Source organism: Chroicocephalus ridibundus, chromosome 1 (genome assembly GCF_963924245.1).
Source record: "Chroicocephalus ridibundus chromosome 1, bChrRid1.1, whole genome shotgun sequence".
In the NCBI taxonomy this organism is placed as follows: domain Eukaryota; kingdom Metazoa; phylum Chordata; class Aves; order Charadriiformes; family Laridae; genus Chroicocephalus; species Chroicocephalus ridibundus.
The window spans coordinates 45,478,944-45,767,301 of record NC_086284.1 but is presented as its reverse complement, the minus strand read 5'-3'; the positions used below and the strand labels follow the sequence as shown (position 1 = coordinate 45,767,301).

The window sequence follows — 288,358 nt, the reverse complement described above, 5'->3', positions numbered from 1 at the left end:
GAATGGCAAAAGGCTCTACAAAGGGAAAACAGATAATCAAGAAAAGGGCGAGTTATCTGAAAAAAATCTGCATACAAAGGGATCCATTTATTACACTTATTTTCATTAATTTTTGCATGCATGTTCATTTGTGCACTGATTATTAGTAAAAGAGCAAAGATGTCATTGTGGTATATGTACCTTATAATGTCACAATAGAGCAGATTTAAAAAATAAATTAAAAATAAAGAAAAGGACTTGTGTCATGACCGCTTCAGACCGAAGGATCTAAATGTAAAAATCCATCCACTCTTCCCTTAAACTTTCTGAATTACTATCTAGTTATTACTGCTTGCTTTTCAGAAAGATTTCTGGGAATTAATAATAAGCCCATTTTAAATGCCGTCCAGCTTTTTCACATTGGTACAAGCACCCTAAATTAAAAGTTGTGAAGTTCTGGAAACATCAGCTGCTGGAACTATTCTACAGCATAGACTCAGGTATATACCATAGTCTTGATATTTAAGACATTTTAACTTGTTTCAGTTTGAATAGTTACATCAAAGACTGATTTTTGTGGAAAATCTTGCATATTTTTCTGCAACCGTATGTATCTGGATTTAGATCCTGCATTGTGCCCTAGAATATTTTCAAAATTATCTCTTTATGGTGATGTCTACTTACGTCTGGAGTCTAGCAACAAGACCAAAAGAAGTACCATACTCAAGACAGCATATGATTATCAGATGTTTCCAAATAAAGACCAAATGTCATACCTCTGTTTGACGGCCTTTTGATAAAGGCCATGTGTAGTTCCCTTATGCATTCAGCGACAGCCTTAATGCTTTTAAGTACTCTTTGCACAGGCATGGGAATGGATCATCTGAATGAACAGTTCTAAGGAACAGAGAGCTTCTATTGGCTTCAGACACTTCCCTCTCACTACATGACTTCTATGGATCTCCATCTCAGAGTGTCCTCATCAACAGTGTGAGGGCCAGTGTCCATATGCCCCTATAGCAAGAAACTAAACATGTAAATCATCAACCGCACCACACTGCAGGCAGAAACTACTATTTATTGGCTGAACATATACGATATCTGCATGATCTGCCTGCTTTGGTTTTGTCTGTCACAAATAGAAACCATTGTGTCCAAGTATGCCAGCTTTTGCAAGCTTGGTGCTTCGGTAAGACTTGAAGCTGTGACTCTTCTTTCAGAACTGTCTTACAGAGGTTACATCTTTTTGTCCATGAAAACTGACCCTTCTATTTTCTAGATAGTTCAACATCTGGGGTAACGGAAATAGGTCATGCTAGCAGAGAATGGAAAATAAACCTCCAAGGTTTGGGGTTTTTTTGCAAACAGAATAATGACAGATTTGAAGAAGGAGTAAGGCTGAGTAGAAATATGGAGGGAAAGAGTGGGAGGAGGGTGTTGTAGTGTGATGCCCTGCAGCACTTTTCCTTCACGTTGCTGTACTGTCATCTTGATAAAGCTGAGTCACCTGAATCACTCCAGTTGAAGGCTGTCTATCCATAATCTCTTCCATCGTGTAAATAGGGGAATAGGATGTCTGCCTTTAGGCAGATATCTCATGATTAAATGCAGTTTGGAAGAAGCACTAGCTTAAATTTAGATCTTTATTTTTAGGCATCTGAATCACATCCCAACAGAAAGAATTCTGGAAGTACAGTGAGTGGTCATTGTGAGCCAAAGGATCACCCTGCAGACCCTCTCAAATTTCCTACAAATAATATGAGAATAATTTATCAGATCACAAAAATATACTATGGTTGATCTGCTATTGAACCTCCAAGGAAAAGAATCATGGGAAAAAAACAATGGAGAAAATAATCATTAGCACTTTAACAATTAGGAACTGATGGAGGAACTACCTAGATATTGCATGTAAGAAATGTTAGAAGGCAATGTCAATTAATGCATTACAGATGCTGCACAGCCGTCACATCTCTTATTATCACATTTTCATTTGCTGCATTTGGATGGAGTCTGGAACACTGACATTTAAAACTAATCTATTGGGAGAGGTGCTTCCAAGACTGAAATTAAAATTGTGTGCATATCTTTCAGGAGTACAGTTGGGAAGCAAGATATTTTCCAGCGTCTAAATATGTGATTAAACAAAGGCTCCTTAATTAAACTATACTCATTAACTCATACCTATAATAAATGTCCAACTTTAATTATTTATATAATTGAATTCATGTTGCTGAATATTGCACTTCAAATGATTTCTTTTTGAAGCAAAACTATTTTTGTGCATATTGCCATTGCAAATGTAGTGATGTGGTGATAACGGATTGCAGGGCTGAGTTTGTTTTAAGACGGACCACTACAAGTTATATTAGTACATTATATAAAGTTTTATATTAATGAGAATGACCAAAAATTCCCTGCAACAGGCAACCATGGGATTTATTTGAGGGGTACTGTTCTCATAAAAAAGTCATTTCAGCTTTTGGTCAGTGCAAGCCTTGTCTTTACAGACCTGGAAACTTCTAGGCAGGTAGGTGTTTCTCCTGTCTTATTTTTCAGTATAGCCAGTCTTGTTTTCGGCTTCAGTGAGGAGGTATATTCATTATGATACATTAACAGATACATTATGATATGATAACATTATTTATGTCAGGGTCATTTATGCAGTCATTTATGTCAGGGAACAGCAAAAGGAGGGCTGCTCCCTGAGACAAGATGAGCTGTGAGCTGAGGGTGACCCCAGCACGGGCCCTGGACAATACACTCATCAACAGGGTGCAGTCCCACAGCGCCTGAACTAGGCAAGCAAAGCAGGGGTGGTGGTAGGGTGGGTGCATTGCTGGAGGATGCAGGTGAGGCTGTTAGGGCAGTTAATGCACACTGCTACACTCGTGACCCTGACAACACAGGAACACAGGCCAGCTGGATTATAAGATTTTATCAGAGGAACAGTTTGGGGCGTTTTAGCTTAAAACCCTGTTACAAGCACCCATCATAGTCTAAACAGTGATGGACCATCCTGTCTGAGATGTTTGATTCCCCTATGCAAAGACCCCAATAATGTCTTTTTTTCTTTCTTTTTTCTTTTTTCTTTTTCTTTTCTTTTTTCTTTTTTCTATTTTTCTTTTTCTTTTTTCTTTTTTTTCCTATTTTTCTTTTTATCTTTCTTTTTCTTCTTTCTTTCTCTTTTTTTTTGTTTTCTTTTTCACAAATGCTCGATCTATGACTGTGGAACACTTAATCGCTGTTGAAAAAGGTGTTCTCTGATAAAGTGCATTATTGGAGACAGCAGTGGTTATTAAGGAAAACCCACTGGAGAAAGCCTGATATGCAGTCAGTAAGATGCTAACTAGCTGTAGGTATAAAGAAGGAGCCTGTCTTTTGTTTAAGATATGTATAGTTTTTCAGATCTGCTTCTAGGCAAAACAAAAATCTTTTCTGAGTAGCTTAAGGTATTTTTGTTCTTTCTTTTGGTTAGGTTTATTTGTTATAAATAGTCATATTTATTTCCTTATGTTTGTATTTGCTGATTGTTTTTTATACCTGATAGTTAATATTCAATGATTTTTTCCTTATTTTTGCCATCCTTTCTGAAAATTAGGGATTCTTTTTTTCTGCTAGGCTTTTAGCCTTCTATTTTATTTTTTACTGGACAGATTTTTTCCATCTTAAGATAAAAAAATTAAATATTTTTTATTCTAAATTCTGTGAAGCATTGAGTTAACAAATAAAAGATCCTATGAATGTGTTACACACACAAAAAAAAAAGTTATTTCACTTTCTGAAACATAAATTGCTGGTATTATAATTAATGATATTCCTAATTCATATTCTGAAATAAGTATACCGTGATGAGCTTGCTACAGTCAATATTTTAGGGTCAGATTTCAATAATGTCTAAATTATGTAAGGTTACTGGTATGCTGTATTACTAAGCCTGTTATAAAGTTGTGCAAATAGAGCCCATATGGAAGTAGAAAACTGCATAATAATCACGTAGCACACCCAGATTTCCTTCCAAACTTATTCACTAAAGTTGCATGCAGGTACCAAAGACTAGAATGTATATTGCCTTCCAAGTCTACTGATTTTTTTTTTCTTTTTTTTTTTAAATCCATAGAGTAAGAATAGAGTTGAACTTGTCAAATAATACATTCAACTACCACAAACTCTGTCTTTGTCATGATGTAAACCTATCTTCTTTTCTCCTTTGTCAGTATGGTACCGTATATCCATAACAGATTTCATACTTACATCTCTATTATTAGCAATCTTGCCTCACCATTCAGATATAAATACAAGCAAAACACAAAGCCAAACTGTATCCTGTCTGGTTTGGGGTTTTTTTTGGGTTGGTTTTTTTTTTTGTGGTTTAGGTTTTTTGAGGTGTTTGGGTTTTGGTTTGTGGTTTGTTTTGTTTGGGTTTGTTTTTTTTCTATCAGTGAAACAAAATACCGAGCTCTTATCAGGAACAAATTGTTATCAGCAGCTAGCTTTAGGTCTGTACTTCAATACAGTGTTTCCCCATGAAGGAAAAGGAAACTATCCAAACGTAATCCAAAAGTAATTAAAAAACAGATAACCCATGAGAAAGTATTGATATCAAAGTAGCTCATGTCCCAAGAGAGAGCGTGCTGTACCACAACCAGAGTGCAGGACTGGGAAGAATCTCTTCCCTCCTCAGCCCCTCTTCCTGCAGACGCTGGAAGCTCCTGACCCCCAGCAGCCCATCTCTTCACACTGAAGCAAGTCCCTATATGGCCTATATAAAACAGGCCATTTTTTCATGTTTTGTCTCACTAATTCTGCTATTAAAAGAAAGTTAAAACTTAGATGTTAACTTTATTCATAGTCACTTTTTGCCCATTTGTTCTTGCACCAACATTTATCCTTTAGCTTTAATCACTCTTATTTTTATCCTCTACTTTTTACTACCGTCTTTTCAAGCTTCATTTTATCTGGCGTAACAGTGCTAGATCTTTTAGCTGCTATCCCTAATGTAAGTTTTATGGTCTCCTAATCTTTTTTCTCTGAATGTCTTATGAATTTATCTCTTCTTACATGGAATAACAGAGTTACCAGTATTATTCTAGACTATGACTCATAAACTGGGAGGTGCAAGGGACAAGTGGCCTTGCAGAGGGATCTAGGTAGATTAGCACATGGGGCAGTCATGAATGGGATGAAATTTAACAAAAATAAATGCCAGAATCTGTACCTAGGGTGGCACAAGTATAAATTAGGTGAGGAATGGCTGGAGAGCAGCCCTGCAGAAAGGGATCTGGGGGTTCTGGCTGACAGCAGGCTCAACAGGAGTCAGCAGTGTGTCCTGGCAGCCAAGAGGGCAAATCGCATCCTGAGGTGCATCAAACACAGCATAACCAGCCAGTCAAAAGAGGTGATTATCCTGTTGTATTCAGCTTTGGTGCAGCCTCACCTTGAGTACTGTGTGCAGTTCTGGGCCCCACAATTTAAAAAGGATGTGAAGGTACTCAAATGCATCCAGAGGAGGGCAACAAAGCTGGTGAAAGGGCTGGAAGGAATGTCCTATGAGAAGTGGCTAAGGACTTTGGCTTTGTCTAGTTTGTAGAAAAGGAGGCTGAGAAGCAACCTCATTGATCTCTACAGCTTCCTGAGGAGGGGAAGTGCAGACAGAGGTTCTGATCTCTTCTCCCTGGGATCCAATGATAGGATGTGTGGCAACGGTCCAAAGCTGTATCAGGGGAGGTTTAGACTGGACATTAAGAAGCATTGCTTTACAGAGAGGGTGGTCAAACACTGGAACAGGCTTCCTAGAGAGCTGGTTGATGCCCCAAGCCCATCAGTGTTTAAGATGCATTTGGAAAATGCCCTTAATAATATGCTTTAACTTCTGGTCATCCCTGAATTGGTCAGGCAGTTGAACTAGATGATCATTGTAGGTCCCTTCCAACTGAAAATATTCTATTCTATTCTATTCTATTCTATTCTATTCTATTCTATTCTATTCTATTCTATTCTATTCTATTCTATTCTATTCTATTCCATTCCATTCCATTCCATTCCATTCCATTCCATTCCATTCCCTTCCAATACTTTGTATAATAATTCTAATACCTTCCTATCACTACTAGGAATATATTTCATGGCAATTTTTAGACTTTCCCTTCACTTTTTCCATTTTGCATTAATTTTTTAGCGTACAGTCATGGTCACTGAAGTAATTTTCTACTGAAAAGTTTTTAGTTAATCTAGTAGAAACTCATTCTACAAGTCCCTATGCAACATGACCCTACTAAATTTTGTCCCATTTGTATTACTTTATCCTGGAAGATCATCTCATTATTCCCTTATGATATTCAGGTCTGGCTGCGTATTAATGATGTCTCCCAACTCTGTGTCACGAGAAAATTTACTTAGACTATTCCTATTTTTAGATTAGAATTAGTCATAAAAATATTAAATAAGCTTGTTCTCAAGACTGAATCTTAAGAAAATCCAACAGGAGTTTCTTTTAGATGCCTTTCACTCCTTGTGTTTTATTGTCTCTTTTTTCTAATCAAGTTCTTTATCTACCTTATAACTTGTAATTAGCCTCAGTTCAAGTAATATTTTTTTTTTAAGTTTCAATAGAAGTTTAAGTAGACTAGATCCAAAACAAAAGTATGTTTATATTTTGAGGTTAGCTTGACATGATCAACTTTATTAACTGGTACCAAAACTGCTGCAAATGTGCAGCATATGTTCTCGTTTTCCATATCAAATATGCAATGTGTGAGTGCCTACATCCAAGAATAATCCTCCCAGAGGACTGAATTATCCATCGTTCCTAGAATTACAAAGCATGCTGAGAAGTCACTCAGAGGCCACAAAGAAGAGGCAGCCAAGCTCTTCACAGTGATATGTGGACAAGGGACCATGGATATTTGTTGAAAGTTCACATTCTTTTTCACTTTTCATCAGTAAAGCATTAGTTTGTCTAGGAACTTTTTTTCACCATAAGGACAGTCAGTCAGAGATACAAGATGCCCTAAGAGGTTGTGCAGTCTCCATTCTTTGAGATTTTCAAGAACATGAATGGATAAATCCACGAGTAACTTCATAGACTCTGCTTGGAACAGGAGGCTGGATTAGAGATCTCCTGAAGACGCTTCCCACCTGAACCACTATAGGATACTATGATCCTATGACCTTTACTGGATTATTTTTTTTAATGTTATTTAAAAAATAAAGTGAAGAATAGGAAACTGATTATGGAGCTATACACAGAAAAAAATGAAAATTACTTCTAGAAGTGGGAATTTCTTGGAGTACTTGAAGTAAAGAATCTTTTGTGGTAGAGGCTGAAACAAATAAGATATGTCTGTTTTAAACGTATAAAACAAAAAAGGGAAAGTATATAGATTTATGTAGTTTCCATGTGTGGCATGGAATAGTATCAGGAGAATACTGATGTCCAGCAGGTGCTGATAAAAAAATAGAAGATAGTGGGCTAGATAACAAAAAAATGAAAGCATTAATATTAATGAGGTAAACGTGCATATAGGCAATGCAACTAAGAGAAATACTGCATCTACTTCAGCCAGGAAATTGGATGTGGTCAGTAAGAAGCATCTAGTGTTGTAAATTCCCTTTTCCATTAGGGGATCAGAAACTGATCACAACCAGTATTTATGAGAACTCCCTTTATTAATTAAGCTGGTGCAATTAACAGAATGAAGCTGTTATTCATAGCAGATAACTATTTGCACAGTGTACTCAATCATTCTCTCACAAAGTTCCGTCTCCCTTTCTCTTTCTCTCATGCACACGCATGCTCCTAGTTGCTCAGTTCAGCTCAGAGCAACAGCTGGGAGGCCAACGCCAGCTCAGGAGTGGAGAGTCATACTGATGCTCCAGTGGCTTCCAGGTAGGTTTTCAGAAAGCCCCTCAAGGATTTCCTTGTTTCTTCTGATGTATATAAGCATAATTCTGTCATCTTTGCCTGTATAGAGCAGCCACTGCCCTCTTGGATGTGGTCTGAGTTATCCAGCCCATTGTTGATACCAGTATGTGCTGGTGGCCTTGAAAAGGCATGGCTGATTCATGGTGTCCTGAGTTTTTCAGTTCTCGCAGATTCCATAGGCCTGCTACTCTTGGGAGACTTTCACATGATACCCCTCATCACGTACGTCTTCTCCATTGAATCAGCTGTTTTCTGGTATCTATGTACCCATAGGTACTTATACAACGCTTTGACAAAAATAAAAAAGGAGGAGCTTTTATGAAAATGTAAGTCTTAGATGTGTTAGTTTGCTAAAGCAAATAGCCTGGGCTACTTGAATAAAACAGGCACACAGGTAGAGGATCTGAAATTTAATATTGTTTTACACCAGAAGAACTGTAGAAATAGAGAGTTCAGAAAAGACAGAAGCACTGACTGACATCTTTCTATGTTAATAATGTGATAAACAATACAGAAATAATAACATTTAGTAATATAGAACAAAACGTCTAATGTTATTAGAAAGAGCATCTATCCTTAATTTTTCCTTAATCTATTGTTAACACACTCTCTCTCTCACAGTGTTAGGTCTGTTACACAGCATTTCTAAGAAGAATATGGCTTGCATTCATCAGTTTCAGTGCTCTGTCTGAAAATATAGAACGATGATGCTTAGCCTCTTCCTCCATTACTTTTAAAATGATTACTTACAGAGCATGAGTTGAAAATTCACATCTGAAATAATCTCTGTTCTTACAAATGCAAACTTGGAAGACTCTGCAGGGTAGATTCTGTGTAATCCTTCCTAATGGATTTGATAAATACAAGATTGAGCAGAAAACCCCTTAAAGAAATAACCCTGCTAGGATAAGCAGACTTCAATGTGTTTAATGTACACAGTATCTTGATTGGTGCTTTGACATCCACCCCGCTTCCTTTCCTTATGGGGCAAAGCAGCAGTCCATGATAGAGTGCGGGATATGGAATAGCCGAGAGCTGGCAAATAAATTCTGTTTGGCAAGCAGACTTCTTTAGCGCATGACTAATAAACAAGACACATCCTTATGCAGTGTTGTTCAGTCCTCGGGCCTGTGTTAAAAAATTGTTTAGGAAAGGTCAAGATATTAAAGTCTGAAAAATGTCTGGGTGGACATCCATTTGCTACTCCTCATAATTTTTCTGTCTAATTTCCAAAAGCATTTTACGAGTGTTGGTAAACCCATACCCGTAACATTTGCTAAAATGCATCTAAAATGTTATGAATGATCTATAACAGGACTTTTCATGGAAATAACTGAGACTTACGAGGTTTTTCAATTTTATTTTTGTAAATCTTTATAAACCTTTCCCCAAATATTTATATAAGCTCAAAAGGAATATGAGTTCTCTTAAAATATTTTTGGTGAAATCTAAGTTGGTAAATGCTTTCTGCTGTCTTTGAACAAAACTGGCAAAGGGATTTACATTACTTCAAATTTTATAGCATAGAACCAAAGGAGTGGTTCTTCCATAGTATATGATGAACTGATTTCATTATTATTCAGAAAAAATGTAGCTATCATGTTTTCATATATAACTAAATTTTTTTAAAAAAATTCTATTTAAGAATAATTTTTTTCCAATAATATTAGGTAAGGTACGCTGGTTTTAGCTCCTATTCTGTTACCACTGAAGTCAAGCAAAGGTTCTGTAAAAATTATGTAACACAAAGGGACCCATAAAATCAAGTATTTCAGATACACAGGAACACTAATAAACTAAAGAAGACATGTAATTTTTCCTTTTTCATGGGTTACGCTAGCATGCCTTTAGCTACAGACTAATGTCAAAAGAAATATAAATCAATTCCCCTGTAATGCCTCATATTAAAATACTGCAGTTGAATGGGATATGTTATTATTTTGCTTTTTGTTATCCTAAGAGTAATTGTGAACGCATTTTCAAGATGTATTTTGTTCAATATGCATCTTGGAGAGAAATAAATTTGTGACTTGTTATGGTTTATCAGTTCTGTTTTGTTCTGTTTTTACCTCAAACCAGGACAACTTTGTTTTACCAGACATTCAAGACAGAATGTTCTTTGGTTTCTAAAGCTAAACGGACAGAATTGCATGCTGAAAATAGGTTTGCTCCAGAAAATATTTTTTTTTAAATAATGACAGAATTATTGAATCTGTTTTTTGTTGTTGTTTTTGTATTTATTTTGGGGTTTAAATCTGTTGTCTGTGATAGTGCCTGTGAAACACAAAGGTATTGATAACTAGATACTATCTGTCAATAAAGAGCAATAATGCCAACAGAGTGATATAATCAAATCTCTGGAATGTCACAGTTTTAAATTGCATTGGCAGATACAAAACACTTTAATCACAGACACATATGCAATTTCAGAAACTCCATGACCTTTCTGTCTCGTGGGGTAGACAGTGCAGTCCAGGAGGAAGGTCGGATGGGTCAGCACAGCAGTCACAGCTGTGTGGTATCAGGGGGCTGGGCTGTTGGTTCCCCTGCGTGTCACTTCGGTACCTTCTTCTGCAGTGCCATTGGTCCTGCCTCTGGTCTTCTCCCATGTGTCCCTGGAGTCTCTCTTCTGTCTCCTCTGTCTTTCTGCTTGTCTCCAACAGCACCTTGCACAGTATCTACACGTCTCCCCAAGTGCCTATCCCCACGTATCCCTCCAAGAGTCTATCCCCATGTGTGTCCCCAGGTGACTCTCCTCAACATGTTTCCCCAAGTACCTCTCCTCATGGGTCTCCCAAAGTGCCTTTCCTTGATGTGTGTCCTGTGCCACACAATACCCCTACTTCCTAAATGAATGTGAGCCAGATCAGCTGGGACTCCATGCCTGGCTGCAGTTTGGGTGGGATGTTTACAGCAATGTCAGAGCCAATCGGGCCCCCAGAGCCTCCTCCACCGATGGCACCCTGCAGCTCCCAGCTACCCAAACCTGTCACTTAGGTCTGATACACGGACATTTAGCATTAGATCTTCCTTTCTTTTCTCATTCCCTCCTCACTTTTTCAAAGTTCACTCTCATACTTCAAGGCTTTCTTAATGGACAATCTTTTCATTGTTTCTACTATATGTGAAATATATACTTTTGCCTTCCAGAAGGCAGGTTTACTGTTTTTACTGACTTGTAAAGCAGTTACTTCCTGATCCGAAAGGGAAGGGTTGGTTTTTTGTTGTTTTTTCTTTTTCCAAACACATAACTTGACTTAAAAGCACGTAGTTTTCACTTTCTGAGGAGTATAAAGAAGTGCTTTAGAGTAAAATATCAGCAGACAGAGCTAAAGCCAGGACTGGAGTTTGTGTATTGTTACGGTTTCTAGTTTCATTAACTATTTTGCAAATACTTGAGTGTGATATCTTGGTTTTTTTTCAGGGTTAAGATTGACCTGGACATATGCGGTGCTAAATTGCATTTTTTAATTTTTTAAGCGTATCAGACAGTTTTTACATATATATAGTTCATGTGTAAGATTTATTAAAAAAAAAAAAATAAGGGGAAAGATCTCGTTAGAATTTGGTTGGAGTATGATGTAATTACTAGATAGACTTTTGGTATAACATGTCTATCAATGTAAATAACCATCATATTTATGTATTTCTTGTTTATAATTTTATGAAAAACAAACTCAAAGAAAATGAAAATAAAACAAGCAGGGTAGTATGTGCATTTCTTAAAAGTGTCCTTTCTTGCTCCTGATGGTTGTTTTTGTTCTGTTTCTATCATGGCATCTGTTTTTCTTTTCTTTCTTTTTATGTTCAGCTTATAGAAACTGTAAATGGCTGACAGGTTCTTTTTACATGTATTTAAGTTCCAGTTGCGACTTTCTCCATGAATTAGCTCAAGGCCACGATAGCAAATAAACCCATGAAATATAAAGTGTTTTCTTAACATCGGAGGCCGCCTTCTACACAGCTTATGCATAAAGCCAGTTAAATGGTCAACAAATATTCTATACCTGTCCCAAAGTTTAAGAAACATTGTATGGAGATGTCTGAGTCCATCTGTTAAAGAAAAACTGAATTGCTCTGTTTGAAGTAGTTTAGCAATGCTCGTCCCTCTGTTTCCTGTCTTTCTGACTCAGCCAAGTTTCCTACAGAGGCTTAAGACACATAAGCACGTAGACTTTCCTTCACCTTTGTGTAAAATTCTTATTTATATCATGAGAATTTAAGCTGTGGATTGAAGATGTTAACTTTACATATCCAGAATCTCATCAATCTTAAAGAAAAGAGATTTGACAAATCCTCCCTACAGAATGACTGTGACATTCTACTTCTGAGGTTTTACTCTAAGTGAAAAAGTTAGGAAGACATCTAATTTTTAATTAGTTCTCCTCATTTGGGAGATCATCTGATTTTACTGGCAGAATTAGCAAGTGAAATCACTTAGGAGCTGCCATGTAAATGTCCTCTACCCCTAGGGCCTCAGTATATTTAATGAGTACAGTGTTAACCTGGAAACATTATCATTGATTTTAAATGAGAGCAACTGTGAAATTTGGAGGAAATCATTAAATTGAAATAATTATTTTGATTCCTTTCTTGATCACTGATAATGGAAATTAGACACGTAAATCTCTTTTATGCATAAAAGAGGACAATTTCTGTACCTTTCCCCCATTTTACTAGTTATAATAAATAATTTAAATTCATTCCAGACATATTTTATAGTGTTTTCTGACAAACAAGGTGAACAACTTGCAGGATGTATCAAAGAACAAACAAGGCTGCAAGTCTTTTCCTCCTTTATTTTTATTTTATAACTTCTTTTGTTAACTTATACATAGTATGACATTTTACTGAAACAATTTAGAAAAATATTCTGAGATTGTCTGGTAAACTTTCAAGTACCATTTTTTTGGTACTATGATACTATGGTACATCAACCATATTTCTGTGGCCAATTTGTGACATTCAATTTGATTACTAATAAAGACCATTTATGGGCTCATTGACAGGGCTTTAAACTAGATATGAGGGGGGAAGGGGACATAACTGGGCCTGTCAGGACTAAACCCAAGGGAAGCATGTCAGGGCTTGAAGGATGGTGGACTAGTGAGGACTCTTGCTCTGCCATTTCATCTGGGAGAAGGGATAGATGTTTAGAAATCATGGAAGCACCTGAGAAGGGTCTGGTAGGAAATGGGGCCCACACTCAGAAAAAGGTGTTGGAATCTAGCTCATCTGAAGTGCATCTATACCAATGCACGCAGTATGAGCAACAAACAGGGGGAGCTTGAAGCCATGATGCACCAGGAAAACTATGACATAGTGGCTATCACAGAAACGTGGTGGGATGCCTCACACGACTGGAGTGCCACAATCGACGGTTACAAGCTCTTCAGGAGGGACAGACAGGAAAGGAGAGGTGGAGGAGTGGCCCTGTATATTAGAGAATGCTATGAGAGCTCGGAAATCAAGTATATTGATGATGGGGTTGAGAGTGTTTGGATTAGGTTAAGGGCCAATAAAGCTGATATCGCTGTGGGAGTCTGCTGTAGACCTCCCAACCAAAGCAGTGAGGTGGATAAAGCTTTCTATAAGCAGCTGGGGGAAATCTCACAGTCACTTGCCATTGTTCTTGTGGGGGACTTTAACCTCCCGGATATCTGCTGGGAATACAACACAGCAGAGAGGGAACAATCCAGGAGGTTCCTGGAATGTGTGGAGGATAAATTCCTCACACAGCTGGTAAGTGAGCTGACCAGGGAAGGTGCCCTGCTGGACCTGCTTCTTGTGAACAGGGAAGAACTTGTGGGGAAAGTAAAGGTTGGTGGCTGTCTAGGGCACAGTGATCATGAGATGATTGAGTTTTTGATTCTTGGAGAAACAAGAAGAGGGGTTAGTAAAACTGCCACCTTAGACTTCCGGAGGGCAAACTTTGACCTGTTCAGAAGACTGCTGCACAAAATCCCTTGGGAGGCTGCCCTGAAGGATATAGGAGCCCAGGAAGGCTGGACATACTTCAACAGAGAAGTCTTAAAGGCACAGGAGGAGGCTGTCCCTGTGTGCCAAAAAACAAGTAGGCGGGGAAGGAGACCGGCCTGGCTAAAAAGGGACCTTCGGCTGGACCTCAAGAACAAAAGGAGAGTCTCTGACCTCTGGAAGAGGGGACAGGTCTCTCATGAAGACTATAAAGACGTAGTGAAGCTATGCAGGGAGAAAATTAGGAGATTCAAAGCACAGCTAGAACTCAACCTAGCTACAGCCATTAAGGATAAGAAAAAATGTTTCTATAAATTCATTAACAACAAAAGGAGGATTAGGGAAAATCTCCCTCCCTTACTGGATGCAGAGGGAAACAAACATAGTCACAAAGGATGAGGAAAAGGCTGAGGTGCTCAATGCCTACTTTGCCTCAGTCTTTAGCAGTGGAACTAACTGTTCCCTGGGCACCCAGCCTTGTGAGCTAGGAGACAGGGAGGGGAAGCTGAACGAGGTCATCACAATTAAAGAGGAACTGATCAGTGACCTGCTATGCCACTTGGATGCGCACAAGTCTATGGGACCAGATGGGTTACATCCAAGAGTGCTGAAAGAGTTGGCAGACATGCTCGCCAAGCCGCTTTCCATTATCTACCTGAAGTCATGGCTAACTGGGGAGGTCCCAATGGTCTGGAGGGTAGCAAATGTAGCACCCATCTACAAGAAAGGCAGAAAGGAGGATCCAGGAAACTAAAGGCCTGTCAGTCTGACCTCGGTAGCAGAGAAAGTCATGGAGCAGATCATCTTGAGTGCCATTACAAGTCATATAATGGACAAGCAGGGGATCAGGCCTAGTCAGCATGGGTTTATGAAAGGCAAGTCCTGCCTGACAAACCTGATCTCCTTCTATGACAAGACGACCCGATTATTCGACAAGGGAAAGGCTGTGGGCATTGTCTACCTAGACTATTGAAAAGCATTTGACACTGTCCCCCATAGAATTCTCATGGAAAAACTGGCTGCTCATGGCCTGGATGACACCAAATTAAGGGTGAGTGTTGATCTGCATGAGGATAGGGAGGCTCTACAGAGAGACTTGGATAGATTGGACTGATGGGCCAACGCTAACGGTATGAGCTTCAACAAGGCCAAGTGCCAGGTCCTGCACTTGGGCCACAACAACCCCATGCATCGCTACAGGCTTGGGGAAGTGTGGCTGGAGAGCTGCCTGGCAGAAAAGGACCTGGGGGTTCTAATTGACAAGTGGCTGAATATGAACCAGCAGTGTGCCCAGGTGGCCAAGAAAGCCAATGGCATCCTGGCTTGTATTAGAAATAGTGTGACCTGCAGAAGGAGGGAGGTGATTGTCCCCCTGTACTCAGCACTGGTGAGGCCACACCTTGAGTATTGTGTCCAGTTCTGGGCACCTCAATATGAGAGAGATATCAAGGTGCTGGAGCGAGTGCAGAGGAGGGCAACGAAGCTGGTGAAGGGCCTGCAGAATAAATCTTATGAGGAGCGACTGAAGGAGCTGGGACTGTTTAGTTTGAGGAAGAGGAGGCTGAGGGGAGACCTCATCACTCTCTACAACTACTTGAAAGGCCATTGTAGAGAGGTTGATGCTGGTCTCTTCTCACAGGTAACTAGCGATAGAACAAGAGGGAATGGGTTCAAGCGGCAACAGGGTAGGTTTAGGCTGGACATTAGGAAAAAATTCTTCACAGAAAGAGTGGTTAGACACTGGAATAGGCTGCCCAGAGAGGTGGTGGAGTCACCATCCCTGGATGTGTTTAAGAGTCGTTTAGATGTGGTGTTGGGGGATATGGTGTAGGGGAGAACTTTGTAGAGAGGGGTCGATGGTTGGACTCGGTGATCCCAAGGGTCTTTTCCAACCTAAATGATTCTATGATTCTGTTGTATCAGTATGGAAACTCATTTACTGCAAAATTTACAATGCCTGTCTAAATTGTGAATGACTGCTCCCTGGAGCCGTACAGACAGCTATCAAAGATCAGCCCTGCAAAAGTTCTTTAATAGGCCTATAGAACTGTTGCTCTTATCACACATCCTTTTACTACTGGAAAACAAACAATGTCTAGAATTAAGCAGAGATTTGAGTACCTATGCCTCTCAGTTCCTGTTACTGCTAATACAAAAGTCTCATGTTAAAAAAAAAAAAGCACTTCCAGTTAAATATTAGGACTGAAATCTAGTTAGTAGTCAGTAGTACTACTGACTATTAACTAGTAGTCAGTTATCAGCAGTAAAAATCAGCAGTAATAAAATTAAATTTTTATGTGTGAGTATATATATATATGCACATATACATGCATATGGTTTCAAACATAATAAGTTTTAGCAAGTACGCCTGACAGAATAATAAAAAATACATTCAGGCATAATATAAAAGTATAGCTTTCCAAATTGTCTTCCATATTTTCCTGCAAAGAAAAAGATGATATCTGACATCTTAAAATAATTACACGTTCTTACATTTTAAACACAAATTCCTGGAAAAACACTAGCAAAAAAGAGGTCTTGATTTCACAAATCGATTCATAATCAATGGGGACTGCACCTTTTAAAATCAGAAGTGGTGTACAAATCTATCTCAATAATGGAGAAGACTAGTTCAAAATGTAATTTAAAGCAGTCTGAAAGGGTAAATAACATCATAGAAAAAAATTAAATATTATATTTATTGAAATAAAGAAAAATATAAGAAACACATCAAAACTTCAGGAAACTGTGCGGTCTTTAGAAGGACAGAAAACTAGATAATTTTCGCCAAGAAGAAGCTCATCCATTTTTGACCACCTCAGAGATATATTCCTTTCTTAGTCACTAGTGATTTTTAGAAGTAATGTATAGGAGTAACAAAGTTAAAAAATTATAATAAAATGGAAAAAACCCCATACCCAAACCCATTCATTTTTACTTAACATAAAGATACACTAAAAAATTCAGATTCAGTTAGAAACTGCATCACTTTCTTAGACAGCTTCACTGGATATAGTCTTACCAAATTCAGGGAACTGTGCCAATTTGCATTGCAATAGATTTGGCCTTCCCTTATTATTAACACTATTAATTAACACTTCCCATTATTAACACTATTAATATTAATAAAGCAAAACACTTGAGGCTATTCTATCACGAGAACTTTTTATTATTATTTTCAGTAATAACTGCATCTGCTCTCGATGATCAAAATCAACACTTGTCATTATATAAAACATTATATCTAAAAATGTAAATTTGCTTCTAAGAACTGTCAAGTAGGATATGAGAATTCATTAAGAGTTGAAAGACTTCTGTTAAACAAAAGCAGAGTACTTAAAAAATGCTTAGAAATCAGCCTAACTAAATGGAGCCTGGAAAAATATATTAGTCAAACAGAAAGAGATCCAATTCTACAGTGCTCTTGATCATGTAGTTATTTGCAGCTGCAGAATACGGGTGTAAATCATTACCATTTTGATATTTCTAAGAAAGTAAATGTGTATGTATACTCAAGAACAAAATCATTGTAATCTGTGAATTTTGACTTCTGAGACTTCCTATAATTTATTTCTATTGTTGGAAAAAGGAGTATAAAAGCAGCTCCGTTATCGAATTGCCAGATAATTTTGGTTTGCAAAGAAGGCCCAAAACTGTGCAATATTTGGATGGCCCACAGTAAATGTGTACTTTCTGCATATTTCTCTGTCAACATAGTCCCTTTTGCTGCTACTTTCATATTCTTCTTTATGGTTCTGTTAGATATGGAGCTTAAAGAAAGAAACCATTCTGGCAACTGCTTTGCCAGTAAACTTCTGTGAATTATATCTTGGTGAATAATATCTTGGAAAAGATATAAAGAACTGATACTTGTTATATATACCACCCAAGAATATTCATTCCAGTACTGACAGCCACAATCTGCCTGATTTATAAGCCAGTCAATATGGTTTTGTACAGAGATGAGTGATGATTAAAAGTCAAGATTTTCCTTTTAACACTCTTCATTTCGAACTTTTCTTGTCTTTATTTTCTGTTATTATTTTTCACAAAAACTTATATGTCCTTAGAAAAGAACAAATAATAAAGTATTACCCTAGTAGAAGGAGACATTCAGCTATGAAAGAAAAAAAAAATAATCTCCAAGTAGTAGGAACTCATCAAGATATAATCAAAGAAATATCTTGAACTGAAGCTGTTTCAAACACTTGAAACATGTGGTACAGTTTGTCACTGTATGCCCCGCACCTTGCTGCTCACTTGTTCCTTTGATTTTTTGGTTACTGATTTTCATTCATTTACATCAAGTTCCAGCAGAAGTATGCTTTATGAACCATGGCTGTGTTGCAGGACACAAATTGCTATAAGAAGGCATACTGAACTCACATGTAGTGAATCTTGCTTTTTGGGCATGTACAAACCTTATGTTTCACAAATACTGTGAATAAATCATTTAAACTCACTATGTGCCTCTCTAGCTCTGAATTTCCCTAGAACTACCTTGGTGTGAGCTCCTGGGGAATCTATTGGTAGATCAGTATATAAGGTCCCACAGACCTTATAAAAAAGTATGGTTATTTCTAAGCTATTGGCAAGACTTGTGACTTTTTTAATTTTAAAGAACAACTGCTGGGAGAAAAACTGGTGTCTTGTTTCTATTTTACGTGATTTCCTTACAGTCAGAGGACTGGTCCAAGCTGTCAAAGACCTTTATTTAGTCCACATCTTACACCAACAGGGTGAAATAAACATTCTGGACTTCCCAGGAAAATGCCTTAGACATTACACTAACAGATACTGTGTTGGAGCAGATAAATTCTCTTGGTTCCTCCTTTTGAAGCGGTGCTGTTATGCAATAAGAAAAAACAATTTTTAATGTGTCAGAAGAGATATCACAAGTGTAAAAATAACTCCTATATCCTCTGAAAGCTGGATTATATGAATTTGGCACCTTCAGAATAGGAGAGAAAAAATAATCCTAAATTTTCAGTTTCTCTCAGCTTTTCAACTATTGCGCTATTATTGAAGACTAATTAACTAATATTCTATTGATGATATTTTTTGGATGGAGTGATTATTCTTGCCATTTATGAGGGGAAAATATGCTGATAAAGTTTGTTTGTTGTGTCTTGAGATTTCTGTAGGCCATTCAGAAGACGTTGGCAGAGTCACTGGATTCAGTATGCAGCATCAAGGATCAAGATCTTGGTCATGCAAACAGATCAAAATAAAACTCCCTACATGCATGCACATAAACAAAGAACGGTGATACTAGTGATTTTTAAAGTCAAAAGGGTTGGGCTTTATATATTTATTTTGTCATTACTTGCCAAACACAAATTTTAGGCTTCGGCAAAACCAAATTTCCCAAACCTAAATTAGGATTCCAAAGCTGTCTTTTGGGTCTTGCCTGTAATCACATTTCAGGGGTAGCATTTGCTTTAGGTTCGGTCTATCAATTTCTCATGCAGCTATTATTATTTTGAAAAGGCCTTTGCAAAGCATCAGTACTTTCCAGCCTGGACACATGGGCCTGTGTATCAGCTTGGAATAGTCAAATCTGTATGCCAGCAAAATATCTGAGTGCTCACTGTAGCTAATTCCCACAGTAGATTTTGAGAAACATGATTAAATTGTGTTCAGTGTCACAAAATGTGAATGGGTGAGAACAGAACAAGAGTCTTACTTCTGCCATTGTAATGCATAGAAAATATACCTACTTAATTAAAATGATCTAACTATAATCTGATGCAGACATTCATTTATCAAGGATTAATTATAATACACAAATGCTGTTCATAGTTACAAGTACACTATTAACCACAACACAGTTTAAAATCCAATGAACATATGGCATTTGCAGAACTAGCAGTGTCACAAAAAAACCCAAGCAGTTGTCATATTTTATTAATTTTATGATAAACTATCACTGCATTGTAATTATATGAGCAAGACAGTGAGCCAACATCATTATCTGAGCTCCTGTTTTCTTTGAATCCCTTGTAACTTAGAAGTCCTATTATTTATGAATACTACATTGTTTTACTGAATGTGAATTATTGAAGGGATAGAGGGTTGAGTTATTCTCCAGTATTATTCCAATATAGCAACGATTTATGCTAGGTATTAATTTTGTCATGTTTCATGTTGTACCTATTTATATATAGTTCTTGGCAAGAGTAACTATCCCAATACTCCTTAGGTAATGAGCTATTAAGTTCAACAAGTGAACTTACAGTGCCCTTAGAAATAAAGCATTCACTTTTACCTCTCATTCATGTCAGAGGTTAATAATTTCACAAGTTAATAACTTCCATCTAACACAGGTAATCAATATTATTCTGTTGCATAAGATGGAATGAATAAAAAAATTATTTTAGTAACAGATACCAGTAGACTCCAAAATCAGAGAAAAAAAAATACTTTTGGTAACTGAGAAACAAGTAACTTTGTAATTAAATTACCACAAACAAAGAACTAAAAACTTGCACATTTTAAATAGATAGCTGTAATTATTTTCATTACATAAATAAAGCCATGAGATATAACCCAACAGCCAGTGCTATATCTTAAATGAACTTCATGTTGCAGTACTGACCACTATTTCGAAAAAATAATGATTAAAATAATAATATCTCATTCCTATATTACCAATTTCTTCTAAGCAAGAGTAAAAATTCAAGAACCTTAAATCTGTCAGGTTCATGTACACACCTTGACAGTGCTCATCTTGCATCAAGGTGCACCAGATAAATGACATTTTGCCTCAGAATGCCTTTGTTATTACTATTTAGACATAACTTAAGAAATTATCTGTCTATTCTGATTTTAAAAGTCAGCAATAGAATCATAGAATCACAGAATTGCCTAGGTTGGAATGGATCTTTCAGATTATTGATCCCAACCATTAACCTAACACTGACAAAACCACCACTAAACCATGTCTCCAAGCACAACGTCTACCCAGCTTTTAAATACCTCCAACATGATGATTCCACCACTTCCTTGGGCAGCCTGTTCCAATGCTTGATAACCCTTTAGTTGCAGAACGTTTTCCTAATACCCAATCTAAACCTTCCCTGGAGCAATTTGAGGCTATTTCCTCTTCTCCTAATAGGTCAAGTAGACACCACAAATACTTCACTCATTAAAAAAAAAAAAAAAAAAAAAAAAAAATTACATTAAACAGAAAACTTATAATACTTGCAAGAACAATTTACTAGTAGTTCCTGGGAGAAGCGGAGGACAAACAAGAGAAAAACAATAGGTGAAATAAAGAACATATTACATCGAAGTGGAAGCCAAGCAGAATTTTTAGCATAGACAATAGTCCTATATGTTCTTCTTGTTCTCTGTTAATATATCAGTATAGGCCAGAAGATGATCAGAGGGCTGGAACACCTCTCCTATAAGGACAGGCTGAGAGAGTTGGGGTTGTTCAGCCTGGAGAAGAGAAGGCTCCAGGGACACCTTATAGCAGCCTTCCAGTACTTAACAGGGGGCCTACAGGAAAGATGGGGAGGACCTTTTAGCAGGGCTTGTTGTGATAGGACAAGGGGTAATGGTTTTAAACTAAAAGAGGGCAGATTTAGACTAGATATAAGGATGAATTTTTACAATGAGGGTGGTGAAACACTGGAAGAGGTTGCCCAGAGAGGCAACCCTGAAAACATTCAAGGTCAGGTCGGACAGAGCTGAGCAACCTGATCCGTTGAAGATGTCCCTGCTTATTGCAGGGGGTTTGGACAAGATGACCTGTAAAGGTCCCTTCCAACCCAAACTATTCTATGAAAACTAAACTTAAAAATTAAGTACTGCAATAATATGGTGCAGTGCCTAAATTCCTTTCCGTATCTAATCCCATATTAATTTCAGACACTGTTTCTTTCTATCTATTAATGGAGTATGTTAATCATACTAGAAACACGTTTATTATAGCAATACTTTGTGAATAGTATTTTTTATTGTCTCAAAAAGAGCTATTTATAAACAAATTATATCTGAAGTAATTATGTCAAACAACAAATTTTGAAACTGCAGTAGAAGAGATCTTGTTTTTAACATAATCATGTCATGAAATTGGCTTGATGTATTTTAAAGCCTTATTTTCTTCTGTAAAAGCAAGCAAACAAACACAAAATGAAACAAACAATCAAGCAAAAGTAATTCCTAATCTACCCAAGTAGTCTAGCCAAAGACAGAAGAGAGACACAACACATATGACTTATCCGGGTGAGTGCATCCGGATTTGAATGGAAAAGGGATTTGAGTTCTTTGAGAACTCAGGAGGCAGTCCTGAGTTCTTCTTTGGACTATACAACTCTGGATAAATTATCTTTGATGGTCTCAATGAGAAACATTTCTATGATAGAAAAATATATTAATTATAATATATGTTGTATTATTAATTTAAAATTTGTATACAGGAAGAGTAAATCTTCAGGCAGCTCAAACAAGGATTTTAAAAAAAAATAGAATTGGCTACATTTTTATGATTCTAGGTCATCTTATTAAATGCCAGGCTAACATATTGCAAATGATTATCCTGTGTTTTTAATTAAAAAGAAATCCTGAAAAACACTTCTTAAACCTTCTGGCTAGAAATTTTTGCAGGTTAAACTATACTCTTTAAATTAAATTAAAATAGCAGGAAGGAACAGCATTCTATAAATCTTCTTCAGCGAACTCACGACCAGCTCTAGCAGAAGACATGCATTTTGTGAAAAGGTTCCTTCTCTCTCCTGTCTGTTCTTTTCTTCTAGTTTCTTCCATTGCTTTGCCAGCGTACCATTACTAAAAGTCCATGAAGATCAAAAAGAATCTTTAGAATAACAGAAGGAACAATAGCATTGCGAAATGCTAAATCAAGTGCCAGTTTGTTTTTTTGTTTTTGTTTTTAATTTTACTTCTTAACCATTCTCCATCTCATTGTTTATATTACCATTTCTGTAGCATCACTGGCTTTCAAACTTACAGGGCTTTTACTTCTCAGTTTCACTTGGCCAAAATTAGTCTGTACAAGGTGCTCTACAGGGCACACTAACAAGTTAGATTTCTATCCACCCAGCTAGATTTCTGTCAAGGAGGAATGATATGACATGGCAGTCTAAGGACATTAGGCTTTGCTTCAACAATTTATGCTGGACATGAACTTCATTGAATTTTAAAGTAAGGTTATCCGACTTGTTTGTCTAGATATTCTTGCTAGCACCTATATAAATCTAAACATGCAGATTAGTTAAATTACAGGTAAAGAAGTACTGCCAAGGGAACTTAGTGACTGCGGTGCCATTCAATTTTCAAGTGCATAAAGGGCTCCGACATTACATTTCTATCTGTCCATAGACTACACTCAGCTCAGCTATGAGAGCTAGCACATTTAAGAATTTATGTTGTATAAACCCACCAACAGAATACACAGGCAAATCAGTGACTTCTACAGGATTCGAATACACTATAGCAAGAATAACCTAAAACAGTACATAAAAAATTCCTAACAAATAGGCAATAGCTAATGAAATATGTCAAATATCAAGACAATAGTCGTTATTAAAAGACAGGCATCTTTAGGTATCTTATGCAGCTGTCACTTGGGAAGGGCACAGGGACTGTGTCTATTTGTCATATCTGTCATATCTCTTTGAATGTCAAGGCAACTGGATGGTGCCTAATCTTACCATTGGCTATAATGTAAACCACAGTTTTTAGCTTTCAAAATCATATGTAATATGTAAGTGCATGCAAATTTTAGTGTGTGCAGCCTGGAGTTAATTCCTACCTTGTGTGACAGTATACCTACTTTATCCCATGTTCTTAGCAAATTCATTCTTCCGGCCACAGAACTATCCTTAAAAATCTGTCTTAATACCTAGACTACATTTGAAAAGGGACATGAAGACAGTATGCAGGAACCAGAGAACATAGTCTGTGCATTTGCTCTATACATGAGCCGCAAGCCCAAAGACTTTTAACTGTGAGGCACATTCACAGGAGGATCAAGTTCTGGACAATACGTGTACAGAAAAACAGATCCACTGATGTGCTACTTCCACACTTTTAAGACATACAAATATGTTTTGGAGTTTAGTGAACAAATCTATAGTAATTAAATTATCAAGCATGTTTCAGCTATGTTTTCTTTCAGAAATAAATTATAAAATGTAATACGAAGCTAAAATAGAGATACTAATGTATCTCTATTCTCAAAGTTCTCAAAGTAAAGCAATTTGTGGTAATTTTCTGTATAGTTAAAATGGAGAGCACAGAAGGAATAATCAATACCTCTGGAACTGGAATTGACTTTGAGTGCACTTTTTAATTAATTTTTTAAATCACAGTTTGCTCTTAATAACATTTTAACATAATGAAATCTTTTATTCTGCTTGTAGTGTTCACAAATGTACACTTATTTTTTATTTAGCTAAAATCTTTCATTCTCCCACTTAATGGCAAATCTTCAGACAGAAAATGCAAATATAATGGACTGCAAAATTGTCAGCCACAGCTTTGTAATTAACTTTTTTTTCTTACTCAAACTTTATAAGGATCATTTAAATGAAATGTAAAAGTCTACAACATCTGAAAACAGGAGTTAATTTTTTCTAATAAGAGAGATTTTAAAGTTCCTAAAGAAACAACCAACAACAACCAAGTAAAGCATGACAGATTATAATGATGATGAGCTAGGTATGACAACAACATAGAAGTAAACTTTTTACTTAGGACTAGAGCATTTTAGAAAAGGAATCACAGCATCACAGCATTGTAGGGGTTGGAAGGGACCTTCAGAGATCATCTAGTCCAACCCTTCTGCCAGAGCAGGGTCACCTAGAGCAGGCTGGACAGGAACACATCCAGGCAGGTTTTGAATATCTTCAGAGAAGGAGACTCCACAACCCCTCTGGGCAGCCTGTTCCAGTGCTCTATCAGCCTCAAAATAACGAATTTTTCCTCATGTTGAGATGGAATTTCCTGTGTTCCAGTTTTTTCCCATTGCCCCTTGTCATGTCACCGGGCACCACTGAAATGAGTTTGGCCCCATCCTCTAGACACCCACCCTTTAGATATTTAGAAGCAAAACCACAAGGTTATTACAGATTTTTGACATCTCTCAAAATGCCAAATACTATTAGCATTGTTACTGGAAAATTTAGCTGACTACAGCTATGTTAGGAAGAGGGGCACAAAAGTGATGGGCACTTGTCACTATTTCTGCTATAATCAACCTTTTAGTATTGGTATTTTGGTCCTCCTAGTTACCTATGTTAAAAGTGCAATAAAAAGTCTGTACTTAAAAGGTGTCCTTAGGCATGAAGATTGGCTTTAAATAGCTGTGAAGTTACGTAAAAGATGGAATCTTGTTAGGGCTGCAAGACCATGACCAGGCTGCTGGCTGGACCCTGCCCCGAGATTACGTTAACTGAGCAGGACGTGACATGACATGGGAAACTGCTAGATGTAATAGATAACAGTGTGAGAAGCTGACATAAATTAGAGAGAGCACCATGAGGCACGGCAGGGGTGCACAGGTGCTTAATGCAGAGCTATCTGAGAAATGACTGAACTTCACAGGTAATTGGAGGGAATACTGGGGACCTTCATGATGGTAGTATCTTGCAGGCCAGCAGTGCCAAGGTAATGACATCAGCAATAACCTACAAGGCTGAGATTCCCTAAGTGATGGTAACAGAAATATCTGATTTGGATAAAGATGTAGCAAAACTGGGACCAATAGGGAAAAGCCAATTGAGGACGGCTGGGAGGAGATTGGGGGCATAGAAAGGGAGGCACAAGGGTGGCAAAAATGAGATTCAAGATAAAGGAAGACAAGTAATAAGGTATGCTAATGTTGAAATTCCTGCTGTCTGGGTGTATCTGCTGGGCAGCCCCGCACTTGATCGCTGTAGCCTAAATCTGGACAGTAGACAAAGCCTGTTGCTCTGAGCATTAACAGAGGAGTGAACCCTGCAGGCAGGACAGACTGGGCAGGGTTGTCTCCCTGGCTAACAGGGGCACACTGGGACAGGAAAATAAATAGTATCTCCAGGTCAGGTCTTGTTCCTGACAGCATCCACATCTGCCCATCACTTCTAACAAGTATAATATTTTGACACAAACCTTGCCATGCAATTCATGCAACTGAGATTCCAGTTTTTTTAGCCGATGATGTAATTCTGAATAAGAAAAAGGCACTCGCTGGAAAAGTAGTATCAATGTTTATTGATCCCGAGAGGTCAAAGCAAGACTTTTCTTAAATTATTTTTTAAAAATCACTATGATTCATGGTTTAGTATTTCTCCAAGCACAATTAACAATTTGTACATCTAATAGTACCAGAATGCTTCTTTCTTTGACTTCCAAACAGATGGAGATGTGAAACAGGCAAAAGGATATCAACAAAGACTATGCATGCACATGGGATAGATTAAATTACTAGAAAAATTTTGCCTGCTATCTGAGACAATTCATTTCCAGTACCTGAGGAAGACTACCATCTTGAATTTATTGTGCTTAAATGGCACTTAGTCACTTTAACATTTGGTAATGCATGCATACACATATACAACATTGCTGGACTGCAACTCTCTTAAATGATATCAGCAAAAAGGCTATAATACATAAATACATAAAATATACTGTGGCAAGAAGACAGAAAATTCTGTTCAAAAGTATTCATTAAATTTCTTATTCTGTTTTTTTTTTTCATGGTGTCTTTATGATCTACATGGAGAACTTTTAATATTCAATGCCTATGTTGAAAAAAATACAGAATAAACTGCAAAAAATGCAATTTATTGAGCTGAGAATCAAACGCTTCACCTGTTGTAGAATCTATTGCTTCAAGACTAAATATTTATTACCTTCATCTTTATTATCAAGCAAACTTCAACAAGCCTAAAAATATTCTGCATACCTTTTTCTCCCTCCTCCTCTAAATCATCTACTTTCTGTACAAAATGCTTGGGTCATATGTTTTTACTAATCGAAAACATTTTCACCTCACTTACCTTTGAATCCTACATCTAGCTCCAAAGAAGACATTAAATTTAGGGAGCAACATACGATGAATGCAAAGAAGGAAGAACATAAACTTTCAGGAGGAAGCAATAGAAGTCCACCCCATTAATGATAATTTCTTTTCCTGATTAGAAACAATTAAACATGGATTGAAGAAAATGAAAGTTCCCCCCACCTTCTCTTCTATAGATTTACCCTCCATTTTTAATATTATGAAATTCCATCAAGAATTTGGTCCTGCAGCACTTTAGTATATTCAATAAAGAAATAAAATTTATCAAAATATAGAACACGGAATATTTCAAATTTCATACAGTACAGGACAGAGGAAAAAAATCTACTGCATGATCAAATTATAGGATAATATAAAATTATTTTAAGAGATGAAGAAGGAAGGGGTAATATGTAGGCAGATTTAAAAAAAAAATTGGTTAAGACATACAAAGTCCCCCCCAACAAAAAGAAATAAATAATTGTATAATCTGATATATTTTTAGTATAATGAATATCAGTTTTAAATGTATGGGAAAGCATTCAGCTATCCATTACTGGTTTCTTTTTCCTCGTGAACATGAATCATATTCTTTGAAATGGTCATATTTCAGCAACTCTGACATTGAAACATCATTTTCAAAGGTATCTTTGAAATGGTCCCTTATCTTTTCAAGGTGCCATGAAAGTTGCACCCTCAATGGCACTTTACTGTCCACTGCTGAATGCGTGAATGGTGGCAGTGACTTAGGAACTCCTAAGTATACAATGCTTCCCAAATTAACTCATCGCCTTGCACAAGTGCCTTGTTCAACACTCGTGCTTACATTTGTTCAAAGAAAACAAAAAAAAAAAAAAGAAAAAAAAATTGAATTATGTGCGAAAATCCAGAAATCAACTAGAAAAAGACCTGGACTTACATGTAAATAATGACTTTTTATGTTTTTCAGCACATTTCATCAAATTGAGTTCTGCATTTGTGTTCTTATTAACAGAAATGTCCCAGATGCTTTATGACCAGTTACAAAAAAAAAAAGAGGGGGGATAAAAGAAAGGTCATACAATAAACTCCACTGTAATTTGGTCAAAACCTCATGAGGGGGCTTTCAGCTCTGAAACTGTCTTTAATGAAGACACCTAACTGATGTCTGTTTTGATTTCAACTCCTGTAGGTGGCACTTTCAGAGAAATCCTTTTCTTCTTAGTTGTGATTTTATATTTCTATTATCTTCAGGTTTTCTGCCCATCAGTAGGTGGGAGTCCTTATTTTCAACCATGTGATACACTATAAATGTAACTAAGATCCTAATTTAACCTTAAAAATTAAATGTTCAACCTGGATACCTAACATAGATGTTGCGGCACTAAGGCTTATAAATTTTTTTTCTGGGTCTCCACTACCTGGCTTTTCAGTTGTTTGAAATGGAAAATGTAAAGTAAATACAACATATTATTACTTTCCATGCCACCTATGTGAATAAAAATGCATTCTATATTGGGGTGTTTTCCAATAAATGTTTACTGCCAAATGTTAATGAATACTAATTTACATTTAATCAGGACGGTTTTCACATAAATTCCAATTAATGAGAATACATTTTTCTATTGCCAAGAGATAAGTGGTGTTCAACAAAGTTTAAACTATATCTGAAATTCAAATGTGATTTTGATGCACATTTTACTAAATAGATATTAAAAGGTATATGAGCTAGTGTATTCAACACTGACATACAGCCTACTTAACAAAGAGGTCTAATTTATGATTAAATGTCAGGTGCTTTGTGAGTCAGAGCACCTGTAGTTCTTAAGTTCTCTGGCAGTCTCTTGAGAAAATCAGCGGGCAGCTATCGTTAAAAGTACTAAGATAAATATTCACAAATCAAAAAATTATATTTGACGTTGAAGAAGTTTCATTTTTTTTTCTTTTGGAAAATGTGTTATTTCTCCCTAAAAAATAGAAATTATACCAATGTTAAGAAATCAAGCTTTCAGAAATTTGTGAAGACACGTTTAATACTGATCTTGAAATCCATGTTTTATTACACTTGAGCGTGTGTTATCTCTAAATGTTCTAATTATTTTCATTGACAATTATTACAAATTTTAATACAATAAAACCGATACTTCATATGCAAATGTACACCACAAAAATTACAGTACACTAGTGTCACCCCTGACCAATGGGTTCAGCTGTTTGTGATCTAAGGCTTAGTTTTCTGCAGCACAGCTGTGTGACTTTGGCAGAGTTTTGCTGAGAAAATTGTTTTAAGTGTGAGAAAGTAAGTGGTCTAAGGCCATGGAAGATTCAAAAAAAAGAGGGTATAGGGGAAAGGAAGAAGTGTAGGTGTTGAGACAATGATAATCAGCAGGTTGGAGACTCAGTATGAAAAATGCTGACATGAAAAGGTATAAAATCCTGAAAAAAAATCAGCAACAGCAAGGATCAGCCTCTCGAAGAAGGCTCTTCCCCACCTGCGTATTGGGTAAGGATTACTTCTGTGGTATTTTTGCGATATAAGGTCAATATGAGGGTGTTGCCGCATGCTCCCTTTGTCAAATGATTTCAGTCCTTTGTGTCCCAGTTTTTCCATCTGCAAAGTAGTTGTACAGATTCTGATTGCTTTCATTAAGTGTTTTGATATATGTCAATCTCATTAAGAGCTACATATAATTAGTACTCTATTAGTATAACATTCATGAATAGACATCTTTTTATAAAAAAAAGAAATAATGTAACATTTTACCCACCTCATATTTCATGACATGTCCCACGACTGATTTACCAAGACACGCTCCCCCCACCCCATCTTGGTCCTGTTCTACAAATCAAAACCAAGCTCCTGGATTAATCTGATTACTCAGCATTTAAGCCGTATTTAATATATTTTAAAATAAGTATTGCCTTTTGTAGGTTACAAAGAAAAGACTGACAGGTACACCTCAGTAGGATGAAAAAAAAAGAAGTCAAATCCTATTATTTTCTTCCTGTCAAGGCATTAAAGCCAATGTTATGAGTATAGACTTACCTTTTGAATTTAGATGCTTGGAACGCGAAGTCTAATACTTCACTGAGAGGATGGTTGGTCACAGGAACAGACTCCCTAGGGACACGGTCGTGGCATCATGCCTGTCAGAGTTCAAGGCGCATCTGGACAACACTCTCAGTCATATGGTTTAGTTTGAGGTAGTCCTGCAAGAAGCAGGGATTTGGACTTCATGAACCTTATGTGTCCCTTTGAACTTGAGATATTCTATGATCCTATACTTCTATGACTATTAACAGCCCAGCCAGGTGAGACTCATCAGGTATCCGTATTAAGGATGACAAGCACATTAATGCTTTCCACATGGTAGCTTATTGGTTGCAGCTATCTACCACATATATTAGCCAACAAATAACTGCTTTCCACTCCTAAGCTGTCCATATCCTACTGTCTCTTGCTTTGTGACAGAAGAAGCCCAAATGAACTGACCCGGAAAGAGGGTTACCCCTGGAACAGTAAGGCTAACCTGGCCTTCACAATCATTATCCTAAGGAAATTTGAACTACTTGAAATCTACAACTTGAAATCTACAAACAAGGATGAAAACTAGTTAAGGTTTTCTACTTTTAAAATTTATTAACATAACTAATATTTCAAGAACTGCAGTTTACGATAATTTCCATTATAGAAAATAGCTTGTTTGAGGCATTACTATGATGTGACTTAGAATTTAAAAGAGCTTTAAGTTCTTGAATATAGGCTATTGTCATGGTGATTTTAAATTGGAACAATTTTGAGTATGCTTCTATTTTGTTTTGGGCCTACAGTTTCTTCAAATGTATCCTAAATAATATGAAAATTAAATTGTACTAGTATAATTGATTTTGTTTGAACTATGGTTTTATACCTCATTAAACAACATTTCATAAATGTATTTGCTACTACACTATGAAGAAAAGACAAAACAAATTTGTTTTAATACCACTCAGTAACACTTTTTGAAAGAATACCATGTATCTTGCTGCAGTTTTTATACTTGTGAAGGTCAAAAATATTTTGGTTTTTTTTTATTCTTTAGATTGCTTGGAACGTCTACAGTATACTTGATGTCAGCCATAATACTGTTAAAACAGGGATATCTGAATGTTGTTACTTTTCTTTCACTTTCCCTTTCTACATTCATGTATGTCAGCATTACATATTGACATTCATATATTTGCAAAAATACATACTAATAGCATAGGCAAAGTCTGCACAGTAACCCCCTTAACATTTTCCACTTCTGCACATAAATTCATATACTCAACTGGTTTAAAAGGAGAGTGTCTCACCGAATAGATAAAATAGCAATTTCTTTGCCAGTAAAATTTATCCTTTTTCGTCTGTGTGCTATTCATAAAATTGTGATTGTAGAACATATTTTTCTTTGAAGGCAAAGCAGTAGTAAAAATAATGTTGAGAAAAAGACAAGAGCACCCTGACTTCCAGGACAAAGAAATGAGACATGAGCTACCACAATATAACTTCAAATGCCTATTCTCCAAATGTATACTTTTGTTCATATTTTGTGCACTGTAAACTTAAACTCAGAATATTACCTAAAATAATACATCTCTTGAACACCATCAGAGACTCATGTTTAGCATTAAACCTAAATGAATGATGAACCAATATGAACAAAATAATTGAGTTGTTTTCATATTTAGCAAAACAGTAGAGGAATGTAAATTTAAAAATGACATTTCCAGAAAAGTTTTGACCAGAGTTAAGAATTTCAGCTCTAAGAAAACAATATCATTATTCTTTGGAAAATTATTTTGTTGATCTGAAATGATTGCAAAAAAAAAAAAACCAACAACAACAAAAAAAAACAAAAACAAAGAAAGAAAACTCTGAAATACACAAACAAAACATGATTGCTTTTATTAAAGATGGCAGTAGTGGTTAAGTAAAGACATTTATCTGTCCATTTTCAGACTTCTAAGATCAAGTACAATGGATTAGAACTACATTCTGTTTCTTCTCCACAATTAGCTTCTATGTACAGCTGAACAAAAGCATTAACTTTCAATTAAATGAAATTTTAAAAAAAATATAAATCATAAAATTGAAACTTTGTGTCGTGGTTTAGCCTCAGATGGCAACAAAGAACCACGTGCCCCTCGCACGTGCCTTCCTAATACAGGAAGGATCGTAAGAAAAGGCAAGACTCTTGGGTTGGGACAAAGGCAGTTTAACAGAACAGCAAAGGGAACAGGCAAACAACAACAACACGGATAGGGGAATATACAAACGCGATTACGGAACCGCCGCTCGCCGACCGGCCGGACCCGGGACGCCCCAGCCCGCTTTTAAGCAGCAACTTCCTGCCCCCTCCCCCGGCAGCTCAGGGTGGGCGTGGCTCACATGGCATGGAATACCAGGAAAAGTTAACCCTATCCCCACCGGAACCAGGACACTTTGGATACAATTAATTTTCTTTAACTCTGACATACATTGTAGATGTTTAAATAACAGCTCCTCACCTTAGTCTAGTATTGCAGTTAACAGTGATAACTTCCAGAGATCGCTTCATATCACCCTTGACAGATGTTTGAGACAGCTACTATGAACCACCCTTTGGAGATGTTGTCTTCTTCCCACTGATTATGAAGAAAACTCATAGTGACCAGTTCAGACACAATCAGAAAATATTGTAACCTGGGTTGCATAGCTGAACAACAGTATCGAAAAAGCACCTTAGGGAAAAGTCAAAGGGCTCAATTATACTCGAGGATGAAAAAGAACAAGGGAAAGGTTTTTACTCTTGATTGTCTACAATGCTTAACTGATAATTTACTACTGGCTCTTTTTTGCACATCTGTCGTAAGTTATTTTCAAGACTTATCTGTCATTAAAATGCCTAAGTGTAAGCAGTCTTTTTCCATTTGACTACTGGGCTAACATTCATTCCCTTGCTTCAGTAAATTAACAGCAGCCAGGACAGCCAAGGCACAGGAATGGAAAACATCCTGTCAGTTTATCGGAAGCAAAAGGATAGGCAAGAAAGAGTTGAGTCATTACTTAAGGAGCACCAAACAGTATTGATGCTGGGAAGGATGAAGCTTTTACATTTACAGTTTTCATTAAGGAGGTTATGCATGAATGGACATCACACCAACACAGGTTAAGGAAAAAAAGTTACTTATCTAAGTCAGATGAAATTTCATCAGGTTGATGAAATTTTCTGCAGAGTACTTAGAAAAATGGCCAAGGGAATCTCATGTTAGCATTAGCTTTGAGAACAGAAAGAGAATAAATGATCTTCCAGAAGATTAGAAAAGGGCAAACATAATTATTTTTTTTAAAGGAGGAAAAAGGCCACAGTTACCTAGCTCCAGTCGATGAAAAATATGTTAGCACAAAGATACGGAAAATCAAAAGTGTTTATTGTCAGCCAATAAATCATACTGTAACAAACAAATTTCCTTCAACACGATACTTCATCTCATTAGTATGTTAAAAATAATAGGTATTTCAAATAGTGCCTGGTACTATTTTCTTAAATGACCTAGAAAATTACAGTGAAGAAAAATCTGCTGCAAGGTAAGTGTATAAATGGCTGGAAAACTGTACGCAGATGTTATTCATTGCTCACAGTAGAACAAGAAAAAATGTTGAGTGCGTTTACATATGCATTTGTCTTTACTTCAGTGCTGTTTAATACATTTATCATTTTATAATAGAAAACAAAGTACACCATTCAATTTGCAGATCACTTCAGACTGGACTAGGCTTTGGAGACCACATTAAAATTCAAATGATCTTGAGAAAAACCCCAAACAGAATGTTTGCTGACAGTAATGCACTTTTAGCTTAAAAGAATATGAAAGATTGTTGTTAGCTTCCCTTAAAAACTACAGCCTGATTGTCCATGTGAATGTTTGGGGCAAATAAGAAAATCACCCAAAAGGTTACCAGAATGATTCTACCAATTAGGATTTTCTTCAGTCCTTTACTTTAGATCATCAGAAATAATAAGTTTTCTTTTTTGTACATTTTTTCTTACTAAAGTTCAAGCATATCTAAAGATATTACTTCAAACTGCTCATACAACTCCTATTGGAAAGGTAATACATGTTCTGGGCACCACAGAGGCCTAAATACTCATCATCTTTGTTAATTATGCCTCCTTATTAGTTATATGTTGTAGCAGTCCAACTGCCAAACTCAAGTTATACCAAAATAAAGAAAATTATGTCAGTCCTTATTTCATATACTTACAGCTATGAACAACATATCACAGCTCAACTTTGCATCTATATTTACTTTTTTGAAGAATCATAGAATAGTTAGAGTTGGAAGCAACCGTAAAGATTATCTTGTTCCAACCCCCCTGCCATGGGCAGGGACACCTTCCACTAGACCAGGTTGCCCAAAGCCCCATCCAGTCTGGTCTTGAACACTTCCAGGGACACAGCATCCATAACTTCTCTGGGCAACCTCTTCCAGTGTTTCACCACCTTGATAATAAAAAATTTCTTCCAAATATCCAATCTAAAGCTACCCTCTTTCAGTTTAAAGTCATTACTCCTTGTCCTATCGCTATACTCCTTCATAAAAAGTCCCTCCCCATCTCTCCTGTAGGCCCCCTTGAAGTACTGGAAGGCTGATATAAGGTCTCACGGGAGCCTTCTCCTATCTAGGCTGAGCAACACCAACTCTTGCAGCTAGTCCTCATAGAAGAGGTGTTCCATCCCTCTGATCATTTTTGTGGTCCTCCTGTGGACTCACTCCAACAGGTCCATGGCCTTCTTATGTTGGGAGCCCCAGAGTTAGACGCAGTACTCCAGGTGGGGTCTCACAAAAGCGGAATAGAGGGCCAGAAACACCTCCCTTGACCTGCTAGCCGTGCTTCTCTTCATGCAGTCCAGGATATGGTTGGCCCTCTGGGCTCTGAGTGTATATTGCCAGCTTATGTTGAGCTTCTCATCCATGAACACCTCCAAGTCCTTCTGCTTTGGGCTGCTCTCAATCCATTCTCCACCCAGCCTATATTTGTACTTGAGATTGCCCCAACCCACATGCAGGACATTGCACTTGGCCTTGTTGAACTTCATGAGGTTTGCACAGGCCCACTTCTTAATCCTGTCAAGGTCCCTCTGGATGGTATCCCATTTCTCTAGCACGTCAACTGCTCCACACATCTTGGTGTCGTCGGCAAACTTGCTGAGAGTGCACTCAATCCCACTGTTCACGTCACTGACAAAGATGTTAAACAGCAGCGGTCCCAATACTGACCCCTGAGGAATACCACTTGTCACTGATTGCTGCTTGGACATCGAGGTGTTGACCACAACTCTTTGAGTGCAATCACCCAGCCAATTCCTTATCCACCGAGTGGTCCATCTGTCAAATCCATGTCTTTCCAATTTAGAGATCAGGATGTTGTGCAGGACAGTGTCAAATGCTCTGCACAAGTCCAGGGGGATGATGTCAGTTTCTCTTCCCTTATCCACCAACACTGTAACCCTGTCATAGAAGGCGACCAGATTTGTCAGGGATGATTTGCTTTTAGTGAAACCATGTTGTCTGTCACCAATCACCTCCTTATTTTCCATGTGCCTTAGCCTGTAGTTCCCTGGGTCTTCCTTTTTTCCTTTTTTTAAAAAAGGAATGTTATGTTTTCCCTTTTTCAGTCGGTGGGAACCTTAACGGACTGCCATAGCTTCTCAAAAATGATGGATAGTGGCTCGGCAACTTCATCCACCAGTTTGCTCAGGACCCATGGATGTACCTCATCATGGACTTGTGCACCTTCAAGTTCCTTAGATGGTCTCATACTTGATCTTCACCTACAGTGGACGGTTCTTCATTCTCACAGACCCTTCCTTTGCCTTCTGCAACTTGAGCAGTGTGGCTCGAGCACTTGCCAGTGAAGACCAAGGTAAAAGAGTTGTTCAGTACCTCAGCCTTCTCCATATACTCGGTGACCAGATCTCCCGTCTCCTTCTGGAGAGGGCGCATATTTTCCCTAGTCTTCCTTTTATCTACTGATGGAACTGTAGAAGCCTTCCTTATTGCCCTTGATGTCCCTGGCCAGATTTAATCCTATCTGGGCTTTAACCCGATCCCTGGCTGCTTGGACAATTTGTCTGTATTCCTCCCAGGCTACCTATCCTTGCTTTCACCCTCTGTGGGCTACATTATATGTAACTGCATAATTACATTTTATATTATATAAAATTGTAATTGTACATTATGTGGTTTTATATATGTAAAATTACATACTACATTACCTAACATGATGTAATATTTTACATTATATTCAACATTATGTAACTGCTAAAAAGTACTGGAATAAATTAGAAGAAAAGTGGATTTTCTACATGAGTGTTTTTTTAAAAACGGAAAAATATCTGTGAGAAATAGTTATAGTTCACTCAGCTTTGAGGAGAAAAGATTAAAATTTTTTTCAGGTTCATCTCTATTCTCTAATTCTACAGTGTAATTTATGTCTACACTTTTCTTGAAAAAGTGACTATGTCGAAACATGAAATTAGAACATACTTGTCATGTCAGAAGTTACAGTCTCGTAACATTGAAATCTCTGACTTTCTGACAGTATGAAAAACTGTTTCCAATGGATTAAAAGTACACTGCAGTTCATTAGTTAAAATCAGAGAAAACACAGTAGGAAAACAATTCTGCATACAAGAACAACTAGCAATATGTGAAATGTCAACTGCATAATAATATAAAACACAAAAAAACCGAAAAGTATCCTATCTGCTTTTGTATTATGTCATTAAAAAGAGGAAATTTCAACCAGCCTGTGATCTTAAATTGTAATGTTAACACTTATCACTATAAGTGTCATGGCATTTGGATGGAAAACTGTCCTCTCAAATTGTTAAAGCAATTACAATAATCTCATCTGAATCACAAAACGTTTTTCAAGGGAAAAAAAAAACCAAACAAACAACCCATTATATTCTCTGGGCCACGCAGTTCAACTGAAAGTGTGAATAAGCAGATTAAAAAAAAAATAATTCTCAAATATCTATTTTTTTAAATTTGGTCGGACACTGAATGTAAACAAATGAAAGATTATATGTACACATAATGATAAATAAAGCCCCATCTCTCCTTTTCAAAAGGAAAGACAATAGAAGCATACAATAGCTTATTTTATTGCCTTATACTAAGTGCTGAAGGGTTCTTTTAAAGAAATAGCACATTTCTGCAAAAAATACTGTAACTTCTTGCTGAAGTTTAGAATTCGTTGTTTGATTGTGGTACAAGACACAAAACAATAATATGCTCAGTAAATACAGATTTCAGCGTCACTAATAGTTACTTAAAAATTAAAATGGCATTCAGAGATCCCCACCAGCATTACGACATGTATATTTCCTTGTTAGGTTTCCCAGAAAGGAAGACTGTTGTATTTAACCATGAATTCAGAAGCTGACCAAATATCCACCATTTCTTGAGAATAACTGAAGGAATGTCTACGTCTCTGCAATGTAAAATTTTCAACTAATCTTACTAACATGATGATAAGGCACTCAGTACAAGCAACATGTACAACCAGAAAGTTTAATTTTTGTGGTAAAAGAATGTAACTTCCTAAACTGGAAGTATACAATTTTTTAGTCTAGGAATCCGTCTACTGAGACCAGAAAATATGGGAAGTATAAGGCAGTAGAATTTTGATGTTAAAAAAACAACTCAAGCGACAGAATACAACTCTGTGAGGACAGGGGTCCTGACACACCTGAAAACAGGGAAATGCTTGTAAGTGCATGCATTCGTGAGAAATTAAAGCAGTACGGACAGGAAGCTACACCCAAAGGACAATGAGATTGTGAGCTGGAGAAAAAGTGAGGAGACATCGTGATCATCACATGTTGCTCATTTTAATACTCAGTCTCAGTAACAGGCATTTAAAGAGCAACATGATATACTGCTTAAGCAATTCTGCGTGAATAAGACAGAGAAATTTCTAGATTATTTGGTTTTACCTTGATGCAGCTTTATTACAGAACTTTTGCTTATATTTTTCAATAGCAAAGAAAAAAACACAAGTTAGTTTTTAACATTAATAAAAGTTAATTGCTGTTCTATACTTCAAAATATTTTACTTTAATTGTAGGCTGCAGGAGGAAAATATTCATTTGGAAATGCATACAAGAATAACACTGTTAGATGGCAGCATTTTGTTCTTCACTTTATTTCTGAAATAGTGAAACTTCAATATAAAATTATAAGATTATTACACTTGTTACTACAAAAGTTAATCTGAGCAATTACACGCTATTCATCTATGTATATCTCAAAATAAAACTGTCTATATATAATGTAGTACAGTTGATACTTTCTAATTTCTGCTTACCTATTTTTCTACTCTGATTACAAAGATTGTAGTTTAGAAGATAAATAATATTATCAGACAAAATTTCCAAAAAGAATCCAATATCCCATTACTTAGATAAAGCATTTTGATTATTTTAAGTGAAATTCGATAGGGATAGTAAGCTTTCCTATAAAATAAAGCAATAAATAAAATTATAAATCAGATTTATGAAAAAAACCCCACAAACTTCCCTTTTAAAACAACCTATCCACAGAGGAATGTTACAAAATACCTCATATCGGTTGTGAGTGAATACTAAAAACATGCTTATTGTTCACCTTAACTAGCCAAGTTCTTTCCTTCATACTCAGTGACACACCTGTATTCACTTTACTACATCCCAGTGTCTTCTGATATTGGTTAACATTGCTACTTATTTGGACGCTGGAGAAAGACATACCAGCTTTGAAAGAAAGTTACTGAGAAGATAACTTCTCCAAAGATGTGACATTACAAATCTGCCGTTACCCCAACTGATCTGTGTTCTTAAGAGTAGTCTAAAAGCCTTTTGTTTTCTGTCAAATACTAAAAGGTTTTCAAGGGTCAAAACCTCCTGAAATATATATTTTTTTTTTAACTTCAAAAGAACCTGTAAGCTGAAATAGAAGTATCATAAGGTCATGCCTAGAACGGTAAACACAATTGCCCAGTGCCTGTTCTCTGCTCCGTTCAGGCTCTGGGACTCAGGCCAACTGGCATGGCACAATTTACCTCCATATGGCTAAACGCTCTCATCCTCTAAAACACTGGCTATATCCAAATATCCAAAGTGCCTATTGAGTATTTTTCATGACTTATGCTAACTCCTGAACTACTTTGCCAGATACTAGTTTGTACAACCCAAAACCATTTTAATGACTGTGGTAACACCTTATCGGTACTGACCATCTTATGCCAGTTCCATTGGCTCTGTTTAATTTAATTAAGTCTAATTAAATTTATTAGTATATGTGCAGTGGTAAAATCCTAGATTTTTTTTTATATAGCCTGTTCTGCAAACTATGGGTGTCTCCATTGCTGTGATTTGCTAATATATAATATTTGACAGAAGTTTTTACTTCAGATTGTAAAATAAACGTTAAATAAAAGATCACCAGGAAACTGCATATTTTTTGAACAGAACATGAAAGCAAACCTGTTCTAAGAAGGTTCTGAGTCACAGAAAAAATGACAGCAACTATTATTGAATCCCGCTAAGAAAAAATATCCCATTTTCTTTGCATCACCAGAATTTCCACAGAGAGGAGAGACTGATATCATTCATAGAAGCACTGCTAAAAGTGTTAGATTTAAATCAAAACAAAACAACATAATGGTTTTAATAAGAAATTCTATCACCTAAACCAGATAGGAACAGCTTCCATGTGAATCAGCAAATGGGACAGATGAGCAGCTCCTAAATGGTACGATCTAAGGTTATCATGTGGAGTAGGGCATAGGAGCACACAGGTGTGTGCTCTGCCAAACCTGTATGTGATGGAATTCAGCTGTCTCTCTTGACCGTAATTTGGGAAAGAAGGCATGACGTGTTTTTCAAATAAGGGTAGTCCATAGCCAGCTTGGAAACTGCAGGTAAAACCCACGTATTTCTCAAGAGAAGTGACAACCATTGCAAACAGAGAAACTGTGGGAACTGATTTTGGAATTGAAGAATCTTAATATTTAATTTGCCTACTTTTCTACATTTTGTAATTATTTCTCTGATTTCATAATTTTATGTTCTCTAGCCTTAGTTTACTTGTGAATCTTCATTCATGACAAATCATGTAGCATTTACTCTTCTTAAGTGAAATTCTCTGACCATTTAAAAACTGCTTTAGGGTGTGTTTATACAACTGCTTGTGATCATAATGAAGTGGTTTAAGAAGTGACTGTCCCTCAAGCTAATACGAGATAACTGACTGTGCTCTTCTAGGCTCCTGCAATGCAGAATAAAATGTATCTGTTCAAATCACCACTGGGGGCAATTCATATATCATTATCCAGCATTACTAAGGAGGCAGTAAAGAACAACTATGGAGAAGTAATTTTGGTTACCCCCTGAAATAAATGTAGCTTGTCATGTCTCCACGCTTACAGAAATCTATCCTGTGCTGTGCTAACTCACTGTTAATTTTGAGAAATAACATCATTTGACCTAATCAGAGGGCAAACTCACCCTCAAAAATCAACCTCAGTTGAAAACTCACTACAAAAAAACCATACACAAGAGCTGACAAGTGTATCAGCTCTGGTTTACTGTTTGTCTAGTTTTGTTATTCCTTTCTTGCATTAGAAAACAATCATAGTTAATAGCACAGACATATTTATAGTCTTTTAAATATGTCAACAAATACTATTATGGGAGGAAAATCAGCTCAACAACTTGAAACTCCCTGACTCACAGCAATGCCTCAGCATTATATGTGTACATTACATACAAAATAACAGTTTACTTTCCCACTACTACCATCTTTTCCCACCATTTCACAGTTTACTTATCTAAACTGATCCAGAATATATCTACATTTCAGAAAGCTTGTTCAAAGGCTTTGTACACAACAAAAGTTTAAAGAATAAGTCTAATACATTATTTCTTTTTTTATCACTTAGCACACTGCCACTTTCCTCAGCAAATTTTCATCTCTCAGTGGATGTCCAGTCCCATCAATTTCTTTCGCTATCTTGAGTATTCTACAGATCTGTTTCACAGTGTCTTTTTAACACCCTCGGATTCTTGCTTCTGAATGTATAATTAACCACCTACAAAATCAGCATCTTTATAGCTGAAGTACATGTTCATTCATTCATGTGAGAATTCCCACATTCAAGTGAGAATTGCTTTAAAGCCATTCATTCTAGTAACGTCCACATTCAAAGCACAGTAATGCCTCTTGGGGTTTTTTCTGATTCTTTTCATCAAGATTTAGTGTCTTCTGGGTTAAAAATACCTGATAGGTTAAAATTCAATAATAAAATTACCCCTTATCCTTTTAATTTGTTGAGAATTATATCCCTTCTCTGATTAATAACTATCGTTCCAGAGTAACACATACACTCATCACCTTCAGACTCACTTGCTATATGTCTTTCACCTACGTAAATGTAATGTGGAGACTCACATATGTTAGGACTATTCATAACCCTAAGGGTACTGTTAGCAAATTACCTTGCATGATGGTTCTTCTGTTGCTTGTTTCAGCAATCAATAACCGCAACTACAACTTAACTTTATTCCTGATCCACCAGTTCTCCCCGGGGTACAGGGTACAAGCTGTAAACAGCTTAATGTAAAACATTCGAAACCCCAAAATAAGTAACATGAAAGCTTTGCAATGGGAAAAAGGGAAAAAGGAAAAAAGAGGGTTAATAAAATTTGACCAGTTTGGATGCCTCCTTCAAGGTCTTTCTCTTTGGAAGCGCTTTTTTCTACATGGAGGATTTATTAAAAGAATATATATCCCTAGGCCATTTTTCCTATAAAACATGAGCATAAGACTTCCTTAGGGACATGACTATGTGAATTTAATTCATTTGAAGAACATCAGAAAGCCAAAAAACACGGTGAGAAAAGTGTCAGGAATCTGACTCATAGCAGGGACATTAAGATTAACCACTTTCATCTGTTTGCCTAACTAACAGATAAAGAAAAAAGAGTCATGAGCACTTTCAAGCAAGGTCTGTACATTTATTCAAGATTTGTGGGGTTATGAATAATCTGGAGAACTACAACAGGTGAGGAAGCTCAGAAACGTCCTGTTAATATGCAAAAATACAATGCCATACACTATGTTCCACTGTGCAACCAACAGACACGTGACAGATTACCCATGTTTATTATTATCTTGGCTACACTTCATGGGATGTGTAAGGTAAGGATGGAAAGCCGTTAGGCATCAAAATGTTTCCCTTCAACAACTTAGAGACACATGCGTTTACACAATTCTGTTCACATGTTTATGCCTAATTACAAAACAGAAAGTTGGTTTTGTTTTACCTCAAACCAGGACAACCCCATATAAGTAGATAAAGACATATTTGACTAGTAAACTAATTATTTTATTGTAATTCCTATGAGCAAGGTCCCCAGAACTCCAGTAGAGGACCATTTTTTCTTCTCCTGGATGGAGAAGCAAGTCTAGACAACCTATAGAGTTAAGCTTTTTATGTACCAGAAGTTTCAACTGAAATTCAAGACATTTTGTGTTCATCTTGTCATGCGATAATCTAGAATATGTTCTTTCCCTCTCTGGCACATGTCAAAAGTGTTCGCAGGGGAACTTGAAGATAAGAAACTATGAAAACATAAGTTAAATCAAACTGTTTCATTCTTTTACTTCACACTAGAGAAACCAATTTATTCATTAACTATATGTAGTAGTGACAATGGCTACTTCTCCAGTGTAGCTTTTTTGGGGGTAATTCTTGTTTACATTGACAAAATAATTGTGAAAGTGATATGAGCTAAGACAGTTTTCTAGATTTCATTATATGATAGAGAAGTGTTCACACCTCTTCATGAAAAATCAGGTTTACACACCAAATTAACGCATCTCCTACTTGCAAAAAATGTTTATGTAGTAAAATATGAAAGAATCAAGTAATGTTAAAAAGCATATCAAATCCTATACACAATATATTGAAGAGTTGATATTTTAATTATAAAAAAAAAAAACAAACAAGACTATTTATTTCAGTTATTGGCATGACTGAAATAAAAGAAAGTATAAACAACAAATAACCTAAAATATTTTTTACTTTTTTTCCTTATAATTGCTTGCTGGTTTGTACTGGAAATGTGATAAAAAACTTAATCACTTTCTTGGGTGATGTTGTAATATATTCATTAAGTGACCTCCAAAGTATATTTAGAAAAAGAATTTTGTTGGAATATATTTATCTATGTAACAGAAGTCAAGCTAGAAAATCTAACCTATCAACTGTTCACATCAAATGATCAACTAAAATATTAATGCAGATTTTAAAACATCTAAGATTTATAATACGGTAACGAAATTATGTAATTCTCCTCAAATCAGAGTATCTCCGAATTTTCCTAATCAGTTAAGAGGTATTAAATACAGAGCAGATAGCATCTGTCTATCTATGTATGCATTGACTAAAGCCATTTTATATGTACATATCCACATCTTTTAGGGCTTGCAACTAGATATTAGGTAAGCAGGATTCACTATAGATGGCTTCACATATATTGTCAGTAGACATGCATTTTTAAAGTCTCTGAAATGATGAAAGTTTCATCTGTCCTGTTCTAGATGAAGATTTTCAGACTTTTCTTCCTGCTGCTCGCCGAAGCAGCACATAGTCACTCAGATCAGCTCCTGGATAAAAACGAACTGTCTCTTACGTTCGCTTTAGAATGGTTTTTGTCTTTTTTTATCACTGAATACTGAGAGGAAAATTGAGGCACTAGAGAGTTTGCAGTCCAGCTGTTGTGGCATAAATCAATACTTAAAATTCACAGTGGCAATTCTTCTTCCCTTGAAAGTAGGACTTTGTGTCCTGAATTTCTTGTTCTGTTAAATCCAGAACTTTATCAACATTAAAACACAAAATCTAATATCGGTTTGTACCCAGAAGCACTACTTCAGTGACAAACTAAATAAAACAGCAATATACTTCAGTGATAAAGCAAATAAAACAGTAATAAAATTGTTAATTAATGTTTGACTTCTGTGCTTCTCTGGAGGAATTTTCAAGCTATAGGGTTTTACGAATGAGGAGTTAAAAAATTCCAGCTTGAGGGAAAGAATTTCTTCAACTTTACTTCTTGAATTCACAAAGAAAGAGTTAGTATAACAAACTTTTGATAGCTCACGAGTGCATGGGTGAAGCTGGTGAATGCGGAGTACCTGGAGGAAAATACAATATTTTTCATCATTCTCCTAGGGATAAATCTTCTTCTAAAATACTACTTTCTAAGGTACAGGTGGATTACAGGCATTCTGTATATCATCTTATTGCCGCCAATTTTTCATGCATGGGGATTTAAGAGCTGGCAGGTGATGATATGCAGTGTAGTTTTGGCCCTGTATCCTTCTCCTACATTACTCCATGAAGCTTTTAATTCTGTAATTATGTCCCAGATGCACGGTGTACTTTGTGACACCCTTCCCAAGTGGGCAGATGTTCCTAAGCAGATCACTACGTTGTGAAGCAACCTCCCTTGGGTTTAGCACTGTCAGCCTGCATTAAGAGCAGATATAAAAGGTAAGAAGCAGATGTGTAGTGCTATTTCTGTTTGACACATGGTCCCTCTAGCTAATGTTTTCTACCGGTATGGCAACACTGAGCCAACAGACTAATGAATGGAGCCTGCAGAATAAACCGTTAACCTGTAACCTCATCCAGTCTGCATGCAGTCTATTAAGTTTGTACTCCTATGATTCACGCTCCTGTGTTTACTGCAGCAGCTGCATTTGTTGTTTTGCCTTATTTTGCTCCCAGTATTGCATAGTGGCCTCAGAACTAAAATACCAAGGTGAGGAGACCTGCACTGGTGAGAGGGGAGGAGGAGGCTATGAGGGACAGTTAGTGACCTGCCGACTTACTTGCATGAGGAAGACTGAAGCATCTCTTTTTTCCCTCTGTCTCTTCCCACTGACGGCCCCAGAGCACATCTGCGTCACATGCAGGGGAGGGGGCGGCTTGGTGAGAGATAGAAAATTGTACAGTGAGGACCTTGACAGCCTCACGGGCGTGATTTTTTATTTATTTTTTTTTTCCCTCCTACGTACAGTGTATAAAAAGGATCCCCGGTTTCTCTCCGTGCCAGCTCTCAGGCTTTGCCATCCCAGATAACTGCAGGCATGGGACTCCCCTGAGAAATGAGATGGGAAGGCGGGAGGTGGAGACAGGCTTCCAGGTGACTTTTACCTCTCTGGCTGCGCACGGTCACGGAGCTCTGAGACACTGAGGAAGGGCCACCTGTCTCCCAGTGCGGCTGCTGCCGCCGCCGGTCCTCTCCGGGCTGTAGCTCCGCTCGCTCCCCCGTTAATCAGATTAGCGCCTCTTCGCAGCCTCCCTCAACCCGCTCTTCCCTCGCAAGTGCCTGTCTCCCCTGAGAGGTGTCTCTCATTTCTGCCTCTCTCTCCTCCCCTTTCCCGCTGATCACCGTGCAATTCTCGTCAGCTCCGGGCATCTCTCCCTCTCTCTCTTTCTCCTTTCCCTTGCTGGGGGTGCCTCTACCTCCTCTCGGCTCTGTGCATCACTCCATCCATCCTCCCTCTCTCTCTCTCTCTCTCTGCACTGGTGTGTGCGCGCATCTCTCCTGGCGGCTACCACCCCTCGCCCTGCAGGCGCAGCGCTGCCCGGAGGAGCCGCCGCCGCCGCCGCTGCCGGGAGCGGGGCCGCCCCGCACTGCCACCGCCGCCGCCGCCGCCGCCCGGCCCTGCCTGGCCGCCGTCAGTCCCGCCTCAGCCCGCGCTCGTCCCCCGCCCGCCGCGGCACCATGTCCGGCTCCGGCAGGAAAGACTTCGACGTGAAGCACATCCTGCGCCTCCGCTGGAAACTGTTCAGCCACCCCTCGCCGGCGGGCGGCCCGGCGGGGGGCGGCTGCTTGCCGCCCGACAGCAGCTTCGAGCACTGGGGCCCCAGCCAGAGCCGCCTGCTGAAGAGCCAGGAGAGAGGCAACAGCGTCTTCTGGAAGAAATCCGCCTCCTCCGCCTCCTCCTCGGCCGCCACCACCGCCAGCCCGCCCAACGGGACGCTGCTGCCCGCCGGCGGCCGGCCGGCCGGGGGACACGGGCTGGGGCACGGGCACGGGCCGGGGCCGCCGCCGCCCCGCACCGTCTTCTACGTGGAGTCCCTGGAGGAGGAGGAGGAGGAGGAGGCGGAGGCGGTGCCCGGCGGGATGGAGGTGGCCCGGGAGCCCGAGAAGCCCCTGGCTGCGCCGGAGCGGGAGGAGGCGCCGGGGGGCTGCGCGGATGGAGGCAACCGGGCAACAGGTGACGGAGGCGGGCACAGGTAGGGGAAGCGCGGCGGCCCTGGCGCAACCTGCGCGGCGTCCGCGGGTCGGGGGGGGCCCGCCGGCGGGGGGTCATTGCCCCCCGGCTCGTGGGGGCGGGCTGCCGGCCGCGGGGGGTGCGAGGGACGGACGTGGGGGGCGCAGATGGGCAAGTGTGCGGGCGTTGTTGCGGGAGGGCGGTGGGGCCTGGGGGCGGGAGGGCTCCTCAGTTGGAAATGGCAGGGGTTGGGGGCGGAGGGGCGCGGGGTGGGCGGCGGGGGGGCTGCCCCGAGGGTCCCGGGAGGGACCGGCCGACCTCAGGGTTCGGGGTACCGCGGGCAGGGGATGCTGCCCCTGTCTTGCCCCTGCCTTGCCGCTGCCCCTGACCCTCGCCTGACCCTGCCCCTGTCCTGCTCCTGCTCCTGCTCCTGCCCCTCTCCTGTCCTGCCCCTGTCCTGCTCTGTCCCTGTCCCTGTCCCTGTCCCTGCCCGCGGGGGTGGCCCGGGCACACACGCCTCTCAAAGCCGGCGCTCCGCGCTGGGGATCGTCGCCACCCAACTTTCTCCGAAGTTCATTAAAATGCTAGCGGGAGGTGACGTTGTTCTGAGTGCTGGGATGCCAGGTGAAAGCTCAAAAGTTAAAAGTTTAAAAAAAAAAAAAAAAAGTCTGCTTCCCTGGATCTCGGTGACTAAATCGTGTCACAGCCTACCTCAGAAAAATAAGAATTTGTTTTATGAGTCACGACCTGAGTGACACCTGAGAAGATGTAAGAACCAGAAAGACATATCCAGGTGCTTGTGTTTCGTATGAAACTTCTGTTGATGTTGAATTACTTTTCTTTCTCAATCCTTGCCCCTTCCCCCCCTCCCCTCCCAGCCCAAGCAGAAATTAAAATCATTAGAAGGAAATGTAGCTAACATAGAGCTTTCAGAAATTCTATGGTACAGATAATCCTCATGATAAAACACTCCATTGGTTTAACTCTGCTAGCCCCCACCTCCCCATGGTTAAAATAATTTCATTTTCATTTCCCTTGTAATTTATTACTTTTTCTATGGAAAGAAATGTGTAGTTCTGTTTCTAAACGGAAAAAAATAATTTTTGGTCTTCATATTGAAAGTAAAGCATATGGTGTTAAATATTTTATTAGATAAAGAGACAGCACAGTGCAATTGTTTGGATTGATATGGCTGTAGATAAGCATACATGTGCATTTAACTTTTGCGTATGTTAATCTTTTTCATAGACCTAAAGCATATATTCTCTACTTGAAACTCTTCATTGTTTTGTCAGCTAGCATAGTTCATTTCATAGGAGCTACATCGTTTAAACACATGTGGATTAGCTGTTGAATGACTTAAGGTACATTTTTAAAGCAAAAGTGATGCTGAAGTTTTCATGAACATTGGAAGTTTTTCTGGACAACAGAGAGATGCTTACTGTAGGATTCAGTACAAAATGTTACTGAAATACACTATAAAGACAGGTAAAATAGAACAAAATAATCTCTTCAAGGTTTCTGAACTAAATAAAAGAGGTTAAAAACTGGTACAAAAATAATCTCATTCTATAGATTTTGTATTAGGTGTGTCACTGACCTGAGAATCGTCAGAGATCTGCATACTGACAGAAGCTTACTGAATTTTAATGGCACTATTTGGTTTGTCCATAAGAATTGATTTGCTAGAATGAACTTCCACATCACATATGTACTCTGCAATAATATAGATCTGATTTATTCTTCTTGCTCTTGGGTTTTTATAATCCGTTTATTCTATGTTGTTCACTGATTGCTACTGAAACAACACATCTAGTCATCAGTAGCTCCTAGTCTTGTTGAAGGAATATGCTAGAATTTGTTCAGATATAAAATAACTAAGGCGGGGAGATACCATTTTATTATTAATGAAAATGCCACTTTTTGAGACATGGAGTGTTTAAGATTTTTAAGATTTAAGACTCTAAAACTGAGTCTGACACTTTCCTTTCTCCTTTTCCATCTAAGAAACTTTCATCTGCCTGTAAGAATTTTGAATGCTATGGCAAGAAGTGGTCAAGTGATGCAAAAAAAGGCAATGCAGTGCTTGAAAGCTCTGTGATCCAACAATCTTCTTATGCCAAGTCTCACTGCTTCTGTAGAAATTAGTATTTTCGTAAACGGTGCCAACTTCTTTACTTCACTATAGGATATGTAAACTACCATTCAGTCCTGAATGATAGATACTAACAAATACATAAACAGACAAATATGTGGAACTTCCATTAAGCCTTTAGGTGTAGACCTGGATGTTTGCTATAGTGAGTGTAAAGTTCTTAACTTCTGTCTCTCATTAGTATTTTCTCCTCTACATATTTAGCAACTGCTTTAATACTTTAGGACTGTTTGGAAAACAATATTTTTGTTTTGTGAAAACGGTGGGAGTTCAACATTTGGGTGTTCAGATATAGATCATATCCACAGTATTTCAAATGTTGTGAACAGGAGGTCTCTGGGCAGTATTAGCTAGGAACCCAGTGGTAGGATGTAATGTGAGGAGCAGGTAGACAAGGCGGCTTTGGGTTTGTGCTTGGAATTAATAAATTTGTTGTTATTTCTACTATTAATATGTATCTACAAGTGAAAATTACACTTTTTTCCCCTGTGGCTTCTACTTGGGATCCTTGTATCCCTAAAAGAGTTTGTTTGTTTGTTTGTTTGTTAGTTTTTCTGGTTGCTCCCCTTTGTTTGATACATGAATTCTTTACTAGAATCCTTTTTCAGCCCATCTCATGTGCGGAATTCCTGATTTTGGCTATTTGTGGATTTGTAGTTACTCTGTTTTCACATCTAAGTTAAACGCTTAACTGAATGATGTTGAATTCTCAATTTTACTTTTAGTATTCTGTTAGATATCATGGAATTTATTTAATGAGAGAGCATGGTTGGGTAATAACAAGTACATTCTACTTTATTAATTTGTTTTTCTATGCTTCTAAAGAACATCCTGTCATGTTAATTGTACAGGTACTTATTTGCATAATTAAGGTTATGTGGATAGTCCCATTGTCATTAAGAAGACTGAAGAGTTAGACCATGCATGATATAAAGTACTGACATAATTGTTCTACATTCCAATTTGTATTTGTAAAAACAAAAAAAAAGTTTTACAGTCAATAATTACTGTTAAAACACTATTTGATTGCTTGAAAACTTGCATATCAAATTATTTTAGATTTTGCATGACAAATATGGCAATAGATGCAGTAGATATTTAAACATAGGTTCTATTTGGATCTTAGTTTTGTAGGAAAAAGCTGTTAGAAAAAAAATATAATGGATTTACAATTAAGATTTATAAATCAACCACAAAACGCCCACAAAGATTTTCTATATAGCTATCAGCTCCTATGAGTTTATAATGGAGTTTTTGCATGATCATGATAACTTTTTTCACATGGCATATTAATCAACCCTCAACATGGATGGTATTCACTTACTAAGCAGAAAGTCAGTATTTTCTTTCCTCCTTCCTGAGCGAATGGTAGCATGCTTTGCTTGCTTTACAGTGCCCAAATCCTATGAAGATGTAATCACTCATGAGCCCTCAGCTCTGTTCACCGCTACACTCAGTACGTGCCTCACAAACTATTCATGGGTTTATCTTTACAACAGCACTATTTTGCAGTGGAAGCGTAAAACAGAGAGAGAGAGATAAAAGTGAAAAGAGTTGAATTGCTGGTTTCAGAGCACATAGCATTTTTCTTCTACTACTGTCTGCGTTCTCAGTTGCACCCATAAATGATGAGCCCTTCTGTAAACCAGACCCAGACTCCTCCGGCTGTGTGCAAGAGGAATGAAGAACACAGGATTCAATTAACATTTTGCTTGAGAGACAGCTCCAAGAAGGATATGCTAGATATGCCTAACCCACATAAAGCAAGCCCTGACAGTGCAGAAGTCTTTCATAAAACATAGAAGTAGTTGAAAATACAGCTTCTGAAAGAAGATGGCAAGTCCTCACACAATTAGGTACTGTATAATAGTGTACTATAAAGCAAGAAGGGAAAGGACTGAGTACTGTGCCCTCCTCCCACAGTAGAGTTTCACACTCATATCTTGTTTCACTAGAAAAAGTCATGAGGAAAGAGCATTTTCTGCTGCTTCTGTCAAATTTGTCACTGGGATGTAAAAACATCAGTACTAAGGGCAATCCAAAAGGTTAAAAAGTGAGAGCATAACTTTGTAATTCAAACATTAACTGAGCAATTTAATTTACAACTCTCTGTGCTCAGAACTACTTATATAAATTAAATCATTATTTAATAAGAAGCAATAATAATGATCATACCAGAATCAGGAACATAAAAATGTGTATTTTTAAACCGTAGAAGGAAAACTGTTGGATAAGCATTTCTTTTGTATTTTTCTCTTCTGATCCCACAAATTTGCAATTTGATGGTTGGACTTTGCCTGCCTTAGCCTACCGGTAGCCTAGCTGTGTCTTAGTCTACCCTGTGAGCTCTCACACCTTTAAGTATTTTCTTAGCTGAACGTGACTATGGCCTTTCTAAGGTGCTACCCTCTTGGTGCTATTTAGATATCAAAATATGAACTGTGGATACTACTGTGATAGCCAGATCCTAAAATTACATGCTATGGACCTCAAATTTATAGCTGTTTATGTTTTCCATTGACTTGGCTATCTCATATAGACCGCTCTGTTAGGAATGTAATTTAATGCTAGGAGTGGAATATAGATCACACAACTCTGCATTTCTAGGTTATGGAATCAGAAGAGAATAATTCATTTGTCTTTACCATGAGCCAGCTTTTCAACTCAATTACGAAACTTCTTAAAATGGTTATATAACTTTTTTGCTTTTATACTTGTACTTTTGACTTTCATAACAAAAGAGGCAGGGTTTATACAATACACTGAGCACAGACCTTTCTTCTCCAAAGTTCTGATTCATTCTCAGAGGACGTATGTTCTATGCATGTGATGCAAAAGAGTCTGGTGATAAAAGTAGTGCATGATCGTATAGCTAAAAACTGTAGATGGAATTAAAGTTATAAGGAAAATCTACTTCTAGAAGTTCTTAACTGTGAAGTCTTTGGCTTTGGTACTTCTAGAACAGCATTTCTGATGTGAGTTGTTTAGCAGTCTTGAAGGAAGACTGGCCACACAAGTCACTTCATGTGCTGTCATTTCATCTGTCTACTGCTTGGATGCAGGACAGAAACTTGAGGGTTCCCTGTCTATCCTACTATGTCTGTCCCTACTGTCTATCCTATGTCTTCTGCTGCATTTGCCATCCTACTGGCAAGCACAGACTCGTACACTTTTCTTCTTGGTGCTCCCAAACTTACTTTCTTTTGTTCCACCCTCTTTAAGCTCTTTTTGTCTTAATTATATGTTCTCCTTCTGGATTTTATTCTATCTTTTTCCCTCCTTTCCATAGTCTCAAACTATTCCTGACTGCCTTATTCAAATTCTAGGTTCCTTATGCAGACAGCGTTACTTGATTTTACTGGCTTCTCTTAATGATCTGCCTCCTTGGTTTACTCACCAGGTTACTTACTCTAATGCAGAACTGTCCATTCTTTTCTGTATATTGTCCTAGATACTTTCAAGAATCAAGTCCAATTGTCCCCTAGTTCCTTAAAAACTTGTCAGACCTCTCATTTTTCTGTTTCTCTGCCCCTATTTCCTAATATTTGGATTTCAGTATCCTTTACACCTTCCTCCAGCTCCTTTGTCAGTTTTAATGGAATCCTAAGAGAATTCCCATTCCTATATTTTCTCCCCAGCTCCCAGTTTTACTGTGTTTCTTTGACCTCTTCCCTCAAGTGCTGCCAAGTTGATGGTACCATTTGCTATGTTTAATGGGTCAGTAAGACACTTAAGTTTGAGTAATACGTTCTGTCAGTGGTGGGGATTTATCTTATCTCTTTCTTAGATGCACATTTTAGGATAAGGGGAATTGTCTTCCAGACATTCCTATTTCTCTTCGTTGAGTCTAACAGTAATCTAAAGTGGCTAGTTCAGATTTAAGTGTTCAATTTAAATGTTTAATGTTCAATTAAATTTGAGAAAATGAACATCATTTGAAGTCTACATTGCCAATTCAAACTGTTCTAAAAGGATAGAATTAATTAAATCTTGGTAGATTTTCGTAGCATTGGTAAAGCGCGTATCTCTCATCCCAATAAATGTAAGGGTGCTGCTCTGAAACATGGGCCCACTAAACCCACTAGAAAGCAAGACTTGACAATTATTTTTGTTGTTGTAATCCATGTACTTTAAACATTGGCTAAAACAACATTTTTTTCCTCCTGACTTATTTTCAGAAATGCTTGCACTGTTTTGCCGAAATATTTCCAAAAGATTCAACGCGAAGAAAAAATTTGGCAAGGAAAATATCAGCTGCACAGAGAGTGGCTAAATCAGTAAAATACCTCTGAAACTATGGTTGTCTTAAGGGTAACATCAAACAGCCTTAGAAAAGGGAAATGCTGTTCAGCCTTTCCATAGTAAAAGTGAAAGCAGGTACAGAGAAGAACAGCTCTCTCTGGAAAATCTAATTAATGCTGAATCTTTATAGGTAAGCCTCCAGAAATACTGTTGGCTTGAATATCTGTTGTCTTTTTTCTTTTTTTTTTTTTTGTCCTGATAAAAACGGTTTTGTAATAATAGTAGTATTGACATATATAGGTGCACCCAAACATCTAAATCTGTATTACCTCCATTTCTGTATATAAACATCATAGTACATACATACATAAAAAATTGCATATATGTGTATATATTTTATGTATTTATGCGTGTACACATAATTTTAATGTTTAGATTCCTAGACAGTTGTCAATAAGTAAATCATTATTGATTCCTCTACGCTATTTTTGTGAGCAGTGAAGTTCACTTAAATAGTATACATGGAAAAAAAACTAGAGCGTATTATTGGAATCTGTGCTATATTCATAAGGATGGTGCTGCTACCTATAGGTTAATATATTCTTAACACGTGATCATTGGTTTCTAACAGCTACTTCTTATCCTTGTGACACACTTTTTTTGTACCCTGTTGCAAGCAGCTTAAGAGATTGCTCTTTCCTTTTATACCTCACACTTGCATTTTTTAGGTGAAAACTGCTCCTTAAGTATTACATTATGACGTTTTGGCAGAATTTCCTAGTATACAAATTTCCTGGTGTTGTCTGAACAATTTTTAGAATATAGGATTGATGACATAAAATAAACTGTTTGTACTAGGGAAATTGTTAGATGTGTGCCATTAAAAGTTTCAGAAAGGAAATCTGTCCTGTAAAAAGTTAAGAACTGCTGCAACTTACACAGAAAGATAAGTAACGGTCTAGTTATCCCTAATAATACTGAAAAAAAACCCCCAAACAACCCAAATCCCCACACATAAACTATGAAACACATAAAATAGATCTGGTTGAAAATAGAAGAGATTTTATCTTTTGGCCTTTGGCATTGTTTCAGCATTTGCCATTATCTCAAAAAGAGTTTGAAAGATGGAATTGTCTTTCTCAAAAAATTAAAAATTATTTCTTGAATCTAACCCAATAATCTTTATCACACTGAACTGATTGAGTTTAAGGCACTTACTTTGTTATTGTCTAGTAAGTGGCGGGGCTCACTATGTGGAAGGCATGGCCTGCCATTCATTCAGTTTTAAACTACATCAGTCGGATTTTCTGTTTTACTATGTCTTTTAGACATTAAAATGTTTGAACTTTTATAACACTTGAATTTGCCTGTCATCTGTTTTTATCCTTCCTCCCACTCTAACCATATGGAAAAAGCAACATTGTTTTGACCTTATGGTATCTTTTTGCTGCTATTGTAGTATTGCTTTGTGCAACACTCAAAGAGGAACCCAGAAACAAATAAAATAAAAAAAAATATAAAAAGTCCTTTCATCTGAGCAGGTATAATTGCACACATATCCTCTTTGCTGAATGTAGTCCTAGGATTGAGTCCTGTTTGGGCTCCTGATTCTTTCTAGTGATTCTTCCACTGTGTAAGTGATTCATATCTATAAATAGGGTGTAGAAATATTTAAAGAGAGAAAATACAGGATGCATACCTAATGTGTAGTTTTGTTGTGCTGTGTGGTTTTGTTGAAACTGTCTCCTCCTGGAATATCTTATAGTTAGCAAAGAAGAAGTTCTTTCAGTGCATGTAAGTTGTCTTATGTTTCTTGGGCAAGTGTCGTAAGTACGGAGAAAACATGCAAAAAGAGTAGTGCATCTGTATTTGCATGAATGTGTGGCACTTCAGATACTCAACTTTCTGTTCTTAGGTAGACTTCTGGCTGCCTGTAAGTTCTTTCCGTGGTTTAGACAGGTTAAGCGTGTCACTGATTCAGGCCTTCAGGCTGACCTGGTTCACCACTTTTTCTCAAATTCATTGTTATTTCTCTACGTATAAATTGGGATCTGGAATAGTATTAGTATACATCCATTCGTTATTAATCTCCGTATACACTGTTATATTTTTATGCGTGCAATTGAGCTATGATCATTTGTGAAGATCTGAAAGACTATTTTTATAAAATCACAGAATTTTGTAGCACTTAATACTAAAGTATCCATCATACTAAATGTACGCCTTCTGTGTGTAATGTGTGGTGACTCTATTTATGCAAGTGGAATTTTTTTTTGTCAGTTGTTTCGTCTTAATTTTTATTATTAATTTATCCACAATGATAACCTGCTTTTTATATCAACTATCTGAAGTTCAGAACAAAAATGCCCCCAAATAAATAAAAAAAGCCAACCCTAAAGTAGCATTAATAACAACTTCAAACTATATAAGATTCAAATCAAGGAAGGAGAGAGGAGAAAGAAGGGGAGAGAGAAGAAAAGAATATGAAATAAATGATTAGTAATATTTCCATTTAGTGGGAACGATTTTTTAAAATCTTTTTAGTCATCTATTGACAGACAAAAAGACTTCAAATTACTGCCATATTTCAGAAGATTTTTTTAATAGAAAAAGCTTCAATAAATAATTGTTTGTTAATCATCAGTGCCAACATATTTGATTATAATTAATCCTCCTAAACTGAGTTTTGCATATCTTGACTCTTGTTATTTTAATTTAAAAGATTAATGACTTTTGCTTGAAAATATAATAGCTTTGAGAGGATTGAAATTTAGATGAAAGTGAATGCTTCTGTACACTGTTCATCTGGGGTGGAAATGTATTTTATAAAAACTGCTGTAAAAAGGATGCAAGAGGAAAGCCTTGTTCACATGCAAAATTAGAAACAATAGTTGTATCAGGTGGGATTCTTCATATGTTTCTTTTGGGCCCAGTACTTCCATTGTAGTCACTAGTGACTAAATAATGAAATAAAGCATATGCTTCTTAAAAATAAAGATTAAAAGAGTCTTAGAGGATTCATTAGTATGTTACAGGAGAGAATAAGAATGCAAAATAATCTTGAAAAAAACAGAGACATCCTCTGAAAAAATGAATATGGAATATTTCAACTTGCCATCCTGTCACAAGAATAATCAACAGAGATATACAGTGGGATCAAATGTCTAGATAGCATTTCTGCAGAAGTTTTGCCATTAGTAAACAGCAAGTAAAATATGAGTCAACAATACCATGCTGCTTCTAAAATATAGTCATAGGGATATATAAACAGATACAACTTAATAATTCCTCTTCTCTGATCAGTTTTGGCAGACCCTCAGCTCTACTATATTGTCCAGGACAGTCAAGAAATGTATGGATTGTTTGGAGAAATTCCAGGTAAAAATCATTAGAATTTTAGGAAACATGTTGTACCACAAAAAAATACCATAGGAAAGAACATATTAGGGTTTTTTTAAGAGTTGATAACAATATTTATCTACTCTTTCTATGAAAGGAGTGTTGGAAAAGACTTAAAGGATTTAAATCACACATGAGATGATCAGTAAGAAGCTGTTTCTACAGATACTGACACACAGGAACAGATTTCCTGGGAGTGGTGTGGACTGTTTGAAATCTGGGATTAGAAGAATAGGTTAGACAAATGTCATGCCATGACATGTTTAAGCATGACAGCCCTTTTGCCTTGAAGAAGGAATCGCATTAAATAATCTCTCACAAACTATCAGTCGGTGTCTTTCTATGAGAAGGTTGGCTACAGATGCTCACAAAGAGTTTAAAAAAAACTCTACCCTTTCATATGGGGATTAAAAGTTTTTTGTTATCATCCCGTTTTTACAACATTATTTGAGTATATCATTATAATTTAAGTAAATTCTCTCTTTACATTTGATGGCTTCCTCATTTGATGTGCTCTTCCCCTGGAGATCTGGTGTGCCAAATCTCATAACTGTGCATAATCAATATCAGTCCCCATCATGTTAGGCATTTAACATACACACATACTCATATCTTAAAGATCTTAGAGTTTAAAGGAATTATACTAATTTGAAGTAAATGCCAGTACAATTATGTCTTTTTTTTTAAGACAGAACACTGAAGCAAAAATAACTGAATTAAACTGGGAAAAATAAACTGAATCTATCCATTTTGAGTCTAGGTCCTTAAAGGCAAAACTCTACATCTTCCTCAAATAAATGTTGTAGTTAAATAAATTAATCCACAGTACTCATAAAATTGAAGTTAAAGTTTGTATTGGGTTTACGTGGCAATGTTTTGATAGCAGGGGGGCTACAGGGGTGGCTGCTGTGAGAAGCTGCTAGAAGCTTCCCCTATGTCCAATAGAGACAATTCCAGTCGTCTCCAAGATGGACTCACTACTGGCCAAGGCCAATTCCATCAGTATTGGTGGTAGCACCTCTGGGATAACATATTTAAGAAGAGGGAAAAAAAAACCTGCATGGCAGCAGCCAGGATAGAGGGGTGAGAGAAACGTCTATGTAGAAACCAAGGTCAGTGAAGAAGGAGGGAGAGGAGGTGCTCCTGGCTCCAGAGCAGAGATTCCCCTGCAGCCCATGGTGAAGACCATGGTGATGCAGACTGTGCCCCTGCAGACTGTGCCTCTGCAGCCCATGCAGGTTAACACTAGAGCAGATATCTACCTGCAGCCCATGGAGGACTCCACACCACAGCAGGTGGATGCCGAAAGGAAGCTGTGACCCCATGGAGAGCTCATGCTGGAGCAGGCTCCTGGTAGGACCTGTGGACCTATGGAGAGAGGAGCCCACGCTGGAGGAGGTTTGCTGGGAGGACTTGAGACCACATGGGGGACCCACAGCGGAACAGTCTGTTCCTGAAGGACTGCACCCCGTTGAAGGGACCCATGCTGGAGCAGTTTATGAAGAACTGCACCCCATGGAAGGATGGACATTGGAGAAGTTGACGGAGAACTGTCTCCTGTGGGAGGGACCCCACAATGGAGCAAGGGAAGAATGTGAGGACTCTTCCTCCTGAGGAGGAAGGAGCGGCAGAGACAATTTGTGATGAACTGACCACAACCCCCCATTCCTCATCCCACTGTGCTGCTTGGGGAAAGAGAAAGAGAAAATTGGGAGTGAAGTTTAGCCCCAGAATAAGGGAGGGCGGGGGGGAAGGCTTTTTAAGATTTAGTTTTTATTTCTCATTAGCCTACTCTAATTGGATTGGTAATAAATTAACTTATTTTATCCAAGTTGAGTCTGTTTTGACCATGATGGTAATTGCTATCCCTGCCCTTGTCTCAACCCATGATCCTTTTTTCATATTTCTTCTCCCTCTGTCCAGCTGAGGAGGGAGACCGATAGCGCAGGTTTGGTGGGCACCTGGTGTCCAGCTAGGGTAAACTGACCACAAAGTGTATAATCAAAACTTGTGTGTTTAATTCCTCAAACACTAAAATTTTAATTATGTGAAATTTAGTGTGTTCCTTTTTGTGCACCATCTTCATTGATATCCCCCCAATGAGCCCATACAGTGTCATATTTCTCATTATGTCATCCTAAAAAGATTGTGGAAAATATCATTAAGTTTTTTTGCTTTTAGAACTAAATAGTGAATTATATAGAAAATAAAGACTTAAAAGTAGTTTTGTATAGTTTCCTAATGGCACTAAGTATTCTCTAGTACCATCTCTCTTACCACCATCTAAGTTTTTCGGTTGATTTCTCTTCAGGTGACACTATTTTCATGCCAGGCTTCAAGCATTTCTAAAGCTCGGAGGTGAAATAAGATCTTTTTATGTGCTAGGCTCTTAATCCTCTTATAATAAGAGTGTACAAGGCATTAAGAGTGTAACTTACAGAATCAAACATGGTTGTCTAATCAAGGAGACTGCTGTCTGAAGTGTTCTGTTTCCTGATTCCCTGATTCCCTGAATGGGAATTATGTAGCAAAAAAAAAAAGCAGAGAGTAATTAAGAAAGGAAGGAATTTGCCTTGTCTTATGAACCCTGTTCTAAGAGGCTTCCTTCTGAAGGAGAAATCCTTTGGAAGTTTTCTTTCCAAATTTCAGTGGTTAAGAACTGATACAAATGTTTCTTAAATCTTTTGTCTGGTATTGAAATTATTTCCCTTGTGCATGACAGAGGAATATTTTGAAAAGATCAGTGAAAAATTCAAGATATAGACAACTAAAAAATAGTAGGATGAATTAATCTCAGGAACGAGTCTTGGAAAGAACTTTTTTTTGGTGTTTGTTTTTTTTTTTCCTGCAGACTAATTGTGATATTACACCACACCAGAGGCGTATCTAGGCATATGTTATTTTGCAAGGTGAAGTCAAATAACTTCACTCTTCAGGTGCTTGTTTTTCTCTCTTGCCTGCTTGTGTAGTCTAAACAGAGCCGCCCATGATCACTGCACTGTAAGAAAAGCTCAAATATACTTCAGGATTTTTAGTTTGTTTTGCTTTTTATGTTAGCATATGAAAACAGCAGTTGAAAAAAAACCCACCCAACAGATGGCTTGTGCATTCTGTTACAAGCAGATGATAGGTGCTCTGATTAGTGTTATGCAGATAAGATTGTCTGCTAAAAGTTTTGAAGAAAGTATGATTGTGGCCTAAATTAAGCAGAAAAATGTCAATATGTCTTCTTTATTTTATGTTAAAAGGTGAAGAAGCGACTTATTTCCACATATACATGTTTGTATGTTTCTTTGTCTATAAATATAGATAGACAAGATGGGAAACCAGGAACAATACTAATTTCGGAAGTATTACTGCCTCTCTATTCAAATATCATGTTTTGGTTATAAGTCCCAAACTTTGCTGTCAGGGCCACAACACTGTAATAAAACCAATATCTCGGCACGTTTGAGCATATTGAAATGCTGAGTAGATGGGTCCCTGTTCCCTCACTAATTTATATTTCTTTTTGGTTTTTATATTTCTTCATTACTTATTCAGTTTTTTCCTTTAAAAAAAATGCAGATAATCATATTGCCTTTTTGTCTTTTCATAAAAACACTACATTGGAGGAGACTCTCGTGGATTTCAGAAAAGTACGTGTCCCTTTTGCATGCAGGTGAAACTTAATTTATCTAAGATTCCTTACCATTATGTAACAGGCAATCTTTCTATCAGAGAATGTATACCAGCATCCTTTCAGAGTAAGCACCAGTTGTGATGACTCCTTTTCCGCTTTTGTAGATGTTTTTTCTCTTCAGAAGCAGAACACTGACTAAAAACGTAAGTTAAAAAATGAACCAAACAAACACAAACCTCATGTCATGTACAGGTGACAAGTTTCAGAATATCAAAACTCAGTCTAAAGCTGATCTAATGTAAAGATAATTGATCTCTCAAAACCAGGTATTCCTAATGACCATTTCTGTAATTTATATTATGCACCTTGTCTTTGCTGTGCGTATTTTCAGAAGATCTTACAACGTTATGTGCATTTTTGTGACTTTTTCTGTAGCTTATTCCCCTGTAACATTAGTGTTCTTTTTTAAACTTCTGGGCAGAGTTAAGTCTGGAAAATTTCCACGCTGCACTGTGGAAGTTTCAGAACATTATTAGGAATTGGAAACATGAATGTAATTGGAAAACCAAAACACAACATACCAGAAATCTGAAGCAAGAGCTTCAGAAATAAATCTTTGACAGCTTCCAGTAACTGTATTCTTGACAACTGATTTAAATATTTGGAAATTTTTTTTATTGGGGCCAACCACGTTATTAAGTTTAAAAGCATATCTCCTGTCAAAATTTAAAACTTACTGTTCATGTTGTAATAAATGATAGCAGAAGATAAAAAACTTAAAAAATTATTTTGTTTTTTTTTCAGTCCCTGATTTGCTTTATCTTTCAAATTCCTTCTCGCGCTAATTTGTATAAAAATGTCTGATTTTTAAGCTTGCTTTTTAAATAAGTCCATCTTATAGAGAGTTCCTTCAGGCTTGTTTGAAAATTAATGGAGACCAAATTGTGTTATAAAATAACCCCTGTGTGTCCAACGTGATCATTCTATTCTAATTCAGTTCACTGTGGAAGGGTCAGTCAAAAAAGATTTGATGCTGCTTTTCTGTACACAAAAGCAGAGATAAACATGAATTTTCCGTGAAAACATTTTTGTAAGAAAATATTGTCTTATAAAAAAATAGTGGGAAGGAGTGATTCCACTGCATGATATACTGATTTAAAATAAATAATTAAGAAAATTTTCGTAAGTACTGAAGCATCCTGTATGGCATAGGAACAAAAAAGGCTGCAGTCTCATTTTAAAAAATATTTTTGCTTCAAAGGTCATAATTAGATAGTTAAAAAGCCTGAGGAGTGTTTCAAGCACTAATACTAAATTATTCCAATGAATGTGTTGAATTGCTGTCTTTTGAATTCTGGTTCATGAAATCATCAAGGTTCTGACTGCATTGTCAGAACATTGGAAAATTCTTAATCTCAAAATCCCATCAAGGGTTACAAGTTTAACAGAAGACGGAAAATATATTTTGTTATTAATTCTGAGATCACAGATCCTATTTTGGGGAATTTTGCCACCACATCAATGTTTTTAAAATGTGTGGGGCTTTTGTTGCTGTAAGTTCTCTCTGTGTATAGTTATCTCACTTTAGTAATCTTTTATTTTTTAGTCTCTTGTGTTTAAACATTCTTGGTATATCACTGAAAACAGCCAAGGATTTAAGTAACAATAATCAGCCTTAGATGGATAAACTTTACAGTATTCCTTGCCTTTTTAACAAATATACTCAATTAGTCTTATATTAAAGTTTATAGTTTACTATCAACATAATTTATATTTCAACCTTATTTTCCATTACTGCTAAGTCCTCACTAAGATGTAGTGTCAAAGGGGAATGAGCATGTGGTACGTCAGAAGTACCATTTTTGTTAAAAGCTTAATAGGGGCAAAAAGGCAGTATTGTTCTTCTGCTAAGCTTTGATGTCACGTGCTGTGTATTGTCCCTGCTGTATGACCTTTCAAAATGGCATTTCGTTTTAAATCCCTACATTGCATTAGAAATTAATTTTTGGAAATAAAAGAACAATTCTTAGGTGTTATAATTAGAAAAATCAGAAGAAATGGCATGAAAGCAAGAGTAAGAGTACTACATTTTTAGTAACCCTCTTCAGACTACCATAATTTATCTTAGTATTATTTTTGTGTATTGGATTATCAGGTCCAAAACAACTGAACAACTTTGCCAAATTTTGTTTGCTAAAACTGCAGGCAGTCAGCATTGATTAAGCTATTTTAGCCTTGTTTTTACAGTGATGTATTAGTTTACTAATAGGAGCTTGTCTAATTTAATTTTACTCATTTAAAAGGAAGACATCTAGTCCAGTAGTCATCTAGCCAACCTAACGGACTCAACAGTTCAATGTAACTTAACTAAACAAAGATGTGGCATATGCTGCACAAAGTGAGTCCTCTATCTGCGTGATGAAAGTACATGCATTAGTTAAACAAGTGAAAGCAGAAATTCATTATACAGTCCAAAGATAGCTTCAGATGGTTATGCAAGTGCCAAATGACGATGTTCAGCTATTTGGATGAACCTTGGTTGCTAAAACTCAAACAGTACTGCTCTTAACCTGATGTAGATGCACCACAGAATTAATGGTGGCAAATAAGGTTATGAAATAAAAGTATATGAGCATAATATTTTAACTGCTGAACATATTTGTGTGCATGTTTTAAGTTTGATTTCCCTTCAGGTCAGATTTTATACCATCTCAATATAATTTTGTGTTGTACCTCTTGCATCCCAATGTTTTCTAATTATCACATCAGAAAAAAAACGATGTATTAGGATAAGTACCCAAAATAATTATGTTCCTACAAGTTTTTTAAAACACTATCATTTGAACATCACAGCCTACATACCACCACCAAAGTACTTTGTGAAAGGATAGGGTATATCTCTGAAGAGATTACAGAAAATCTTTTTCTAATTCAGCCCAAAGAACAAATATGCATAAGAAATCAAGCCTCACTAGTTCTGATGCTCATAGAATTAATTTTTTATTTAATTAATCAGTGTGATTTTTCCTGTATGTAGAAGAGTTTTAACTTTAAATTAAAACATTAACAGCCAAGTCGTGGATAAAAACCAACCTCCCACTGGTGATTGTTAGGACTCTAATCTTTTAATTGTAATTAACTGTAAACCACTGTAATGATTTTTAACTGAAAAAATAGATCTGAGGAAGTATAAAACAAAACAACTGAAAACAATGTTATAAGGAGAATATGAACTGCTACTGTTGTCATGGCACTTTAATTAATTTTACTTTATAACTACATCAATTTAGTAGCATTTGCAGGAAGAGTTATTGGATGTTATCTGAGAAACAGTAATATCTTAAGATAGGTCAACTTGTTCTCCTGGTACCGTCTCCCCATATCCTAAGACTGAACATTTTAAATGTTAAGAGTTTCACTTTATTCAATAAAATAGAAGAATGAAAGATGTGAGTTGTCTTGTATTATCCAATATTCTTGATTTACATCTAGGTTGTCTGGAAGGAGTTGGGCTTGGAAGGGATGGGTGATTCGCTTTGCTCCAAAACTTGTTGTGAAGGTCTCCACATTATTAGTCTAGACTGAAATGAGGATTGTCTACAGATGTTTATTATTTCATTGCTTAGAAGGTTCTCAGGTCTGAAGCAGAATATTCATTTTGGTAAGAGAAACTGAAACTTTAGTAGTGTGGTAGAAAGACGTATATTACAATAGAAGCAAGATCACAATTCTTGAGTGAGAAGATAATCATTGAGGTAGAGTATCTCAATTCATTTTAGCCATTTACATTTAGATTAGTTACTTTGGTGTGTTTTAATATGTTCTATAGCGAATGGAGAGAAATATGTACTTCAAGCCATGGTTCAGCTGACATATATCAGATGTCTAGATGTCTAGAGTAATATGGAGTGGATCATGCTTCAGAATGCTTAGATTTCTGTAGTGCCCATCCTGTGTTTCCATAAAGGTTCTCTAGGTATAGAATAATGTGGAGTAGACTAGGGTAAGGCAGAATCTGCATTTTACCCTTCTAATGTGCTTTCATTGCTGGGAAGGCAGCCCAAGCCTCATCATCTTAACCTAAAATGATAGAATTAATTAAAAGAGAATAAACATGATTTAACAGTAGAAGTAAAGATTAACTTTTAACTGCTGTTTTTCATATCATAGAATCATAGAATGTGTTGCATTGTAAAGGACCTTTAAAGGCCATGTAGTCCAACCCCCCTGAAATAAGCAGGGACATCTTTAACTAGATCACGTTGCTCAGAACCTCATCAAGCCTGGCCTTGAATGTGTCCAGGGATGGGGCCTCCACCACCCCTCTGGGCAACCTGTTCCAGTGTTTTCACCACCCTCATTGTAAAGAACTTCTTCCTAATGTCTAATCTAAACCTAACCTGCTCTAGTTTAAAAACATTGCCCCTCATCCTATCACTACGTGCCCCTGCAAACAGCCTATCCCCAGCTTTCTTATGGGCCCCCTTCAGATACTGGAAGGCTGCAATAAGGTCTCCCCGGAGCCTTCTCTTCTCCAGGCTGAAGGTGTAGTTACTTGAAATTACAAGTACTACTACAAAAAAGACATCAGACTAGAAATGTAACTCCATTTGCAGAAAGTTTCCATCTAAGCAAAAGATGATAGAGAACAAGAATTCCCCAATACAGATATACAGATCTTTATCAGATCTCTATTAACTACAAAAAATTGCCATACAGAATGAAAATTCCTGAAGGTAAATACAATTTTTAAAGCTGGTCTTCCAATTTAAAGTGATATTTGCAATCCAATGCGCATATTTATTTACCTCTGGAAAGGTTTAATTTTTAACATGACTGAAACATCTGCATTCAATTAAATTATTTTTAAATGTGTGTAAGAGCTGCATCTAAGAATTTCATATAGAGCCACTGTTTGGAGATACTGGATGAACATTTCTGAATTCAAACAGAATGCATTCAAATGGAGGTCCAGTCTTACAGAGTCCCATAGCTATTGACAATTCTGCTGCTAATTTTGACTATAATATGTTTGACCTCTAGTGACCAGTAGTGCTTGATCAAATTTTGGGATTGGTCCAGACCAACTAATTGAAAGGTTTGAAAGAAAGTTTGTAATAATTTCATTTCATTGGAACTCAAATGTTATTTTCCTTTTATTTCTGTAAGCATTTACCAAAAATAAATTTACCATGAGGAAAAAAAAAAGAGAAAAAAATCAGAAAAGCATCTCTGTAAACCAGCAATGTGATAAAATGTGCATTTCTTTACTTTTCAGTAGATATACTTACTCTCTTTTGAACAGAATTATCACAAGCTCAGTCCTTGTCTTAGTATTTTATAACCTTAAACCTTATAAAACTTTAACTCTGATATAAAAGCTTAATACATCAGCAGAAGATAGTTGCTGAATAAGAATGTTTTGAAAGGAGTTCTTTAGCACAAAGAAGAAAGCACCGAAGTCATTTGTGAATATTTCATGTTACAAGAACCAGCTGCAGTGTCAACCTTCAGGTTATTTTTGACAAAAAACACCATCAAAAGGTTAGTTATAACCTTTAGAGAAGGTTACTTTAGTAATACCAAGCATAGAGCATATGAAATGTTTGCAAGGCTTTGTGTTTTTAATATGCATGTTTCTGATGTCAATTAAAAATATCGTCACTCAGGGATAAGTACATTTTGAAATCAGCATTGGTAAAATGCTTTGCCTTACATAAAGTATTATAAAGGAAAATGAATAAGGGGGAAATTATTGAAATATATTTCAAATTGAAGTCTTTGCAAACTCCGTTTTATTGTGGGAATTAAATAGTATCAGTTGAATCAGTTAATTTTCAGTTAATTCCATTAATTCCAACTGACTATACTATTTTGCTTGGCTGTAGTGGTCCCACTAAAATTAAAAACCAAAACCACAAATGACAACAATAACAAAAAACCTAAGAGAGTCCACCTAAAGAATCACCCCTGAGACCAACAGTATTTGGTCACAGTTGGATGGGGTAAATCCAGTTTCCCCAAGTTCTGCCAGCTGCAAGTAGGCTGCTTAAAGCTATGCTTGGTTGCCCTATATTAATAAAATCTTGCCTAACTACTATGACTGATGGCTGTCCAATGTTTTTGTGTCCAACCCTCAGCTCAGAAATAGCTTCAAGGACTGAAATGAGGGACATGTTGTTTGAATCCGTCATGTCTTTGCTTCCTCTCTGTCACCCAGTTGCTCTGTAGTTTACAGCAGGTCACCTTACCATTTAAATACAGGTCACCTTACCATTGACTACGCAAGTCATGGCAAGCATTAATGTGAAGGAAAATTGTACTCAGAACAAAGGAAACAACTTCCAAAATGATCTTTCCTTCTTTCTTCCTTTCTCTTGCCCTTTTTCTCCTTTTTTTTTTCTCATTACACAGTATTGAGCTATATTGCTGTTGTTCCCTCATGAAAATACTTTATAAACTGCAAACATAATAAAATCACTAGTCATGACAAATGACCCAGGTCGTTCTTTCCTATTAAGTCTGCGTAATGGCTGCAGTATGTACTGTGCTGTACTGAAGAATAAAAGAGTATAGCCTCTGCAGGAACTATACTACCAGTTTTTCCCACAAGTAATTCAGGCAGCCACAAATTGTCTTCCTCTTTAAGAGCACTCATAATGTCTCTACTGTGATTTTTCTGTGGAAGGAAAAGTTGCCCAGATTGCTGGAACCCTGCACAGCTTCTGTGTACTAGTTCTTGTTTTATAAAGGTCTGGTTCTAATTTCATTGCATACAAATTTTCATGGGGACTTTCAGAAGATTTGATTCAATAAAATGATATAAAATTGACTCTTCATTTTACGTCTGGAAGGAGTGGACTTGAAAGAAATTACCAATTAATGGCTTACTGAAGGAATACACAATGCAGGAAAGCCAGAACGAGGCATAAGATGCTCGCCAGGGCATCTGCTCCCATCATGTTAAATCTATGGCATGTGATTCCAGAGATGACTATAAGAAATCTTTCTTTTAAGTACAATCAGTGTGGTGATATGTTATGCCTTATAGAGTACACAGACACATACACAAAAAGATTAATTTTCCATTCTCATAGAATAAAGATACTAAAAAACTCTCAGAAAGAAGCTGTGCCTGTATTTTAAGTTTTTAAGAGAAGAATTATCTTTATTAAGAAAGTAAAATGTGAATGCTAAAACAAATAAGATTAAAATTAAATCACATCACCTTTTTTGAGAAGTTAAAGACAAAAACCTAATGCCAGATCAAAGATCCCAGCGTCTGACTTAGTAAGTGGCCGCTAACATATATTAACATAAGGTAGAGTATCAAATGCTTTACTGTATTTCTTAAGAAAAATAAAATTATCCACAATGAATCCAGAGCTTTCTTCCAGGTGGTAATAGCCAATTTAGAGCCTATTGTTTTTCATGTGTGGGAATTCTTTTCCAGTCTCTTTGAATCTGCAATAATCAACTGAATTTAATCTACTTTTGTTAACACTCAAATGTATTACTCAGTCATTCAGAAATGTGAGATCTTTCTTATAACTCTAAGATCAGGTTAGATTTTATTATCCTTAATAATTTGAATAAAAGATTTGACATTCTCAATTTTCTTGGGTAAATAATTAACAACAAACCCAGCAATACAGATTATTCAGGGATGCCTCTGTAGAGGTCTCTTCATTATGAAAAATGACCATTCATTCCAATCCTTTTTCTGTCTTTTAGCTATTTATTAATTAATTAAAGATGTTCCTCTATCTTTAAAACAGGATAGGTTCTTTCAGAGGCTTTGACGTGAGAATTTAACAAAATTTTAACTGGAAAACAGAACAAATATTGCTTATATTATATTCACATACTTGAAGATTCCTTCACGTGACTCAACTGAAACCTGTAAAGGCAGCATTTCTTCCATGGAAGCCACTTTGAGACTTCCAAATCTATCTTATGTTTTCATGTGTGTATGAAGGATGTTCCTTATTTTATTTTTATACCAATTTCCCTGTAATAGAATCCAGACAATGGCCAGAGCTATTTTTAAAGTTGGTGTCAAAACAATAGCTTCTGTCCATTTTTCTAATATCAAATCTGTTTTAAGTAATAGTTTATACTACAGAACTAGCAGTTCAGCAGTTTTCTATGTATTTTTTTTTTAATTTTATAAATTTGTTCCAGAACTTTTTCTTCTAGCAATCTCATTTTGTGACTACTTGACAGATTTCGTTTCCAGTGAAAAGAAGACATCTGGTCAGAGAACCTATATGTGTTCATCTGTGGCTGAACTCTGTTGTAAACAGAAAATGAGATAGGATACATAAAAACAAAACAAAACAAAACTGGGTGAAGCATAGGATTTTTCATATTTTTAAAACCTTGATAAATGCATATTTTTGTGCAGTTTCTTTTCAGATACGATTCATTCTTTCAGTGTATAGTATTACAATATTTCTGCTATCAATTTCTTGTTCTTTGCTAGAATTATTGTCTTTATTTCAAATGAGTCTCAAAAAAAATGTAACAGGCATGCAAGCACATAAACTGAAAGGTTGTTCAGTTCTTACCTTCATTCTATCAAGCTTTTTTAAAAGCATCAAAAAATACCAGTCCATAATAAGGAAAAAAAAAGAGAACGGGAAGGACAATTTTTAAAAATTATTATTTTTCTATCATAATCAGTATACAAAGCAAAGTGAGAGATGATAAAAATTTGACTTCTAGTAAGTAAATCCAAATATTCTTTTTTTTTGTAGAAACACATAATTATAAAATTAACTATATTTAATTTCATTTATCAAATGTTTAGTAATGACTCTTAAAAGCTCAGCAAATAGCCTTCTGCCTTCATTAGTACAAGGAGATACTGTGACATCTCACATATAGATCATTTGATGCTTAGTGAAGCTCGTTTGAGCTAATGAAGTTTTACCATTTATTTACAAAAGGAAAGGATTAGCTTCCTCATGATTTTACATTACTCATACATAATAAAGCATCTTTTGGAAAGGAAGAGCAGAAGGGAAGAAAACAGGAGTAATTTAAATGCCATTTAAATGTTCTCAGCATTTGGTTGTTCTCCGCATGGAAGGTCTCCTGAAGTATACTGTCTCCTAAGATAAATGCCAAAGTTCAGGAGACAGTCCAAGCCCGGGACATGCAATCAGAACATATGTGTGCCTGTTACTGACTAGGTTGGGTGTCTAAATTCTCTGGGATTTGGGATTTTTGTTTGGTTGGTTGGTTTTGTTTGGTTTTTATTTATTTAACTTCTAAGTTACTTAGCAGAAAGAAATCTGCTTTAATGCCAAAATTCTGATAGATACTACTACTTAACAATGTTGTCTGAGTCTTCTGGAAGCTTCTAATTTTTCTTACCAATGCAGGAAAATAGTATGAGAAAGAGATTCTCCCTTTGGAAGACAACGGTTCAACTACTTTGATTATTAATATTTCAATGTCTATGTATAATACGGTAAATGATAAACAATTGCAGAATTATAAGAACTTGTAATATGATGGTAAGTTAAGCTGCTAATCAATTCTGTGACCAAGATTTTGCTGTGTTAATTTTAACCAAATTGAACTTTAAAAACAATCTTAAATAAAAAGCAAGTCTCTACATTTTAATTTAATTTCTTATTTTTGGAAAGTTTGAAGGAATCTCTGAATTATTTGTGAAAACTTGCCTTTATTATTTATAGGAGTTTTTTAATACTATTTCTGCTGACTAAGGGATAGTAAAGGTCTTCAAAAATGTAATAAACCAGATTAAAAGCGTAATTAGGCAATTATATAATCACACCTCATTTCCTGCTCACTTTTAAATGCATCTACTAGGAAAAATTCAGACTAATTTACAGCAGACAACTTATATGAAGCATGTATTCAGGCAAAGGCAATCTCATTAATATAAATATTTTTTCTAGGTTACTTATATACGTATATGTATATATGTACGTCCATATGTGTATATATGATCAGATCATGCCTTTTCACTCTATGTGTGGAAACTCTGGATGGGAAATAGGTTTGGATGCTGCTACAGTAAACGTTCACTTCTGTCCACTAGTGATCCTTCCTCCAGTGAAGGGGAATAGAGGCCTGCAAGGCTGATGAAGAGGAGACTGAATAGCCCTGTCTGGTCCTGTGGAGAATACCTGAAAGTTCAAATACATCCCGTAACCCATAACTTGAAAAAAATAATCAATTATAGTCAAAACTATTTTTGAAAACTATGCAATGCAATAATACTGTAAATTCTTTCTATATTTGATAAAAAGACTTGTAAAACTTTGAATTAAAAATTCATCTCTACAAAGCCTTACTTCAAAATGGAGCATATGCGATGTTATTTCAAAATGGATGTCATGTTTTAAAATATTTGTGTTTTAAAAGAGTGAGATATATACGTAAAATATTGGAAAATGTTATTTTTCTTTTTTTGTTCTGCAGTACTTGATATCAACATCTTGTACATATAAAAATACATTTATGACATTTTGAATATTTATAGTTTAAATTAAATAATAAATTAGAACGTTTGGAAAGAACATGTCTGGAATAACATGTCGTGTTTGACTTTCAGAAAGATAGTATTTTATGAATTTTTGCCAGCCAAGCAGTGCTATTAAAAATACCGGTTTGATTTCAATCTGATAAACATTATGTTACCTCTACAATAGTTCTGGTTTTTATTATTTTACTTTTATTTTTATTTTATTTTTTTAAATTTTAATTATGTTATTTCTACTATATTAATTTGAGAAATCTACTGCAATTTTAAAGAAAACGATGGGAGAATGGAGACGTGCAGGTGTACCCAGGAGAGCAGTGACCATAGATCTGTGGGAAACTGATGTAAATCTCCAGTTCAAAGATATATTTATTCCTACCCAAATACTCAGTGATTTCTCAGCCTGCCCAATGTTTCTTAGTTTAAAAGCATATGAATTGTTAGTAACAATGTGAACAATAACTTGGATAAGTCTGCACCACACTGTTCTGCAGTGCATGAACAAATATACTTTGGATCGCTGAAGTGAAGATAACCCAATTTTGTTTCTTAACTTCAAATTTAAAAAAAAAAAAGAAAGTAATTTTTATAATTGCGTGTAGTCTGTAGACGTTCTTGTGTTTTGGACAGACTCAGATGATGTTAATTCCAATACGTAAAACCTGCTTTTCTTCTCTTTCCCAAAGAATATTTGCTTGGTATTAATATTAACTACATATACTTTTCAAATCCATCACTGAAAATAAATCAGAAAACAGAAAAGTGCTGTGTTTGCCCTCTTCCAAAGTCTGAGGCTTCATTCAGGAAGTGTCTTCCTGAAAACTTAATGTTTAAGTGCCACCAACTTAAATGAGAATGTATTTGCTTTCTTTTATAAGAGCCTTCATTAATAATATCTTAATTTCAGTTGCTCTTCACCATTACACAAGGAAAAACCAACACCTATCTGTTATTCTTTCTAAATGAGATTCTTACAAAGCAGCAGTAATGCTTTTATTTTTGCCACAAAAATAGCAAGTAAATTTTTACTTGGAACTTCTGACCGCTGAACCAAACAGAATTGAAAAAGCCAGTCCTCTTCCTTCATGAAAGCTCTACAGAACAGTAGTGTTAAAAAGTGAACAAATTATCAATTGCTGAACTTTTTCGATAGGTACTAAAGTTCAGTGTGCTCTGTAAACAAAACCAAAATAAGGCTTTACCAGAGAGAGCTCATGAATCTGCAACTTGAAGCCCTTATCCTAAAAAGGTCTAGAAGCTGTTAAATGTTACCAGTAGTTTTCAGTGTTGTCAGTAACTAAGAGAAAATATGTAAGTTTGGGGGCCAAAAGCAGCATTGGCGTTCCTCATTCTGCTAAATAGGGAGGTGAGGGCAAAGGATGTTTCTCTCCTATGTGCCTCCCCTCTTAGCCTTGACTAGCACACCTAGCTTTAGACATCTAGTTGAGGCATAAAGATGAGGAACATGAGAACTTGCCGTAATGGTATTAGGAAAAGAAAAGTATTTCCAGGTAATCTAGCTCATATTAGGTCTATTACATGCCACTAATCCAGTGTAACGAGTTGAGCCTTTCCTCATTAGCACCTTCGCCATTCTGACTCCTTCAAAGGCAGGCAAGAGAAAAATGCGGTACTGTTGTTAAAGGTACGCAGTCAGCCTTCATGTATGGAGATACGGGACATCACTCCCAGCACTCACTCCCAGCAGACATTTACAAGTCTCTTCCACTCGAAGCCGTTACTCTCAGGTCACTATTAGGCCATGAGATGGGGCACCATGTGGAATCCTACTGAAAGGAAGCATATGGGTTCAATGCTGCAAAGCTGTCATCCATTATGACGTTCATTCTTAGCATAAGACTAGAATAAAATGAGACGATGTGCCTAATGTTAAAGGAAAAGGTAAATAAAAGCAAACTGATGTCCTTACATGTGAGCGCGTGCAAAGCATTCCGAAGAATGACACTCCAAAAAAAGCTCTCTTTGGAGTTGTACTGAAACGTTGCATGGTTTGTTCTTATATAAACATGGTCTGACAAACAATTAAGTATTTTTAAACCAGAAAACAGGTTTATGTAGACTTAAATATTACTGAGTTAATACATATTAACCAAGTAAATATAAATTGTGTCATATTGGAAATCCTTGAATAAAGGCCGTCCATCCATTTCTTAAAATTTGCCATTCATGGATTGAGGCAAATGGACTCTACCTTCCTTCCTACTATTTTTTTTGCCTTAAGGATTGATACCTTCTTACAATAAAATTTGTAACTAAGCTCCTTATACTTGAGCATTAAGAAAGAATTGCACGGTGTTGTACTTAGCTAGCTAAATGTCAACATGATTTGGTAGGCAGGCATTGATACATCTAAGTCTCTTCAAACATCTATACCAGGAGGCTTTAAAAATAACATCACTGATATTTCATTCAGCAGAATAAAATACATAAACTTTCATTGCTGTTCTTTTTTTTTTTTAATGAGAGAATCAGCTTTGTGATTCTGATACGGGGGTTACCCTTGAAAAATATTCATTTATTTATCACTCCCACGAACTGAGGCATGGGAAATCATAATATTGCCATTTGCTTGTTATGTGAGACAGCTGATGGTTTGTGTGCCACCGTCTACCAACTATATGCAAATAACTGTTGAGGATGACAGTTGTACTGCTCCCACTTAGCAGCTTTGGTGGGACCCTTTCAGCTCCAGCAGAGAAGACATCACATGTCTTAAAGAACATTCCTGAGATGTGGGCCGTTAAGAGAATGTTTATCCATTGATTACCCTGCATGTGGCTACTATAAACCCTATACTCAACAGTTTCCTTACTTGAAAGGATGAAATGTGGAATAACTTTTTGCAGGCTTTACACAAATCCAAAGTTCTGAGCTTGTATTTCATTATTTATAATCCCTATTGCATAGCTGGATGCAAGTATTGACCCTCTTCAATGCTGTTCTTGTTTGTTAATTTTATTAAATATATAATAAAGGGTAAGCTGTAGCAACTTAACTGTTAAATTCAAGGAATAAAAAACCAAAACAAAATAAAACCCCCCAAAATATCTATTTTGCATTTAATGGTCAAAAGAATACCTACTCCCATTGTTTCTTTATGTATTTTTAAATATTTCTACAGGCTTTCCAGAAGCAGACTTTAAACTGGGATTCATTTTCCCTGCCTTCAGTGCCTATAATGTAGATAATTTGAATGTGGCCTAGCAATTGAAGCACATGTTGTTGTCAGAAGAAAAAACAGTTAAGGCATCTAGAGTGCCAGTCATCTCATTGCTAAAGTACGTTCCTGTAAATGTCCAGATTAACAGTTTTCTAGGCTCCAATAATAACTTAGTTCAGTTCCCCAGTATCATTTGACATGCACTAAGATGTCTAAGATATGTCCATGGGCTTGACAGATACCACATTGGATCCAGAGGATACCATGCTTTATGTGTTGCCATCTGAAGACCAGAAAAGATACACGAGAGCATCTTAAAATGCTTCAAGTTGCCTGTATGTGGGCAGCTGAAATGCTACCTTATAGCATAAAGAATGCCATAAAGTGACATCTTTATGTTCAAGGTATAAAGGCTTTTGTCAGTGAGGGCTAATTTTAAATGTACAGATGTATCTTGTGTTTACTTAGTGAACAGAGAGTTCATAAGTGTACTGTAGAAAAGATAATTTTATAATCCTGAGTGTAACGTTACATGTTTTAATAATTTCTCTATTTTAAAATAGCGTGATAATAGAGTGACATAATTGCCCGTGATACAAAATCCTCATTCCTTAGTTAATACATACATACAGCAGACTGTTGCTAATAAAAAAAAAAATAAACATATCAAAGAGAAGATGGACTGTACTGTAATTTGGTTTTGACTATTGTAGTTTTTTGGGGGAAAAAAAATAAAAAAGTTATGGAGCATGTTATATTCTGATTCATGCCCACATAGTACAACTATAGTAATGAAAATCCATGCTAACTACCAGAATTAGGTACAATGAGTCAGTAGAGAAAGACAAGTTGTTATTTGTGATGCTGAGAAGAAAAAAAAATATTCCTGAAAGTATTTAATATTCAAATTTCACGCATAATTCTATTTATTATTTTTTTACCTGTATTCTGAAGTCTTTTATGAAGTTTTGTGGCCAGAGAGCAGACATTAATTAATTTTTGCTATGTATTTCTTTAAATATTCTAAGTTCCTCATCATAAATTGGTTGCTCCAACCTGAATGAAAGAATTTTCTTTCAATATTTGAGGAAGAATATATTGTACATTATTCACGCTTTATATTTACACTTAAGATGCCTTAAGATTGAAAATCTAAGAAACACAATTTCGGTGGGATCCTTTCACTTTCAAGACACAGTGGACTACAAAGGTTTATTTAATGGGGCATTCATTGAATTTGTTGCTTGAAAGGACTGCTGTCCCTTTCAAGGTGTTTGAAAGCAGTGAAGAAGTGATGGATTTATAACAATTAAATTCAGAAGGGACCATTACATTGACTGAAATCACATACTTAGCTGTCACTTGACTTAAGAGCACATACACTGAGGTACCTCTATACTGAATAAATAAACACCAATCTTAAAAGACTGGGATCAGAGATAAAACCTATCATCAATAGGTGAGGAATAATCATGTCTAATCAATCTCTTAGTTAGACTGACTGTCCCAATTAATTAAAATCTAGGAAAGATTTTGGTACTTAAGCACACTTATAAATGAACTAATGACATATGGTAGAGGTATAATCAGCCTCTGGTGAGTGCTCAACTGCTTAAAAATCTCTCATATAATAGTTATTAAAGGCTTGTTGTTAAGCTGGAAGGACCTTTAATACAGTTATGTCCTGAAGCCAGTTTCATTCACTATTTTAATTGCTTGAATAATATAATAAAATTCATATGCATACAATCTGCAGGTGAAACACAAAAGTCTTCCAAAAATGTTTGCAAACTTAGATCTGAGCTCGCATTGACCTTGGACCATTTGGGAGGAAAAAGAAAAAAAAATAATTGAAATCTAGATGTTAAAACACAAGGCTCAGGCACACAAGCAAATTACCCATGGGTATACTGCTTTAATGTGGGATATACACATATGTGTATATCCCACAGCAAACACAAGGTAATTTGAATTAACTTAGTCATCTTGAAACAAAGCATAAACTATTTTGGATTTGTAGCATCTGTGGATAAGAACAGAAATTTTGACCAGCTGATGTGTACTGCCTTTTGGGAACATTTTTGCTAGAGACAAAGTTAAACACTGCAAAAGATTACCATAGATATCTGTGAATCTCATTCACGGAAAAGTTTTGAGTTTTGAGAATTAGGCAGACATCTTTCAGTAATTGTCTAGGTGCGCTTAATTCTAACTAGGCAGATGATTAAATAATTTTTCAAGATTTATTCCATTTTAATATTTACATCCTTCTCTGGTTAGTTCTTCCAGTTCTCTTGAATTTCCTTTGTGAAATTCCAGAGGAAAAGGAAACACAAAAAGGCCTAGAAAACTGGAGTCTCTCCCTTATTATTCAGAAATTTTTCTTTGTGGCTCCAAGCAGGTCATCACCTAAAGCTGTATAGCTCAACAGGTCCTCTTGGGCTTTTCCCCTGGGAACAATCTCCGTTTCTGGAATAACTGGTGTAGACTGGCTTTACAGAATCACAGAATCTTGAGGTTGGAGGGGACCTCTGGAGGTCATCTGGTCCAATCCCCCTGATCAAGCACAGGCACCTAGAGCAGGCTGCCCAGGACCGCGTCCAGATGGCTTTTGAATATCTCCAAGGATGAAGACTCCACAACCTCCTGGGCAACCTGTGCCAGTGCTTAGACATCCTCACATTAGAAAATGTGTTTCTTGATGTTAGGAGGAACGTCCTGTGTTTCAGTTTGTGGCCCCTGCTTTCCGGTTCTGACACTGGGCACGGCTGTCGCCTTTACAGCCTCCCTTCAGGTATATCATCAGCACAGGCTTGCCCTTGCTGACAATGGCTAGCTCCTTCTGCAACAAAACAGCTAAATTCACACTGTAGAAATAATTTATCAGTGTTACTCAGTGACCCACAGGTATCTTCAGAGATAATTCTAAATACATCCTAGTCATTACACATGTTTTGATATACAGCACATGTATAACACCAAGATATTTCTCATCATGGGCTTTATTGTAAATTATTTTTAGCAGTTTTGTGGTTTTTTTTTTAGTTTTTCATCCTCAGGGTTATGTTTGAAACCCTTAGCACGCAGCTGTGCTGTCAAGTTCCTGTCAATTGTCAAGCCAGATTTTTTGCAGCCGTAAATTAAGCTTGGTTTAAGACAGAACTATATTATAGCACTTTGACAATAAGCTCAGGTTAAAAATTGAATGTATAGCATTTTCTATGTGCTTTCTATGTGCATTTTCTAAGTGCTTAACTCTGTAATTTTGTATGCCTTTAGTATGGAATGCAATCTGATCAGGCAAAAATATTTCCTTTTGGTTTCTCCTCATGGAAACCTAAAGCCCCCCAGAATAATCCAGTCCTCCAGTTCAGTTTTTAGTTAGAAATCACTTGAACATTACTAAAGTCCATGGGTGGAAAAAGAAATAAAATCTAGAAAGTTGTCTCAGTCTCACACTTGCAATAGTCGTGGTAACTTCCGAGTTTTGCTATTGTTTTGTCATTTTGGCTATCTCAAAAGAGTAGCAGGTCACCAAGCTGTACACTGCTCAGGAAGTTGTGACAGCACATGTTTCTGTATTTTCTCCCTTGCATCATTTTTGGTAACTAGCATCTGAATAATCAAGGAACAGGTTGAATGTGGAGGTGGCAGCAGGAATTAGAACAGCTCTTTGTTAATATTCAGTTCTGTTTTCAGTAAGATGGCACTGAATGGTTGTAGTCAGCTTTTCTGGCTCAAGATGCTTTTCTGGCTCAAGATGCTTTTCAGCTTTGTTAACATTTGTATCTTGTGTATTCACATCTTTCAAACACTAATAGGAGGTAATATTCAAGCAATCCTTTAATAAGTATAATTTCTCCCTTCTAAGTTACAATTAGATACTGTTGTAGCTAGACTGACTATACCTTTCAGTTATTAGCATGGGGATTTGGGGAAATAAGCATAAAGAAAAAAAGCTAGTATATCTTCATAAGATCTTACATGAGCAATAGCAAATAGAAGAATTATGTACAGTACAATTTAGTTCCTCATTCCCTGTATCAGAATCATATATCTTCCCACTACGGTTAATATACTGAGCATATTTTACGTCCCTTGCTTGTCCAAATGCATCTGAAGGATTAGCACTTAGCACCAGAACCCCTCTGACTCACCCCTGAGGAATGCTCCCTCCCACCCCTATGTGGTGTACAGTCACAGAGTGCACCAGGAATGGGAGTGTCACCCCTGTTACCCCTGGTCTGAATTTGTCAGACTATTTAGTGTGCAGTTAAACTAATCTTCTGTGTGCTTATAAATGACGTCTGTGTACAAATACTGTCTTGATACCAATGTTATTTGAAAGATACCAAGTCCTCTGCTCCCCCCAGCAAGCTGATGCCAAATCTCCTAAGCAACCTGCTATGACTCGTTTATTCTACCCGCGCCTTCCATTAGCCTTCACGACCCGCTGTCCAAGGACATTGTGAGCGGTGTACTTCTAAAGCGGTACCTCCTGGTGCACAGCTAATGTGCATGTATGTCTCCATAGTAATCCCAGGTCAATTTAGAATTGTTCTGTTTACTGATAGTGTCATTACACAAAGAAATGGGCTGCAGCAATAGCACGTGTGAGAAAACAAGGAAATGGGACTGGCAAAACAAATTCGTATCTTACTAGCTTGTTTTTTGAGATTGCAATAGCAGCCTCCCTCTGCTCCATGTCTTTTCTCATCTCCACATTCCAACTAGCATTACATGCTAGTTTGGTTAGTTGGTGCTGGCAACATTTCACAAGAACTGACCACAGGTGCCAAACTCACAGCTATCATTATTTTTATTAGCCACCTTCCATTACAAAAACTCAGCATCTGTCTTGCAGGCTCACCTTGCTCCCTGCCTGACTGTCTGCTTCTCAGGATTGCAAGCTGCTACTCAGTTGTCCTCTTCAGTAACACTGGGTTATATGCAGTTGCCATTAAATGCATGAAATACTCAACTTACTGAGTAGGACCCAGAGACTGGAACCATCTGGAATGGAAAAAAGTGGCAGAAAAATATTTAGTATTGCTATTGTCAGGCTAAGATATTTCCACATAGAAGCTCAAAAACAAAAAAATGCATTCTCCCTCAAGACTTTTACAGTCCTCAGATCATCCTTAAAATTGTACCATCCCCCCCAATGTAATGTGCAGTTCAGCACAAATGCATGTGAATGTATGTACATATGTACACACGTGATACAGAGATAGCCTTGCAGTGTAACTGTAACTAGCTACAAACCATCTTTTGCTTTCTACATCTGGAGGAAGTCTGTATTTCTATGGATTATTTTTAAAGAAGGGGGAAAAAACCCTGGAATTAGATTTTTCCTTTAGGAGTTCAGAGCACTCTATGTAACTAAGCTGTTTACCATAAAGTGAAATACTTCTACGGCAATTTTGAAAGTAAATTTATTCTTCTGCTCATCTGCTCTCTCATTCTATAAAGTGAGGGATGATGGAACATATTTATCAAGAGGATACCGAATTTTTGTAGTTAGCTTTTCTTATTTATTGACATTTTCCAGCTTTATTAACATCAGAGGGGTGGTTTTATTTGAACCCACATCTCTCAAATCTTTGCAAGAAGCAACCCTTCATAAACATATAGGTTTCTCCTTTTTTAAGGTGCAGCTAGATAGCTAAGTAAACAATCAACCTCTCTGGATCAACTGTTTTCTCAGTTCACCGTATTTTCTCAGGAATTAGTATGACTCCTGCCATAACTGTAGTTAATGAACCAGTACTTCAGAGTTCTCCTATTTTGGCCACTGCTAAGTTGGCCACTGCAACTAAAGCTTAACCTATGCCAAATCTATCAGAAGAAAAAAAAGTCTATATAGATGTATGTAGCCAGCAATGAACTTTACAGCAGCTTAAATTTTTTTTCTGAAAAAATCAATGGCAGTTGAGCAAACCTGTATTTTTGCTGTTGCTGCTGTTGTTCGATCTATGTTGAATGTTGGTCACCAGTTAAAAATACAGATCCCAACCAGAAATTTAGTTTCTTGTAGCATAAATGCAGTTCTGTTTTAAAATAGGTTATCATTTTATAACTAGATCATATTAGCAACTGTAGATAGTCATAAGTAATTTATGGTACTGCTTGTCCTCATCTAACTCATTACTTGCAAAGTCTTTCATCCCTCTCCCTAACCACAAATACAAAAAACTCTCCCAAAAGGAGCTCCTCATATCTAATTCCTTCCCAACCCCCACCACTGAAATTTTCCTATGGAAAGGTAATAAGAACAAGCTCACAGGATGTGATGAGAACAAACACTGGAGAACAAGCTCCAGCTTTGCGTTGCCATTTCATCCAGAGTAGTTACTTTCTCATCATCAGGACATAATTGTTGAATGACGTTCCCTGTGAAATAACAACAGAGAACAGGAGAGAACAGAATGAGAAGAAGAAAATAAAAAAATAACCTTTACACAACATTTTTATAGAACTATCTTTCAATTCAAATAGAAAATAACCAGTGGATTATCTTAAAATTCTCACCTTACTTAACTTCATGAATGGGTGGATCTTATTGTGAAGGTATATCTCATATTTTTGGGACAAGGGAGATCAGGGACTGCTCCCTGTAGGAAGGTGGACAGGAGCCAAGGGTGACCACAGCACAGACAGTGTCCCCAGTGATGGGGTACAACCCTACAGTATCTGAGCGCATCAGGCAGAGCCCAGGGCTTGTAACCGGGACTACTGACATTCCCAACACAGCAAGCAAAGAGCCAGGGCCAGGGTTCTTCCATGGGATCAGGAGCAAAAGGAGATGAGGCCACAGACAGGACTGGAGACAATATGGATAGCAGTGGAGTTTTCCTTTTAAACCAATAAAATTTCCTCTTTAACTATTTTAAAATATGGACTATATTCCTGCATTCCTGCAAAATCAGCAGTATCTTAGGAAATGCTAATCAAGCCTATTTGACCACCAGTCTCCATAGACATTAGACGGAAGAATGCTGCTTTCCCAGTTTTCATTCCCTCATGGAAATGGTCTTGAAAGGTGCTTGTGCGTCCATCAATTTAGCCAGAGTCAGAGACACTATAAAACTGCAGTCGGGAACTGTAGATGTATAAAGGAGATTAAAGATATCCATGAAAAATTCTGAGCAATATTAAGAAAAAAAGGAGACATTCTTCTAAAAATTAGGAAGAAATTTAGTTTGCTAACAGTAGAACTTGGTATTGCATACTGCAAACACAACAATCTTATGCCTCATACGGTATGGTGCACTTCTAAGTTTTTTTAACAGAAATGTTTTCTGATGTTTTTAATTTGTGATGGTGTTAATCATGAACTATTAAAAGTAAATATTTAGAAAGAAGATATGTTAGCAATATACACATTTATTAGAAGTGCTAGCTGCATGAGAAGTTCCTTGAACATATCTTAGAGTTAGTCTAACAAAAAGATCAGAATGTTGGGGAAGATCCAGGGGTCTAAGGAAAAGTTTGTTTCTTCTAATATTTAAAAAGGATGCTACAGACTAAATAGCCTCACATTAATCCTAAGAAAATAATAGAAAAGTTGATATGGTAAGCACTATAAATGAATTAATGCAAAACAAAAGAGCGTCATGGAAGATAAGTCTTATCAAATCAATTAATTGTCTTTGTTAAAAGCAAGATATGGGTACAATTTAGAACACACTAATACATATTGACACCTGTTAAGGTTTTTTATTAGTCTTTCATAAGATTATAATTAAAAAGAAAATATTTTTTACCAGATAAATGAAGCATGAGTTACATTATTTCATGAATTTTAGCTGCTCTAGACTTTATGCTGTCAACATGCATAAATATATAATTGATCTTAAAGAAAATATACAAATAATTTCTTGATGTGATCTGCAAATGGTTTGGAAATTATGGAATCTTGCGTAATAATTACCCACTGGTGCAGTTACGTCGGCATCACTGCCAGTAACAGGATAATGCAAAGAGACAAAACAAAAAACAGAGAGAGGAAAATTCGTACTTATCTCTGATTCTTGTTATTCATTTACTGGGACACCATGATTCTAATGAGAAGCATGGGTCTGAAGCCACTGTACTTTACAGGGCTTTACTTCTGTGACTGTAGAAAAACATTTAGGTAGGCTTATTTATTCCTAATTGGCTTTAATTAGCTTTGTGAAACAGAAGATTTAGGTGAAAAGAAAGGACAGTTCTGACAGTGAAACATTGTATTAATACACAGGAGATTTAAGTCCACTTTTTGGCTTTACCTTAGGCTTTCAGCATAATTTCTTGGGCAACTCTCTTAATCTCAAATCTTCCACATGATCTGTAATATAAAGATATTCTCATTTTCTTTGTATTATGTTTCAAGGAAGGTATTATTCTAACAGTAAGTGATACTTGGGTCTTTGAGAATAGTTTTTGGTGTACCAATTACAGCAAAAAAGGCCATTTTACATCTTTGTAAACTCTTTACATTTTGGTAAGCTCTACTATTACTAAAAAATTACTAGGAAAGGATAGTTGTGTAAGTATCAGACGGAAACTGATAGATCCTTCTTTTCATATCAGAGGATTACTTTAAGATACAGCTATGAATACTGATGTGTAAAGGCAGTTAGGCATTCTTGTTTCTTCTGCAGCTGATCTGTTAAAATTTATTTTAAAGAGAGAGAGCATCCGTAGGATGATGACATCATGGTTTCTGTGAAGTACTGGTGAAAGTGTTAATTATTCTGCCAAAGGACTTAATACTGAGGAAGTTTATTAAGTCATTATGCATCCAAAACCAATTTCTCACCATGAAGTTATCAGTTTAAATTGCATTTGGTCATCTTTACTTAATGTGTAATTACTCTTTATAATTTATAAATAGATTACCAAAAAATAGTAATTTTCAAATGTCACAGAGAATGAAGGTCTGGTATCAGTGGAACTGAGGACAGTGATTAAACATAACTGGTTGATACTCCATCATAATTTTTAAGTGCTGTATGCTGACCTGCTTTTTGTCTGTCTATTGTATAAATTTGTCTAATTAACATTTGCCCCAAAGAAAAACAAGCAAGGAAAGGAAAAACTAGTGTAACATAGACTGCATCCTTGCTTATACTGGAGGAACAAGACAGAGAAATTCAAGACCCACCAAAAGGCATTAGAAGGATATTGGGGAGAGGAGGGGATACTATCAAAGAGGAATAAAGTCATCTGCTTGGATTGAGAGAGAGATATACTTGCAAGTGTTTATAAATAATTTTCTTCATCTAAATTACTGTTTCCTTTGTTCAAGTTTTTCGGTTTGTCTGTTTAAAAAAAGCCCTAGGTTTTGTTTGGGTGTTTGTTTTATTGTTTTGGTTTACAAAACTATTTTTTTTATTGAAAAAAACACATTGCAGTCAGTGGGGAACACTGCTCAAACCACCTCCTCCAAAGAGCAGTGTTTAGCTCAATCTGGTTTGTTGAACAAGAGCACTTCATAAAGGCATGAAGTCAGATGCTCTGAGGGTGCACCTGAAGAGGTCATGAAGATCTCTTCCATTAAGCCATGTCATTCAACTTTTATGCCAAAACATCATTGTCTATTTTGTTTTTTCTAGAGTATCCGCTAACATATTAAAGCACACCTTTGAATTATTTGCATTCTACCCAGGAATCTTATGATTTTGAAACAGTTAATTCTACAGTTGTAAGCAAGTAACATAAGGTAGTTTAAAGAAAAGAAAAGGGGGAAAAAAAAAAGAAAGAGACGTATGTGTAATGTGGCAGCTGTGCTGAAAAGTAAATACTAAAGCCATATCTCCTGAAGGGCAGATAGCTTTGAAGAAAAGTAATGGGAAAAAAAAATTGTCTTCGGTTAAAGGGATTAAAATACATTTAAATACATGCAGTATATTAAACAATAAATGTGTCTTTCCAACATTTGTAAGAGGAGTTGGATTAATTGTTTCTGTCAAAGATATGTTTGCTATTGACAAGATGGTATGGAACAGCTTAAAGAGCTTTCAGAGATTAATTGTGAATACAAGCTTGAATCCTTTAGAACATACAGCTCATCAATATACATAAAATGAATGCCCAAAACAAACATCTGTTAAAAACACATAAAAAGCTTTGGGAAAATTAACCCAGTCAACTGATGGCTAAGGCTTTATTTCTACACAGCTTAAAACTAGTGCATGGGGGGAAAAGAAAAAAGGCACACTGTTTCATGTCCTTGGTCTTGAAATGAAGCATCCAAAAAATGTTTTATTGCCATTATTTTTTATTTTCTGCCATCAATGAGCTTGACATTATATACATTAAAATCTCAAGACAAAATGTAAAGGTAGAGTTGGAGAAAATGCACTGTAGTGATAGTTTAATTTAAAAACCTTCAACAATAGGATTAGGAAAGAGAATTTATGTTGACTCAAGACCGTCTTTTGAGTGATTATGGTTTGGAAGTGTATAGTTAGGAAACGTGGGGTGAAATACACTGAAATAAGCTTTGTGTCCTTTGACCATTTATAAAGGAGAATTATGAATGGACAGCAGTATAAGATTGTTCCACAGAACAGGTGCTGTGGTATTTTTATTCAGAGAGATACAATATCACATATGCATAATACTAAGTTTTTAGTTTAAGACTGTATCAAGCCATTAACAGAAATTCTTCCTTCTACCTGATCTTCTCTAAAGCCGACACTGACACATTTCAGTTACGTGGTAAGGCATAGTCAGTGATATGTAGAGAGGGCTTCTGTCTCAGAATGTGTGTAATCAAATGAATAAAATGCATTTCTGGGTCGAACATCTATAGGTACAGAACCCAAGGTTCTGTGTTCAGGACCCAAATGTCCCGTTGTCTGAAATGATTCCTCTTACCTTGAGCCATTAAGGACTGTTACTCTTCTTAAAGGCAAGTAAGTAGATGAATAACTCCAGAATGGTATGTCTCTCATCATCTCTGCTTTATATTTGTGCTAATCTGCAGCTGTGAGGACATGCTTCTCCAGTCATACAGTATAAGGAAATTCAGTCTCATTCCTTTCACTGCTATTCCCTGCTGACTTGGTTAGACGTTCCAGCCTCCAATAATTTAGCTGTTATGAAATAAAAAAGATTTTTTGTCTTTTACCACTCCAGCTATTGGAAAATTAGGTGCACTGTATTAATTTCATTTCTGGCATTAATAGGCATTCTATTAGGCATCTAGTAATATCTATGATTGTACTGAACTCTAACTTAGGCTCATATCCCTTGGATTCTGATGCCTGAGGCAGATTTTACCTGGCATTATTTTTTTCCCAACTATAGCTCTGTTCAACCAATCGAGGATGAACTGATAAAGTTATCTGCTGTCTTGGTTCTTAAAATCTGCTAGATCTGTAGTTTTACAGGTCAATCGGCCTGCCTTCTTGTGCACATTTGCACAATTTAAATAAGACGTAAGTCGCTGTTGAGATGGTATTTCCAGGAGTAAAGAGAAAGGGTAAATTTACGTTTGTTTTGGCGGTTGCCAGGGCATGGCAACAAACAGCTGTTAAGATCATTAGGGGTCATTTCGTATACCATGTTTCATCTGTGAATTACTATCCATTTGGACAGCATAATAGAGCTTGATGAGAAGGCTGTATTGGCTATTTTTCTGTGTATTTTAGGTTTAACGGGTTTAAAGCTCTAAACTAGAGAGTATTCTAATTTGGGGCTAGGAATTTATCAATGTGAACTGGAATTGAATTAAGGTGCAAACCTAATCTTAAAATACAACATAAATGTACTTTTCTGTTGTATTTGGTTCCAACAGCACAATAGCTGGTATAAGTACTACACCATGATTAATGTGTGTATATATTCAAAACATTGTTAAGACCATAAGCACCTTTTCATGGTAGGCAGGTTTGGTTTTTTTTTAATTGAAAAACACAGGGATTTTGTTTTAATAGGTTTTATTTTTTCGTTAAAAACAATATATTGTATTTCCAAGCATACTTTTTATTATAGAAGCAACCAGCAATTGAATGCACATCCATTTTGTCTGAGAGTAGAAATGTTTTGTGTATAATTGTTTTTTCATGCCAAAACCTTTAAATAGATTAAGTAACTCTACCATCCTTTAAAAATGAAGTCAAATCCTTTCCCAAGGATACAAAATGAATAAATTTTAAAAGTAGAAGGTACTTCACATTTACAAAACTGTATATACCCCACAAGTTATCCTGCTGGATTTGCAACTCTGACACATTGGAATTTTGTTTGTGTGTTGGTCTTACAGTTATGCAAAAACCTATTCTGAGTATGCCCTTTTTAAGTTATTCCATGAATCTATGTGTAAAATATACCTGTGCTAATGAGTAAGGACTGACAGTGAAAAGTACATATTAAATTGTAAAGGAAAACCTTGCTAGAAGGATTAATGTTATGGGCTCTGAGAAGATGGCAGTCCTTCCTTCTCCCTTGCTAATAACGAGCATTCTCTTTTTCCCTTGCCTTCTTGGAGAGGCTCCCTGGGTGAAGAATGACAGTGTGCCTGTAAAGTATGAAAATGCAAGTATCAGGCTATTTCTATTTAGAACAGAGTAAATAAGCTAATGTAAGTCTCTTAATATGATTTAAATGCTTTGATTTTTTTAAATGTTATTTTCCATACATTGTTTGTATTATTGTTCTTTAAACTAGCTCCTCGGCTTAAGGTACTTATGCTGTTAAAACTTTGCTTGTAGGCATTGAAGGTGGTTTGTCTGTAACTTAGAATAATCTGCCAGTATGTTTGAACACATGGACTTTCAAGAATACACAACATGACAGTTCAGACAAATTCTTTTTCTTTCACTAAAACACCCTCAAAGACCTTTCAAAATACAATCCATCCTGCTGTCAAAAAACTAAACTCTATTGCTTCTCACCTCGAGCCATGCTGAAACATGTAGGACTCAATGTTTTAACTATTACAAGGCACTGCAAGACAAGACAAATATATTGTTCCAAATACAATTAACTCATGTAAAAGTTTAATACTATAACTATTAAATTTGTTTGTCAAAATTATGGTAAGAAAAAGAGGGTGTCATTAAAAGAAATACCACTCATCTTATGTAAATCTTTTTTTTCAAAAGCATCACATGCTAATAAGTTAATTGCTTCTGGGATCTTTCATTTAACATGTTATTTGAAAATCACATTAATATATGAAGTCCAATTCAGTAGATGCCTTCTTAATTTCTGTGTGACCTGTGATGAGTTTGGGATTTAGTGCAGAGTAATAGGGTCTCACTAAGTTTGTGCTGTAAACAGCACAGACCAAGACACAAGCTCGAGCAGCCTTCTATCACCTACGCCATTTAGTTGCTAACAAATTTCATGATGTAGGTTTGTCCCAGTGTCTGGGCACGATTTCAGAAATGGCACACCCCAGGGATGGTTCCTGATAATGAAAATCACCGTGCTTAGGGGTGGGGAGATTTTAGCACAGTGGGTATCAGATATGCCAAGGATGGGTTCTGATACTGCTAAGCACCAGTATAGGTTAGGGACGGACATGCTGGGAAGCAGCTCTGAGGAGAAGGACCTGGGGGTCCTAGTAGACAGCAAATTATCCATGAGCCAGCAGTGTGCCCTTGTTGCCAAGAAGGCCAATGGCATCCTCGGCTGCATAGGAAAGACTGTGGCCAGTAGGTCGAGGGAGGTCATTCTCCCCCTCTACTCTGCACTGGTGAGGCCACAACTGGAATACTGTGTCCAGTTTTGGGCTCCCCAGTTCAAGAGGGACAGGGAACAACTGGAGCGAGTCCAGCGAAGGGCAACCAAGATGATTATGGGACTGGAGCACCTCCCTTATGAGGAAAGGCTGAAAGAGCTGGGACTCTTTAGCCTGGAGAAGAGAAGGTTGAGGGGGGACCTGATTAATGTTTACAAGTATCTAAAGGGTGGGTTTAAGGACGGAGCCAGGCTCTTTTCAATGGTTCCCAGTGACAGGACAAGGGGCAATGGGCACAAGCTAGAACATAGGAAGTTCCGTTCAAATACATGGAAAAACTTCTTTACGGTGAGGGTGACAGAGCACTGGAACAGGCTGCCCAGGGAGGTTGTGGAGTCCCCTTCTCTGGAGATTTTCAAGACCCGCCTGGATGCAGCCCTGAGGGATGTGCTTTAGGCAATCCTGCTCTAGCAGGGGAGTTGGACTAGATGATCTCTAGAGGTCCCTTCCAACTCTGAAGATTCCGTGTTTCCGTTATATATGTTGTTTACTAGTACTGATGAAGCTGTTGTAATTTATTACATTTGGTTACCTAAATTAGATTTTTTACAGAAAAGAGGGCATTGTGTTAAACTCCAAACACCAACTGGTTCATTCTGTCATTTATTACTTCATCTTTTATTGGCCAGGTAGTGGATTTTTGGAAATACCGCTTCATATGTTGATGACGCAGTTTCTCCATTACTAAAATGCAGTTAATAATGACAGCATCCTTTTAAGAGCAGTGATGCTAAATGTGCAAAATATATCTGGATAATATTTGAATTTAATGGAAATATTAGATTGGTAAGAGTAAATTAGTAAGAAGGGTCATATAAAGTCATGATGTGCTACACTAGTGTTAACCTTTTAATCTGTTTCAGTTTCAAGTGTAAGAAAATTAAACCAGTCAATTGCTTGCATATTTATGTCCTTTCTAAATGAAATTATATGCTTTTTTTTTTTTTCATTTTTTTCACTAATAGGTGAGCAAAAATCTCTGGTTGAGAAGAGCTTGACATAAAAAACAATCTCAATAATGCTACTGTGAGTTCATTAGCTGAACTTGGCTGAACTGATGTACCATGGATTCCTGGTATCTTCTGAGGATTAGTGTCCTAACCATGCAATCCTTGAGATCCATAATAGCATCTTGAACTGTACCACAAAATCAATATGCAGATGATGCAGTTCACAATGCAGTTGAGTCACAATGTACTGTGCATCCATGGAAAGTTTTGCTTTCCTTTTAAAGCATTGTTAAGAATAACTTTTCATGGCTGTCCAGTACAGATGAGGTCACAAATCCATGCTCTAATCTGAAAGCTATGGTTATGGTTATTGTGTAAAATGCATGTGACATAGGTGAATTTAGCCATGAATCACTTGAAACTTCACAGGTGATCACTGGTCTTATTGAATTCCTCCTGCATGTGTAACTCAGCAGTACTACTAGCACTATTAAGAGTGCTTGATAAAAATTTGCTTTCATTCCTTCTTTTTAATTACACTGATCTTATGATTGCACTGACCTTATGGTTAAAAAAATATGATTTCCCCTTCCGTCAAATAAAAATATGCCCATTTGCTTTCTATTTTTGTGTTCTGTGTGGTAGGAATTTTCTTCTTTCAGTTTAAAATTTAAAACATGTTGTAATATTAGAACCAAAGTATTTTCAGGTATTGCAGTTGTATCCTAAATGTAACAACACAGCATTAGAATTGAGAAGCACTTAATTGAAAGCATGTAATTATCAAGGTAAACTTGTGGCGTGTGATTTGTAACATAAGAAGATGGAGTAGTTGCACTTTTGAGTTCATTCTTTTTTTTAAACTTAATCTGCTTTTCAGCAACATTGCGGTACGTTTACCACAATTAAAATTTCTATCAGGTATAAGGGTGAGTTCTTGCTAAATAAGTTAGTGGATTGAATATTGTCTGAAATGCTTGTGAAATTATGCACTAAATTGGTTTTTCTTAGTTTCTATTATTTCAGCTGTTTTCTAAATCATCAGAAAAGGTATTCTCAGGGAAACAAGTGAACAAATACCCGCCCCCCGCAACAAATACCCTTTTAGTCCTTTTTATTGTAAATAGAATGATACCGTGCATGCAAGTTTTTTAGTTATGTACTTATACATAGACATACACATATATGACATAATAATAAATTTACATTAAATTAAACACATAATGGTAAAGATATCACTAACTGTTTAAGGAAGGTCACCATAATATTTTAAAAGTAAGGAAAGTGCCAATGAAATGTTGTGGTTTAACCCCAGCTGGCAATTAAGCACCACACAGCTGCTTGCTTACTCCCCTCTGGTGGGATGGAGGAGAAAATCGGAAGGGTAAAAGTGAGAAAACTTGTGGGTTGAGATAAAGACAATTTATTAAGTAAAGCAGAAGCTGCATACACAAGCAATGCAAAAAAAAGGAATTCATTCACTACTTCCCATCGGCAGGCAGGTGTTCAGCCATCTCCAGGGAAGCAGGGCTCCATCACGTATAATGGTTACTGGGGAAGACAAAATGCCATAACTGCAAACAACCTCCCTTCCTTCTTCTTCCCCCAGCTTTATACACTGTGCATGCCATCATATGGTACGGAATATCCCTTTGGTCAGTTGGGGTCAGCTGTCCCAGCCGGGTGCCCCCTGCCTTGGTGGCAGGCCAGTATGAGAAGCCAAAAAGTCCTTGACTGCTTAGCAACAAGTAAAATATTAGTGTGTTATCAACATTATTCTCATCTGAAATTGAAAACACAGCACTGTACCAGCTGCTAGTAAGAAAATTAACTCTATCCCAGCTGAAACCAGGACACTTTTTAAGAAAATTACATTTGATGCAGAGAGAGTATATAACGGCAAGCATAGCCATTGTAAGTCAGGCTTTTTTAGAGTTTTGGTGTTCTGATGGTGTTTTTGGGATGAGATTCTTTCAGACAAGCACAGCTAGAATAAGCTTGAATAAGCACAAGTGACTGGCCTAGGTATTTTGTTTGTTTTTTTTTTTTTTTCCCCAGCATAACATGTACCTTTGAAATAACCTGTGTTGATGTGTTGTCCATTGTTGTGTTTTAAATAAGAAAGGTCTGTCCAGGAGGAATGAGTCGTGTTTTGCAGTCAGTTGCAATTACATGTTATGATTGGGAGATTTCATGTCATTGTAGGATAAATGAATCCCTCTTTTTGACAGTGAGAAAAAAGATTATGTCAAGCACAATGGAAAAGATTCAATAAAATATGATTTCTTGGAAATCTGTGGCCTGTCAATAGCATAACGCATACTTGACAGATGTCAAAATACAACAGCCAAGAAACAGAAATTAGCATGCATGCACATTTTAACATTTTTTTATGTTAATTATTAGCGTGCATGCACAATTTAGCATATTAACATTTTAAATTTAATACTCCATCATAGCAAAACTTGGCAGAAATCAAAATCATCATCAGGTGTAGTTCATTAAGAAGAGTCAGCTCATACATAACTATACTTAATTTTGTGGTATATATTAAGTAACAATTGCAATTATCCAGCAAAAATTTACTAATGCTTTATTTTGGTCACACACAGTCTACAGGGAAGATATACAGGTTCATTGCCATGTTTACTCATAGCTCTTGTTTTAGTTTCTGGCTACTAAAGTGTAAAGATAATTAATATTATGATTGTCAAAGTAATTTGGAAATAGAGACATTCTACTCCACTGTAACGCAAATCAAAAAGTACAGGTGTGCTGCCTTAATCTTTCATTAGCGAGAAGTTAAAGATCTTCATCAACTACGAAAAAACACATCTCGTCTGGAATTTACTGATGTGGGGTAAAGATTATTGAATTTTCACTGAAAGAGCCAGTGTTTTATTGAGAAGCCATGAAAGAAATGCATAATCAAGTAATTATTGTTAACACGGCTTCTTGTTAAAAAAAATATTGCATGGTGTAAAGGAGCAGACAATTTATCTTCACTTTGGAATAAGAAGATTGGAGGAAACCTTTGTGTTTGTTTTGCAGCATTCCTAATGAAACCTGAGGCATGCTCGTACCTATTGATTTATCTGCTAAGTTTGTGTATGTTAAGTTGCTCAGGTATAGGAAAAAAGCTGACAATAGAACTCTCTTAGCCTACAGATAGCTTTATGCAAGAGACTAAGCTATAACATTGCCTAATTGTCACAAGTGTCGGAGCATGAGTAGGATAGTTTGACTTATTTCAGTTGTAAAGCCTTTTTATGCAAGTTGGATTTTTAAGTGACAACTAAATGAAATTAATTCCACAATTAAGGTCTCTGTGACTGCACATTGTGTAAACTACTCATCTCAGGCAGCAATTTCACCAGTGAAAAAATGTCACAGCTATATCATTCATAGAGGCAGGTTAGTAATTATGGCATTAATGCCTTCTCTTTCTCTTATAGCTGCCAAAAATATGGAAACATTCAATCATGACTGGAGATGTAATCTCAACCAAATAAAGATATATGACAGCAGATAATGCTTGTGATAGCTAATGAATATTAGCTGTTGAATTAAATAAATAATGAACCTACCAAGGCAGTGCACAGGACTAAAAAGGCATCTATACCACTTATAGAGCTATTTAAACTATTTCAGACTGGAGCAGTTAAATATAGTTTGGGTTGTGCGTTTTTTCTTTTCGTTTCTCCCGCTTTTTAAAAATTTTTTAAAACTAATGGCAAGATTTCCTTTACATATAATTTTTTTTCTTCCTCTCCTCCCCCACCCACCAACTCCTCCCAACTTCTAATATGGAAGAGTACTCTGGTGGCAAAAATTGTGCCACACACCAACAAACACTGAAGAGCTAAATCCACCATTTCGTATTTGCTGAAATCAGATTGCCCTAGAGCAATACAAATTTAAGTCCAGAAGTGAATAGACCCAATGACTTTACAGATTAAGAGATTTCTCAATGATAGCCTAGGCTGACACACTCATTTGGGCCCTGTATGAATCATGGTGAGTCCAGGCATGAAATTATGACTGGTTTTGTTGCTCAGACATTGTAATAAATGCAGTTTTATAGAAGTTATGTCTGTGGCTCAACTAGACTTACAGTGATTGAAGAAAAATCTTACTTGAGCCTCAGTATTGCTGTTCTATTGATTACCATGCTTGGTTTGTTGAAAAAGCAATTTTTATGTAATTCTGTGTATCTTGTATATTTAGAACAACTGTTTTTCATCACCACTTCGACGATTGTGAAGGTGTACTAGAAAACACAGGTGAAGCCAGTATATATGCATAATTTCTAGTGGGAGGTGTCCCTGCCCATGGCAGGGGGGTTGGAACTAGATGATCTTTAAGGTCCCTTCCAACCCGAACAGTTCTATGATCCTATGATAACTTCCATGTAAACTAATGGAGTATGAATCTAAAAGACTATAGTACCTAATTGTTTTAATTCTTCCTGATTTTTGGCTGTTTAAGCCCAGAAGGAAGTTGGGAGTAGCTTCCTCAAGAAAGTCATAGAAGACATGGTCTTTGCAGTAGGCAAGGTTTTCTCTACCTTCGGGTTCACGTGGAGTAACAGTGCCACTATATTCCTAGAACTTCGCTTATCTAAGTAACATTACTTTCGTCTAAATAGGCTTTAAAATGTCATTTTCCATTAAATTCGGGTAACTTCTACATTATTTTTTAGTTTATAAGATAATTTAAGTTGCCTCTATACATTTTATTTTTTTTTTAATGCACTCAGAAGTTTGCGGCTGTATTTGCATTTTATCCAAAGAATGGCAAAAAATTGTTGAAAATCTTTGTTTTTTTCTAATCTGGTGGTGCAGTTGTAGGCAGTGTTACAGATATTTTTAAAGAAGCTTTATTAGAAGTACATATTGCTATTCTCTATATTAATTTTCACCTTTCCAATGAATATTAGATAGATCAAGAAAGACTAAGTTAGAATATTCAAATGTAATATATTTTAATATCTGGTATTGTGATGAGAGGAACATTCCTGACTAACAATTGTCTAAGATATTATTGCACTTTTTCAGATCTTTTTCTTTTAATAAGTTGTATAACCAGAGAAGTAATTAAAGATATATTCTACAATCAGTGGTAATTTTTAAGTATGTTTCCACATTTGTTGATTTTGATGGATATCACATTAATTATGTTGAATGAATAACCCTTGATAAAACTATGTAATTGATTCCTGAATTATCTGAAGAGGTTGAGAAATTATTCGGAATTTGGCTTTAGTAATCGTATCTTGATGCTATTTGATAGCTTTATAAAGGTCGCAGGGGTTCTTGGAGATGTAATCTTTTTAATCCATTTTTTAATGACTGATATGAACTTTAAATTTTTGTCTTTTCAAATATAGCTGAACTAGAATTTTGGTTTTATCCCAAAGTTAAAGAAATATATGAGTAGGAAAAGAAATCTGCCAAATCACAGGTCTTAACTACTATTTGAATAATAATATAATTCACAGCTACACTATTCTGTATAGACTGAGATTGATTCAGATAATCAGGGAATGGAAGGCTCAGCAAATTAGTCTGTATGCACTGAAATTAGCTTGGCATTTGAAGGCACACACTCAGAAAGCAAAAGCAAGCACATTTAATAACAAAAAAATCAAGTAGACTTTATGGTTGAGTAGGCAGGCACTTTTTGAGATGCAAACAGTGACAGTATAGATTAGCCTGGTTTATAACAAGCCTGGATAAAATAAATCTTATTCTAGCCATTACTTCTTAATTTTGAAGTGGAATGGGCTTCACTGAAACTAGTTGTAAGTACATGCTTAAAATTCTGTAGACCTGAAAAACTAAAGGATTACACATTTTATTACAGAAATAGGGATTTTTAAAACTTTTTAAAAGTTCATGAATATTCCATATGGAGTAAAAGTAAAAGATAGCCAGGAAATCATTGCTGCCATTCTTTAAAGATGGCCTGAGACAGTAAGGCAATTTGTGCAATTTCTTTTATGTCCTCACTCATCAAAGATATGCAAAAGGTGTAGATGATAGTTTTTATTTCTATATATATGACCTGCAGTTTGTTTCGCTTGTCTTCTGTCTAAATAAAAAGTGGGAAAGAAAACAATGAGAACAGCCTCAAAGAAATTGATGTGATATGATAGCCTAAGAAAAACATCAGAAACATAAGCAGGAATCTTAGTGTTGTCACAAAATACCACTGAAGACCCCTCTTCACATACACCAGCGTTGCATCAAATTGAATATAGATATAAACATAGTTCAGAAGTATAGAAATTCCTTTTTTCATCTCTGGAGCTCAGCTGCCAAAGGAGACTTTGTTGCTGCAATGTGAAGTACCAGAATACCTAAATATTGGGTATCTACAATTAAAAAAATAGCTGTGTTCCTTAAATGTTTAATGAAAAAGGCTAAGTACCACAAAGTGAGAGTTCTCATAAACTGGTCAATGTAGGGCAGGTGAGGAAAAGAAATGCTTTTCTTTAAATCTTGCATTTCTCCACATGTACTCCTGTAAGTACCTTCATGTGTGTGGCAGTCACAGGCAAGAGTGTTTCACCCCTATATCTCTTTAAAGAAGTTAAACATTCATGTCTGTTGTAATACCTTTGCATATGCCCTGTGCAAAACGCCTGGTTACAAGGGTCTGGCTTCTCTGTGCTTTTTGCAGTTGCCTCTGTGGTCAGAGCACTCGTGCTCTGGACTTGACTCCTCCTCTGCCTGTGGAGGGGAAAGTCTTTGGGGTCTACAGACTCATCTGTAGAGGAGAAAGAGAGTGAAAGTGTCTCAGCTACTTCATCTTTCAAGAGCAATTAAGCCAAAGGAAGAGGGGTACAAAGAATTAACTTGCCTTTAATGGAACAAAAATCTGAATTCTGGGTTTTGCTTTTAAATTTGTGTCACACTTTGGATAAAATATGTAAAAAAAAATCTTTAAATCACAAACAGTAATGTGGAAAAAAACCCCATGTTTTTTCTGTTCTGTAAGATAAGCACCAATTATGTCACAGGTTCTTTAGCTTTCTCTGCTTGATTTCAGCTTCTATAGATAGTAATTTCACAAATACTGTGGTATTAATATACACAGTATATTATATAATAACAGTATTAATGGCTATGTTTTTGTGCTACCATGCACGTGTATGAAAAATTTATTAGACCTCTTTCATATTGAAGACACTATGAAGAACATAGCTTGGGTACATGAAGGGTTAATGAGTGGTAGCTGTTATGGAATATGTAGTCCCTAACTGCTTGCCAGGATTGTAGTGATCCTGTAGTGTAAAAGCTGAATCTGTCAAATTCATCTTAGACAGGATTCACGAAATTGCCAATCTTAATTGCTGTTTTCGAGATCAGCAAAAAATGTATTGACACTTCAAAACAGTGTGGCAAAACGGCCTATGATTTATTCCTTTATTTGAGACGTGTCTTTCCCACTGGTTTACAGATGCAGGCAGGCATGTCAGGACCATGATGTTCGTGAGCATCACCGAAAGATATGTGACACTCAACAGGTCTGTTACAAGCAGCAGGAAAACATTGTATTCTGCTTGATACTGAATACCGTGCAAGCTTCCTGAAAGCTTGTCTTGCAACAGGGCATGGGTTGAAGCCTCATGCATACAGCTTACTGAATGGGGGGTGAGGGTGCCTGCATGTGTGTTGTGATCTCCCACCTCACCAAGTGCAGTATTTAATTGAACCGGTATTTTAAACTGGGATTTTTAAAGATTCAGCTTGCCATGGTCTTTGGCATGATTTCCATTGCAGTCACTCCACAGCATTCTACCTATGCTGTGGAATATCAGCGCGTAATACAGTAACACAGTGAAATTTTATTGAAAAGTATGCTAAATACAATAGCAGTAGACTTGCTTGTCCTTTTTTGTATGCCGCTACCATCATTCACATGTATGATTTCTGTTTGCATAAAGTGACTATCATAAATTAAATGCTGGAAGAAAATGTCTCAATAAAAGAGAGATCTGCATCCTTGTATATATTTGTGCACACCGTCCGAATGAGTAACTGTGTCAGCTAATTTACTTAGTTTATCCGTATACATATGGCCATTTCTCATGACAAGATAGCTAACACGTGACACCTGCATCTTGCAGGCATAATGCAAGCCATCCATTCAGAAAATACAGCACTGTTGTAAGCACTGCAAGCACAGTTCTGGAGCCCCTACTACAAGAGAGGCGTGGACGTGCTGGAACGTGTCCAGAGAAGGGCCATGAGGACGATCATAGGGCTGGAGCACCTCTCTTATGAGGACAGACTGAGAGAGCTGGGGTTGTTCAGTCTGGAGAAAAGAAGGCTCCGAGGAGACTTTATAGTGGCCTACCAGTATCTTAAGGGGGCTGACAAGAAAGCTGGTGAGGGACTTTTTAGGATGTCGGGTAATGGTAGGACTGGAGGGAATGGATTAAAACTTGAGATGGGTCGATTCAGACTGGACGTTAGGAAGAAGTTCTTCACCATGAGGGTGGTGAGACACTGGAACAGGTTGCCCAGAGAGGTGGTGGAAGCCCCATCCCTGGAAGTTTTTAAGGCCAGGCTGGATGGAGCTCTGAGCAACCTGATCTAGTGGGAGGTGTCCCTGCCCATGGCAGAGGGGTTGGAACTAGATGATCTTTGAGGTCCCTTCCAACCCTGACAATTCTATGATTCTATGGTTCTAAGAAAGGAAATGAAAGCAGCTGTAAAGGGATTGGCTGGGGCTGGGGTGGAGAGCCTGTCTCCTGTCACATAGCATGGAGTGCGTCCTGCACCTCTTCTCTTTTTTTCTCTATTTTTTCTTTTTTTTTCCCTTTTTTTTCTCCTTCTTCTCTTTTTTAGCCATCCCACTAGTAAATCCAGCACTACTCTTATAATCTGAAGTTGCATTATTCCTGCAGTAGTTATGGGACTAACATAGAAGAGGGCTGCTATGTTAGTGGCACTGGCATTGGTTTTATGAAGTTTATGAAGTGGCAGTTGTTGGAGAATTACACACCACTGATAGCAGCAACGAGCGGATTTACAGGCAGAGACGCCTGAAAGATATGGGAGTTTCCCCTCCATTACATTAGAGGAGTTTTCTGTCTGTTGTTTGCTTCAGCAGTTTCTGAATGTACAGTCTTCAGTGCCTGTATTTGTAAAATTCTCATTTTGTATGGAAGTATGTACATAAATGATGGGCAGTGATAAAATCACAAGTTATTTTATGTACATTACTTCTGAATTAAAATGCAAGCTGATGTCAGCTCCTTGTTTTACTTAAGTCCGAAACCATCTTCTTTATTTGCTCTGCCTAAGTTAAAGTGAGTTCAAAATTCTACTCATTTATGTTTTTATCATGTATCTATAGGGATTCTGTATAGGGAAGTAAACTATTTAATATTTATTATGTTAATGATAAAAATCAGAAAAGCAAGTCAATACAATACAGTTGCATTTATCATAATATTTTTTATGATGTGAAATAATTAAACTATCAGTTAATGTTATTTTGTATGGCCAGTTAACAATATTTTGTTAAGGTCCTATTATCAAAGACAGTTAATGTCTTTTAATTTCTAGCCTTTCACCTTGGTATTTTTTTGTATTCTCTCTCTTCACTTACTTGACTTAAAGTCACAGAGTGAAAGTCTGTTATCTATGACTAAGTAAATCTGAATAATAAAATAATAAAAAAGTTGCAATGAATAAAGATTATGTTTTAAGAATTATTCTGAAATGCTCAGCATAATTTCTCATTTATTAAATGAACCAAAGTTAGCTCATCCACATTAATTTTAATACTGCTGGTTTTTCTCTGCAAAAGTTTATACCACCCACCAAAATATCAATTCCTAAAAAAAAATAACCTTTCAATTGTAACTAACCTCACCAGAAGCTTTTTTTTTTTTTTGTGAGAAACACAGCTGGTACCTGGCATATGACCTGTGTCTGTAGACCTGAAAGGATAGTGTCTCCAGCTGCTCACATTTTTTTTCCCTTCTACAAAGGGTACTAAGACAGACTGTGCATAAAAATATCCGTTCACACTTATCTTCAGGCTCAAACTCAGTCCATTTTTTTATAGCTGAGTTATAAAGTGCCAACACGTTTGGCATTTGCCATCTGGTGAAAGGTGGTATTGGGGAATTATCGACATGATATAGGCAAACCATTTTGGTATATTGTGTTTGACTACTTAAGTAATTCAAAAAGGCTCAGTATATATCATCATCTGGAATAAGCCATCATAACAACTGAACATCAAGGAGACTGTGAAAGTCTGTGCTTTGTGAGAACGCGGAGTCTGTGTCTTTGCTAGTGCTGCTCAGCTGATAGTGTGTGGTGGTACACAATATGGTGTCATAAATTTCTTGAACTATCGAGAAAGGAAAGGGAATCACCTCTCTCTCATTTCCAGTATGGCATCTGCTTTTTGGTTTTCTTCCTTCCCCTATCTGCTTATTGCTGCTTCTCAGCCAGAGGAATGAGTAGTTGCCATGAGCGCTTCGCATGTACAGGAAGGCAGGAAAATACATCTCCAACCTGTCACATTTAACTACTCAGGCCAGTAGCATTAGCCTCCTTTACAACAGTCTTTACCCTTTGTCTCAGACTTCTCAGCTAATAACTCCCGCTATAAATGCCACAGCAGACACAAAGCTCCTTCTCATGCAGCTTAAACCTTGCTGGTGGCTTTGTCTGCCATGAACAGCTACTTCATGAACTTTGGTTATTTGCCTACACTTATTAATGCATAGGATCAAAGAATGTGGAGAATCTATTTTAAAGGAATTAATGTAAATTATTTATGAAAAAAAGAATAAAAATAAACTACAGAAAATTACATGTACGACACAAACAACGCAGAAAGGATATAATTCTGGTTTTACATTTCAGAAATGGGAGAGCCAGCTTTTACAGGGAAGTAGAGGTTAGGTTAAAACGGCAGTTTTGAACTTCTGACTCATAATAATCTTTTTCATTCAACTTTTGGTTGTTAGAAATGTGGAATCATATCTTCTAGAAAATATTTAACCAACGTATTAAAAAAGGTTTATGATGAAAATCTGTCTTCATAATGGAGACAGTGTTTCCCTATTGCATTACCAATTGGGTAATTAAAGTATGAATGTACTGTGAATCCATTACAAATGCTTGATGCCTGTGATGAACGCAGGATGCTTTCCTGTTTAATGTATTTATCTGACATAAGAGGCTTAGAAGACCATAAATCAAATTTATTCTATTTTAAATAACAGGAAGTAAGTAGTCTCACTAATATAAGGGATTTAATTTGGGCAGTGGCACTTATTTACTATTCCTATGTGGAGTCAAAATCTTCATTAGCTGAAAATGCATGGTGAATGAGTGCAATGATTTTGGTGGGGTTGGGGAAGGAAAGAAAGCCTGTCTGAAGAAGTAGTAACCGTACTCCTGGTCTGAGGCTAAGCTGGTTCCTTGCAGTAGGAATTTTGTCTGCTTCTCCAATAGTAAAAGGAAAGAGGGAAGGAAAGCAGAGCAGCTGGGTTGTGGTTTAATGAACGAGGGTCCCTTGAGTCTTGAGCTAGAAACAGAGAAGAACTACTGACAATGACTTAAGGAAAGCTGGTTGTGCTTCTCAGTTGTTCTCCACTGGCATATGTATTTAAAAATTGAGGTCTCCTGTGACATCTTTCCTCGCTTCTGTTTTCAAGAAGAATGGCTTGCCTCCCTTCAGGAGCCTGATTCATTTTGTAGATTTATATGCACCTAGCATCTGCTTTATACTTTATACTCGTCTGTTTCCTCTATCCTCCAAGACACAAAAAATAAATTCAGATAGCAAGATCTGCATATGACAAAAAGCTCTGTTAGCAACATGAATGTGGAAAATACACCAGTAAGTTTCTGAGTCATTAAAATATGACTATATGTAGTTAGGAGAAATGTATGTTCATTTAAGTTAATCATTGGCTTTCCAAGAAGAGCTGGAACAAACTGCTCCCTCTATGTGGGCATGCAAAGCTGAAAAAGCAGTGGATGGACAATTAGCTGTGGGTGGGAGAAAGCGGTCCAGCAGATAGTCGGCATCGTTTCTCTGTTGTTGCATAGCAAGACTGTTTAGAGGCAGAATAGGTCAAAGATACGGAAAAAAAGTGTAATTTGTCAAGGAAGTATGAAGGCTGTTAACTCATGACAATAGTTTGTAGCAGTACAATTAGTAGTATAGCTGTCAGGTGCCTGGTGTGACTGGGATGATGAACGTTAAAACGTCAGATCTTCAAAAGTTTGCTCTGGATTTGAGAAAATGGTGGGAACTTGAAATAAGGTTTATAAAAGGGTCATCTGTATGTTGAATGAGTTTCAGAAAGGATAATGAGACTGACTTGAGATATGGAAGAGTTTTCCAGTGTGTTATATTGCAAGAAATTGTCTCAGCTACATTTCAAAGACACCTTAAAAAGCCATGTACAGATTTGGAAAATAAATGCATGCTTTTTTTTTTTTTCGTTTACCCTAAGAAAATTAATAAAGTAGATTTAAAAAAAAAAAGAAAAAGGTACTGTCTTGCTATAATTGATGGAGGGTATGCAAAACACAGATCCTGTGAGGCACCTCAGCTGTCAGGAAAAAGGAAAAAAGTTTTATTTTCTGGTATCTATTATTTGTTAGTCGTGATTTGGAGATTTTGGATTTGCTAGGGAAAATAGAAACAGTACAAAATGTTTTACTGTTGTATGGTGTAGGGTGCATGGTCTCTTTCTGCCTTTTGCCATTGCAAAGGCTCTCAGCCACCAGACCTTTCTTTCTTTCTTTACTCTTCCCCTGTTCCAGTCAGGCCTTTTGCAATGGACCAAGGAATCAGACTTTCCAGTCTGCACTTACCTGAGTGATTTGACATTTTTTACATATATTACCTGATAAATTTCCATTGTAATGGAACCACTGTTTCCTTTCAATAGTTTTATTACTATGTTGTCTCTTCTTGTGGTTTTGGTTTATTTTTTTTTCTGAATGGCATCTCATTTGAAGCAAAATCATTAACCTTCTAACTGACATTACATATATACATGGACATTATTGAAAGTGAATATCAAGGTCACTTACAAATACTTGTAATTAATACTTACAATAATTAAAAAATTATAATTACAATTGTTAAGATAAACATACAGTTATTCTTTCCAGTCAGAGAGGATTTGAAGAAAGATGACTTTTAAAATACCATTTGCTTGTTAAAATCTGAAAGAATATATGAACCAGTCATCTCCTTATACGAATAAAATCAGGTGTCTCAAGAGATGTTAAAATGAGATCTGACATTCTTAAATTAAAAAAGAAACACACCAAAAAACTTTAAGAGCAATGTGAATAAATTAACATATGCGAGAAGCGAAGTCAGTTTTGCAAACTTGCTATTTAATGAAAGCATGCTTGTTTGGGAATTTTGCATAACTCGAGCAAAACCAGTTGCTAACATGTTGGTTTTTTTTACTCAAAGGGGTATACAAAATGGGTATTTTGTCAGTAATGGCACCATCTCTGTCTGGACTACCTTTCATTTTATACCTCTCAGAATAGCTACTTGGGAAAGTAATCGCACCCAGTAGTAGCACGGCTCTGGCGTTTTTCATTGGGGAACATCGATATCAGAATACTTTAATGTGTTACATCTTCACAAAAATGTAATATATAAAGTTTTTCATACATGGATAAAACTGAAAACAAAGCTTTTCTTAAGAGAGAAATATTTATGTACACCTTTTCAGACAGTTTATAGGTATAATGTAAAACAATGATATCAAAATGAAACTTCCTAACCTTGTCAAACAAGAGCATTACAATGTTGCAATTTTCTGTCTATGGGGGAAAAAAACCCCACTATCCCATAACCCCTCCCACTTTTTTCTTAATTTTTTAAAAAAAGTTTACATATATTTACTTTTTCTGCAAATAATATTTTATGTATTTTATGCTATTTTATAATTTTTTTCCAAAGTTTAATGACAGTCTATTCATATCTGTGGATCCTCAAACTCAAACTTTATTTGGAAATTCCATTTTTTGACTATCAGTCAAGACTGCATTAGACTGCTGAGTCCATTTGGTTGTTCATCTGTGGAAGAGCATCTAAATTTCTGTGAGCTCTAAGTATTGGAGAGAGAAGCTGGAAGTAAAATTGCCAGAAAGTAGAGAACAGTATTGGTAGGCAGGTACTGGAAGTACTACTGACGGGTAAGCAAAAACGTAGGTAGCTTTTAAGAATGGACATAAATGTCTGTGGATAAAGAAGAGAAGAAATAGGAAAAGTCTGAAATAATTGTTTAGAAGACTGTAGAGGATAAAAGGTGAGAAAGTGAGAAGAGATAAAGGATCAATTTAACACAATACTTAAAACAAACAAACAAACTCCCTAACAGTTTAAGTGGTTCCAAGGGCATAGAGCATAGGACAAACTCATGTCATTAATAACAATAAATTCTGGAAAAATGGGGGAGGACTGAAGGGAAGATAGAGCATTTGTCAATAATTTAACTGAATTCAGTAAATAGTTTCTTGCTAAATCATGAGATTTTTCACTAACTGTTCATTAATTTAATTAGTTTTCTTTAACTTTTTATTTTAAAAAAAGGCAAAAATAATAAATTTTTAAAATAGCTAAAACCCAAGTATTTCAGGAGCCTACAGAATCCTTACATATGTTGATTTCTCGCCACTGCCATTAAAGAGGTCTATGCTTGTAGCTTAGGTTAGATAATTAACTGGTGAAGGGCTATAGATAAGAAAAAATCCAACTGAGAGTATTTTGAACTGAAGCAAAACAAGAGTCTTGCTTTGTATGTTTTATTAGTAACCTGGAAAAATCACGGTTTGAGCAAACCCTTCTGTCATCTTACTTCTGTTTTTTTTTCTGTCAGCTAATAAACAAGGAAGATATTTCTTCTCTATAGAAGCAGTTTAATATAGCACAGTGGTCCCTTCTTATTGTTCTTCTGTTTCTGAAGGGCTGCTCTATTTGTCTGAGGTCACGCGATAAACTGGTAGCTAATATTTTGTTTATTGAGGCTGGTAATATTCTTAAGGTGCACAGACACACAGAACAACAATGGAATCATGCCTATTTTCGCTAGGCACACAGAGGTCCTATTGACAGAATTTTGCCTTATAGTGTCCAAAGAATAAATTACATTACAAGTAGTTTGATCCCCAAATTACCTTTGGGAGGATATACCATTGTAAATTATACAGATTTATCTGTATAATTATGCAAATTATGCAGATTTATCTATAGAACAAGAACAACATGTTTATAATATGCACTGGACTCCATTTAAAAAGATTTGTTTTTTTACATAGAAAATGAATCTCTGAGACAGCAATAATATATCTCCAAGCTGCACTGATGTGACTAAAAATTCCTATTTGATATTCAGATTATTTTTTTGTCTGGCACTTCTACCTAACTTTGTCTTTATAAAAGAAATTTATAACAACCCGCTGAAACTCTGGGGAGAGCCTTCAGTTGCAGATATAATTGCTGGTAGTGGTGTGAAAAGCATACCTTTTGATCACAAGTAGAACTGCCGCCCTGCTGTTCCTGTAAGAAAATGGTTTAAAGTCTCTATAAAACTCTCTCGCATTTTTGTGAGTGATCACTAATGAGAGCCATGACTTTTGACAGTCCATCTTTATAAGTGTAGTTGTGCAGGTTATTGATTTCTAAGCATTCAATGAGCAACTTTTAGAGAACGAATTGTGTTAAGACTGGACATATGGAATATTTCTTATATGCTTTTGCAAGCTATAAATAGAAAAACAATAGTTTTTTCACTGAAAAGCTGGACATGCTTTGTTTCTTGATTATATACTTCAGCTATGTACCCAGTAATATATGCTGTTACATTGACATTGTTTTGGATAAGTTTGCATGATCAATCCTGCATAAGTGAAGAGTGAAAAAAAGTTAAATCCAGCAGGATTTTCTATTCCAGCAACAATGAAGTTACACGACATTTTCTGATTAAAAAGCTCTTTATTTGAGGGCAGGGCTTCAGTAGAAGGTATGAGAAATATATTCCTATTGAGTATGCAAAATACCTCAGTACTCTATAAAATACTCTGCTGCTGTTTTCTGTACCTCTATGACTATAATTTCCAGAATGGAAACCATTTCTAAATCTAAGCTTCTCTTTATTCTGAGAAATGCACTACAGTTTCAAGTCACATGAATTCTCTCACCTCTATTTCAGAGTACCTTTTTTCTTTTCCTTTTGAAATTTTTTCAGGGTATGGTTTTAAGTACTGATGTTTGCTATTGCTGTTTTCAAACCTTTCCAGCTCAGGAGTGGCAGTTTTACTAATTACTTTCCCGTTTCCTGAGAAGAAGGACACAGGTAGCTAAAACTGTATGTGAGGTCCCTTTTTTCCTAGCATTTTCTCTTTAACTGCCGACAGCATTACTGTAAACTAAGAGTTTTCATTTCTCTATTCTTTATGCTGTAGCTCATTTCTGTGTAAAGTCAGTGAGCAAAAATCATGTCTGTTCATAAGAATGAGCAACTGTACAAGGTACAGGGGATGGCCTACCCTACCCGTAGTTGTAGGGTACTAACTAGTCTGTCCACAATGTCTTCTGAGGATTAATCTGTGTTTGTCTTGACACACAAACCCAATACATAGTTGAATAAATCTAATCTTGAATAAAAAGGCCAAAGTTGTCCCTAGGAGACCTTTGACTGGAGTGCCTTTTCCTTCTTACTTACAGTGGGCTACCATAAGGACTTATTTAAAGGGTTGTTAAATTGAGGGGAGAGCCTGTACCCAACTTCACGGGGTTTTTACTGCTGTTTTACCTGTTTTCTCAAAGAAGTTAGGAGCAGGTAAAAGGTGATAAGAGAGTAGCACCCTTGTTCAAATCAAAGTGCTTTTTCTAGGAAAAGAGGAGCACTGTGGAGTCAGATATTGTATATCCTCAGAGTTAAGCTTTTATTTCTATTTAGACTGTTTTAAGATCCGTAAGGTCTCAAAGGCCTAATTTTCTCATCAACACTTTTGGACTCTTCTTAAAGCATTTCTCTTTTGAGGACAGCATGGTATTCTTAACACTGAAAATTGAAAGTTGCTTGGGTGGATTTTTTCCTTTTTCTTTGTTTGGTTTGGTTTGTTTGGTTTTTTTGTTTTGTTTTGTGTTTTGTTTTTTTTTCCCCGTATGCAAAATGCATCCTGGTTTGCCATTTCATAGAGAAATATTTGAGATTTTTGGTTTTTTGCAATATTGATAATTTTTGTGAGCCTTCTAGTTTTCTTATCTACCTTCAGTATCATTATAATAATCTTGTGAGAGGTTTGATTTCCTTATTTCTGTACTATTAACTGTATCGTTTAAAGATAAAAAGTGTTCTAGACTAAACAACACTGGAATGTTTGAAATTCCCACACTATTATCAGGTTTTGCACTTGCTGACTGAGAAAGATTATGGAAAAAGCCTATCTGGAGTCTGTCCTGTTCACTGATTACAGGGTTTTGAGGTACAGAAGTGCTAAAAAGGATTTTGAAAGGTTCAGGGAATCTTCAGGTGAATTTGTACTGGAGTTCCCGCAGAATTCACCCGACAGGCATCTCACTGCATATGTGGTTCAGGTTGCCTGCACCTAAGCAAAAACAATATATGCAAGCAGAAAGTGTTATTTTCACTTTGCTAATTTGTCATAAGTACCTATACATGCCTTTCATGAGCTGGTAGAAAATAGCTGGTATTTGCTGGCTGAAGCTCTTTTAACTAATTTGTATTTTAACAAGCTGCTGACTGAATTTAAAGCATCGATTATGCAGACAAGGCATTTGTAATCAAACTGAGGTAACTCCTGAATAGGATAAGTAGCAGACTTTTTATCTGGGCTTTTTTTAGAAAATAAATAAAAGATTAGCTTATTGTCTTCTACTAAGCTTTTTACTTGCCAGTTTTCAGGATAATAGTTTATCCTGGGCCTTCAGGGCTTGTGTTTGAGTAGTGATTTAATGACTTGCTAAGTGACAGATAATACTGATGATTTGAAGGTAGAAAGCATTGATAAAAAGGGTAAGCAGCAAAGAGGGCAAAATTTGTGGCAAACACTGTCTAGTCATTCAAGAAAAAGATAGGCTAAGCTCATTTCAGCCCCATCTAACTTTATAAATTCATAAATTCATGAATTTAAACTCATAAATTCATAAATTCAGTCAAGGTATTTCTTTTTTTCTGACCGGAAAAGTGCAGCATGTTTTCAATAGTTAAGAAGAGGCAGGACTAGTACCGTATCTGTTCAAATGTAAACTGATTTAGACCTAAGTTCTGAATTAACAAACAATATGAATCCATTCAGAATTGTTGTTGTTGTCATTTCTGAATTCCCCTGAGAAAGGGAAGAAATGTGCCGGTTTAACCCTAGCAACCTCGTTTATTAGGCACTGATTTATTTCTTGTGAATTACTTGTCATTCTAATTCTTCAGCAATAAAACTGAAGAAGTCTGTGTAGGGCTACAATCAAACTGAGGGGGGAAAAAAAAAAGAAATAAAAAAGCTGAAATATCTATCCACTATCCATACCAATGAGTTTAGCTCCATCATTACAATTTTATGCGAAAGTATTTGTTGATCATCCAGAGACAGGAAAATAGACTTGGATTTCTGATCGACATGGTTGGCAGTCCAGGTTGGATCAGAACACACAAACAGATTATGTCACTCACAGAATTAATATGTTTGTTTTATCCTTTATGAGGAGTTTGCAAGAGGTAGCTAGCATAAACTACTTAACTGTATAACAAGATTGAATATAACAGAATTAAGGAAATTTGCCTTTCTAAATCACCAATTCATAACTGTTTCTGTTGAGAAATTATGGTTAATAAAATTTTGCTAGCTCAATTTCCTGTAGACAGGCTCACACATATTGTAACCTTACCAGCATACAAACAGCAATATTGATTAATTTAAACCAGTTGATGATTTCTCGGGATCCAATTTAATGCTGCACAAGTGATGTTACTGTGGGTAATAATTTTAAAAGGTTACTCATTCTAGTAAGTTACTACCTGAATATAGCACAAAACAGATGGCAGAGTGCAATACAAAGGTAACTGAGTTGGTTCTCTGTAAAATTATCTGCAGGCCACCTTCAATTATGCAGGCTTCCAGCTACTTTAAAGGAATGCTCTGAATCCTAGCAACTACTGTGACAGAAAGATGGACCAGCTTCTCCTCCTTTCCCCTGTGGACCTTGTAAAATGACTGTAGGAGAGTGTGTGGAACACTTTTGGACAAAAACTAATTCAAAAGTAAATCACTAGAATATGTTAGAAGGAAATACTATTTTTCTGAAGCATATTATAGTCTACCAAGAGTCAGTAAAAATACTAAAGTATTTTTCTTTTTTTTTTTAAGATAACTGTCTTTCATTTTAATAACTGATTTTTTTTATTAGTGTCTTTATGTGCTTTTCAATTTTTTCCAGCACCAGGAGTGCAGACTATGTTATCTTAATTAATATCATTCTTAGAATATAGTACCTACCAAGTTCAAACCTCATATAATGAAACCGTTGCATTATTACTGTGAATTATCAAATTACTTATGTGCTCCTTAATATTTATCTTTCAACAGAACATGCATAAAATGAGATTGGTTTGAATTAATTGATAATATCATTTGATACTCTGGACTAAAATATATTCTCTGATGCTCTTCTATTGATTATGTGAGCTGTTTTGTATAGATCTAGTTGAAGTAAAAACAATATCAGCTTCATCTATGAAATCCTTTGTTTTCAGCACCACAAGATATATAAGATCTTATAGCTTTCATTTGAAACAATCTCATTACATATTTGTAACAGAAGAGGGTATCATCTGTGTCGTGAATTATTTGGAACCACTAACATTAGTTTCCTCAAGGGCTAATACATTTTCTTTTTTTCAGTAAAGGTCTGAACCAGTAATACTGAACAGAGTAAATCTGAAATAGGAATATATGGCTATATATATTGAAAATATATTTGCATTTTTCTCCTGTTTCTTTTTTTTTTTTTTTACCCCTGATATTTTGATTACAGACATCATTATGTTTGTAGGGTAAATTCACTTTGTATTCATGAGCCTTTTGGCTCTTGAAGAGTAGGTATGCAATTTATCATTGTGGAAATATTCCCAATTCATTACAAATCAAGTCAATTAGAGTTTTATTTTCCTTTCACAGGTGGTGTAAAATGAATGGGAATTTAAAGAAGTGAATTAGAATAGGCACTCTTAGAATCAGTGGAAAGATGGGATTGCTTTTTCCATTATTTCTTTATTTTGTGTGTTCATATTACTATTTAAGAAAAATAGTTTGTTTAATTCTGTAAAATACTTTTGCTCTAAAATGCTAAAATTAAAGAGTGTAATCATAGTTTAATAAAGAAGACATAGCTATACTATTAACCTTAACATGAATATACTGAATTTCTATTTTTTGTTCATATTTATATTTTTGATAACTTTATCAAAGAAGAAAGGAATGGATTACTTTTGCATCTGCGCTAAAGAAAATAATTTCCATGTTAAAAGATTTACAACTTTAGTTGTCCCTCCCAGTGCAGTAAGATTTTTCCATCTTGTACTGCTAGTGATGAGAACTGGGAAGGATGCAGGGATTACTTATATCAGGTTCTAGAAGCCTGTGATGAAGTCTAGACAACTGGTCACATCTTATCAACGCAGAGTTTCTCTTGTGGTTTACAGACTGTCAGGCGCCAGCCTGCCACCCCATTGTGACATGGATTCCTGCAGCTCCGAGGAATTCTACCAGGCTGTTCACCATGCAGAGCAAACCTTCAGAAAGATGGAAAGCTACCTGAAGCAACAGCAGCTCTGTGATGTTATCCTGATTGCTGGGAATCGCAAGATACCTGCACATAGGTAGGACATAAGCATAAGATGTTGAAACTACAAAAGTAAATGGTTTTGGGTATGCTTATTTCTTAGAAGAGTAATTTCTGTGGCCCCTTATGCCTGCTTCCCTCTTGCTTTAAACATCACGAATGTGAGTAGCTGCAGAAGGTGATATTAGAAGGTTGAGCCCTCGAAGGTAGGGCTTTTTTATACAGATTTCAAAAGTCCAAGTAGCACTCAACCAGCAAGCTTTTCATCGTGAGGGTGCCAGACATTTCTCCCTGCTGTGGTGCTGTTCATATGTGAGGAGAATGGAAATTTCTGAAATGAGATGTAGTACAGCTACACTGGACACAGCGTCATTTTTGGCTTAAATTCATGATATTCTGATGTCTGTCATACAGATTGTCTCAGACTCTTATAGTGGAATAATGAACACTGACTTCTCATGAACTGTTTCTTTGAATGAACTGAAAAATATCTTAATTACTTTTAAAAGTTATAATGGCATTATAATTTTTACAATTCTATAAGATTATCTGGTATTAAAGCAGCCAGTATATATGAAACTATGCTTGGTTTTGGATTGTAATTAGAGCTTAAAATAGTTATTATTCATTGAGATTTTGGTTTTAGCTATAGCATTTTATTTAGGGTATGCAAATAAAAATCCAGTCCTAGGTTTTAGATTACAATACAGGGAATACTTTTGAGCTTCCAGGTTAGCAAGTTCCTTTGCACTTGAACTCTATATAAGGCTGCAAACTAAGGGTGACCTATTCCCTGCTTGTGCCCTGGTTTCTCTTCTGAGGTACTAAATCCAGAACAGGACTATGGCTCCCCAGCAGGAAAACCAAAAAACAGGCAATGTATTTCTGAATTCACAAATTAGCTTTCTGGTGTAGAGGAATACTATAAGGTCATCTTGGCAACTTGGACCTTACCAAGTTCCTTCTGCCCTAAGTGAAGACGGACACAGAGACTATTTTGTCTTTTTAGACTATTTTTGTCTAACTTTTTTTTCTACTCTCCTGTCTTCTAAGAGCTGCCATCTTTAGTGTTGCTCCCTTGTCTTGATATACTCGGGTTCCCACATGCCAGCGAAGTCCCCAGCAATTTTTACTCACTGACTTGGCAACTGACACAACTTCTGTGTTCCAGGCTTTTTGCTACTATTTGCCACTGATGTATTCTGCATCTGGCATTATATACATCCCTCGTAGTTGTGGTCTGATGCCATTTTTATCTAAATCACCAAGATCTTTCCTGTATGGGTATGTCCTTCTGTCCATCTGCATTTACAGTGTTCCAGAGCTGCAAGATTTGCCTTAAGGTGCCTTCCATCAAAAAGAAAACTGGAGGGATAATAACCTAAGGCCTTCTAACTTGTGTCCAATTTTACATCCCTATACATTACTGAAATCAAATAAAAAGAATTTTTCAGAAATAATGAGAATTTTGTTGTTCTTTCTTGACAGTTAATTGGCCTAGTTTTGCTTTTCCCATTTTTCAACATAGATGAGGTTAAAAAAAAAAAAAAAGCAAAGTCTTAATCTACATTCTTAAACTGACAGAAAAAAATATGTATTAGATACATAGAAATATTCCACAACTGGAATCATTGCCCTGTTTAATATGGATCATATAAAATATACCACTACAGTTTTTTACCAGTATATTTTTTGCCTATTTTGAATATTTTGGCAAACTGCATAGTTTACCAAAATAGAGAGGGAGACAGAGGAAACTGTAAGGTTTTTTATTAGTTTAGTTCATTTTCCCCACTATTTTTAAGACAACTGTTCATATTTGTATGCCCACCTTCAGTAGTAAATTTAATTTCACATTTGTCATTTCAATTCTACAGCATATCTAAATCCTTCTAGAGCTGCAAAAATACCTTAATAAGAAGATTGACCATGAAATAATAGCCAAAATCTTATTTAAATTTTTTAGTAAAACTTCAGACAACTTTACATTTGGTTTTCTACTTCCCTGTTGTCTGAAGTCAAAGACCAGATCTCAAAGACCTGGCAAAAAGAACTGTTATTATGAAGAATTGAAAAGCGTAAGTTCTGAATAAACTAGAATTTTGTCTAATAAGATAAAATGAAGGGTGCTCTGAATGTTATGGGTTTTGTTTTTGTTTTTGCTCTGTGTTGTTTCAGACAGTTGTGGCTGGACAAGCACAGAAAAAAAGTCTGTTTACTTTTAGTGTGGCTGTTACAATCCTAGAGTATGATTTGATTTGGAAGAAACCCAGACCTTGCTCAAAGCAGGGTCAAGTCCAAGGTTAGATTAGGCCATTGAGGGTCATACCCAGTTAGTTTTTAAATATCATCACTTGTTGAGGTTCCTCTCTTGGCAGCCTGTTTTTGATTACCCTCACTTTCTTTAGTAATCCAGAGCGTGGCTTCTAGGAAAATTTGCTCCATGATCTTCTTGGTGAGGCAAGCCAGTCTATAGTTACCCACATCTTCCTTCTGGAGGATGGACATGGAAATTGTCTTTTCCAGTCTTCAGAAACCTCCTTCAAATTATCATGATCTGGTAAAGATAAAAAAGAGTAACTTTTCAGTGATATTGTTGAGCTCCATCAGTCATTGCTGCTTGAGCATATCCTCTCTGTCCCATGGACTCCTGTAAGTCCAATTCATTTCACTGAACCCTAAGTATGTCTTCCTCTAGAAGGGAGATCATAAAACGTAATCACTGAGCTGTAGTTCCCCACTTGGACGAACCATGCCAATCTCTCAATCTTATTATAGCTGCTTTTCACTGTTTGGGTAACTCAAACAGCTTTAAAGTTGTAATGTGCTTAAGATTTTTGTTGGCTTCTAAGCATCATGTTTGTGTAATCTAATCTTTCAATCTAATCAATTTTCAAATGAAGGAATAGCAAAAGAAGTAGAAACCAACCAAGTGTTGTAATGATGAACAAGCAACCAAAAAGGGTACTGAAAAAGTAGGAAGACCTCTGTGGCAGGCATTTCAGAGCATTAAAGTAACTGACATTTAAATAAATTTGAAAAATTAAGTAAACCTCTTTTTTTTGTTACATTGCTGTAACATGTATAGATAACAATCAAATGCAAAAATGTAAAATACCTTAAAGAGAGAAAAATCCTAAAATAATAATTTCCCTTCCCTTCAGTTAAGCTGCTGTACTATTAACAGTCCACCCTAATTTTAAAATATTATGAGCATGGACTTTGTAGTTTCTCTGCTCTGGAGGTCATGCTGTATATATGTTTCTGATTTTCTGTACATATCATTTAGAATATAAACTTTTTAAGACAAGAAACATATTGTAACTTTAAAGTGTCTAGGATAGAAGGAACTCAGGCGTTGCTGGTACAAAACAAATGAATAAGACCAACACTGTAATTGACACTTCTTCCATCCAGGTTACAATCATCCAAATGCAGTTGCGTCTAGAAACGTAACTAGACTGCAGCTAGTAAATGTCATCTGAAACACAAAAACACTGGGAAGTAAATGTTATTCAGAATCATAATGACATGATCAAAGCACCAATTATTTCCCAGGTAAAAGAAAATTCTTAATCAAGCAATAATCCCATGGGTCAACATGAAATTGTAAATACATATTTGCCACAAATGATTTGGTTGAGTGACAGCAACTCACTTGAATTGCACTGTTTTTAAATACTATACATGAAATACTGTATTCTACAGCTACTGAATAAACATCAAAAATGCTGCAAAGAAAACATCCAAAGTCAATGCAAATGATAGACCTTTACTGCACTGGAGAGTTCATTAAAACTTCCAGCCAAGACTGTGTAGAAGTTATAGGCAGCTCTAAACTGAGACTAAGGTTTAAGCCATAAGTTAGATTTTGACTAGGAATAGTGCACAAAGCAATACAGGACCTCAATGCATAAGGAAAAAAAAAAAAAAAAAAGAAGAAAAGTGATATAAGCATAGGATTTACCCATGCCTATTCCATTAAGACAAAACACTCCCATAAAACGAAGACTGAATTACAATAAAACAGAAAATTCAATAAAACCAGAAAATGGAAAAAAATATAGGAGGAGAATTGCATCCTCAACTTGCAATTATGACTTTCATTGCATTTGGTGACAACCCAAGATAGTGAATGAAAAGAAACCAAGAAATCTACTTCTGTTGTTGTTGTTTTAATATTGTCAAATACGGTTGAGTTTATAATGAGAAATATGAGTTCTTTATTTTCTGATTTCACTTAATATCAAAGAAATATAGGCATTTGTGTTCTTTCCTGTACTGAAGGTAAGGGTCAGGGGAGACTTTTAGTGTGGTGGAAAAAGGTAGCACAGAATGAGTAGAAATTTACCACATATATAAAACAAAAAAGTGCTTTAGCATGGCTACTCAAATCTTTCTACAAGTGTTTGTATGAAAAGCAAAAAGCTTTCTTTCAACACAGAATTTAAATTTTTCATTGTAAATACTGAAATAAACTCAACTGAAACGTTTTTTGGATGATGAACTCTGAAGTAGGACAGCTTTTATTCGTTATCATCCTAATAAATTTAATAAACTTTTTTCAACAAACTGTAATTTATGTTCTCTCTTTTGGTTCTCTAAGGAGCTGGGCCATGTTTTTCAATGGATTTTGGTTGGTGTTTTAAAGACGTGAAATTTGACATAAAGAAATAGTATTAATAAAACGAACAAATTGAATGTAGAAAGTTAAACTGAAAGGAGAGATGAAAGGATAAAGAACCAGGCAGAGAAGGAAAGGCAGTTTCAAGGTAGGGGGTGAAAGAAGCAGAATGCACAATATACGGTCCTATGACTCAGCTTGTTTTCTTGCACTGATGACAGATGCTCATGGAAAGCACACGGTATAATGAGTACAGCTGCACTATGTTCACTCCCGGATATCTGTAAATACGGTTTGAGGAACTTCCCGAGTCAAACATTGCATCAAAATTGTGGACCTACTGTCCATGAGTTTAAAAACAAATTATTCAAGTAATATGATTGGAACAGAACAACAACAACAATAGAAATTCCTGCTCTCAGAGAGAAAACAGCAAGGCAATTTAGATAAGCTTTCAATATGAACCTCGATTGATAATTATTTTTTTTTTTAAGAAGAAGGAATAGTGGATAAAGAATATTTCCTAATACTGACAATAGCATTAGTATTTTCAAATTAATTTCTGTAATCTCCGCAAGAAATTCTTCTGATTTTATCTGGACCTTTTTCAGACATAAAAGATCTTAAGTTCACACAATTGAGTATGTACCAGCTAAAGATTTAGCATGTGCAGAAATGGGCCTTGAGTTTTGAAGATAATTTCTGAGAATTTGAAGTTTATTATCCAGTTGAGTTTTAGTTTTTATATGGCCATGTATCAAATGTCATTGTAATCAATAGAAATCTATAGCTTAAGTTACCTAAACACTCTTGTCTGATTGCGGTGTGTTGACATTGGCTGGTTGCCAGGTGTCCACCAAGCCACTCTGTCAATACTCCTCTTCCTCAGCAGGACAGGGAGAGAAAATAAGATGGAAAAGTTCATGGGTCAAGATAAGGACAGGGAAATTACTCACCAATTACTGTCACAGACAAAACAGATGCAACTTGGGGGAAATTAATTTATTACGAGTTAATAACAGAGTAGGATGGTGAGAAATAAAAACAAAACTAAAACCATCTTCCCCCCAGCCTCAGCTTCACTCTTGACTCTTCCGCCTCCTCCCCATGAGCGTCGCAGGGGGACTGGGAATGGGGCTTGCGGTCAGTTCATCACACATTGTCTCTGCTGCTCCTTCCTCCTCACACTCTTTCCCTGCTCCAGTGTAGGGTTCCACCCATGGGAGACAGTCCTCCATGAAATCCTCCAATGTGGGTCTTCCCCAAGGCTGCAGTTCTGAACTACAGGCCTGTCAGCCTGACCTCAGTACCAGGAAAGATCATGGAGAGGATCATCTTGAGTGAGCTCTCACGGCAAGTGCAGGGCGGCCAAGGGATCAGGGCCAGCCAGCATGGGTTTAGGAACGGGAGGTCCTGCTTAACCAACCTGATCTCTTTCTATGACCATGTGACCCAACTTCTGGATGCGGGGAAGGCTGTGGATGTTGTCTATCTGGACTTTGGTAAGGACTTTGACACTGTCCCCCACACCATTCTCCTGGAGAAGCTGGCAAATCATGGCATAGACAAGTGTACTCTTCGCTGGGTTAAAAACTGTCTGGATGGCCATGCCCAGAGAGTTGTGATTAATGGGGTGAAATCCCCTTGGCGGCCGGTCACCAGTGGTGTCCCTCAGGGCTCAGTTTTGGGGACAGTTTTGTTTAATGTCTTTATCAATGATCTGGATGAGGGGATTGAGTGTACCCTCAGTAAGTTTGCAGACGACACCAAACTAGGTGGGAGTGTTGATCTGCTTGAGGGTAGGAAGGCTCTACAGAGGGACCTGGACAGGCTGGATCGATGGGCCAAGGCCAACTGTTATGAGGTTTAATAAGGCCAAGTGCTGGGTCCTTCATTTCTGTCACAACAACCCCAAGCAACGCTACAGGCTTGGGGAAGAGTGGCTGGAAAGCTGCCTAGCAGAAAAGGACCTGGGGGTGCTGGTGGACGGCCAGCTTAACATGAGCCAGCAGTGTGCCCAGGTGGCCAAGAGGGCCAACAGCATTCTGGCTTGTATCAGGAATAGCATGGCCAGCAGGAGCAGGGAAGTGATGGTGCCTCTGTACTCGTCACTGGTGAGGCCTCACCTCAAGTACTGTGTTCAGTTCTGGGCCCCTCTGTACAAGAGGGACATTGAGGTGCTGGAGCGTGTCCAGAGGAGAGCTACCAGGCTGGGGAGGGGTCTGGAGACCAGATCATATGAGGACAGGCTGAGGGAGCTGGGCATGTTCAGCTTGGAGAAGAGGAGGCTGAGGGGAGACCTCATTGCCCTCTACAGCTACCTGAAAGGAGGTTGGAGAGAGGTGGGTGTTGGCCTCTTCTCCCAGGTGAATAATGACAGGACCAGAGGAAATGGTCTGAAGTTGCGGCAGGGGAGGTTTAGATTAGATATTAGGAAGAATTACTTTCCTGAAAGAGTGGTCAGGCACTGGAATGGCCTGCCCAGGGAGGTGGTTGAGTCACCATCCCTAGAGGTATTTAAGAAACGTCTAGATTTGGCACTTCAGGGCATGCTCTAGTGGCAGAGATTTTAGGTTGTTTGTTTGTGGGGTTTTTCTTTTTTTGGTGTGTGTATGGTTGGACTCGATGATCTCAAAGGTCCTTTCCAAGCATGAAGATTCTATGATTCTATGATTCTATGATTCAAGAACTGCTCCAGTCCTTTCCATGGGGTGCAGTCCTTCAGGAAAGGACCACTCCAGTGCGGATGTCCCATAAGGCCACAGGTCCTTCCAGAAGACCTGCTCCAGCATAGGCTCTCCACAGGCTGCAGCTTTCTTCAAGGAATATCCATCTGCTCCAGCGTGGTACTCCAAAGGCCGCAGGGGAGCAACCTGCTTCAGCATGGTCCTCTCCAGGGGCTGCAGGTGAATGTCTGCTCTGGTACCTGGAGCACCTCCTCCATCTTCTCACACCTTGATGTCTGCAGGGTTGTTTCTCTCACATTTTTTCATTCTTCTCTCACAGCTGCTGTTGCGCAGCATTTTTTTACTCTTTATTAAACATATTATCACAGAGCTGCCGCCAGTGTTGCTGAGTAGGTCATCTTTGGCAAGCCGCGGGTCCCTTTTGAAGCCAGCTAAAGCTGGCTCTGTCCAACATGGGGACAGCTTCTGGTGTCTTCTCACAGAAGCCACTCCTGCAGCCCTCCTACTACTAAAACCTTGCCATGTACACCTAGTACAATGTTCTAGCTGTTTAAAGGTAAATTTAAAAGGGATGTGCTGAAAAAGAACTGCAGAGATGTTTTCAAGGGCTAAATGGGATTGTTTATTACTAAGATGTGAAGTTATTGAACCAAAGTGCTAATGCTATTGCTTTATGGAGTGGAAATAGGTGCAGTAACTGAAATGGACTTTGAAGGGTTGGAGAAACAATGATGAGATGTTTTAGGAAGAAAGTAAAAAGCAACATTCAGCCACCTAGTCTCTCCTGAGATGCCTTGAGTTATGTTGCCTGGCTTTCACCATGTGATCCAGAAGGGTTTCAAGGCTTTCATAGGTCTGTGCCAGGTCTATCCTGAATGACTCAGTCTATGATATCTGAAATTGGCACTTGACACCTGTGTTTAGGGGACTGAGTCCCATTTCAAATTGAATGGTTAGGCTAGATCACATAGAATATAAAAATAAAACAAACAAACAAAACCAGGTAGATGACAGAATCACAAAGGTGGCCATACAAGAATAACCTGGGTCATCAAGGCCTGACAGCCTGCCATCAAAAAAGTCTGAGATCAATGGAAGAATGAGTATTGAAGATAAATTAATAATGATGCTCTATTGTATCATTCTGTAAAAAGGAGTAGAATAAAAGAAAAGGATGACAAATAGACCTTAAAAAAAATCTAAATATTAAGCAGTCACTTATTCTGATGACTTCACAAATCTATCTCTACACTTTCATCAAACCTAATCTCCATGTTTCTGTCATTTGTCCCAATAGTTCAAAGGAGCAAAAATTGAACTTTTCCTTCTCCTGCAAGCTTCTTTCCCCTTTTCCTTTTGAAATTACAATGAATAAATAAACTCATTAAGCTCACAAACAGAGGATCACAGTTGAATGTGTTATATTTCTACATTCAAATATGTGGACTGTGTCTGAAGATGTGTTTTTTCTTCTGGAGAAAAATACTGAGCTCAGCTTTGTATTTGCATCATAATGGATCTTCACCAGCTCTTATCTTCACCATTGTGACAATTTGCCTCTCCTGCCCATTCCCAAATGTTGAGAAGCTGCTTGGATTCATATTTCTGTCATTTCTGTCTTTTCTCTCTCTCTTCCCCCCCCCCCCCATCTTTCCACTGGTTCCAAGCAGCATAGAGTTCAAAATACTGGCTGCAATAGCAGATACCTTCAAAACTGACAAAACTGACACTAATTGACACTTCATGGGTACTATCCACAAAACAACAACAAGAAGTAAAATTACAACCTTGGATTTCAGGAGGGCTAACTTCGACCTCTTCAAGAAACTGCTTGGAGAGATCCCGTGGGCTAGGGCTCTGGAAGGCAAAGGGGCTCAAGAAAGCTGGTTGATATTCAAAGACCACTTCCTCCAAGCTCAGGATCGGTGCATCCCTAAGAGAAAGAAATCGGCCAAGGGACGCAGGAGACCTGCATGGTTGAGCAGGGAGCTTCAGAAAAAGCTCAAGTGGAAGAAGGAAGTTTATAATAAGTGGAAGAAGGGACTGACCCCTTGGGAGGATTACAAGAATGCCACCAGAGCGTGCAGGGATGAAACAAGGAAAGCCAAGGCCGCCTTGGAATTAGACCTGGCTAGGGACATCAAGCACAACAAAAAGAGCTTCTACAAGTATATTGGAAGCAAAAGGAAGACCAGAGAAGTTGTAGGCCCACTGCTGAATGAGGCAGGAGTCATGGTGACGGAGGATGTGGAGAAGGCAGAGTTACTGAATGCCTTCTTTGCTTCGGTCTTTTCTGCTCGGCCCAGCCCTCAGGAGTCCCAGGCATTGAATAAAGTAACAGGGAAAGAAGACGACTTCCCTTGGGTTGAGGAGGAGCGAGTGAGGGACCAATTAGATCATCTAGATATTCACAAGTCCATGGGCCCTGATGGGATGCACCCGAGAGTGCTGAGGGAGCTGGCAGAAGTCATTGCTGGGCCGCTCTCCATCATCTTTGAAAGGTCCTGGAGAACAGGCGAGGTGCCTGCGGACTGGAGGAAAGCCAATGTCACTCCAGTCTTCAAGAAAGGCAAGAAGGAGGAGCCGGGGAACTACAGGCCGGTCAGCCTCACCTCCATCCCTGGAAAGATGATGGAACAGCTCGTTCTGGGTGTCATCTCAAGGCACGTGGAGGAAAGGAAAGCTATCAGAAGTACTCAGCATGGATTCACCAAGGGGAAATCATGTCTGACTAATCTGATAGCCTTCTACGATGGCATGACTAGATGGATAGATGAGGGGAGGGCGGTAGATGTGGTCTACCTTGACTTAAGCAAGGCGTTTGACACGGTCTCCCACAGCATCCTCATAGGGAAGCTTAGGAAGTGTGGGTTAGATGAATGGACAGTGGGGTGGATAGAAAACTGGTTGAAAGATAGAGCTCAGAGGGTTGTGATTAGGGGCACAGAGTCTAGTTGGAGACCAGTGACGAGTGGTGTTCCCCAGGGGTCAGTACTGGGTCCAGTCCTGTTCAACATATTCATCAATGACCTGGATGAGGGGATAGAGTGCACCCTCAGCAAGTTTGCTGATGACACCAAGCTGGGTGGGGTGGCTGACACACTGGAAGGCTGTGCCGCCATACAGAGAGACCTGGACAGGTTGGAGATCTGGGCAGAGAGAAACCTTATGAAGTTCAACAAGGGCAAGTGTAGGGTGCTGCACCTGGGGAGGAACAACCCCATGCACCAGTACAGGTTGGGGGCTGACCTGCTGGAGAGCAGCTCTGTGGAAAGAGACCTGGGAGTCCTGGTGGACAACAGGATGACCATGAGCCAGCAATGTGCCCTTGTGGCCAAGAAGGCCAATGGCATCCTGGGGTGCATCAAGAGGAGCGTGGCCAGCAGGTCAAGGGAGGTCATCCTCCCCCTCTACTCTGCCTTGGTGAGGCCGCACCTGGAGTACTGTGTCCAGTTCTGGGCTCCCCGGTTCAAGAGGGACAGGGAACTGCTGGAAAGGGTGCAGCGGAGGGCTACGAGGATGATTAGGGGACTGGAACACCTCTCTTATGAGGAAAGGCTGAGGGATTTGGGTCTCTTCAGTCTGGAAAAAAGACGTCTGAGGGGTGACCTTATCAACGCTTATAAATACTTAAAGGGTGGGTGTCAGGACGATGGGGCGAGGCTCTTTTCAGTGGTGCCCGGGGACAGGACAGGAGGCAATGGGCACAAACTGGAACATAGGGAGTTCCACCTAAACATGAGGAGGAACTTCTTTACCCTGAGGGTGGCAGAGCACTGGCACAGGCTGCCCAGAGAGGTGGTGGAGTCTCCATCTCTGGAGACATTCAAAACCCACCTGGACGTGTTCCTGTGTAACCTGCTCTAGGTGACCCTGCTCTGGCAGGGGGGTTGGACTAGATGATCTCCAGAGGTCCCTTCCAACCCTATGATTCTATGATTCTATGACACAAGGACAAAAATTGACACGTTATCAAGTCTGGCAGCTGTGATATGTGCATTACTTGTGGTCTCTGGAAAAAACTAATGCTATGGTAGACATTGTGTGTTTGCTGGAAATTATGATGTCAGATTTGTGTAACATTCCTAAAAACATTGTGGCAATTTAAGAAATGTAATGAGATGTAAAACTGTTTCAGTTTGTAGTGTAGAAGAGATAAAGAGCCACTTACTTATTTACACTTAAGTGTCTGGGAGACAGTGAAAGAATTAAAAGAAGATTAAAAGAAGAGAATGTAAATTCAAAAGGCATGGTCCTGAGGGCAAAAAGGGAACATCACTTAATGTAGATTGCTGGTATCATTCTTGTAGCTGTGTGTTGCATAAGAGATCAAAATGGAAGAAAACTATGTTTGAGTAAAGACAGAAAGGAAACTTTCTTGTTTCAGGCTTAACTGATTCTCTTCAAAATTCCATCTGCCTGTCTGTTGGTTTGGGGAGGATTTTTGGTTTCTTGTTCAGGGATTTTTTACTATTATTATTCTGTAGTTGTTCTGGATGAAATTGCCTTTACAGATTAGTTAGTTATAGGTTAGTTTATAAATATTACTTAGATGGTCAGGGAAACAAAAAAGCTTATCATGTAGTTCTGTTCCATTTTTCTCCAAAATGAGATAAGCACACAGGACAGACTGTCAATATTAACAGTTACAATAGGAAGTATGAGACAATTCTCATTAATTTAACTGTTATATCCTCACTGACCACTCCTTTACCCAATAAATATGAATTTCTGACATGTTAATGAACTAATCCGATGCTGCTGAATTATTAGCAAGCTGATTGCTCTATGATAATTGTTCTGAATGGATGCCGAATCCCAAATTAACTCTCAGATTATCTCCTGTTTCTTAACTACACAGAAACAGTTTTCATTTACAAAAACTGTGGAAAATATATGCAGTGTTTAGAATTTTGCCAGGTGACTTTTGGCAGATTTTTATTTCCATTTTTCTCTGTAAAATATCTTTTTTTTTTCAATTTGACATATACAAATGTCAAAGTGTGCATATGTATGCATTCATAAATAGGAATTTAAAAAAAAAGCTGCAATTTTAAGATCTGAATTCTAAAAGAAATAAAAATTCATTTTCGATGAACAGTGGAATCATTCACACAAAGCATGTTTTTGAGAAGTCAGTTGAATGCATGTTAATATTGAAACTTAGTTGGTTTTGTGAACTGTTCAGATGACTGATACATAAACTGAGCTTTTTGTCACTGCTAATTGGGATCTGTTAGCCACTTAGAGCCTACAGATATATAGTTTCATCAACTAAAGTCGTTCTGGAAAGTTAGAACTGACAGTTCATCAGTTTTTCTTTCTAATTGTTCAACCTTCAACACTCTCAAGGCTTGCAATGAGCTAGCATATATTAGATATACCATGTTTTCTTTCTTGCCCTAAAATAGCACGTATTTCCTTTGCCTGTTGACTGAAAATGTAAAAGATTTCTACTTTGAAGGAACAAGTAATGACAATGTAGAAAATCCAACTAGCTGACGGTTTGTTGGCAAGCAAGTCTGAGATAAGAAAAACTCAGATTCAAGAAGGAAAGGAGTTGTTCATGGGCAAACCAGAGACAATGGGCAGAATAGACAATGATTAGCTGTACATGCTCTTCACAGGCAAAAGAAAAGAGTAGCAAATGCTTTATGCATTACCAATATTCTTTACCAAAAGTAGCGTTTGAGTTTCACATCTTGAAACATAGCCACCATAAACTCTTTCACACTCACTAGTAAATTGTTTCTCAGAGTTTTTCCAAACCAGAGGTAGTACCTCCCTACTACGGAATATATTGTACAATGAACAATGAGTACCATTTTGGTTTTGAGAGGAGGATAAGCAAAATGTGAACTGTGGAGAGACTGCAAAAAGGAACACGGACACTGTTTTAACCTAATGGTTATTGTGTTGTCACTTTGGAAATACTTGAAAATGCCTCTTATCATCAAGTTAGTCAACAGAATGAAAACTGGCTGTTCTAATCCACAAGAGAAGGAGAGAAAACAGTCTCTGAACAATGTCTGTTGGTACAAATTAAAGGACACATTTGCAATATATAAATGGTCGATGGAATTTTTTTGTTTTCTTCCTAGAGACAAGATACACAACATGAATAGAGAATCTTGCTAGAATTTTATGGACGAGAATAATTTATAATATATGTCATGGCTTTCTTTACATACTTATAAAGTATGTAAAGATGGAGGCACTCAGAAGATGGAGGCAGTTATACCAGTAACAAGCCAAAATTAACCTTTCAGTGTCCTGAGTGCAAAGGAAGAAAGGTAGATGGCAAAGAATTCCAGATTTGAAATGCTGACTAGGTGACAAGTGGAGGTAGAAGGTACATATAGTGGCAAATTCTTTGATAGAGAATAGATATTACACTTTAATGTTGATCTTAAGTAGAATGACATAGAGTCTAAAGAACAAAATTAAGAGATTTAGAAAAATAAAATGAAAATGTTGCAAAACAAATAAATTACCATTGATAAAACATAAAATGGAGATTGTGACAAGCAAAATTCCTCAAGTTACCGATACCAAACACTCTCTGCTCACTTTTGCATGGTCCATTAGGGAGTGAAGAGCAAGAAGATTTGTGTTTGTGCTGTATTGCTGAAGCTGAGTTGAAAATAACACCATTTTCTATTTCATGTGTATTAAAGCCAATTGTAGTAGCGTGCATGGGAAAGATTGAGGGAAAAAAAGGGAAAGACAAGGCATATCTAATTCTGAATTACGGACAACATGGAAGTAGGTAGTCCCGATTAGCTACAGATCAGAATTTTGAGATAGGAGATGCCAGTTTAAAGTTTCCAGGCAATATTTGGTCTCAAAAAAATGGTATTGGCATCTGGACATAATTTTTTCTAAGGATATTTGGTACTAAGCAGGAAATAGTCTGTGTGCTAGATTAAATTTATTTTAGCTATATTTTTTCCAAGGCTCTTTTAGTCTTTTCTGTATTTGGTGAGTCAGTGAGGGAGAGTGCCAGAGTCATCAGGAAAGGTAATCACTATCCAGTGTAATCCAAAACAGTTGATCTGTTCCACAGTTTGCTCCTTTGTTGTGCTTTACTCAGAAAACGTGGCAGTTGTGATTGTACTGCCAAAATGGTCCTGGAGGTGACAGCCAGCATTTGCTTCCTTTTTTTCCTGATTTTTTTTTCAAGTGCATGCATGAATATACCTTAGTATATGTTCTGCAAGCCTTAAAACTTAGGAAATCATGAAGCCTTCTCTCTATATATAGTAAATGTTTGCCTGCTGTAAGACGATCTGTAGAGCACCACTATCAGTATAGACACCCAGTGTCAGCTGGTGTCCTCTACAGAGCAGCAAATCACACTTAAAAGCAATTAGTGTTCAGCACCTATATGAACTAGCTTAATATGTGTGGAAAAAAGTTGTGTCATGCCTACGAGTTTTCAGTCCAAGTAACATCTGAGATTCTATTCCAGTTGGCAGTAAAATATCGTTAGAGCATGCTTAAAGAATATAAGTGATCAGGGTTTGTTTCTTCTGTTTGTTTGCTTCTTTTAATCAATAAATGCACCAACCCAGTTGAGGGAATTCTGCATCAAAGATGTATGTGAAAACAGTTGTTAAAATTGCAAGGAAATATTCGATAGTAAAAGAAAATAAAATCTCATGTCACGGGACAAAAAGCCTCAACAGGAATCAGTTATATTCTGTGTTACAAAAAAAACCCAAACCAAAACAAAACCCAGAAATATATCAGGCTGAATTTAGTTGTAGTAAAGGTAGAGAAGTCCCTTAATATGGAGAAAATCTTTCTGGGTCCACAAACTCATTTTTAGCCATGAGTTACTTGCTATGATTCTCAAAGATGAAAGAGTTTGTTATGTATTCTCACTGCCAGATCACTAGTTGAAAAAAGGGGACATCCTGAGACATCTGACCTTTCTTGATGAGTAGATCAACATGCCTTTAAACCAAGATTTAGAGAGCAGTTTGGAGCCTTCTGAGCTACAAAAAGCAGCAGATCATTACAAATTAATTGATCCCTTTGATTTCAGACTTTTCATTTTCTATCTCAACGCTGGAACACAATTAAGATTTACAAAACATGTCACCTTTCAGAATCAAGTATAATTAGCAAGTTCCTTTCACTTCACTTCAACCTGTGAAGTACTTTGCAAGAAAAAGTTTGTGTCTTGAAATCAGTTAACTTTTTGGTTATATTCAGTTAATGAAATAGCTGATTTATATTAACTATTGATTAACATAAGGGACTTTTTTAAAAAAAGAATCCTCTTTTCTTATCACTGTGTTGAAAAACTTGTCTTGCTTGTTTAGGTAAGCTGCTGCTTCACAGAACCTTTTTGCTCATTTAAGCCCTCTTCTTTATCAGGTGGTGCAAATGAGGTGCAAACCTGTAAAATGGTCACTACCATTTTAGTACCCATACTACTGAGGACATGACATCTGTATTATATATTTTGCAGGGGTTTTCACTTTGGACTGGATCTCGCCTGGTCCTTAGACTGAATGCTCATTTGCAGCTGGAATCCATTAGATAGCTTCTTTCAATTTCTTTACCCCAGATAAATCCATGAGACAAACTGTGGAAAACCACAGATTTTTGTAGAAGTTTGTGAGAGTTGTAATGATTCTGTTATTTATTTTCTGTTCTCACTCTGTTTTCTTATCTTTGAGTTGAGAATACATATACAAGAAGTTTCTGTAATAAATAATGTCTGTACATAAATCATATAAATTTTAAGTTTTAAAAAAGTATACTGTTTAAAAATATTTCAACTGATCGTCAACTGGTGTATTAAAATTTCTGTTCATTATTTTTTCCATTGGTTTTGATGTAGCAAAGTGGTTTGGCTTTGCTTTTCTCAAGTGATTAAGTTGAAGACTGATAGTTGAATTTAAATGGTGGTTAAGAAATCTGAAGGAGCAGCTGATGCCAAATGCTGTCAAATGGAAATCTCAATCACAGCCCTAAATGACAGCCCTGCTAGTTGTGAGAGATTGTAACTCATAGAAAATCATCAATTTATGATCAATTTATGATAGTTTTTTGCTATGATTTATTTTTTTTAAAATCAAACATCAAATAACAGTGAATCAAGTCACTTGTAAATGAGCGGTGAGAAAAAATATTTGAAGAAAGGTTATAAGATTTTTAGTTATCCAGAATTGTATAGTTGACTTGACTATCTTGGCTGACTAAATACACACTTGTGATACTCAATTGAGATAATAAATAAACAAACATAGAAGTAAATGTTCCTCAGTCGTTAAAAAATAAATAAACAATTAGTCAGTTAGGAGTCTCTGGAGGTAGCAACAAAGTATATTTCTAATTCAATCTTTTTGTAGCCATCTATTGTTTGTATTAATGATATGAATACAAATGTGAGCTGTTTGTGAATTAGGATCTTTACTTCTAAAGTTCATGACTGCTAGAGTTGAACACACCACCAGAAGTGATTAAGCTATTGCACCTAATTAGTCGTTGCTCATCATTTTAGCCAGCGTAAAGTTCATATATATGTTCTCAAGGTGCTCTACTTGCATGTAAAATATAGTAGCTTAAAGCACTGTAAAATTATGAAGCCAATTCAAACTGTCATATTTTATTTTGTTATTGGAGTGAGCTAAGAGAGCAAAAGCAATCAATTACCACACTAGCTGATTAACAGGGACTTGTTATTCTTCAGTATTATTTTTTTTTTCTTGGATAAAATAGTTAACTATATACAAATGGCAAAATATTTTCTCTTGGTTTCCAAGTCCTCCAGTTGTGATTCTTGTGTCTTTTATCAATGTGTTTATGTATTATGTTTTCAAATTAAGCCAGAAATGTGACCATCTTTTTATGGAAGCATGTGGTACACTATTTATAGCTGTACCACATTTTTAGCTCAAGAATGTCTGTGAATATTCAGTCCTAACAAAATCGTAATATCACTGTAGATGATATTTAGAAGAATGCCTTAGCTTAGGGTGCCAGTAATGACAATCATACCTGGTACTTGCTGTGCTTTTGATTTAGCTAAATCAGGTCCCCAAACAAGCCATGCACATTTTGTAAGAATTTTGAATTTATATTCCTTTGGAAATGTTTCTTAACAGAAACATGAATTACACAATGATTTTTTTATTTTTTTTTTTTAGTGAATAGCATGTTAAGCTACTAACAGTTTTACTGGAGGCTGAAGGATTGTGTAAAGTTACATGCTGTTAGCAAATTCTATAAAAAATAGGTCTTTTAAGAACAACGAAGAGTACCTCTGGAGTATGAAATGTGTTTCACTAATAAGTTATCTTTGATACTGAGAGTTTGTCTTGTTAACGAGTGGGACATCTGCATGATTGGAAAACTTATCAGAAAGACTGAGTGCTAATTTCTGTGTCTTTTTTATAGTCATATGCTAATGTGCCACTTTGTTCATATCACAGGGAACAAAACAAAATTAGAATTAAATGTCATGCTGTATTTTGCTGCCTACATGCATTAATAATATATTGCTCCTGTTATTTTATAATTACTATGCTAATATGTTTTTTAAGAAGTTTGGTTTGTTGTGTATTTGTTTGTTTGGTTGTTTTTTTTAATACGTGAAATTTCTAATACAGACATCAATGTAAATTACACCAATTTCTAACTTTTTTGCAGACTTGTCCTCAGTTCTGTCTCTGACTACTTTGCTGCCATGTTTACAAGTGATGTCTGTGAAGCCAAGCAAGAAGAGATCAAAATGGAAGGCATAGATCCCAATGCCCTCTGGGATCTTGTTCAGTTTGCATATACAGGTATTCTACTGCATACATTATACTTCCTGTAGAGAAAGATGTTGATAGTTTTATTTGCTACATGCCAATGAATTATATTTATTTTCTAAAGATTTTTTCTTTTTAATTTCAATTAATTGAAACACTTATTCACCATTTCTAGGGATGAATTCAGATTGATATCTATTATCTCCAAACTGTTAAATGTGTCAGGCTTGATAAGTACAAGAGGACAGTCCAGAAAAATACATATTTTTCTCAGTTTTCAAATACTTAAAAAGACTGCCTCATATGCACATGATTCAGATTACATGAGGTCATGGAAGGAAAAGCTGTATTTTTTTTTTAATAGCCCCATATATTTGTCCTAGTACAATTTCATTTTAAATAATTACATAAATATTTTAAAATTTTAACGAATAAAACATTTGAAAAATGTTTTCTTATGAGCTGGATGTTGTCACTTTCATTTCCTGTTATAGGCTGGTACTTTGTTGTGTAATGTAAATTTATGAATAACTCATAACTCAGAGTTATTAAGTCAGAACTTCCTTCTGAATAGTTATTATATTTTAATGCATAATAGATTTGGATTTTATCCTCCTTAAACAAGCTGTTATGCACAATGTATCTCAAGTACATTAATATGAAAGAATGCTAAGGTTACAAAATAAAGTAATTAAAAGAGAGGAAATGCCAATAATATGAATTGTAGTCTGAATTTGTCTCCCCTTGCCTATGAATCATGTAAATATAAAATTTATGCTGTTTTCTATTTCTGATGCCTAAAATACATCCTCATATTGTTTAAATTAACAATATTTTGTTATGATATTTCTATTGAATATTTGATTTTAGCTTCAATTTTAAATGGATTTCCCATACCCTGCAGTTTTAATCCTCTCTAAATAAAAATGTATTAATTTAATTATAAGTTGCCTTCTGCTTTGATATATTTAATTAGGATATGTGCTGTTTATTTTATGACATAATAACTTTACCATATTAATAAGAAACAGAAACTGCGTATAATCATAACTTAAGTTAAAAATGCTCTTTTTGAGAATCATGTTTGAGAAACTCATGTTTTAGGAGTATCAGACTATATAATACTCTACATGTTCAAAGGATTGTGCCTACTGCCTTCAGTTGTGGTTTCGCCATTCATGACTGTGTGTCATCCAGAGGGCTTCGAGCTAGGGATCCATGAAATTAAGGACATGTTAGTAGTTTTTATCAAGGATAAGAAGGATATGATTTGATTACTAGGTATGAGTGTAAAATGAATGGCACAGGAATACCGGGGTCTTTTCTAACCTAAATGATTCTATGATTCTATGAAAAACTATTGATTTCTAAATGATTCTATGATTCTATGAAAATCTATTGATTTCTAAATGATTCTATGATAACATTAAATCGTTCTGTAAGAGGAAGAGGAGGTAAGAGGAAAGTAAGGGACAGCATTCCCCTGGGAAAAAAAACTATGGAAATACTGAAGTACTGCATGTTCTTTTGCCTCAGTTTTCACTCAAAGAATACATTCAAGCACACAGCACAGTTAATACTGCCAAAAAAGAAGATACCATGTAAATGTAGATTAAGAAAAGAAAGGGATAACAGAAGGAAGCAAAAAATACTTAAATATTTTAAATATGAATTAAGCTATCTCAGAACTTTATTGGTTATCTCTGAAAACTTTGGAGACTGAAGTAATAAAAAACTAGAAAAAGCAAACTCCTTCCACTTTCTGCAAAAGATTAAGATTTTCAGCTACTTTACTCTCCTTGATTTGTCTATGCCATGTGATGTACTTTATTGTATGAGGTAGAAAACTTCGAGGTTTCTTCTTGTGGTTAGGTAATTAAGAACCAGCCTTCACAAATGGATGAAAAGAGAACTCCAGTAGTAGTATAATTCCAGTGTTTTCTAATTTGCCTCATGTGAATTTGTAACATTCTTTCATTTAAACTGTCACATAATGCCCAAACTACCTTAAAAATCGCAATATTATGTGCCATCATAAAGTTACCTTGAAGAATTAGAAACTTAAGGTAATAACAAAGGTCCCTAATTTCTTTCACTTGTAGTGGCAATACACGATTGTCATTTTAGATCTAAGATTCAAGAAAAATGAGTTCATTTTGTTTGCTAAAAGAGAACACGTATTGGATGCCATGGACCATTTTGGTTTTCATTACTCTGTCTTGCATTTCTGTTCCATCACGTTCTTTGTCCTGATTTATTCTGATTGTGGTGGGTTGACCAGGTTACCAGGTGCCTACCAAGCCTCTCTATCACTCCCCCTCCTCAGCTGGACACAGGAGAACAATACAACGAAAAGCTTGTGGCTTGAGATAAGGATAGAGAGAGATCATTCACCAATTACCATCACAGGCAACACAGACGCAACTTGGGGAAATTAGTTTTATTTATTATGAATCAGAGTAGGATAATGAGAAATAAACCCAAATCTTAAAAACACCTTCCCCCTACCCATCCCTTTTTCCTGAGCTTAACTTCACTCCTGAATTCTCTACCTTTTCCCCCCAGGTAGCACAGGGTGATGGGGAACAGGGGTTGTGGTCAGTTCATCACATGTTTTCTTTGCCACTCCTTCCTCTGCAGGGGGAAGACTCCTCACACTCTTCCCCTGCTCCAGCATGGGGTTCCTCCCATGGGATACAGTTCTTCATGAACTTCTTCAATGTGAGTCCTTCCCATGGGATACAGTTCTTCACAAACTGCTTCAGCATGGGTCCCCTCCACAACAAGCAGTCCTTCAGAATCAGATTGCTCCAGCATGGGTCCCCCACGGGGTCACAAGGCCTGCCTGCAAACCTCCTCTAGTGTGGGCTCCTTTCTCCATGGAGCCACAGGTCCTGCCGAGAGCCTGCTCTAGTGTGGGCTTCCTGCAGGGTCACAGCCTACTTAGGGCATCCACCTGCTCTGGCATGGGATTCTCCATGGATTTCAGGTGGATGTCTGCTCCACCATTAACCTCTGTGGACTGCAGGGGGACAGCATACCTCATCATGGTCTTCACCATGGGCTGCAGGGAATCTCCGCTGTGGCACCTGGAACACATCCTTCCCCTTCTTCACTGACTTTGGTGTCTGAAGTGTTGTTTCTCTCACCTATTCTCACTCCTCTCTCCTGTCTGCAATTGCTGTTGCACATGTTTTGGGGTTTTTTTCCCCATTCTTAAATATGTTATCCCAGAGGCGCTACCACCATCACTGACTGGCTTGGCCTTTGCCAGCCATTGGTCCATCTTGGAGCTGGCTGGCATTGGCTCTGTTGGACACAGGAGAAGCTTCTAGCAACTTCTCCCAGAAGCCACCCTTGTAGTCCCCCCACTACCAAAACCTTGCCATGCAAACCCAATTCACGGATTTATCCTGTTTTATTCTCAGCTTGTGTCCCTTTCTCCTAAAATTCCCGTTAGATTATTTCTTTCTCAATTCCTTTTCTGTGCACCATATGTCCTATAAAACTCCAAAATTTCCTAGCTGCCATTATGCTAGTAAATTAAACAGTACTAGGGAACATTTGCAGGCATTGGAACACAGTTATCTGTATTGATCCTGGAAGTTTTAGCCAAATCCAGCTATCAGTCTCTCTAACAAACCTTGGGTATAGCATGGATATGTAGGTTTGTCATGAATGTGGCCATCCTTTCACAAAGGGCAAAAGTGCTATGGATAATTCAGTGATAACTCACAGGTGATCAGAGAATTCCTAGAACATGGTTCCATACTTACTCAGTTTATTGAAATTGAACACAGTCAAAAAAACCTTTCTTTTTCTTCTTTTAAAATAGGAAATACTTTTGGACCTTTTTCTTCTTAAAGAAAATACTACTCTCTTAAATAAAGGAGTCACAGTTCTTAATTATGTTTAGAAAGGCTTTATACAATGGTAAAGTGTCCACTCTGTGTCTCCTAAATAGGTAGATGACAGAGTCATGACACACTGTGACGCTGGACTGTGTTTAGTCATGTATAAGCAAATAGAGTTCTAAATAATTGGCAAGGTAGAATTACACGGCGACCAGCAGAGCATCAAGTCCTGTACAGCCTTGATAAAAGCTGCTCCTAAGTGGGGGCAGCTGTCTGTCTAAGAGTAGTAACAGGAAGAGAAAAAATTAGACTGCCAAAAATACTGATTTAAAGATAGTAAAAGGTGTTTAAAGTTTCTGTGAAGATTCAGCATGACTAATTATAAGGATTATAAATGAATGACTTAATTTTGTAAATAAATTAATAAGGTAGTGGCTGGATACTGTTTTATCTGAAATAAGCACAAAACTTTCTAATTACATAAACTAAATTACAATGTAATTGCAAATTGTATAATTCGAATTATATATATATCTATGATGTAGATTTATTAGTAAAACGCTGCATCAACATTATGTGCTTCTTTTAGTTTGCATATATTCACAAGGGTAAACCACAAAGGTTTTCCCACTCTTTTTTTGGAATCGGGCTATCTAATTAGTACGTGTTTCCAGCAGTGATCAGATTAGGTTGGTGCTTTCATACTGTTAATGCAACTGAAAAAGCAAAAAATATTTGAACGGTAAAAAATATGCAACTTCAATAAAAAGTACAGGTTTAATCTGTCCACTCTTTGCTGCCTTTCATTGGTTTATTCAAATAAACAAAGTATGTTTCATCTGTGATGTAACAGAGCTGTAACTTGAGAGGGAACAAAGCTTCCTCTTCCGCATGTCTGTTAAATGTTTCATGTGGGCCAGCTGAGGAACTCTGAAGCCAAAGCTTAGGTGCAATGGCTATGAGGAAAGTATGTGTCATTTTTCAAGCAGCAAGATGATTAATAGCAGAAAATCTAAGGTTAAGATCCTAGTGCCCTGGGATACATGGATATGTATTCTTTGATCTTTTTAGAGTTTGAGGTAAGGAGAAATACAGAAGAATGTTTTTTTACCTCATTTTCTTAGGTAATGCTTCTTTCTTGATCTTAAAACTTGAGTTTTCATTATTTGCAATTATGCTTAAATGTTTTAGATAGGACTGGAACTAGACATTGAGCTTCTGGTATTCTGCAGCCATTGATGGCTCTGGGAGCCTTCCTTTGAAGTTACAACAGAGCTGTGAAGTTACTATAGATTTCCTCATGCTGCATCGGGCTATCTAATTAGTACGCGTTCCCAACAGTGATCTGAAGAATAGGTTGGTGCTTTCATACTGTTAATGAAACTGAAAAAGCAAAAATCATCTAACTAATAGAAAACAAAAATTCCTCAACTTATTTATGCACATCTGAAAAAAAAAAAAAAAATAGAGCGTGGATCATACATGGAAGAGGTTCAAGCCCTACTGTATAGCTTTTAATTAGATTTCATTTGGAAGATTCTTTAATTAAAGTACTGTCAAGTGTCTTCTCTGTCAGTGTTATATCTAATAACACACACGTGGCAGACAGCAGGGATGTAGCAAGAAAGAAAATGCGTTTAAGCACAAGGACCCTTAGGTTCCTTCAGAACAAAAGCTTTATTAGTTAAATATGCCAGGGAGGATTGTTTTTTGTGTTTGGCTTTGGGATTTTTTTGGAGGGGGTTGGGTGGGGTTTTTTTGTTTGTTTGTGGTTTTGGTGTTTTGTTTTGGTTTGTTTTTTTTTTCCCTTTCTGAAACTTACTTGTCTATATGAATAAACAAGGAGAATGATTCTTAGCTAATTCATAGTGTTCATACTGTCCAGGGGTTATCACAGCCCCAGCATCATTCTTTAACATGCAGTTTGAATGTGACTACCATGGTTTGGAGGGTGACAGAGTTTAGCGTATAACTGAGGCTGTTTCATTCCAGTTAACCTGGAATGTATTCCAGGGGGGGAATTCCCAGACAAGCTTAACTTAATCGATATAATGTAGGGCTGTATGTATATTGCTAAAAGCATCTGCACAGATAAACAGTCCCTGGATTTTAGGTGATTGTAACCTGTTTACAGTGTTTCAGGCTATTCCTACTGATGCCTAAACAGCATCAGTAATCAGAGAGGCTGCTGTAGCATGGGCTACCTGTTTAATGTGCTTCTTTCTGTAGTTCCTGCAGTGGAGACGCGTGCCCATATCCACTCTGCTGGGTGCAGCTGCCTAGCTGTGTACCCACAGTTCCAAAAGAAAGCACAAAATTCAGGAAAATTACAATGGCAGTTTGTGAAAGAGGTCCTCACCTTTCATGCATTTCTCTGCTGCTGTCCCTGCATTGTAAAACGTACCTTCATTCGCTGTCTATTCTGTGCCGGTCACACAGTGACTGTGCTGAAATGTACTCACAGAACCGGGTGCGACTGTAGTATTCACTTCCCCAGCAGTGGAATCCAGCCCAGAGCAAAGCACATTTCATTAGGCTGTAAGGTGGACTCATAAGCAAAAATCTTTTGTTGGCAGTTGATGCCTCCATCTCTGTAACCTTTTGTTCTTTAAGCGTGGGTTTGAACTGCTCTGTGCTACCATAGCACAAGCTGCCAAATCATCACCTGAGAAGCTGAGAAGCTTATTCTGGCAGAGGTGAGTGTTCCTGCTTCTGAGCTAGCTTCAGACATTTGGAGAATAAATTACTGCTTCTTCAAACCTGAAAGCTGAGCTTCTTTGTCCTTGGAACATTCTTTTTTTTTTTTTTCTTTTCTCCCCACCCCCCCCCCCCAAGACGTCAGGGCTTGATTGTGTTCAGTGTAATAGAAAGGCTGTATCTTGCTGATAGATAGATATTGAGAGTGTGTAGTGCGTGGTTTTGGTTGTAGCAAAAGGACCTGTGTGAGGCAGGTCATTTGGCATAGTTCTGTAAGCCTGGGCAGCGCGCTGGAAGCCAAAGGTGGTGTACTCCCCTTCATACCATTCATAGAAAGCGACCATTGGAATAAAATCTCCCTAAAATGTACCTAATATTTGGTACAAATCCTTTGGAATAGGATTTCCCCCTCCTCCTCAGTATGAAGTTTGTTTTTGTTTACAAAAGTAAATTCCGGAGTGGTTTTCAATGTGTGCAGCATGATGAGCAGGACCTACAGTCTGGAAACACACCTAAGCATTGAAGTCCATTGAATTAAGGGAAACTAAGGCCTTATATCTGAAATGAGCTTTTGGGACTAATTCTTGTTGTTTTACACTCTATTTGGTGTATGAGTGGAAGATTTGTGCTGTTGGAAATTTAGTTAGTAAACCTTGTTTATATTTGTGTATTTTTGATGTAACCTTTATTTTGGGATTTTTTCCTTTGTTTGTTTTAACCTGTGAGTTTGTATTCCACTATTTATATATAAAACTAAGCTTAAAATTTCCAAATATAATGACTGTATAATAGTTGAGTTATTGGTGATATAATTATTAGTAGAGTGATCACTATTCAAGTACAAACTAGTAATCTTTAGCAAATAATCCCGATAATGAAATTCATATTTTAACAATTTTTCTATACCCAATGGAAAAACATATCTTCAGGCATGTTTCAGAGCACTAACATATCTTACTTTGCAGTTTATAAAAAGGTTTTATGAAGATTAGACTTGCAGCTAGAAGTTTTTATTGTTTTTACTCCTGTTCTTTGTATGTATATCTTACAGGTGACTAAATTCAAGTATCTAAGGTGGGCTAAGGCATATGAATGTCAGTTGCTTCATAAGGAGAAAGTAGCATCTTAATGTCTCTCTCTAAAAAGCTGATATTTGTAAGTCATCAGGCAAATTTTCTTTAAAAACATGACATTTCAGTTATACTACAGAAGTGTTTTGGGTTTTTTTTTTCAGACCAGGAAATTAAAAGGTACCGCATCGTGGCATATTTTGGCTAGTATACTTTTCTGATCTTTAGCCAGACATTTGCAAGAAGGTTCCTGCTTGGGGGGAATTTTAATTTGTTAATAGGATTTCCTTATCGCTCTGCAGTGTTGTATTTTCTGCACCATTGAAATACAGTGAGCTTTGGCAGTACTCACGAATGACCATGTGATTAGGCCAGTTTAGTCCACTTGCTCAAACAAAGATGTAGCAATATTAGGTGTAAATAATTGTACAGTTTTTTAAAAGCGTGAAGCTATTTAATTTACAAGAATTCTCATATTACTGTGATGGAGGCAGTTTCATTTTTGGCAAACTACATATTTTTATGATTGCAGAGTCATTTATGAAATTATTTATTATATATAATAATACTTATATATAAATTTAGTATAAAAATTGTTATTTGAAATTACAAATTTGACATCATGTTTGGTAATGAAAAACTAACACCATAACTGACAATGTAATAGAGTATCTAATCATAGTCAAAAGTTACATATCTGAATCAAGTGAATGTTTTCCTGATTTGAACTTTAAATGTGGGGGTTTTTTTGAGATTATTTCATAGAAATGTAAAAGTAAGTACTTTAAAAAAATCATTTTAAGTCCCCTGGGTGAAGAGGAGTTAAAATAAGTTGTCCTTTTCAAGAGATGAATTTTATCCACAGGGATTAAGAAGAGATGTTGTATGAACAGAAAATAGATCTGTTCCAGTCAGATGACTTGGTTTACTTCAGAGTTGAGGACAGGACAGGAAAAATTTGTTTGGAAAATTATTCAGGATAAATTTCTGTTAGGAAAATTTGTTCAGGACAGGAAAAATTTTCTGTAAGGCTTTTTTTTTTTTCCACTGGGGAAAAAATAATTTTCCTAGTTAAGTCATATGTTTAACTTGTCTTTTATTTTTGGTGGTTGATACCAAAATGGCTGCCAAAATCTCAGGTGATTCATCAGCACCCTCAAGTAACTACATCTTTGGGTCATACATAATTTTGGGGTTAGTTTGTATTTGGTTTAGGTTTTGGCTGCTAGTATGTAAGATGAATAGTCTGATAACAGGGAATGGGCAGATCCTAAGTTTTTTCCCCAGTTTAAATAGCACTGTTTGTATAGGAAACTACTACCTTTTGGGGTAGTATTTATTTGTTTATTTTAATATCTACAGAAAAAAAATGAGCTGCCTTTCTGAATTTTCACTGATGCTAAATGCCAAACTGTAAGGAAATAAAAGCAATCAGCCATAGAATGCCTCTCTTCCTCACTTGCACCTGATGACCATGGTCTGCAGCAAATAATTAATAGAAAATAAAGAAGATTTTGATCAGGAGAAACCTCTGAAGAGTGAATATACCATCTGACATGTTTTCTTCTCTGAAAACAACTTCACCTTTATGAAAAGTGTGGGAGATGATACAACGTAGAATTTATCTTTTAAGGCATGGGTCAAAATCAAAACCTTAACATTCACTTCAGAAATCAGCTGGAGACTAAAAGGTGTTCTGCTACACGGAAAATACTTTCATTGCTTTCTTCATTGGATGCTATTCATGGATGGACATAAGAGGTGATGACTACACATTATGTCGTTACTGTGAGTTGACAGTAACGGAGAGAATGATCATCAGAATTGGACCTAAAGAGTGTTTAAAGGGTGTAAAGCATTTCCACACACTTCATCACCCGATACTTGATGATTCTGATGATTCCAGTACCGTATGTTTGGGAGCAGACGAACTGAGTTCATATCAGCAAATACAAATATCAACAGTGTCTCAGTAAGTCAAATGAAGGTGTTCCTTCTATAGTTAAAAGCAAGAAACAGCCACTCTTAGGGAGTGATTCATCTCATTCTAAAGTAGATGGCTAAAATGGGGCAGATGAAAACTGCTCTAACACCTCATATTTCTCTCCATTGACTGTAAAAGGAGATCTCAGATGATTAGCTCAGATGGCTACCTGGCGGATACCTAAGTTTTGGTAAGATTACTGATAAACTAAGCCAAAAAAATCTTTTGCTGTGGTATAAAGCATAACACCTTTCTTTTAAGCTTCTTCTAGTCTTCAGTGGAATTTGATGCTCTTTCAAAAAAGCAATTTCTTCTTGTAACCATAATTTTAAGCTATTCATCTACTATACAAATCTGAATAAATATTGTCTTGATACCATTTACTGCCTTTATTTTAAAAAATGGAGACTTGATAGAGAAGCTACATTCCTACAACCAATTAGCCTATGAAAAATAATTCCATTCAGAAACTCTTCAAAACTTCTGCACAACTGATCAAGACACATGAAATAGAAAGGTTAGAAAGATAAATACCTGATTAAAAGGAATTAGTTCTAGCCTGTGTTTCTAATTTCTTGACACTTCCTATAACTTTACTGGTGCACCCTTACAGCTCTCTTAAGAATGTTGAAGAGTCTTGCTATGAATGGATAAATGCATAACTACAAGAGAGAAAATATTTACTGTGCACATGAGGCAAAATGATATTACCACGTGTTATGGATCTGGGTTAAAACTTGTTGCTTATGCACAGAGCAAGTGAGCAGTACCTACTGAGTGGTCCCACCATATTTGTATTGACACCTTTTGGTCAATAGCTGTGGGAGGCTGATTCCTGTGACACACACTAACCTAATTAACATCATGCAAAGATGCAGCGATTCCCTATACACAAAATTGGTTGTAACAGTGTAACCTAATGAGTAGAAAAAATGAGCAAAAGATAAGATAAAAAAAAAAAAATAATCCCAAAAGTGTCCCTTAACTTGAAAATAGATTTAGCAAAAGAATAAAGATATCTGGGATTTATTTATATTATCTCTGCTTCACATTTTGTAATGAGGCAATAAAATCTATGTATTCATTATAAAGATGCATCCTAAGGACAGGCATTTTAATTTCTGCATAAGCAAAGCACATAAAATTGGTCACACATAGAATTATAATTTAGAATAACAATTAGAATCCATTAAAGTTCTTTTGATTGTTTTTTCTTATATATTTTTTTCATCCTAATTCATGTAACACAGAATGAGATTTTAAGCTTTAGTTAATTTGTTTTGCTCAGACTGAAGTACTTGTGCAAGCTCCTTATTGCATAAAAATGTGAGGGGGAGCTGAATTGAAGAAGCAGTAATATTAATGCCCTCTTGAATATCCTATTAAACGTTTTAAAATGGATGCTTGGATTTTCTAATTGTCAGTATGAAACTGTCTGAAGAGTTGACATTGTATATACTGAGCCTCTTAACAGTTTTTTTTTCAAACTCTGTCTATGATAAACACTTGATATCTCAGAGGAATTTGCATAAAACTGTCATAGCACCCTTCTGAAAAAATGAATATAGCCCTTGTGACTAAATTTTTGAAGGGGTCTTGATGTTTAAAAATGAAGTTACGTAAGACTTGGAAAGCTTTTAGATGGATTAGATACTTACATCCCATTGAAACTAATGCTTTGTAAAAACAGGATCCTGGAGAGCCCTATCTTACTTCTTATTGTAATGTTGCATTAAAAAAAAAAAAACACAAAAAACTAAAAAGGCAAGATAAGACAGTACTGAAAGAAAGATGCACAATAAACTCTCTTTAACTCAGGTTGAATGTAGTTTTTGATTTCTCATTTTAGGTATATTGAGTAATAAATTGGTGTTTCTGAATTTAGTTAAAAATAAGTCAGGCTGTAATATATTCATATCTCCAGATATTCCAGAAGCCATTGTATGCTTACTCCCTTGATTAATATGTACGCCAGAAACTGGTACGCATTCTTCCATAGAAATATGAAGGATCTCCTTCTAAATGGTCACGGTGATTACATAAAGAAATATATGATTTATGAAACAGATAATAATTTTTATTGACTTAAACTTACTTTAATCCTATTAGTTCCCAACTAGCACCCTACTAGTACTAGTTTTCCTTCAAGTTAACAGAAAATATCTTCAATTTGGAAATAGATTGATGTGGCTTCAACTGTTTCCTTTGGGTTCTTCTCCTAAGGCCACATTTAGTGCTAAAAAGCCAAACTACGACACTTTTACTTTTCTTTGTAAAGGGTGATGATTCTTTCAGTCCTTATGTCATTCTGCAAATGTTATCTGGATCAGCTTTGTAGGGCCAGAGACCACTTTGGGCTCATAAAATAGCATATAAGCATATAAATAGCATATAAGAAAAGGAGTTTAAAAAATCTGTTTTTCTACTTTTGTTTCCACCAGCACGTTTCTCGGTCCACCTACTTTTCACAGCTGTTCTGCACATTTTTATTTTAATTCTTTCTGGTACTGGGATGATCAGTTTTAAGCTGAAAAAAAATATCTTTTGATATCTTCCACATGACACAGTGGAACTATATTTTAGATAACGAATAGTGTGTTGAGCCAATCATTACCTGCAAGCATGGAGCAAATATGCGAGAGTCATTGATAAATATATGGGTCAGCCAAGAATCAGCTGCTGAGTGTGCCTTCTGACCACGTTGCATAAATGCATGCTGGACAGAAATGATGAGAAAAAGTCAGATAACATAAAGATAAACTCATGTGACATTAATAGAAGCTTAAAAATAAGCAGAGGAAAACCACTGAAATTACGCTATGTACTTGATCTGATGCTCTGACCTTTTCAAAAGGATGTGTTATAACCAAATCTAGTAAAGTATAACTTCTCAGTTTCCATCTTATATTAAAAGCTCCGGATATAGTGAAAGAAGGAGAAAAGGTCAGATCTTCAGGGTTATGGTTATTGTATTTTGGGTTTGGTATTGCAATATAAAGCAGCTTTTCTTTTCAATTTTATTCTGTTGTGAAAGCTGAGGATTTCAGAACTCCTCAGTGCCATGTGATAGAACTATTAAGATTTGTAGATTTCTCTTTATGTGACAACAAATACAAAAAATCATGTGGGGAAAAGAGTGAGTTTATCTAACTGTTGAACTATATTACTTTGAACAGAAAGATCAATATACACTTAATCCTCTTATAGTTTGAAATGAAGTGTTAGTTTCTTGCCGTTTATACTACTTTTGGACATTTTAATTTCCTGTTTTTTCCAGTTCTCCAAGACATCCTTGTGATCTCTAATTTATAGTTCCAGAAGTTAACTATGTAACAGATTTCTAAGAGATACTAGTGTAAAAAAATTAATTTAAAAATGATGGTTGAGTAGGTGCATGATGACAAGAATGACACTTATTCCTCACTAAAATAAATTATTTTTTAAGTTTATTTTATTCTATTTTACCTTTTATTTATTAAAAAGTGTATCAGTCTGCAAGATAAAGATAATGACTTGTGAAATTGCAAAATTAAGTGCAGTATAAGTATTAATTAGTGGAAGATAAATATTATGCATCCATATATGTTCTTTTAGCTAATATAAAGTCTTTTAAAAGACCTGTGTGCTGAGGTCTGCCATCATTAATCCCAAAGTCACATTACAAATAACCAACATGAAGTTCCAATATTTTACGCCCTATTTTGAAGATATTTTTATTGTTTTAGTCATACTGTGTTAGGCGTTTATTTCATTCTTTGCAGGGAGGTAAATGGCTGTGAGTTTTGCTCTGTACCGCTGAAGCCAATGTAAGTTTTATCAACAATTTCAATGCACAAAAAAAAAAAAAGTAAAAATCACAGCTCAGCTGCTATCCAGATACTTACTCAGCTTTTAGTCTCATTATAGAAACAAAACCAGTATTCCTAAGTCTTCTCTTCCTTTCCACACTTCACAGTCTCTCTTTGCATCCCTATATAGTTGAATTAATAGTAGTTTAAAAAGAAATGTTTCTAATACTGTAATGTTCAGGTCACTGTCCAGTCAGAGAGACTAATCCTCCTTCTCTTCACTTTTTCTGTAAAGTTATTTATATAGAGCTAGGGTTATTTATAAAAAATCTTTTGATACTGCATATTTTGTAAATACCAAGTAAATAAGTTTGTGTTATCAATCCTTTTTTTAGGCTGCCTGGAATTGAAAGAAGACACCATTGAAAATCTTCTAGCAGCTGCCTGCCTCCTCCAGCTCCCACAAGTCGTAGAGGTTTGCTGCCATTTTCTAATGAAGCTTTTGCACCCATCCAACTGTTTGGGAATACGAGCATTTGCAGATGCGCAAGGATGCACAGAGCTTATGAAGGTGGCTCACAACTACACCATGGTAAGGCAGTTTTACAACATTTTAATTATGATCTTGTGAATCATCTATATTTTCTGTAAGTAAAAATATCTTGTTAGTTTTTGGCTTGAAATCATTCTGTATTTGGATGGAACTTTATTTCGTAAATTGCCCTTTTGAAACCGTAGGAGTGGTAATTCCTCTTAACTTCAGTGAAATTAGGAGAATTGGCCTGCTATGATGAAAGCACTGTCTGCTGAATTAGAACAGTATATGCCTTAATTAGATACATGTTCACATACAGGTGATAATAGTAAAAAGTATCTTTTAGTCCTTAGATTGCTTTTTAATCACTGTTCCTTTTTGTTTAGCTTTAGGGAAGCTTTGTAATTGTCATTGTTCTGCATGGGAACAATATCAAGGGAAGTTTTAGTTTTGTGGTTTTGTTTTGGTTTGGTTTTTTTGGTCAAGAATTATCCCTCCTTTTATTCATTGATGAAGTAGATTAAGTTCAGAAGTTGAAGACATAAAGAATTTTATCTGTTTAATTTTTTCCAGTTACATCTTACAGAACAGGTATGGCATTAATATTAAAAATCAGAATCAGTGAAGCAAAAATATGCTACTTATTCAGAAACTAAATCATATTGGTAGCCATTTGATTCTTCTTAGTTTGAGAAAATTAAACACATCTGGCTCATTAAATTAAACTTGCATAAAGAGTAGATTACATATAATTTCTGAGAAATAATGGTCCCTTAAGATCCATACTGAAATTATTGCTGAAGTAATAGACCATGTTTCAATGAATCTGCTTTGCTTGTCCATCAGTTATGTCCTTTATTTATTTATGCTTTTCTGAAACTAATACCATTTTGTAATTCACAGGTTTGACTGTATTTTTCTTACCACTATAGCTCAGCTAGTTATAACCATTTTACACTTATGGAGCTATTTCTGTGGCTGGTTTTAATTTTCTCTGCATTTAGACGTCTAAACTGTAGTTTTCCAGGTCCAAACTAGTCAGTTTAACCTTCATTTGTTAGTGGAGAGAAATAAGCTGTCAGAGCAGAAATCATCTGCTGAGATTGAATTAGAATTAAACAGGTATGGGTTGAAAAAAATCAACCTTTTATGGATGTATTTTTTAGATTTATGTATTACTTTGATATTTTCACTTTTTTGAGTGAAAAACAATATCGTGAACAATGAAAAAAAACTAATAAAGGAAAACCTTGATTTTAAAAAAAATCTCATGATTCTTTAAAACAATGTATTGAAATAGTTTTTGAGGTGAATGAAATTACTCATTATAGTACATTTGAAGACTTGTGACTGATACATGTCTGATGTATCACAAAGTGCACAAAGATCTGTGCCTATTTCTAAGATTTAATTAGGTATATTATATGACCTATTTTTGTTTTTAATGCTGAGGTCTAAAGTCTGAATTATGTGTAACGGGCAAATCACCAACAAAAGATGGTAGATCAAAAAGGAAGTCAATTATAATTAATAAGCAAGCTCTTGATGTAGCTACATGTACAAGCATGCATGATAGTCACACTCTCTCTTTGCAAGACAGACAAATAATCACATCTATTATGTTTGCAATTACAATTTTTCCGTATGTGGTTAAACTTCCAGCCCAGTGAAAACACAATCCTAAAAGTTAAGCTTCATAATGCATGATATTTTAATAGGTATTGTGTTATTGCATTTAGATGTGAGGCATCCCACATATATTTGATTTACTGTTTTGTGTTAAAAGGTGTGGATGACCAGCTGTGAGTGGGGGAGGGGTGCCTATAACCTGTCTTTACTACAACACTCTCTATCTGAGAGAATCTACATAAGGGAAAAGTGATTATTTCTTCTACATGCATGCATAACCAGGAAAAACTTCTTCAGTGCAGGGAAGATACCCTGGAGGGTGGGATAGAGGAACAGCAAACAGAAACTTGTAATGTGAAGAAAGGGTAGGAAAGTGATGAGCAGAGCAAAGAGCAGATGCATAGTCTCTGAGGCAATGGAAAACACTACTTTTTCCTTCATAGTCCAGGGAATTAGTATGAACTGTGATGAGAGCAACCATAAAGTAAGGCAAGGGGGTTTGTTGATGAACTCCTCCTGTCTTATGCAGAGGATTTGAGGTGAAGCCTTCTTTAAAAAAAGGATGGGGAAATCCTTGTTTTTAAAAATCCCTCATGCTTTCAAGAGAACTTCAAGGCCCTTTCTTTAAAACTTTTCAGCGTGCTTTCTTTAAGACCTGTAAGTGATGTATCTCAAATTCTGGCTCTGTGAATCCTCTTCCAAGGTGTCATTAGAAAAGTTCATTTGTTGTGAATAGGAAACAATAGTATTCCCATAAATCTGGCATATTTTGTGGTCATTTGCTTGTAAAAATTTATCATGCTTTGAAAGCTAGAGAAAATAAATAACTTAGGATGTTTCTGATATGAATGCCGAATAAAGGATTAGTGAATGCAGCTTTCAAAGTTTGTGTGTTTCCGGTGTCTAAAGAAAAATAACTTTTCTCCATGAAAATGTGAAACCTAAAGCAGCTGAACTGCATTTTCCGTGGCTAATTGTCTTAAATATTTACTTAAATTATTTATCGTATAAATAGTTGAATTGTTAGAAAATTAATCTCTCTGATATATGAAAAGCACTTATTGGGAGAAAGCTTGTGGGGGAGGGGGAAGCTTTGACAGCATTTGAGAACTCTAATGGCTTTTGAAGAGTGAAATAATATGTTTTCCTTCTCCACTTTTTCAAATCTTTAGAAATAACCGAGTTTCTTCCTGGATATTTAGCGCTATAGTGCCAGAGTATTTTAATAATATATCAGTTCAGTGAATAGAGAATTATAGCTGACTATCTGAACAAAAAGTTCTATAATGCTAATCACGATTGATAACATTTTTTAACAGACTACAAATAACAAAGCTAAATGCTAAATGGAGTAGATACACGTGTCCCCAAAGTAAGGAAAAAGTGAGGGTAATGACTGAAATTATACGCCTTTCATCTTGTTCTTTGCATCTGCAAAAATATCTACTCTACATTAAGCACAATAAATTATTTTTGACCCCATTGTATATCTCTTAAATACCGTAGCCAAGAATTATCAAAACCAAAAATAATAATTTTTATTCTACTAACCATAATGCTACGGAGGAATACAGCTAGGCCTGATCAGAAATAATAGTGCTGCACCATAAAGTTTTTTGAGATAAGAAACCTAAAAAAACCCAATAATTCTACACTGGTTGTGGGAATAGGGAACAAGACAAAGTTTTTCAAATAAACTTGCAAAAAAAGATTGATAGACATGGCATATACTATAGAATGTGTAATAATTTTGAGATATGACAGAATTTTGAGATATGATGTAATTTTGCTTGTTTTGCATCTAAGCAAAAAATTGCATAGATTAAATTAAATATTAATTGATTCCTAAGAAAAACCAAACAAAAAACCAAAATTAGTTTTGATTTTTTTGTATATGCCACAAAATTAGTCTTGTTTTTTTGTATATGCCAATCAATAAGTATTTTGTGTAGCCCTTAGTTGAGGTACTCAGTATTCATTTAAAGTGCTGGAACCTTAGGATAACTCCCTGACTACACTGAACCTGGCAAATGTTTTCCAGCTTTCCTCCATCAAGTAGTTTTAATTAGAAAGTCATTCAGTTGTCTTCACTACCACGTTTCAATGAAAATCAATATATTTTCATGAAAATGGTTCACTTCATTGCATCTCCATAAATGTTTTAATCTTCTTTGTTTCAAAAGCAGTTTTCTTGTGTAGTGTCAGACTCGGTATTTTACAAGTTCTAAATTGCACTGTTTTTCATTTAAAATAATAAAAATTATATATATATATATAAATCAGCTTGCTTTGATCTTTCACATAATGTGTTATGAAGACAAGACATTTGAACTTGGAAATGTCTTTATATTGATGAAGAAATAACGGATAAAGAGCAGACCAGTGAATTTAAGAATCCTGTTGACTTAAGGAGATATGTCATTTCCAACACATGTTTTCTGTCACGTTAGATAACTTCAGTTTCCCTTAACCATGAAGTCTGTGGAAGCCATGAATACAAATTTTTATTAGCATAGTTGAAACTGGTATGTCCAGACTTAATTCAAATGTGACAAATGTTTTTCAAAATGCAGAGTCATTGCTGAGCATGGAGAAAGCTCCTAATGGAAGTAAAATTCATTAACTGTACAATTATATATCCCTTTCCGTGACAGAGGTATAATATCCCTGGTATTTATCAAGAAATTTAGTCTTCAGTGTCAAATACCAAATTGTTCTTTCAAAATATAAAATCTAAGCGAGGAAAAGAAAATGTGTGTAGGGAAGAGGGAAGGCAGCGAAGAAACAAAGATAAGAAAACAGTGAAGGAAAACCGGAGAACATTTGAAAAATCTTTAGAAAATACACTTGCCAAATAGGAATTTGTGAGGTTGATGGGGGAAGAGAGGAAGGTAGACTTCATAAAAAGTTAGTGAACAATGAAAGTTGTGATTTTCTATGTTTGCATTCCCTGTACTTCTTATAAAGGCAACTTGCATAGCAACATTTTAAATTGAAGCATTAGAAGCAAGAAGTTAAAAATAAGATAAAAATTGGAAAGTCTCATTGGTTTCTTTTTTAGGTATATCAGATTTAATGTGGGTTGTTTTATTTCTGAGGTATGAAATTTCCCTGCCGCTGTTTATAGTGTGGGGCTTTTTTGTCTTTGTTTGGTTTGGGGTTTTGTGGTTTGTTTTTTTTTTTCTGTTTTTTTTTTTTTTTTTTAATGAATCTGCTAATTTAAATGGCAGCACAAATATCCTTGTCTCTCTTGATTTAAGACTTCTATACTTCTTAATTACCATCTGGGTTCTTACTAGCTTGTCAATTTTTGTAAATTTTCAATCTGCAAAGCCATATGCCTGAAAACTTTAAATTCCTAATTCATTTTCAGTTATATGATGATACAGTGAAATTCATATGTGATGTCTTTTTAAAAAAACAAAAGCATCAGAATGGAAAATATCAATAAGCCAAAGCAAATGTATTCTTCTAACATGCATATTCAATGACAGTTCTTTATTCTTGTAGTTATCATGGAAGCTAACCTCTGTAGTCAGCATTTTATCAGCTTGTCATACTTGTCAGAAATTAGAGTCATAGTGTATGGTCTTATCTGTCTCTTCATAAAACAGAATAAAGTCTAATTCAAAATTGTGATGGCAACCTTGTTGGGATGCAATTCTTTTTAGAATATATGACTTTTTATGATATACTTTATTTTTAACCATTATATGTTTATTGCTGAAAGTTTGTAATAGACCACGCTAGTTTAATGAACTCTCTGGCCTTGATGTACCAGTAGCCTTTCTCATAACAACTACTTTTCTACATTAGTAAATATTGAGAGAGGAAAAGTATGTCATACGTTTCCTTAAAAAGCTAATTGCAGTTTGATTTTAAAGCATAGGAATTTTTTTAAAAAATTATTCATACTTGGTGAAGATTTTGAATACAACTGTAGTTTACTTTCTCTCTCCCAGTGAAGAACATGGTTCTGCCTGTGTTATAACATATAGATAATGCTTAGAAATTTAGAGTGACATTCCAAGTAATGTTACCAGTTTCTTCATCTCAATATTGTGCCATTAGACTATAGCCTGATTGTTTCAAGTGGAAAATTTAAACGCCTCATAGATACAACTATTCAATCTGTCAGTGCTTTACGTCTCTGGAAACTTCTCTTAAAGCTCAGTGATCATTTTGCATCTTGAAACTGCAGTTTGACTATTGAGATGATAGAGCTTTTCCCGCATTTTTATTTCACCATATCCCAGAAAGAATTGCTAAAAGTAAACTTGGAAAATCTTCAACTTACTTTGACACACTGAGTAGGAGGATGGCCATAAGTAAAATTTCCATGACCAGAAGAACCTATATGAGTAAAGGGATTGATGTGTCTGTAACCCAGTCAAAATGTTAGCAGTATAAAGGACTCTTAACATATGTTACAATTCCAAGCCTGGGAGATGCAGAATGTTTGCAGGTGCCTTTGAATGAACTGGTAGAAGGTGTTTAGTCTCTCATAGATGCAGTTCTGTGCTTCAGACTGCAAGGGTCATTAGTCCCAGCACTGCAAAACATTATTCAAACTTAATTATAAGCCCGTAAGTACTCTCAGTGACATGTACTGACTCTATATAGACCCTTTAACTTACTGAGAATTCTGATTATTCTGCAGATGGAGCAACCATTTCATTTATGTGAATTGTGTGCCTTATGCAAATTTTTTAATGATCTTTTATGGTGAAGAGCTTCAGTGACCATGTTATTAGTTATGTTTATTCTCTAAGCCACAGAATTTCATGGTTAAAACTTGGTGGAGTGGAGTGAGGAAGGAGTGATACATAAAACCTTTCCTATCCAGTTCCATTTACAACAGCTCAACCCGTAGCATATTGAAATGTTTTAAAAATACTCCATATGAAATTTAGAAAAATATGATTGAGATATTGATAGATGGTGATGACAGTCATTAATGAGTTTTGGTTGTACGTTGAGACATCAAAGTTTTATTTCAGTGTTAATATGGCTTTAAATAAGGTCAGATAATGAGTGAGGCAAGCAAACTCTCTAGTACTGTAATTTAACAGTTCTTTATCATATGCTGTTTAAAATGATTTATAAAGAGAGCCATCAGTTGGCTTTCTGCTATTTAAAATAGCTGACCAGATACTGGACAATAGATACTTACCAGATAACAGCTTTGTTAACTCCATATCATACTTTGTTTTGGCCACTTTGGCCTCCTTATCACCACACTGGGGACATATGGATAAATAGCCAATAAGATGGGTGGAAAGCTGACTGGACAAACAGGCTCAAGGAGTTGTGATGCGTAATGAAAAGTCCAGCTGGTGATCAGTAAGTTGTGATATTCCTTGGGGATCACTTCTGGGTCCAATACCGTTTAACAACTTTACTACTGATATAGATGATAGGACGTAGTTCTTTCACATCAAGTTTGCAGATATCACCAAACTGGCAGGGGGAGATGATCAATATGTTTAAGGACAGGGCTGCTATTTAGAGGGCAGGCTAGACATGGGCATGGGTTTTCAGGAAGTCACAAAGTTCAACAAAGGGAAATGCAAGGTTCTGCAATCCGGGGACAAATAACCCCATGCACCAGTACAGGCTGGAGAGCAAATAACTAGGAAGCAGCTTTGCAGAAAAGGACCTGGGGATTCTGATGGACACCAAGTTGAACATAAGCCAGCAATGTACCCTGGCAGAAGAGAAAGCCAACAACATCCTGGGACATAATAGTGAGAGTAAGCAAGTGTAAGAAGGTGATGCTTCCCTGTTTGGTACCCATGGGACCGCATATGAAGTGCTGTGTCTACTTTTGGGATTGTCAGTACAAAAAAGACATGGATATACTGGACTGAGTCCAGCGGAGGTCAGCAAGGTGGCTGAATGCTGGAGCACACGGCATATGAGGAAAGTCTGGGGGAGCTGGACCTTTTGAATTTAGGTAAGAAAGGGCTAAGGGAGACCTTACTGCTCTCTGCATCTAACTGATTGGAAGATACAGAGAAGATGGTGCCAGGCTGTTGTTGGGGGTGGAGAGTGATAGACAACAGACAAATTGGAACATAGGAAATCCCGACTGGATATCGGGATTTTTTCTTTTTCCTTTTTCCTTCTTTCTTTTTTCTTTTTCCTTCTTTCTTTTTTCTTTTTCCTTTTTTCTTTTTTCTTTTAAAAACCATGGGGGTAGTCAAATACTAGAAAAGCATCAACCAGTAGAGTTTTTGACATATGTCCTTGGAAGTATTCGAGACTTGACTGAAAATGTTGCTGAATAACCTGAACTAGTTAGACATGTGCTGAGCAGGGAGTTTGACTAGATGACCTCCGGATGTCACTTTAAACAAAAATCATTCTATGAGGCTATTAAATGTATTTCTTGTACATTTTCAGTGGTCTTAGATATGAGCTGTGTATCCAGGGACAATATGAAGAAAAGTTCAGATATTTTATATTTTATTAACTTTATTTTTTAAGCAATGTGCAACAGATGGGATTGCCAGAGCTAACATTTAATTGACTTTTATTAGCAACAGGCTATTGGTAACATGTTAGCAACAAGTTAGTAGTAACACACTGAAATGTTAAAGCATTCTGCAATTTTTCTGCTTCTTATGCTCTGTCAGGCATACATTTCCAAAATATATTATTGTACAAAATGTCCTACTTGCACTGTGAATAGCAAATATAAATCTGCAAGAAGATCTGTGAAGGCTGTGTTCAGATTTTTTGGCATCCTACAGTTAATGGATGATCTATAAAATGTTTTTTCTTAGGATAGATAGTGTCCATAGAAAACAAGAGCGACTCCAGACAACAACAGAACTTTTTTTCATTTGTTTTAGTTTGTGTTTTATTGTTGCTTCTTCAAGAGCCCTATTTAAACGTTTGTCCAGCCACCAGAGGATATTTTGGTAGATTACAGTACTCAAGTGACTATGGAAGAGACTACATCACACACTGGAAAGTGACATTGTTACTCATATTGCTGCACACTTATTTGTCTAAAAATGCAAAATATAATGTTTTTAACACTTGGAGAAAAAAAAAAAGTAATAGCTTTGAGGAAAATACTTTAAGAAAAAACCAGGACACTTAAAATATGACATTTCCATCCCTAGCAGTATTTATTTGGTTTTTAACTTGGAACAATTTATTGCTTACTCAACTGGAAATGTTGCATCTACTGGAGTGTAATGAGAACATTGGTTTTAATGCACATTGCATGCACTTTTAAAAGGGAATTGGTGTTCTAAAAACTGTTTACATTTTTGAGATTTTTGATTTAAGTTTAATGTAAATTAAGTATGTGCAAGAAATTATCTTGGGACATGCTGGGGAAAAAAAATCAGTGTAATTTAATTGGAAAATAAAATGACTCCATCCTCATATACCTTTGAGTAAAATGGACATACTAATGCATTAAATGTATTTTTCAAGGGGATAGAGGATTGGAACCAAACTATAGAAAACTTTAATTGTTCTGGTTTATGCTTTTTACCTTGTGGATTCTAATCACAGATTTGGAATATTCAGTATTAAAAAGATCATGTACTGTAAAAAGTTACACATATTCTTTAAAAATTACATAGTTATACACATATACAACTCACTATTTATTCCTGCTCCACTGACAACAGAAATCAGAAGATGCTGTGTCAAAACCTTTCAGAAATGTCACTGATCATTGAGAGTCTGTGACTTTTTCTAAATTAGTAATTCTCGTTCTTCTCTTACACATGGCAAGGTGTCCATAGAAAAAAAAAAGTTATGCATCTTGTACATTTTGGCATATGGGCATGGAAAAGTATGGCTTCCTATAATCAAATTGCATATATATTTTCCTTTCAAAGGAATTAATTTTAAATACAATAGATAGAAGTATAAAGTTTAATTATGTCTCTACTTCTTAGGTCTACACAGGATGATAATTAAATAAAGGGGATCCCTTCACTTTTCTAGTTAAATTCTGACTGTTAAAGTTGTTATTTTGACACTCCAATTGTTTGGATTTTTTAAAGCTACTTTCTCTCTCTAACATCCTTTGGACTAGTAAAATAAAATTGAAAGTATTCTAAAGAAACCAGAATAATTGAAATAAATAATGAAAACAGGGATGCAGAGATGAAAAAGAAAAACATTTTGGAACTCACTTATGCCTTACCTAGAAGTATATTTTTTGAGGTTTAGAATTTTCTCCATTTTCCCACTTTAAAGCCACATTAGCAATACACAGAAGTGAAAAAGACTGAAGCAGTGTAAACACAGATGAGAGTCCCAAAAGGCTTGTGATGATCTTACTTTCAACCAAAACACAAAATCTGATCTTTATATACAAAACTAAGCTTAGACTAGTTTATTTCTCTTGATAGAGAGAAAATATTTCTTAAAATATTACATTTTTTCTTTTTTTTTTTTAATTCATGACTTCAAACTTTTATTATGACTATTATTATGATTCTTGCTTCCAATTTCTTTTTTCTTCCTTTCTTCTTTGAGAAGAAATTGTGCTCCATGATCACTTTTCACACTTCTGATATTTTTAAGATGCTTGTTTGAAAGTAATAATCAGCACTTAGCACAGTGTGCTGCTTTTTTATAAGTTCTCCTTAATACAGCTGTGACATGGCATGTTACACTGCCACTCCATCAAGACACAGTAGGAGAACAGGAAAGTAAGAGCATTTCAAGAACTAGCATATGGACAACAAGATAATTAATAGGAAATAAAGAAGACAACTGCTGGTAGTAAAATGCTGTGAAATCTACAGGAAAATAGTTAAGCAAATAGTCTGTAGTGCATTAATCACAATTTGATGGCAGCTTTGTCATCAGGAACTTCCATTTTACTGCCTAAATGCCACATTAAAAAAGGTTAGTATGGCAGAATGCTGTATTATTCCTAGAGAGTGCTGCTACGAAAAGTAGCACACTCATCTGAATGATCTTTTTACATTATACACAGGACTCAACAATTCCTATGGTTTTAATTTGTTTTTCAAGTTTATTCTAGTTCCAGAAACCTGAATATTCAACAGCAGGGTTAGTATCCCATTGAACCAATACTTACTATGCTTCAGAGTGCTAGCAGATATATAATTTCATATTAAGGGCACTCTGATAGATCTCTTCTTTCTTCAGTGGGTCTGGTGATGGTTTGCCTGTCAGGTCAGCAGATTTACATCTCAATCTCTCAAGTGAAGAATACATCAATTTATAAAACCTGATTCACCTCACTGAACTGTAGGCATAAATAAATTACTGTCCATAGAGGTAGCTCAGGGCAAGAAGACTCTTAACCTAAAAAGCATTGATGGGTGCCTAAAATCAGTTAGCATAAGTCTGTATTAGCACATACATAACTGCAACTATCACACTAGAAAAGCACTTCAAAGACAGTGATTTCTGGGGGATTTTCTTGTCATTCATGGAAAACAGTGAAGATGGGAATTAAGACAGCTGAATTTTGTAGCTGTAAATTCAAAGCCTTTGAATCTGCAAACTAGTGTAAAATCTAATACGTGACATTTATACATGTCTTTGGCAAGATTGAAGGATATGTCCCAGTTCTGGGGATAAATGTTCTTTGTTTTCATGAAAAGGTACCCATGAGTGGTTAAATACAAAAAGCGTCTAGAATACTGAGATTGTGTGCATAGAAGAAAATTAGAAGTTGAAGGCTAAATTCTCTGAAAATGCTGTATGTATTGAAGTTTCAATTCAGGACTACCAAGAAAGCATGACATAACCTGGAAATGCATTTTGTGTCTGCTATTCCCAATACTTTAGGACTGAGAACAGGTCCTTTAGGGTAGAAAGAAAATCCCCTAGGGCTTTCTGTGGGCTTCTCAGATAAAAGAGAAGAGGAGGTAGCCTAGCTAGAATACATAGCTAGTGGGAAGGGACAAGGAAATAACATTGGACAGGATGATTGAACTGGAACTAACATGGGGAGCTTCGGTAGGAAAAACAGAGGAAGGGAAGATACAAGAGTGAGACACAATAGAAAAGTCAATCTTAGGCATTAAAAAGAACAGTATATGACCAGTAGAAATCGTACTTTGTAGAAACCCATCACCAGGATTCTTGTCTCTAGTCATTGCTCTTCTTTTTCCAGTCATCAGTGACTCTCATTCTTAAAATGGTGCATCCTGAGAGCTTGCAATTTAGCTTTAATATGATTTTCAATAAGCTTTAATATACATCACATACCCTTTACAAGATTATCTCTTAAGTACAGGATCATATACTAAGGAGTATTTGTTGTCAGTCAGGATGAAACTGTGTGATTTGTCTTTCTAAAGTAAAAAGATGTCTTCAGTTACTGATTCGGAGATGGTGCTCCTCACTTCCAAGGGTAAGAGGGAGAGCTGATTTTTGGTGACAATAATGAAGACTTGAGAGTGATAGAGTACTCATTCTGATCTTGTCTGGCAATAATGTTTTCAGTATAATGCAGGGCAGATAGCTTGTTTCTCTGTTGACTAAATTGGGAAGAATTTGTGGTCATACAAAAATAAAGACAATAAAATCTCAAAGAATGATACCTCTTTTGATGCTTTCAGTACTGGGGGAAAAAAAAAAAAGAGAACAGTTTAGAGTAAAGGCTAGCTCTGCTCTTCCCTGAAGCAGTATCGGAAAGTGAAGCTTTACAGTGTTCTGCCAATGTACAGGTGCCCTTCAATACAATAGTGACAGATGTTAGAGAATCATAACACAGAGATACTGGGAAAAAACATCATCTGTAAGTATTTCTTCCTAACTGGAGCCAGGGAAACAGAAAGATGTGTGTTTTCACTTACTCAATCTATATAAAAAAAATTTTCATTATTAATAGACAAGATTTGGGTCTTGCCATCTCATTGGCATGTTACTCCGTCCTGAGCCTTAAAATGCCTGTGGTGAATGCTGGTTCATAAAAATATTTTATTTTGTTCACATTTAGAACATTTCTTGTGGCGTTGCAAACTTTCAGAGTTTTAACTTTGTCATGGGAGCATGACAACCTTGCCTTAATAAGGAGCTGTGTGACTGAATATAATGAGCCATGGCTGACAATACAATGCAAACAAAGACATAGTATGATAAGCCTTGGTACAGGCTATGGGTCAGCAAGGAAGAGGAGAAAAAAACCTGAAAGTGCTGAAAAGATGGTTCATGATATCGTCATGGACTGATTTTATTGGTGGTCTGTGTGACACCTCCCCAGTAACAGACTGGGACCAAAAGGGCAAGGGATGGGGAATATTGTGCAGATATCCAACACAGTGCTCGAGCACGTGTTGCATTTCCCCAGGCTCCACTGTGCCAAGTCTCATCTAGGTACAGCTTCAGTAACTAGAACTGTGTGTGGGTTGTATGTGTGGGAGTGTGAAGTTTTTCCTGACACAGCTTATCTGCTGCTTTGGTTCAGTTATTAAATTGAACTTTGCAGCACCACACTGTCTGGTGCTCTTTCTCCCTGCCCCCTCCCCCTTGACAACTGTCACCATGCTTTTTTCCTTGGCACTAAGAAATACCATATTGTCTTATTTTGACTGGAAATGTTCCTTACCAGAAATAAATCCTTTTTTTTTTTTTTCCTCATTTTTAATTTGTGGAAATATATCATGTAGAAACTGTTACATTTTTGTAAATCGTTTAGACTTAAAGGTGTTAAATATGTTGTAATAGAAAATACCTTTGACAAAGAGGGCCATATAAACAAAAAAGTATTTTGAAATATTATGAACCATGTACTTTTATTTAAAAATCAGAAAGGTGCAATTACATCTTTATTAAAAATCTCATCAGCTGCATTGGATCTGCTTTCTTCATGCAACCTGTTCTGAAAAGGAAACAATGAATGTATACAGCACCAATAAGATCAACATATAATTTTTATATGATCAACATATAAAATACATGAGACCAAGAATTGTAGCTATATCTATTGAATTACATAATTTCAGGTTTTGCCTCTGTCTTTCACAGTATTATGAACTACTTCTGCTTTTCCTTCCTCCTTCCTCCCCCCTTCCTTCCTCTATACCTTCCTCTCCCTCTCCCTCATTTTCACCTTCCCTCTGTCCCTTTGTCTTCCCTCCTTCTCTCCTTCCTGCCTTCCTGCCCTCTCTTTTTCCTGCTTGCTTTCCTTCTTTCCTTCCCTTCTTCCCTCCTTTTTGGTTTCCACTCTTTACTGTCTTTCCATACATCCTGTATGGGTGTTTCACCTTTTGGTTACTTGAAGTAGTAACACACTTTAATAATTTTGTGTAGTAATTGTGTGTTACACAGAGAAAACGTAACTGAAATTTTAAAAATTAAGCTGGAAAGGCAGAAAATACAGAGAAATCAATAAGGATTACCAGAAATGACAACATGTGTTAGCTTCACGGTTCTGTTATGTTGTTCATTCGTTGTCTCCTCTCCTTTTCTTCTGCTCTTTATGGTATGTTTTCATGGCTTCCGTCAATTTCATTGAGACTGCAAATGTAATCAATCAGTGGGATTTTTGAAATATCTCTCAATAGCAATGATGGTTTATTTGGAGATTTCTGGATAAGTATTGATATTTATCACTGTTTGCAAGTTGTACACTTAAAAAAAATAGTACTATAAGCAGGTGTTAAATTATTGCGTAACTGAACTCTATTACCTTATGCCCGTAATAGTACTTAGTAAAAATCCCAATAAGTTCATCTAAATTCAAGTGGGTATTTTTATCTCCAACTTAGTGAAGATGAAACCAAGACATAAGTAATTAAAATTACTTGACCTAATCCCATCAAATGCTAAAAAATTCAAATCTTTCTATTGAAGTCCCACACACTTTATCAGATATATGTCTGTTTTTATGAAAATCCTCTAATTCTACTGTGACTATGTTCACCCGTTGTGGTTTAACTCTGGTAAGCAGCACAGTCCCACACAGCTGCTCGCTCACTTTCCCCCTGTGGGATGGGAGAGAGAATCAGAATATTAAAAGTGAGAACTTATGGGTTCAGGTAAAGACAGTTTAGTAGATAAAGCAAAAGCCATGCAAAGCAAAGCAAGGAATTCATTCACTACTTCTCATCAGTGGGTAGGTACTCGGCCATCTCCAGGAAAGCAGGGCTCCATCACACGTAATATTTACTTGGGAAGACAAAATGCTGTAACTCTGAACATCCCCCACTTTTACCTTCTTCCCCCAGCTTTATATGCTGAGCATGATGTCATATAACATGAGATATCCCTTTGGTCTGTTCGGTCTGTTGCCCCAGCTGTATCCCGTCACAATTTTTTGTGCAACCCCAGCATACACACTGGTGGGCGGTATGAGGAGCAGAAAAGGCCTTGAAGCTGTGTAAGCACTGCTCAGTAATAACTAAAACATCAGTGTATTATCAACACTGTTTTCAGCACAAGTTCAAGACATAGCCCCATACTATGAAGAAAATTAACTCTATCCCTGCCAAAACCAGTTCAACCGAGAATATGGTTAGTTTCTAAATGCATGTGAGAAACTGGTTAATCCCATCACTTAAAATGCTCATAGAGATGTTTCTCAAATTTTCTGAAAATATGGTACATGCTGACAGGGGTTTAAAGCAGTAATTATTTCTGTCGCAAGGGTTTACATTTTCTAGGGAATGGTTAAATTCTGTCAGTTAGGGATAGTTGGTATTCCCCTAGGTAAAGAAGACACTTTTCAAGTAATAATTATAGCTAATCCCCAATATTTTGTCTGAAGATTCTTTATCTTTCTTCATGATCAGGCTTGTCTTATCACTTTATGATCCCCTTTATATGTGACCCCACTTTGTGACACCCAGTGGACTTGCAGCCTAGCAGTAAAGAGAAACTGTTCTATAGCATAAAAGGAGGGACTCAAAAAATGAAAGGGAAAGAAAAGAAGGAAGGAAAGAAGAAAAAAAACCTTTTTGTTTGAGGGATTCCTTTAAATAATTTCTAATCTTTCAGAATTGCATTTCCAAAAGCCTGTTTGAAGATGACTGCTTCTGAATTACTTCGGAAATTTAAAACATGTTTCAAAAGAAGAAGGATCAGTTGCTTCTTAGAAGGAAATAGCCTTACTTGAATTTGAGATCATTATTGCATTGACTAGTAAAAAAGTAGTTAGAGTAGCAAAAAATTATCTAATTTAAACTGACATAATTTAATTAACGTTGTTAAAGCTATGCTGGTCTATACCAGCTGACAATCAAAGGTGTACTTCTAGATCGTTCTGTTGTAGTTTCAGCTTTTTTGTGTATTATATATTCCTTCATATCTCTTTGTATATTTTATCTTCATTTGTAACCCCTCTATTATTTGTTCAAAGTGGTGCTGTATTAACATCATACTTAGTGTTAACCTGTTTAGCCAATGTTTTACAGTGTTGAAGGTATTGGTGTAATCTGAGTGTCTTCCATAAGGAAAACATTACCAAAAGCAAGATGTAGAGAGAGAACTGAGGGGATATTTCTTGGGGCTTTTCTGTCATACAAAAATGTTTGGGAAATCTGCCACTTAGCACTGATGGTGCTAAAACCAGAATTTGTATTCTGTACACTGCAGTGTACATATTCTGTAACACTGCAGTGCCCATAATAAAAGACTGGCAGTTCATTCTTATGGTTAAATTTAATTTACTTCAGTAATTACTCAAAAATACTCATGCCACCAAAGATTAGAGTCAGTATCACACAGTTGCATTTCATTCTCCCCTATACCAGTGTTTTGGAACACTGGAAATTTGAACTTTGAATTGTGAAATTTGAAAGTTGAATCCATAGTTACTGAACTCTCATTTTCTTGACATAAGCTTGACTAAAAATTTTAGTGCTCAATAAAAAGTGTAAATTGTGGCAGTTGCATATTTAAACTCTTATTCCAAGGGTTCATTTTTGTTGTCAATATTTCTATTTTATTCAGAGAACTCCCTCTGGTGGATTATTTTAAATATGAACATACTTAGTTTATTGTTTAACCCCCCAAAAAATCTCTAAAGAATATGACTCTAGAGGCTAATTTTGTGACTTTAAGTACTAAAAAGATTTCAGTTAGCATTTTATATATATAATTTATCTTGACAGTTTATATAATTTATTTTATATAAATTATTTTCCTTAATAGTAATTCTCAGAGTACATCTGGAGTATTTTGCATGTGTGCAATGTTGAAATCCTCTACCACGCAAAAGAGAGTTTATTTAAAAAACAAAACAAAACAAAACAAAACCCAGTTCTAATAAATTGCATAGTCTGACTCTAGTAACTTGAAAGTAAACTGAAGTACTCTTGACTATGGTTAATACCTGATGAAAGTTGACCTCATGTTGATGTTAGTGATTTGTTCTAGTTAAGGAAAACAAATGTTATGCTTACCCTTTATGCCAAACTGCTGTTTCTCTCTACCCTTTTCCCATCATACAAGTTTTGTCTCCATTCTCACCTGATTTGACAGATAGCAGAGTATCGATAGAAAGACGATTTCCATCCATGAAATTTTTAAGTGATTCTAAGGCCAATAGAGATCTAAATTCCTTGAGAGAAAGTCCGTCTAATTGTTGTATGGTATTATGATATTATTATATTGGTTTTGGTTCTAGTCAATGTTTTCATCATCTGTAATTTGGAAGAAAATTAAAATCACTGCTGATAAAGTCTATGGATTATATGAGAATGGCAGGGCAATAAATAATCATGAGGAACAGCAACTATGGAGAACTGCTGGGACTGATTACTTAACAGTAAAAAACTATTTATTTTTTAATTTGCCCAAAAGTGAGTTATATAGCCTAGAGCAGAAAGATGAAGAAGGAAGGGTCTGAATTTGAAATGAAACTGTAGCTAAGAAGGACCAAGAGAAGAAAGCTAGAACACAGGGAACTGTAATGCGCAAGCTCAAATTGTGGTGCTATGTAAATTTTTATGTACTGATGTTAAGACAGAACAGCTAACTAGAAAAGCTTTTATTAGTTCATGTGTGAAACTAGATTTTATACAGGTAACAACAATTTGATTGCTGTGCACATCTTCCACAGGTGTAAGAGGATATGTCTTACTCATTAAAGAAAGGAAATGAGAAGTAAAAGTGGTGAACGGAGTGACAGCCAAGGTCATAATAAGGGATAGCACATATAAAAAAGGTTCTCATAAACTGAAAAAGGAAGAATATTAAAATAGAGAAAAGTGTCTGTTAGATACTATCAGAATTAGATTTTTAAATGGATGTCATTGTCTGTTAAGTTGTAAAAGTGAGAAAGATTGTTAGGTGATGTCATTATGAAAGATTTGAACTTCACTAATGCACAAAATGTAGGAAATAAATATTGCTAATAAAAGTAGGGGCCAGTCATTTCTGGATGTGGTAGCTACCAGGTTTCTTTACCAAATAGTTACTAAGCCAAAGTAAATTCTTGACTTCATAATATGAGAGCATCATTGAAACACTGGTTGTTGAAGATAGAATTGATTCATGTGATGATGAGCAAATTTACTTAGAATGAAGGGAAAAAAAATAGTTATTATAATAAACTAGTCAACTGGACCCAGCAGATTAAGGAGATCTTGAGGAGATTTAGATCGTTAAACCAAAGGTTTAAAATAAACTTAGATATAAAACTACCAGGATTTTCTACTTACAGGAAGAGGAAAATAGCTTGCAGAGGGGGTTCTAACAAAAAGAAAAAAAATAATTGCCTCAAAAACAAACTCACCTGTAGACCAAGGAAGGTTATCACAATGAAGATGAAGGTAAAACACAGAATTCAAAATATATGCTAGTAATACATGTGTATGTATATGTCTTTGTGTATATATATATATACACGTACCGTATACATATATTGATGTGCATTTGTACTTGTGTACATATCTACATGTATATATACATTACATGTACAAACACATGGGGTTTACTAAAGTGAAATCATGTAAGACTTATCCAGCATCTTTCTTTAATAAGAGGATTGAGATTTCTTAGAAAAAGGAAAAATAATGGAGCTAATACATTTACATTTCAGTAAGATGTGATGTGTGCAATCTGGACATTTTAGCTGCATAAGATCGATACCAGAATAGATAAAGAACCCTCTTCTCCTTCCCTGTAGTACTGTGGCAAAAAAAAAAAAAAAAAAAAAAAAAAAAAAAAAAGAAAGGGGCTTATCTGTGGATGTGACAGTGGATTTTGGAATACTTTGTGTGGTTCTTATGTCACCATTTTTAAAGAGCGCTTGACATTTGGAGAGTGTGAAGGAAAGAGACGCACAGGATTACAGGACAAGAGAAAATGTCTTGCAATGAATGTGTTAGAGTGCTCGGGCTATTTCAGCGTATTAAAAAGAAGAGAAGACACTGTACTTGATTACAGTGTATCTCCACAGGGAGAAACTACTGTGAACTAAAGAGCTCCTTAACCTATTTGAGAAATCTTAGCAAGGGCCAATTCATTTTAGACAGATTGGAAATAAGGTACACTTTTCCATCAGGAAGAATGCAAAAACACTGGAATAAACTGTGATAGTTGCAGAGAAAAGTGCTGAATTCTACATCTCTGGATATTGTCATCTCAAGATTGAATGCTTTTGATTAAAATTCATGTGAAGCAGAAATTATGCTTAGTTCCAGGGCAATTGATGAACTATATGTGCAGAATATATTTTATATACAAGAAATTAGACTAATAATCTAACCAGTCTTCCTGGCTTTAATTCTAAATATCTGTAACATGCTAATCTATTTGTTTCCTTGTTAGTGCTTGATATACCTTATGTCTTGTTAAAAAGGCACAAAAGAAAAGCAGGCTGCATTTTTTAGTTATGAATACAGAAAACTTAGGAAAGTGGAATTGCATGGGAGGAAGGTCAAATTATCTTTGACAGGTAGCTCAAAAGAGGGAATACTTTGGAGTTTAGGGTGTCATTAGAGAGATTTTGCTAAAGAAGGAATCCATAGTATCAGAGAGGATAGAAACTTCCTTACCTGAGTATAAAGCAGATAGTCAGCAAAAACATAGGCAATGGTTAAAAGGCTTTTTTCTCACAGGACATATGCAGAATTTGTTGCAGCACAGGAGTATGTTACAGTTCAGTAAGGCAGATAGTTCATTTTGGTGTGTTTACTAAGGGAAAGATGCAAGGAAATTAACTCAATAGTCAATGCATTAACTCAATGCAGTTGATTCTGTAGCCTTTCTTAGTGTATAAACAGTCTTTTGAAGCTCTGATCGTAAAGCTTCCAGTACCATGAAGATATGACACTCACGTGTATCTTATGTAGCCTTAAATAAACTAAATATCTTATTTAGTTTAAAGAATGATTTAATATGTCAGATAAAAAACTTCTGTACAGAAGTATATAAATTCATATAAATCCACATAAGGATACTAGCCCTCCAGAGAATAAAGGATTGATTTATAAAGTATCAGTATTTCTGGTACCGGAGAAAAGAACTTCTTAGATGTTACATATTAAAAACCATCCAAGTTTAAATTCAGATTGTTACTAGTTTACCTGAGATGCAATACTTTTAACTGTTTCCCCTATATCAAGGTGATAATAAAGAACAGTTTCCTTTTTACTGAAGAAAGAGTTGCAAGGTTCATTTACAGCTAAAATATTTCTAAGGTATAATTATATAAGAAAGTGCTACGGGGCAGTTTGGTCTAAGAATGGCAAAGCAGAAACTTCCTTTTTTCATACATTTATCTTTCCATCTACAAATACAGAACCATGTAAAATGTGTACAATATGCAGCATCATTTATACAGAATTTCAATCCTGTTGCAGAATTCACATGGTAAATTTAGCTTATTATTATACTATAAAGCAATGATGATTCTTTTCTGTGTTCTGCTTTTATTAACGGCTTTAGAATAGTGTATCTGGAGATGAAAACCACTGTAGAAAATGATACGACATTAGACCAGCAAAATTTACTGGTGTTTCTAATATATTTAAACAAATGATTTAGCATTAAAAAGATCCATACAGCCTAATTTTCAGTTTTCATTGCAAACATAATTGTCAGTAATGAGTAAGTTTTTCCTAATAAAATATTAGGTCATCCATGAATTCATACTTAAACCAGTGTAAATTTCATATTCACTTTTTAAAATTCAGAATATAAATTAAGAGTGAGAGTTCGCTTGCGTGACTTGGTCACAATAATGTTAGTTGCCTAGTTTAAGCTTGGTGTCCAGGCTTCCTCTGTCATCAGTGGAGAAACAGAAGCTTCTCCAAAGGATGTTTAAATGCCATCTGTCTTCAACTTTAATCTCAAAATGGCAACAGCTACTCAGAGATTAAATATGAAAAAATTATTTTTCATGTTTAAGAAACAAAGTGAAATTTCTCAATCATTGATTCACATTTTTAATTAACATTACCCCAAATTCATCTAGCTGGTTGGGTTTTTTTTTCTCATATACTAATGTTTTAAAACATTCTGCTAGTCATAATATCTTTCAAGCCAGGTATCTGTCTCATGCACCTTTTTTTCTCCCCCAGAAACAAGTAAATAAAAGATAGTTCAGGTATTTCTGAGAATAAATATAGGGAATTTCTTCTCACTGATTTTTTTGAAAAGACAATTATATGTAAAATAATATGCTCAAAAATATTATAGTACAGAATCAAATATTCACATGCCAGAATCAATGCCGCATGTGCAGCCTTAATTTGGAGTACTTGCATATATACATTATGACGGAATCTTTAATTACAGAGTCATATATCATACTTTCTATGAAATCTCTTCTTTTTCTTTCAACACACAAGACAAATAGAAGCAATTTTGTGTAGCAAAGGACTCTAATCCCATTCTTAATAAGCAATTTGTAGGTATGCGGTGCTTATGGAAGCTGACTTGCCTTTATTTAGTTAGATACAGAACTTTTTAATCACATTTATTTCTGTGTAATATCAAATAATTTAAACTACATTTTTTCTGCAAAAGTTCACTAAAATAATATTTCTGTCTTTATAGTTACCTTGAGACCTTGGATGAGAAATCATTATATGGTAAATGCAAAAGCCTTTATTTTGGGATACTTGAAGTATTAGTAGTGCTTTAAGCAATGTAGTCCCAAACTTTTCAAACTGGACTTTTTGGAAGGTTATAGCCCTTTTTTCCACTGTAATTTCTCCATTGTATTCCCCCTGATGAGCAAGACTGGCAAACTGGTAACAAGCAACGTTTTTGCCTCAGTTTTCACTGGCTACTTCTCTTCCCACACCTCTTGAGTGGATGGACTGCAAAATGGGTACTGGGGGAGCAAAATCTCTTGCACTGTAAGAGAAGATCAGGTTCTTAACTACCTAAGTAGCCTGAACATGCAGAAGACTATGGACCTGACGAGAGTCGGGAGTGGAATTGGCTGATGTAGTTGACAAGCCACTCTCCATGATATTTGAAAAGTCATGGCAGACAGGTGAAGTCCCCAGTGACTGGAAAAAGGGAAACATTGCACCCATTTATAAAAAGGGTAGGAAGGAAGATCCTGGAAACTGCTGATCTGTAAGCCTTACCACTGTGCTTGGGAAGATCATGGAACAGATCCTCCTTGAAGCTATGCTAAGGCACATAGAGGACAGGGAGGTGATTCAAGACAGCAAGCATGGCTTCACCAAGGTCAAGTCCTGCCTGACCAACCTAGTGGCCTCCTATGATGAAGTTACTATATCATTGGACAAGGGAAAAGCTATGGATGTCGTCTGTCTGGACTTCTTGTAAGGCCTTTGACCCAGTCCCCCACAACATCCTTCTCTCCAAATTGGAGAGATATGGATTTGCTGGGTAGACTGTTTGGTGGATGAGGAATTGGTTGGATGGTTGCATTCAGAGGGTAGCTGGCAACAGCTTGATGTCCAGATGGGGATCAGTGACAAGTTGTGTCCCTCAGGGGTTCGTATTGGGACCAGTACTGTTCAGTATCTTCATTAAAGACACAGACAGTAGGATCAAGTGCACCCTCAGCAAGTTTGCGGACAATACCAAGCTGAGTGGTGTGGATGGCACACTGGAGGGATGGGATTGCCATCCAAAGGGACCTGGACAAGCTCAAGAAGTAGGCCTGTGTGAACATCATGAGGTTCAATAAGGCCAAGCACAAGGTCCTGCACATGGGTCAGGGCAACACCCAGTGTCATACAGGCTTGGGGAATGAAGGGGTTGTGAGCAGCCCTGCTGAGAAAGACTTGGCAGTACTAGTGGATGAAAAGCTGAACATGAGCCGTTAATGTGCGTTCACAGCCCAGAAGTGAACCATATCCTGGGCTGTACTTATCTTTTTTGTTTCAGTTCAACAATGATTTACTTAATTAAATCTATACATTTTTGCATTATCTTTATATCTTTTATATAAATATATATCTATATGTCGTCCATATTGGAACCAGTACTGTTCAATATCTTCATTAAAGACACAGACAGTGGGATTGAGTGCACCCTCAGCAAGTTTGACGATGACACCAAGCTGTGTGGCGTGGTCAACATGCTGGAGGGAAGGGCTGCCATCCAGAGGGACCTGGACAGGCTTGAGAGCTGGCCCATCCCTGGAATCGTTCAAGGCCAGGCTGAATGGGGCTTTGGGCAACCTGGTCTAGTGGGAGGTGTCCCTGCCCATGGCAGGGGGGTTGGAGCTCAATGATCTTTAAGATCCCTTCCAACCCAAACCATTCTATGATTCTATATTATGTATATATATAAAATATATATGCATCTATATACGTATATAGGCATATATGTATCTATATATATATTGCATATATTAATCATGAAAATGTGTATCAAACTCAGCTCATCTTTCTGCAGCTTCTCTGAGCAGTGTGTTTCCATCAATGTCTGCTGTGTTTTGTTTTTTTACATCTGCAGTGGAATTGTGTAGTCTTCCACACTTACAATGAGTTGCCTAGACAAGGCTGCTCAAGAAATTAATCTGACATGATTTATAAAATAGATTCTACTGTGAAGAATCAAACATTAAAATCAAAAGATTTTTTGTCTATTTTAATTCCTTCAATTTGAGGTCCTGTTAATTATGACGTCATTTTATATTTCTGATAATTTGAATTGGTCTTCCTAAATGCACGAGATTTCACTAGTATAGTCTAACTTCTGGCATACATACTGGTGTTCTAGTACTTACGTACAAACCTGCATTTTGGAGAGTATCAGGAAATTCCTTTTACCTGCTCTGGGAGGGAGCATCAAGGGAGGGACCTGTTCCAAAGTGTTTTCAGAACTGGATAGATTAATAGAAGTGCAGAAACTCTTTGTGAAGTTAAGGTATATGTGGCCCTTTTATTTATCATTTCCTATGGCAATTAAGGAGTTGATGTGCAATTTCTGTTTATGTTAGCCAACTTGCAAAAGAAATCGAAGTGAAATCAAAGAATGTGTTTGTTTAGATTTGCAGTTTCACAAAAACGAATTGTGCCAGTGGTGGTGAAGGATTAGTATAGCCTACTGCAAAGTCTTCAGTAGTTCTAGACCTGTCAGTTGTTTTTTTTATTTTTATAAGAACAATGTTTTGTGCTTGACAGCAATATAATTGTTCAGAAGGTGAAGTGCTGTGCACTGCTAACATTAATAAAAAAAATATCCTACACTTCAACCCCTTTCAGCAGAATTATGTCTAGTAAGTGTAGCTACTGTTTGCAGTAGGGTTAAACAAAGCAGAGCAAAACCTTATGATGCTGCTATCAGTCAGATGGATAAGGAAATTGCTTTTCCCAAAAATACAAAGGTTAAAGAGAATTAATAGTTTCAATTGTGTTTCATTAAAGATTTACCTACAGGTAATAGAGTCCAGTCCCCTTTTTTTGTATCTTACCCAGAAGTGTTTTTTTAAGGCTTTTAGTTAAAAGTTCAAAACAGCAGAATTGATTGAAGGGCATATTCAATTGTTTGAATAACTATATTTAATATTTTTAATGTACAGAAAACGTTGGGGACTGCTTCCCAGGTTGTATGTAATAATCCCAAAACAGGCCATGTATTGGTTGCTGATATGGATCTTTTTACAAGCATGCCTTTCTGAAAGTATTCTAACTCCACTATTAGTCTGAAATACTACAAACAGCAATAAGTGATTGGAAAATGTATTAACTTATCACAATAAGCTTGATAAGCTCTCTTTACACAGCACATCAGAATTTCTTTAAAAGCAGTGAGGGAATAATGAAAAAAGACAATGAAAGAAAATTGTAAGGGTGCTGTCAACGGCAAGCCGTCTTTTAAGCAGCCCTATGCATGTTTTAGGTTGGGGTGGCTCTGAGATGACTCTAATGGCCCAGAGTTAATTTGGCATTTGAAACCTGCCAGGTACAGTTTCTTTAACTTCGCTCATTTTGAAGGAAGGTTATTCTTTTAAAGTTTTTGGTGTTTGTTTCCTTATGCGAATGCGAAGATTGAAGAAGTTAGGAAAAAAATCAGAATAGAACAAAAAAATAAATACTTCGGAAAATCACAAGAAACTTTTTCTGACGATGCTTGCTGCTTTATCTGAAATTTGCTGGTTTATGTTTTGTTTTAAAGATATTTCTTTTCATGTGGATAGCAGAAAGGCCAAAAGACAATTTAGTGATATTGTTCACATTATTGAAATAGAAAAAAAGGGAAAATAAAACACAAGAATATTGTATGGTATAAGTAAATTAATAATTTAATGCTTTAATCTTGGATTGGTTTAATTTCTTTCTGCATACACAGAAAAATATTTACATAAATATGTGAGATATGTATAATCTCTCCTGTTATTCAGACAGTTGTATCCTTTTTATTTTAGCATCTTTAAACATTTTCAGTGTGTGTCAAGAAGATGCTGATGGATCACATCCCTCCCAAACACTTAATTCACTCAGCAGGGCTGTTAATCAGCATGCAGTAATGTAGTTTACTATGAATAAATTCAGGCTGAGTCGAGGCTGTTTTTCTTTTATTATATCTCAGGTATTTTTATCTTGGTTTTTGTTGTTGTTGTTGCTTTTGGTTTTTTTGTTTGGGTTTTTTGTTTGTTTGTTTATTTGTTTGTTTTTTTACCTAGGGTGCTCTGCATTTTATGGAATAATTCTAAAGGTATTCCCACTGCCATGTTGGTGAAACATACTAGAATTTCTTTTTTGGGTTTATCTTAACTTATTACATGAACTATTTTACTATAACTTTTGATTTACCATAAAGATATGTCCACTTCCCTGGGCCACCTGTTCCAATGTTTGATAACCCTTTCAGTGTAAACGTTTTTCCTAATATCCATCCTAAACCTCCCCTGGCACAACCTGAGGCCATTGCTTCTTGTCCTATCACTTGTTACTTGGGAGAAGAGACTGACATCCCCCTTTCTACTACCTCCTTTCAGGTAGTTGTAGAGAGCGATGTGGTCTCCCCTCAGTCTCCTTTTCTCCAGCTAAACAGCCCCAGTTCCTTCAGCTGCTCCTCATAAGACTTATGCTTTAGACCCCTCACTGGCTTTGTTTGCCTTCTCTGGACCCGCTCCAGCACCTCAGTGTCTTTCTTGTAGTGAGGGGCCCAAAACACAGTAGTCGAGGTGTGGCCTCATCAGTGCTGAGTACAGGGGGAAAATCACCTCCCTAGCTCACCACACTATTCCTGATACAAACCAGGATGCTGTTGGCCTTCTTGGCCACCCAGGCACACTGCTGGCTCATATTCAGCTGCTGTCGACCAATACCCTCAGGTCCTTTTCTGCCAGGCAGCTCTCCAGCCACTCCTCCCCAAGCCTGTAGCGCTGCATGGGGTTGTTGTGACCCAAGTGCAGGACCTGGTGCTTGGCCTTGTTGAACCTCATACAATTGGCCTCATCCCATCAATCCAGACTGTCCAGATCCCTCTGTAGAGCCATTCTACCCTCAAGCAGATAAACAGTGGTGCCCAGCTTGGTGTCATCTGCAAACTTAGAGAGGGTACACTCAATCCCCTTGTCCTGGTCGTTGATAAAGATATTAAAGAGAACCGGCCCCAATACTGAGCCAAATGAAGCCAAATGGAGAGCAACACAGTGTGCAGGCCATCTGAATGACATCTAACTCTAGTCAACAATATCAATTTTTAACTCTGTAGGTTCACTATTGAAGCTATTCAGACTTTTTCTTCTGGTGAAATTTTTTACTGCATCTCTATGAAGACTAACCATATACTTAGTTGCGTTAGCCAGTGGGTTGAAAGATTTCCTTCTTTCATTCAAAATTATTCCCTTCTACCCAGGACTCAATACCTTAACTGGAATGCATTTTCCAGCTGGTGGCATTTCAATTCAAGAGCAAATTGAACCAGCTGTGAAGCTGAAGTAGGAGTTACATAATGTATGAAGAGAACCTGCAGAGACATTCATGAAGAAAAGAAAGCTAAGGGGGACTCAGTATTTTCAGCTACCTATCAGGGGTTATGGTAAAGATAATTCACTTCTTGAAGGTGCACAATGTGAGGAACTTAGGCAACAGTCCCAAATTGCAATTTCCAAGTGAAAAACACTTATTCACAGTATTCAAAGTTTTATTCATTGTAGCAGTTTTCTAAGAGAGGCTGTAGAATCTCTGTGCTTGGGAATATTCAAAGCTAGACTCAACAAGGCCCTGAAAATCCTGATCTATGTTTGAAATTAGCCTTGATTTGGGCAAGGGCTGGACTAGATGACCTCCAGAGGTTCCTTTCTACCTGAATTATTTTATGATTCTGATTTGTAAGTCAACCGTATGCATTAAGTCTAAATTTACTACATTTCATTGGTGTCCAGTCAAGGGAAAATGTAATATTCACAAAATAATCAGATGTAATTCCTTGTGACATTCCTTAATTTTCAATTTTCATTAGAATTTATTCCATCAGTAGTGATTCTTTTTTTGTTGTTTATTTTCATGAGATTAGAGTTATGATTCAGATCAGATTCAAAACCCTACAGTGGAATGTCTTCAGTGGGGACATATGTGTATGCATACATATATACACACGCGTAGACACATCCATTTGCATATTTATATATACATTTGTGGTCTTACTGTCCAAGCTCCCATTACAAAAAACACAGATTAATCAATATTATCCATAATTTTGGACATGCTGCTCATGTCATTGACAAGAAGATATTTTCAAAACAATTCAGTAATTCTTGTAAATTATGATGAAATAGTAGCTGCTAGAGAGGTGACTTTGTAAACTAAGCACATTCCACAAGTGAATTTATATTCTGGCTAAAAAGCCGCTCTCAACATAGGATTGTAACTGTAAATTTTACTGCATTACTATAGTGCAGTTCTGTAATGGGTATACTGGACTTAATAAGCAGTGAAACACAAGAAAATTAAACTACATATTTAGAAGATAACAACTTGTACATCTCTCCATATAAGGGAAAGCTGTCAAAACTGTGGAAATCACTAACTATTACGAAACATTTATTTCTACTCAGAATTGGACCTCTGACAAGATTGGATCTAAAACCAATTAATCTTCCATCAGTCTAGTGCTTTTCATAAATACTGAACGCACTGATTGTCTTGATTGTAAAGACATGAGCCATGTATCGACACACAGAGCAAGCACTTAAAGTAATTCTAAACTTCTCTGCTATGGTTCTGACGATCAGTATTTTAGAGACATCCAAACTTTTTCTTTAATCCAAATTAATTCAGCTGTAAAACCTGCTCAGAGTTCATTCTGATGATTGTTATTACTTTGTTAAGGTTTAGACAAAATCTGTGATAGAGTTGTAAAATTGCTAGGGGTGGTAAAAACTTTAGATTCATTAGGATTTGATTATAATTTTCAAAAGGTATATTCTAAGAAGTTATTCAGAATTACACCTGGTTGTTTTCCTATTTGCTGTAAAACAGAAATTTATTGTCATGACTTCCTCATAAAAGTTGGTATCACAATGTGCTTCCATAGATAGGATTTTGCAAGCATGTTTTTAAATGCTTGTGTTTTCCTTATTACAAATTTCAAACATATCAGCGTAGATTAATGAATTCTGTAGAATAAATTCCCAAATTAACATCCACAGGTTGTTTTTTTGTTAGTTACATTGAATTTGAATAACATATGTTAAAACAATCTTAGTTCTTAACATTCTTAATCTGTCATATCCATCAGAGCCTGCTGAGATGTATTGCAACTGACTTATTTATCATACAATTGGTAAAAACCTCTTCCATTATAGAAGTGATTGGACATATCTTGAATATATTTTGGAAATGCATTACTTAAATCAGTACCTCTTAAAGATTTTTGCAAAGTATATGCTGTAAAAAGTAAATACATGAAAATATAGATAATTTGGTTCTATTTCATTCAGGATGTTTGTAGAATCATAGAATGGTTTGGGTTGGAAAGGACCTTAAAGACCATCTAGTTCCAATCCCCCCCGCCATGGGCAAGGACACCTTCCACTTGACCAGGTTACTCAAAGCCCCATTCAACCTGGCTTTGTGAATGTGCTCCTGTCTGTCTATAGAGGGCCTCATGCACTCGGTCTTCCTGGTTGCGTGGCCTGTAGCAGACCCACACTGTAATGTCACCTGTCCCTGCCCTCCCTTTAATCCTGACCCATAAACTCTTGGTCTGCTCCTCCGTCCATCCCCAGGTAGAACTCCATGCACTCCACTGGTCATTGACATAAGGGGGGACACCCCCTCCTTCTCCTCTGCCGGTCCTTTGTGAAAAGCCTGTGTCCTTCCACTGCAACGCTCCAGTCATAGGAGCCATCTCACCATGTCTCCGTGATGCCAGTAAGATCATAGCCCTGCAGGCGTGTGCACATCTCTAACTCCTTTTCTTTATTCTCCATGCTACACATTTGCATAGAGGCATTTACGTTGGGCCCCCGATGGAACTGACTTACGGGCTGGAGTGTCTGTAATTCCTTTGTGCTGTGCTCCAGGAGAGCTCCAGGTGCTCCCCTGCTGACCTGTGATAGTTGTTTCTGTACAATGGAGTAGAAATGCAGAATGGTATCTACGGCTGTCTGGTTTTATGTTTAATTAAAATTGAGAAGGGACAAGAGCAGCCAGAGTTTATCATCAGCTTCAGCTTTTCAGTAAAACTGAATGTTAGCTGAAGATTTGCTTATCTTAAATAAGGTTGTATTTATTATGTACTATCTTTCCTAGTAAGAAGAAAAAAATTGTGCTTGGCAGAAAGTGACAGGTATGAAATATCAAAATTTTTTATTCTTACTCCTTATCCTTGCCTTATTTTTGCTCCTATTTCTGCTCTTACTCTTACTGTATTTCCTTTGTAAATGAAGCAGTGTACAGAAAGAATCAAGATAGGGTATGTTGCAATGCATGTTTTGTCCAAGCCTGAGCTTTGTGTCCTGGCTCAGGGAGGTTTTTTCTTGGTGTTCACAGGATAAAAATATGCAGTTAGGTTATACTATGTGTTTATCCTGTTTTCCTGTGCTGAGACAAATTAGCAAATTTAAGTGGAAAAGCAAATACCCCAAAGTTATTTGGAGGAGGGATTAGACTGCAATGCAAAGATGGGGAAGCACAGAACTGAAAGCCATATAGCATGAGTGCACCATATTTATTTCATTGAATGGATGCAGTTTAGTCCACTTATTACTCTGTTATCCATTGTTTATGCCACCATTTTCTGTTCATACAGAATTAAAGCAATTAAACCTTTTTTGGTATTTTTTTTTCTTTTTCTCCTGACTTTGTAAAGTTGGAAAGATGATTAGGAACTCCTCCTAAGAAACTGTATACTAAAGACCTAGTATTAGGTAGGGTTCTAAATCCAATATGATTTGAAAATTTTAATATCCCATCAGTTGTCTTGTTTGAGTAGTCAGTCCAATATCTATGGCAAAAATGTTGATGCACAGAAATACGTTAAAATCAGCTTCAGTGGGAGTGTACTGAATAATTTCTTGTTCATGAACACTTAGAATATTTTCTTGGGAGCTGATGAAATGGATTCTCTCACAGTGAGGCTTAACTTATGCCCTAAAATTTCTCAGATAGGTATTCAAATTATTTAACTGTCTGAAACATAGACATCCTACTGCTTTACCACGTATTTTGTGATGATTTTGTGGCTTCCCTTCCAGAGAGGATTTGTACTCCATAATCTGAGTGTCTTCACTGCAGAAAGGAGGTGGGATTAAAAAAATGTCACTAGAAGCTGTGTTTCCTTTGGGCAGGTTCATAGTAGCGTCCTCTTTACCGTACAGGATTTTGGCTTGCTGCTTAGTGGCTGACTTTGCTCATGCACTAAGTAGGGAGCCTTAGCAACCAGTTTGGCTTTTGCATTCTATTCTTCTCAAAAACATTAAAAATAAAAATCTTGACAGATAATCTGTAAAACTGAAATGTAACAGATTTAATATGAATGGTCAAGGTAGATAAGGCAAGAGACAAAAATTTAAATGAGTTGTTTACTTTCATATTTGCTACCAAGGGTCTTAGGCCATAATTTATTTATTTATTTATTTATTTTTAAAGTAGCTAAGTCAGAATAATTATCTCAAAATGCTATGAATGCTGACAGATCTCTAAGACCATTTGGTACTGACCCAAGTATTCTGAAGGAAGTGTTAGCTGTGATATGTAACCTAACGTCTATGTTGTCGTTGGTAACAGAAAAATGGAAGCTGATAAATGTGACAGCAGCGAGCGTTAGCATATCAGGAGATTCAATCCTAAAAATTTAGCAAATCCCTGTGTTGTTTTAAATTCTTTGTCTTAAAGAATATTTATAATTTTGCTCTGCTTTAAAGTCATCTGTGTTAGGCAGCATAATTTCAGGTGTAAATCTCACCTAGTAGTGTTCTGTTTATTTCCAGAAGAAATTATCTGTTTATTTGTGTTGATAAATAAAAAAGACAAGAAAGAAATGAGAAGATTTTAGATGAGTGATACGTAGCTCAGAAATTTTTTTTTTTTTTTTTTGTATTTTATAGGGGAGGTTTAATCATGTAAAGAACCACTGATTTTGTAGTAAATAGCTTGGGAAGTTGAATCTGGGTGCAGTTAGCTCAGATCGGTCTTTTAAAAAATACAGATGATTTTTTTAAGTGGTGGATTTTAAAAAGCGTAGAATGGTAATGAATTATGTGAGAACTTGAACACAAGCTAGTAAAAAAACAACCCCTAAAGAACCAACAGCAAGACAGCCTCCTCCCCTTCCCAATAGAGAACTGATGCTAAGGAATTACTGCATATTATAGTTAGTTGACAGCATGAGATTATTTGATGGTAACATGCAGTCTTGGAGAGAGTGAAACATAATGTCTGTTCCTTCCAAATTTGTAATTTCCAAAGCACCAATAAAACAAGAGTAACTGCCAGTTTAATCAATATTATGTGCAGGATGACAAATGTTTTACAATTTCACTTCAGTCTGAAATTTCTCTTTTGGGATTCACGGAGTAAGTTAATATATTTTCAGCATTCATTTAACATGTTTTTTAAGTGTTCTATCAAAGACAACCACTTAATGTGACACGTTTGCAGAAGCCTTGTATCTTGACAAACCACTTAAGATCTAAATAGAGTGGTTATTTTACATTATAATATATACCATTATTTTGTTGGTAGGAGTATGGAAATCACCATTGTTAATGATCAGACATCTCTGTGTGAATTATTCTATTTTCTGAAATACTGTGGAGTACAAAAAGTTTCTGTTATCTATGAGAGGAGTATGTGTGTCTATTTTAATTAACTCTGTACCATAACACTGTGTCTTTAGAATTAATCTGCATTTAATAAAGTGCTTGAAGGCTTTAAATGCTGTCAGAAAGAAATTACCATATGACTTACTTCAAACCTGCTTATGGAGTTGAAGCCTTTGTAAGTCCCCTTTACGTAGAGAGGTGGTTGTCTCTCAGAATCCTTTTTGTGTTCCAATGTTTTTCTAATTTGGAATATATTCTCTTCTTTTGTACTAATTAAGACTCTCAGGAATGCTGCAAATTATGCTGGATGTTAGTGGAAAGGTAGATTAGGGTCCAACAATGAAAAACAAAGTGTGTGAGAGAATGATTCAGTCACATGATTCAGGCATTTCCTGAACTTTATATTTTCTGTGTGATGGGCTATTTGTTTTCTAGAATGCTCTTTGAAGGTATACACGTTTTCAATACAGTGATTTGCTGTAAATTAATCAGAGATGCTAAAGTGTTCATGTTTCTGCTGTATTTTCTAAAATAATTGGTTTCAGTTAAAATGACTACTGAAATATGAACATAAACTACCATTTTTAAATCTCCCCCACCTCAAGCAAAACTGTAACTAAAACATTCTCCAGCAATAGCATGTATCACATGTGACACAGAACACATATGCTTTGAGATAAGTAATGAAGACAGAAGAAACACTGTTGCAAATCTTTATAGTGTGGAAAGGAGAGTAATAGAACAAGGCATTTTTCCTCTATGATCATACAATTCCCCATGGTTCGTTAGATACATTTTCTTTTTAATGGCTACTTATTTTTAATTCAAGTTTGGAGTACAGGAATATGAGAAAAGATTTCACTCTAATGCTCTGACTGAGATTTCAATTGTCTTTTGGAATATTATCTTAATTACAGTATTTATTAATCATTTATGAAAGCTGAAGCTTTTTTTATAGACGTGATCTTGCACATGCCTTCAGCATTTGCTTTGTGCTGTATTCCATCAAATTTCACAGGCTAAGTAGGGTCAGGATAGGTCAGTGAATGATTATGAGATTACCAGTGAATTTGTAGGTGCTACCACAAGAAACAGTGTTAATGATTAAGTATCTTGTTTTCACTCCTGAATATTACAACATGGTGTTACAGGACACAGAACTGTGAATGACTTGTAAAAGAAAGGCCATAACCACTCAACTCCTTTGAGTTGTTAAAGACTCAAGAGAATATTTTGAGATTTTTAAGTTTTCGTGCTAACGATCTCATTAATCAGAGAGAGAAATTCATAATAAGAAACGGTATGTATGAGTGGAAGACAGACAAGTTCAAATGGGAAATTAGACACACATTTTAACGTTGAGGATGATTACTTATGAAAGCTACTGCAAAAGCAGCAAATTATCCATCTCCAGATATCTATGAGATGATGCCTTTATAGGAAGCAATCTTCAGTGGATCAGATGTTATTAGATTCAACAGAAGGGTAACCATGTTAAAACAAAACTGAAAGAGATTCCAAGGCAGTTCCCTGCTGTCCAGGGAAACCACCTCATGCAATCCCTTTTGTAAACTGCATCCTAAGTTATTACACTGGTTCTAACAGGCCTGTTCCCTTGCCCGCCCACTGGAAATCGGTTCTAGAGCTTGACAATTTAACAGGAAGAATTTTTTTTTTTCTGATTTCCAGCTTTCTTTTAATCAGATTTGATTTAGGTGAGCTTCCTGTTAGGCTTGTCACTCTCCATTTCCCTTGTTTTCCTTTTCTATGCCTGTAATCAGAGTAAACAAGACAGGGAGTCCTTTAGGACATAATAAGGTGTGTTTACATTGACATAAATGTTGAAAGGTTATACTTGTGTTTTTCTGCTTGCAAACTTGGTTTGCGATATGGTTCAAAGGCCAGATTACGCACCTCTGTGACTGAATACCAACATGCCCCCTAGCTGTGGATTCTGCATAGTGAGTGGAGTAAACTATGGCACAGTGGCTGAAATAATTCCTTATTGCTTTTAACAACCCACAGGCCTCGGCTCTAGCATACACCACAGTCATGCACAGCAAGTTACATTAAATCTTGAGACACACTTGTAACATTCACTGAACAATCCAACACCTAACAGTGCTGCTTCTAAGACTTCTCTAACACTAATTTTGTCTTTACTCATATTGCTTAAGATGCCATAAGCTGCAATTTCAACTCTTGGCTGCAGTCATGAGTGCTTCAACACGGTGTGCTACCAGGGCTAATTTGATCAATATGGGCTAGCACTTGCTGTACCTGCTACAGAATGTGTATGCGTGTATGTTCCCATCCTGAGGGAGTTTTAATCTATCCCTGGATAGAGTATTCCAGCAATGACCAGAAGAGGTGTGGAGTGTTGATGGGGCTTTTAGTGGAAGACATCCCTCTTCCCTAAGCTGGTTATTTTCCCCTGTTATTATGCTGCCCTTCATGATGTTGTAAGTGATGGTCCTTATGTCCTTCTGTCCTACAAAATGGTTCTGTTCCTCCTCCCTTGGGGTACCAGTTATGAAGTGGTTTATCTCCAGTGATGGCTCCAGTGGTTGCTTGAGCTTTTTTCATATAAGGAGAGACTGAGAGAGCTGTGACTCTTCAGCCTGGAGAAGAGAAAGCTCAAGGGGAATCTTGTCAATCTGTATAAATGCCTGATGGAAGGGACTGAAGATAAGGGTGGCAAACTCTTGTCAGTAGTGCCCAGTGACGGGACAAGAGGGAATGAACACAAACCCATGAAATTCTCTCAGAACATGAGAAAACACTTTTTTACTGTGAGGGTAGTCAAACAGTAGAATACACTGTGAAGAGAGGTTGTGGAGTGACCTTCTGTGGAGATATACAAAACCTAACTAGACATGGTCTTAGACAACCTGCCGTATCCGACCCTGCTTGAACAAGGGCATTGGAGTAGGTGATCTCAAGAGCTCCTTTCCAATCTAAATGATTCTGTGATTCTGTGACCTACACATTAGGGAGGCCACTGTAGCCAGACTGTAAATTGGATGATAGTGCTGGATTGAGACAGAAAATTTGTCCCAAAGCATAATTACAGGAGTGTGGTAGGGAAGAAAGAAAAGTCATGCTAGGAAAGTAAAAAAATGGGAGTGCCATGATGACTACTTCCCTGTAGTGTTACAATATAAGCACAGGAAATTGTCATTCTGTTATCCAGGTGAGAAGGGTTGCATTCCTGCTGTGCAAACAGCACAATTTAAAAAGTTGGACAGCTTGTATTTTCCATATTTGGGGACTGCTAAAGGTACATTTTATACAAGTAAAAGCAAAACAAGACAGTCGCCAGAGTCAGTACAAGTGTGTATCCACACTGTACGGTACTAGAGCAATGTGACAGTTTGTACTGTGCATCTCTATTTTTGCCACTTTTAGCCTTTTCAGTCCAAAATACCACCTCTGGATGATTTCATAGTGCTGAGCTCTTTTGTTATTTTCTTGAAATCATGCTGAGAACCCTTCCAATGACAAATATATCAATCTGTGCCAATTCAAGTCAGGGAACACAAACATTCCAGTTTTTTAGGTCCCCAAATTGTGCTCCCTGTTTCTATTAACTTTATTTTGGGAGCATAAACTAACATGAAAAAAGATCAAAAAAAAGGGAAAAAAATAACAGAAGTGGAATAATAAATAATAAGAGAACTGGTTTACAGGCTACTAGAGTTCTGTTTTTCGTAGCTACCGTGCTGGGAAGAGCATATTATGCATGCAATGGGACTTAGCACCCAGAGGTTCCAGGGTTTATGGGATACAGGATGTTCCAGAATAGTGTTGGAAGACTATTTCAGTCAGGGGGAGCAAGATGTGTAGATGTCCATTTAGCAAGTTTTGTCTGTTTTGTGGACAGGTTTAGGCTTCTTGGATCTTCTTGGATGTGAAGAAGAATATGTGCAGCATGTGTGAGCTGAGATCCTGCAGCAAAACAGGAAACAAACTTTAACCATTCTGACACAGTTAAGGAAACATTCAAGGTTAAGGCCCTCTAGCTTAAAAGTTTTAGCCAGTTTATTGTGATGAACTGGCATATCAGGAAACATCTATGATCAACTGGTTATAAACTACATTTAGATTGTGAAATCACAGAATGCTGAATGATATTGATGATGAATTAGACTATGATCTGGCTAATTCTGCAGAGTCATATCCTAAAAGCCAAAAATTTGGAAAAAAAAATTAAAAATTAAAAGTTGCAAGTAAAAAAGGAAATATTTAGATTGTGGTAGTATAATTTTGTCATCTAGAAGTCTCTATTAGGATTTCCTTTTATGCTGCGTAAGCTGGTATCCATAGTCACAGTCTCTTCTATCCTCAACTTGCTGCCTGCTCCCCAAAAAGCAGCATCTGCTGATATCTCTTCCCACTGACCAAGGTCAGAGGAGCATACACCTACACAAACTCTTTCCACCAGCTGCCTATCCTTTGAACACCCCAGCCTTTATATCCCTTTTGTAATGGTGACATCAGGCTGGCATCTGGTACTGGAAGAAACATGTAGGTCTTTGCACTACATAGGGCAGATGGAGCTCACTCTCAAATAAAATCTGGGATTTGGCTGGAGAACCAGACCATAAGCATATTAATAAGGGCTGTCCCTTTGTCTAACAGTTCAGGAATTTGAAAAGCCCATTCTCCTTAGCAAAGAAGACATATGATAGGACAGTTTAGGAAAGGGGTTGTATGATAGATAGAGATAGAGAAAACTGGGTGTACAAAACAAGAGGACTGAATTCCATGTAGCACAGCAGCAATAGAATCATGGAATCATAGAATGTGTTGGGTTGGAAGGGACCTTTAAAGGCCATCTAGTCCAACCCCCCTGCACTAAGCAGGGACATTTTTAACTAGATCAAATTGCTCAGAACCTCATCAAGCCTGGCCTTGAATGTCTCCAGGGCTGGGGCCTCCACCACCTCTGGGGGCAACCTGTTCCAGTGTCTCACCAGCCTCATTGTAAAGAACTTCTTCCTAATGTCTAATCTAAACCTACCCTGCTCTAATTTAACACCATTGCCCCTTGTCCTATCGCTACATGCCCTTGCAAACAGCCCCTCCTCAGCTTTCTTGTAGGCCCCCTTCAGGTACTGGAAGGCCTCCCTGGAGCCTTCTCTTCTCCAGGCTGAACAACCCCACCTCTCTCAGCCTGTCTTCACAGGAGAGGTGCTTCAGCCCTCGGATCATCTTCGTGGCCCTCCTCTGGACCCACTCCAATACGTCGATGTCCTTCTTGTGCTGAGGGTTCCAGAGCTAGACACAGTACTCCAGACTAATTACTCCAATAATTCCAGACTTATATAGTTTGGGGCTTCACCAAAATCAAAATTGGTTTTCAGGTCTTTAGCACTTCAGAAAGCATACTGTATGATTTAATATGGAAAGCCGATGCACTATTCATTTATGTAAATATTCTCGTGAAAAAATGGGTTATAAACTAAAAGCATTGTGGGCTTAAAATATTCATTGACACTAGTCATTTACTATTTAAGTGAAAGGATAGTGTATGGATACCTTTTTTTCAGCATTATTTTATGTGTTTCTCCTTTTCATACTGGAAAGTCCACAGCATCAAAATCAGTAAAACGTAAAAGTTCTTAAATAAGACCCCTACATCCAAAACCAAAAAAACCTGCTAAACATTTTACTGCCACAGCAACACTGATGTAACAGGTTCTAAACAGCACTCTCGGAACATGATGTTCTTTGTCAATGTATGAAATTATTTCATATTTTTTATAATACTGAAGATATTATTCTCAGATTCTTCCTCACTACTGATGCATGCTGATTTGTGAAATCAATGACATAAACATGAATGAGAACTAACTTTTGCAAGATAATTTGATTTCATGTGAAATAATGATCATTACAGGTCTTAATTTAAAAAAAAACCCTCAAATTAATTTGTATTGATAACATCATTATAAGGATATATGTAGTAGAATTCATTTTTGTTACATTCCATTTGGTAATAGTTGAATTTCATTAGAGCATTTATGTTCCTATGATGCACAATCTGCTAGACTCAGATACTCAGGTGCTTGCTTATCTACCTTTAAATACAGATAGGTTTTGTTTACATAACTCTACTGTGCTAGTACTTTGTGGTCATTTAATTCTAATCCTGTGTGCTGCTGAAAAGGTTTAAAAGTGAAACAGCTCTGCCATGGAAATGCTATGACCCCACAGCAATGGTTATTGCACGATCATTTTGGGAAAGTGGAAGGGCAACCAAGTGAGACATAGCTTTCTCCGAGTAGGTTCAAAGACTTTCATACTTTCTGCTGTAAGTTACCTTTTCTAATTTAAAAGCAAAAATCCACTACTCTACTTAATTAAAACACTACAATTCTTGCTGAAGGGAAAGGCTAAGTGAATGACCCATGCAGGAGAGGCATTAGTCACAGCCCAGCTGATCTTATGAAACTTATGAGATAGTGAAGACCAGATCTGCAAAGCTTCTTAAGTATCAGAGTCAAAAGTTACAGGTCCTGAAAACTCATAGACCTCTGTCACATAACCCTGGACATGCTTAAACGCTGAGTACCCTTATTCTTGAAATCATGGTTTCTCAGCCCGTGAGGACCTAAGCATTCCTGAAAGCACTTCGCTAGACCAAAACTGACTAACTCAGTTCCTATCTTGAACCTTAATTTCAGGAGAATTTAAAATTTATTTCATTTATGTAGAAAATTTTAACCAGTAGATAGCAGACATCTTTTGTATCCTGTTCCCTGAAGTGAAAAAATGAAGAACAATTATATTTTAAAAGAAAGGCAGATTTATTCCACAATAAGCGTATAATAAATTATTTCTTGTATGATAAAAAAGAAAGCCTACAGAGGGTGGAAGCAAGTAAGGGGAGGAATACAGAGAAATTGTTTGAGCAGCAAGGGATCAGGTTAGGAGAGCTGAAGGCCAGATAGAGTTAAATCTGGCCAGGGACATGAAGGGGAACAAGGAAAGCTTCGGTAGGTATGGCAGTGATAAAAAGGAGACTAGAGAAAGTGTGGTCACTCTCAGGAAGGAAATGGGAGACCTGGTTATCTGGGATATGGACAAGGCTGAGGTACTCAATGACATTTTTGCCTCAGTCTTCAGCAGCAAGTGCACTAGCCACACTGTCCAAGTTGCAGAAGGCAAAGGCAGGGACTGGGAGAATGAGGTACGACCCACTGTAGGAGAAGACCAGGTTCGAGACCATCTGAGGAACCTGAAGGTGCACAAGTCCATGGTACCTGATACGATACATTTGTGGGTCCTGAAGGAACTGGCAGATGAAGCTGCCAAGCCGCTATCCATCATATTTGAGAAGTCATAGCAGTTCGGTAAAGTTTCCACTGACTGGAAAAGGGTAAGCATAACCCCCATTATTAGAAAGGAAAAAAAGGAAGACCTGGGGAACTACAGGCTGGTCAGTCTCACCTCTGTTCCTGGAGATATCACGTAGCAGATCCACCTAGAAAATATGCTAAGGCACATAGAAAATAGAGAGGTTATTGGTAATGGCCAACACGGCTCCACTAAAAGCAAATCGTGCCTGACAAATTTGGTGGCCTTCTTTGATAGGGTTACAGCATTGATGAATAAGGGAAGAGCAACTGGCATCATATACCTAGACTTGTGCAAAGCATTTGACACTGTCCCACACAACATCCTTGTCTGTAAATTGGAGAGACATGGATTTGATGGATGGATAAGGAATTGGCTGGATGGTTGCCCTCAAAGAGTTGTGGTCAATGGCTCGATGTCCAAGTGGCAATCAGTGACATTCCTCAAGGGTCAGTACTGGGACCAGTGCCGATTAACATCTTTGTGGGCAACATGGACATAGTGGGATTGAGTGCACCCTCAGCAAGTTTGCTGATGACACAAGCTGTGTGGTGTGGTCAACACACTGGAGGGGAGGGATGGCATCCAGAGGAACCTGGACAGGCTTGAGAGGTGGGCCCGTGGAAATCACATGAAGTTCAACAATGCCAAGTGCAGCGTCCTGCACCTGGGTTGGGGCAATCCCAAGCTCAAATACAGGCTGGGTAGAGAATGGAATGAGAGCAGCCGTGAGGAGAAGGACTTGGGGGTGTTGGTGGATTAGAAACTCAACATGATGCAGCAATGTGTGCTTGCTGTCCAGAAAGCCAACCATATCCTGGACTGCATCAAAAGAAGCGTGGCCAGCAGGTCGAAGGACATGATTCTTCCCATCTAGTCCACTCTCGTGAGACCCCACCTGAAGTACGGTGTCCAGCTCTGAAGCCCCCAGCATAAGAAGGACATGGACCTGCTGGACTGAGTCCAGAGGAGGACCACGAAGATGATCAGAGGGCTGGAGCACCTCTTCTGAGGCTGAAAGAGTTGGGGTTGTTCAGTCTGGAGACCTTATAGCAGCCTTCCAGTACCTCAAGTAGGCCTACAGGAGAGATGAGTGGGACTATTTATCAGGGAGTGTAGTGATAGGACAAAAGGTAACGATTTTCAACTGAAAGAGGATAGATTTAGATTAGATATTAGGAAGAAATTCTTTACTGTGAGGATGGAGAGACACTGGAACAGGTTGCCTGGAGAAGTTGTAGACACCCCATCCCTGGAAGTGTTCAAGGACAGATTGTATGGGGCTTTGAGTAACCTGGTCTAGTGGGAGGTGTCCCTGCACATGGCAGTGGAGTTGGAACGAGATGGTCTTTAAGGTCCATTCCAATCCAAACCATTCTATGATTCTGTGATAAAACAGCAAGCCTTTGAAATACGCTTTGCTGCTGCAAATGAAATGAATCTCAAGAAATTAAAATGTGATCTAGGAATTTCTAAACTCTCAATAGTCAAATTTGGAAATGCTAAATAATTGAAGGAGAAAGTTTTTATCTCTGAAGATCAAGAACGTGGATTTTATTGCTGTTTTATGTATATAAAATATATATAAATATGCCATTTAAATGGGTGTATATATACAGGAGTTACAGTTATATAAAGAGTTTTCATTAAATAGCATTTTCTACAATACTCATCCCTGAGTAAAATGAAACTAATGTAAGTCCATATGTTTATAATAACAGGTTTGAGCTCGTATATTTTGTCTGAAAACCTACATTCACTCAGTAGTAAATCAGGACAGAGGCTAAATCAGGACAGAGGATAAGTTCTCCTTAAGTTTATATCCAAATGAAAAGACAATTAAAAATTTTAAAAAATCTTAATCAAACCTAAAATTATTATTCTGAATTTAGACCCCCTGCTCTGCATGTTATTCAAAATTAATTAAGTTCTGTGAGTTCATAAAACGCATTCCACCATCGCAATGTTCTCAATAACATTAGGTCTTTGGATTAATTTTCTATTGCAAAGTTTGATGCTAGTTCCTATTAAGAAGCAGAATTATTTTATTTTTTTTCATAATGGGATTTAATGTCATTTTAACCAACTTTAATTAAACTTTGGCTTATAAATCATTTTATTGAGAAACGCAATGAAATTTTCTGAGATTTATGGCTTTTTAATTAAAATGAATTAAGCCGACTTGTAGTTAAGTGCCTGCAAACTGCTTCCCTTACATTTCTAAGCTGTTGTATAGCTTTTAAACTTTATCAGGAGTCAATGGAATAAAACCTTAGGCCATAAAAATCTATTTTCTTAATGTACCTATTGGCAGCTAATAAAGCTATTTAAACAAAGAACCGAGTCATGTTTTGATCTACTTATCGGTTACGTAAAGATAACTTAACAGTATGGTTAATACAGACCAAGGCCATGTATGTACCTTGGATTGTCTGTTGTGTCAGCATCCCATTTTGGATCTGTTGTGGTTTAGGCCGGATTGGCCAATGACAAGATGTCAGATACTCTCACTCCAAGGAGAGGAGGAAGAGGGATAAAGAAATCTATGAGTTTAGAAGGAACTAAACAACTTTAATGAAATATTAATAATAAAATAAAAAGAAAATAATGAAATAAATGCAATATATGCAAAACCGTACCAAGTTCCCAGGATGATGTCACTGTCAGGCACTGGGGAAGTCCCAGATTGGACTCAGTGGTGGATGAGAACTGGATTCCGGATCTGGAGTCAGGAATGCACAGTATTGGGATCAAAGGCAGATGAACAGACAGGGTCCTCCTTGGCCATTCAGCCATTGAAGAAAGAGGGTTGACTCCTTTGATCTCTCAGCTTTTATACTGAGCATGAGGCAGATGGGGTGGATTACCCTGTTGGTCAGTTTTGAGTCACCTATCCTGTCCACTCCTCCTGTAGGTGGGATCCCTCTATGCTTTTTTTTCTCTGACCCTCCAATGGGGCAAATAATGAAGTGAGGTGACCTTGGTTGTTATAGCAATAAGTATAAACAAGATCCTCTTTGCATACCGTTCCTTGGCATTAACTATAAACATAGATCTTATTATTCTGAGAATGAACCGTTTTCAGAGTGATAACAGAGTTAGAAGAGGCTTAGCTAAGAAGTAAAATTACTGAACAGAAAGTTGGTTCTGTTCTACCTCAAACTAGGACAGGGTGTATATGTAGAGTTTAAAAGTTACATGTAAAAGTATTAACATTCATAATGTGAATATTTTATGGACTGCATCCAGCTCTGCGGCCCTCAGCATAAGAAGGACATGGACCTGTTGGAGAGAGTCCACAGGAGGGCCATGAAGATGATCAGAGGGCTGGAGCACCTCTCCTGTGAGGACAGGCTGAGAGAGTTAGGGTTGTTCAACCTGGAGAAGAGAAGACTCCGGTGAGACGTTATAGCAGCCTTGCAGTATTTAAAGGGGGCCTACAGGAAAGATGGGGAGGGACTGTAGTGATAGGACGAGAGGTAATGGTTTTAAACTGAAAGAGGGTAGATTTAGATTGGATATTTGGAAGAAATTCTTTACTGACAAGGTGGTGAGGTGCTGGAACATGTTGCCCAGAGAAGCTGTGGATGACCCATCCCTCAAAGTGTTCAAGGACAGGTTGGATGGAGCTTTGAGCAGCCTGGTCTAGTGGGAGGTGTCCCTGCCCGTGGCAGGGGGGTTGGAATTAAATGATCTTCCAACTTTATCCGTTGTATGCTTCTATGATTCATAATAATAAGCATCACTTTCAGCTTTAGCTAATTTATTCTATTTGCACGTATGTATTTGATGGGTAATTACATTACACATTTCAATGAACTTCTGTCTGTCATGATTTTGTCCCTCCTATGTCTGCCTTGTTTATCTCTCCTACCTTACATAAAATTCTATGCAGTTAGTTTTTAACAGATTCTTTTAATCAGTAACTTTCAAAAAATACAATGTTGGGGAATTAAAATAATAATATCCTTGTGCTGCATGGAGCTGGGGGAGGAAAACATGTGACTTATTACTCATTATACATGAGCATAACTCTGGTGTTTTAAGTCTTCCACCATTTTTTCCTGTATCAGTTATATTGTCTCAGTAATACTGTGTTCTCTTTCAGATCTTGATGAGCATTTAGTCTTTCCCCTTACCCAGACTCAAACAAACAATTACAGACAGCATTAATTTGAATTTTGATACACTAAGAATTGAACTGAGTGGGTGTAGCAGTTGAATTATCCACTTCCTTCAATTTTTATGTTCTTACACTTAAGTCCTTGACTAATGTTTTGTCATTCTTTCCGTGCTTCTCATCTTACTCTCACGAAGTCTATCCAAAATATCATTATTATCTTTTATGTATCAGATATTTTAACTTCTCCCTCCAACATTTTTTACGTTTTTTAGTGTCAAAAATTAGATTTTTTCCAGGAGGAGGGTCTTCTGCCTCCTGTCTATACCTACTTCATTTTCTTCTTACAGTTGTCTATGAATCAAGAATATAAGAACACATTTGCAATTTCTCTAGAGAGATCAAGCAGCCTAAAAGAGATATTTGGAGAAAGATATCCTGCAAAACAGTGCTTCTGTTGTGTCTTGTTAATGTAGGATAGGTAGTTCGGAGAGCGGTTAAGTCAGTTCTTAGCAGTTAGTCAACTAAATGAAACATTTTTCTTCAGTTTATATAGTTTATATGTTTTTATATAGCTCATATAGATTTTGTTTAGTTTTTATAATGATTCCTATATATATTATAAATTTCAATACTGTGAGATTTTAATTGCTATGTACATTTTGCATATTAGCTAGATATTAACAATCTGTTCTAAACAAGTTCAAGAAATAACGCTAAGTTCATGGTGTTGATCTTCCTTTCAGCCTTTTCATATGTAAGGACAGCCATTATCTGTATATTGATAATTAACTGTATATGACTGACAAGTTATTTAAGAAAGGATCGAATAGTGAAAAAATACAGGAAAATGTAGTATGTGCATGTGAATATTTACAATGTTTGGAATGTGCTCAATTACAACTGAGTTTATAAAAATTTCAAACATTACGCAGACCTGCCCTAGCCTTTACTAATTCTGTCAATTTTTAATTACAATAATCTTCATATTGTTTTCTGAATATATTCGTATGTGAATTGCAGCTATAACTGTTTAGTTTTAGTTATCTTTGGTTTGTTTTTCTCATGAGCTGTAAGAGGGCTGGGTATGGCAGATATTGACTAATCCTATGGGTTTATTAGCTTTAACAGCTGCTTTTATTTTCTTCCAGTATTACTGAATCTGAAATGCTTTCTTCTTCTCAGGAGAATATAATGGAAGTTATAAGAAATCAAGAATTTTTACTTCTACCAGCTGAAGAACTCCATAAACTTCTTGCCAGTGATGATGTGAATGTTCCTGATGAAGAGACTATTTTCCATGCCTTAATGATGTGGGTGAAGTATGATATGCAGAGGCGATGCAGTGACTTAAGTATGCTACTTGCTTATATCAGATTACCACTGCTTCCACCGCAGGTATTTTTAAAATTATTATTTTATTTGTAATGCTAATACTACTACTAATAATGTCACTGTTACTGTGAAAACTCTCATCAGTTTATAATCTGCAACTGCTGAATACTCTGGGTGCTAAAAAGCAAAACTGTTCAGAATTAGAAAAAATCAATGGCAGCCCTTCATCCAGAGTGACCTCAATAAGCTTGAGGATTGGGTAAACAGATACCCAAGAAGCGCAGAGTTGTGAAACTGAAAAGGAGTAACCGCAGATATCATAACATGTCCTTAGGGACAAGCACAATAGTAAATATTCTCAGAAAAAACCCTGGGGTTCATGACAGAGCCAAGAGCATGAATGAGGAAAACTGCATATTGGTCTACATAAGGAAAAATTCTGTCAGCAGGCCACGTGAAGTTATTATTCCCATAATACCTGGTGCTGCTAAGGCTAATTGGAAGCAATCTTCCAATTTTGCGCTCCACAATTCAAAAGGCATAGGTAGAAATTGGAGAAGGTCCAGTGATGGGCTACCAAGATGGTATATCAGCTAGGAGAGAAGAGACTGAGAAAGTGGACTTATTTAGTCTGGTGAAGAGGATGCTAAGTGATGACCTAATAGCAACCTAAGATTTCTTAAAGGGAAGACCATGGAACCAAATTCTTCTTGGGAGCACCACAAAATGTAAGAAGGGGCAAGCACCGCAAGGTGTAGCATGGGCAGTTCAGGTTGGACATTGGCAGGGGTGGTGAGGGGAAACGCTTGGAAAGCAGTGAACAACTTCAGCAAGTTTTTCAGAGGCTAAGTAATCTTCTTCATTGAAGGTTTTCCTGAATTAGGTAGACCAGGTGATCACCAAATCCAGTGTTGGCATTAGCCCTGATTTGAGTGAGAGACTGAACTAGTTGACTGCTGGAGGTCCTTTGAAGCTGGCTTCCTATGAATGCTTCTATGATTCTGTGATTCAGGCTTCAGTTCCACCTTTTTTCCAGAGAAGTAAATAGTAATTGTCTTCTGTTTAGTACCTCCAGATAATAATGCTTCTTTCAGCTAGCGTACTGGGTCTGGCTGGGGTGGAGTTAACTTTCTTCATGACAGCCTGTATGATGCTGTGCTTTGGACTTGTGACTAAAACAGTGTTGGTGACACATTGATGATTTGGCTATTGCTCAGCAGTGCTTACACAGCATCAAGGCTTCCCCTCTTCCCTATCCAAAAGCCAGTAGGTCAGCAGTGGGCAAGAGGTTGGGAGGAGACACAGCTGACCCCAGCTGACTAAAGGTATATTCCATACTGTATGACATTGTGCTAAGCAATAAAAAGATCAGGAAAAAGAGGAGGAAGTGGGAGGACAATTGTGGTTTTGGTTATAGTTTGTCTTCCCAAGCAACTGTTATATGTACTGAGGCCCTGTTTACCAGGACATGGCTGGACATCTGTCTGCCAATGGAATTAGTGAATTCATTCCTCTTTTTGCTTTGCTTGTGCGCGCAGCTTTTTTTCCCCCTATTAAACTACCTTTATCTCGATCCATGAATCTTCTCACCTTCTTTTTATTTTATCCCCATCCCACAGGAGAGGGGAGTGAGTGAGAGGCAGGTTGGGTGTTCGGCTGCTGGCCAGGGTCAACCCATCACAGTCCTTTTTGCCACCCAACGCTGGGCACCAAAAAGGACTGTTTATGGGGAAGGTCACAACACTGAGAATTGGGCAGTGATGAGTAAGGTCACAATCAGCTTCCACTTCAGTCTTTTTTTTTTTTTTTTGATGGTAAGTTTTAGATAATTCCATAATTGTACTAGCAATAATATTAGATGATATCAACAACTACAGGAGTTTCAACATAGGAAGCCAGAAACAGTGTTCTCACATATCTAAATCTCTTCATGTTCATTTGAGCATATTTACTGTTCCTTAAGGAATCCTCAAATCCTGAGCTGAGGGTCCAATGAATAAACAAGGGAGTCACTGATACAGCAAAAGATATCGTTAAGCTATTTGTTCTCTGTCTGAGTCTGCAAATTTATTTCCTTCAAACCATGAAAGAAAAGAGACAAAAATTATATGACAATGGCAAATACTTTTGGTTTTGAATTCCAGTTGCTATTCTGGATATTAACCTTCCAGAGTGACTCTGGCCTAAATCCATGTTTTAATCTCCTTAAAAAAATCAAGTAAATACCAATACTGGAATCCTCATACGACATCCTGAGGTTCCTTCATATTGGGTGTATGACACTGCAAACTAAAAAGAAAAACAGGGGGAGATCTCAAACACGAGATCTTGGACACCCTTATTGCTCAGTTGTTAACTCAGTCCCCGGCTCTGGTTTGAACCACTCCAGTTAGCTCTCTGACAGACAAATATGCTGTAGGGGATTGTAGCACTAATCCAACTGGTGCTACTCAGTGGTTTCTTGCCACGTTTTCTTTAACAGTATAAGCGTAGCATATGATTCTCTGACATGCTTAAGTAGTTATGCTGTTCAAGCTAATATTTTGAAGAATATGGGTAGAAAGATGAGGTAGACTAAGAGTGGCAGCCCACTACGTGACCAGATACTGGTATTGTAACGTCTATGATGTACAAAGAATATACCTACTCTGAAATGGATCAAGAAAAGAATGCTAGGAAGGAGATGATTAAAACAAGAACTATCATAAATCATGATGCTAAGATTTACAGGCACATTGTGTCATACTGAGATCTCAGAGGGTTGGGTGTTGTTTTTTTTTTTTTGTTTTACTTCCCAAAATAAAATGTGATACAAAGGGAAGAGTAAAATATGACAAAGTTAAAAGTCCTGATGGGATGTAGGGCCCTGGTGGGATGCATCCTCAAGTGCCGAGGGAGCTGGCTGATATTATTGCGAAGCCACTCTCCATTATCTTTGAAAGGTCGTGGAGAACAAGAGAAGTGTCTGAGGACTGGAGGAAAGCTAATGTCATGCCAGAGTTCAAAAAGGGCAAGAAGGAGGACCCAGGAAACTACAGACTGGTCAGCCTCACCTCTGTCCCTGGAAAGTTGATAGAACGGCTGGTTCTGGATGTCATCTCTCAGCATGTAGAAGAAAAAAAGGTCATCAGGAGTGGTCAGCATAGAATCACCAAGGGGAAATCATGCTTCACCAATCTGACAGCTCTGATGATAGCCTTCTAAGATGGAATGACTGGCTGAGTGGATGAGGGGAGAGCAGTGGTCATTGCCTACCTTGAATTCAGCAGGGCTTTTGACACCGTCTCCCATAACATCTTCATAGGTAAACTTAGGAAGTGTGGGTTAGATAAGCAGACAGTGAAGTGGTTTGGGGACTGGCTGAATGACAAAGCCATTTCCATAAGGAGAGACTTCTTTACTTTGAAGGTGACAGAGCACTGGAACAGGTGCCCAGAGAGGCTGTGGAGTCTCCTTCTCTGGTGATATTCAAAACCCACCTGGGTGCATTCCTGTCCAGCCTGCTCTAAGTGAACCTGCTTTGACAGGGGAGTTGGACTAGATGATCTCCAAAGGTCCGTTCAACCCCTACAATTCTGTGATTCTGTGATTCTGTGATTCTGTTTCTTTCTCAGAAATGTGAGCTGTTTATTTTTCAACATGTATGCCAGTTCAGAAGCTAGCACCCAATACTGTACATTACTGCAGTCTTTAAAGTGTTTTCTTTAAATCTGCCAAGCACTTAGAAAAGGTAACTTAAACCGTTCACACACCAGCCTCACCTCTAGCTCTTATTGTGCAGAAAGAGATCATGCAGGCTTTGTTGGTTACTGGTCTCTGCCCTAGTTCTTAGTAATAGTTTTCTTTATAATTAACATGTGCAAGTTCTACCACTACAGAGTTAAATGAAGCTGTTGACATAAGTCAGACAAAAGGAATACAACTTTTTTTTCCTGTGAATTGTTGAAGATGGTGAAAAATAGATGCAAGATTAAAAAGATTACTTTCCTTTACAATAGCCGTATGTAAAATATCAGGTAATGTATGTGTGTGTGTATGGTATGTAACGGTCTCATTCTTATCTAGACTCCCTTTCCCATGAAAGGTTGGACCAGATCTTTCAAAGTCACTTCCAACCTGTGCTGTTCTATGATTCTATGGTATATAAAATACCACCTGAAATAATGTAGAGCCAAGATTTCAAACTACTTTTATGTTCGGAAGCTTCTAATCCTGCTACAAATTCTAAATGTATGGCTTATAAATTTAGCTCCATTCCTCCAATCAATAGGGATTTTACTTCATCCAGGTATCACATACTTTGCTTACTTCTGCACTGCTAATTGCATGTAAACCCGTGATCCCAACATGACCAAGCTGAGTGTTGTACCTCTTTATTCATAGTGTTAAAGGCTGTATAGTTGAGTATCTATGTCCGTACTCCACAATACCTGCTTTGGGCTTTCCTCTGTGTCTCTGTTGCCCTAACACATAAAGATACCCTGAGACACTGCCACCAGCACTAATGACCCATTTATGCAACTGAATTGTGTCCACTTTGTTATATGCCATTCCCATGAGAATATCCTGGATACCTTAAATTATCTTGAGGTATCACTATGTTTAGCAACCGAATTAAATCATAGATTTAATGCCTATTATAGATAAGCATCGGAAATGTAGACACGTATCACCTGTATCTCACATCATTCACACCTACCTATGAACTCCTAAAACAGTTGTGTTAACCTCAAACTTAATTCCATTGTGTATCTTTTAGAAAGTTTCTCATAAAACTTCTTTCTTCGGATTCAAGTTCAACTTTTAGAGAGAACACATTTCTTTCTGAAGGAAAAGAGGCAGGTGACCACAACAGTTTCAAACCTGTTTTTAAGGAGCTTCATGGCATATACTTCTGGCAATTCTCTGTATTTTTTGGTCAATTTAATCTGAAAATTAACCCTTAGGCACTGGTGCGTGTCTATAATTGAGTACTGCATCATATAAATGTTTGTTATAATGCTAAAAAAGTATTTAAAAATTATTTCCAAATTAAAATTAAGTTTCAACAGAAAATTATTGAGAGCTGGAGGAGAAAATTTACTTTTTATTACAAAAAGGTGAAATTATTCCTGCTACAGTTTATACTTAAGTGTAAATCAAATAAAACAGTCTGTCATTTTCATTACACTGAAAATTAACTGAAGAGCTCTCTGGAGAGAAGCCAGGTCAAAATTAAAACCTAATCATTGGACCTTTGAGAAAAAAAGATTTGGGTTCCTTACTTTTAAATTCACTTAAAAAGATGAAAAGATGAAGTCATAGATTGTAAACACTATTAACAGATTGGAAAGATTGTACTGAGATCCTCTTAAAATGAAGGCTTAAATTTATAGCCTGAGTTTTTACGATACCTCATTTCACTTTCAAGGTGCAGTAATTATATTAGCAGTGTAGTCAGACTTGAGTAATAGGATATCAAACAATGTAATTCAAAATTCAATAGAAGAATTCAGGAGAAGCCAATCTGTATTAACACATTAAAAAGAAAGTATCATGAAGCTGAAAATGAAATAATGGAACCTGCAGTGTTGCCATAGAACTTTAGTTTAATTTTGCTCCTTTGTTTTGCCTGAAACCATCTGCTAAACTTAAACAGTTCACATTTCTTCATTCAAGTCAAACTAGAAAAATTGTTGGCTTGACCAATGTAAGAAATTATTTCACATTAGAATAGGTAAGATTTAGTTATGTCCTTTCAATAGGTGTTACAAATATTTTGTGTTGATCTGTACAGAAAAAAGTTTTTAATTTATGTTATGCATCTGAAGGAAAACAGTATAGAAGAGTTTATATCACGGGATTCCTCTTATCTTTCTCTCCTCCTTTCCCAAAACAGAATGGTTTCTTCCATGCTTCACCCATTCCCTGACTCAACCTGTACCTGGAACCATTCAATGCAATTCAGCAGCATGTTTGACCCTCTGTCTAACCCTATTTTGATTACTAGTGATAATCACCTTTGCTAAGATAAAAAGCTTGGTTTTGCTGGTTGTCTGTACACAGTGTAATGTATCTGTTGATGTTGAGGCTACAGCATGAGCCAAGAACCTGTGCAGCTTCTATTGGGCAAAACATTAATTTTATGGTGTTTCTTAAGAGTGTGAGGAGTTGCTAATGACAGTGCTGAAGGAATTTCCAAGCCCAAGTTAGGAGTTAACACATTATGCTAAGTGCCTCAAATAGCATGACTAGTAAAGAATGAGGATGCTATACTTAGGTTTTAATGTTTCTCTGCAAAGATGTGCATGATAAAAAAAGCACAAATATTTACTTGCAGAAATGGTTAAGTTAAAGATAACTTGTACTCCACCGGTGTTCCGTGTTTATGACAGGTTTTTTTATGTCCTGTGTTCTGATGTTCTTGCAGCTGCTTGTAATACTAGATCATTGGTTAACTATGAAAGCTAAAAAAAAGCATAGGGTAAAGGATAGATATTATTGCCTTTCTCTCTGCCACACTTTTAATAATATCACTTTCAGAGGCTTACAAATAACATCAGCAGGATAATGCATAGTCTTTGAGTATTAAATACACTGTGGCTCAGATCTGGTGAAACTAATATAGGCATGTAAATTAGATTTCTTGTCCAGGGGCAGAAACAATCCAGTCCTTATAAAGTGAAGTACTTAAATACCCTGTAAGTCACTGGAGGGAAAGTGAACTGATCCACCTGGGTTCTGTTCTTATTTATGCAGAGATATTGTAGGGTACCTGTAGGAAATGCTAAGCCTCTAAATCCCCTCAGAATGCACACGTAACTTCTGTCTGTACATCATTTTAAAAGTGTATGTGAATTTGCATATAATAATCATGTAGAAACCCTTTTAATCCCAGCTTGGATAATTGACGTTGTGAAGCAAACTTGTAAATTCCTTCCACAGCTCAGCTGGCATTTTGGCAGAGCTATTTCTCTGTACTACTAAAACACCAATTAACAAGGCAGTCATCAGGCTGAGGTTCATCAAGTTCTGACCTTTTCAATATATATTGGGCTAGATGAAACAACTGAAGGATCCTTTGCTAAGTAAAAATGGAGGGTGTCACTGTATGTCAGCCAATCTCTAACTTTCTCCTTCAAAGCAGTGAGACTGATAATATGAAGTGAAAACGTAGAGTTCTCTAGCCATCTCTAGCATCACTAAAGAAGTGCAGCTGATATGAATTCACACCTGACTAGAGTTCTAGGTTTTGTAGAGTGGTTTTCACCTACTGGTCTGGGGTAAGGGCTAAGTATGTGTGTATATCCAGTCATCCTCCACAACATTTTGTGAATTCTATCAATCATTTCTAAATTAATGGGATACCACAAGTTTATAACTTGCATCTGAAAGGACTAAAGGTATGATTCAGTTTCTTATTCACCTATATGTGTAGGCTTCTCCACATCAGCTAGATTCCTGACCTCCCACTGTAGGCAATGAAGATCCAGTGCAGTTCCCAGCACATAGGAACAAACCTGTGTGCTTTTGAGATTTGAGTGTTATCATGCTGCCTGGCTCCCAGCAGATTTTCTGGAAGCGTTCCCTCATAAATCCAATGCCATATTTACTGTCCCTCTGTGGATTCTTAGACACCATGTGGAATCTCAAATGGTGCTAAATGCTTGGGTTTATGCAAATGAAATAAGAAAGCAGTTGATTGGAATGTGAACTTGTATCAGAATAATATAAATTTGGGAATGTGAGGAAGTTTGACAATATTTTAATGTCAATGTAACAAAAATGAAATTTTTATGTAACTTCAAGTAAATAAAAATACACTAATTAAATCAAGAACTAATAACTTCTTAGTCCATAAAAAAGGAGGTTTCAGGCAAGCTTCTAGGATGATCTCCATATTATTCTATTAGCTTATCAACGTAGGAGAAATTTGGTCCTGAAATTTCACTTGTCTTTGAAATGGCAATTAGTTGATTATAGTCACTACAGGCAGAATATGCTCATATTTCTCTACTTTTCTTATACAGATCGTGCAGTAAAGCTAACTTTTTCTTTTTTTATAACAATTTGACTGGTTGAGGAGGTATCTTGTCAGCTGATATTTTTTCTGAAGAAAGATGTTATAGTTCAATGCACTGTGCAGATACGATCCAAAGGGATCTTTTTTTTGTCTTTTAGCTAATTCGAAAATTGTCCAAAAGTCCTATAAATATGGCTGGCATTTCTCGCACAAGCAAATGACAATGTGAAAATTTGTAAACGGGGAAAATGATAACCATTCAACACAGTTATGTGAGACATTAATTTCAAAATATGGTTTTCTATCAGTAAAATTTAGCAAATACCAGTAAATATCAGTCAAGTATCAGTAAAGGCTCTGAAGCTGTCATGAGGTGCTGTTCAAATAAAAAGTTGTTGCAACATAATGGTATAATACTGTTTCTTTATCTTACACACAGACAACTTACCTGACTTGTTATTCAGTATCTCATATATATTGAGCATATGGTTTGCTACTAAATGTGTTGGGGTAAATTTATTTAGTGGAAGAGTGGATCTTCACTAGGTAAATCAATTTGGAACATGATAATAAAATTGTTGGGAAATGATGATGAATAGAAAAAAAAACAAACCTTGCCTTTCTTTCTATTAATTCTGCATTGCCAAAGGTTCAGAACAATTTTGTGATAAAAATATTCTACTTGTGTTGCTCATTCTATGCAAAACATTTATTCACATAAATGTCCCCATTACAATGTATAGAGTGTGTCCATGTGAAAACATGTATTTTTTTGATAAATTAGATTATATTAACTGTTCAAATCAATGATAAGCTCTGGTCGTATAAATAAGAGCATATCTTTCCTTGACTTTCAAAACAGCACCATTTTCAGCACATACTTAAATGTGTAATACAGTTTTATTTGCATAAAATGATGTCTTCAGTTTTGAGATGTTTTGCCTGTTTTTTGTGTTTTTACAAGGTCATGATATTTATAGTCATTATTTGGCACCTTTCTATCTTTTTCTGTCTTAGTGACTGTCAGATTGTTGATTATATCAGATTGTAGCAGAAATTGCTCAATGCGTGTATGGCTATTCAGTCATCCTCTTTGGCAACATATTTTTAAGTTATTTCAATAAATTTTAACTGATTAGGATGCCAGGATATTATAACTCACATCTGAAAATCCTGTATGTTCAATGAAACCAGTGAAAGTAAATGCAGTGGGAGCGGATCAGATAACCGTGGAGTACCCCAGGTCATTTTCCAGTTCAAACTCTGGTTTACACTAATTTTTTTAATCACAGAAGTAAAGTCCATCATAATGGCTTGCATGGATCTCAGCAATGAAAATTAGCATAACTTTCAGCAAAGCTCCACTGTCATTTAGGAATCTACTTGATATGCTGAGATTTGCCAATGCGCTTAACAGCCAGCTGTTCATAGCAATTTTAATGAAAATAGATACGTGCTAAGCACTTTTGAAAGTCTACTAGGGTAGTTTGCGTTCCTAAAAAGAGCTGCAAGTTGCTGACCGCTTTCAGATATCTTGTTGTGAAAACATTTTCAGATACCTGTTTCCCTTAGATCAGTCCTGGCTGTGTTTTCATCTATGAGCACACAACATGACAATTGCCATCAGATTCAAACTGTACTGTGTACAATGAATGCTGTTGTTTCACTCTCCAGTAACACATTTTGCTCATGAGTGGCAATAATAGCAAAAATCCTGTGCTGCTGGATTTTTAAATGATTTTGTGGTGTTTATCATGTAGCAATGGAGTCTGTTTTGATTAATGAGGGCAGTCCAGGTGCGGCCCCACCAGTGCTTAGTAGAGGGGAAGAATCACCTCCCTTGACTGCCCAGGACACTGTTAGCCTTCTTTATGGCAAAGGCACATTGCTGGCTCCTGTTCAACTTAGCGTCCACCAGGACCCCAGGTTATTTTCTGCCAAGCTGCTTTTCCAGCTAGGTGGCCCCCAGCATATACTGTGTTTGAGGTTCTTCCTCTGTAGGTGCCGGACTTTGCATTTGTCCTTGTTGAACTTCATAAGGTTCCTGTCATCCCCTTTCTCCAGCCTGTTGAGGTTTCTCTGGATGGCAGCACAACCCTGCCAGTCACTATCAGCCACTCCTCCCAGTTTTGTGTCATTAGCAAACTTGCTGAGGCTGAACTCTGCCCCATCATCCAGATCAATAATGATTTCTGTAATTTAGCGTAGACATATCCAATCTAGTTTTAGAGTAACTAGCTTGTCAGGATAGTAACAGGGTGAGAGGTGACCCTTAAAAAAGATTAAACTGTCCTTCTATATGGCAAGTTTTACTGCTAGTTGTTTGTGTTCCATAGATCATGCCTCCAGCGGTCATGCAAACATAACTCATTGAAAGTAGTGAAGGCAAAGATCAATCACTACTTTCATCAATTGTTAACAACAGGTGGTTTTAAAAGCATTTAAAACATTGTTTTAAGAAGGAAGGAATGAAAAAGGGATTGCAAATGCTTAGTCTGGTACAATGGGATACCTTGAATGGTCTTCCTGGAAAAGAGGTCTAAGAGACGAGTTTGGATTCCCTGCCCTAGTATTAAGTCTCTATTTTTGCCTTCTAGTACTGTTTTCTGGATCCTTCCTTCTCCCTTAAACTGTTTCTGCATAATACAAAAAACACATAATCAGAAACATTTTCTTCTCTAGTTCTAGTTGAACCGTGAACATTTCAGAGATTATGTATGTACTAGAAGAATTATTCATATTAAATTTTTTTATCATTTATCCTTGAAATATACTGTATGGAAAAGATGTTTAAATAGGCAGTTCTCTTTCTATGTGAGGTTTTGTTATTAATCCTTTTTGCCTATTTTTAAGATCTGAAGATCGTATTTGAAACAGGAGAACATTATTCAGGGAAAAGATGCTTCTTTTGTATTCCATTTCTTTGTACTTATTCTCTTACAGGAGTTTTATCAAAATGACATCAATTTTAGTAGACTACAGTTAACTACAGTTAACTGGTAACTACAGTTAAAAATAAAATCCCTAGTAATTTTCAAATGTAAGTTATTACCTGTTATTGACTGAGTAACTTTTGCGTTCCATTTTTTGGCAGCAGTCATGCTTCTACCTAATCTTCTATCAATTTATCACTTTCAGAAGAAAAAAAAATAATAATTTGATTCAGAAGGGCTTCAAATAAAAATATCTGCCTTTGAACCAAAGGAGACCAGACAATAAGAATATTTTGTCATAGCCCAACCTTCTTGTTGCTTCTAGTGTTGGGGTATTTTTTTATGTTCTCTTTTTTTAATTTGATGTTTTTTGTTTGTCTTCCTTATGAATGCAATTTGACCTCTAGAACTTTTCTTATGTAGTATTTTAACACTATTGAGAAGTATGTATGTGTCTCAGAATTATGATACTACTTTTTTCCTCAAGGATTAGAGAAGAAAAAAACTCTAAGGTATTCTAAGGGAGATTCATTTCACCTAACTTCAGATATCTAGAAAGTAAACATCTAACACGTTAGATAGGTATTTATTTAAGGAGGGATTTATCTTGAAATAGGTTTTTTTTCTTCATTTACTGGAGAGAGAGCATAGCATGATGAATTTAAATGAAGATCTCTGCATCCATATAACTGTGTAGAAAGCTCGCGTCTTAAATTTTGCACTCCTTATTTCAACCACTATGTAAAATACATAGATTAATAAAATAGTTGTGAAAAGACATCCCTAGAGTGGAAGTGGGGGCGGGGTGGAGAGTAAAACAATTCCCGTTTTCCTAAACTGACTAACGTTTGAATCACTAACACATCAGTGTGATAAGTAAATTGATCAAATTAGTACCAGTTTCAAAGATAGACCCAGTAGTACTAGTAGTCCAACAAAAGCCAGAGTATGTGCTGAAAAAAGTGTGGGCATATTTACAAATTAAGTTAAAATCAAAGTTTGAACAGTGCCATAAAAGATAACAAGGGACCACTTATAGAAAATAATATTGAAGATTTTAATAAATGGGCTCATTAAATCATAAGCTTTGGGGAAGTGTTAATGTTGTGGAAGTGGTTTCAACAGCACAGTTTAATTACTTACCACAGATGCTGCCAATGAACGTTCCAATCCCGTTACTTAGTTTATCCAAGAGGGTGGGGGGGGAAAAAATCGGTTTCTTCATTTTTATATCAAATTTAAAGCCTCAGAGAATGTGTGTGTGTGTGTGTGATTGTTTGTTTATCTAATATATTCATTTTGGTAACTTAATGACAGGTTAAGGAAAACAACTTCAACTATGCTGTATTTATTTTGTTTTAGTTTGGGTTCGGTACCCTGATGTGGGGGAGGGAGAGGGAGGATTCAGGATTATAACTGAAGGGTGGAAAGCCAGTTTAAAGTTTCTTCTGAATATGGAATTACTTTTAATATGTGAGGAAAAAGTTGAAATTACAAGTCAATTAAACACTGAACATGTTTCCTCTGCCAGTGACTGTGATCACCAAAAATACCAGCTCAGTAGATGTCAGAGTTCAGTTATTAGACAGATAACACAATTAGATTTCTTCCCAAAATTCCAAGACTCTTAACTATTATTGCTGTGTGATTGATCTTTTGCAATATATTGTCACCTGCATGCATACACACATCACAGAGTTACAGACTAATGAAAGTCTGTTTTGTCTAAGCAGTAAATCTTACTGTAAATTATTTGTAATAGAAATGATTAGCCATATGTTTCAAGAAATAACTAGTCTAGAGTTTCTTAAAGAGCCTTAAGTCTGCTTCATCTGACTCCTGAGAAGAAAATAACCTTTCTCTGAGAGTACAGAAATATGACGGATTTAGTATAGTCTCTTTCTTCGTGATTCGGTTGAGCAGCTGGCTTGACTAACTGCCACACTATGAATAATTTAGTCCATGACCAACACAAATATTGAATTTCATATACTGAATATTTGTGTTACTACAGAAAAATGTTTGGAAATCATCTCTGAGCTAAAACAGGTTTACTGAAATCATTAATTAAACATGGATCAGAAAGAAAGAATTCCAAACAGATCCGGAATTTTCAATGAGTTGAAAGAACACGGTAGAAAAAAAACCAAAACAAGACATGCTAAATTAGAGAAATTATTAATTACAATTGTACTTCATTATTTTATTTCTAAGACAATATATTGAAACAATTTTTCTAAAAACAGATGAAAACTAGAAAAGATAAGTTAGGTACAAGCTTTTTCTTTTTTTTTTATTTCAATTTAAGGCCTCTAATTACAAAATAGTCAAGTGAGTAAAGCAGATAATTATGTTGCATTTAGCTCAATTCATTCAATTTCTAGCAAAACAAAAAGGTTTTTAAGTAATATAGCTAAGGTTCAGTGGATAAAATGAGATTTAGAAATGGAGTTTAAACTTCATCCCATACGTGATCATTATGACGTTTAGGAGTCTAGAAAAGATAACAACTTTTGTATTTTTTAAAATACTTAAAGGAGAGAGTGAGGGAATGTTTGCATAAAAATTGGGGGCAATAATTTTATGACTGCAATACATTTTTATTTTCCTATCAAAATATAGTAATTTAAAAGTAAGAGTTAAAAGTCATGATAAAATATGTTTGTAGGAAATATGCAATTATATGATTCCTCAAGATTCTTCTGCTATGCAAAATTAAGCAAATTGCTTATGTGCAAAACTGTCCCAATTTTCAAAATAATATATATTTTCTCATGTCTTTTTCTAAGCACTATTTTAAACTATAATGTAAATTTTAAAGGGTTTTTTTACTATATTGTTTTTCTCTGAATATAATTCTTAAGCTTGTAAATAATGCATACTTAATCACAGAATCATAGAATGTGTTGGGTTGGAAGGTACCTTTAGAGGTCATCTAGTCCAACCCCCCTGCACTAAGCAGGGACATCTTTAACTAGATCAGGTTGCCCAGAGCCTCATCAAGCCTGGCCTTGAATGTCTCCAGGGATGGGGCCTCCACCACCTCTCTGGGCAACCTGTTCCAGTGTCTCACCAGCCTCATTGTAAAGAACTTCTTCCTAAAGTCTAATCTAAACATACCCTGCTCTAGTCTAGCACCATTGCCCCTCATCCTATCGCTACATGCCTTTGCAAACAGCTCCTCCCCAGCTTTCTTATAGTCCCCCTTCAGGTACTGGAAGGCTGCTACAAGGTCTTCACAGAGCCTTCTCTTCTCCAGGCTGAACTCTCTCATCCTGTCCTCGCAGGAGATGTGTTCCAGCCCTCTGATCATCTTTGTGGCCCTCTTCTGGACTGGCTTCAACAGGTCCATGTCCTTCTTGTGCTAAGACCTCCAGAGCTGGATACAGTACTCCAATCAATAGCCCAAAATACTTTCAATTTCTCACGTAAACAGTGCAAACATGCTGCTGTTCTCATTCCTCTTGTCTTAGTATTTTGTTCATGAATAATTAATTTGTTATGTAAAAAAATAAAATTTGTTATGTGTTTTTCCTTATTAGAAAATATTACCGATGACTGAAATATCCTGGTCATTTTACTTGAGAACAGTTAATAATATGATTAGTAGAAACCATTTAAAGTTCTAATGAAGGCATTTAAATGAATATGTTGCATTGTTAAGAAAGCCATAATTCTTACTTACTCTAAACGTGTTCTTTTCAAGTATAGGTTTTAAGCAGGAAATTCACTTAATGCTGCGAGAGCAAAAATTAAAGTGAGATTGAAAGAGACGAGCCATACTTTAATTCCATTCCCCAGTACCTTTCTGTAATTAATTTAATAATTATCTTTCATTTTTACCTTGGACCTTTAGAACTAACCCATAGTATTGGAGAATTCTTGATTCTGAGATGTTTTTATTCGCTTTTTCAAGCATGTAAGGACTTCCATACAAAAACTATGCAGTAAAATTGTTTAAGGTTGGAGAAGCTGGTCAGAAAATAGGCTCTAAATTTTCAACCGAAACAGGAGAAGTAAGAAAAATTATAAAGAACTGAGATATATTTTCTGCAGAAAACCCCCAATGTTTTGTAAGGAAAAAAAATAATTCTGAAGGTATCAGTCATAAACTCAAAAGCTGTTAATTTGCAAGTTCTGGTTTTTTTTTCATGGAAAATGCTTTCTATCTTGGAGGAGAAGAAAACTCCCTATTAGTTCTCTTTCTGTTTTTAATATATAGGGTATTTCAAGGCTGTGCAGTTTTGTCTATGAAAGAGAGTTAAAAAAGGAAAATAACATTTTATTTTGACATACAAGGGAAACGAGGCAGGCAGAGTTTGATAACTTTTGATGTTGTGTCTCTTGTCATTGAAAGCCTATTCATGCATCTTTTTGATTCCCACAAAGAGTGTTTGCATGTACACTTTTGTTCTTGGGTATATGCCAGGGAGTCAAATAATTAAATTGAATGTCTTTGTAATGCCTGGTAGATAATCAGCATAAATTAGAAAAACTTACATGGCCTCCTAAAAAATGCCTGTTTATGAAGACTAATTGGTAACTGGTTAACTCAAAACTACTTGTAACTTCATACTTTCTAGTAGTCAGTACTAAGTCTGACTTTTCTCTGCTCATATTATATTAATTTTCAGAATTTTCAGTATGATTTTCCTACTATATTTTTGTGACACTAAGTAGATAAAATGATTTTGGATAAAACTTAATATAGTGAGGTTTAAGAATCCTCTGGAATGTGTTAATCTAGGTTAAAAATTAGGACTCAGCATTGGAAAATCAAATTGATTTGGGTAAAGCCTATCATGCCTTCCAGAAAAAAAGGTAATCTCTTTGGTATGCTGTTTCATTTCTCAACCTTGTTGGACTTTTAGTAAAAAAAAATAAATTAAACTTCTATCACTTCTAGAAAAGAAAGTTAGTTAAAGTGCTTTATTGCCTCGATCATGAAAAACAGCATTCATTCTTTTCTAGCTAGTTTTTAACAAGATTTATAATAATATAAAATCACAATTTATGTGAAACTCTATTATTCGTGATTTAAACCTTCTTAGTGAGATTAGCATTTAAATTATCTGCCATCAATTTTATTTAAGTTTTTAACAATGGCTTATGTCTATTCAATAACTGTAGACTAAACAAAAGATCTTGTTCATATCAACCATCATTTTAATCCCAGAGATGATAAGGATATGTTCGTTTAGGCAGAATCCTGAATTAATTGATGCATGACCAAATGTATTCATACAGAAGTAGATCCATTTGGTACGCTATTAATAATATTAGCTCAGTATACAGTTATTTCTGCCTATAAGCTCTAGTTTAAGTGGAAATAATTAAGTTTGACATCAGGCTATTCTTGGAAAAATAAATACCAAAACTATTTACAATCATTGCAGAATTGTCCTGAAAAACATTTTGTCTCCAAGATCAATGTACCTATGAAAAATGTAAATGACAATTGCTAATCAATTGCCAGTTGCAGAACCTATGTTCAGCTCTCTCATGGAAGTCTGCATAATTTTTTTGAAAATGAAGCATTTCAACAAACTCTTAAGATGAAACAAAAAAAAAAATCAAGTAATTGATTCACTATTTTGTTTATCTGATAGGTTCAAAAGGTTTTAAATAAGGATATGAAATTTAAACATTATTAAACAATTAGTTTTTATAATAAGAGGGTTTGTATCCAGCAGAAGTAGCTCAGAGATTATTGGTTTTGTAAAAAAGAAGTAGCACTTTTTGGGGGACTTCTTTTTCATTAATGTTTGCAGTGGAGCACGAATAGCCTAACTGATATTTCCTAAAATGAGTATACACAGTTTTAATCAGAGTAACATTGAATTAAGTTGAAATGTGCAGTTAGACTGGTATTTAGCAGCATTTCTTACAGTTGTCTTATAGGCAGAAAATACAAAGTGTTAAACAATTTATGCCATTCATCACATTAGGCAACTGAAATACTTCCATACATATACCAATAAAATGACGTGGGAATAACAACTTCTTTTTCTACCAGCTTTAGAGAGATAAAAAATTCTTCTAATTGGAATTTTTTCCAAAGATGCACAGTGTTTCTTAATAGGTAGGGCAGTGTAAGCACAGTAAGACTTTGAAAGTTGACTGAGAACCTTTTTTAAGAAAAGTTTCAAAACAGGTTTTTTTTATACTTTCCAGGAATTCACACAAACCCTTTATTTGCTTTTCATTTTAATCTGTACAAAGAACAATCATAACCTTACATTTCAGAAACCTGTATTCTTTCCTGGTATCTGCATTACTGTGATCATCAACAATAACCAGCCATAACAAATCTGTACATGGAAGAAGAAACATAAAAGGACAAGGATGGCTAATCAAATTTATCTCTCTTGAAAACCATTCAATATGCAGGCTTTATGTTATTCCTTCTTCATATATTTGTTTCATATGGTAATGTGTTTCTCTGACTCAAGATTGTCAAGTGACTTCAGATACATTTTGGATCAAGAAAGAGACTCATGGGCTTTGTTTAAAAAAAAAAAAGTGCCATAAAAATCCACGTCTCATTTACTCATAGTTAATTTAAAGGATTTTAAGCTTCATGTTCTTCTGTTATGATTATTAATGTTATTAAGATAAGGCTAACCCTGTGTTGTGCATAACATTGCCTTGTAAGTTGTTGAGGGCACAGCACTCTAGGATTTTTTTAGAGAGAGAATGCATCTAGATATTGGGATAATTTTGAGAGAACTGGAAGTTGCTTTCTGCCTAACATTAAATCGAAGTGTTTGGGTATGAACTTTAATCCTATTCGGTGTATAGAATAATTATGTGTTGTTAAGGACTACTCAAGATTTTAGATCACAGGAAATAGACATGGGCAGATAGAGACCACATAAAGCATAGTTTCGAATGATGCTGTGCCCCTTTTGGCAGCAACTAACACTTGGAAAAAAAGAAGGTAAAGAGTTTTGCATATGCTTAGTATTTTACTTTGGCATGCAGGAAACATTTTCTCACTTTGTTCAGATTTAAAGCCCTGACACCTGTCCTGGAGGAAATATCAAGTCTTTCTTTATAATGGTAGGAAAACTATGATGTTTCCGCATCTTCCCTTTTGGGTAGGCACATACCAAGGTGGTGGAATTTAAGATTTAGTTCACCCTGACTGATGAATACTGTCACATCTCACATTTTTCACAAGCTAGGAAGCCCTACCTAAACAGTCAGGGCATGTTCTCTGCCTCTTCAGAAGGATGAGGATACTGTGAGTTTTGGTGAGGCAGTTTTCTGGCTTTTCCATTGTCTTGTAATCTCTTCCAAGACTGATGTGCAGGAGAGAAGAGGGTGATTATTTCCTTCCCAGGCAGGTGACACCCTCTATTTCCTCAGTAGTGGATGAATTTCATCCTAGATGGCACACATTCAACAGGGGATAATGGGACCCATCCCATCTCTCAGATGATTATTTATGTAGAATATGTAATATTTATCATTCAAATCAGCTAATACTCTCACCTGGATCATAACTGCAAATCAATGAGATAAAAGAGGGGCTGGGGGAGATATGTCAGGGAGCAGCAAAAGTAGAGCCTCTCCCGAAGGAAGGAAGGTAGGATCTGAGAGCAACAGCAAGACAGGCAACAATAAGGGTGCAGGTCCATGGCATGGCCACCGTCAGTGACTGCACCAATACCAAACTCCTCCTTTTGTGCTCATTAGACTTGACTTTCCTTTTGGCAGTACTGGAGTACCTTTCACTCATGATCTCAAATTGCATGTGCCTCACTGAGATGAAGCACGTCTGCTCTCTGCAGTGCTGTGTAGAAAGTAATTTAGAAGTACAGCCGAGAAAGGACTTGGTGGGTTTTTAACTGGGAAGAATGAGAAGTGTGATGACACAAAGTTACTAAAAATTCTCAGGATATTGCTAGTATGAGAAATTCTATCAATGCTAGAAGTAACTATGCTGAAGTAGCACTGACATGGGTCTTCTAAGAAGTGACAGCTCTGAGTTTCCATGTGTTACAAACCCCAGAAATCTTCATTTAATGTTAGATACAATTCCCTCTTAATGAAGTATGTCATAGCCATGAAATACCAAGCTGAACGTAACATGGTTTCCAGAGAAACTTCCTTATTAAGTGAATTTCCTGATCAAGTGCATCCTGATTTAATAAAAATATATTGATTATTTTGATGTAATAAGGAAAGATAACTATGGAGTAGAAAAACATTGAAGCAGATTATTGAAACTTAGAGAACATGAAACAGCTTTATATAACTTTTGGTTTCTTAACAGTAGCTTTAATTTCAACTTTTTTTTTTTTCCCTCACTCACAGGGTTTAGCCATTAGGACAGTCAGAAATACAGTGTTTATCACGAGTAGGAGGGAGTAATTAATATTTTTCTCAAAATTATTTTTCCCATATCTTCACAGTTGTGAAAAGGCCAATTTTTTACCCCCTAAGATTTTTTCTTTTACTGCTACTTTTTTAGTTAGTTAATTTTTGTTGTTGTTGTTGACAAAAAAAAAAAAATCATTTGTCCATTGAGTAGACATTTTTTTTTTTTTTCGGAGGGAAATAACACAGATTTCTGTCTGCTTTTAAAGTTTTAGTTAGAAATTTGTTTTTCATTTCTAGAATGAATTTCTAATGAGAAAGAAAAAAAGCTGCATCCTTTATTTGTGTTTGGTGCATGAAATCTCAGAATTATACGACAGCACAGTGTTCACTGGTTATCACTTCTTTATTTGAAACACCTGGCAACTCAGTTAGAAAATCTCATAGCTATAAATATCTGCTTTAAGAGCCTAGGCACAGATTGGACCGTCAGAGTAAAGAAGTAGCTGTCTGATAGGAAGTTCCAAATACGATTGTTGGACTTCAATCCTTAGTGATATAATAAGCTTGCCACAAAAAAAACCCTTGTCATTAATTCCATCAAGCATTAGGAAGTGCAGGTAACAGTATATTACCAAATTTCTGTGTGGGAAACTGATAATTTGATTTCTCAGTTTTGTTGTGCCTGTATTCTGTTAAATTAATTGTTGACAGAGTACACTGTTTGGTTCAGAATTCCTCAATGTACGTTAAATTATTTTGCAAGAGAAGATGTCGTCCTGCCTAAACTCTGAACATGATCTGTCTTCAGGTCTTTGATTTTTAATCTATTGAATAGTGGGCTGAGAACTTCAAAGGGAAAAAAAATCACAAAAAAGATATATTAAAAATCTTAATGTTAAGAAATATAAATTAACTTATTGTTATGAAATACACTTAGAACCACCTTTAATTAACACATTTAATTATTCTTATTTAGTAACGTTAATTGCATAATAACCAACACCAGAACATGCACACACACACACACATAAAAATCCGTATCATATCTAACATAAAAAATGCTTGTTTTTAATTTCTTGATAATCTGAAGTTTCTGAGCCCTTACATTGATATCGTGGGTGTCAAGATTCTAAGAATACACTCTTTAGAAAGTTATTAAAAACAGCAGCTTAAATACCTTCCTAAGAAATGTGTGTTCTACACACTAGGAAAGGTAAATACATTTGAAAATAAATCAGACTCTAACCATAGATTCAGTTTTCTTGTTGCTCAACTTAGATTTAGACATACAGTAAAAATTACAGTGATTATTCTGCTGTTCTTGTACTGACCCTAGCTCAATAATATTACATGTAAAAACATATAGAAATGATGTATTTTGTGTAATACCATTACAGTCAGTGTGAAAACACTCACCAGCAATGACGGAAGAGAATAGAATCTTGATATTTAAATTCATGAGGTTAGATGTGAAGGTAACATATGTTAGACCATAATACAGTTCAACAAATATGTCAGAGTAGTATACATTTTAATGCACTTCCTGATAAAATTTTAAGGGGCTGCCATCTCGACTGAAAATAGCAGACTTTGGGAGCTGGCTATTTTCCTGTAAAAAAAGAAGTCAATATCAAAGTTTAAGAATATTTTAAAGTATAATTTATTTCATGTGCAATTTATTTACAAACATTTATATCAAGCTATTAATCTCAACCATGTATGACAAAAATAAATATTTCATGTTTGTTTAGCCTTCTTAATTTTATATTTGCGATATAACATATATTCTTTATAGCATTTACTGTCACATCCTGATAAGAAGAATACATGAATATTAGGATTACTACATTTAAGATGTTGTAAAATTATTATTTATGCAGTCCTTGTGCAAACTAATAAAGCCCAAGGTTTTCTTTGTATTACCTGTTCCCTTTGCAAGCTTACTATTTGCTATGAACCTAGGGGCTTTGTGTGTATTGCTAGTTTTCCTATAATAAATTATCACACTTTTAGTCTTATTCCTTCTCCCTGAACTCAGCTCAATTACTTTGTTGTAAGGGATCTTTGTACCTTTCTTTTTAATTTCTCTTACCCTCTTCCATTTTTTATATTCCCCATCTGTTTTCCTCTTTCATGGTATCAATATTATGGATATTTTATGATACCAGATAGCCAGGAAGATGGGCAGAATCAAACAGGATGTGTACTGTCATCTGAAATGTGCCAGAGGTTTTCAATGTACAAAAGACATCATAAAACTATCAATTTTGCTAACTAGAGGCTAATATTTTAATAATGTAAACTGGATTTAATCCATTTTTGCCTAGAGCTTTACTGAACATAAGTGTGACTCAAACTATCTGCAAGTTTTCTTGCTCATGATTAGCCTACAGAGAACACCTCATATCCTTGCTAGTTCAGCTAGATAGCTTTAATTAAATAAAAAAAAATTAATTGCCACATAGCTGTTGTGCATCTGTTAAAGATGATACTTCAATTTTCAGTAGAGAAGATGTGACTAGCATTTAACCCATTCAAAATTCCTAACTGCATTGCTACAACTTTAATGTATAATGCACCTGGTGAACAAACAGTAGTAATAAATAGATAAGCAAATAAAAAAAAAAAAAGCCAACCCTTAAGTTCAAATATAAAATCTAGGGTTTGGGTTGTCTATTTCCATTCACTCCTGAAATGTTGGGTCTATGAAATATGAATTTCTGGAAAAGTCATTTTGAAGCTTTGTAGTAGTTGAAAACACCAAAACAAAAGTTGCAAGTTATTAGGAAATAAAAAGACAAAAAAGCAGAGCACATCATTATGCCTCTATAGAAGTTCATGTTTTGATGGTATCTTGAATACCGTGTGCAGTTCTGCTTGCTTCACAAAAAAAATCTAACAGGCCTGAAACATACAGAAAAAGCCAACAAGGGAGATAGAAGATATTAATCTTCCTTCATATAAGCAACGATTAATTAAGCTAAGGTTCCTCAGTCTAGAAGACAGTCAAGTAATGGAGAATACGACGTAAGTCTAGAACATTATAAGGAACTTGGTATGGTAGGGCTCAATTATTGATTTTCTCCTTTAATAGAAGAATTAGAGGGCATCATTGAAAGGAATGAATGAAACAAATTGAGTGAAAGTAAATGAAGCAGCAGGAGACAGGTTCAAAAAAACAGAAGGAGGTAAACCTTCATATACAGCTAGTGAGAGGCCAAATTTGTTGTGAAAACGTAGTATAGATGCAACAAATTTACATAAATTCAAAGGAAGATTGAACTAGTTCATGAAAGATAAGCTCCCTGAGAATTATGAAATGCGTGGAACAGACATCCACCTCAGAATGTCCCTGATCTGAAAGCTGAATGTTGGGGGAATATTAAGGGGAATTACATTGACTTATGGCCACTGTTGGAGACATATTTTTATCAGGCTAGGCGAACCTCCTTATTCACTTTTAATAAGCAGATCTACTGTCTGTTAGGTCATCAGCTATGTAGAAGAAGAGTTCTGGATCACCAGTGGAGATACTGCAGTGTTTAATGCCTTTCTTTGGACCTGAATAGATTCATTTCGTGACTGACACCTAAACTCAGAAGCAGGACTCTGCTGTCTACATGTACAAGCTAGTAATATTTTAGATGTCACAGAACATTTGTGTTATCTACAAAAGGTTAACGGATTGATAAAGGACATTCATGCATTCTTCAGCAGCCATTGAAGTCCAGGTGAAATAGCTGAGAGTCCTTAAAAGGAATCTAGCTGCCGGTTTAGGCAACTGCATAGCAGTTTGTGTACATTTGCATATATGTGTCTGTGAGGGATATCTATCTACTTATAGGCTCTGGGAACTAAATTCTTCTGCTTCCTGACCTTCAGTCACTTCCCTGAGAATGATTTGGTCTCCCAGATAGATGCTCTATTGAGATCTAGAAATCCATCAGACTGTACAGATGTGCTGTCATATGCAATTTAAACCTGCTCTAATTTGATAGCAGAAAATAGAGATCAGCATCTAGAGATAATAATTTTGCCTAAACACAAACATTGAGAGTTTGATTGATTTCTGATACCTTAGGGTATCTGAGATATCTATGTGGGTGGAAGTTGTGGCACAAAATCTGCATAAGCATTGCACTCTTCTGACCTAACATCAGCAAGATCACAGAATCATAGAATCATTCAGGTGGGAGCAGACCTTGGGAGGTCTCTAGTCCAACCTCCTGTTCAAAGCTGGTCAGCTATGAGGTTAGACCAGGTTGCTCAGTCCAATGGGATTTTGGAAACTTATAAGGTGATTTACAGCAACTCAAAAGCCAGTAGATACGTCCATACAGGCAAGTGAAGCGAACACTTAACGTTTACAACTTGTAGCTTTCTTCCTTGGAAAAGTAGTAGAATATTCTTCCAGCTGTGTGCCCTGAGCATCTGTTTTGGTAACTACTGATTATAGTTTCTATGCCAATTGTAAAGACAGTTACATTGTCTGGATTATTAATCCTTAGTTTTGCCAATAATACAGCAAAACAATGGATTCAAAACTTTGATAAACAAGTTCTTTTTTTGCGGAGGTTTTTTTGGTTTGTTTTGGGTTTTGTCAGGTTTGTTGTTGCTGTTAGAATTTTGTTTTGTTTTGATTTTAAAACTAAGGGATTTTCCTGGAAATATTACATAAAATACTGTAGAATGTTGTCATGTTATATAACTACACATTCAAGATGCTTGCAAAGAGATGACTTCTGGATCTTTTCAGTGTTATGTTGAAAACCATTAAAAATAAGTCAGGCAGTAGCCTGCAAGGGAATACTTAGTTTTCTTCCATGTTTTCAGTAAGACAGTAGTAAGATTGTAGTCTTAAGGGATGGTGAAACAGTGATCTAAAACTTGCCTATAGTCTTTTAAAAATCAAGTAAATACTTATTTTCCTGTCCCTCCTCCAAAAAAGGTAGCCTCGCAAACTCCTGTATTCTACAATGAAGTGATATACTTGTAGCATCCGTTTTGTGATCTTCTCCCATTGCATGGTATTGCTTTTCTATGAATTTGGAGCATTTTTGATTCACGATTGTGTCATTCACAGATATTGGCTGACCTAGAAAACCATGCGCTTTTTAAGGATGACCTAGAATGCCAGAAGCTTATTCTGGAAGCCATGAAATACCACCTTTTACCAGAGAGAAGAACTCTTATGCAAAGTCCAAGAACTAAACCTAGAAAATCTACAGTTGGGACACTTTATGCTGTTGGAGGAATGGATAACAACAAAGGTATTAGAGGATATTTGTTACTTCATAAAAGTTATTTTTTGCATTTTCTTTATTAGAAAGTAGGGAAATAACTTTCTGTTCCAAGACAGGGGTGGGGGTATCTAAGTCAGTCAAGAAATATTGACAAGAGTTTTAGTCCAATGAAAATCTACTGATATTTAAGGAAAAATATAATACAGAAAAGAAAATGAGTTTTGAGTTCATTCTTTGTTCCAAATTATTATAATTTCCAAAAAGAATTTTAACAAAAAATCTAAAGTGACATTAATTTACCTTAGTTTTAGCTTTCTAGAAATTACATTTCATTTATAAGTAAGTCAAATATGTATGCACCTTTTCTAATCAATGGAAAAAAGGCAGTTAAATAAGCAGTGTATTCTCTCTTTAAGTAGTAGTCTGAAATAGTATGGATTATTCATATTCTTCTGATGCAGACATCTATTGATTAGAAAAAAAGCCTAGACAACTGGCTTAAACTAGATTACTGCGTTGTCAACAGCTAAAGGAAGGTGAAATTATCCCCATTTTACTGTGAAGAAAAATAGGAGGCAGTGGAAATTTTATTAAAGTATTTTGTTGTTATTTGTTGGGAATAAGAATTATGATGATGGGTTTTTATTTCTGCTAAGAAGTCTAATCCACTGATTTCTTGAATGGAATGAAATAAAATATTTGAACTAAAAGCTATTATTATTGTGTTATAAGACTACATACTCATAAAGGCTTTTATTATTATTTTTTTCCTGAAATTCACTAACAATCCACAGTATCTGGTGTTTAAATGTCTATGTTTAGACTGGAAAATGTGCTTTCAGAAACATTCATTCTAATATAAAATCAACTGTACTTAAAAGAAAAATACACAATTAGATCCTCAGTATTTCACAACTCGGTTTCTAGGTATAATTATTGCAGTTGTTTTACTAAATAGCTGCGGCAATATCGTCTGCAAAAAGACATTGCACGTTTTCCCCATAAAGTTGGACCAATAAGAAAAATGCATGACATCTGTGCTTGTGTGAAAAAGAAATGCTGAAAGAATGGAAAAATGTTGAGGAGAGAACCAATAGGTATATATTCTCTTCTTATAACTGCGGATTATTTTTGTCCTTTTAACATTTATAAGTGGCTGTGTTGCTAAATGTTAGGCATGGGTTTTCATAGAACATTGCCTTTGGATCATGAAATACCTGAAATATAACTTTTGTCTTACTTAGGACAAATGGTAATGAACACTTCAAGTATTCAGGTAGTGGGAATGACCATAAACCCAATTCAGGTGCAGCTGTATTTGTTCTAGCTTACTATACAGATTGATTCCTTGTTCACATAGCAAATCTAATTCAGAAATATTTAGGAAGATGGCACGGAGTGTAGCACCAGCGCAACGTTGACACGCAGCCTATTTTGCAGACTCAGGTCAGGCAGAAGCGGTCTATTTCAGCCCTCTGTCAATATGAACTCTGACTGAAAACAAAAGCATCAGGTTTTATATACATTTCCAGCAGATAAAAACTGCTTTGAGAGGGAGGCTGGTATGGCAGAGCAGCATCAATGTAGTAGGGGCCTTTGTTACAGCCAATGTAATGTGTATTCCCAATAACTCAGGATCTGCAGCTGTGTGGCCTCATCTTGCATCTGCTCAGCTCATCCCTTGTGATGTTGCTGTGTCCTTGTCTAGCTTTTAGGACCAGCAAGGTCCTTTTTAGGACCTGCACATCAATTCAGGAGACCTGAGTGCTGTCTGCATGTGTTGAAGAGTCACTGTGAGCTCATAAAGCACATCTTAATATTTGGGCTGTGAGATGATGCTGATACTGTATTATGTCTCCTCAATAATTAATAATATTTTATTCTGCAACTTTCTCCACTGAAATGCTGACATGGATGATTGCGAATCACAATGATGTATTTTTAATGTCTCCTGGTGTTTGCTAACAAATATGAAACACTTACATATAAGAACTAGATGAGCTAAGCAAATTAGCACTTTATTAGCTAGCATATAAAACAGTGGGTAAGTGAAAGTATTTGAAGGTTATGTGGCCCATCACATAAAAAGTAGCCTAGCATGCTAAATCAAGTTTGTTTTGAAATCTCTTCTATAGTTGTTTTTTTTTCCTTTCCATAAAAAAAGAGGTGATAATTAAACTCCAGCAGCCAGTGACTGGAATTACGCCTGATATGTGAAAAGTTAATGCAGCATAGTACTAACTGTCTAGAATTAAAAGGAACAGAGTTAGACAATTTCGTAATTTTAATTTCCTAAATGTACAAAACCTGATTTAAATCTGTTTCCACGCATCTTTGTTTATTTATTGATTAAATTTGAAAGACATATCATAAACGGATTCCCTCCATATGTTTACATTAATAGAATGAGATGTATTAATAGATTAGAGGTATATGCTCTGACAGTGTTCCATTCACCTTGCCCATTCATATCATCACACTGACTTCTGTAATTTGGATTAGCAGGATTTAATAATCTAGTAGTATACAAAAGCTAACTAGGCGCACATATAAAGGAGGATGCTAGACTGAAATAAGTGAATAAATGCAAGAAGTGAACATACACCAATTTGTAAGAATGGTAAAACACTGACTTCTTGCAGCTGTCTTGGAATCCCAAATGCAGAACAAAAAACATGAGATAGAATATGATGTATACGGTCTATGTTAGTGCCATGGAAGATTATGATGAGGAAAATAGACTTGCACAGCAAGAGGAAACTGGTATAAATAATGGAGCAGTGTTATATTGATGGCAGAATACTGACTGATCTCCCATGGGGTGTTCTAACCTCTCTCACTACCTAGGAGGTAGAATAATAAGGGACAAAGAGAATCTGCAGAAAAATAAACCAAAAGAAAAATGATCCAAATGATCCAAAACCAGTGGTTTATATTACTTTTGGAATAGTCCTAGACTAGTTCATCAAAGTGCTAGATTAGTTCATTATTTACTGGATCACAGACTTTAAGTAAATACAAACAAAAACAAATGAAAAATGACATGAGCAAGAAACTCTTCCATGAGAAATGTGACAGGTCATTAACAAAGAGAGAGAAAAGTTGATTTACTGAAACATTGGTATTAAATGCGTGTTTTTCATTAATCTTGAGATTAGATATAAAATTAGATGGTAAATAGGTGAGGTGCATCATTAGTCTGTATCAAGCAATTTTAAAAGTCCTCTCATTATTTAGATATTTTTTAGAAATATCTTTGATATCACCACAGGTATATTAAAAAATTTAACTTTTGAAATGTGAAATTGTGAGGTCTCCAGTCATTGTTCCTTAAACTCCCATGTTGCATATTTTGCCTTTTCTTTAATGGTTTTCAATCATTTGTAATAATCCTTTTTTCTTTACAAATATGCACTGTCAAATGTGGTTTATTACTTACGTATCATTGTTACACAGGAATATCATTTAACATGGCTACATGAAGTTACTCTCTTACTCTGGTGAACTTCAAAGATGTCCTTGTTTTTCTGGGCTTGGTTTGTTTTGTTTTTTTTTTTTAGTTTCTAGCAAGGTATTTCTCACAGTATACTTCACTTAAACTTTATTTATTTTCATTTTATATTTTTCATTCTCATAGATGCCTACTTTTTAAACACTGAAAGAAATATTGGCAACCTATTGTAAATACTGTAAATAAAGGCAGAAATAGGGAAAGATCACGTTTTTCCTCTTAGGGAATTCTTCTTCCTTTTTAAGAAATGTTGGAGATGTCTGTAACTTGAAAATCTGCCTATCTATCTATCTATATGTATCTAATCTCCTTCATCTTCAGTTTAGTAGGAATTATTAAAAAAAAAAGTGAAAGACATCAGGATTGTTTCATGGCATTTTGCAAGTTGTGGAAATTACTACAAACTACTTTGTTTTCACATACATAAAACATTTGACAGAATTCATTATGTACATAACTATCTTGAGAAAACATATCTTCATCTTACATTTTCATTCAACCTGTGCAATGTACAGTAAATTAGTTTGATTTTCAGAATGTGAGTGCTTGTAGTCCTTTTATTTGTGTAATAGATAAACAGCAAAACCTACTTAAGAAGGCATAGTATTTTCTTTAAAAGAAAAGGGGGTGGAAATGTCCAATATGTTTGTTACAGAGCATTTCTCCCTGGTGTGCCTTTTGAAATATTTTATATAAACATGCCTGCTTTGTAAGTATACATAGATCTATGTGTATATATACTCATAATATGAATAATGAGGTGTACTCATGATATGAATAGTGCTAATATGAATTATTGAGATGTTCTCTTTAAAGTTTGAGGCTGTAGTGTGGTAAAATAGTCCACCCTATCTGTTGTACTTAAGCAATTCCTTAATCCGGCATGCAAATGAATTCATGGCTAAGGCTTCCTGCTTGCAATGATAGATTGTCTTCATAATATATTTTTGTTAAGCTTCTTTTTCTTCTTTTTAATAAGAACTTGGTACATCTTCTTATTCCTATTCAGATATTAGAATACAAGTAAATAGTCTCATGCTTACAAACTGTTAAGGAAAGTTGGGAATCGCCACTGACTCCAGCCGCCCCGGCCCAGGACCCTCCTGTCCAGCTGCTGGAGCCCAGCGTGGTGCCCCCAGGGACCTGGGGTCCCTGCTCGGGATGGGGGGGGGACCCATCTGCCATTTTCCATTAGCAGGTTCAAGCAGTAGCGAAGTTAAGTGTGTGTCCCAGAGACAGGCACAGACACGCAGAAGACACAGACATGGCCGGTCACACAGACGGTCACAGACAAGGCGATGCCTCCATCAGCACCCACATTCAGGACTCACACCAGACACAGGCACAGACAGCCATGTCCCCTCCTCCTCTTGGGCTGGCAGAGGCAGAAGGTCACTGGTCCTGCACACACACCGCACTGCCCAGGTTCACAAGCACACGCACGTTCCCGGATCCCTGGGTACCAGCACGGCCCCTCTGCACTCCTCACTCACACTGGTCCCCTCCAGTAAATGGTTTTCTGGACGCAGACCCAGTTAGCTGGGTTAGGTTAAAGGTTAAAGACCCTGCTGAGACCACAGGCTGGGGGCACTCACACCCCCAGTCTGACTCCAGGATCTGCCCCTGTGAAGGAGGAACATAAATGTGCTGTTATTACTCATGAAATAAGTAGAATTTCACAAAAGATGAACTGAGAAGTGAGAAATAGACTGTCCATTCTGCAATCCTACTCTTTTTATTGATAACATCATGTATCTGTCCTCACCAGTCCTCTATATGGGTTTCTTCTGCCTTTAGTGCTAGTTTGTTTTCACCTGTATGTTTTCCATGAGGACATTTGTTATGTTAAAGAATCATGTAGTCATAGCCTTAAAATACCTCAGGAGGATGATAAGCCAAAATACGCCTCTGACATTCCAAGCTGCTGTTGCCTACCACTTTTATTCGGGTATCTAAAACTGTCCTCTGAAATCTTGCCTGCTCTATTTAAGTAACAGTTCTGTCTCAGCCACGCAATACCAGTGTTTTCAAATATCATGAGTGAATTTGCTGAGACAGATGATTATAATGTGATGTTTACTCAGTCCATGTAATAGAATTTAGTGTTCTTTCTTATACTTTCTGGAGTCCATTTTAAAAAAAAAACATTTAGGTTTTTTTTTAAACATAAAAACATGTGTTGATATAATCCAGTGTTTTCCCAGTCATTCGCTAGCTAGCGATGGAAAACAATTATAAGATAATTTACCTTAATTGTAAAAAGCACTAATAAACAAGTTATAGTCCATTAGCTTTAGGTCAACACTGTGTACCAGTGACCATCTCTGTTTTCCTTTTTTTACCCTTTTTGGAAGATTCAGCAGGAAAAGAAAAATGGAATATATAAATAGGAACAACAACAACAAAATATTTCTCATCAGAGTCATCAACCTAGCATAAAAATGAAGTTTTCATTGTGGTGGTTTTTTTTTAAGAAAACTAAAATACCAAAGTAAGAGGTAAGCAGGCTATGCAGAATGAACAACTGAATTTTTTCAGTGTCTATACTGTAAATGTGCATCATCATTTTAGGTTGTTTACATGGAACAGACAGAAGTTAGCTGTCTGTAAAAAAAAAAAATAAATTTTCCACTACTTTTTGAAAAAGCAAAGATGGCAACTGATGTTAGGAGCCTTAGTTTATCTATTGCAGAAGTTTGTATTTTGAGACATTTTAACATATTCTGAGAGTTCATCATTGTAGATATGTTTCATAAACTGCAAAGGGAGTATGACTTTTTGTTTGATTCATACAGTAATAAACTGAAACTGAAATGAACTGTTTCAATTCCTGAGAAATATATATCTGTTATATTTAGCTGGCAACACAACATTCTGGAGAGAGGAATCACAATTAATTAAATAACACTAAGTAACCTCATGAAGTTCAACACAGGGAAATGCAAAGTCCTGCATCTGGGGAGGAACAACTGTAGGCACCAGTATGTGCTGGGGGCCACCCAGCTGGAAAGCAGCTTGGCAGAAAACGACCTGGGGTCCAGGTGGACACCAAGTTGAACATGAGCCAGCAATTTGTCCTTGCCACAAAGATGGCTAATGGAATTCTGGGCTGCATTAGAAAAAGTATTGCCAGCAGGCACTTGGCACTGATGAGGCCACGCCTGGAGTGCTGTGTCCGGTTCTGGGCTTCCCAGTACAAGAGAGATAAGGAGCTGCTAGGGACTCCGATGGAGGGTGTCGTGCTTTAACCCCAGCTGGTAGCTAGGATCACACAGCCACTCCCACAGTTTTCTCCCTTTCCCCTAGAAGGGCAGGAAAAAGAGGGAGAAAAGGAGGGGAAAGGAAAAGAAAATAAAAGAACCTTGTGGATTGAGACAGACAGTCTACAAGAACAATGCCAGAAAATGAAAATAGCAATAGTAACGATAATAATAATGACAAAAGTCACTCTCACCAACCAGTAAATTGGCGATTTTGCGCCCTCCAGAGCAGTGATTGTGAATTCCTGCCCTCTGGACAATGCCCATTTATATACTAAGCATGACATCTATGGTATGGAATATTCCATTGGCCATTCCATTGTTCTATGCTCCTTCTCAGTGTCTATGGGAAGCTGAAATGAATCCTTGAAAAGTATGAACATTGCTTAGCAACAACTGAAACAATATGCATTATTGACATTCCTGTCACACCAATCACTAGAAAGAAAATTAACTCTTTCCCAGCTGAAACCAGGACAAAGGGCCACAAAGGTAACAAAGGAACTGGAACATCTCTCTTATGTGGAAAGGCTGAGAGAGGTGGGACTGTTCATCCCAGAGAAGAGAAGGCTAGGGGGGAACTTAATAATGTATATAAATACCCAAAGGGAAGATGCAAAGAGGACAGAGATAGGTTCTTCTTATTGGTGCCCAATGACAGGACCAGATGCAATGGGCCCAAACTGAAACACAGGGGTTTCCCTCTGAACATCAAGAAACACTTTTTTATTGTGAGGGTGACTGAGCACTGACACAGGTTGCCAGAGAAGTTGTGGAGTCTCCATCCTTGAAGATATTTAAAAACTTTCTAGACAAGATCCTGGGCAACTGGCTGTAGTTGGCTCTGCTTGAGCAGGGAAATTGGACTAGAGGACCTCAACTGTTCTGTGATATTATGATTCTGTAACACGATAGTATAACTGTAGAGTAAAGGTGGAGCTTGGTTAATTGCTTCACCAGAGGAATATGAAATGCACTGGCTAATGACTGATGAGATAATTAAATGTATAAATCATAGTAAAATTATCTTCTCATCCGGTTCTTATAACTATTAACATTATTATTTGCTTCTTTTCACTCCTGTGAATTTCAGTGTGCTCCAGAACATTCAGCCTCATAGGCTAATTTGCAGTTACAGTACTTTGATTTACATGTGCATTTCTGAATAAAAAAAAATCCAGATTGTAACACCATCTGGTAGTTTTTCAGTACTTCTTTTGCATCACTTAATTTCTGGCATGTTTTCAGTGTAGTTAACTTCTGAAATTGCTGATTCAATTACGGTTTGAAATAAAGAGAAGAACCTGAAGCAATCTACTCTAAAGCTTGCATGGCTTCAAATATAAGGCAAAAGCTGGAGTTATGACACAGAAGACAAATTTCATCATCCCATAAGCTCCTCGCCTTGCCAGTCCGTTGCCCTGATAGTCACACCTGTTGCTACAATTTATGGGGTCAGGCAGACAGAGGAAGAGGCCACTGCCTTTGTGGCAGGGGATTATTCTCCCAAGAACACCCCTGTGTCTCCCCTCATTACTCCCCTGCTGCTTACTGACTTTATTTTCTGACATTTCTAGTGCAGATATTTTATCACTGATTAAAGTAAACAGGAAAAAAGGAAAACTTGTATGTGATCTAGAGAAGACACATGCATGGCAGCTTGGTAACTTAGAGGACCTCTATACTGTCAGAAACCTTAACTTTTTCCATACACTAAATTTTTGTTCCCTAATCACCCAAGTTTCGTTAATGGTTGTTACTACTGGGGTTGCATCTGGAGTAAACTAAATAGTTTCTTCCAGCACAAATCCTGGTTTTAGTTCTGGAGTCAGTTCACTGCTGGAACCGCCCTCAACAGCCTGTGTGGGTAAGACTTCAAAAATATCGGGACCACCTGCCCTGTGCAGTCCTCCAGCTCTATCTTGCACCTTCAGCCACCTCATAAATCTTCATGCCAAATTCTAGGAAATGCTCAAAAAGGCCATAGTTTCAGGCATAAAAACATCCAGGTAAACTTCAGTACAGTCCTCACCTTATTTTTTACGCTCTGAACTGGAAAAGGAAATAAACAAATTCGTCTCTTTGGACTACAGAAGGCACCATATAAAACCCAATGAATACTGAGAATTAGCTGGCTCCTATCCATGCAGGTTAGTAATAGCACCCTTTACAGCAGGTTTACCTTAGGGGGAAGTAGTTGAAGCAAAACAGAATCTCCTAGGAACCAAGCCAACAGCTAAGCAATGTGGATGAGCACCTGTATAGCTATAATGATAAATATTAAAGGCGGCTGAGGTTAATTGGAAATTGGTGCAGTTGCAGTGCCAAACTGCTCAGTTCATATAGTTTAAACCAAATTTGATCAAAGCAGGTTATTGATTTACTTATGATTCGTAATTAAGTGGCAATCAGATGAACTATAGGTTTAGGATCAATAGCAGTCGTGCAGTAGATAAAGTGCAATACTAGACACTTACAAAATATGAATTAATGTCTTCAAATTTCTGAACACCCTTCTTAGGCAAATCCCAGAAGTTGTAGCCACAGACGCGTGTGTGCACACACGTGCGCACACACATGCACACACAGAGATACAGGCAGCCTCTCCGTCATCACCTCCCCAGCAGTGGGAGCTCTTCTGGGTGCACGTCCCTCCTGCAGGAGATTCACTTGCCCCAGCATTTGCTGCTGTCCACATGTGGAACCTTTCATTGTTAACACCTTATTTGCACAGTTCCAGTGGGAGCAGAACTGCTTTTGAAGGAGTGTTTTGTTGATGAGCAGACGTAGTCTAGCATAATGCGTGATATGAATCATTAATAAAAAGGACTTTCGTAAGTCCTAGACTAGATAAAAACATAAAAATAAAACATGAATGTATTATGTTATGAAACATAACACTCTATTATAAAAGAAAACACCCAACACTAAAGGCATTGCCTAAAATGACTATCTAAAAGCTGTCATTTCAGATACTCTTTAAAATATAAACATTAGTAGAAAAAACTTGTATTACTTTTAGAGAATCCTGATCATATTGAATAAATTAATATTCCCTAAGGTTTTCTGTTATTTGTTCATGTCACTTTAGGGCAAAGCATTATGATATTTTAATTATTTTTCACTCAAAAAATATAAGAATTATTATATACAAGTTATATATTTTTGAACTGCTTTAAGGAATTTTTTACAGTCTAACTAAACCAAGTAGTGAACTGCTACCCTATTTTCTGTATAGCTCTTTCTTTACCAAGAAATTCTCCTTGATATTTGCGTCAGTAGCCTATTTAGGTCACATTCATTCCACTTGAGTAACCACCTTTTCAGATCAAAATGTAATGTTGCAGATCACTAGATCAAGGTCATCATTTTGCACCTACTCATAGCAGCATCTCTAAATCTTGAACAAAATGGTCAGAGTACACGTCAGCAGCAGCAGAAAGTTTTACAGGGGAAAAAAAAAAGTAGAAATTTTGTGATGATAAATGTAGAACCCCTACCTTCTTCATGGGTATGAATACTGAATCATTCTAGCTATGAGAAAAAAAAAAAAAGTACCTTTATTTGGAAATGTCTACACTGAATGCAAAGGTGGGGCTTGGGGAGAGAGGAAATGTTTAGGCATTTGTATCTGCTTCTGAAGAAATTTTCACGTTGTTTATGCCAAAATCCCTGTGTTTATACATAACCGAAATGAATATATTGCTCACATAGTATCAGACATTCTTCATGGAGTTTATCTGATTTCATGTAGCCTACACCAGGTTGTTCAAAAATACTACCATCTTCAGAACACAAGCTCTAGATATTGCTGCAAATAACTTAACACATTGAGTTACAAACAATCTTTCAATACATTTATTCTTTTTCATGCAATGACCTTGCTATATGACTAGTCTTCAATCATCAACTATACCAAAAAGATGAGAATAGCAATCAGCTTTATACAAAATTCTTGATCTATAAAACATTAGCAAGGAAATGTAATGCGCTTGACTTCGGAAAAAGAGTAAGTGTAACAGAAAGATAACTTATAAATCACCTGAAAAGGTTTCGCCAAAAAAAAATTCACAACTTCACAAGCTTACAAATGATAAGTAAAACAAAAAATACAGATTTGTATTGTGCAATGGTGTACTGATTTTTAGATGAAGGTAAAATTGTGAGATCTAGTTTATTGTTTCATCAAACGTCAAACAAGCTTTACTGTTTCATCAGAAATGTTGCATGGGAGAATCACATACACCCATGCTCTGTGCACATAGGAGTTGCCAGCAGCAGTTGGATATTCATTCAAAACTATCCTGATCATCTACAGTACTTTAATTTCTAAAGTTTTCTTTCTCTGTAGATCTCTCATTAATTAATTAGGTCTTGTAATGCCCATGAAAGTATGCACAATACACAGAGCTAGTCTCATCCAATACACCACTAGATCATAAGTAGAATTTAAATTAAAAAAAAAAAAAGTTTAAAAGTATCCAGAACATCAAGAAAAATCCTTAACTTCTTATCTGAAATAATTTGTGCTGCCACAGTCATGGTATAGGTTTTAAATTTACCACACACTGCTGTTTATCATGTGTATAGTTATTAAATAAATTCTGTTTCACCTGTTAATGTCTTTTTCATTTATTCTGTCAGTACTTCTCACTGAAATAACTCAGGCTTTTTTAGAGATCCATCCATCTAAAAAACAGGGGGTTCTGCATGTGTTTGTGTACAGGGGAATTGCCTGAATGCATAGTATGCTTCCTATAGGATCCTCAATATTCTATATATTTGCTTTTCATTTATCATTGCAGTTTCATATCCAATACCTTAAAGACAGTCTAATAAGTCATGTTTTTCCTTTTTACCTTTAGATGACAAAAAAACCCCACTAGTGGTACATGAGTGAAATGGACTATCATCAAATACATTTTTAATGCAATTTCACATATTTTTTTATATAGTTAGCAGTATTTTAATTTGGGCCTGCATTTTACTTATACTGTGATATTCCATCTGCTTTATTTTATAGGAAAATATGTCTGTCTCTGCATAATTGGCACATGCACTGCAGCCAAAAAATTAATAATGATTTTTTGCAGTATTTAGCTTATCCATTTCTTCACATTAAACCTGTATTTCCAATTTCCCTAAGAAAATATACCGTAGTGTCTTCCCAAGTCTTTCCTTCCATCCTCCTATTTTTGGGAAATTGGATTTTCTGGTTTTCTGAAATGTTTAATCATAATTACTTTGGTTTGTCCTTGGGGATTAGAAAAAAAGTAGTTTTCTACAGATTCCTAACATTGGTAAGACATCCTATCACAGCCTGTAGAGACTGGGGTAGGGAGCATTAAGCAACTTTGCTCATTTTTTTGAGTATGCACAGTTTAGAAGTTGCTTTGGCTGGGAGTTGACTCTGCTGACTACCACCTACTAGTAACGGCAGAGAGGAGAGGACTTTCTGATCTTAGCTGGGATGTGATGCTGCTAACTTTTGCTTGTCACTGGAACCAGAACCTCCCTGAGTGACTGTTCCACCACTGTGCAATGCCATGGTGGTTTAAAATAAGTTGTTTAACTCTAGGTACTGATCACACCTTAGAAGTGGTGAATGTGAATGGGGAGGGGGTTCCTTCCTTCTTTCTGCAGTCTGTCCAGGGGATACAGCATAGTCCATCCCGATCTGGTGTCAAAAAGTGACTCACAGCTCAAGGATGCATACTACACCTCAAAGCTAGCCTTGTGGCTCCGTAGTGTAATTATTGGTTATGTATGCAGTCAATCAGAGTTAATGAAATAAGGTGAGGCCTGTGTCACAGACAACTAGAATGGTGTTTTTTATATCAGGTTTTGGATGTTTAAAATTGTGTAAGGCTGCTTGAGCTTGAAAAGAAGCCCTTTTCAAAGTTACTGCAGGATGGAAGGAATCAAACATGCCGCGTTCTCATCCAGTCTGCCATTGTGGACTGGACACTGAAGTGAACGCTGCACTCAGGTGTTTCCTCCATTTTTGTATTACTCCTCCCACTGGAACCTAGTAAGGAAAAAATAAGTCTGAAATATAAGCATTCAGGACCAGGGTGTGAGCTGGGGGCCATGCTATTTGGCACTATAGAGGCGCCCTGTTAATTTGGGTACTCTTAGCTCCTAGCTGAAAACTGATTGGATGTAGGCACAAGAGCAATGCAATAGTCTTACCAGCCCCAAATCCAGGAGTTAAGTACAGGTCAGGCACCCAACTTTAAACAAGATTTTTATGTTGTAAAAGGAAATAATACATTGTCTAGCACAATTCTCACATGTACCTCAGTCTTTAACATGTTATTCTTTTGTCTATGAAATATTGTTATCTCTTTATTTAGAGGGAAACTTATATTGCTTTGATTTACAGGACACAAGGAGTGTAGGCTCAGTGAATAAGAACTGTGAACATAAGTGCATGTATCAAGATGCTGTCTAGAGCTAGTCAGAAGGGAAATGCAGAAGTCAGAGGTGTCTTAAGTTATTTGCACTCTGCAACTTTTGGACTTCACTTGTGGTTCCTATCACCTTCTCCTCCTCCTTCTGCTAAAATTGAAAATAAAATACACAGCTCTTCTGCAGAAAAGATTGTCCCTTCCAACCCTACCATTCTCTGATTCTGTGATTCTGTGAAATGATAAATAAATAAATAAACAAACAAATAAAGGAAAGATTAAAAAATGACATTTCTAGAATAGACCCTGCAAGGTCAACTCTTCATAGAATCACAGAATCTTCAGCGTTGGAAGGGACCTCTAGAGATCATCTAGTCCAACTCCCCTGCTAAAGCAGGATTGCCTAGAGCACATTACTCAGGACTGCATCCAGGCGGGTCTTGAAAGTCTCCAGAGAAGGGGACTCCACAACCTCCCTGGGCAGCCTGTTCCAGTGCTCTGTCACCCTCACCATAAAGAAGTTTTTTCTCATATTTGATAGGAACCTCCTATGTTCCAGCTTGTGCCCGTTACCCCTCATCCTGTCACTGGGAACCATTGAAAAGAGTCTGGCTCCATCCTCCTTAAACCCACCCTTTAGATACTTGTATGCCATAAGGTCTCCCCTCAGCCTTCTCTTCTCCAGGCTAAAGAGTCCCAGTTCTTTCAGCCTTTCCTCATAAGGGAGATGCTCCAGTCCCTCAATCATCTTAGTTGCCCTTCGCTGGACTCGCTCCAGTAGTTCCCTGTCCCTCTTGAACTGGGGAGCCCAAAACTGGGCACAGTATTCCAGTTATGGCCTCACCAGTGCAGAGTAGAGGGGGAGAATGACCTCCTTCGACCCACTGGCCACACTCTTCCCTATGCATCCCAGGATTCCATTGGCCTTTTTGGCAACAAGGGCACATTGTTGGCTCATGGATAATTTACTGTCTACCAGGACCCCCAGATCCTTCTCCTCAGAACTACTTCCCAGCAAGTCCACCCCTAACCTATACTGGTGCTTAGCGTTCTTCCTCCCCAGGTGCAGGACCTTGCTTTTGTTGAACCTCATTAGGTTCTTCTCTGCCCAGCTCTTCAGCCTCTCCAGGTCATGATGGATGGCAGCACGGCCCTCTGGAGTGTCAGCCACCCCACCCAGTTTGGTATCATCAGCGAACTTGCTGAGAATGCACTCTGTCCCATCATCCAAGTCATTAATGAATATACTGAACAAAATTGGACCGAGTATTGACCCCTGGGGGACACCACTGGTTACAGGCCTCCAACTAGGCTCTGTGCCGCTGATCACAACCCTCTGAGTTCTGTCACACAGCCAGCTCTCAATCCACCTCACTGTCACCTCATCTAGCCCATACTTCCTCAGCTTCCTAATGAGGATGTTATGGGAGACAGTGTCAAAAGCCTTGCTAAAGTCAAGGTAGATGACATCTATGGCTCTCCCCTCATCCAGCCAACCAGTTATAACATCATAGAAAGCTATCAGATTGATCAAGCATGATTTACCCTTGGTAAATCCATGTTGACCACTTCCAATAACTTCCTGTTCCTCAACATGTTTGGAGATGACATCTAGACAAGGTGAGGTTCAGACCTCTCCAGCTTCAGAGCAGACAAGAGAAAGACATGCTAAGATAATGGTAAGAACACGGTTATTTTTGTCTTATTCTATTCTTTGCAACATCCTGTCTGTATGTCAGCATAAATTTCCCTGTTAACTCTTCAAATGATGTCAGTTTTAGACTTTACATTAAAATGCATTCTCTTCATGGCCTAAGTACAATCTTTCCTCTCAACCCATGTCTCAGTCTTCTATATATTATCCCACATGTTTGGTCCCTCAGTTACATCCTTGGGTCCATTTCTTTGAATGTTTCTCACTTCTGGCTTCTGTTTTCCCCTCTAAACTGTTCAAAAAAATTACAAGTAGTGTAGGAGTAGCATGAGGTGGTGCTGTTATTTTAGAGACTGTAGATAGAGAACTTCAGAGGAAAAATAATTGTCTGCAAAGTTCCTTCTTTTTTGGTTTTTTTTTTTTTTTCCCCAAGAGTCTGGGACAGTTGCAAAGGCTTCTATTAGAGGGAAAATATGTAGGGCAGAGCATGTAAAGAAACAGATGGGAAGAGTGGCGAGATAGCCATTTACAACGCATGGTTATATAGTTTTGGGGCCAGGAATTTATCAAACCACAGGGATTTGCATAATTTAAGAATTATCATACAGCTGTGGGTCAGTAATTTATGAAAAATGTCTATGTGCAGGCTGTGATAATTTTATTTGGAAATAATTTTAAGTAATGTTTAAAACAATGTTAAATCCAAGGCCATATTTACTTTATAGCATGAGCAGAACCATCACTAGGAAGGGTGGTAAGAAGTTGGAAGCAGAAGAATTGTGAAATAGTAAAAAATGTTATGAGTCACACTTTGCAAATTGTGTACGTGTTTTAAAAATTAGGGATTATTTTGGTCACCACTCAAAAAGCAGTGTTAAACTTTCAGGAATAACAGCTTTTCAGGACAAAATGTTTATTTTCAAGTTCTTTATAATGCATTTTCCAAATGCTCGGTGAGGTACTGGAAATGAACAGTCCCTGGGCCTCTGGGTACCTTCGTAAATGAATCCGGAGAGGATACTATAACCAATATATACAAAATATAGCCTGGAACATTTCAGTTCTCTAAACTGAATAACAATCCCTCCATAAAAATTGTGTAATTTGAAGATACGTCTTTATGTCTTATTAATATTTCAAAGTGTTAAACTATAGTAGCACAGGACGAGGGAACAGAGTACAATAGCAGGCAGTTAAGGAGCTTGACAAAGAAACACTTTATTGTCACTGTATCTGTTTCAAACAAGAAAATGAAAATCTGCAAGAAGTGCTAATAATACAATTATAATGAGTTATGAATACTGAAATAAAATGTTACATTAGTTACTTCAGGGAACATACAGCAGTCGTACTGCATAAAAATATTATCTAATAATTTGCACTTCATGAGCATTTAATCTGATTCTTCACATTAACTAAAATGAGTCCAAATTCTAGAAAAACAAAAGCATTTGGACTACAGTTACTGAAATATATTATGTATGTGAACAAAGTTATGTCTGAAAGATGAAGACAGAAGATAGTTCTTGTCTCCTAAAACTTTTGTATTTAAAGTATCTATTATTTAAAGTTACTTTAAAATATCAGTGTTGTTTTATCTAAATTTTCATAGAAAACAAACACAATAGAAAACTCGTCTGGGGTCCATTCCCTTTTCTTGAACTGCCGTAACCTGCTTTACCAAAACCTATATGGTCTTTCCTCTTTCACTCTAATATAGGAACTGACACTAGAACTAGAATATGGTTCACCTAAATTTTAGTATTTACCCTATTCATGTCTACACCTAAACTATGCGCTTAGTGCCCACTGTAGTCAATACAGATGGTATATTGGGTCTGGCTGCGATGGAGCTAATTTTCCCCATAGCAGCCCTCACAGTGCTGTGCTTTGTATTGGTGGCTAGAAAGGTGCTGATAACACACCAGTGGTTCAGCTACTGCTGAGCAGTGCTCACACAGCATCAAGGCTGTCTCCCTCCAACATTCCCGCCCTCACCAGTAGGCTGGGGGTGGCAAGATCTTGGGAGGGGACATAGCCAGGACAGCTGACCCAAACTGACCAAAGGGTTATGACATCTGCACAGCCATAAAAGCTAAGAGAAAGGAGGAGGAAAGGGGGGCATTCATTATTATGGCATTTCTTCTGAAGAAACTGCTACACATACTAAAGCCCTACTTCCTGGGAAGTGACTGGACATCGCCTGCTGATGGGAAGTAGAGAATAAATCTTTTGTTTTCCTTTGCTTCTGTGCACAGACTTGGCTTTTGCTTTTATTAAGCTGCCTTTATCTTGACTCTTCGGTTCTTTCCATCTTTTTTTATCCATTCTGCGCTGTCCTGCTGAGAAGGGGAGTGACAAGAGTGGTTTGGTGGTCGCCTGGCATCCAGCCAAGGTCAATCCACCACATATGGAGATAGTACGGTTGGTCTAGTCGAGCCTGTACAGAATCCATTGGCAGCACTGACTAGGACTACCCTGGGAGCTTATACAAACACCTCAAATTGCAGATACCTATATTTTTGTGTTTGAAGCTGTATCCCTCTGATGATAGGATAGGATGAACTGAATCTGTCCTAGTCATCAAACACAACCAGGAAATTGAACAAAGGAAGAAACTGTATCTGTTCAGAGAATATTATAGCACTGTGGCTGTAGTGGAATATCACCACTCTATTCTTATAGTTTAAATTCATCTTCCGCCTATCTCTTTGTGTCTTCATTCCTGCTCTGGAAAAATATTTTTCTGTTTCCACCATCATCTTCTTCCCACCATCTCACCTTCATGTTACTATCTGCTTTTATCCTTTTCCTTTCATTTTTTTTTTTTTTCACAATTTACCTCTGTCTAGTTAAACCTAGTAAATAAACATATGGCCATACAATGAACCAATATTTGCTGCTATAACATTATTTATTTTTGTATGCCTTACTACTGTTTCTGCCTACGTCTGGTTTTCAGTCTGTAATATATATAGTTGATTTTTACATTGATTTTTCAAGTGCCTAGGACAATGGGACGTGTTTGTGAGTAGTTATTCACATACTACCACAGTAAACATGATTAACAGTGTAGATTTTTCTGGCCCTGAAGTCTACAGACTGTTTAAATCCTACATCTATTTGGGTTTTTTAGACTTAAATCAAAAATAATAAATTCATGACTATTCACAGTACTAAGTGCACCACTGTGTTATTAACACAATAAAATAACATCAACATTACAGTAAATTAAACAATAAGCTCTTCATTGATCATTTTGGTTTCCTGCAGCTTCAATGCAGTTTAGAATCTCTTTTCTCTTAAATGTAGTGTTGAATTTATTTGTATCTGTTTCTTCTCCTTTCTGCTCATTCTTTTCCTTTACTTCTGACAATTTTCTATGGCATAGAAAATCATAACTTCCTGAGCCTGTGGAACAGAGGCTTAATCTAACACTAATGAGGCCTCCAACAGATCTATCACTGTTATGCACACCCAAGTTATTTAGCTGTATTATGAAAAGTCTCCTATAAGATCATAGGTGTGTGTGTATAAATATATTGATGCATGTTTCTGTGAAAAGCCTAGAAAGAAAAAGACAAATTATAAAGTTGGTTAGACAAATATACACTCTTTATGACCTGTATACATTAGACCATTTATGGTCTCTCAGTTTCAGTAATTTATCCAGTCTCCTGGTCTCTTTCTGATATCATACTACTTTAATAAGGGACTTGCTTATTTCTCCTTTTTCCAGTCATGTAAGTATTTTGTCAGTTATTAGAGAACAAGTACGGTAGTTGATACGACAGCCAAGACAAGACATGACTTCTGCTAAAAAAAAAAAAAAGCAATATATTTAAAGATGAACAAGAGTCTAAAATTACATCGACTTTCTACTGACAAGTAGAGAGATGGAACATCAATAAAAAATTGAAGTACATACAAAGGTTAAGTTTAATGTCACTCGTAATTTACTCTTAATTACTTACTGATTACTTTCTGTAAAGATAGACATCCATCATAATCACTTTCACCCACATAATCCCGTAATATTTATAATACCACTGAATGCCTAAAGTCAGTGAGTGTCCCTTATTGAGAATACATATGGAAAAATGTCCCTCACAGTAAAATGATGTAACACGTGCCGTATTTAATATTTTTCTGAAGTTCTTACATTGCTTTTATTGACATAAGTACACTTGCAACATGTGGTTACTGCCCCACTACTCTTTAAAGTGAAAAACTAGCCTGTTATAAACACCTATCAGTTTATTATTATCCAAAGTTTTTTTTTAGGAAAACAAGTTATACTTTCATCCATGATGTCAAAGACTATGACTTGGCATTTTATTGTATGTTTATTAGATGTATTTATGACTAGTGTACGTTCTTAAGCCTTTGTGCAGTGAGCTTTTGTTGCAGTGTTTTACTGCCATTTAACAATCAGTTGGGTTGATGAGTCACTCGTTTTCTGCCTATTCATCTTGCTTTGATAGCTCTAGTCACTCCAGTGTCTCAGTAATTAGACATCAATGCCCATTATCAATTTTGGAAGAAAAAAATCACAATCAGGAAGTGCTCTTATGACATTCTCTTTTAGGAACTCTTATAGTCCCTGTAATTATATTATTTATTTATCTCTAAAATAGAGACTTAAAGATAGACAAATACTCTATTCTACTTTCCCTGTTTTATTTAGAGATGAATAATTGACATGTATGTTTAAAAATACATACGTGTATCTGTATAAAATGTATGCATTACATATAAATGCATATTTTATATATGCATTTATATAATTCTACAGAATTATAGAATATAGAATATTAACTTGAACTCACGCTTGCATTCAAGTTACAGTTCTCACCTGCCTGCATGTCTAGACCTGATAAGAAAATACAGTGGTGCTAGCCAGTGACGCTAACTGATGGACTGAAATGGCATACCTCTATTTTGATGTTGCATTTCACCTCACCATCACTTTCTTGCTCTCAGGCTCTACCCTGACAAATGTCCAGTGTCCAACTTCAGTGGAGTGCACACTACAATTCACAATGCAGCTCTCATTTCTTTGAAATCTTTTCCTGACAGTATGACAGGACTACTGCAGGATCTCGCTGGGCTCAAGAGCTCTGTCTTTACAGCAGCTGCTTGATGCTGTGGCCACAGTCCAATGGAGCTGGTATTAGAGACTTAGCTGGACAGTCTCATTTCTTTATTCCAGTCTATAACTGAGATCTGTTTCCTTTAGAAAGAAAGGTTTGTGGAAAAGGTTGTGGACAAGGAAGAATCCTGGTGCTTATCCAATTCTTGTCAAAGTAGGGGACTGGACCATGAAGAGAGGTGAGAGATATATCAAAACGGATATGACCAAAGAAACAGTCTGGTTAATCAGCATCAGGAAGAAGATTTGCAGGACAGGGTTCCATCTCATGCAGAAAATGAATGCTGCAGTCTGGCAGTTGCCCAAAGTCAATATTAACAAAAAGGCCAACTAGTACAAGAACAAGATGAAGATGAGAAATAATGTATTCTAAAGCCAGACATGGCCTTCTGCAGCAATGAAGCAAAACCCTTTATAACAGGATTTTCAAGAGGTCTCTGAAGTACAAGCCAGTGTACTGGGAAAGCTCTGACTGTCATAGTGCACCACAGCAAACCCCACAGCTTTTCTCACTGAAGCAGCCTAATATGTAACCTATTTAGGAGGTGAATCTGGCAGTGAGCCTGGAACCTTTTTGCATCCTAAGGTATCCTCTGCAGCCAAGCATGCCTGTGTCAGGAATCAAAATGCAGTGAATATGTTTCTCTGTATACTTTTAAAAGATGACAATGATCACTGCATAAGTCTCCAACCATCTCCCCACAAATCCTGCCTTTTATTTCCCACCCTGCAGGGGACCGTGTGGTGCCAGGTCCACACTGATGAGACTGACATGGAGAAGAAGATACAAAATGGAGTTCAGGATCAAAAAGACTGCAGAGTGCTGTGTATTGTGAAATCAAAAGATGCTTGTTGACATACCCTTTTGCTCCCACTACAGTTCTTCTAGGTTTTTGCTAGTCAAGCACTGCTTACTTGTCAAATTCCCAGTCCCTGTAATTTTTGATACCTCATCAGCCTCATCCTCTTCTGCAAGCTTTCTTTACAAAAGATAATCACAGTCCCCAAAGTAAAATAAGCTTTGGAGAGGTTTCTCCATTATAGGGACCTTAGTCCTCTGTATTCTAAAGTCAAGGAACAACCAACCACAAGAAAGGATATGCAAGGGAGTTTTGCAGAAATTTTGGCTAATCATCCTTGATCTGGAGGCAAGTTATCATCAATTGGCAGATTTGTCATATAGGACAAGTACTAGACAGGAACCAGGAAAATAGCAGGAAATGGAGACTTTTTTTCACCAAATTTTCTCACAACTCTGCAAATTTCTTAGTCCTCCTAAACCAGTCTTTTCATTACCCTTCAAACATATAGCCCCTTGGAGCGTAAATACTGGCAAATTTCTTACCAGTTAAGTTCTCAAAATAATCTAGACCAAGTTGAATCACCTGTAATGATGGAAACACTCCCATCAGTACAGCCCAGTCCACTTTTAGATGTGTAGGAAGCATTATTGTGTGAGATACGTCTCATTCAAACTTGGCCCCTGCTCCGTTTCTCCATGCCTGCTCCATTTCTCAGTAGGCTACTCAAAATAATAAGTGGGCTCGCTCTGTCTGGCGTTTGTGTCAGAATAGAGACAACAATGGGATATTGGCAGATTGTCTTTCATACAGCAAAGACCATTTAATTCCACCCCTTCCTTCTCCTATTGCTTTTCTATTACTACGTCATTACTATAGGTCTAATATTCAGGTTTAAGAAAAGCAGAGTCACAACTCCTGACTCGGCGAAGCACATGAGGAGATTTAGGGCCAGAGGATCAGAAAAAGGGTTTGATCCACTTAGGCTCCTGGCAATGGCAGAGCTATATGAAGTCATAAAACATCATCCGTTTCTCAAATATATGTTAAAAAGGAATTGTAAAATATTTACCAAAAAACTCCTTAACATTTATGAATTATTTAGCTCCAGTAGCCTTACCATAAGACAAGTGTTTGACGTCATTACAGAATCAGCAGAAAAGGCTGTGAGAGAAACTGAGAATGACATTTCTGCCCATCTGGATCAAGGCACTTAAAAATCAGGAAAACAGACATTTTTTCAAAACAGTCTTCACTCAGTGACAAGACCGTTCAGCAAAATTAGCTCAAATCTTGTCATCAAGATGAAGCAATGCCCTTGTTGGTAATGAAATTAATGACATGCTTATCAACAATGCTGCAGAAGATGATACAATCAATAGGTTTCGGGAAATCTACAACAAAGTAGAGAATATGCCTAAACAAAGAGCTATAGCTATAAGAGATGAATTAAGCACTGTGTTTAATCTGTGCATTTTTTTTTGAAATAGGATATGCATTATTAATTTCTCTGTATTAGCATCCTTAAATATTAATGTGAAAAAAAAATATAAAGATTCCAATCTTTAACAGAAAGTCTTTAAAGTAAGATTTTCATAGACAGATCCTACCTGTTGTCCTGACAGTCCCATTGTCATTCACTTAGCAGATGAGATCTATAGGTTCTGAGTGATACCTATAGACCTTTTACTTTTATTCTTTTTCAGAACAAGTAAATTAGGTCTCAGCATTTTTGGGATGTTAACATTTGGGATGTTAACATTTGGCTGTTAACATTGGATGTTAACATTTTGGGATGTTAACATTTGGCAATGTTAACATTAATAATTCTTTCTGAAGTATATGCAAACCATAAAATATATGATGGATGAAAAACCAATATTCCAATATGTTATTGCTTTCAGACGACCTGACACTTAAGTAGCTAAACTGATTTGTCTAGTAAAATCCTGTTGGATTTACTTAATCAGGATTTTGCCTTTTCTCTCCTAGGGGCAGAAAATCCTTTTACTTTCAAGATCTTACCAGTTGAACTAAAGAAAGGAATCTATTGCTTTGTCATAAATAATGACCCAATTTCCTTCTTAGGAAAGGTAGAAGGTTGTTCTCTGTTTTAATCTAAGCTGTCCCAGTACTTCTCCATTTGTATGGGAGTGACGAACAGTCAAAACTTTACAAAAAGAAGTAGGTTTAAAATGCAAAAACCCTTAGTATAATTGTCATTGCCTTCATCTAGGGTAAATTTAAGGAATCACAGGCTGTAGAGCTGTAAGAGGAATCTAAATTAATGTATTCGGATCACCCATGTTGCAGGATTAAGTTTAGCATGATTGAAATGTGTTTGTTCTCAATAAACTCCAATTAAAGATATCCTAAAATCTCTGTTGATTATAACTTTCAGTGGTTCCACCACCTCTGTGTTGAAAGATTTTCCCAGTTTAAATATTACTTCTGCAGAGCCATTGCAGTCAAAACAGTTTAGAACAGAACAGCACTAGGGCAAGACAGGCTTTTTTCTTTAACTACAGTTTTTGGTTTTTTTTTTTCCCCATGACAAATCAGAAACAAAGATCTGTGTGTCATTAAACCAAATGTAATCCCATGACTTGAATTAGGAATGGCTTAATGCTCATTAAAACTATTTTGTTTGTGTTCTTATAACCTACTAAATTTGAGAAAGCACATAATAAACATTACTAATATCTGATGTGTAGGGTTAATTTTCCTCTCTTCAAGTCAAACAGAAGACTTCATGTAGTTCTGTTGAGAGTGAAAGTTGGCAAGGGATTGTTAAGGTTTTATTCCATGACTATGTATAGTTTTGTTAAATAGTTGTTTATGTAAATAATAAATAACAAGAAATTCAAATAAATATATACATAGTGAAAGATGTAGAGGATTGCAATGGTCTTTTATTTACACAATATTTCATTTCACAATCTTAAATAAAACTCTATCATATATGAGGCTTCCTCTTACTGAAAGTTAATCATGCCTAGCAAAATAAACTGATGGCCACAATCTCCATCCCAGATCCCAGCAACCACAGGGTATTTCAGGTTGGAAGGGACCTCAGGAGCTCTCTTCTCAAAGCAGGTTCAGCTATGAGATCAGGCCATATCCATTTCGGTCCTGGAAACATTCAAGGATGAAGACCATCCAACCTCTGTGGACAAACTGTCCAATTTGCTTGACCTTCTTCATGGTGAGGACAAGGCACCATTTTAAAATATTTTTTTAGTTTGTTTGTTTTCTTTTTTGTTTGTTTAGACAGGCCCATATCCAGCTGTACACTAAGACTGCTCCATCACAGGACTGATGTGTTAACAGAATAGGAGATGTTGCTGCATTTTGTGGTTGGGGCTATAAGCAGAGGTCACAGGTCACAGTTGCTTCACTATTTATTGCAGAAACAGAGAGAGAATGTAGATGTTTTCTACACAGATATTTTCTGGTTAGACTTTGTTGCGTGCAGCTGCAGCTGGTGGTTTGGTTGAGATGTTCTAGTAAGTTTTACTCATTTACAAGTTGCAAGCTGATCATCCATGCTGAGAGTGACTTACGTCAAGGAACAAGATTTTTAACTTGGCTCAGTGTGCTTTGAAAAAAGTCTAGAGAATGCAAGATTGGTATGAAATGATGCAACTGGCTTGAATGCAGTGATGACATGTACTAAAAAAGCCTATAGTGATTAATGATTTCTGAAGAGAAATTCTAGGCCTAGAGCTCTTCCTGTAGGAAGACTGTCATCAAATAGATGTAAAAGACATCACTTCCACATTCTTCATGCGATCTTTGCATCCATGGAGAGTCTATGGGCATTCCAGTGCTGGGAACAGAACTGATGGGTTTATGAAGTAGGATTCAGACAAAAAAAGAGTAAAAGTATGCTTTTCTGCCCATTGACAAGGTATCTATATAATATTTTAGCTGATTCAATCATCTCTTCTTCATCAATGAGCTGATTTCATCCAAGGACTATAGTTAACTTGAGGGGTCTTCTGTTCTTGTCTGCATTGCAGTCTGGAATGTATGGCATTCATGTTCCCAGTACTAAAGACCATTTTATAGGACCGGTACCTATTCCACTTTGTATTATTGTTGTATTAGTGCTATTATTATTATTTATTATTATTATTATTGTTACTATTGTCATCGTCGTCATCATCGTCGTCATCATCAAGGCACTTTCCTGGATAAACAGAATTCAGACACTCCAGGAACTGCTGGATTAGATGTTCAATATGTAATTTAATAAAACATTGTGGCAAACGCAGACGTAACAAATATTAGAAAATATATAGCTGAGGAAATTCAAAGACTATTTTTTCCTAAGATTTTCTGAAATCAGAATGACAAAGCTTTTAAACTGTACTGTTTACCATGGAAGTAGACAGCATTATAGAACTTGTGTGTTACAGTTCTAGCTTTTAATATGAATAGATTCTACATATAAAAAAATTCAAGCATTATAACGTAACTTTATTAATATGCGTCATTATAATATGCCCTGAAGCACCACCAAACAACTGTATCAATTAATCTGTATTTTTGTTCTTTCTAACCTAAAGATTAATGCATTTACACAGTTCTCGATTTTAAATTAGGGACAAAAGATAAATAAACATGTCTTTCAATCAAATGCAAAAATTTCTTCATATATCTTATGGCTTCATAAAACTAGCAGGGGATTTAATACATCTGATTCAATTGTATATTATTGCTGCTCTGCTACACTTAGATACAAATTGAATTTAAATTATATCTTTTTTAGTTCAATTAACAAAAGTATTGCTTTCATGATGTTTGTTTCCACTTGGTTCATTGCTTTTCTGTTCCAAAGAATGAATGAACACAAAAAGAATTATTTCCCATGGAATTCTAACCTTTTATTATAATCCAAATAGTTAGTTGGTAAAGCTTAATAATTATGTTGATTCTTTCTGTAGGGATATTTAAACTTTAGAAGCACTGTTATGTGTATGTAAAAATAAAACATTGGTTACATTTCAAAAGAATTGTCAAGTGTCTGTCTTAACTCATTTAAATATTTGTGCTTTTGCTTTAAATTAACCTTTCTCACACTCATATTACAGCTAATGGGATGCATTACTCTCTCACTTTCCGGAATCTAGTTCAGTTAGTTATGCTTCCTTTATAGCTCTTTGTGGTGTGTTGGCCCTGGCTGGACACCATGTGCCAACCAAAGCTGCTCTATCCCTCCCCTCCTCAGCTAGACAGGGGAGAGAAAATGTAAAGAAAGGCTTGTGGGTCGAGATAAGGACAGGGAGACATCACTCAGCAATTACCATCACAGACAAAACAGATTCAACTCAGGAAAATTAATTTAATTTATTAAAAATAAAATCAAAGTATAATAATGAGATATGAAAATCAAATCTTCAAATATCTTCCCCCCACCCCTCCCTTTTTCCCAGGTTCAATTTCACTCACAAATTCTCTACCTCCTCCTCATCTGTGGTGCGGGTGTATGGGGAATGGGGGTTGCGATCAGTTCATCACACGTTGTCTCTGCCGCTCCTTCCTCCTCAGAGGGAGGACTCACACTCTTCCCCTGCTTCAGTGTGGGGGCCCTCCTATGGGAGACTTCAGGAACAGACTGCTCCAGAGTGGGTCCCCCATGGGGTCACAAGTCCTACCAGCAAACCTGCTCCAGTGTGGGCTCCTCTCCCCATGGGTCCACAAGTCCTGCCAGAAACCTGCTCCAGTGCAGGCTTCCCATGGGATCACAGCCTCCTTCGGGTGTATCCCCATGGTCCATTGTGGGGTCTTCCACAGGCTGCAGGTTGCTATCCTCTTCACTGTTAACCTCCAAGGGCTGCAGGGGGACAGCCTGCCTCACCATGGTCTTCATCACAGCTGCAGGGAAATCTCTGCTCCGGTACCTGGAGCACCTCCTGCCCCTCCTTCTTCACTGACCGTGGTGTCTACAGAGTTGTTTCTCTCACATATTCTCACTCCTTTCTCTCAGTTGCTGTTTTCCCAGCAGTTTTTTTTTCCTCTTCTTAAATATGTTATCACAGAGGTACTACCACCGTTGATGATTGTCTCAGCCTTGCCCAGCAGCTCTATTGGACATAGGGAAAGCTTCTAGCAGCTTCTCACAGAAGCCATCCCTGTAGCCACCCTGCTACCAAACCCTTGTCATGCAAACACTCTGTTTTTGTTAATAAACTCTTCATTTTGTATTTTATCTTTAATTAATTAAGTTAATTCTAACAGCAGAAGCTTCTTAATGACTTTTTCATCATTAACTGGTAAGTTATTTTATACATAATGCTCTTCATAGCTTTTGAGTTCATCTCTGAAAATAAATCAAATTACTAAGTTCAGAAAGAAATGGTTTTGACTGTATATGGAAACATGCTTTAAATATTTTGTTTGAGATTTTAAGTACAGCATTCTGTACTTCCATCAGAGATATGTCTGAAAAAAACTACACATGGGTACCTAAAATAAGAAAGAAAATATGAACCCAAATTAAAATACAAGTTCTAATCTTTGATGAAAATATGATGTAATTTCACAGGCTTTTTTTACACTTTATGGAAGACTGGAATCAAGTGTAACAAGATAAGTTATCTTAGATAGTTATGCCACTGAACTGTAAAAAATGATCATAAAGTTAGAGCATACTGTGATTCAGACTTGCAGTACTTTTTAGTAGGAGCCATTTAAGTTTGGGGTTTTTTTCACTTTTATTAGGGGCGGGGAAAGGTAATATATATACATGTATATGTACACACACATATTCCAGGGACTACTTTATCTAAAGAAACAGAAAGGGTTTGTCAAGATGTTGGAAGTAATCAGAAAATAATATTAAAGTTTTGATACTTTCAGGAAAAAAAAAAAAAAGAAAAAAAAGGGAGCCAATGCCAATTCTGTATACATTTTTTATACATTATCCTATTATTATGTCTCATCAGGTGCTACAACTATTGAAAAGTATGATCTCAGAACAAATATATGGATCCAGGCTGGAGTGATGAATGGCAGGAGACTTCAGTTTGGTGTTGCTGTCATCGATGACAAGCTGTTTGTCATTGGAGGCCGGGATGGCTTAAAGACATTAAACACTGTTGAATGTTACAATCCAAAGACCAAAGCTTGGACTGTGTTACCCCCAATGTCAACACATAGGCATGGCTTAGGTAAGTAAAAAAAAATGTTTTAAAAAGACACCACATTTTTCAGATATGTAATTTTTAATGGAAAACTCAGTGTTTTCAAGCTATCATAGCACTTTAAACAGTAGCAATAACTGACTGCATTGTTCTTGTTAGATCACTAAGAATATATAGAAGGTTTTTATTACTTACCAAAGTAATACTGGGAAAAAGAAAAAAAAAACACCACAAACAACACCATACAGAAAAGGCAGAGGAACAGGGAAAGAAACCCTGAAACTTACACAAGTTAGAGACAAAATTCAGGTTTGTATGCACTGATTTTGAAAAATGACATCTTTATTTATCAAGCAATCAGGTATTATTTATTTTTAATCAAGTTATTATGTGTTTTCATTTATCCGGTATGATAGGAAATAAAGGGTATAATCACAGTGTCAGTGATAGGCTGATGGACTTTACAAAGTATTTTTAGCAATAGTTTAATCATGACTGAGGGCGTATTTTCCCATAGGCTGTTTTCAGATAAGTTGGTTTTTGGTTTTTTTTGTTTTGTTTTGTTAATAGTATTATCCATATCACTGTGAGCATTAATCAAGTCACATTGCATCCCTGTTCTCTGCTCAAAGAAATATACATTTCATGGTTTTTTAAAATTATTTTCTAAATTAAGCAAAAGGTAGTTATGTTGTTTCCTCAGGGGAAAAAAAAAAAAAAAGAAAAAAGTAGCCTTTCTACTATGTATCTAGAGTAGAAAAAAAGCTCCAATTTATTCAATTACATAAATAATTTTGTGATGTTTCAAAAAATACCCTTTTTTATTCTTAACTGTAGAGTGACAAGATTTTCTTACTTAAAGAAAGGAATGTAGAATCTATGGGACATACTCATCAGACTATAACTTGTATAAGGTATAGAAAACTGAACTGTTCATTATCTGTTCTGCTAAAGTCACCTGGTGTGATAGAATCATTACGACGTCATGAAAAATAGAAATGGAAAAGACATGCTAGGTTATCGTGTCCATTCCCCTGAGTTACAACCAGTAACAACCTAGTGTACTATATCAATGTCTCACAGAATGAAGTTGTTTTTTTCCCCCCCTGCCATTTTACACATATCATAATTTGCATTTGTACAGTGGCTGGCAGAATGCATTTTTGCTATTAAACATGTCTTACAATAACAAATAGTGATCGGAAACTGTCAAATGGCATCATGACACTAAATAGCTCTGTGATTTGGAATTGTTCCCTAATTTTAAATTTAATTATAATACTGCAGAAATACATGTAATTTTTTTTTTTTAACCAGTGTTCCAGAATTTTACAGAAGCTGTTATTAGTTTCAATACTGTTCCCAAAGGTGGTAAAAATGCAACAACTTCAGCTATAACACAGCATAGTATTAATAAAACATATTAGGGAATGCTTGATAGAGAAAAAACTTTTCCCAGTGACAAGAGAAATGGAGCCATGATTGAAAACCCTTTGTGATTAGTTCAAAAATATATATAATTTTGGACTGATAATTCTACAGATGCTTTTGTTCAATAGATTTAAAAAATACCTTTATAGTTTAAATGAATTTAAATCATTTAATTTAAATGAAGATGTTCAGGAATGTTGAGGCTATGACTGGAGAAAAACTGGTGTATTTTCTACAGGAGAAAAAAGGGAACACATGAGGCGTTTGACCACTTGAGGTTTTTTCGGGTTGTGTGGGCTCACTTTTGAATTTTTATATTGAGGAGATATATATATATATAAAAATATATAATTTTTTTGTAAACAACATGTAAAATGAGGTAAGAAGTATAAACTGCGATTTTATTGGTGATGGTGAAAATGATTAAATGAAGTTGTTTGGGAAGCAGTAGAGATGTGCTCTTTTTCTTTATTTGGAATTGTGTAAGAGTCGTGATGTATTATTTTCTGAGAAGCTCATTAGCTCATTAGAATTAAATTGCTTTTTTTTTGTTTGAATATTTTTCCCATTAAAATATTTTTAAATTATTTTAGTATTATTTTAGTTACTATCGTTTAGTAATTATAATAAGTTATTGTTTCAGTAAATGCCCTTTGTAATGAGAAATTAATCTGCAGTAAGAAATCTTTTATTTGTTTTCTAAAATATATGTTATTTTATATCCATGTAGTGATAACGCTAAAGTTGTTTGAATTGCATTTTGTACACAAGATTAGAAATAGGCACCCATCCTTTAGACCGATGTCTTTTTTTTGACATCAGCAAAAAAAAATCAGATGTACCTCCTTTGTAACTAAAGTCACAATCAGGTAGTACACTTTATTCTTTCTTCGTATAATCTTCAGTAGAAGTATGCGTGTAGAAGTTGATATATGTAGAAATGAGAAATGAGAAAATGAAAACTGACCGGTCTTGTAGTGAAGTGTAGGAAGTCATATGTTAGGCAGTTTCAGTGCTGTCAATGGAAAATGAGTGGAAGCTATGGTAGTGGTAGTGTCTGGAATTAGTGGTGCTAAAGCACAAAAAATAAAGGGTAGACTATGGGATCCAAAACTATTCTTTCAGCCAACGGTGATTCTAATATCCCTGTCAAGTAGGCCATAAAACAGTATGGAATATGAAAGAGTAATAAGAAGCCAGAAAGGCAGTGGAAAGCACCAATGAAATGTGGGGAAGGTGAAACCAGAGAAAAAGAAAGACCATATCAAGAACCACAGAGAGAAGGCAGAAAGAGACTGAAAGAACAAAGAAGAAAAAAAACGTAAACCAGGTTGTGGATTATAAATTCAGCAAATAAATGGAAAAAGTGGGTACAGAATTGCTTCATAAAAGGACATGATAGGCTACATAGAGGAGGAGGAGGAGGAAGAGAGAAAATAGATAATGAATGACAGACTAAATTTAAACTTTAAATGTAAAATCCAGCAGAACCATTGTTTAAAAAAAAAAAATAAAGGAAGGAACCAAACAAAAAAGTGATACTCAGCTTGTCTTTCCAAAGTGAGAAAATGAGGTTTCCATTATAGTTAAGGGAGGAGGGCACTCTTTTCAGGTTGGTGTCCTAAATTGTCTTGCCCTTTCGATGAACTATGTGAAGAGTGTCTAAGCTCTTATTCTAGGTGAGATTTACACTATTTGCTAAACCTAGACTTGGGTTTTGGATTTTGTCTTTGTAAATATACTGATATCACTGTCCATAGTCAAACATGTATTTGGTATTTGCAAGATTATCAGTTTGCTAAGAAGGGTAACAGGCATGGTATTATCTAACAAACTCCTGTTCAGCTTAGAGTTGAGGGAGGTTACATATTTTTCCTCTTCCTCTCTTGGAAGAGAGAATTTTGCCGGCTGGAATTGTCTGAGTGAAAACACTATAAATGCTATAAAAATATTTGTTGCTTATGGGAAAGCCTCAGAGTTATTTATATAGCATATAGGCCTAAGGTAGATAGAATTCACTCTACCCAGAGTGAATGGTCCCAGAGTTATGGCTCTGAACCATTGTTCTGAACCAGCTAAATATGTAATGTAAATGTATTCTTAAGGACCTAAGAGTGGATACCTGCCTATAATATGATCATCATGAAGTTGGTATGTGCAGAAATTAATATGTAATAGAATAAGTTCAAGAATCAGAAGTAGAAAGAAAATACAGGAAGTTAGGGAGTTGTAGGATAAAATATCCCAGAACATCTTTGATACTGATGTCAAAAATGTCAAATGTGTTTGCACAAACTTCTGTTTCTATATTTCACTGAGAGAGGATGCCAGCCAGGTTCTTAAACCCAGCTTGATTTCCCACTTCCATGTTTACTGCTCTAGAATCCAACACATGAGGCAGAGGGAAGAAAAAGAAAATATTAGGTGGGAAAAAATAGTGACAACTCTGTAACTTTGAAGTAGTAATGAGAACTGTTAATGAAGGAAAGGATTGTGGAGAAACTGAAGTATCAGTCAAAAAGCTGGTAAATTACATAATAAAGGGAACAGTTAAAATCAGAGCTAACAAATCCAAAATAAGATAGGACTTTCTATTGACTTTGGCCCAAATCAAAGACATGATTTCCCTCTTTTTGATCCATAAAACATAATGGTACATAAATGCATATATATGCATATCAATTCAAATATATATGATACATGTATATATATGTCCATATGTATCATCTATATCATAATTTTCCTGTGTGTATGTATATATATACACACACATATCTGCTTAGTCTAATCTTATTGCAGTTTTGTTTTTTTTTTTTCCTGTGGATGTTGTGATTCGTAACACTATCAGTGCTTTGGTCCATAATATAGAACCAGTTGCATTTTTCAGCTTGTAAATTATAAACTACCTTCAACTTCACCAGAAAGTAAGTTACACCAATTTACCTAAACTAGAAGCATTTATTTATTTCCAGATTTGTGTGCCTTGTAGAAAAGCTGTGTGTCCTTTCCTTGCATTGTCAGCAGTTATAATGTATGCAAAGTCCAAGCATGAAGAATTTTAACTGATAGCTGAATTCCAAATGCAGCTGTGTACTTAAGTCATCACATTCCTGAAACTGATAACAATAGGGAAGTTTGAATGTTTATTGAATACTTCATATCTCTTAGTAATTTTACTTTGCATAGAGGACCCGTTTTTTGAAGTAATACAAAAGCTTAAAGTCAATTCATCTAAATATTTTCCTCTGCACTTTAAATACAAGATACTGAATAAAGTAATATTTCCTAAATTATGAGGTGCAATTAACTTTTTATGGATGTAAATTTGCATTAAATGCTACTGACAAAAATGACAATCGAAAACACTGACATGAATCAAAGTGGAAATTTGCAATACAGGCATGGACCTATAGATTTACAGAACTATTGTGATTCTTTAAAAGGACTATAAATATTAAAATTTACAGATAATATAAATGCAGTTAAATGTCTTATGAGTTTTAAGAATAATAAATGTTACATAAAATTTAATAAAGTTAATTGCTTAACCAGCAAGATATTTTTGGTTGGTTTTTTTTGGGGGGGAAAGGAAGCTTATTTTCCTTTGTCTCAATCACCATGAATTATCTAATAATGATAATTAAATTCTGCCTATTCAAAGACCAATTTTTAAGATTTCTTGAACTTTAAAGAAAATATTTTTCTGTTCATTCTGAAAAAGTTCTAGAAATGCTAGGCCTAATTATCATAATTTCACTCAGATTATTATTTCTAGCAATTTCCTATATTCCATAGAAATTCATGTGCAGACTTGGAAATGGCAGAGTTGAGTCATGAAATCACCGTTAATGAAATAAGAGTGAAAAATCTTCAGATCTTTTGATTATTTATGCCATTTAAAGTTCTTAAGATGGAAATCTACTGTTAATACAAAAAAATCAATTACTTAGTAGTAGATCATTCTACTGAATCTTTCATATTCATTAAGACAGCGTTTATTATATACTAATTTGAGTCCTTATTAACCATTAAGAATATTCTCACTTTTTCTGTCTTTATTTTAATCACTGTCCATAACTGTCAGAGATAAAGTGTGTTAAATCAACATGTCATGGGAACATAGTGTAATATTTTCTTTATCAGAAAGTGCTTAAAGAACTCATTCACCAGGATAAATGCATAATCCTTATTGCCGATTTGTCATGACCGTTACTTACTGATGGGTCAACAAAATAAGATTCTGACTATTAATAAAGAAAATCAGGACTGAAGTGCAAATTAATGTAAATTTAACTTTATGTTTTCGTTGATGCAAAATGTCACAAAAGTTTATCTCCTGCATAATTAATTCATCTTGGCTTTGATTTTGTTCTTACTAAATGGCAAATCTCAGAAGGAAAATACATGTATAAATATGAAGACATTAATCAATCTAATCCTATAACTTTTTTAAAAAATTAAATGATAACGTAAAAAATACTTTAACTACTTTTAAAAGTGTTTCATTTTTGTCTGTTTCAATGATTTAAAATTAATAAGAAGCTTTCAAAATAATTTTTAGATTTTCAAAAAACTAAATTAAAAAAATTACTCCTTAACAAATATTTTTAACTTCTGTGATGGCTTAAGGCTTATTTACAAACTCTGTCTACAGTTTTAGAGAACTAGGAATTCAGGGTAGGATTCATCCTTTGAAGTAGGAATATGTAACAACTGAGGTGGCATATTCATGTTTCCATTAAAAAAAAAGCAAAAAATAAAAAGTGTGTTTTGGATTAAACAATTTGTGCCTGCCTTGGAAGCAGTTTCTGCCTCTCAAGGGACAATAAAGATTATTGAGAATAAAAAAAGCCTACATCGGTTTTGTCCATATTGGAAGTTGATTGTAAATCTATTGTCATGGTTTTTACTACTGGGAAAAAAAACAACATTAAAAGCTAAGTATATTTTTTATGTTCTATTTTATTTATATCACTGTATTAATATATAAAAGGAAGGTACTTCTTGTGCAATTAACAAAAAACATCTTGATCTGCTGGACAGTTCGTTCTTACAGTCATTTCAGTAATAGTCTGTCATGTTTGCCATGTAAGGGTAATTATGCTGCTACTGTCCAACTGAAAGATCATTTTGCAATTTACAACATGTTCATGAACTCCTCATTAGGTTAGAGTGAATATGTTGCTGTTTGTTCACTGCTTTTTGAGTGAATATTAGATAATATTATTGCTAGCAATCACAGTTCACTCATTTCATAAAATGACAAGAATGCAACAAATAATAAAAAGGAGTGAATTGTTAAGGAAGTTTAGTCTAGAACTGGGATGTTTTCCATGATTTAATATAATCCTTTAACTTTTAATGTATTTATTTTTTTTTAAATCTCAATGTCACTTCTGAAAATAAAAAAAAAATTCCCCTCCAAAATGGGAAATAATCTAGCCGTTATATACATCCTCAATCTTAAAAAACAACATGGGTGATATTATTTTAACTAAATGTATGTATCTGCATCTGAGTAAATTCCCTTTATGGCAAAAGAGGCAAAATAAGTGACTCAGAGATGGATGTCATTTTAACCTAATATATGCTAGGGTAAGAGGTCAAAAATTAAAGGACAAGCATAAACAAGGATCCATATATCATATTAAAACTAGTAGCTTTAATCAGTTATACAGAAAATAAATGTTGGCCCATGCAAAAAAGGAGAGTTCTTTAAAAAAAATTCTCCTTTATAGGCATATTTTTATGTTGTTTTATGTGCTAGCAAACTATAAGAAAATTTGCAAAATTACAATTAAGTATAAATAAAAATATGTTTCAGTGTAGGTAGATTAAGTAGATTCCATTTTGGATTTGTTAATTTCACAACTGAATTAACATAGAATTCTCTATGGAAAAAAATAATAAAAAAGCTAATTGTAACTCTAGTAAAGCCAAGATGATTTAGCTTCCACTAATGAGTTGCACTAGAACTTCTAAAAAGAAATCCAGTGATGAGGTACTGAGTATTTATACATGTGTATATGTATGATTTGAGAGATGTCGAAAATAAGTATTCTTGAAAAAACTGTTTAAGACACAAAACTGAATCCAAAACCACAGTAAATTTGTAGGAAAACTTATATGTAAATAAAACAATGTATTGAAGTATGTAGTATCTAAAGGTTAGCTGTAACATAGTAGATAGTACTAAAGGAAACACCAGTTCAGTACTTCCTGGCAGAATTATTCATTCATAAATTTGGAATAAATAGATAGATAGATAGATAGATAGATAGATAGATAGATAGATAGATAGATAAAATCAATTTATTTTTCATAATAAGAATAAAATATTGTCAAATAAAATGTTGTCATGAAGCAAATTTTTTTAATTCCTTTGTTTTCACTTGATGAAATAAAGAAAAAAGTCCTATTTTAAGCAATAAATGTATAAAATTTCAGCAGATTTTAAAAATATATATTCAGTGTGAATACCAGACAAGGTTTCAGATACAAGAGACCTTAACAGATCCATAATAGGAAAACAATATCTGATCACACTGAAACAAGTGAAGGAGAAACCAAAGGTATCAAATAGGTTGATATCACAAATTTATGGTTAACAGGTCATTACAATAAAAATCATGCAAATTAAAGATGCATTTTACGAGGTAAATATGGAGAGTGATCACCTTGCTTCATTTTATGCCAAATAAACTTTGTTTGGAAACAAACCTTTAAAGAATGGGTGTTACTAACACATTTTTAAACACTTTGACTAGGAGAACACAGGTTAGAGGATTCATGAGCAGAGTAGATCAGATACACTGCAATGTAGCAAACCCCATTATTGTATAGGTGTCTGAATTTTCCCTTTTTCATAAAACATTGTGAAACATAGGTTACTGCTTGTTCAACACTGAAAATCTAATGATGAATGGTACCACTCCTTAGATCTAGAATGAAGGATAAACTTTCAAGTCACTGAGAGTTTAACTTTCATCTTCTGTTTTAAAAATCTTTGCTGTGGCAGTTAGCCAATGATGTTATTTTAGATAGTGCTCAAGCCCCAATAAATACATGTTGGTCTATGGAATTGCAATCTATCAAAACAGCATTCAAGGCAAAACAGAAACTATTAAAGTAGAATAGGAATATAAATAAAATCTTGATACAGCCTTAACTGTTACATCCATGGTAACTGTAAAATAAACTAGAAACGTAGAGAATAAAGGGGATCCTTTTTCTTCTTTCTTTGCTAGATTGCAGGATAGCACCTTCTTTTTATTTACCACCATTTCTGGGCTACAGAGGAGGTAAAAATGGAAAATTCATGTCTTCAATTAAGAGACAAATAAAAATAAGTAGGGAAGTGTTTTGTTGTGGGGTGTTTTGGTTGTGGGTTTTTTGGGTTTTTTTAGTTATAGCAAAATAATTCCAAATTTTATGTATATTGTGTGTATGCAGAGGAAACCACTATGAGGCGAGAACAAAGTACAAAGGAGAATAAACAGATGCATGAGAACCTGAGATTCTATTATGGATATGAGAGCAGATACGAACTTCAGGGTCCTTATGGACAGGAGGCTGAGATGAAAGACTGGAAGAAAGAAATGTCAGTAAAATGATAATTAAGTTAGCATTGAAACCAACAAACTGCCTGTATAGTAGCTTATACCCTGTTGGTATGATAAACATGTAATTATTTAATTCATTTTCCCAAAAGTGCATAAGCACACCAACTATTTATAAAGAAAAGATTTCTTGAAACACATAGTCATATTTATTGCAGAATGTTTGCTACAGTGTGAAAAGCTACAACACGGGGTAAAGGAGATTTTTCCAGATATTAGTTTGTTAGAACATAATGATATCTGTGATTTGCTCATTGCACGTTGTTTGTTCTAAAACAATCAGCCTGAAAATAATACAGCCCTTCATAGAACCACACATGAATAGCACCCACCAAATTCTACTGCATTAGGAAATGACATACCATATTTCCAGATGTATGCAGCTCAATTTTGCTTATTTAGATGCTCTGAGCAAATGACCATGATGTCTGTTCAAATCAAGCTTAAATCAACATAGATGTGAGTTTAATGCATTCTATACATGTCAAATCTGTGGTATATACTACTCATGAAGGAAATCTGCTATGCTTTTGGACCTTGACATATTGTCATAAACAGTACTTTCAGACATGAAGAACACATTCATGTATTATCCATGTGCTTTATGAGTACAAAGCAAAATGTTCACTACTGCTCTATTTGTGTAACATGAAGAAACACTTTCCACCTTTAATCTATCCCTTCTTCATTTACATTCTTGTACAAAAGATTATTCACTAGCATTCATATAACAGTGTGACTGAAATGGAAAACAGAACAGCTCAAAGAGAAAGACTCACATCATGTGTCTCAGAAAGTTTCTTGGAGTCAATAACTTGTTGGAAATGTCTTGCTTTTCTGCAATGGTAAATCTTTCTGGGTACAACAGTGTCTCACAAGGCAGCGCTGTGGCAGAGATCTGTGCTCTCCCTCTCTAGGTGGTGATACCTGTGTGCAGGCACAGACTTAAAAAAAAAAACGAAAACCAAACACAAAACAAACCAACGAAACAACCAACCAGAAACCTAAAAAAACCCCAAAATAAACAAAACCAAAACTGCCAACCAACCCCCCCCCAACCTTATAACCACTTAAGCATTAAGGAGAGCGGAATAGTTCTGCAACAGGCTTAGCTACTCCATGTAGTTAAATTATTGTTACTTTTTAATGTTGAAATCTCGGGGGAAATATGTCATTCTAGCTTTCACTCTTTGTTGACAGAAGATCTGAGACTTTTAAAGTATTTTCTCTGCAATGTTAATTTGCATGTATATTAGATTTTTGCTCTGGATTTTTCTCTTAATCATCGGGAGCATTATAGGGATATGTTTTTCTGAATTATTAAGTACCTTGTCATTGTACCTTGTACTCTTACTAAGTAGTAGACCATGACCCAATTCACTAAAGAGCTACAAGTCATAATGGCAACACTTATAATAATTTCTAAGTCAGGTTCTCAGGATAATAGCGTGGCAGAGTTGAGAATCTGGTGTCTTATCTACAAAACCGAATGTAAATAAAGAGGCGGCAGGCAGATCTTTACTTCTGTAAATTTGCATTATATTAACATGTCAGTATAATATCTTCTGGCCCAAGAGGGCAAGGGTATTTTTATAATTCTTTTAATCAGCCTTGATTCCTGCTTGTGAATAAACATAGGAAGAGGTATTTTCAACAATGTGCCACTGAATATTCACTAAAGAAGGTAGGTCAGGTGTAATTCTCCAGTTTATCACACACTAAATTCCCAGCTTGGCCTATGGCAGTCCTACATGCAGCATCCAAAGAACTATACTTGTATTTCACACACAGTTAAGATTATGGTTGTGAACGTTAAATACCAGGTTCAATTAATTGAATCATAATTTAAAACAAATTGGACTTTAGCATCATTACTTTTCTTTATGTTGACACCAGTAGCATGGCAGAAAAACAGAGGGTGATAACAGAGTAAGGAAAAGCAGCAATATTAGTTACAATTAATACAGAATTGCTTTTGTGGATGTTGGTGAGAAAGGAAATTGTTAGAAATTTACAGCTACCTTCAAACTAAATAAAATCAGAGCTTAAACTGGTGGAGTAAAGTCTGGGTGTTCCTTAATCAAGTTTAATACTTGGATAACAAGTCACTGATTTGTTTGTCTCCTCACCTTCAATGTCATGATACAGTATATGTCTGCCCTCTTCTTAAAAGGTAAATAACCTATTTAAAAAATTAATTATTGGATACAAGTTTATCTTTCTTTTTATCTTCCCCTTATTTGTGCTTCTACAAATATCAAAATGCAGAGACTACAGTAAAGCTAACACCATAGATAATTTTTTCTTTGCCATTTTGTATCCAAAAGTGGCAGTATATATTTCCTGTTATTTTATAAAAACTGTCACTTTTTAAAATTCCACTGTTTGAAATCAGGTCTATCAAGCTGATACGAAAAGCTAGAGTTAGAAATATGATATGCAGTGTTCGATTATTTTGTAACATCACAGAAAAGCAATTTAAAAATCCCATTCCGATCTCCAAGTATAAATAATTGAAACTATACAGATCTCAGCACCTAATTAGACATAATAGGTTTTTTGCTGCATAGCTTTATGAAGGTAATCAAAAGGAAAATGCCTGCCATTGCACACTAGACAATATTCATTTTTAGATCTCATTTAGCTAAAAAATAACACTATTTGCTTTCATAAATCTCCAAGTCTGAATGCTTAGAAGAATTATTTTCCAGGTAGAAAAAGTTGTTCTTCCCAGGATATGGTAACTAACATGGTACTGCAACTTATTGCTTCTTTCTTGTACTTTGGGTTTTTGTGGGGTTTTTTGTTTGTTTGTTTGGGTTTTTTTTTCTGTGTGTACAATTTGACTGCAAAAGTAGTTTAGGTTTGGGTTTTTTTTTTTAGTTGAGGCATCTGCCAGTTTCAGATTGTACTGATGAACAGCACTACATTGAGACACAATTTAGCTAGGATACTTTTTAATCAAGACCATAAATACTCTCCAAAAAATATCTTTATTACAGAGAATAAATTTTAATAGGTACTGACTTCTGTATGGCTGAATAAATAACAAACATCAAGTTATTAAGGTTTTCATTATTTTCAGGGAAATATTAAGATTTTTTTCCACTGTATTTTCTGCACCTAACTGATCATTATATTACTGAAAGCATACCTTCTCCTAAGAAAAAAAAGTAGTTCCTTTTTCTAAAAGAAATCCTCACAGTTGAGTTTCTAGTTTCAGCTGTCCGGTAACTGTATGCAAACTAGCAAAGCCAAACTGTTCAGTATGTCATGAAAATGAAAGTAATTAATCAAAAGATGGATAGGATCAATTAGTCCCTCGATGACAGAACTATTATTTTCTACAAATTAAAAAAAAAAAAAGTCTCTTATAATAAAAGCCTCCCTTTCTGGATGTATGATTGCTTTTCTCAGCAAAAAACAGAGCACTAGTATCATGTGGAACATTAGGTCCAAGAGGATTTTTTCTTCTTTTTTTGTGCCTTAAACTGGTTTTGTCAAATTGTTGAAGATGACATGCAGGAAGAAAAGCTAGGAGGACCTTTTGTCCTTTTCTCTTAGCAAACAGTCCCGAAAGAGATGACAATATTATTCTTGTGTGCATTTTGCTTAATGACAATAAGTCTTCAAATGTCAGCTGGAAATTGTTATTTTCTCATTTAGGAACAGGAAAAGCCCATTCTATATAATATATCTTAATAAAAACATTATCTACATTGTGAGTATAAATCTGGATGGATGTTTATTATCTAGCGGGCATAGAACACAGAAAACAAAATTATTTACTCTGGTGTCACTTTAGTGTAGGACAGATACAGTGGACATGAAAACCTTCTTCATGAAGTCAAAATGAACTCTGATCTTCTAACACACTGTTCAGTATCTTGACTACAAAAAGATGAAAAATCTTATCTCAAGGGACAATGCAGAAATTGGCTGCACCATTTAGAAAAAATAAAATGTGTATAGAGTTCAGTACCTTTGCTCTTTAAGGACAAGGAAATCTACAGTGTGCTAATAGGATTGGAACTCTGACATTTCAACACAGACAACTTAAAATGAATTTCATTTTTTTTCTATTAAAACAAATGACCTGGAACATTCAGAAAAGAGAACAGTCGTTTCATCAATTTTACTGGAAAATATTTTGCTTTGTGATCTTAGTAGAATGTATCCCTTTAGATTTCGATTGTGGTATTGCCATTTATGGTTTTTGTGGACTGCTCAATACAGATTTTGATACAGAGTTGAGATGTACTGCACTCCGTTTCTATCATTCTGTGATTCTATGATTCTGTGATGGGGAAACTAAAGGCAACACGTTTGGAACTACCTTTTAATCCATATACGTGATACAAAAATCTGGCACCTTTTGCTCTGAGAGCAAACCATAAGAACCAGTAATGCTTGAATATTTAATTCCTCATATATGACACAATCTGCTCTTGAATTCTTCATATATGACACAGTCTGCTGTAATGTAAAGCATGTATTTCTTTATTTACTTGGGGGGGGTACTATCTTGTCACAACTACTCATAATTTTTTGAAACATATGGTGCAAGCGCTGCTAGAACTCTTCTAACTTGGCTTCTTAGAAAACATTGTGCAAGAATCAGACCGTGGGGTTTCATAGGTAGCTGGGTCTGAGCACAGGTAATAGAGGTAGCCAACAGATGCAACAGTTTGTCCAGCAGCTTCCACAAATGGGGCCAGAAACTACTGAGGGCATTATGTGCGCGTTGCAATAGTGGCGCCAGGGAATATGGCCCTGGAGAAAAGAGGGACCCAGAAGAGCTGATAGATTTTTCAAGGATCACCTCCTTCAAGTTCAAAAAAGTTCCATCTTGATGTACAGGAGATTAAGGAAAGGCAGTAGGAGGCCTGCATGGATGGATTGAGAGCTCCTCATTAAACTCTAAAAGATAAAGAATGCAAGAGGTGGAAAAATGGACGAGTGACCCAGGAGAAATACAGATGCTCTGTCTGAGCTTGTAGCAATCAGGTTAGCAAAGACAAAGCTCATTTTGAGTTGAATCTGATGAATGACTTGAAGGGCAACAAGAAAGGCTTCCTTGGGTCTTTCAACAGCAAAAGGAAGACTAGGGAAAATGTGGGCTTGCTGCTGACTGAAGCAGGGGACTTGGTGAGAAAGACAACAGAAAAGGCTGAGATACTCAATGCCTTCTTTGCCTCAGTCTTTAAGAATGACTTCAGAAGTCTTAGCTCCATGAAACGAGATGGGGGAGGTCTAGAACAAGGAAGACTTGCACTCAGTGGGGAAGGATCAAGTTAAGGAACATTTAAGCAAGCTGGACATGCACAAGTCATGGAACCTGACAGCATGCACCATGAGTGTGGAGGGAGCTGGCTGACATCATTGGGAGGCTCTCAATTATCTTTGAAAGGTCATGGTGATCAGGAGAGGTTCCTGAGGACTGGAAGAAAGCAAAGGCCACCTGTATCTTCAAAAAGGGCAAGAAGATGGGTCTGGGAGGATACAGGCCAGTCAGCCTTACCATGATCCCTGAGAAGGTGATGGAGCAAATAATATGAGAACTAGTTTCAGTACATATTAAGGAACACCTTGAACACCTTGATTTTCAAGTTTCAATCAGTTTTAAGCCTGAAGCAAGATCAGATGACAACACACACAGAAAAATGTCAAGTTTGGGTTTTTTTTTGTTAGTTTTAACACTGTATTTAAATAACTTCAACCATTGCTTGATGAAGACAATTGGTTAACACATTTTATAAATCCTTAGTAGTTGTAACTCATGCTTATCAGTTGTGCTTAAATAACTTCCATTTCTAAGTATGCTATTGAATCTACACTCAGTTGCTGATGATGCAATGAACCAATTTGTTTTCTTAAATGAATGTCATTACTAATACCAGGATTTTCATTTCTACATTGCTTCATTTCACTGTTATGGTTTTATTTAAGCAGTTCTATACTTAGATTAAAAAGGCTCATCTCATTTAGCAGTTTTTAAAATGTATTTATTTATAATTTACATTTTGGTGTACTTACTATGAAGTATTTAACACAAAACCAAAACATATGTCTCACTAAATCTGTGAAGCTGACTTTGTAAAATTTACGGGGCTTGTTGGTCTCATTTAATCATTTTCAATCAAAACTGTTTCATCAATTTAAACAAAGGTTAGATGTTGGGTTTTTTTCAGTACTACATTTTCATTGTCGCAGAATGAATTTTGGATCTTGTCAAACAATGTATCATTATTCAAAAAATGTGTAGAAAAATCCCATAGCTGATATGGGTGAGAGAAAGATGATAGAAGATAGGTGGAATCAAAGGACTGGAGAGAATGATGGTGGTAACAGAACAAGCAGAGAGATTTAGAGAGAAAATACAGTTTTCTTACAGCAGCCTTTAATGGTCTTTTCATTTTGAACACACGCTTTCTTTTTAAAACTAAATTGGTATCATCTTAGTGTTCCCATATCATACTTGTATTGAAAAGTAAGCTGAAAGTGGTTGATAGTAAACAAGCTGCTGCTGCATGTAGGAGAAAGGAAACTTGGTCTAGTTAGTCCAGGCTTTCAAAATGTAACTGCCTAATCTGGAGGTGTTTTTTCTCCTACTTCCTGTCACCATAATTCCAGGCAAGAGGGTGAATGTCAAATCTGGTCTCTTTCTGGGCATTCTTCCCTTCTGGAGAAATCACCAGCAAAACAGAATCAGCATCATCAACTTCACATTAAGAAAGGGTGAAAGTCAAGGAGACTGTTGTGTCCTATAAGACAATATAGAATCCTCTGAATAAAAAGTAGTTGAAGAAATTAACAATGTTTCACAGCATGGCTTACAAAGAATACAAATTTTTATATTTTACAAATCTAGCCTTCCATATCTCCACTTTCCAATACATGTGTGAATAATGTTTTCATACTATTTTTAATAATTGTAAAAAAAGACACAAACAAAAAGAAAATGTATAGTATGAATACCTAGAAAAAAGGAAGAAAAAAACCCCAACTTTGCTACTAAAACAAGTTAATGATTGATGGGAATTTGTTTACTTATATTTGCCTTGGATTTTTACTTTGGGCTTGTTCTTTAGCTGCCTTTTTTGTCACACAGACATAGATGTCTCAAATATGTATTAAGTGATTTTTTTTCCCACTATATATACATCATTGTGTATTGTTATTAGAAAATATTGAGTATCAGTTTAGAAGTGAAGAGGGAATGAAAGATTTTATTGGCATTGCATCACAGAAGTAACAGCCTTTATGAATTTGATTTGATTAAAACAATCAAGTTATTTCATTAAATTATTATTACTGTGATTGGTGCAATGTATTTTACACATGCTTCATAAAGCACATTATTGGTTGTTTAAAGGAATGAAAACATATATTAGGGAAATAACACTTTTCTTGAACATTCAATTCTACTACCATAAGTTCTAATTATACCTGTATATGCCTATCCCATTAATAACCAAAATCCGCATCCATTCAGCAAACTCTGCAACAGCTCTGCATGCGGCAATTTCCTGTGAATGCACTATTTTGAGAGTGATTATTCACAGTTTGCATGACCAAAAGGATCTATTCATAAAAAAAGCATCTTAAAAATTAATGGAAAATTTATTGAAAACATTATTTTGTCTGCTACCAGAGTGTTGCAAAGTCTAATCAAGTGTAATTACTCAATTCACCAGTACTGCAAGGTGCATATTTATTTATTTGACTCATATGAAGATGTCTAGGATTTAAGTACAATCTTTTTATAAAGCATTAGAGCTGCTTCTATGAGTCACTAAGTTTTACGCTATTAGTCCACTACCTGTGGACCATTACCTGGACAGTGGGATGTCTAGGTTCCAAAGATTAACTTAGTCAGGAAAGGACTACACTGAAAATTTCACCTCCTCCATTTCAGAGTAGCCATGAAGCTCTGGTTCATCCAGTTTTGGATGAACTTTTAAATGGCTTTTTTCTCAGACCAAAGAACGTGAAATAATGTCACATAGTTGTAGAAAGGTGTTTAATGGTGTAGTATTGAAGATAGCTTCTGTAAGTTCTGGTGGGTGATGTGAAGTTATAGAGGCAATGAGAATAGTGATCCTACCAGAATCACCTTTGGAGGACTGACAGAGCAAATCTGGCATAGTCTTATCCATACATAAAAGTTTTCTGGAGCAAACTCTTCTCGAAATAGCATCCTATTTTTTCTGCATAGGAAACTATTTCGTTTGCCATGGCTTTCTGGGAAAGAGGTATGATTGGGGAACCAAAAATGAGTATTGAACCAGTTTGCTCTTATTTGACAGTGCTGTTTAACAGAGTAAATCACCAAAAGGTCTCTGATATATCAGAGGGGAGAGATTTCAGTAGGTGATTTTCTGTTGTCCCTACACAATAAAATCTCAGTTATGAAATCTATGTTAAACAATAGGTAAAGAAGGGATGGAAGATAAGGACACTTACCTGGAGTGAATGAAAAGTAGAAGAGAAATAATGGATATTGCCTCAGTCTTAACTGGTAACCTCCTTTCCCACACTTCTTGAGTGGATGGACCTCAAGATGGGGACTGGGGGAGAAAAGTTTCTCCCACTGTAAGAGAAGACCAAGTTCATGACCACCTGAGGAACCCGAGCATACACAAGTCTATGGAACCTGGTGAGGTGCATCTCAGAATCCTGAGGGAACTGGTGATGTAGTTGCCAAGCCACTCTCCATGATATTTGAAAAGTCATGGCAGTCAGGTGAAGTCACCGGTGACTGGAAAAAGGGAAACATTGCACCCATGTTTAAACTGGTAGGAAAGAAGATCCTGGGAACTACCGCCCTGTCAGCCTCACCTCTGTGCCTGGGAAGATCACAGAACAGATCCTCCTAGAAGCTATGCTAAGGTATATGGAGGACAGGGAGGTGATTCGAGATAGCCAACATGGCTTCACCAAGGGCAAGCCCTGCCTGACCAGCCTAGTGGCCTTCTATGGTGGAGTGACTACATCAGTGGACAAGGGAAGACCTACAGATATCATTTATCTGGATTTCTCTAGGGTCTTTGGTATGGTCCCCCACAACATCCTTCTCTCCAAGTTGGAGAGATATGGATTTGATGGGTGGACTGTTCGGTGTATAAGGAATTGGTTGGACGGCCACATCCAAAGGGTGCTGGTCAATGGCTCAATGTCCAGATGGAGATTGGTGAGGAGTGGTGTCCCTCAGGGGTCTGTACTGGGACCAGTACCATTCAATGTTTTCATCAGTGACATAGATAGTGGGATCAAGTGCACCCTCAGCAAGTTTGTGCACGACACCAAGCTGAGTGTTGTGGTTGACACGCTGGAGGGACAGGATGCCATCCAAAGGGACCTGGACAAGCTTGAGAAGTGGGCCTATGTGAACCTCATGAGGTTCAACAAGGCCAAATGCAAGGTCCTGCACCTGTCTCATGGCAGCCCCCCGTATCAATACAGTCTGGGGGATGAAGGAATTGGGAGCAGCCCTGCCGAAAAGGACTTGGGAGTACTGGTAGATAAATGAGCCGATACGTACTTGCAGCCCAGAAAGCCAACCGTACCCTGGGCAGCATCAAAAACAGTGTGGCCAGCAGGTTGAAGGAGATGATTCTGCCCTTCTATTCCACTCCCAGGAGACCTCACCTGGAGTACTACATCCAGCTCTGGACTTCACAGCATAGGAAAGACACATACCTATTGTAACGGGACCAAAGGAGTGATACAAAAATGATCAGAGGGATTAGACATTAGGAAGAAATTCTTTACAATGAGGGTGGTGAAACACTGGAACAGGTTGCCCGGAGAGGTGGTGGAGGCCCTGTCGCTGGAGACATTCAGGGTCAGGCTTGATGTGTCTCTGAGCAACCTGCTCTAGTTAAAGATGTCCCTGCTTACTGCAGGGGGGTTGGACTAGGTGACCTTTAAAGGTCCTTTCCAACACAAACTATTATATTATTCTATGATTCTATGATTTACTGTTAAATAACGAGAAAGAAAAAGAACATACTATGTAATTGGATTCACTATAGAGGCCTAGCTGCCTTTCCCACAGAAAAGTCTGCTCCATAAAGCAGCTCACTGTCTATGTCATAATATGCTATTTGGTAAATCTTACATTTCTGTCATTTCAACGTGTCATCAATAGACCTCCTGCAATTATCAATTTGACAGGTGTGTCTAGCCAAGCCTTCAGAGCTGTTAACCTGGGAAGGAAAGACAGATTCCAACCAGAACAAACACTGAATGAGACAGAGTTTATGACAAAGACTGTGATATCCATGCCTAAATTTAGCAAATTTCTATAGACTCATAGATTTATGACCTGAAGTTGCTGCTGTCATCATGTAGACTCTGCAAGAGGAACACGGAATTTCTCCCCATCATTTCTTCCTTGAGCACATGCCATTTCAAGGTGTTTGAGCATGTCTGTCTAAAAATGTATCCATGTATATAATGAAAACTTCAAGCAACACAGAAACTGTGATATTCTTAAATTCATAATTTCAATAAATCCATACCACCATCGGTTAAAATACAGAATATTATTTTTAGGCTTATTTTAAAAGGTTACATATTTCAGTCATTAGATCTTATTATTCCTCTAACAGTTAGCCTCCTAATCATACATTCTTTTCTTTATGCAGGTACTTATACACTATTACTGGATTACTTCTTGGAAAAAAATATCTTGGTAAACCCTACATCTCTTATGGAATTTCTAGCAGGTTTTCCAGATTATTAATGGTTCTTTTGTAATTCTTTCTGAAGTTCCTCCATATTATTTACAATTTTTACATGTACAACATCTATATCCATTAGTTCTAATGGATGTACCGTTAGAGGAACTCACTACCAGCGGTGACTACAGGTTTCTCAATCTGTTCCGCTTTGCATGTATGCTTCTCAGATATCTGTAAATATCAAAGCAATTTTTTTTATTTTTAAAAAAGAGAAAAAATACTTAAAATAGACGTAATACTACTTTCATGGAATGCAGCACCTTGTTTGGGTTTTTAATTTGCTTATCAGAGAACTGGACTTTGAACAGTAATATAGTCAATTTATGTAGTCCAAAACAATAATGTAAACAGAATGAAATTCAATATTGCACTATGTATATGACTAGTATTTTTAAACAGTGGTCCGGAACTGGACCAGCTCTTAAGGAACAAATGTACGAATGCCATTGCCTTTGGTATTCTGTATGAAGAGATTTTAAATATGTAAGCCCATAGCAAGTTAGTATGTGCTATAGTCAGCAGCAGGTAAGATTGTTTTTGTACAGAAGCTCTTCTGTTTTTGTCTTGTATGGAAAGAATAACTTTCCTACAGTTTTGCCAGTAAATTTTCCTATTACAGAAGCAATGCAAAGTGGCAAAGTCAACCATGCTATCTTTTATTGAGTTCCTTAAAGTTGTCCAAGCAAAGTAAAGTTCCCGATTTTGTCGTTGCTCCAGCTGTAACTAAATTCACACCTTTTGGCAGAGGAGCATGACATGAATCTCACACCAAATCAACATTTTTATTTTGTCAGTTTTTGAACTGTAACATTTCCCTGTGTCAATGTAAGATTAATTTATGTGGAAATGAAATTGAACATTATGATAGCAAAATATTTAGAAGTTATTCAGTAAGATCAGACGAGTTCAGAGAACACTCTGATGAACTTTAAAAGCCAGTTGGATTCTCAGCAAAGCAGCAAGCAGTAAATGCAAAGTAAAAGACACTGGGTAAAAAAAATCTGAAGGAATGTGCATCTCTCAGGGTTCTACATGTATTGTATAAACCTAATGAAGTTCTCACTGTAAAGAATCAGTGAAGACTATTTTCTGTACAAAGCCAGGTTAAAGAGTACAACAGGAAATGCGGAGAGAAAATCCATTACATTAATGCAATGAGCTTATCAGTTTTCATTGCCATTTAAAAAAAAAAGGATAAAAATCCATGAAAATGCAGGAAGAACAGTATTTTGATTAAGAGGAAAACAAATTTTCTACAAAAAGTGATGGGAAATAATTAGGATGGCTTAATTTACAGCAGGAAAAAAGATGAGAATAAAACTCAAATATGAAAGGACATGGCAAAAAGTATGAAATAATGAATGAGATAAAAAAAGTAAATTGAGGGAAATTCTTTATGTCCTAATGGAGGATCAAATAAGCTATTCAGGGAAGCAAAAGATGGAAATTTCAAAACTAATGAGATGTGTTTTGACATGCATCATAGTTTCACTATGAAATTCACTGCATAATAATGCAATTCTACTTATGTGTGAAGGTGAGAGAGGGTTCATGTGTTTATCTAGACAATTATTATTTATGCATGTATGTGCATAGAAATATGCACACACCTAAACTTTCTTTGAATACGATTAATTTTTTATCACAACAAGAATTTGATTTTCTATTTAATGTTGCATTAAGTGAAGAGTATATACATGAAAAGCTAGAGTACAGTAACAAATTATAAGAAACAATTTTTTGACAATGTAAACCTGTTTGTTCAGGATTTAAGAATACTTATAGCTATCAGATATTAGGAGGAAAAAAAACAACAAAAAGCCACTAAACAAACAATCCCTCCCCTACAACTATAGCATATTATCTCCTGATTTTCTGTGTGAACACTGACACATCTTCCCACATGTTTGCTACTGGTTGTGTTCTGAGATAAGATATTGAGCTATACAAATCATGAGTTCAATTTAATATCCACTTTAATATTCTAGAAAAATTATAGCTGAAACATGTGCTTGAACAAAAAGCATTTATAAGCAAGAGTCTTCATACCAGAAGAGACTGGAAAATGAGTTCACAGAAAGTTCTACAGAAAAAGATGAGGCTCAGACTTTATAAGAAGGAAAATTTGAATAAGGGTTAGTAGGGTTTTTAAATTCTTTTTTTTTTAAGTTGTAAAAAAACCCACCAATAAAAAACTAAACCAACACCAAAAGTGCAGGAACATTCTGTGAACACTGAGATGAGACTTATTGAAACTCATTGATAAATACAGTTTTTAAATCTCAAATTAAACTTTGAATTAATGATTTTTCTGAAATAGAACAAAACACAGTTCTACACAGGAAGTGGAAACTTTACATTGTTTTAAATGAAAGACTTTTCTGCAAGAAAAAATAAACCCATTTTCTGAAATTTTAATGATCTACTGTTTTCTGACTTTTTGATGGGTTCAATTCATGTGAAATGGAGTGGAAAAAAAGACACTGACTTAAGAGTAGGATTGGAGCTCATTTGGGATCATGGATTCATAGAATGGAATTACTGAGCTCACTGTATTGTAACAAATGGTACTTAGCTATAGCTTGTCTTCCAGAGCCTTCTAAGCTTAACTGAAGTTACTGTGAGAGAGAATTCATCGGTTCCTTTGAATGAGTGATTAAAACCCACCATAGTTAAAACTTTATTTCTTATTTATTTTTTTCCTACTTCAACTTCCATGCTTTACATTTTGTTTTACTTTTACTTCACTAGATAAAACAGTCCTTATATATCCAACATTATTTTCCTGTGAAGGTACCCATTCTCTTTTAATTTCTTTTTTTTTTTGACAAGGTGAATTGATGAAGCAGCTTAAGTTTCTCACTGTAAGTTACTTTCTCAAGCCTTTTAATATGTTTTTGTGACTCTGTTCCTGTCCTCCAAGCTTCCCACTAGTGAGAAATTCTGTATTTTCTTCTACATAATTGACAAAAATGATTAAAACATCAAACTTCATTCCCTTCCCTATGGAAACCTGTCATTGCAATTCCATCCCATGAAATCACGCTTAGGTTGACAATAATTTGAGACCTAACAGGTACCCAGTCCATAATTTATTTATCATGTGCTTTACTGATATTCTAAAGAGCTAATTCATGATCAGAATGTTATGAGATACTAAGTTAAACAGGATACAGAATTCTAAGACTATCATATCACTGACAGGTTATTCTATGAAGCAAACCGTCTTCTGAAGGAATGAAGTTAGGTTTGTTTGACAAGACCTATTTTTTCATAAAGCCGTGTGGAGTGGCATTAATTTTATTCCTGTTTGTTAATCCTTAATTAATCAAATCTCAAATTGGTGTTTCCATTTTCGCTTTGAATATGCCAGTTAATTTGCTAGCTGTGTTTTGAAACACTTTTTTTTTTTTTTTTTAACTATTGATAAAGCATACTTTTTTTCTTCTCTCACTCTCTCCTCCATTTTAGGAGTTACAGTGCTTGAAGGGCCTATTTATGCAGTGGGAGGACATGATGGTTGGAGTTATTTGAATACAGTTGAGAGGTGGGACCCTCAAAGTCAGCAGTGGACATTTGTGGCAAGTATGTCAATTGCCAGAAGCACTGTTGGAGTAGCAGCATTAAATGGCAAGTGAGTAGGGTATTCTTATATGGTTGAAACACATTTTTTAGAGGGATGAATAATTGACACACAGGGGTAAATGACTTTTAGCATATTGTAATAGAGGGTTTCTTTTAAAATAAATGTAGACACAATTGGGCATACCCTCCTGTATCTCATGGCCCTTACATTTATTTGAAATAAGTAATTTACATATATTTTCTATATTATTTTTGTTTAATATTTATATCAAATGCTTAAGAATATAGACCTGAAATGTCAGTGTGTATGGTATAAACCAATCTGAGACAAATTGTCAGTTGACTCATCTGATTTTTGTATGTTGTATATGTCAGTTCTAGTTAACCAACTGAGTTTATAATTCTAATATAGTCATGCACTCAGTGATAAGATTTGTTGTATATGCATTTAATACCTTGCTTCAGCCCAAAATTGACCCATGAAACCTTTGTCTGAAGGCAACTGCATTCACACAAGAAGTAAACAGAAATTTCATTATTGTCAAACGAGTCAGACTGCATTAAACTTGTAATTTTAATTGTGTTCAGGTTCTAAGTTTCTCTTTTATAACTTTCACTTATTAAAATTTTAATGTTGCACTTATTAAAAACTCATTTTACAGTAATGTGATATGTATTACTTGTTGCTTATCACTTTTAAAGTACTTTCTTTTAGCTATGTGGCTAAATAGAATATAGTGTGAAGTGTAATAATTCAGAGGTAGGGGAGGAATTAATCACACCTAATTTCAGATAATTTTGTACAGACACCTACAACTGAACCAATCATCCTAAGCTCGCCTTATGTTCAATGGAAGAAATATGCACTTTTAGGATATCGTCTGTCTTGTTTTAGACATTTATGTTAGGACAGCATGAATTGTGATCTGTAAGTGCCTATTTTTCTCTACTATACACTCTGTCTCAGATTCTGACTTCTGTGGTTTTGATATCTTAAGTGGGGAAGATGAATCCCAATGCAGACAACTGAACGGGGCAGTCAGTAAAGGGCAGTCAGTAAAGAATCCCTTGGGAATGGTGGGAGCAATGGAGTAAGGCAAATTTCTGGAATAATACTTTCCTCATACTCCATTGCTACTGAACAACAAGGAAGAAAGGATGAGAAGCAGCTGCATATGTGGGATGGAATGAGAGAGTAAATGTTGAAGACATTAAAAAAAATAGTTGATAAAATTTAGGATAAAAAGTATATAGGGGAAAAAAGACTTATTAAGCCTACTGGGTTTCATGGTAGACTATGCTATTGCATAATTCAACAATCCACTGAATTTTGCCCACCTCATTTCTTCCAGTTGCAAATCATTCAGTTTTGATTATACAGTTAGATAAACTCTCAAAAATCCTTTATATTAGGTTGTGCTTATCACATCTAAGACACAGGTTTGAGATAAGTAGGCTGAATTGATTTCTGGGATTGCCAGACTCTTTTTATATTCAGTCACCTAACATAAAAGTCAAACAAGGAGCCTAATTTAGCCCACAAACAACAATGTTACAAGACCTATAAGAGACTGTGTACCTTTCTGTAGCAGTAACAGGAGGCCTGACGGAATACCCATAATCCCAAAACTATGACAATATGTAAATATATATTTTTAAAATTGAATTTCAAATTAATTAAAAGCACAGGCTTTACAAGTGTTAACTAATTTTATGAGTTTTTAATATTGCAGTTGTGCCCTATTTGCAGATTAAGTCTATAAAATAGCCTTTATTGGACAAATTCATTATTAATATTTCGTTATTTAAATAATGGTATCATACAGTAGGATGATCTACTTCTCATCCATGACATTAGGAGTTAGTTTTACGTTGTGAAATCATCTGCAAAACACTGAAACTTAATTGTCATTGCTTATTTTTACTACGTCACAGTGGCATTGAAATGCCACTGTTCCAGAGCAGATCAAACGGACAAAGCTGCTTTAATAACCCTGTTACTCTAAAATAATTTAGTTTCGATAGTGTATGAGCCATGCAGCAAACTAGCAGAGGCAAGATCTAGACAAATAACCCTGCAATTATAGATCTAAAATTATGAAGAGCTGCATATGATTATGTATATGTATTTTGGGTATGTTTCTTTTGCACAGCTGAGCATGTATTTAATGCCTCTCAGTTAATAAATGCTCAACTGAATTTGTGTATTACTTACGTAGAATACCTTTAAATGAAAAGAGATGTTATCTGTGTCTCAGAAAGGTGGAATGGGTGCCACTGGAAACAGAAAAGCAGTAGTTTCACTGAAGCAAATATACTACTGGTTTAAATTATTTTTTTTTTTTTAATCTGAATAGCCATCTTTAAAAAACATCCCATATGCCAAGAACTGAAACTTGAAAACATGTAAGGACCAAACCTTCCAACTCTCTGGTGCTATTCTTACTACACTGCTGTTCCACACAACTGACATATGCTGCATTCCTCATCTGAGCTTTTTGCTTTGAAATAGGCAAACTTTTATTTGTGGGTATTTTTTTTAAAGAAATTCTAGGGATATTGGAAATGGATGTCTCAATGAGAAACAAGATGTTGTCTTTAACATTTAACAAAGGAGAAACAATTTTATTATGGAGGTTCTAAGGAATCTTCCTGGCTATTCCTATGTTTCTTTTCTTCTGCAGTGAATTAAAGAAGTAAATAAGTAAAATGCAGCCGGGTTAGGCTAATTTGAAGTTTGAGAGTTAGAAACTACCCTATGTGTTTATCTCCCACACTGCGTTGGGTATTTCACATAAAAGGGATACTGTATGCTGAAGAACTCAAATATGAGCTTCTTAAATACTTGAAAAAATGCAGTCTCTTCTTTTGTGTTTTAATTCTGGAAACTATTCCATTTGTGATCTTCCATACCTCTATGGTATGCTCCTTTGGTTTTGCAGTTAAAGACATTTTAAGCAGAAAAAAATGATATATTTTAGCATAAAATTTTATGATTCTGCTCTCCTTAGGCTCTGAGATAATAGACTGGTAAGTAACTTCTTATTAGGTATTAATTTATTAAACCTTTTTATGCTTACCTTTGTTTTGAAGCTCATTTGTACTGTCTGTGTAAGTCAGTTATCAATTCTTTTGCTGCTCAAACAATTTGGCAAAACAGGGCACATGGAAATTAATGTTATTTCACTGTAATACATTTTTAACTGAAAATGCTATATTATATCAAAATCTTTCCTAAGGATTGTGTCAACATGTGCATCATAATCCAGTCTGAAAAAATTTTTAATTAGTGAAGTTATAAAATCCAGCTGAATTTTTCAGAAATTCAGAAAAATAAATATCTGAACAAATATCTTCGTCCAGTTGACAGGGTTCTGTTGTATAATAAGGTTGCATTATTACATTTTGAGGTCATAGTATTGTTTCACCCATGAAGGATTAACAGAACATCTTCCTCTCCAAGCATGAACGTCACCTGCTTGCTACTCTCAGATTTCCTACAGTAAAAGGATATGGTAGTTGCTGTCCTTCAATCGGGAACACAAACAATATTCCTTTTCTTAAATGGCTTCCTGAAACTAAGGAACTAATACTATAACCAATACTATAACTAATAAAAGGGATAGGAGGGTTTCTAGGTAAAAGAAATACACACAGTAGATTTATTCTACCAGAATTTCAGTGAAGCAGCTTATCTGGTGTTACACAGGAAATAGTTAAGATGGAAAAAAGATGAATAGTACAGGGAATTTAAGAAGAAAAGAACTGTATATGACAACTAGGACATCACAAAGTCTTTAAAGATGAGCCTTGGTATAAAAGAGCGTAACAGCAGGAGTATGCTAGTTAGATTATCAGACCATTCAAAGTGACACCAAAGGGAACATTATCATACAGGACTTGTTGAACTATACTACAGAAGTATCTGGATGACCCTAAGAAGCAACAAAAATGGGATATTTAGTAGTAAATATGTGAATGAACTAGTCTTATTTTTGAAGAAATCTAATGGTAGAGAATGGTAGAAGAGAGAAAAAAAAGCTCTGTACCTTGTTAGTACAGAAAAACTAGTAGAAGAAATCTGTGAAAAAAGGAAATGCAACTGAAGAATACATAATTCATTGGGGAAATATTTATGCTATTTGGATTACTGTGTTCAATTCTGGTCATGCATATTGAAGAAAGTTTAACCGAAAGTCCAAAGTTTGAATAGGGAGTACCATCATTATCAAGAATGCCTGTCATGCCAAAGAAAAGGAACAGAAGTATTACAGTTGGCAAAGGAACAGTTGGATACAAATAGATAAAATTCAGATGGGAAAGTAGAGATAGAATAAAAACGACAGGGAGACAACAAGAGGGTGTACCCAAAACTCTCATCATGTTCTAAATGAATGTTTATCGGTTCATAGAAAGGGTAATATTATCTGTTTTCATGGGACACCAAAGATTGGAATCTGAGAATTTTCCTTTTCAGTAACATTCCTTCATTTTCCCAAATCAGCAATTGGTGCTGTGTAGCAGTAACAATCTGTATTGAGGCCTTGGAGATTCCATCTCCTTCATCCTCATACCTTTCTTATAGTTAAAGAGTAATGGAAGTTGGTAGGGTGTTAGCCTTAGTATTTTTTTTTTTTTAAACTTGATGCCTTTATCAATTTTTAACGTACTTTGGTAGCTACTGTAGGACTTGCCATGACTGTAGAGTTTCATGGGATGAAACATGGTCAGTAGTTCTTCCTGATCTGAAAACAGCATCATCTTTTCTGCCTTGTTACGATTAGGAACTCTGTTTCACAGACTGGCAGAGAAAGAGTGAATGAACTCTCACATCAGCAACAGATGTGGGTGTTAAAACATTAAATATGAAGTGGAGACTAGACTGGAAGAGAAAGAGTGAATGAACTCTCTCACATCAGCAACAGATGTGGGTGTTAAAACATTAAATATGAAGTGGAGACTTACATTAACTTAGAAGTTTAAAAAAAATCAGAAAGGATTGAGGTCAGAAGTTGGGATGATTTATTTGAATTGTTCTTCGGGGGCTGACATAAGTAACATGTAATTAGTATGTAATATATACTATGTAAGACTGGTATTCTATAGTTTACAGGAGATAATGCTAAAGCTAAAGTACCCTTGTATAGTGTAAGTTAGAAGGACCAAGAATCCAAAAGTACCAAAAAAAATCTTGTATTTCCCAGAAACTTTTAAAAATCATCACTTACTGTTACAAGGTTATGTCTTCATTTCTTCATTTTTAAAATCAAGAAGAAAAAAAAGCTCAAAACCTAGTTGACAGTTTCAATCCTATAAATACTAATCTTTTCAGTAACTTAAAATGTAGTTGCCTCGAAGATAACAGTAGCTATTTATTAGCTTTCTATTAACAAGTCTCTAATATATGAAGCATGCATTCCCCAAAGAACACTGAACCTTGACACTAACTTGTTTCATGTAATTTAATTTCAGAGCCGATTTTATTCTAATGGGGAAACTGTAAGTAAAAATGAAATTAAGTTTGCACACTTTCCTCTGGAATATATACCTAAAAGACACTCACTGTATCATACAGATTTAGGTTATTCCAAATAATTGTGTGACAGAACCATAACTGAAAATTGTCTAGATTTTATTATTGTATGGCCATAAATATTACATTACGAAAAAATATTCCTGAATTTTTACTTGTGTGTTGGACATTGTCAACATTCTTTTTATGTAACTATAGCTTTCATGGGAAAAAGACTGGCCCTTTACTTTTCTTCTCTTTAACAGATATCAATAAATCTGTGCTACAAAAGGAAAAAAAATCAGTTTTTAATATAATCTGCAGATTGTCTTTAAATAGTAGAATATCACAGCAGTACATTGAGTTAAGCATCAAATATAATGACTTTGGCACGCACTGTGAAACAGTTGATTCACATGGCAACATCTTGCAGAATCAAGGAGAAGGGAGTTCTGCCTTTTATTGATTGCCACATCCTCAAACCTTTGCTTTAGTGAACTTGATATTTCCACCTGCTGCTGTTGTTTATATCAAATGTCACACACTATTATTGTTCTATGATAGATGATGAAAGCGAAGAATTGGATAATCTTAACTTTTAAAACTATTTTAAGTGCCTTTTCAAATAATCTTTTATTTGAGAAAAAAAGTTTTATAAGTGTCTGTTTTCTCTGAAGAAAAGTAAAAGAGCAACGAGAAATGCTGCAGGATAATATTGTTCCCCATCAATATCTATCTGACTGCTATCTGATTCTTTCAACAGAGAATCAGCAATGTATTTTTTATTAGTAGTAGTATTGGTATTTCTATTTACAATTGTTTTTATAGTCTCTGCCTGTGTTTTACAGTCTCCACGCTGTACAATGAGGGAAGGAGAAAAGGGATGCTGTGAGCTGGGAGTTAATTATGCGTTACTATAGTGGGTTAGCCTTGGATAACAGTCAAATGCCAGCCTAGCTGCTCACTCACTCTCCTTCATCAGACAGGGGGAGAATAGGATGAGATTGCTTATGAATTGAGATAAAGACAGCAAGATCACTTACCAGTTACCGTCACAGAGGTCGCCCTGCAGCCCCTGCTGCCAGCGCCTGGGTGCCTACAGCCAGTAAAATTGCAATATTTGCACACTTAATCATGAAATAATTGCCACGTACTGGACATCTTTGTGTTGAGTCACGAGACCAGGTTTTCTATCAAATGTTGTCTAAGTGGACACTGGAAAAGAAAGGATTATTAGAAACCACTAAGCCATTTAAATTAGGCAAAGGTGAAAAATGAAGAATAGGGATGGGCTTCAAGTACCCAAGAAGCAAGTCTGTCCTAGGGCTAATGGCCAACTCTTGTTTCATAAATTCGGTACCAAGGGAAGCAGACAAATGCCCAGACACCCTTGAGGACATGATTCACAATTTATAATCTCAAGAAAGACGTCAAAATTATGACTGGTGATATTTTTAAGCAGAAAATACAATACAAATACTAAGGGCAAGATGCCTTAACTCTACCAGATATATTTCTTTTATAGGAGCAAAACCCTAAACTTAGATACTCTTAATCCAATCCAACATCTTTATCATTGGAGTTGTTTGGAAAGCCTCACCTTTCTCCATTATGGTTCATTCATTTTTTCTCTTTATCTTAGTCACTGATATTTGAATGTATTCCTTTTTCATATTTTTATTGAAAGATTGTCCAACATAAAAATAGGATTTTGTGGTTGTGTCCTTTATGAAATTATTTGTTATCAATTGGCAATGTCAGACTTTGTCTGTTGCTTGATTGTAGCAGGTCAGATAGAATTTAGAATGGCTTCCCCATTCTATTAATTCTACTTAAGCATTCATAGAAATAGAGCATACAAACGCTGGTTTTGGGGTTTTTTTTTTAATACATATTTACTATTTTGTCCCTTCACATATGCAAATTCATTTGTTACATTTCAATTTCATTTGTTAGGTGGAGAAGCTCCAATAACATCTAGCTTTATTTAAAAACAAAAAAGCCCAGTTATATTTATTTATATTCAGTTACATTCATTCAGTTCCACCAGTTTTGCAGTAGTTGCATTCATTTAGTAATGGATTTCCATAAATCGGAGGATTGTCTTAGCAGTACTTTTCCAGCTATTCTGTTTTTCATTTTGAATGGGAAACACAGAGAGCTGGCCAATACAGACATTGGCATATGTGCAGGGGAATGTTTTGGTTTCAGGTCATTTAATGAAACAAAGCTGGAATGACACTTGTGTTATTTAGATCAATATTGTGCCTGTGGTAAATAGCCATTGCTTTAGTTTAATATGTCCCTTATGACTATTATGCATTATTACAAAGTGAACACCAGAAAATTTGTGTTGCTGAACCTTATTTTTCAAGAAAATAGCAAAATTAAAACCAAATAAATGTGTGCACAAGAAAGGGTCTCAAAATTGTCTTGTAGTTAGTCACTCACAGGAATGTATTCACTATGTACAGACCTTGGAGAGGCATTGGTTAATAATTCCACAAAGTCCTTAATAGCGGTTCAGTGTTTGACACAAGAGAATTAGCAATGTATTACATTCATATAACCACCTACAAAACTTGATTGCGTAGCTGATTGCAACCTCCTCCAGGAGTTCTGCTTCTTTGCCTTTCATGCATCATATAATAAACTATCTGTGGCATTTTGTCTTAGCAGAATCATTAAGGCTTATTACTAATTCAGTGCCCTGGTCTGATCTTTCGTACTTTTGCACACAAATTCATATTTCCTACGTGGGGGTCCCATGCAGCTCAGTGAATGTGCAATTCAGTTCAATATGCATCATATTCTCTCTTTTTCAAGCAAGATTTAACTTGGTATTTTACATCGAGCCTGTAAAATTGGACTCCTGGCAGAGGCTTACCTCCTTTTATGTGGCTAGGCTAGCCTTAAAAGGGTCTAGAAAAAATACAATTTAGGTAAATATATTTGACTCTTCGAAGAGGACAATGAAAAATCACAAAGCTTCACAGTAAATCCAACATATTTCCTACAGTCCAAGGCAGAGACACATGCAGTGGGATATATTGCTCTTTAGAACCCATTATTGTTAGGAAACACGGCAGATGCTAGAGACGTTACTAACACTGCAGGGTGGGATCTTGATGAGCTTGTTTTCTCTTGATATGCTATGGTCAGGCTCCAAGATGCTTAGGCCAAGTTCCTATTTTGCATGTGTACTGCGCATCTATATCTTTTAGTGTGTACGCCCCACCATGCTTTTCTCTTCATCCATCATCCAACCAGACAAGATTTTTGAACTAGTTGACTATTGACTGGTATATAGCTAGCATAACTCTCATTTGCCATTAAGGTCTGCCATTCAGTTTTTGTAATAAGAAACATTTTGTCTTTACCGCATAGTTCTTTTCTTCTTTAAATTTTGTAATGAACAACAAATTCCACATAGATAATGAATGTAACAAAGTAAGGTATGCAATTATTTGGGCATGTGAGGGTTCTTCAGACGAAGCAGACATGGTGAGTTAATTTACTCAATCCTAATACCTTAAAGGAAAAGGTAATCCATTCACTCCATCTAACTCCGTTAAAGATAACATAGGTACCAATCTATACAGTGGAAGACAGTGTGAATAACACCTAGAAAGCTTCACAGCCATTTTTTTTTAATTGTGCAGCTTCCACAATTAAGCACAGGCTTAAAAGCATTCAGCAATCACTGTCTTACCTCTTATAGCCAAAACAGCAAAAGATATTAGCATCCCACATTCTGGATTATTCAGAAAGTCTGGCTTTTAATTATTATCTTTAATGGAAGATGAAGTATGAGAATCCCAACATGTCTCAAAGAGTTCTTAGTGCCTAAATGATGGGACCTGAAGGAAGCCCTTGTTCAGTGCAGTCGGAGAATTCTAGAAGTACTCCCCTGACCAAATGTAATCATTTACTTGGATTGTATACATACATGTATGCACACATGTATTCATGTGTGTATATAAATGTGTATACACATACTTTCTTATTTCCACATATGTGTAGATCTGGAAGCATATTTAAACATCTGAATCTTACTTAAATTAAAGAAAGCTAAATATCTTATTCAATACTCAACTAAATAACTTTATGGGCAACAGCCCTTACAGCAGCTATCCAATATCTGCTATACTCAGCAGAACAGAATATAGTGCCATCTCCAATGTTAACTGATATTTCTATTTTTTCTAATTTGAAACTTGATTAACTTCTTAATAACTATTATTGGGGTAAAATGAAATGTCTTTTGACTCAGTAGACTGATTTCGGCTGAATTTTTTTATTATTGGTTGAATTCACTGAATTGAGAAGGATTTTCTCGTTGTGAAGGTCACAGACTAAATGATCTAAGACTTTTTCAAGTCATCCCTGTAATTGCAATGCACTGATAATTTTCATACTTCAGTAAAGACTAGGGAACTGGCTCAATACTATTAAATAAATGAAGTATTAATATGCTGTAATTGTGATTTTTAAAGCTGAAGTAACACTTCAAAATTTCATGCCAAGCTATCAAGATAAGAAAGTATGTCTGAAACAATTTTATTTCCCATCAGAGCAGGATTTTTTCATGTTTTTTTTTTGCTTGAGGATTTCTTTTCTCTTGTGTCTTATTGATGGTTCAGTTATTCCTTTACTAATCCATTTGAACTAAGAAAAATACTATACTTGGCCTATATAATTACAATCATGTAAAGAGAGAAAATATGTTTTGTACTGCATTCTTTCTGTTCACAATGTTCTAACTGGCTACAGATAAATACTTTTAAATCAATATTTTATGAATGACATTAATATTTTGCCTGATACTGAAACACAGTAGTGCCTAACCTTGTCAAAAATTTAATGCTTTCACATGTCTGTGTCCAGATCTTATATTATTTACCCAACTAGACAGTAAACCGGAATTTGATTTAGGATGATATTAATTACTTATTAGGTATTTTATAAATGTAACTAGTTTTACAAAACCCTTTTGCAATGGGAAGAATGACAAATATATTTCAAAGAATAACTCAGAAGTTATTAACCTTATACTTTTTTGTAGAAACTTTTAAAGTCTTGTCTCTGTTCTTACTATATTTTACTCTACATGTACTTTGACCTATGAATAAATTTATATTTTAATTTAAATGCTGTAGAAGTTATTTCAGGTTCTTTTATGACAGTTTTGACACTGCTGATGTTTTATAAATGTGCTGTTTATTAACTACTGCTTTTGACCAAACTCTTTTCTCAAAATGGTAATTATTCTGCCTCCTGCTATAGGCAAAAAGGGACATATGTTGAAAATATTCTTCCTTAAACGTAGGAACTACAAAAAGTGTAGACATATTTCAGTCAGAATCATGCAATAAATAGATACTGAGACAGAACAAGCTGTATCATCTAAAGCTCACAAAGATGAAACCATAAACATATTAGCTCAGTCTAGCACAAAGTATTTCTGTTAATTCAATAACAATTTCTTATGTAATAACAGATTCACTGTATTTTTTTTTTTTTAATAAATAAGAGAGCAAATAAAGGGCCTTAAGCTCACATTGTAGTAAATGATTAACTTACAAAGACTTTTGCCTTAACTGTCTATTACACTTACCTGCTATGTTCAAGAAGATTTTTAACTGGTAGAATCTGCATTCAATCATTGGTCTTGCAGAGATAATGTAGCTCATATAACTTTGATTAGAATAAAATTTACTTGAAACAGGTTTTTTCTATTAGGAAACTGTACTTCCTAGTGTAGGAAGTAGAACTGTGCCATAATGATATTATCCATGCAAAGGGTGCTTTTCTTTCAAAGTTTTCTGTCAGCAGTTATTGCAGCCACTCACTCTATGACTTTTTTTTCTTCCCTTCTTTTTTTTATCAAACTGTATGCATTTTTAATTTACTCCACTGCTGCATTACTGCACCAAATTCATGAAATTATTACTTTATTTATTACTGCTTTCCATTCAGAAAGTTACATTTTTTCGACTTTTGCCAGTGAACTACTGTTCATTGGCATAACCAAGGCAGCATGGATAGCTATCGTTCCTCTCCTACAGTGTCCTACAGGTATGAACTGATTGAGTAATACAGAAGTCCAGCACTGACTTCCCCTCACTTCTACTGGGCAGAAATCCTTTGTGCTAGAGTAATTCTCTATTGCTCTTTAAGGCATGCTGAAAGGGCAGAAAAGGGTACAAAGGGGCCTAAGCAAAAGACTGGATGTGGTCTTTGATATTCACAGTGAAAGAATTTTGAAAGGCAGAAGCTCGTTAAGAAATGCAGCAAAAGCATGATTCAACTGTTTTCACAAGCCATACTACCTCACATCAAAGGCAGTCTGGTCTTTTGAGGTTGCCTTGTCAAACTGAATTTAAAAATGGCTTTTCTGATTAGTTATCAAAGGTTTCTAGTGATAGCACAGAGATACATACTTTTGATCCAGCTGGTCATGATTTCTCCTAATGTCTCCAACTTTGAAACCTGTACTGCATTTTCTAGGTATATATATATATAAAATATATATATATATATATAAAATATATATATATATATACACACAAATGTTTAGTAATCTCCATCTCTCTTAATACAAAAAGAAATGACCAAACCCTGGAGAGACAAATTTCCAGCTCAGAGGAGGGTGAGTTTGGTCTAAATTCATAGCTACACACAGTGTCTGAACAAGCTGAAATATAGACTGTTGGGGAATAGAAATCTATAACATCTCCCCAGGCAAAACTTTCACTGTGATCAGTGGAAACAGAAGTACCCAATACTGGATGCTCTCTTCTGCTTGTTGATCTTCTCCTCTAAACAGTGATAATTATAATAGAATGGTAGGTTCTGATGGGATACACAAGGAGGTGCCATTCAGTTAACAAAATATTCAAAAATGAATGAAGCTACGACTATTATGTGACAGTGATTATGCTTTTTTTTCAAGCTTTCTTTTTAATTGTGCAATGTTGAAAATAAAAAATCTTACAATACTGTAGGTACTCAAAAGCTATTAAGAGATATGATATCTACAAAAAGTCTACACACAACAGTAATCTGGGAGAAATAGAAAAAAATTGAGCTATATGTTTGATGCTAGTTGAAGTAGTAAGTGAGGTAAGGTAAAATTACTAAGATAATATTGTAAATTAACAATGTGAAATTAACAAACAAAGTGCAATTTGAGGAACCTGAATTTGCTAAGTTCAGACTCACTGAATTATCTTTCATCTTGGAATTCTGAAAGTACTTGCACGTGGAAATGAAAGTATACTTACAAGTATTTTCAAGAAATCATCCAGAGCACAGATGGCACCTGGTAACTGAAGTAATAGAATTGTCTGTATTTAAAAGGCACAAGAGTAGTGCTTGCAATTGCAGGACCGATATCTGATCTCAGTAATACCAGCTTTTCAGGCTTTTTAGAGAAATACATTATACTTCCCCCTTGCAAAATTTTACTCTGTTACCAAGAAAGACAAAGCTGCAAAAATTGACTCATCCTGTCATCTAATAAAACAGAACTCTGAGCCATAAAAAGTGTGTAAGACTACTAAATATCTTTGGATGTAAGTATTGCAAAAGTTTCAGTTAGCTGTACATTATCCTGAATATTCAGCAACGGTTGCAGAGTTGTGCTGCAGTCATTTTGGGCCTTTGTGACTATGGATTAGGAAACTTGGCTGAAGAGTGGAAGCAATTCCTCACTGAGGTGTTCAGGCTCAGACACAACTGGAGCTCTAAAACAGTTACTTGATTTCCAACTTTTATTTGTCTGAACTAGACCTTTGTTAAAGAAAATTCTGTTGTTAGTCTTATGAGCTATTTCTTGCTGAGACAGAAACACAATCAAACCCTAAAATGATAGTTCCAAAATCTGATTTTGGAAATGAATTTTGTTTCTGAATAGCATAGAGCATTTTAACCAAAACTAGGTGGTCCTGATCACTGGCTGAAATTTTTATCAGTTACTTATGAACAGCATTTGCTGTCTTTTTACCAGCAACTCAGGAATGCTTTTAGCTATATTTTGCTAGCTGTCTTAATTGAAATAGAGGAATGAAAAAGTGTGCTTCTGTGTGGGAATCTTATAGATTTATTTCAGTTGAAAGAGAATGGAATAGATGACAACTTTTAATGCCAAAAGAAATAAACAAAATGGCAGGTACTCAGACTCAGGGAACACATGATTATTCACACTGAACTCTTCAGAAGTGTTGGTACATTGCATTTTTTAAAATTGTGTGAAGTGATTTGGTGTCCAAATATTTACTTAGAAATCTATTTGGAAATCACAGGCTTATTAACCACGGTCTTCATTTTTAGGGATCAACTCACTTATCTGCATGTAACTGTCTACTGCCATTTTAATTGCCTCAGGATAGCCAACTTGACCTCCAGCAATCATGCATGTTTGTCCTGTGTAGTCTTTGTCATATCTGCCAGCCTGCAGGGAATGTCACTGTACCCTAGATGTCAAAATAACATTTGATCACTGTCTGTGGGCAGCTGAATTAAATCCCATCTTTGAAAATAAAGATAACATCCTTGCAGACACCTACATGTAAATGCTTATATTTACATTTATATTAATGTAAATGGATTGCATGTTTTAAGTTTTTAAGTGCTGTTCTGCAGTTCTTATTCTCTGCTGAAGAAAAAAAAGTACAATTGTGGCTGGTGAACCAAATTGTTCTTTAGGCTCGGCTGACTACCCTGAGCACAAAAACAACTTATACACTGCAGACACCCACAGATTAACACTTACATGCAGGTGTCTTACTCTCAAATTGGATCCCACCTGTAGATATCTCATAATCATATAGAAAAGTAAAGGTCTCAGGGCTGAATCTACAGAACCAATTGCAAAAAACATGTATTTCCTTTAACATCTCATAGAGGAGTATGGATTCTGCTGGCTACTTTAGTCTGAGAAGAAATATGTCTTTCAGGCAGCACGAAAAAGTTCTATGGCTTCAGTGACATATTTAGTGGTAGTACAGTACTTCCTAATTCATCAGCAGCCATGCCAACAAAACATAATGGTAAATGCACATTTAAGTAGCTCTGAATTCATGGAGCGCTTAGGACAGTAAAAGCTTCCAAATGAATAATTGTTTCACACAGACAGCTTTTGCATGGTAAATTGCTCAATGCTTGGGCTTTAAAATAGCCTGTGTTTCTATTAGTTAATCTCCAGGCACTGCAGAAAAGGCAACAGACTGCAAAAGGATTCATGTAAGAAATGAATGCAGCATGGTAATATTAAGAAAGAACAATCAGAACCATTTCCTCCTGGGAACCATTATAAAGGGAGGAAGGAAACAAGTTTCTTGCCTGCAGATAGTTCCAAACACAACATATATTTTGTTAAACCACATTTTTGCCATTTTAAATTTGAAATATTTTCAGAAGTTTTCCATGACTCCCCTACAGAACTCAATCTCATTATATATTCCGATGAAGAAAATCAGCATAAAGTGCCTGGGACTAAAATTTTCTTACTTGCTGAGTAGACATGCTAAGGTCAGTGTGGGGAAGACTTTTCTTCAATTTAACCAAGATCCTTGAAACTTTGTAAAAAGTAGTACTTTTTAAAAATCCATGTTTAAAACATAATGCAATATTCTTTTCTGCAATGCACTGCATATTTGATGTCTACTGTGTTGTAAGTGTAAAATTGATTCTGGACATGAGCCTCCCATCAACAGTTTTGTATGTGGAACTGGCTGAATACTAGATCAAAGACTGACTACAGTTCTCCATATGGTTTGTACTTTAGCAAGCAGAGCTTATGCAGTACGTTTTTTCTTTTTCCTTTTTTTTTTTTTTTGCACAAGGAGAATTAGAACCTTGTGAATCTATTCAGTATTAAAGAATTAAACAAGATAGAATATTAAAATACAGGACAGCAGTTGTCAGACTAATTCCCAATACTTGGAAGCAAAATAAAAACACAGAGAAACTCTGACAAATTGATTGCATATGTTTTGTTTGTCTGGATTACCAATTATAAATTAGCACTTTCATTTCCACCTCACAGATGATGAGCAGTTAGGCAGCAACCCTGCTTACATGTATTATAAAACTATAGGACAAATCTGCATGTCACTTAAAGTACTCTTGGCAGTATATGCTGTAATCGAAATACGAAAACACCCATTACTAGAAAGAAAATATCTTCTTTTCTATTCAAGTGGGCAAAGAACTAAGTAGTATGTGAACTACTGTATTAAAATCATCTATGTTTGCCGACCCTATGAAATTCATGTGATTTTGAGAGATTATAGTTTTTTTCCTTTTCCTGTTTGCTGACAGCAAATTAAAAAAAAAAAACTTAGATGCTTCTTATTTCTATTTCTACAATTCTGAGCTCTTGTTTTATTAACGTTTTTATTTGTGTGGACTTTCTTAGGTTATATTCAGTTGGAGGTCGTGACGGAAGTTCATGCTTGAGTTCAATGGAATATTATGATCCTCACACAAATAAATGGAATATGTGTGCTCCTATGTGTAAGAGAAGAGGAGGTGTAGGAGTGGCTACATGTGATGGCTTTCTTTATGCAGTTGGAGGCCATGATGCTCCTGCTTCTAACCATTGCTCCCGACTGCTGGACTATGTAGAAAGGTATCCAATTATGCATGCCTTTTTTTTAATACACAATAATGTCCAGTAGCATCATTTTCTTAGCTGAATGATAGTAAAATTAAAAGATGTTTTTACCCCAAGAAATGCCATCTTATTGTTTACTTGAAAAAATCCATAGAAGTATGTAGAAGACGATATCTTTGAAGGTTATTTTCTTTCTCTTTTTTTTTTTTTTCACAGTACTATTATGTATTATCATGGACACAAAACTACAGTCTTCACATCTCATTTAAGAAATCTTTGTTTTTAAGGCATGATATTACACATTGCAGAGTCATAAACTAAACTCTGCAGACATAAAAATTCAGCCTTAAAATAATTTTATAACAATGAATTGTGTTTAGAAGTATTTTGTGACTCTAAAAGCATAGTTGAGCAAAGAAGAAATATAGAACTGCTTAAGCAATGGATATTACCGTACATGACATCGCTTCCTTTAGTAACACTGCCACTTCCTGATGGGTTGATATGAGCCTTACACACTGTATTTACAGTACCCTGAATTTTGCAAGTGGATATTCTGCAAATTCAAGAATATCCAGTAGGGCAGTAGGGTACAGTCAGAGAGATTATTGTCTTCAATTTGAAGGTCCTCTTCAAATATTTCATGAAGGTTTGGCTTTTTTCTGTTTCTGTATGCTTTAAAATAGAATAAGGAAAAATACACTCTCCAAATATATACAGGTTGCAAAGATTGAAGTAGATATGTTTGTGTTGTTTGTTTACCTTAACATACAACATACAAGGTGCTGGGAGAGATTTATCTATTTATTTTCTAAAGGCATTAAACTTTAATTAAATATCAGTTACTTTTTCTGCTGAATGTGGTGTGGCATTTACCAGTTACTCAATATGTAATCCAAAAATTATAAGTTAAAACTTACACCTTATGTTATCCATGTGATTTTGCTCAGTCTTAGATTCATTCCCTTCACTACTTTAAAACTACATTGTCTCCAACAGATGGAAGGTTCATCAGAGAAACCTCATGATACCTGTACTTACAGGGCCTATCGTCATGGGCTTCCATTTATAAGGAACGATAACCAGCATTTTCAATGAAGTAAATGTATATTAAGACTACTAGTAACAATATTAATAAGTATGAAATATCTCCAACTACTTCTGCTTATTCGTACTTGTAAGGGAGATTTTCTTGAATTTTTTGGTCTCTGGGAAGAAAACCCTTTTGGTGTTGAAGACAAACCACATCCCACAACATTTGTCTTTCTCAGGGGGGATTATAACAACAAACTAAACCACATAACCTTAAGCTATTTTATGCACGGGTATCTGAATGACATTATACAGTGTCTAGGTGGTTTTGCACTGATAGCAAAAAATGTGGATAATGTACTTCATGGGCAGTTAGCTTCCAGGCTAAAAGTTGGGACTAAGAAATCAGAACTTGTAAGGCTATTAACTTGCATAGACTGGATGTAAATTAACCAGTTGAATCCACTAAAACATGAAAAAACTCTTATGCCCACCCTGTGATAGATAAATTTATAAGATGACTGGGATGTGATTTAATGTGCCTGTTTTTACATTCAAAACTAACGCATCATCTTCAAAAAATAAAAACATCTCAATAAGTTAGGAAACCAAAGACTAGTAAGTGATAATGAGGTATTTTAAAGTGAGTAATAGGGCATCAATCTTTTTTAACTCTTTTTTTTTTTTTAGGGAATGAGTCTCTGCTTCAGTCATTTTGTCATTTTGATACAGCCTGATAGGATGTACTTTATTCAAACACCAATTTTATTCTGGAAGACTGTCAAACTAAACATAATGTTTTAAAATTTATTTTTGAGATTATATAAATCTAGTGAGAGCAGATATGTGTTTTTTAAACACTACTGCTAAAATCCTGTTCAATAGTAATTAAGACTCACAGTTTGAACTTTTCTAAGGTTGATGCAATCGTAAAGAATCATAGGAATTCAACCATTCTAAAATAAAATAATAGTTATGTTTGTCTGCTTTTCACAAGCGAGAAAACTACAATGTTTTATTCCTCTTTAAAGGTAAAATAACTAGTTCCTATTTAAGACTTATAAAATTTTGGAGATATTTTGGCAGATTTTATAAAGTAGGTTTCTTTTCAAAATATTACTCTAAACTTGGAAACTATTAAAAACATAAGCAAGTGATCTACAATTTTTTTTTTTCCCCTTCATTTCACCTTGATTTAAAATTGATTTCTTTCCAAATTCAGGAACTTTTATCATAACCCTTCTCACCCTAGGTCATACCTAGTTATTATGAAGATGAAATGTTCAGTTGTTTTTAGGAGAAGAAAAGACATAAGAAATCTCAGACATTTTCCTGGCAATTACAAAAAACAAGTTCTTGTGCAGTTCTATTTTGTTGCCAGAATTGAGTTATAAGAATTTTCTTTAGCCCTTGCTTACCTGTTTATTAAAAAAACAAAAAAGTTCAAAGATGTCAACTGCATTTAATTTACCTGCTTTTGCAGCCCTTCACCTTAGCCCTTGTAACTCAAAAGCAGTGTATCAAAGAGCCTATTAAAATTTATGACCTTTAGGCAGGTGAAGATACAATGCATGCTTGTGTATTTCACTGTTTGTGAAACTCTTTCAGCTAGAGGCATATGATGCTGTTGTTGAAAAAGTCACAGTCTTTGAAAAAATTCATTCAAAATTGTTTTTTGGGGGCTTGTTACATGTGTATTTCTCTTACACATATTCAAGCATTGTTTTAAAGTATTTTCCTCTGAAGTTTTAAAAGACATTTATCTTAGAACATCACCTATCTAGATATTTAACTCAAAACTTCTTAAGGAAAGATAGAAAATGAATAAATAAAATGAAAAAAAACAAAGTAAAACAAACAACGCAATCAGTTTAATGGTATTCTAGACATAAAAAGATTAACACAAAATTTTACCACCTTATTTTCTGAGGAGTCCTAATAAAGCCAGAAGGAATAGCAGCCAGATTAGTAGAACTTTTTCCTAAAATGTATTTAGCTGCCAAGAACAATTTAATCAAGGTTAAAAACAATTCTGTTATTGTACAATTTGAAGATTATATTTATGAATGAAAAGGCAGTTACAAGCAAAGCACCGTAACATCGTTGTTTCAATATCTATATTAAAAAGGTTAAAAAAAATCAATTTTTCAATTATAATGTGGGACTTGTAACAGTATTCCTAGTAGTTGCTTATTGAAAATATGAATGACTGAAAGAGTTGCAGGGGCTCTTATAGTCAGTCTTTGTAGTAAAAGCCTAGAAATTTCCTTTTGGAAAGCGTATGTATATACAACTTTCTGTAGGATTATAAACTACTAGTTAATAAAGTTTAGACCGCAGGAAAATATGTTGAAAGAACTTGACTCCCCCAGAAAATGAACTTGTAGCTAGCACTGTCTCTTGAAGTTGCAGGAGATTATGTAGGTTTGATGCTTATTTTATGTAACAACATAGTAGTTAGAGGACTTATAAATAAATAAGATTTTTAGCCATTATTGAGTTCCTTTATAATTATTTTAGAGTAATTATCATGCGCAAAGTTTGATCTATCTTACACTTAAGCAAGTGACTAAAGTCATTCAAAGGATTTGTATCCTTAAACTGTTTATTTTTTCCACTGATTTTCAAGTGATTATACTACATAGTAGAGATGGTTAAGGACAGATTAAGTTAATTTTATTATACTGTGATACAGTATTCTATTTTAGTAATATTTTTTATCTAAAAATGAGGTATCTAGTTTAACCAGATACTCCAGACTTCCGTAGTAACAAAGGAAGAGGCACTATCAAAAGGCATTTCTTTTCCATTTTAAGGATGTTTAAAATAGTTACAATGGAATGGCTTCTGAAATTAACTAATATTTACATTGTTAGTGAATATCTAAATTTATGGCTTATGCTAAATGTTTAATTTTTAAATGACTATAATTAAACAAAAGAAATTTTGCCCTCAGTTTTAAAAATTCTATTGTGATTAATGTCTTAAAAATGCTACTTCTCTGTTCACTTGAGCAAGTATCGGGAGGAGATTAATGATAGCACTCTAACTATAATGCAGTTAAACATATCCCCTGAATTCTTAGGGAGGTTTTCAGGCTGTGAACATTGTATAGTATAATTTTAGAAATTAAAATATAGTGTAATATAATTTTAGAAATAATATTTTTAATATGCTACAATAAATATCATACTTAAAACAAAAGGTTACTGAGCATAAGTTCTTAATCAAAATTTAGAGGTTTGTATTGGGAACACAATAAATCTGTATGTTTTCTTTTTGCTGTTAGGAAGCATATTTTGGTCAAGATTCTAAAGGATTTTTTTTTTTTTCCAGAAAAAAAGGACTATGTTTCAAGTGAAGATCATCATGAATTGACACTTATCTTCTCCCTGGACATTCAGTTTCCTTTCTCTTTCCTCAGGTATGATCCAAAAACTGATACATGGACAATGGTGGCTCCACTGAGTATGCCTCGAGATGCTGTTGGTGTCTGTCTCCTTGGTGACAAATTATATGCAGTAGGTGGCTATGATGGTCAAACATACCTGAACACTATGGAAGCATATGACCCTCAAACTAATGAATGGACACAGGTAATCATAAAGTCTTTTTTTTTTTTTTTTTGTCTGTAACATACTTTGTTGTTGTACACAAAACCATTATTTTTCTGAAAAAAATTATAGGTTCCCATAACTGTAAAACCAGTCCTAGTATTTTATCAGCTGTTATGTCAGGAGTTTCCTCTGAAGACAGAAAAGAGAGAATTAGATCTTAAGAAATTGGAAAAAGAATAAGTAGCCCTTAGAAATATAATCTTGTTACCTTTCAGACAAAATTCTTGTTCTGATAAATTTCTATAGCAAATTAATTTTCTTCATCTTTTTTCATGCAGAAGAAATGCCATAAAAATTATCAAAATATATCTGGAATTTTAATTGGTAACCAGCATGTCCTGAAGATCCTTTGGATGAAAATTTGTTTATTTTGTGTGGGGACTCTAGTTTTCATTTCATTCTTCAATTCCTTTTTATTCTGTTTGATAGACATTTTGAAGTGTTGAACTATATGTATGTTCCCAATATATATCTTCTATATATAAGGAAGAAATTTTTTATGCTGAGGGTGGTGAAACACTGGATCAGTTTGCACAGAAAGGTGGTAGATGTGTCATCCCTGGGAACATTCGAGGTCAGGTTGTATGGGGCTCGGAGCAACCTTATCTATGAAGATGTCCCTGCTCATTAAAGGAGGAGTTGGACTAGATGACCTTTAAAGGTCCCTTCCAACCCAAACTGTTCTATGATTCTATGTTGCTATGAAATAGTGGTATAATGCAAAAGCTGGGGACCGGTGATTTTGTTGTAGAAGGAATGTATTTTATTATGTCACGGTAGTGCTTGGCAAGATTTGGATTCATAGCAAAGCCTTAAAAAGAAATGAAAGTTTTATTAATTCTGTTAATAATTCTGTTATTAATTCTGTTTTAAGACTTTCTGAAAATGTAATTTGTTCCACCAGTGTAGATGTTTGCATCTGAATTAGTCACCCTAAGTTCTCTTTAAAGTTAGTGAAGAAAAGTACATCCTTCGAAGGCGTGATCTTACCCTAAAATAATAATTTAAAATAGGGCAGATGTATAATGTTCAAAAATGTCTGTTTCTTTTTATGATTGCAAAAGGGGGATTCTGTTGTCAAACTTAAATGTAGACATATATAGCGTAAAGTTAATTCAGAAACACATCTTTTTTATCTACTGTTACTTAAATCATGAGACCATTTGCATGACATTCTGTAGGAAATAAAAACTTATTCCACATTAGAAAAAAAAAAAAAGAATAAACACACTTGCACAGACAGGAAATATGTAACACTTCTACTTTGATATGTACAGTACCATTAATTACAGTGTATTATCATTACTATTATTTTTATATACCATGTAAACTGACTCTGCTGTGTTAGTTTCAGCAACATCCAGTCTCCTAAAGTTATTAATCCTCGTGTTGCCTTGAGCAGTGTCTAAAGCTGCTAAACTTATTCTAAAAGACACATGAACCTGTTAGGAACCATACAATTTTGGTGTTAGTGGGCTTGATCTTCCCTCAGGGACTAAAATGGAAGCATCAGCTACAGTCTACAGAGAAACCCCATGCATATCAACAGTTCACAAAACTGATGACAGCTTTAAAATCACTTTTTTTTTTTTCCCTCTTCTCACACTTTCAAGTGAAAGATGTGAGATGTGAATAAGTAACTTTAAAACTACAATACTAGGATATTGTGGGTTGTATTTATTTTTAGCGGTTTACACTCCCATTAGTTTTGACCGTTTTAAAATAATGTTGACACAGCACTTCAGCAATCTCTTGCTTGGATTGTTCCTGTTCAGTTAATTTGTATCTTCTTTTCTGCAGATGGCTTCACTAAATATTGGAAGAGCTGGTGCCTGTGTTGTAGTCATCAAACAACCATGACTTCGTCAGCACTGCTTAGGATTTTATTGACTGTGAAATGATTATTTTTCTATCAGACAACAAGAATGATAACTTCATGAGAACAAGGATTTACACAGTAAATACTCTGTTGATCACAAACTTGAAGAAGTTTGGAAGTGAGAAAGATTAAGTATTTATGCCCAGTAAAATCATAAAAATTGTTCCCAGTCAGTGAAGAGGAAAAAAAATCAGGCTGTTGTAGGCATAAATATGTGAACGTGGAGTAATAAGTTCAGGTACTGTTCTCACGAATGTGTCCTGGAGAACTGGATAATCAAGGGCCAGCTTTACACAAGGAGCAGGAGGGAATATGAGAACAGTTTTCATGGCCACAAGGGTTTTAACTGCAGAAACATCGAAGTACATTTAATCACTTTTAAACTGTGTTTTTTAAAAAGAGAAAAGTAGACAGTAATTTTTTTATTTTTTTTTTTCTGTTCAGGTCTTGTCTGCATATGGGTTATGGCCTAATTTAAACAGACAGTTTAGTTCTTACTGAAGGGAAAAGGTAGAAAAGTCTCTATATTCAAGTTTCGTTCATAATGACTGAGCTGTTACTCTGCAGTAGGAAGTAAAACAAAGCGAAAAGCAAACCTCCAAGATTACTTTTTTTTGGTAACTTCAGATTGTACTTCCTTGCCAGTGTTAATGCATCTTACAAGTGAGTCTTTTGAAGGGGAAGTCCGTGTGTTTAATCTACTTATACACAAAGCAATCCTTTGGCTGCACTGGGGCTTTGTTGCAAATGTGGGAGTCAAAAGAACAGTTTCCTAATTCTCTCTTATATTTCATTTAAGCATGTGGGCTCTGATCTCACTATTTAATGCATCTTCTGCATGTTGGAAGCTAATGAAAAGCTGAAAAATTGATACTGTTCCTTCACTGTGTCATGTAACAGATAAACCATGACCAGAACAGTCTATAGAGTCTCTTCTAACATTTCAAAAGGGATAAACCCACTACATTTTATTTCTTTCGGATGCTCATACATACACCTTGCCTGATTAGAGCTGCTAATTTATGACTTTCCACTTATGACTGAGAATAACTGCAAGTAGGGAATTCAGAATAAATGCAAGTAGAATAAAGAAAATTAGACCATTTGATCTAATAAAGTTCATATGGTAAATGTACTAGTGTCATCTGTGCTTCCCTTTAGGGTTGATCATTTCTGGCAGTAATGATACTTTGAGCTTTTGCCTTGGCAGTAGATTTGATGATGATGCTTTCTATCCGCTCAGCTGAATCAGTAAGAATCTTAAGGACAGTAATGGAATTTGAAATTCTGCTATTCAGGGAGACACAGGCTCTGGGAACAGGACTAACAAGTATACATCTTCTTTAAAGCTTTTCTGGTCCTTTAGGAAACATTTCATGGTCCAAAAGCAGAAAACTCACAGTCCTCTGTCACTAGCAATTTTGGGAAGGAATTCTGGTTGTAGTTACAAGAGTTTTCCTAGTGGAAACCTTTGAAACCATTTGAGATTAAACGAATACGTGTAGCGTCCTACTTGGGACATTTGATTTGAAGATGTATCTTTCCTTCTAAAAGCATCAGCATCCATGGAGATCTTTGTTTCCTGACACAAACTGCACTTCAGTTTTGAAGCCTAAGTATACTGGTTTAAATCTTTTTATATGCTTCTCTGTCCTAATTAGAAATCAGCTGCAAAATCTTTAATATTAGTTTTCCACAGTCGGTTGGTTTTTGAATTGCAATTAGTCTTTCTTCCACAGACAAGCATGTCCATTTTTCCGCAACTGTAACAACTTGTTGAATAAAAGATGTTACCCCTCTAAAAATTTTGCTTCACATAAACATAAGCTTCTGAGACCCAACCAAGAAGATTCTAGAATTATAATTGCAATTAAATATAGGCATTAACATTCAGCTCTCCTACAGAGATACCTAATGAACTTAGAAATTGAATTTTAATTCTATTCCCAGAACTTCCTTTTGATTACATTACATTCATACACAATAGAAATGTGATTATGCTACCTATATACTGACCTTCAAAAAAGGATTACTTCTATTAATTGCAATCCATGACAGATTTGTTTTCTATCCCTTGATCATTTTTATCCTCAATTCATTCTCACTTTTATTTTTTATTCTCAATTTCTTTTACACATTTCCAATTTGCCTTTATTTATCCAAAATGAAACAGTATTCTCATGTCAAATTATTCAGACTACTCCACTGCTTTTATGCTGTGAGAATAATATTATTAATTTGTTTTATTTAGATTATGTAAAATCTAGCCACAATAAGAGCCAAATTTGGCTTTCAGGTTCTTTTTATGTATCTACATCAATGTGTTCTGGAGTTTCTTCTAAGCAGAATTCAGGGACAATTTTTTGATTAAATATTATGTTTTTCTTACTATTGTGTTTACTCTGTTCTTATTAAAAACAATAGTAGTTTTACCTTTGACTTAAAAGGGAATGGATTTAACTCAAAATGGTATATAAGCTTCATCTTGGTTTCTGAAGTCCATTAAGACCTCTTTTTTTTATTTATAAGACTTAAAATGGCTTCTAACAGGCTGAGTTGCATTAAAAAATATGACATTTACAGCAAAAGCAGCTGTTTTTTCAAAACCCAGATTATCTCATCATTGTTAATCTATCATGGTACCTTTTCTCTCAAATAATCCCTTTGATTTCATATGAAAATCACAGTGGAAACAGATCTGCAACAAATATTAATTTCAGTGAAATCAATAATTGATTTTCTCAAAATGTTACTTGTAAATTTCGTAGTTTAATATTTTAAGTATGTTCTAAAATGTTAGCATTTTCTCTGTCTTTCCAATTCTTTTTTATTCATTGTAGCATGCTTTTTTTTCAGAATGTCAACCAGTTCTACTAGAAAGTCTTGAATTCACATTAGTCTATATTTATGCTTGTGAGTTACACCCATTTTTTTCCTGTTGCCCATCCTTATATATGAACATCTTTTGTACTAATCAAACTAATCAAAATAATCAAAATCAATAAGTAAAAGTAATTAATATTAAGGTTCTCTGGGGTAATTAAAATTAAGGTCCTCTAGGACTACCGAGAAGCCTTGCATTTCTCCATTCTATGTGTCAAAAAGTCCTTTTGTTTTTACTGTTTATTTGAGATTTTATTAATTTCCTTCTTAATGCTTACTTGTTTTGAGATAGGAGGAAGGTCAGGGACATGAATGCTAGAAAAGCTATTTTTGAATGGATGAGTCTATACATATTTTTAGAGGAAGACAGAGAAAACCATACTGGCAGAAAGTGGTCATTCTCGTGCCTGAGGATTTATATTGAAAAGCTTTGATGGACACAAAGAAATCAAGTCTACGTTCTTCAGTTTCCCTATCCAACTCTTTCCAAATCCATTGGGGACATTATAGATCAATGCAGCCAATTGTTATGCAGAGTTTTCTTTTCTCTTTTTCCTTTAATTGATTATTTCTCTAGTGGAGATAAAACATTTGCTGCTAAAAAAAAAAAAAAGAAAAAGAAAAGAAAAAGCACAAAAGACGATAGTTATCTTTGAAGTGCAAATAGAAGCAATACCTAAAAGGCAAAATAAGTAGCTTTATTCCCAGAAGAGGGAATAAACTTATCAGTGTTATAGCTGTGGCAGTGCTGTTAATGTTTGTTAATACAATTATTAAAGAAATCACAGAAGGGATTACATTTTTGCAAGGTTTTGATTGGTTGTTTAAGTAAACAAAATCAAGAAAAATACCATAACATCATGTGTCTGTTTTTCAAATGAATTAATCTCCTGATTTAATTCCTCTCAAAATGCTAAAGAGTTAAACACCAAGAATATAATTTTCTAGACATTAGAGGCTTTATAAATATGGAATAATTCAAGTTGAACTCAATAGAAAAATTGATCAAGCAAAATAGG

The 288,358-nt window shown here is 36.1% G+C and overlaps 1 protein-coding gene across 1 annotated transcript; it reads left to right on the top strand.

The window, feature by feature from the left end:
• Positions 1-45,719: 45,719 nt before the first annotated feature.
• KLHL1 (kelch like family member 1) lies at positions 45,720-286,513 on the top strand. Its single transcript, XM_063335376.1, has 11 exons — positions 45,720-46,234; positions 108,759-108,935; positions 126,875-127,011; positions 140,767-140,963; positions 185,822-186,034; positions 210,318-210,504; positions 238,215-238,439; positions 261,682-261,844; positions 277,731-277,943; positions 282,385-282,556; positions 284,378-286,513. The coding sequence occupies exons 1-11, from the start codon at positions 45,720-45,722 to the stop codon at positions 284,435-284,437; spliced, it is 2,259 nt and encodes a 752-aa protein (XP_063191446.1). The 3' UTR covers positions 284,438-286,513.
• The last annotated feature ends 1,845 nt before the right edge of the window (positions 286,514-288,358 follow it).

Bases quoted from the DNA above. Each gene is read 5' to 3' on its own strand.
- KLHL1 (XM_063335376.1), top strand. From the start codon at position 45,720: ATGTCCGGCTCCGGCAGGAAAGACTTCGACGTGAAGCACATCCTGCGC. The intron at 46,235-108,758 runs GTAGGGGAAGCG...TGTGGTTTACAG, and splicing joins GGTGACGGAGGCGGGCACAG to ACTGTCAGGCGCCAGCCTGC. The intron at 277,944-282,384 runs GTATCCAATTAT...CTCTTTCCTCAG, and splicing joins CTGCTGGACTATGTAGAAAG to GTATGATCCAAAAACTGATA.